This window comes from Durio zibethinus, chromosome 20, assembly GCF_047325235.1.
Source record: "Durio zibethinus cultivar Kanyao isolate XHJ-2024 chromosome 20, ASM4732523v1, whole genome shotgun sequence".
NCBI lineage: Eukaryota > Viridiplantae > Streptophyta > Magnoliopsida > Malvales > Malvaceae > Durio > Durio zibethinus.
Window position 1 is genome coordinate 1,017,529 of NC_143181.1, and position 230,595 is coordinate 1,248,123.

Consider the following 230,595-nt stretch of genomic DNA (forward strand, 5'->3'; position numbering starts at 1 on the left):
TTGAAACCAGCTGGTTGACGCAGCCTTGGGCTTTTTCACCCTCTACCCTCCTCCTATCTCTATGGCTCTGCCAATTTGTCATTATAATGGTTCAATTAATTACCAAGTGCTTCCATTATATTAGTCATAGATAGGGTTCGCCATATATACAACACTTTCAATGCTCCAAGGAAAAAATGCACAATGAGAAGAAATGTGACATTTTTAAGACTTAAAGAGCTTGTTAATGGAATCTCTCAAGTGCAACTTGCAGTCGCAGGCGCAGACGACCCCCCAAGATTGACAGCCGGCTACTCAATTGTCCAGGCATATCCTTCTATATATTGACAGGGACTTAACGAACGAACTTTATATCTTCAGCCCCCCCTCTCCCTCTCGACCGAGTCACGGAGAATAAAGGTGACATCGGTACAATTCCAAGTTCCAACCTTATAGGAAATGTGCCCGAGACAAGTAGCAACAAGAGAGTTTTCTAAGTAATGAAAAAATCAAGTTAGTGTTTAAAAAAGAAAAAGAAAATATATATAGTACAATTGATTGTGATCTATATGGTGACAATTATTTGTGGTCACCCGTATAGATACCTCAGTTTAACGTAGACCTGGAATTTTTAACAGAGATATGAAGAAAAGAAAAGAAGATCACTACAAATATACTTACCTATCTGTCAAATCAAAAAAAATTTTCTGATGTCTTTCATTTCACATTAATTTCAAGTGATTGTATAGTCTAAGATTCACCTGAAGGCTAAACCAGATGTAGTACCTTTAGTTTTGGAATGGAAGAGAGTTTCTAAGTTCCAGCTATAGGAAAACAAAATGAAAAAAATTTAAAATCTTTTCCTGCCTAAAGATATCACCAGAAATGTCGAACAAAAAAATAAAATTTATCATAAATCAATGCTTAGATATATACATTAATCCTCAAAAAAAAACTAAAAAGAAAAAAAAGGGTTCATCGATGAATAAACTGATTGTATGATAGGTGTCAAAGCATCATCATTTAAAGCTCGTGGCCCTTTCCTTGAACGTTGAGATTCGAGCGACAGCAACAAAAAGAAAGCATCACCCCAACCAAGATCTTCTATCAGTAGGACTCTCTGGAGATTCATTCCGAAAGTTCTGCGACGCCTTCTGGCAAGTGGGGAGTTGGAGCAGCCCTGATCGCTCAATGCTCATACGTCCAGATGCTATTCTTGGTTTCTTTCTCTTTTTTGGGTTATGTACGCTGTATAGAAGCATGGGTGAGCAGTACTTTCGAACAATATGATTCAAAAGGCTTTTACAAAATTTTTTTTTGGCTAGTACAAAAAGTGTTTGAATTTAAGTTCATTTTTACAGTCTAATTTTAATACTAGTTACTACTTAACGATTATAATATTATCCTAATTTAATATTTGAAAATTATATACTGTACAGTACATTTATGATTATACCGTAGGCCATTAGACGTGACATCTTTTCATTCTCATTTCCCAACTCCCGATTCTCTCTCTTCCCCTCTCTGTGAATAAGTGGGCATCATCAGTTAGAAACGACAACAATAGCAGCTAACATAGCGTCTAGTTCACCTTCAAAAACCTCCTAGTCCACATGCTCCTCACCTGCAAGCTGTTCACCACCATCTCCAATTATCCCTAAGTTCTTAAAACCTGTTATCACAAGAATCCATGGAGGAAGTCTGGGAAGATATTAGCCTAGCTTCTATAAATGATCATCCTGCAGGCACTGTCATCTCCGAGACAACCAATAATGCTACTTTTCCTAGCACGATCCTTCAAGACTTCTTGGCTAGACCCTTCCACAAAGAACCTCCAAGAAGATCAGGTGTCTCCAACGTCACACCCTTTGCTGAAGAAACCACCCTTTTTAGCTCGCTAGCACCCATCCCTGGCACAATATTGAGCTTGAATTCTGGCTCTGATTTCCAATACATGGAAAGTGGTGATCCTGTGAGGCCAAACCCAGCAGTCAACGCTCGTATTGGTGTTGCAACTCCATCTTTGGGTTCTTCCCTCAACCCTACTTTTCATGTTTTTGGTTCTTCTGCAGTTTCCCCTTCTTTTTGCAAAAAAAGGGCTGAAGAAAATAATGAAAATTCTGACGATCGGCGGCATAAGCGCATGATGAAGAACAGAGAGTCAGCTGAGCGGTCAAGAGCTAGAAAACAGGTGAATCTTTTTGACTCTTACAGTAACATGCAAGGAAAGTAATTAATATAAATTGTGTTAGCTAGTTCTATTAATTTGGCAATTTCTAATGTGCTGGGTTTTTCTTATTCCTATGATTTTTGAGTTCCTCAGGCTTACACAAATGAGTTGGAGCTTGAAGTTGCTCGTTTACTGGAAGAAAATGCTAAACTTAGAAGGCAGCAAGAGAAGGTGATTTATCAGTTTTGCTTGTTTAATTATGTAGTGGTATTTGTGGTTCTAAAAGAGGAAGATACAATTGGTTGATATATTGAATGCGTTTGCATTCTTGTTTAGCAGTTCTTGGCAGCTCCAGCTCAGCGTCCAAAAAAGAATGCTCTAAGTAGAAGTTTAACAGCTCCATTTTGAGAAGAAGGCAGCCATTTCCTCTTTTGTCCGTTTTTTTTGCCTTTTTTTCCTTCTGTCATCCAGTTGACCCGCTCATAAGTACTCCGTTAGAGGTGGATGAAAAGGTCTTTAGAACTGGCCATGAAATTTGGTTGTATAAATACATATCAATCTCTGTCAAATGGGCAATCGTTGGTGGGTTTTGTGTTATACTTTTTATATTTATTACTATTGTTCCTTGATCCTTGTCTTCTTCTTTATGTTTGGTTTATCTTCTGCCAATGAGGACGAGGTCTTTCCATGGAAAGATCAATACATAAAGGGTAAGAACCTAGGTATTTTGTTTGCCTAATAAAGATTTGGCAGTATTAATTATCAATGATGGGACGTGGTTTATTGGGTATCAATGTCACCTCTTCTTCCTAACCTTATCTCCACCCCTTCTCTACTCTTGTTTCACTCTCCCTTCCTTATGTCATTGCTCAGTCCTTCCCAATCAAAATTGGCCATACTGCATCTTGATTTGAAAACTTTTTCTAATCCTTGCATTATTGGAGGGAGCAGAGAGTGGCTGACGAGAGGAGAGGAGGGGAGTTTGATGGTCTATGCCTAATAAATTAAGTGGGAACAAAAGTTTGTTGCATCTTTCCATGGATGGGTTGTCCACATTTGAAAAAAATTAATCACTTGTCACTGTTTGATGATTATAATTAGTAATGCCTAATGAATATCTCACGATGTTTGTTTTTTTGTCAAAAAGCTAATAGCTCCTGTTGGACAATCATGCTGAAGTCGAGCCAATCACCTTTTTCTTTTATATCTTATGCTGATGTTTTTAGGTCCAATGGAGGAAGAAAATTCTAGTAAAAGCCCAAAACCTTTTAGTTTGAGCCTAGCTTTTGTTTGGTGTTATTCTTCAATTGTTTGTCGATGTGGGAACTACCCATTGCCATTGGACTAAGATCGAGCCTGATGTCATCCGCTCCAAAAGTATCTTTATTTTTTTTCTTTTTATTTTTCGATAATTTATCCCTAAAGTGGGCCCTCCATTTATTCGACCCAAATTATACCTTGGAACACAATGAAAACGAGCTTATGGGACTTTGCTTTATTGATTTGGGCCCACTAACCACGTGATTGCCGGCCCATTCGCTGGCAAAAGAAAATCATCGGAGAATCACTGTACTAGCCTTTTTTACCTTCATTTGTAACAACTTTTCTTGATGCTTATATTGGAAACTGCCTAGGATATTTTATCTGCGCTGGATTTTTGTTAGGAGCTATTGTAAAGAAAGATATGATATTTTGACTAGTATTTTGATACTAGGTGGCTAATGGGGTTTCATAATCATTTCATATAGATTGATGAGAAAGAAAGAGATGAAAGAAGACAAAAGAAATTTAGGTTTCAAAAGTGGTAATTTTCTTCATGGTGATGTCACCTTTCAATTATTATCACGTCCTTTGAAATCCTCTTTTCATGGTGAAGAACAATTCACCCAACAAAAATGTTTTGCAATCTCTGTTCTAAAATTCCACAAATGGACAAACAGCAACTTTAAGGTTCAGACACACTTTTTGTTTTTTATTTATATATGTAATTTAATTATGCTACTTTTCCAACTATACATGAATTATACTTGTAAGAATTTAAGTTACATGTTTTGTTCATTTTATTTGTATTAATCTTCACTATTGAATTTTCGTGAATATAATACTACTTGACATAAGTATATAAGATTGTATATAACAATTTTAGTGAATTTAATGCACTTCTGGCACATTTGCTATTATGAAGATCAGTTCAAGGGATGGTGCTAAGGCTTTCTCCCACGTCAACTCAACAAAGTGATACAGCAACTCATCTCAAATGGAGCTCGAGGCTCTGAATCCATTCATGTTTTTGAGATTTGTGTATATCAAGTTGGCACAATCTTGCCTACGACAGCACCAACAAAGTATAAACCAGCACCTAACATAGCATATTTCTCATCTAGAGGTCCTTCAACCATCCCTAAGAATATTCTCAAGGCAAATCCTCTTCAATTTTACAGAACTTATTTCTTCCTAAGCTGATATTGATAAAGTTATATGATTGAATGTCTTGCAGCACCTGGAGTTGACATTCTTGCAGCGTGGATAGGGTCTGACATAGTTGAGGTTCCTAAAGGCAAAGACCCGCCACTGTATAAAGTGATCTCAGAAAAATTCCATGGCATGCATGCCCACATGTTTCTGGGATTGGCACCACAGTCAAATCAAGAAACCCTATATGAAGTCCCTCTGTAATCAGGTCAGCCATTATGACAAGAAGTGAGGAACTGACAAGCAAAACGACACTTACATTTACATGTCTAAGTCTGGTTTTCGACCAATCTATGACAGCATTCAACCGATTTACAGCAACTCAAATAAATAATTTGAAAGCCCCAATTACGATTGAGAAAGGTATAGCAGCTACATCTTATGATTTCGGTGCAGGGGAGTTAACAGGACCAGGTAAAGCATTGATCTTATTAATTATCCATAAATAGTGATTTCCAATTTCAATGAAATAGCAGGCAGGAAAGTTGACAGAACCCTTACAAATGTTGCCAAGATGCTAAAACAGGAGATGTTGCAGGCCTAGATGTTCAAGCGGTCCCAGGCAAACTGCAATTCAAGAACAATGGTGAGAAGTCATCTTACCAAGCGAGCTGCTCAGTCACATATCCGCTTAAAAAGGATGGTATTTGGATCCAAGACATGGTCATACGGAAAATACGAAGTAGAAATCCATTTTCTATAAGCAGTAAAAACGGTAACTAGGTGCTACTACGATGAAACTCAAGTTTCGGGCTCATGCGGCATCAAGATTTGAGAATAGAATTATTCGATATTTTAGATTAGTTTAATTATTATGGTTCACATTAATTTGTGACGTATTATTCATTTCAATCATTTTAATCTCACGGTTTTGTCTCACAAAAAATATTTTATAAAGAGAAGGTAGTGTGAATCTTTATATCTCTGATATCACTTGTCAGAGCTAAGACTTGAGCTCCACACTCATGCAACACCAAAACCCGAATATAAACTCATCCGACATCTCAAATCAGCTTAACTATCACGGTTCATAACAACTTATGAGATATATACGCTTCGACTTCCTTGACCTCACGATTTTATCATACAAAAGATATCTCACATAAAAAAAGTGTGAACCCTTATATCTTATGATTAACTCTAATACACAGATAATATGTAATTCGTGACTTTTTTTTTAGGACTGTGACACTACAATCTTAATAATATTAGGCTTGCCTTGAATCTCGTAACTTTATATTGAAAGTTGAATAAAATTATAAAAATTGAGAGTTTAACTTGTATTTCACATCAAAAATTTAATAAAAATATAAAGAATTTCACTTTTATACATTAGATATTTAGGTTTTAATTTGATATTTTTCGATAGTTAAACAACAAAAAAATAATTGAATAAGTAGGTTATTAAAAATATATTATTAAGTTTTAGGTTAAATTTTAAGAAAAAAATTTTTGATGATTTTTTTTATTTCTAAAAATCTGTAAAGATTTATTTATCAATTGATTGAATTTAAAATAAATCATTTTAAATTAAACTAAAATATTTATATTTGTGTATTTTTATTTTCGTTTTAAACATACTCTATTATTTATATGTTGATGCTGCACATGGTGTTGATTTCCCTATAAATAAGCATCGAGTAATGTGTACAACATACATAAGAAAACTGCAGGATCTCAATCCTACTGTATATATGATTAAAAGCTCTTCCACCTTTACACTATATTTGGGTCGCAGGAAAAGGAAAGAAAAGAAAATAAAGAAAAGTAACGAAAAAAAAAAAAATTTAGATAAATTTTTAATTTAAAATAAAAAAATTAATAATCCTTAATTTTTTTGTAATTTTTATTTTTTTAATACTCTAATTTGAAAAAAAAAATAAAGAAAAAATGTTAAAAATTTTTTATTTTTATAAAAAAAAATTTATTATATCAAAAAATACTCTAAAATTATAGACAATGAAATATTATAATTAAAAAAAATTATTCTAATAAATTATTTTTTAATCAAATAATGATTATTAAAATTTTTTATTAATTTTAATTATTCAAATAAAATTTTTTTTTATTTTTTTATTAATATTTATCTAAGTATCGCGTTAATTTAACGTAATCTTCCCTATTCTCCCTATATGTTCCAAATCAATGCATGTAAAACCGCATCGAAGAAACAGATTATAATTAATCATATATTAACATTAGAACGGTAAGACAAGACATACCATTTTGGCTGTTAGTTCGTCCAATCCTGAACCAGCTGAAGCAAAGCATACGCCGGTTGCAAGATCTTCCCTTGGAAAATTTGGGTCAAGATATGCTGGCAATGGAAATTTAATTCCCAAACCTTCCGTTGTTAAAGGCAGTAAACACAAAATTGAAATTTGCCTACCTTTCATTGTTAAGGTTCAAATGTGAGTGTAATATATCTCATATAAGTTGAACGCGGGATTAAAAGTGACAAATTATTAGCTTGACTTTGAGTTCAAGTGGTGTCTTTCAATGTGTTCTCGTGGCCTCAAGGATTGGAGTCTAGTTTGACGATCACAGATAGGATCAGATAAAGAACAATGAAACTGTGAGGCACTTTAAATAACCTGTTTTATGTCGGGAATTAATAGTTTGTTTTATATATAACCAAAAGGCTTAAAGTTTTATAAATAAAGATGTCACTGGCAAAACAAAATAATTAACAACTCAAGAAAGTAATGAAAGGGTTGTTTTTACGTGTAAGCAGAAGAGTAAATTATAAACTACCTATTAAGTTAGATAAAACTAATCCATTCCCATATCTTCCTGTTGCTTTTCCTCCAGCAAAGTCTCGTCCATTGGGAGGTAAATTGGCTCTTGTCATTGTAAAAAGCCAGTTGTTGTTACCCGTATCCAGTATTGAATCTCCAAATGCTATAAGAGCTGGAAATGTTTGACTTGGAGACTCCAACATCTCATGTGCTGGCTTCTACAGCAAACAAGAATAACACATAATGCAAGCACAATATTTGATGAAGCATGTCATAACGATTAGTTTGGAAAAACTTATTCATTAGACACAAAAATCATGAAGTTGTTATCAATTTTTTTTATCTAAGTATGATTAGTTATTTATGTGAATTTATCATTTCTAAGATTATCTTAAGTGTAAACTAAATATCCTTAAAAAGAATAAGTTCTAGTATACATCATCAGAACTAAGGTTCGAGAGTCGATTATTAACACTCTTTTTACCTCCAAAATTGATACCAAGTTAATCATGTGTTATCTTACTTAAGCCTTATCAAAAATGATTTTATCATGTAAATCATCAATTCCAATCATTTTATTTATTTATAAAAATGGTAGTATAAAAATTCTTTCAAAATATCAAGCATTCATGCAATAAATATTAAATCATTTCATGCAAAAATTACATGCAAATATAATACTATAAAATCATATCAAATATCTTGTAATAATATTATGCCTAGATCATGCTAAAATATTCATGCAAGAATGTCATGCAAATATATTAATTATCATGTAATAACAACAATCATGTAAATATATTATTATGCAATAATATAAAATACCATATAAATATATAAAATACCATGCAAATATGTAATCATGAAATTAAATATAATCACAAAAATATATTAGTAATTAAATATAATCATGCAATTATGCACACAATAAATATAAAAACATGCAATTAGATATCATTCAAATAGAATATTAATCATGTAATAACATATAATATCATATCATGTAATAAATATAAAATCATGCAACAATAAATAAATAAATAACTATGCAAATAAATATATTAATAATCATACAATCACATAATAAATAAATAAATAATCATGTAATTAATAATGTAAATCATGCAATTAAACATATAATCATGCAAATAAAAATATATAAACCATGCAAATAAATATGCAATTAAATATATAATCAAGCAAATAGTAATATATAAACCATACAAATAAACATGTAATTAAATACATAATCATGCAAATAATAATATATATAAATGATGCAAATAAACATGCAATTAAATATATAATCATGCAAATAAATATATTAAGCAAATAAATTATCATACAAATATAATATTAGTCATGCAAATTCATACAAAAGTAAATACCATGCAATAAATATAAAAATAAGAGTAAGCAATTAAATATTATAAAAGTTATGTAAAAATAAAAAAAAATGAAAGTAAACATTATCTCAATGGATCACGGATTTCAATATTTTTTACCTTTAAAAAACTTATACTTCTTACGATAAATCTTAACCTTCTTTCCAAAAACTTTAACTAGATCTTCTTGCAATTTTTTTTTTTTTTGCTTGATTGCTTCTTCTTTATTGATTCAAAACTTTGCCCAAATTTTCTCTTTTTTCAATAACTTATGTTTGATCTTAAAGTAAATTACTATTAGGCTCCCCTTTTGATCCCAGATTTAATGTCCTAATATAGGGATTGAATCCTTTTCGATTTGTAAGGAATTAATTCAACCAAATTTAAAATTTTTCTCCTAAGTTTATTCTCTGTGTAATCTTTTCATTTTCAATAGATTGACTTATAAGTCTTTCCAAAATTATTCAACCATTAAAATTAAAATTTGAGGTAGAATCCAAGAGTTGAATTGAATCCAAGACTTTTAATGCAAAATCTTACTTTTTTTTATTTTTACTTTTTTTTTTTTACCAATTGTTTTTGACTCTTTTGACTAAAAAAATAAAATTTAAATCAAAAATTAAATTAAAAAATTTAAATTTAAATAAAATTTAGAACTTAATCTTTGGGTCCATAACTCACTTTTTTAATTAAGACTCAATTGCACAATCAAAATTAAAATTTAAAACCCAATAAATTTAAAAGACTCCAAATAAAATAAAATGTCTACAAAACATATGGCATTTTCCAAAAATAAAAAAGAAACTTCAAATTCCAAGTGACTTATGATGTTATGTTTGTATAGAGTCTGGTATTTTTGTTTCTGGCACCCTTATATATCTAGGGTACCAAGCAATTGTAATGAAGGTTAAAAAAAGGCACCTTCTCTTATTTTTGGTCATTGATTACTTGTGATTCCCAACAATAAATCTAAAGCTGAATTTTCGGGGATGCCAAAAGGCATGTTCTTTATTACATTTTCAAAGTATAACTTTTCCTATTAGTTATACAAGTTAAGGATTTAAAGATAACTTTTAACTTACAGAGAGATGGAAAGAAGGTTCCATGTTCATCAGTCATTTGAAGGTGAAAAATGCTTGAATGTGAAGTGAACAGAGATTAACTCCTCTCAAGTTCTTGAAATAGATTAGCCATGGGAATTGCTTAAGTTGGAATTGATGCAATGCTGGGTATTTTTTGTATCACGTCGTTTTCTCTTCTATCTTTTCGAATTGTTGCAACTTTTGTTCTCTTAATTTGTTTTCCACTCTCTATAAAATAAAAAGGAAAAAGAATGTTTAATTTTCAACCTGAAAACCTAATATTTTTGGTTTGCTACATTTCCTGCCAAGTCCTCTGGCTGCTTTACATGATGACATTTACGACAAAAGGCTGGAACAGCAATGTTAACCTTCTAGCTTGCCCATTACATGGCCCATCATCCTAAACCAATTTATCTAAAGTTAGCTCTTAAATTGGAAACAGATATACTTTTATTTTTCCTAACAAAAAGAGTTTTCCTGCTGAAAAAGTGTTGGACATTACCTAAAAATATTTCATACTAATGCAATATCCAAGTGGGCAAAAAAAAAAAAAAAGCTCTTAACTTAATGAAGATCATATATATTAACTGAAAAAAATCTTTTTAATTAAAATAACTTACTAATTACTATTGATTAATGTTCATGGGTACTATTACTTAGTATTCATGGGAATAAATAACAGATAAATTATCATTTTCTCAATATATAAAATGAAAATTACATAATTATTAATAACTTAATCAGACTTGAATAAATTATAGACAATATATGGTCACAAATCCTCAAAGACCATCTTTTTATGGGGTAAAAAAAACAAAGAGAAACAGAGAGCTTTCAATTTGTTATCTTCATAATTTGAGATTTGCCTCAGAAGAATTTGCTCGTACATTTCTGAAGGACTAGGGCTACCAGGGTTCTGTATGCCCTCTCCGTCGGATGATAACTGTGCCAAAAAATATATTTAGAGACATCCGTACATGTTGATGGACTCAATCTATTGCACAAAACTGCCACCTCTATGTTCCCCGTACCACAGCAACCTTTATTTGCAACTTCATAGCCTGAAAATACCCAAATTTGAAAGGTTTTTAACGACTGTAAACTGGAGTCCAATTCAATTTCCTGGCATAAATTCAAGAAAAGAAATATTGTAGGTCTAATTATTACCATATTTTTTAGGGTTTTCAATAAGATCAAGCAGGGGATTATAGACATCTATGTACGCAAATTTTCCATCGGGCAGGCTTGTTTGGAGGGAATCCAAAACAGCATATAGCTTCTTGTTGAATAATCTAGCTGCTACGTTGTAATCGTCTGCACATTCCCTTTCAATTCCCCCTGCTAAAGTTCTTTGTGATGGCACACAGCCGATTGGTGGCGTAGTAAAAACCGCAATTCTTCGTGCTCCCAAAGCATATAGCTCCTTCATTCCAACATCATATATAAACTCAATAAATTAAACAGTAAATTCAATTTGTTGCAAAAGAAATTAATAAGTACTGTGACATTGAAGGCTTAATTACCTTTAAAAAGTCAGTGGCCGAGTTAACCATTAAATCAGTATAAGCTGGAATATCGTACTGCAACTTCATGGCACGGAGAACAAAATATGTATTGGCAATGTCGTCGGTGCCGGCTACAACTAGAAACAGACTTTTGGCGAAGATGAAATTTGTCTCTCTTCTCCAACAAGAGCTTTCAGCTTCCCTATGTATTCTTTTAAGTGATTTAACTGGTCTGACAACGGTATAACGGACTGGTATTTTGGACAAAGGTAAAAGAGAATTGGTGAGAAGAAAAAGTGGTGTTTTACATTTGAAGCAGGTAAAAGAAAAACAGTAAGGACAAGAAATTATGTACCGCTAGTTTGGGAGTCAAAAGATCATATCCAGTGCCACCAGAAGCAAAAGTTACTCCTGTTATGAGATCTTGGGGTTTCAATGTTGGATCCAGATATGCTGACACAGTATCTTTAATTGCCAATTCTTCAGCTAAAAAGAATTGAACAAAGAAAAAAAAAATTAGGATTGATGAATTGGAAAGTGAAATGTATATTAATTGATTTGAATCTATAAAGACAATGACAAGGCTATTTTCTCTCTCTACAACTGCAAAACCATTAACATACTGTATATAAAATGAAACCCTGGTATGTATAACCCAATGATTCAAATTTCTGTACTTGTTTATTACGTAACAACGAAAATTTTTATATAATTTGAGTCAAATTAAATGATTTCTATATTCTGAAATTATGTACTTCGATTATGCAGGTGGAGTCGGGATGTCCTCTTTTTTTTTTTTTCTTTATCTTTTATAATTTCCTTTTGCATTGGAGATGAAGGCAGGCAAACTCAGAAGAACTTGAAAAATTAAAGAAAATAAAGAACTCATTACTAGATTAAGATTTATGTATGAAAACTAGCTTTGTTTTCCTTCCCATTTTGAAGTACTATCACATATTTTATATATATAGTTTGTCAAGTGTTAACCCAACACATATTTTTCAGTTTGATTTTCTCTTAGATAAAGGAAGCTTTCAAAACTTGGTTGCAATACTTAAACAAGAAGATCAAGAGAGATTTCATGATAAAGTATACTACCAACTAAATCTGAAGAGATTTTTCCATTGCAAAACCTTCCTGTTGGAACTCCCCCATCAAAATCTTGCCCATAGGGGAGGAAATTGCACCTAATCAGAGTCTGAAGATCGTTGTTTCCAGCGTCAACAATCGAATCCCCGAAGACAATGACAGCAGGAACCGTTTCATTTGGTGGTAGCTTTACTAAAGCCTTGGTACTGATAAAAAGTGCAAAAACCAAAAGATGAGACAGCAAAAAGGCTAAGGAAGAAGAAGATAATCAGTTCCATGATCAAGACAGATATAGGTATTATGAATAATGATTCAAATCCCCTAAGAGATATGTTTGAGATTTGTTAAAGATTTTTTTAGGATTGGCAAGATATTATGGACAAGAAGACTTGCAAAAGAAGAATTATAAGAGAAATAAGATTCTTAATAGACAAGTTCATATGATTATAAATAAGTGAAATCTTTATAGGGTTAGATATGAGAAAAAGATGTAAGAGAGTTGTAGGATTTTGTGAAATAGACATCCCATAGGAGTACTGAGATTTTACGTCTTATAGGTGTGTTTACGTCTTATGGGTGTATATGTTTGTTTATGAGTAGACTAGAAGAAACTAAAAGGGTCTACATAGGTATGGTGCATGGAAGTGGACTAGAGGAGAATAAAATGGTCCACATAGATATGATGTATGGGTATATATAGGTATGTATTTATTTGTGTTGAAATGATGCACATGGGTTTGTGTTTTGATTGAATTGAGAATACTTTATAGGACTATAGAAGATTGAGAGTGTCTTATGAGTATTGATTGTTGAGAGGTTGTTGATTTGGTTTGTATGTTTGTAATTCTCTACAACTAGTTAATCTTATTTCTCATCCATGAACGTAGGTTGATTGGACCAAACTATGTTAAATTGTTATCTATTGTGTATTTGATTTATTGTTTGATTATGCTTCTACTGGTGTGATTGGATTGAGGTTTTTTAGCCTAACAAATGGTATCAAACCTATGATGTTCCTAAAAAGTGGTATCAGAGCCGAAAGTTCAAGAGGTGAGAAGAGCATGGTTTGAGACATGAGAAGAGGCAAGCTTAGAGGAGTTCAATTCAAAGAAAAAGTTTAAGTTCGTGTTTTGAAGATTGATTTGCATGAAACGTAAAAGCACACAAGAAAAATTATTGTGAGACTTCTATTGCAAGTAAAGTCAGGCATGTCTAGCATAGAGACAGATGATTGATGAAATTTGAGTCAAGATAGAGATTGTTAGTAATAATGACTTAAATCTCATAGGAGATCTGTTTGGGATTTGTTAGATATTTTTTTAAGATTGGCCAGATATTACTTGATGGACAAGAAGACTTGCAAAAAAAGAATTCTAAAAGAATGAAGATTCTTAATAGACAAGTTTGACTGGTAGGAGAAGAATTTTAAGAGAAAATGGATTCTTAATAGGCAAATTTATATGATTATAAATAAGTGAAGTCTCTATAAGATTAGGTGTGAGAAAAAAATGTAAGAAAGTTGTAAGATTTTGTGAGACAGATATCTCATAGAAGTATTAGGGTTTTATGTCTTATAGGTGTGTATGTTTATTTGTGAGTGGACTAAAGAGACTGAAAGGATTCACATAGGTATGGTGCATGAAAGTGGACTAGAAGAGACTGAAAGGGTCCACATAAATATGATGTATGGGTATATATGGGTATGCATTTGTTTATGTTGAAAAGGTGCACATGGGTTTGTGTTTTGATTGAGTTGAAAATACTTTATAGGATTAAAGGATATTGAGAGTGTCTTATGAGTATTGATTGTTAAGAGGTTGTTGATTTGATTTGTATGTTTGTAATTATTTATAATTAGTGAATCTTGTTTCTCATCCATGGATGTAAGTCGATTGGATCGAATCACGTTAAATTGTTATTTATTGTGTGTTTAATTCATTGTTTGATTATGCTTTCGTTGGTATAATTGGATTGAGGCTTTTTAGCTTAACAAGTGATATCAAAGCTATAATGATCCCTAACAATAGGATCTTAAGAAAATTTTTTTTATATATTCAACTTAATAATTAGGTGAAAGAACAAAGGGAAGAATCGAAGAGGATGGTTTGTCTTCCCACTCATCTCTCTCAGCTTATTTATACATGCAAATGGGAGAATTACATTCAATGCTCAGGCATGATATAAGAAATAGGAGGGATCCTAGTGGAAATTCATTTTCGTAAAGCACAGGCAACTTTGTTAAGTAGTATGCTATCATAAATATTAAAACTCCTTTTCCTCATTTTTTTTAAAACAAAAAATAATGAATTTCGAGTCGAAAATATTTGTTACTAAAAATCTGAAACAAATAATTAACCAACACACAATGATAATTAATCAGAGTCCTATATTCATATTTAATTATTCATTACTCATGATTGATTATACTCTAAATTGTTCTTAATCAATATGATGACTTACATGGTAGCTTTATGAACCAAAACCAGGTTTTGTGTATTCAGTGAGATATATATGGGAAAAAGAATAAATAAAAAAGATAAGGCAAATTTAAGGGCCCCAAATTTAGCCATTAGCCACAGGATATAAAGGGCAAATTATCGTCCCAATCCACTACCGCTAACTGCCCTTAATCACTCCTTGCCTCTTCCAATTTTTTTTTTTTTCTCTTTTGTACATCCGTCGAGCTCAAGCACCTTAACATTTGGGTCTTACGGCACTTTTTCCTTTATGACGTCAACTTCGTCTACAATAAGGGAAAAATAAACGGTCATTGACAAATCGGTATTACAGTATAAGGATTAAAGTTTTATTTTTAAAAAGCGATAATATATAAGCATAAAAAAAATTAAAATTACAAGAGTTATAATGATTCATTCTTGAGGTGAGAGTTACATTCACTAGTAATCGTCGTAAATTTTTAATATAAAAAAATATACAATATGATAATAAACCGAATTTATTTTGCATAGAAACAATTAACGTCAAGATAATAATTAATTTTTACTCATATAAACACATTGTAATGGGGATGTAGCAAGCAAGCTAGTTGGAGACTCAAATTATTCTTCACTATAAACTCTAGACTCTCTTTAGTTGCTAATGGTTTATATGTATATATATATATATATATATACTTTTAACCTCTTAACTTCAATCTATTTAACTCATCCGATGAAATATTATACTTTTAAATCTTCTTAAATTTATAATTTTAAAAATTCTATCCAATGTATCTCAACTGAGCATAACCTTTAGCTCAGTTGACTAGTAGCTACTAGTTTATTGTTACAGTAACACTAGCATTTTTTATGATGCTTCCAAATTAAGATTTCCTTGCGGAATCAATGACAGAAAGGCAGCAAATTCTTCATTAATATAACTTATATGCAAGGAATTAGTCCTATGCGATGGCTTTCTTATTAATTATGGATTGATTCTATCTAAAGCATTCATCAGTAATACACAAATTCAATGCATTATGATCAATTACGTATATATTTTCCTAACAAAATTTTTTCCCCGACCTTCGTTTGTCTCCATTCGTTTTAATCTTATCATGGAAATCTTGGTGTGGATCATTAATTTTCACTCAAAACACCTTTTTTTCTATGTTTCCATTTTTTTTTTGTTGGCTTGAAGAGGGGGAGAGGGGGGTTGGATGGGGTTCAATTTGTAAAAGCAACAATGCATACTACAAATTATTATTACAGGTTAATTTACAGCTATAGAAATATGGGACTGGCATTAAACAATAAAGAAATCTATTCCCAGCCAAGCCAACAAAAAGAGAAACAAAAGAAGTTAGTCTGATAAAGCAGAAGGATAAGCATTTACCAACTAAACATAGTTTTAAAGCATATATATATTCAAGACAAACAATTGATCTCCTTTAAGACGACTGAAGCCACATATCTGTGACAGATGGAGAGATTGTTTTGAACCGAGTAAAAAAGTGAATGGCTGGTGACAGAAAGGTTTGATGATCTCGTGTCAACGTGGCTTTTACTTCATGCAGGTTGGTGGTCTACCCTGCATGAAAGGCAATCCCCTCTCAAAAACTTCAGTAACGGAAAAAACGAATTCTAATTTTCAAAAGATTAACTCCCAAAGAGATACTTCACTTCATCAATGGCTTGCACATATGTCTACCACTACAGGAGTTTGGATCTTTAGTGGTGTTGTTTTAACGTTTAGTGATATTTATAAATGCTAATAAAATATTTACAATGTTTACCAAAAATGTCACAAGAGTATCGGTTATACCTGCGTTGAAAAAAATAACGACATTTTATAAGAAATATCGTTAATTTAGCGACGTCTATAAGCATAATCATCACTAATTTAATGGCATTTGCATTAGATAAATACCGTTAATTTAGTGACGTTTATATCATAAAACGTCACTCTATTTAATAGTGTTTATAAGGATAATCACTAGTGGTGTTTATATCAAAAAAGCACCACTAAATTAACAACATTTTATGATACAAACGCCGTTAATTTTAACAGCATACCTTGCCTTTGTTTGGTGAACAACAATAACTGACTCTTAGATAATTACTATTCATATAAATCTTAATTTGGATCATTACAACTATTCATATATATATATATATATATGTTAGAAAATTTAAGAAAATAAAAATAATAAAAAAGAAGAAATATGGTTTTGAGGCGTAAATAACATTATTTAAAAGGTAATTATATTTATAAGATATAATAAAACCTTAAAAAAAAATTTAACTCAGAAGTAATGAAATTGGTCAAGCAGAAAAATCTATTTATAATAAATGAATAGTTACCAATCAAATCAATTCAAAAAATCATGATATTTTGTATAATTTTTTTTTAAATAAACTTTATTTAAACAATTATGTTTTCATGTTTATATATATTTATTCGGATTATCATGTTTTTCTCTGTTCAAAAATGCTTGTTTAGAATTAGTAATATTCTGAAACTAAAAAAAAAATAATAAAAATTTTAAAAAATTAAATCTATTTACTAAATAAACCCAAATAAATATATCACATTTTAAACTATCAACAATACATATATATATATTGATGATATATGTATTTGACAATAAATTAAATAACTAATTTACGCACCTAAATGAAAAATTAAAACAAAAAGAGCATCTATTTGTATGTAATTAAAAAAAATCATCATTCGTACATTTTGACACAATTATTAGTGTGTGATTTCTTTTTTCAAAGAGTAAAGTTCAAATCTTTGTTTCTTAGTTCAAAAGAAAATTATTCTCACATTACATACTAATCAAAAGTCAATCATTGGCATGAACATTCTCATCTTATTCATTTGATGATTAATGAGTTTAGTTTTAGCATTGAGGTTGCTTAATATAAATTTTTTCCTTTTTCTCATTTTCAATATTTCCACATTGTGGACATCCTTTGGCTAACATTGCTGCCAACATTCAGATATTTTGACCTTCAAATTTTTTTTACCTTTAGGAATTGGGATACCTTCAACTTCAAGAACAATAGGTTATCCACCTCAAGCTCGCTACAGCTACAGATATACTAGGACTGCAAGCCGTCAAATGGTTCAAAATGTCTCCTCCGATTTGTCATGTGGTTAAATTTAGACATGGCTTCGATTATTATATCATAAAAATATGGATAACGTTGGACGCAATGATGATGACAACAATGAGCTCAGTATAGTGTTCATTTGCAATGATGATCACTGTGGGCTAATCTTTTATATATGGGTGGCTGTTGTTGGCCATCGAACTGCTTCGGCCGGACCTTTATTTTTTAATTTTCTTTGTTAAAGCGGCAGTCTTGGGCCGCATGAAATCTATTATCCATTCCACATACGCATTTAAACCAAGATTAACATAATCATTATCATTAATTAAAGTTACCTTCTTAAACTAAAAAGGAGAAAGAAAACAAGCACAAAATGGCCAGGGAAACACTCTAGTAATTCTAATAATGATCTGTTAGTTTTTATACAGACATGACTGAGATTCACACAAAGTTCAGATACTCAAATAAATTGAAAAGATGACAAGTCAACCAGGTTTTAGTCTTTTAGAACAAAGAAATGGTAATACACAAAACTAATCCATATTATTATTAATAATGAAAACCTCAAGCATGAATGAAATCAACGAGAAATTAATTGAGAAAATTAAGAGCCTTGGTTGGTGATAAAGGCCAAAGATCAATGGGCACTGACAAGGAAAGGATGCTGGCAAACCCCACATTCAATGGTCTCTGAACCCGAGCTGGGAACTTGGACCTGCAACAATTCTCAAATCAGACAAAACTGCAACAACATTTGAAAATAAGCTTGCAATCCAGAAATGATGCCACACATGGATTACACACCTGCAAATGAACGGTGCAGGTAGGACACTCAACTTCCTTCATCCGCCTACCAGATCCATCGGACTTGGAGCCTGACAAAATAAAACCGTTTAAGACAGGTCAGAGTAATTGTACACTTCCCCTATTTACTAAATGTGCACTAGAACTGATCCAACCACGACTCTTCACCTTGCCAAATTGGTCATGGGGGTTAATCCTATGTGCTTCTATTATTCAAGCAAGGCTTTAAGCTGAACATATATGTAACCTCTTGCATTTTGTTATACTAATAGAATAATGTACATATATATGTATATGCAAGTAACTTCTTTCACAGTAATGAGACAACATTCCGGGTACAAGAAATTACCTGATGATGCTCTGCGATTTTTTTCCATCTCCTCCTGTCATAAGTCATCACAATCAGACAATTAATGGAAATAACTTAGCCAGATTCTCATAATTAATTTATGATCAACACCAAAATCATTAAGTTTATAACAAATGCATACCTGAAGCTTCCTAGCAAGATCCTCATGACTCTGTAATCCAGCAGGTTTACTTGCTGCTTCCTTAGCATTACTCAGCCTCTGAGTCACTTCAGCCTATAACAGAACAATAAGAACAAATGATAAAGAATATCGGCCAAGCCCAACAGAAATTTTACATATGACGATTCCTTTCTCAAGAAAAATGAAATGAAAGGAAAGGAACTATGAACAACATAAACATTCTTTCCTTCTTTCAGCAAACAACTAAGAACAAATGTTCATTCTTTCCAGCACTCAACCTTCCTTGAACTGCCTAATCAAATTCAGTTGCCTCAACCACTTAACAGAGTTCTATAACCACTACACACAAAAGCTTTAAAGAGTCGGGAAAATATTTCTTGGTAAACCACAGGAAAAAAGATACTAGTTAACCTTCATGGCTCTGCCATAGGTCAGACACCAGACATAAATGCCTTACTCTTGTGCTAAGTTCTGAAAAACATAAACAGGAGAAACCATCACAGAAACTATTTTGCTATGATAGTGGGTGAGAAACAGATTGATAAGCATACCATGCATCGGTCACAAACCCTAACTGGTTGAGAATTCTCATCAGCATTTAGAGCGATTCTACCATGGGTACACTTGTCACAGAAAATGTCCCCACAGTTCCTGCAGTGGTGCTGAAAAGAGAGAGGACGAAGAGCATTAAATTTAAATGATAAAGAAAGGCAAGCAGGGAACCTTTTTCATAAACTGTGGTAATGATGTACCTTGCGCACAAAAGCCCCAAAATCAGTTCCACATGCAGTGCACTTTGAAACAGCTTCATCAGGGACCTAACCAGAAAAAGAATATATAGATAAGCCAGACGGATTGAAAAAAAAAATGAGTGGATGGTTATCAGAAAGGACATTATTAAGGCAAACAACGCAATTGCTTGATACAATATGTGGTGGCCTGCGGGCATAGAAAAAAAAAAATGTGAAAACATTTGAACTAATTATAGAACCCCAAAAATGAATTTTATATATTCAAAAGCCTGTTCCCAATAGCAACTATGAAATCCACACTCTAAAAGGTTAGCGTAGACATCAGATAGATAAGATGGGTCTAGCACCTCCTCTTCCCCAATCACCAAACTTTTAAATATGCTTTTATTTGACCTGCAATTTGCAGAAGAAAGAAAAACAAAAAATATCTTCCTTAGAACTCTAATTTTTACCCAATAATCTTTCTCCTCAATGCCAGGCTTTATCAAGTTCATCCAATCAGCAAATCCTTTTTTCTTTTCTGCAGGTTGCTCAATAGTCTTTAGAGATTCAGGGGGCCGACTTCTCACACCCATCTCCTTGATCTGCAATCAGAAGGGGAAAGAATGCGGTCATCAAGAAACATCCAACTTACACATGCAAAGGCATACACATCTTATGTAATAATCAGAGGACAAGAAATGAAAAAGAATCAATTCATACAAGTTTGAGGATTGAAACGAAAGAAAACAACAAAGAATCAGAAGAAAAACATTTTGACCCTCAAACACACGAAATGCACATAAGCCTACAGACCACAGGCTACAGGCTACAGGCACCTGATAACAGCAGCATGACAATCCTCCATATATTTCACATGACTAAGAGGCTAATTATTTTACAAATATAGAGCACTGTGAATAAACTACATTTTTTCCATTGCACTTTTGGCTCTCTTCTGATAGGCACTTACGTCAAATTCCTAATGGCCATTTCAAGGGAAATGAAATTATTCCTGCAGATTATATTTTTCTAAAGCTAGAAAAAACCATGCACAATGATACTTCTTTATGTTCCTCCTCCTGACACCTGAACAGAGATGAATTGATTTTGTGCATGTGTCTTTCTGCAAATAAACAAATTAATTACCACATCTGTATTCACTCTTTTAAGTCAGTTTTAGTCCATTTGCAACTATGCAGAATCCATCCAAAGTATAACTCTAGATTCCACGCTAAGAATGAAGAAAACCAACTTCATGATATATACAACTACGAGCAACGACTTTTTTTTCTAAATGCACAATTGAAACATTATAGGTATGGATTGAGAATATACTAACCAAAACCTCTTCCACCACCCCCAACAGAAGTAGGTAGACAATGATTAAACAGTTAAATCTCATCAGAAATTAAGAAAGTTATGATTCTATGACACTAACCTGTACAGTTGCAGCTGTTACAATATCCAGAAGGGTGTTTGTCGTGTAACTGTTTGATTGCAACCTGATCCGTCTTGGTTCAATGTCAACAGAGCTCTTGGACCAGAATGCCAATGTAGATGAGTCCATCACCTACATTAGAAGAAAATATATTTTTTATTGCAATGCCAATCATTAACAGAAAGAAAAACATAAGGGGAAGGAAGAAAATTAAAAACCATACTGGGCAACTTACTTCACATCTTGTGATGCTCTCTAGAGGATATATTCTCAACGTTCGACTGGTACCAGGGTCAAGCATTCGGATACCATCTAAACCAATCTGACACCAGAAAATTAAGCTATATCACGAGTTCAAAGTACTGGATGATATATAAGGGGACTAGCGTACACAATTATCCATTAATAATATCAATAAGAACTACAATGTTGATAAACCATACAGAACTACAAAAACCTTCAAAGCATTTTAACCATTCAGTTCATATGCACGCATAATTCAACATAGTTGAACTTAGATGCCAGAAACTTCATCTCTCCAACCAAAAGAAAACCTATAAATTACCTGGCAAAGTATATCCATAGGGCCATGTCCTCCACCTTCAGACAACAACTTAACCCGAAACTTCTGGACCCCACTCTTTACATCTTGCTGGGTCTCTGCCTTTGGAACCGCCTTCACCATCTTAACAGAAGCAGAAGCAGAAGCTGAACCTGAACCTGACCCACCCGACGAGTCCTTACCAGAAGGGAAATTAATAGACCGCCCATAATCATCGAATTGAACCCAAGTCGACGATTTTGGAGCTGTGCCACGTGCCCCATATGGCTCCACCTTTCCTCCTTCATAAGCATAAACCCCGTCACCGTATCCACCATCATCACCGAACCGTGAATAGCTATCTGATCGCTTACCATAGAGATCGGATCCCAGATCGGATCTGCTCCGGTTATAGCCTGCTCCGAATTTATCGTCGAAATAACTGCCCCCACTGTGATCTAATTTCATCGAATTATCATAGGGGTTGTCGTATGCAGGAGGGACAGTGGATACTGATGATCCTATTTGGCTATATGGGGCTGAATAGTAAGGCGGATTAGGGTTGAGATTAGGGTTTGGCGGAATAGGGCCATAGCTAGAAGTTGTCTGATGCTGATCATAAGGCTGGTAATAAGTTGGCTGGGAAGTCGGTGGCTGAGAGGGAACATGTGAATCATAAGACTGGAAAGAAGGAGCAGCGGCTGCCGACGTTGGCGCGATGGGTTGCTGATTGAAAGACGATTGCGAAGTTAGCGTCGGTGCCGGTGCAGGAGCGTAAGAGGGAGCGGTGGGAGGGACGGGATCAGGATTTTGGGAATAGGGAGGGTAATTTGGGGAATAAGCGGAGTAATCGGAGGAGGCGTAACCGGAGGCAAAAGGCGGGGCCGATGCGTAGGGTAGTTGGTGAAATTCGGTGGGGGTTGGACTCGGATTCGTGTTAGGGTTAGGGTTTGAAAGGTGAGGGTATTGATAATAGGAGCTGAAATCTCCTTGTTGCATCGCTGATCTACGAAAATTCTTCTCTGTTTGCTTAGGGAGAATTGGCTGTGGGTAATTCGGCAATGGATTTTCTCTTGATTCCTTCGATTGGGGATGGGGCGAGTCTACGGCGACTCGGAGACAAACAACTTGGGAAAACTTGCTGTACAATCAATGTTTTGAAATTTGGATATTATGGACACGTGGCAAGACCTTTAAGCCCAGCGGCAGTGTAAGAAAAGCTGGCCAGCCGTTGGATGATAAGATTCGAGTTTGATTGGCTTGACGCCAACATAGATGGGCCGTTTGGGCTGATGAAGCTTCTAAGGCTCAATAATCAGGGCTACTTTACTATTCTCCAAGCAACGTTTGTCTTGTAAATTTACCATCACGTCCTTGTCTCTCTCACTAAAAATATGCTAACCAAAGTTGTATTCTCGCAATTTTATACTTTTTTTTGTTTCAACGGGGAGCAAAATCCTATTACAAGGGAAGGAGAAGTTTGGTTCAAAATCAAAATTTTATGACTTTCTCGTAATTAAAAAAAAAAAAAAAAAGACCTCTTGCCCTTGAACATGTCATAAACATGGAAGTAAAGTAATGGCTTTTTATTTTATTTTTTGCTAATTAAATAAAAAATTGATACATATAATTAAATGTTCAATCTATAACAAGCACATTTTCTCTTATTTTATGTGATTGGCTCAAGCGTAGGCAATGATTAATTTGTAAATTAAAATCAAGCCTAACTCAAACATTATTTCAATGTAACTTTCTAAAGTATAATTTTAGTATTGAACACTTTGGGTGTATGAATTGGTTTGATATGTATTACATTGTTTAAAATTCAAGTTTAGAAATTAAAACAAAAAATTCAAGTTTAGAAATTAAAACAAAAAATTCAAGTTTAGATTAAACATAATATACGAAAAATTATTGTATTTACTGTCAAAAAAAATTTCTATATTTTATAAACAAATGTGACATATATCCCTTAAATCAATAACTACGCAAATCTATGCTACATGCTATATATAGATTAGATAAGGATTGTATGTCCCATGATCCAAGCCACTCTACACGTTTGGATGATTTTGAAGGTTTTGAATTTAGAGATTGAATCGTGCTTTAATGATCTTTTGATTGGAGGATTTATAGTTTAAGATTTAAGGTACCAAGTTCATTAATTTCTTTTGGTTTGAATATAAGACAACCAACCTCAAAACGTCTACCATCAGGTACTTGGACTTAAAATAATAACAATGTTCTTGCATGATAAATAAATATATTATTGCGTCAATTACTATTTGATTAAAGATATTATTACTTGAAACTGATTTAATCTACTTTACTTGTAATTCCATGTTTTAAATATCTATAATCATAAGAACAGATATAATGTAAAAGAAGTTAAAAATATAATAATAATCATTTAAGCTATTATCATTTTATTATAATCAATTAAATTTATAAATATCTATATTTATAAATTAAACTTTTATTAAATAAAAATTGACTAATAGTCAACATTCATTTTCATCTAATCAAAGATTTAATTATAATAAAAATAGATATTTAAAAGTTCAATTTATTCAAAATAAAAAATTTTGAATTTGATTGATTGTATTTAAATATCAAAAACTAAAAAATTTTGAAATAAAAATTCAATAATTATTTATCAAAAAAAAAGTCGGATCTATTACATAGCTCCAATGATGGGATCGAACCCTACTCTGACCCAATCTTTGGATTGAAACCCAACAGCTAAACCTTGACGGGTCCATGACTTTCCAAGAAGTGAGGTGCCATGTTGGGCCCAGTCACATAGCCTATCTCCAGCCTAAGATAACCTCCTGTCGCCACCTCACCAAAGGGCTAAAGGCTTTAAACCGGTTTATTTCCTAGTGTTAACCAACAAAAGCGTGAAGTCCAATGGAACAGACCCAAAAAGGGTAGCTGTTTCCCCACAGAAGGTCCCGCGCGATCTCGCCAAAGGCCCAGTTAGAATCCACACGTCATATGAAAGGTGATCCCAGTTGCCCAAACACCTCCTAGCATGCAAAAGCTGGTCCAGTTCGTGGATTATTAATAGAGAAAAATATAGCTGAAAAGAAACATGGTTATCAAATTTCGAGGTCTCGATTTGTTTGGAGAGTGAAAGGAAATCTCCCATCCCGATTCCCCATACAAACCCAGGACATCCCAGAAAATAACCAGTTACTCATTTATCATAGTCTCCTCTCCCCCCCCCCCCCCTCGGAAACGGTTCTCTGATCTTAAACACAGTGTAGGGCCCACTCAATCAGTCTACAGGCCTTCACCCTCGTGGGTCCCGGAACACACTCAAAGCTTTGGGACCCTCCTCCTCTGTTCCACCAGGCTGGAATTCGTAACAAGGAAACAAGTGGATAGTGATTTGCAGATTTTGGTTCAACTTTCTCATACAAGGTTGCAGTAACAAATTTTTAAAAAAGAATTAGAACAAGAACACATGGGGCATGGGATGAGTTTCTTTGAATTTCCTTTCGCCATTTTCTGATATAGGGATTTTTTGCGTATCAGGTATAGTCCAAGAAGCAAAAGTTGTTATTGATGAGTATTTGATGTGGGGTAGGCTCTTGTCTAGAACTCTAGATCAAGGGCCTTATTTAGGCTTGGAGGTTATAGTCAATATCTAGATTTTTTGTTTCTACTCTTTTGACAACTTGTGTCATTTCCATGGATACACTCATTGGATAAAGACAAAACAAGAGTTAGGGGCGGTGCATAGTTCCAGTCCTTAAATATATCAAACTTGGTTGTCAAATATTTTCTGCCAGTTAAACTAAACAGTACACTGTTACCGCTGAAACGTGCCGGCATTTCCCGTGAACAAAAAGAGCCGATCCCTAATCGCTGATTAAAGAAATCTAAAAGTTTAAAACAGTATTATTTTTTTTTTGTTGTCCTGCAATCAGGGAACTGGTAATTAACCCGGAAGCGGAAAAAGTTGAAAGATACGCACCAAACCGATACTGTCATCATTTCAGGTCTCATACGGGTCGTAGAGTCGACGAAAAAAATAAAGTAAAATAAAATAAAATAAAAAAAAGGAAATGGAGATCTTCTAACATAGACCCGGAAAAGCAAATAGAAAACGCAAACACGATGATGACAGCACAGGTATCAGCAAGTGTTGCCTCCCCAAAAAAATATTTCCCTAAGCATTTCTTTTCTTTACTTGCTTGGTGCCTTTCTTGTTAGACCCAAAAAACCTTTATGCTTGCGTCCTTTACAGATTTACAGACAGGACAAGAATCAAGAAAAGCTTCACAAGACTGGCACGAGCAAAGGTGTCTGCAAGGAAGAAAGAGAACGCACGAGCTCCTAGTGTCGCAGTGTTTGCAAGCCATCTTTTTGCTCTCTTCTTGCACTTCTCCTTGTTCTCTGTCACAAGAGCCACAAATAAGGGACTCCGTATCTTCAGCTCTATTGCTGACCCAGACTAGGCTCTCTTTGACCCGTTCCAGTGTCTTGCTTAGATCCATAACCATTACTTCATTTGCTTTTGCTAGTCTTTGCCATGATCCGCTCTCCATTTCCACTTTTCTCAGGCAGGCTTCAAGCTCCATTGTTCTCTTTGTTGCTCGTGCCAAGTCTTCTTCTTTTCGCTTCATCAAATAAAGGGCCTTTGATTCCATACCATTTAGCAGGATGGCCAGTTGTCGCTTCATTTGCTCTCGTAAGGCAGATATTAGTCTCTCATTCTGTTTTTCAGCCACCCAGAAATATAACAGGGGAAAGGAAAATTTTCAAAAAAACCAAGAACCGACATAAAACCGTTGATAATATTCAAAATCCATAATGATAGATTTCTCAAAAAAAAAAAAAGAACTGAGAAAGGAGTAACTCGTTCTTACCTGTAACTGAAGAACGCAATCAAGTTCCTGCCTTTGCATCTCCATTTGAGCATCTAAAGATTGAGAAAGTGGCATGGAGAGAAAAGTATTACATGTTGAAGAAGAAGCGAAGTTCTGAGCGTTTTGTTGCAGATGAAAAGGAACCGTCTGTTGAGAAGGGTCTTGAAGACCGAAACAAAAATCAGCCTCAAATGAAGGAACTGTAAGTGCAGGGTTTACCGTCCAATCCTGAAGGCCACACACGGGCAAAAGTAGACCCATATTTTCAGGATATAACTATGCTTGAACAGCCATAATAACAATTGCCAGGTATTGAGAAAGGAGCAAAGCAACATTAAAAAAAAAAAAATCCTCTTGGCCCTTGTAAATTTACATACTTGGTAGACTACTAATAAATAAACCAGAACAGATACGAAATGGGGTAGGTTCAAAGCTAGAAGGCTGACGCTCTCCTCGTATCAGAAGAGATGCATGACCCAATTACTTTGTTAATTGGAATAACCTTTTACCTTCTATGTTGCTTTGGTTTCTGGTTTAACTGAAATAGACCATCATGAAAGAAAGCCGTGGATCGTTACAAGTAAGAGTGGGAAAACCGACAAAATCTTAAAATATTTTAAATTAAATTTTATTAATGAAGGGAGATTTTGTGGACATAATTTGTTTGTACTGACGTATTTAAGGAACTAAAAAAGGAAAATAAAGGATAGAAGAGCGGGACAAAGAGAGTTAGAGAATGCTTAGGACACTCTCTCTCTCTCTCTCTCTCTCTGCTCCTTTTTGTCAAATCCCAAAAGGCTTCAAAACCCCCCCCCCAAAAAAAAAACATTTATGAGAGAGATATAAAGGTGGCGCTAAACGACGACGAACACATGCAGATTTTGTGACAGCAAGTCACAGAACTATCGGGTCAGAGATTTCACTAGAGAGGGAGAGAGATTGTTTTGGAAGAGAAATTCACTCAATTGGGACGTGAAAGAGTCAGACGTTATAGAGGGGAGGAATCAGAGATTGGAGAAATTGTCAGTTTGGTCATTGGAAAAGGCTGAATAATAGCATTTTTACTACTTCTCAGCAGCTGTTTTCAGATTGTCAAATGTAGTAAATAAAAATCTTACTAGTAAAAAGTGTACTACTACTACTACTACTAAATTATCAATCTTTGTTATATTTATTTGGTAGGTCCGAAACGAATTTCCATGCAAGAGCTCTGCAAATTGCACAATTCTTTTGGGCTATTAAGAGTTTTGATATGCATTTTTCAACCTTGCTGAATGTGGCCTTCTTGGAGCCATGGGATTAATGGGCCAGTCTGGCGGAGGTTGGTGGTCTGGGCCAGTGTGATTACGGGCCAGAGACGTCACCTCATCTGTGGTGAAACCAGTTGCAGTCCGCTCGGGTCATCAGGATCCAGGAAGGGTTAGTTGCTTAGATATTTTTTTAATGATAACGCCTGGATTGGCACCGTCTACTTCCAACAAATATGTGCCATGTGCCACCATTTTCTGGCTAATAACATTTGCGGGCCTCCTGCCGTATTCAGTTGTTCACAGAAACCCCACATCGCCTGCCGTGAAAACCATTCTTCAAAGGACTTTTTTGATGTGATTGTGGTCATTGAACGAACAACCAAAAGAAAGATCTACTTAAAAAGTATAAAAAAACCTTTGATATGGAGTAGTCATAATTTACTGACAATCAGAGACAACGTTTTAACCGAGAGAGAAACATGTTTTACTCCTTTATGCGCTCTACTTTTTTCACCTAGCCCCAGTGGCTGGTAACTTGTAGCTGAGTGCTTTAAAGGGGGCCGCAGGGGAAGGATGGTTAGCTTTACATAGAAAAACGCAGACAGTGGTACGGGTCCAACAAGTGCAGGGGGCTTATTGGCATGGTATTACCGGAGTAGTTTTCGACGCAAATGGCAATTAAGATGCGCTCTGATCAAATGCGGCTCTTCCAGGCTCATGAGGAAGCTAGTTCAACGGCTACTGAAATAGTCTTAAATGTTGAAGCGGGTATTGTTACCATTTATCCTCGCTTATATATCTGCTTTCGATTGCTTTAACTCACTGCAAAGATAGTGACGAAAATTGCTTATGCTGAAACCATAATAAGTATTGTTTTCGGTTGATGGCTTCACCACCAGTCAAAATGTGACTAGGCAAATTGTAACCATGTAGTAAGTATAGATCCAAAGCTTTTGAAGAAGCAACGACGGTTACATACTCGCAATTAATTGATGCTTCGTCATCAAAAAGCCAATAAACTAGGGAAAATGCTTGAAGAGAGAATTCAAATGATTTAATTAATAGCCAATATACTGTAACTTGTGTTCAAAATGCCACTCAAATCAGGAATTCACCCTGGTTATGGGAGAATGGCAACAAAACTACCCACGCAAGTATGTCAGAAGAGAGAATTTAAGAATTGAGAATAGCGACGCCAGCTCAAAGATTTTGATTTGATTTGATATTTTAAAATCAATTTTATTTTAAATTAAATAAAATAATAAAATCAAAAATCAAAATTAGATCAAAATAAAATTAAATTTTATATAAACTCAATTTAATATATAATTATTTTTAATTAATTATTTAATTTTATATATTTAATTTTATATTTATATTAAAAATAATATTTTATTAATTTCGAATTAAATATAATGAATAAAAATTAAAACAATCAAATTAAATTAAATTTAAATTTTATAAATATAAAATCATATCAAAATTGAAATAAAATTTTTAATCATTCCAAATTTGACCGCTGTGAGAAGGAACTCCAAAGCATAAAACTACAGCAGAGAATGTTACAGAACGTAGGTGACAAATCGAAGTAAAGTAGCAAGTAAAGGCCAAACAGAAATGGCAATACCTGCGAGCAACTCCAATGTCAAATCACAATTCGTTCAAAGAGCAAAAACAACAGCTACTAATGTGAACCACAGTAGAAAATCTTGGTTTTCAGTATGAGCTGTTTATGAGAACTGTAAAATTATCCAATACAGCTCCAAAAGTCTCTCTTCCAAAAATGAAACTAAGAGAAGAATTAATCTGCATTTCTTTTGACATTTGAATAGTAAAAATGTTCCATTTTCATTTTCAAATTGTATGGTACACAACTCCAATAATCATAATTGCTATTTACATCAAGAAATCAAATCGTGTACATTTTCAGGCTTGCTTAAGAAGCTTCAGCTCAATGAATAAGCAACCAAAAAGCTGTGGAACTACAGAATTGATTTTGGTCAATACTGCTTTTTCTTAAGGTAGTCTTTCAGCATTAAAGGACGCCCTTTTCCAGCTCTACATCTTGATGTGGTATAATTGCTGCATGCTGATGTTGAATCGTCATCTGTAAACGGAACTGAAAGATAAGTAAATAGTTTGTGAATGTCATCATCATCCTCCTGGTTGTTTGGCACATTCAAATCAGCACCATGGAAATTATACCACTCTGTTGGTTCCTTCTCTCCTCGCAATATTTCTAGTATCTGGAAGGAAGAGAATAAGGATCAGTTACTCTTTTTTAAGCTTGTCTCAAACAATAATCAAAGCAAACTGAATCAAACAAAGTACAGTATCTACTTGGAGATTTCCCCCTACTTAGAATGGTAATATGACATGACTGAAAATATGCCAAGCTTTTGTTTGGAGGAATTTACTAATGAAGCAGGCCATAGGGGAGTGTCAACCATCATAATAAGCCCACTGAGTTTCTTTGATTCATGGAATCAAACTCCTATGAACAACTTCTTATCAGCTTGAAAAGCAACTGACTGAATTCCGATTGTCCAAGGTTTAGAAGGCTTAGATACAGACGGCGAGAATGTCTACCTGGCTCACTTTTGGACGGTGTCTATCCAATTGGTTGAGGCAGAGGGAAGCAGCGAGAACCATTCTATTCATTTGAGCAACTTCAAGGTCTCCATCTAACGCTGGATCCAGTAATTCTTGGATATTCCTTCTTTCTAATAATCCCCTAGCCTGTGTCAGAACCCAGATCATAATTTTGGTTATTTAACCAGGAATGGACACATCTCTCTGAAGTTTCTCTTATGTCTGTGAAAGCAGGAATGGTTGTTTAACTAGTGAATGTGTGTAAAAGCAGAAATTCTTACCCACTGGGTCAAGCTCTCTTGTCCTTCTAGTGCCTTTGAACTAATTGGCCTCCTTCCTGATAGCAATTCTAGAAGCACAACGCCGAAGGAGTATACATCAATCTTATCACTAACCCTTCCTTCCATGAAATACTCAGGAGCTACATACCCAAAAGTTCCTACAACATTGCTCTCAATCGTGTAAGTTGAATCCATTGGTCCCCAGATGGCAAGCCCAAAATCAGATAACTGCGAGAGTAAAGTGGGCAAAGCATTGATACTTCAATTGTTTTGAAGCCATAATTGAACAGCTCTTTGTAGATCATATTTAAGGTTAATAAGTTATAGCAAGTAGCAACTGTGCTAGCAGTAAAAACTCGAGCATGTGTAAATTCACAAATTCATTCCAGCAACTATCACTACTTTATTCAATTTATGTTTTCTTAATTTTGTGCTAGGATCCCGAAATAACTTGAAATTGTTTCATAGAAATCAATACGTTGAATTTCACTACTACTATTACCAAAAGACCAAAAGAGGAAAAAAGGGGGCACCTGTGGCTGAAAATCATCAGAGAGAAGAACGTTGGACGATTTTACATCTCTGTGGATAACGGGTGGAGAACATTCATTATGCAGGTAATTTAGAGCCTCGGCAATTGCCGTGGCCACTTCTAACCTGACACCCCATGGCAATATAGATTTCTTGCTTTGACCTGTTTTGGAAATAAAATCCTGTGAAACTAGCTATTCCTCTGTATCTTTATCTTATGTAACACAAGCAAACCTTGCAAGATATCGGAGATTACCATGGAGAATTTCCTCTAAGCTCCCTCTGGGAAAGAAGTCATAGACTGAGATGAGATGGTCTTCTTCAACACAAACTCCAATTAATGGCGTGATATGCTTGTGTTTCAGTGAAGAAATAATATCTACTTCCAAGGAGAAGTCACTCCAAGCTTCTTTGTATGATTTTAGAATTTTAACGGCCACTGGCTTGCCACCTGGAAGATACCCTTTGTATACATTGCTGCATCCTCCCTCTCCAATCAAGTTTTCTGTATGAGAATCAAATGTATCAGAGAAAAGGCTCAAAATAAGATCAAAAGCTTTGTCACTCTAAGCCTTTAAAAACATATGGAATTCTTATAGAAGCTTGACTTGAAAGATAACCTGGAGAGAATCCTAAAGTTGCTTGCTTAAGCTCCCTGAGACTGAACTGCTTGCAACGAAGTCCCAAGTTGGTGGGCATCTTTCTTATTGCTGGTAGATAATCTTCTATTTGGAAAGGGTTTTCCACTTCAATGGATACTGATGCAATTTTGGAAGGTGGAAGTTCGACTGTTGATTGAATAGGTGCGTTCATTAATCCATCACCAATTGGCATTTTTATAGCTTCATATTCTGAAGAAGAATCTGAAGTAGTGGAAACTGTAATGCGGAGAAGAGGCCAACCTGGCTTTGAATTTGATTCCAAATCTTTCGTGTTCGAAGAAACTGAAACTTCCGCATTATATTCAAGCTCATAATTTTCATCTCTTGAATTTCTATCGTCGTTAATTACTGGTCGCGCTTCGGGGCTGTGAATTGCTTCTTCAGTCTTGCAACCGTTAAAAGTAGAGTCATTAATATTTGTTTCCGAATAGACGCTGGTTTGATTTGAATGCAAATCAACCTGGTTGACAACTGTGGTAACTCGATTAGGCAGGCTCATTACCCATTCCACAACGGATATATCTCTAGCATCAGGTTTCTCAAACTCTTTATTTGTAGAAGATTTTCTTGGAAGCAAAGGCCAGCCAAGATTTGGTTCTGGCAGTTCTCTTCGAATTAGAGATATAGAATTCAAGAGAATAGCCTTGTGGTTATGATTAGGACTAGAATTTCTATCTTTCAGGCCTCGGATATAATACCTTGCTATATCTAAGGTAGCCCCACATGCAGGAGATTCTGCTTCTTCGGACTCTGGTTCCTGATCTGCATGTCTCAATCTAGCACTATTTATATTGAGATACGACTCAAGTCTCAAATTTGAACCTACAAAAATGATAGAATCATAAACCTACTCTAACAATTCAAGTGATTTTAACATATGACTTTCGCTCAAACCTTCTAAATGGTGAACGGGAAATATTTCCATGATGATATTTCCCTTGTGGACAGCCAGAAAAGCCCTAATTGGTGGCAGTTTATTTAAACTGTAGCTGGCGTATGACATCCACCTCCTGCAAAATATTTCTGTGCTTTATCACAGGAAAGAACTCAATGATTCCTTATGCTTATCATAAAAAATAAGTCAACTTACCCGAGAGCCTCCTCCGTGTCTCTTCCCATAAATACAGCCATGGCTGCCAAACGCTTGGCTATTTTCTTTAGAACCTTTCGGGTTGACCTTGTTTGTGAAATTGGACTGCTAAGATTACTCTGAAATTCAATTGTTAGAACATTTAATGAATTTGTTTCTTTAAAAACTATGTTAGAATGAGAAACTGATGGTAGTGGCATACCTTTTTGACTATAGCCAAGTCCCTGCGATTTCTCCTGCAATCCTTTGTCATCCAGGCTCTTAGCAAAGGAAGGTCTAAAAAGACATTATCAATCAGAAAAAAAGAATAGCAGTTTATTGGACAAATTAAAGAAGTGTTTTAAAAAGGCAAAAAGTTAGCAATACCTGAGTCTGAAAACACATGGATTGCGACTAAATCTTTTCTTGATTTTGCTAATTTTACAAGCTCACCATGATGAACAACCTGCTTGATTGCTGTAATTTCCTTCTTAATCATTGTTGTCACTTTAACCGGACCACTGTTCAATTCTCTCTAAACGAGAAAAGCTTCTATGTTCTTATTTATTGACTTAGACTTTTCCTCTTTCATGAAAAGACAAACCGCTAGAGATTTTCCAATTCAAAGAGTTGAGCAATAATAAAATTTATATAACCCCAAAGAAAATTCTCATATATTTCCTTGTTTCATCAAGAAGACAAAGAATAACAGTGAACAAGTGATTAGGTGAAACATGAATAACAATCCATTCATAAAAATAATTAAAAAAGTCAAGAGAATTCGGCAACGTGGGTAAATGAGCTGATCAAGGAAAGAATGTGAAACAAAGATGAGACGACACGCATATGTCTTAATTTGAATCCTTGACCGTTGATGTTCTTTGTTTTAATCAGTGGTTGCTGCCAACATTACCTAATAATCAGATTGCGAATGAAATCCAACGTGGAATTCATTTTTTATCGGCAAGTCAACAAGCCCTCCACTTTGACCTGAATTAGATATTGCTTCATGACTTAGCAGCCTATAATCACCCTACCCAGAGATGTATATTGGCTAATAAAAGTAAGAAGTTGGTGAATGTTAGTTCGTCGACTCTAAAAGGTTTCTGCTTTGTTGTGAATTAATTTTACCTTTGGAAGACAGAGATTAGATGTTGAGAAATTACCTCCTGTAGTTCTTGGTTATGAGTAGTTTGATTCCTCAATTTAACCCTTTAAGTCCTATCCATTCCTTAATCTAAAATTTTTTCGAGTTAAATTTTGCACTATCATGCACCAAAAGAATTTCATTCAATAACTAATATATGATTTTTTGATAAAATTTACATAAAATTATAAGTAAATTTTGTAAAATTTTTTTGTTATAAATAAGTAAATAAAATTTTTTTAAAAAATTTATATTAAAAAATTTTACCAGTTTCATTTATAAAATTTGATATCAGTTTTTCCTCATGATCTTTCACTCAAATTACTCTTTCCCCAAATTTATTTAAAAAAAAAGAAGATTTTTGCAGTAGCAACCTGTGGAAGTAATTACTAATTAGTGAGCTAAAGCAGTGTTTCTGTAAATCCCATCATTAATGGTTCAGGGCTCACACGATAATGTTGTTTTTCTTTTCTTTCTTTTTGTTTTTTTTAAATAATTTTCAAACTTGGGTTAACCTATATTGGTCATGGACTAGGACTTGCTTTTAGAGGTAATTTTGGGTTGGACGATGGTCCAATTGTATACTCGAATATGCCCTGTCCGTCCGCTGGTCATCTTTCTTTGTTCTCTCTCGTTAGACTTAAGGGAGTCGTTTGGAGCGAAGAAAAGTAGTTTTGTTTGGTCAAAAAAAAAAAAAAAATCAACCGGTGTTTTTTTCCAGTGAGAAGACCTAAGGTCATTCAAGCTCTGGAACAGCTCCACATCTACTAGAGAAGAAAGCGATAGGAATGTTAAACGGAGCAGAGGACGAAGAGAAGTGGCTGGCGGAAGGGATCGCCGGTATTCAACACAACGCATTTTACATGCATCGAGCTTTGGTAATTTCCCTCTCTTAACTTGAATTTGAGCGGATCGAGATCTCCAATCCTTTTTGATTTGATCTCATTTGGATCTCTCGTATTTCAGGACTCCAGTAATCTTAAAGAAGTTCTCAAGTATTCAGCTCAGATGCTATCAGAGCTCCGGACGTCCAAACTCTCTCCTCACAAATACTACGAACTCTGTAATTCGTTTTGTTCCTGTTCTTTTTAATTGATCGAGTCGAGTGTGTTTGAATTTTCAGATTTTGATTGAATTTTTATGTATCTATGATTTGAAATTAGATATGCGAGCTTTTGATGAGTTGAGGAAATTGGAGATGTTCTTCAAAGACGAAAGCAAGCACGGCGTCTCTGTGGTTGATCTGTACGAGCTTGTTCAACATGCTGGAAATATTTTGCCTAGATTGTAAGTGATTTAAATCATTTTCTTCAACAAATTTAATGGCGGAATTCTGTATTATTGTTTCTTTTTTTGTATTGTTTCTAAATTCGGAACAATTAAAGGGGCATGCATTCTTATTCTTTGTAGCTACAGTTTTTCACAATTGTACTGTCTGTCGCTAAGAACTAAATAAGCTCCTGATACTCATATCATGTATGTGTATGTGAGTGTTATCAAATATTAGACCTCTTTTGTCATTGTGTATGAAATTATATTAGGTAATCTACCAGGTATCTCCTATGTACGGTAGGATCTGTCTATATCAAATCTAAGGAGGCTCCTGCTAAGGAAGTTCTTAAAGACCTTGTGGAAATGTGTCGTGGAGTTCAACATCCCATACATGGACTTTTTTTAAGGAGTTACCTTGCTCAAATCAGTCGAGACAAATTGCCAGATATTGGTTCTGAGTATGAAGGGTGAGATCTCTTGATTATTTTTCTTTTTTTTTTTTCCTCTTGAAAATAGAGTTTTTGGTTTCAAAAGCTGACGGATTCAAATTTCTATGTCTATATTGATGGGTAGTGATATTCTGATGTTGTTGAACTGCTTCCCAAGATGAGTGGATAGTTCATGATAGCAAAGGAGTCATAGTCCTAGTTTATAATTTTTTCCTTTCAGCAGTATTTTCATATTTTGGTTACTTTTTCAGATTACATTTCTGTTTCTCTATCATCAAAATTTTGAAGAAATAAACTAGTTAGCAGTAGCTTTTGCATTGTTCCTCTGTACAAGCTCTGTTAACTCTTATCATTCTGTTCTATTTTCATCAATTGTCCTTTAGGCCGAGGAATATCGGTTGAATCTCTATAGTAGCTGCTGTTTAGAAAAGAATTTTCATTTTCATTTTGCATATCTAAATTAGGATATGCAAAGAATTTGGAAAAGATTTGTAATTAACAACTTTTTTGTTCATGATTCTGTCTTCCTGCAGAGATGCTGACACTTTGAAGGATGCTGTGGAATTTGTGCTGCAGAATTTCACCGAGATGAATAAACTTTGGGTGCGAATGCAGCATCAGGTTAGATGAATATCTGTTATCTCTATTGTTTTCAGATATGCATTGCATCATAGTACTTGCATGCCATAGAAGTGAAAACAAATCATAAGAGCATAAATTTTGGCCATGCAGGTGTCATTGTGCTTGTGAATCATTCATACTCTTTGGTCATCCTGAGTTGAAGCCTTCAATTGGGATTTCTGGTCTGCAGGGACCTGGTAGAGTTAGAGAGAAGCAGGAAAAAGAAAGGAGCGAGCTTCGTGATCTTGTAATATCATTAATCTAAAATTTTTTATTGGCTGAACTGTGAAGCAGTGTGTTTGGTGTACAATTTGAGGGAAATTTATGCTTCTGTCTTAAACTTTCTTATTAGGTAGGGAAAAATCTCCATGTTCTCAGTCAGATAGAAGGGGTGGACCTGGAGATATACAAAGAAACAGTTCTCCCCAGAGTCTTAGAGCAGGTAAGTTTACTTCTTTCTCCACTGCTCTTTTTCTTTAATATATTAATTCAGAGGTCCCTAGCATAAGTGGTGTTTGGTTCTTTTACAGATTGTCAATTGCAAAGATGATCTTGCTCAATATTATTTGATGGATTGCATAATTCAGGTGTTCCCTGATGAGTATCACTTGCAGACTCTTGAGACATTATTGGGTGCTTGCCCCCAGCTCCAGGTGGGTAATGGAAATCATTCTTATTAGCATATCTTGTGTCTTCCCCTCCCTCCCTGAGCCAGCTGACACTAATATCTCTTAATATAATTGTTAGCTTTAGGCTTTATTCTAGTTGCCCTACTATGGCATATTTGCTATGAGTTTGTCCACCTCAAGAATTTAGCTATCATGCTTGCTGTTTCTCAATATTGACAAAATGGTGAAGTCAGTATGTAAATACTTACTGGCTACTATTTTCCAGTGATCGTTGAACAGAATTACGCTGTCTCTGACAGACTTGTTTTTTATGTGCTAGTTAATCTGATGGTTTTCATCGGAGTTTCCGGTTCCTTATTTTCTTAACAAGCCCCACATTCCTAAACCTACTCTATGTTCCACAAAGTGAGCATCCACTCTGGAATAGCCTAGAAGGACAGGGTCTTCTGTGTGATCTCCTCATTTATAGGAGGATCTTGTTCATTGGAACCAACTTTTTTGGTTTAATGCTTATGATGGATGTGGAAACTGAATGTATATTGAAAAACTGCTTATCTTCAATTATACAAGAATCTTAGGTTTATATACAACTAACTAGGGGTTAAACTAGGAAACTAAATCTTCCTTAATTCTAGGGATACAAATACTTAATTCTAGAGATACAAATATAAATATACAGATTACAAGATTACAACCAGCTGTAAATAAGTGTTTTCCCACACTCCCCCTCAAGCTGGTGAATAGGTGTTTTCCATTCCCAGCTTGGAAATAATTTCTTGAAATGTTGCACTGCTGAGACCTTTAGTCAACACATCTGCAAGTTGACCCTAGGTTGATACATAAGGTGTACAAATCAACCCACTGTCTAGTTTCTCCTTTATGAAATGCCGGTCTACTTCAATGTGTTTTGTTCTGTCATGTTGCACAGGATTGTGTGCAATGCTTATTGCAGACTTGTTATCACAGTAGAGTCTCATTGGTCCATCCCACTTGATCTTCAAGTCTTCTAGGATAATCTTTAACTATAGTAGTTCACAAATTCCTTGAGCCATTGCTCTGAACTCTGCTTCAGCACTTGATCTTGCCACCACATTCTGTTTTTTACTCCTCCAAGTCACAAGATTACCACCTAAGAAAGTGCAGTAGCCTGAGGTAGATCTTCTATCAGTTACTGAACCTGCATAATCAGCATCTGTATATGCTTCTAGAACTAACCTCGAATCTCTTTTGAATAAGATACCTCTCCCAGGATTGGCCTTCAAATAGTGCAATATACGGTAGACAGCCTGTAGGTGCACTTCTTTAGGACTATGCATAAATTGACTTACCAAACTCACAGCATATGCTATATCAGGTCTAGTATGTGAGAGATAAATGAGTTTTCCAACTAATTTTTGGTACATCTCTCTATTTACAGCAGCATCTTCATTAGCTTCTCCAATTTTATGATTAGGATTTATAGGGGTATTTGCAGGTTTACATGCAAGCTTCCCAGTTTCCTTCAGAAGATCCATCACATATTTCTGTTGTGAGATAAAAATACCATGCCGTGAGTGAGCTACTTCAATTCTTAGGAAGTACTTCAATCTCCCAAGCTCTTTTATCTCAAATTCTCTAGCCAAACACTGTTTTAGAGATTCTCTCTCTTTTTCATCATCTCCAGTTACAATTATGTCATCAACATACACTAATAGAACTGTGACTCTCCTTGAATCAGAGTGCTTGATAAACAATGTGTGATCTCCTTGACTCTGTTTATATCCCATTGCTAGCATCACTTTGGCAAATCTCCCGAACCAAGCTCTAGGAGACTGTTTAAGGCCATATAAAGCCTTTTTTAGCCTGCATACTTTGTTTGCTTCTAGATGACCTCCAAATCCCGGTGGAACCTTCATATCTATTTCTTCTTCCAAATCACCATCTAAAAAAGCATTCTTTACATCAAATTGTTGAAGCTGCCAATTGTAATTTGCAGCAATGATAATAAAATCCTAACTGTATTCATCTTGGCAACTGGAGCAAAGGTTTCTTGGTAATCCACTCCATAGGTCTGAATGTAGCCCTTAGCCACTAACCTGGCTTTATACCTTTCAACAGTACCATCTGCCTTGTATTTTACAGTGAAAACTCATTTACACCCCACTGAATTTTTTTCTTTAGGCAACTCTACCAGTTTCCATGTCTGATTTTTTTCTAAGGCCTCCATTTCTATTTTCATGGCTTGCCTCTATTTCTCACTGGATAATGCCTCGGATAATGTAGTTGGAACAAAAATAGTGTTTAGGCTCACAAGAAAATTTTTGTGGGATGGTAAGAATTTTTCAAATGACACAAAATTAGATATTGGGTATAGTGGATGCTTGGGACATTCTCTGGTTCCTTTCCTAATGGCAATAGGAAATCATAATCACTAGTTATAGTTTTAGGAGATTCATGCTCATTTTGAGAAACAGAGTCAAAAACTGTAGTTACCTCATTTTCAGAGTTAGGATCAAGTTCTTGGACTAGCACTGGTTCAGGATCTGGAACTTTCCTTCTTGAGTACACCTGTAATTCCTTCATAGAATCAAGAACAATATTATCCTTTGTCACATCTTTCGTATTTGGAATGGGTTTAGACTCAAATTCAATGTTTGACTTACGCTCAGCAGAAACAGGTTTCGACTCATAAGAATTAATGGGTGTAAATGTTGAAGAAGGGGGCAAATCAAGCAAAAAGAAGTCTTTATCTTTATCTTCCATGAATGAAGTCTCCCCCTGAAGATAAGGTTGAGTAAAAAATGGTTTATTTTCTTCAAAAGTGACATCTGCAGACACAAAATTTTTTGGTAGGAGGATGATAGCACTTATATCCTTTTTGAGTTGAAGAATACCCCACAAAAATACACTTAATCGCTCTTGGATCCAACTTTCCCCTGTTATGACTGTGAACATGAACAAATTATGTACAACCAAATATCCTAGGTGTGAGATTGTTTGTGGTATTGAAGTTGGGATAAAATTGTGAGAGTAGTTCCATAGGAGTTTTAAATCCCAAAACTCTTGAAGGTAACCTATTTATAATGTGTGTGGCAATGAGAACAGCTTTCCCCCAATAAGATTTAGGTACATTTGCTTGAAAAAGAAAGGCTCGGGTTGTGGCTAATAAATGGCTGTTTTTTCTCTCTGTCACTCCATTCTGCTGTGGAGTATTAACACAAGATGACTCATGGATAATCCCCTCTTTTTGGAAATAGGTGGATAGACTCTGGTTGAAGTAGTCTCTTGCATTATCAGACCTAAATCTCTTGATTCTTACTCCAAATTGATTTTGGATCATGTTTTGGAAGCTTAAAAACACACTATTCACATCTGATTTGGATTGAAGTAAAAAAACCCAAGAGACCCTAGTACAATCATCTATGAATGAAACAAATCATCTCGCACCAGAAATATTAGTAATTGTAGAGGGACCTCAAATGTCACTATGAATCAAGTAAAAGGGAGTAGAACTTCTTTTGTTATTGATTGGAAAAGACACATGTCTATGTTTTGCAAATTCGCAAATATCACAATGAAAATCTTCACCATTTAATTCTTTGAACAAAGAAGGAAACATGTTTCTCAAGGTTCCAAAAGAAGGATGTCCAAGACGAAAATGATAAAGCCAGATTTTGTCTTTATTAGAAGATTTTTCAGAAAGAAATGACAAAGGTAAACTATTTTTGATACTACTTGTGTTATTTGATGTCTCAAGATAGTATAGTCCATCCTTCTCCTTAGCAAGTCCAATCATCTTCCCCGAACTCTGGTCCTGAAATTCACAATAAGAGGGATAAAAAGTTACTTTGCAATTCATATTTCTGGTAAGTTTTTGTATAGATATCAGATTAGTAGACAATCCAGGAACATGAAGAACATTTTTTAGAGCAAACGAGGGATTAACTTGAACATCTCCTAATCCTGCCACTGTGGTAAGTGAACCATCAGCAACAACAATTTTCTTATTACTAGGACACAAGTTATATATACTAAACTTTTGTGGGGAATGTGTCATGTGGTCCGTGGCTCCTGAGTCAATGACCCAAGAACTCGTAATAGGCTTAGCCGAGACATTTAATCCATGAGAACCGGAAGCTTTACCTGAACTAGAAACTTTACCCAAAGAACATACCATAGTAGGCTTTTCAAGGATTTTCAATAAGTTTCTCAGTTTTTCAATCTCTTCCCTGTTGAACTCTCTTTGTTTCTGAGACATCTGTAGTACTCCAGTGATTTTTTCAGTTAACATTTCCTCAAATTGGGTGATAGTGATATCTTTCTTTGAAAGGGTTCGGCAATGAAGGCCTAAACAGGATTCGGCAATGAAGGCCTAAAAAAGTCGGCAATGAAGGCTGAAAAATTTTCTTCCCAAGAAGAGCCTAAAGCTCTGATACTATGTGGAAACTGAACGTATATTGAAAAACTGCTTATCTTCAATTATACAAGAATCTTAGGTTTATATACAACTAACTAGGGGTTAAACTAGGAAACTAAATCTTCCTTAATTCTAGGGATACAAATACTTAATTCTAGAGATACAAATATAAATATACAGATTACAAGATTACAACCAGCTGTAAATAAGTGTTTTCCCACAATGGATTTTTTTTTTTTTATGGCCTTTCTATGTTTTGGTTACATGCTCAACAAATACATTTTCTTCTTTATCGCAGCCAACAGTTGACATCAAGACAGTTTTGTCTCAACTAATGGACAGACTGTCAAATTATGCTCAATCAAGTGCAGATGTAAGTTATCAGCATAACAACTTTTACTCTTCATGCTTTTGCAAGTTGTTGACTAATTATTTTATGTCAGGTATTACCTGAAATTCTACAAGTAGAAGCCTTTGCTAAATTGAGTAATGCAATTGGGAAGGTAAATCAGCTATTAATCTCAACCTGAAGTTGCAAATATAAAAGAAGGATTTGATTAAAGAATGTGAATGCTTTGAGATGGCCCCTGACTTTACCACCTCTAGTTTTGTCGATGATGATCCCTATCTTACCCCTTTTTCCATTTTCTCTACCAGTAAACACATTTTTCCGTTCTTTATGAGTTTAATTTGGAATCATGAGATGTTTTCTGCTAGCTGATTGGATATAATTCATGGCAGGTCATAGAAGCGCAGGTTGACATGCCTGCTGTTGGAGCTATAACTTTGTATGTCTCTCTTCTTACTTTTACTCTTCGTGTTCATCCTGATCGGCTTGATTATGTGGATCAAGTACTGGTATGTTGAATCTGGAGACTATCTAAAAGATCACATTTAGTGCTGTAACTTTAGCCATGCTATTATGGCATTGGGGAATGTATCACATTAATATTAATTGTTCTTTATTATTCATCTTATATAACAGGGAGCCTGTGTTAAGAAGCTCTCTAACATACCAAAGCTTGAAGATAGCCGGGCGATAAAACAAGTGGTTGCACTTTTGAGTGCTCCATTGGAGAAATACAATGATATAGTTACAGCTCTGACACTTTCTAATTATCCACTTGTAATGGACCACCTTGATAATGGAACAAAAAAGGTCATGGCAATGGTTATCATTCAAAGCATTATGAAAAATAACACTCGTATTTCAACTTCTGACAAGGTATGCCTTGTCAGTCTTCTCTATTCCTCTAATTGTATCAAGTTCTTTTGTTGAAGAAAGTAACATTGCATTTTGTAGGTTGAGGTGTTGTTCGAATTAATAAAAGGTCTCATTAAGGACATGGATGGTGCTGATGTGGATGAGGTGCATATTGAAACTAGATTTTTCCTGTTATTCTATAAAATTTGAATGATTTGAATTATATGAGTAACTTTTCACTACTTCATTTTCTGATCCGTATTAGATTATTTCTTACCCTTATTGCTTATTTTCCCTATCATGTTTTTGTGGATGTGCATAACTTATCAACACATGGTTCTTTTTTCTTGTGTTCTTAATGTGTTATGTATCTGCCAATAGCTTGATGAGGAGGATTTCAAGGATGAACAAAATTCTGTTGCTGGGCTCATACACATGCTTTATAACGATGAACCAGAGGAAATGTTGAAGGTAAGATTTTCTGATGTTTCTTTGTATGCTAATTTCCTTGACCATTAACAGGACAAGATATGCCAATACATATCAATCCTCTGCTTGTGACTAAGGTTTAATGCCTATTCACTTCCCATAAATTGTCACTCCTTCACCACATTTAGGATAATTTTTTGTTTAATTCAATGTTTCTCATTTAGTTATGTTGTTTATGACTGATCTGAATTTTTTTTCCTCTGAATGTTTTATCATAATTTACTTCCCTTCAGATTATATGTACTGTGAAGAAGCATACAATGGCCGGGGGACCAAAACGCCTCCCCTTTACAGTTCCTTCACTTGTTTTTTCTGCACTTAGGGTATGTTTCTTCCTTTTCCAGATTGTTGTGTACTGTTGTCTCATCATATTTCCATCTACAATGTCGAAGTATTAAAATTCTTATCACTCCACCTCTACAAGATTTATGCATGCAGGCAGTTGGGTTTTGAGGCATAATCATTATTATCCTCTCCTAGATCCTTCCCCCTCACCACCCCCCCCCCCCAAAATACCCCCTTTACCCCCCAAAAAAGGTGAAATTCAGAATTTATTGAGACAAATTGCAAAAAAAAAAAGAAGTAGTATGGATAAATACAGATAATATTGCTAGTAAATGTATCATTGTAGTGCTTGTGTGCAGTTGGTTAGGCAATTGCAAGGTCAGGAGGGAGATATAGTGGGAGAAGAAGTGCCAGCAACACCAAAGAAAATTTATCAGCTCTTGACTCAGGTGCTGTTATTTTATGGTTTTATCGCTGTTTCTTATGCATTGTGTTTGTCCTTGCTTATTATAGTTATCATCATTGTGCAAAAGGTCACACTAAGCTTTTCTTTCAGGTCATTGAGGCTCTTTCAACTGTTCCATCACCTGAACTTGCATTAAGGTTGTACCTGCAATGTGCGGAGGTAATCTTGAGTCTTGATTATACTAACCACTGCATAAAGTCATTCATTAAATAACTTAATAGATCCCCAAAATTTCTTTGGAGCATAACAATTTTTATTGCATTTTAAAAGTACCTTGGGGTTGACTGATATTTCGCAAAGTTTTTATTTTGGTTCTATACATTATGGATTAGTATTTCTGCTTTAGATGGTAAGAGGGTGCTATCATCGTTAATCTTCCATCATGATGACTTCATTTTAATGGCATTCCACCATTATGATAATGACAATTCATGTGTCATGAATATTATTGCGTATTTTGTCTTTGATTTGTATTCTTTTTAACAAAGAGAGACTCAAATTCCACGTTGAACCTTCTAACCTCTAGTTATTCCTTTTTTGGTGGTTATCAGGCAGCTAATGACTGTGATGTTGAGCATGTTGCTTATGAATTTTTCACTCAAGCCTTTGTATTATATGAAGAAGAAATTGCGGTAATTGTCCACTCATCAGTTAATGTTTCAATCAAAAAGCCATTAAGTCAGTCACATTCATGCCTTCTAATTTGTGTACTTTCATAAATGTTTGCTGCTCTAAGGACTCCAAAGCTCAAGTGACCACAATTCATCTGATAATTGGGACTCTCCAGAGGATGAATGTATTTGGTGTTGAGAACCGAGATACTTTGACCCACAAGGCCACAGGAGTAATAATGCTTGCCTCTTCTCAGCCTATTTTGCTATATTGATCTGTTTATACAAAACTTAAATTTGTGTTACTTGGTCAGTATTCAGCTCGGCTGCTAAAGAAGGCTGATCAGTGCAGAGCTGTTTATGCATGTTCGCATCTTTTCTGGGTTGATGGTCAGGACGGCATTAAGGATGGGGAAAGGTGTGACCTCATACTTAAAACCAGTTTTAGCTTGAAAATTTTTATGCATTCATCATGTCTAAAAGTCAGAACACTGCTATGGATTGCTTCTTTAATCCCTCCCCTTTCAGATTTATTTGTTAGATTTCAATGTAAACATATTAATAACTTTTAATAGTTAGAACTTAAAAATTATGCGGGAGGTTACAGGGTCTTTCTGTGCCTAAAGCGTGCATTGAGGATTGCGAATGCTGCCCAGCAAATGGCTAATGTTGCACGAGGTAGCAGTGGGCCAGTCACACTCTTTGTTGAGATATTGAACAAGTCAGTGCTTAGAGGCTAGAGCTGTACCAAATTGAACCTTCTAATACTTCACAGCTTAATCTTGAAATCATAAACATGTATTTTGGTCACTTTGCCTTAGGTACGTCTACTTCTTTGAAAAAGGAAGTCAGCAAGTCACTGGTGCTGCAATCCAAGGCCTGATAGAATTAATCAATACCGAGATGCAGAGTGATTCAGCAACACCAGATACTGCTTCAGATGCTTTCCTTGCCAGCACGTTGCGTTACATTGAGTTCCAGAAACAAAAAGGCGGTCTAATGGGTGAGAAATTTGAATCCATTAACTTGTAAATTATTGGGTATCTATAGGATTGTTCCTGGCAGCCTGAAACGTGATGCCAAGCAGGTTATTCAGTTTGAGGAAAAAAAAATTGATGGTTGGGGAGTGTTTTGATTTTAAGGTACTATAGCCTGACATAGAAGATGGTTTTTTTCTCGAGGTGAAATTTCTTTTTTTTTTTTTTTTAATACTATTTCGCTGTTGTTGCCTGTGGCTAGAAAGTGGCAAAATTTTTCATAAGAATTTTTTGTTCAATTATTTGCGGGATTTTTAAAAATTTTTATTTGCTCCAGTAAAAACTTAAATGGCTTCAGCTTGAATTCCAAAATTTTTATTTGCTTAACTTGGAATTTATAAAAATTCAGGACTTCAAATTAATTGATATGATATTCATTTATTTTAAAATTTGATCATTTGGATTTTGGATATGGTTCAGAGCTAATTTTCTTTCATAATATTATTTACTTATTTATTTTTTATATAAAACATTGCTTTTTTTTTCCTTTGGACGACATACCAAAAACTTTCTATTATTGTAATCAATAAGAGAGAGTACAACAACAACAAAACAGCTGCAAGAGAAACTGCTGTCAGGCAGCATACAACACTCTAGGAGTTATGAGAGAAATGATACCTCACAGATATCTCGAACAAAGTTATAAACTATGATATTGATAACCTTAAAGTGGAGCAGGAAGCCCATCCATATCAAGAATGAAAACCAAGGAGGATGGGTTCATAAAAGCCCAATCAGAAATGCACATTCCGCTCTTTGACAGGCAATGGCATCCTACACAGTCTGCAGCTTTTTTGGTTGTTCTGTGACACCAATTAAATTCCATTCTGGAATTTTTATCTCTTATGATTGGAAGAACTCGCCAAAATCCAGTACGTTTCCCCTGCCATAATCCTGGTACAATAATTTCGAACCAATTTCTATAATAATCTTCTTGAAATTCATCTCCTCAGCCAAAATCACCCCCTCCATTGCGAAAGCCTCTGCCTCAATACTTGTCTTCACCAAGACAAATCTCCATCCAACCAACTAATTTTCCATCCTCATCCCATGTTACCACAGCAATGCCTGCTTCCTTTGATTGTTGGCAGAAAGCCCCATCACAGTTTATCTTTACCCACCCTTCATCTGGTTTTTTCCAAACTGCTGTTTTCTTTTCTGCAACCCCACCTCTTATATCATCATCAAGCTCCAATACACCTTATTTTTCTACAACAGCTCCATCGATCTTTTGGATTGTCTGGATTGGATTTGGCTCCTTTTTTGTGTAATAGCAGCACATCCCTCCTTCCATATAATCCAACAAGCATATGCTACTAGGACATCCAACTTTTCCTGCTCAATTTTTGATAGATTTTCCATACAACAAACCCTCCCAAACCACTCATCAAAAGATGTAAGTTGTTCTCTTTTCACCTTGTAATTCACCCTCAATCCAAACCATACATCCACTGACCAACCAGATAATAGCCGGGCATGCTCAATAGATTCTTCATTTTTCCTACATAGAGGGCAAATAGGGCTTTGCCTTTATCTTTCTTTTCCACAAATTCAAGCCTGTTGCAACAGAATTGCTACATGCCCTCCCAAGGAAATTCCTGACTTTTGCTGCAACAGGCGACTTCAAAAATTATCTCCATTTCCATCATTCTTTATAATGTGATGATGAAGAGCCTCTGTTTTTTTTATGCCTCCTCTAAATCTTTTATTACATGATAGCCAGCCTTTACTGTGTATTCACCATTTTCTGTGCTAGGCCATACCACTCTATCCTTCCTTCCATTTGACAGATAGGAATAGCCGTAATCGCTTTGGCAGCCGCATCAGGTATATAATCTTTGATTGCATCCAGCTTCCATGATCCATCATCTCTATTGATGATCCGTGGCAGCATCTCATCTTCATTTACCATAAATACAGTCCAGGACTATTCCTGGGATCCACGTATCTTGACAAATTTTAATATCTCAAAGCTCAGCCAATTCCTCCTGCCATTTTTGTCTTTAATTTAGGATTTTCATTAAAAACAATTTGTTTTAAGGGTCAGGACAACATAACCATCTTCCATTCATAGTACATCTTTTAATGAATGCAACATTTAATATCATGTCTCAAACACAACTACCAAAAAGCTTCATCATTTACACTAGTTAGTGTACTTTTTTGTTAATTATCCCAAAATTAGGTTGAGGATCGTCAAGAAAGTAGTACTATATAATTATACATCGCGATTTCACAAGAATATTGAAATAGAAGAAAACCCAGGGATTAAATTTCAACCCCATGGCCTAATCCAATGAGCGCGAGCATTGTTTTGGACCAGGTCAGGGGGCCGCTAATGCCAAGCTGACGTGAGAGAATTTGCTAATTTTCTTTGGAATCTTAACTGCCAGGGTGGTGCAGGGCCATTTTCACCTTTTTTTTCTCCTTTTCTAAAAGGAAAATCCGATTGACTTCTTAAAATGTAGTACTAAGTACTAACAAACAGGTTGCTTCTGTAGTGGGTTAAATCAGCAAAACTACATTGCGTAAATTACCCTGAGCAGGAATAGGAACTTGGCTATCTAAGATTTTGCACTTTCTTTTCTTTTCTTTTCTTTTCAGCAATCTAGCAACCTCTTATTTTGAGTCCTGAATTGCCGAATTAATTAGTTTAGGCCTTTAGGGGCTTTAGGCTAAGGGGGTTTCTGTGGATTTTAGGAATCAACAGATGGCGGCAAACACAGCTGCTGTACTTTTTTACCACTAAATTTTGGCCTTGGCATCAAACGAAGCGAGAGCTATCAACGATTTCCCCTCCAATCCATCGTCATCCTTGGCCTCTGGAAATAAGGAATAGATGCAAAATTTGTAAGTACTGCTATTTATATCCATACAGAAGACCAAAAAAAGGAGGAAAATCAACCTGCCATGGAAAAGCATGACTTGTTATAAACAGACAAAACAATAAACACACATAGCTAAGACCATTTTAACTGTTTTGTATGAACATTAGAACCAAAACACAGTTTTTCCATAGTATCCTTATTCCTTATTTCCTGAATAACCCCAACTCTATAGCTTCTAACATCTTCCGACATACAAACTGAATAACCCTTTAGAGAATCCTTAACTTCCTCCTTGAAAAAATGCTTTGCTTCTTGTCCGTAACCTAACAACATAAGTCAACAAACTAAAAAATTAAGTTATGGAAATTTTGCCTCCTTCGTCCTCTGTTTCCATTTTGAAAAGCACTCACAAAAAACTTTGGTTGGTAAAAAAAAAACGAAGAATTATTTATTCATAAAGCATCTTCCATTTCTTTTGTTGTTTTATAACTTTATACACTGTTTTATTCCTCTTAATCAAAATTCAAGGGGAAAAAAAAAAAACCAAACAGCTCTGGCTTTTTCTTAACCAGAAACAAACCTTATATCTTACAGCTTCAAAACTCAAATTCCCTTTTTTTTCAACTTTTTTACAAAGAACCGTATGGGATTTGTCGAGGGAGTCTGAACCGGACCTGAGAAGCAGGCGAACGAACAGCCACGCCGTGCCAGCAAATACCACCCTTGCACATCTCGTGAACATGAACGGAAGCAGGTTGATCACGGGAAATCGCATACGTGGCTTTACGAGTGACGTCCCACGTCAGGGTCCCAACCAAGATGAAACCCACCACGGTGCTCGACACAATCAGCACAAACCCACTACTGAAGCTCCGCCCACATACTAAACCATACGCCTTTATCCCCGCTATCACTGCCACGTAGATCATCATCAAATTCCCAATCACCGCATCCGATATCGCCATATCCTCCCACAATTTCCCTGTTCTTCTTCTTCTTCTTCTTCTAACCCTAATGCTTATTTACAACTCAGTAAATAATTAAAGAGCTTGCTGTGAGGAGTGGGGCGCTGATGATGATAAAGATGAAGAATCTGGTGGAAAGAGCGAGGATTTTGACGAGTTAAATGACTCGATTCGGGAATGTCGGGTTCGGGTTTTACAATGAATAATAAAATACGGGGTTGAAATTACAAAAAACGGAGTCGTTTTTACGTCTCTGATATTATTTACTATTATTTGGCAAAATATATTGACTGAGCTTATCTTCACTCTCGTTTCTTGTGGGAAGGAAAATAGAGGATAGTATCTAGTTTTTGTCGTACACCCTCATATTTTTCCTTCCAGTTACACTACGACACGTGTCTTACTTGCTTTTAGATATTTGTATCTCCAATGCTTTTTTTTTTTAGTGAAATGACGTCGCTTTGTTGACGCATAGGACAAGGTGAAGGTCTCTTTCTTTACGTTTCGAAATTCCTAAGGTCTAATTTTTTTTTCTTTTTTTTTTTTCAAGTGATTTTCATGCATATTTGACAAATATCGAAAAGGGTATTTCACCAAAATTACATTGATTTTCATACATGTTTGACGACAAATTATATAAAATTTTGCAAAATTTTTTTATGCAAGTTTTAACTAATATTAAAAAAATTATCAATATGAAATAGCATGATTGAAACATATTTGATAAATAACATTAATACAAATATTTATATAATTTGATATTTAAATGATTATTTTTATTTATGAGTTTTTTGGCATGATTTTGATGTAGCAACATTTTCTTTTTTTAATAAGTAAATTTAATAGGCCGAAAATATAGTAGGGAAATGGCAAACAAGTCATTCTCAATGAGTCGGTGACTTGAGCCACGTTGGGCAAAATATGTGTGGAAGTGGACTCAAAACCATTGGCATTAAAATGTGAGAAAGTGAGAGGAACAAATCCCAAAGGAAATGAAATGTTTCTGTTGCGTAAAGTATCTTCTTAATTAGCAGGGGAGTGAGTATATATAATGATGAAGTTGATCAATCAAAGTGGCGTGAGTATGATGGGGAAGGAGACATGATGTGAAATGTTTACCTTGTTAACGAACAGGGTAACAAACATTATTACCAATTTTATTACTGATTATTACGTGATTTTCAATCGTATAATAATTAAAGCTAAGTTTAAAGTGCGGTGAAGATGACCTTTTTAGTTTTTAGTCATGGGTAACAACAAAGCAGGTTCCTATCCCAATGTTGTTGTACCAACCTCCTCGAAAGTCATTAAAGGCAACCAAGATTTCGAGAATTGAGTATGGGTGGGTTGGGGGTGTTTGGTGGTTCATGCCTCATGGCATGTTAGCCAAGTCTAGTTGATGTGTTGGGGTTCATGACGATGCATGGGTTAATGCATGTGTTCATGAACCAAATTAAAAAGGCTTAAAACTTGAAAATGCATTGACTAAACATTTTGCCCCTTGCATAGTTTATTTATGATTAATAATTGTTATCCATCCTGGTCGATGGAACTTCAGATTTTGGTACAATGGGCCCAATTCTAGGTCCTAAGGTGGACCTCGAAGCGGGACTGTGGGCCTTGGCCTATTCAGGGGTTCTTTTCCCTCCCACACCCAATGCGCCCTTTTAATTAACTTTTTTTTTTTAAACGCCTAAATTCGGAATTCTTTACCTTTATTAGTATATTAAATTTTGTATACTTTTTTTTAATTAAAAATGATTCAGAACATACAGAAAACAAAGATTCAAAGTCAAAATCAATAGATCGTAATTCAACACTTTATAGTACTTAATAAAACATTATTATCAATATGTAAAATTATGTAAATTTAAGACGTTCCAATAGTTTTGCTAGCCAAGTGAAATAACAAAATTTAAATTCTCCAAAAAATTTGTATTAAAACCCGAAAAATAATATAGACGGCTCCGAGAAAACTTAGGGGGCGTTTGGTGGTATGTGTGTTAGCAGATGCGAAGGGGTAAAACTTACAAGGTTAATTATCAATATTAGAAATCAATTGCACATCAACTTAATTAATTCTATAATTCATGGCACCAACAATACATTTAAACATCATGAAAGAAAACGGTTATTTCATGGTAGGATATTCCTCACATCTGGTTAATACATGAGTGAAGTTTAAACATGAAAATCTGAAGAGGCGTGCATGTTAACAAGGAATGCTTGTCATCAATTTTATAGATCATGACAACAAGTACAACACGAAACAAACCACCCGATGCTTTCACAGAAATCCCTAGAATGTCAGTTAAGACTTGAGGCTATACATGATGGCTTGCTGCTTCTTTGAATTGACAAAAAGGTGATAGTGATAAAGATACGTGCAACAATAAGCTGGCGGATCGATCCATCTTTGTCAGACTTGAATCTTCCACTGATCATAATATTGAGCAACCACCGGCCGCCTTTTTCTTCTTCTTATTTTTCTTAGGAGGCTGGAGCACTACCTTAATGGCTGCATCAAAGACTGCCTTCACATTCTGCAGTAACAAGATTCCATCCAAAAAAAAAGGACTTCAACACCAATTTTTGGTTAAAGAAATGAAGAATATGTAGAGAATATTTAACCTGCTGTGTTTTTGAACTACACTCGATGTAGGCAGGAGACCCTATCTGTTTCCTTAACTCCTCTCCCTTCATAAAGAAGTAATGCAAGATCAATATTTTAAATAAGTGGAACATATTCTCGTTGAAAAAAAAAAAAGAACTAATAATGTGTAAATATGTACCTGAGCCGTAGAAATGGGCACTGCACCAGGATGGTCTACAAAGAATTGCTGATCATCCCGGAGATCTGCATCAACAAAGAGTAGAAAACATGTGAACTTTTCATGAAATAGAAAGAATTTCAGAAACATCAGTATAAAAGGATACTCCATTAATTTGAGAAAAAAAAACCTTAGTCACTTAAAGAATCAAACCAACTGCAATTCACTAACACAACCATTGCAAGCATATATAAGGATACCATGATCCAGGGAGTAAGAATCATACCAAGCTTAGTTCCAACCAGAATTATCGGAACACCAGGTGCATAATGCTTTAATTCAGGAATCCACTGAAACAGAAAGCAAAGAAAATACATGATCAGCATTCACATGACATTACAGAGACATCTCATACAGCACAAAAATAGAATATATTATCTAAAAATAGAATATATTATCTAAAAATAGAATATATTCAATGCTTCAACCTTCTTGGCAATGTTTTCATAACTGGCCTTGCTGATGAGAGAAAATGCAAGAATAAAGACATCAGCCCCACGATAGCTCAGTGGTCTTAATCTATTGTAATCCTCCTGACCTGTTCCAAGGCAACAATTTCAAAACAAAATAAGCAAGAAAGGACTCAAACTTACTAATAATAGAGGAATTTCAGAAGTTATTTCCAAATTACCAGCAGTATCCCATAAACCTAAGTTGACAGTGCTGCCATCCACGACAACATTTGCGCTGAAATTGTCGAAAACAGTCGGGACATAGTCCTGTTACCGTAACAATTGTAAAAGCAAAAAGTTACCAATAACGAAAATCAGTTCACAGAGACCATTAAGCCCCAATCTTGGTTTCAATTATGATGGAATAAGGTTTCAATTAACAGCGAAAAGATCGGGCCGCACCTGATCTGCCTACGTTGTACGGCATTAACCCTAATCTTGATAGCATTTATAAAACCACAACAAAAAATTCGGAGCAATTTTAAAAATTTTATTTCATTTTATCGGAAAAAATTATATAAATATTCAGCTTATATTATGATTTTGTTTACCTATCTGAGAACCAATCGGACAATTTTTTTAAAAAATGCTATTAAGTCATACGATCGTGCAACAAAGATCCGAAAATTCAGAAAAGAGGACAGCGTAAAAAGCCTAACCGTAGGGAAAGTATTGCTGGTGTAGGAAATCAGCAGGCAGGTCTTGCCGACAGCGCCATCGCCGACGGTGACGCACTTTATGAATCTCGAGGCGCTCATTTTCCTTCGCCGCCGTACGAATTAAAAGTAAACCACAATACCTAATCGCCGATAGCCTGCTTTTCTGCTTCCTCCAAATCTTGAGAAATTCTTTTTCCAAGAATCTCGGGGGTTCTCGGCCCTTATTTCTCAGATTTGCTTCACGCTGTGGTGGTTGTTGTTAAACAAAGAATGAGATCCACAGGCTTCATCGTTTGTCTTCGCGAGGCAAACCCTAAGGAGCAGATTGATTGGCGAGTCGAAGCAAGTGAAAAGAGAGAGAAAGAAGAGGGGAAAAAATGGCAAAATGAGAGGAGATGGAAGTGGGGGGAACAGTTGAAGAGCAAAAGAAAGAGAAAAATCAGAAATGAGAAATCACGATACAAATGCCGTTGAAGCGAAAGCTGACCTAGCCAGCGTCCTGCCAGCTAAGCCTCTATAACAACTCCTTATCATCATTTTTTTTTTTGGCCAGAAAAAGAAACCCCTTATCATCATTTACGACATATTAAAAAATATCATTTTTTTTATTTTTTACTTTTTTTTCTCAAAATATAAAAATGCTTTATGTAATTAAAGGCGTTAATAATTTAATTTTAATTGAATTAATTAATTAAATCAATTTTAATTTGATAAATTAATTTATTATCAAATTAATTTTAATCGATCAATAAAATAATTTTTAAAAATTTTTAATTTTTTATTAATTAAGTTCAAAAATCAAATTAATTGAATTAATTAAAATTTTAATCGAAATATAATATAATTTTAATAAAAAATAAAAAATACATGAAATTAATTATTTTATTTCATAAATTATTAAAAATTTTAATATAATATTTTGATATTTAAATATTTTATTTGATAAATTTATTTAATTTAATTAAAATATAAAAATTTAAAATTTAATTTAATTTAAATATATTTATTATTTGATTAATCATAAAAATTAATTAAACTAATCAAATTAAATTCGAATAATTAATTTTTAAAATTTATAAATTCAATTTAATTAACAAAAATAAAATAATTTAATTTAATTAATTTAATTCAAAATTAATCAAATCAACCAAATAAACATCCTTACATATAACAAATTTTATTTGCCAAAAACAATTTTTTTTCTTGCCACAAATGATGTACAAATATATTATTTCCATTTGACCTTTTAATAAGATACTAAATTACTATTACCAAGAAGAAGAAAACAACAAAGAAAAGCCAAAGGCTCTCCTTTCATTTTCTCTTTTACCGTCATATAAGAAACAAAATTAGGACCGATCATTAGTTAATTTAGATGGATCAAATAATGCATATAAATAGTGTACCATTCCAATTTTGTACTTACGTGTCATCAATTGAAAAATTAAAAAGAAAAAGTTAGAATAAAGTAGATACTAGATAGTTATACAACAAAAAAAAAAACATAAAGAACCAATACTTTTGTTTTTAAAGAGTTGGTATACCTGCCTGTTTTCAATTTCAAATTTAGCAGTCCACTTTTGCGCACATAATTTGAATTCACTTCTTAGATACTTTTGAAAATTAGTGGATTCAAGTTCAGTAGAAAATTTTATTTTCTATGGCTAACTGAGATAGGCCTCTCTCAATAGCACATTGACTGATTACAAACTTCCTAATTTTTCAATGAAAAATTATCTTACATTTAATCATTTTAATTATTCTATAGTACGGTCATCAATTTAGTTATTTTTTTTAATTTTTTTATCATAAATTTTAATTTAAGAATTTGGGATCAATAATCATCAAAGTTTGAATTCAAGTATGGCAATTCTAAAATGTTATAGGTTCGAAAGAATTTAAATTAATAATATATTTTTTAAGTAAATTAAATAAATAAAAACTGAAGTTAAAGATAAATTAAAAATAAAAATATATATATTTGGAGCTAATAAAACACTAGGTTCTTTGGAGGAGCCTGGGTCCAAACTGGAAAGTATTGTTTGGGCCTACAGTTGAGCCTTTATGAAATCAGGAATTCAACATGGGCCTACTTGATTAGTCCCACGCAGAACCTTTTGTTGAGGTTTTTAATGGTTCCATTGTGCTTCAAAAAACTTGTTTTTTTTTTTTTATTATTAAATCATTTCAGTTTTCTCTGATCTTATAAAATGCTCATGTCGACAGTTTCTTTAGGAGATAATTCATCTTTTCGCTATCTTTGATCTGTATAAAACGCCCCATTTGACAGTTTATTGAAGGAAATATTTATGGCATATTCTCATGCACGGGAGTTCATTTGGTATGGACCAAGTATGTTGAATGCCCATTGGGCAAGTAAACCAAGTGCAAAAGGTACCCAGTTGATTTGCTATTGTTTTATCTTCTTGATCGTTTACTAAATTGTTACCAATATCTTTCAGGGATTTTGGGCAGCGAAATAGGTTACACCATTACTGCTGAGATATGCCTTGAACTTTGGTAATTTAGTTTCGAAAATAGATTACATAAATCTGCTTTCATTATTTAGGAGGGGAAGTGGCTTTGAAAATGAACAGTCTTATTCAAACGGGGAAGAGGGGAGCTGTACATGAACAGTTTTTTAATCAATAGGCTATGTCGATATGAATCTCATAGACAGCATCACAGTAGGTATTCTTTATTATATAAATAATGAATAGCTTGCTACGGGAGACTGATTCAGAGGATGAGAGGAGTTATTGCTGCATCAGATTCAAATTTTCTTGTAAAATGTATCTTACATGATTGGGGCTTATAAACATACAGTGGAATGTTTATAGTAATTAGTTTTGCTTTATTAGCTTCGTGATTTTTTTGTCGTATTTTCCTGCTTTGTTAACTTTCTCCAGCAAGAAAATTTTTTCTTGTTTTCATCCTTCTATGGACAATGAAAATAGAATCATGCAATTGCTCAAGCATTGTAGATATCATCTGTGCCACAGAAAAGGCAAGGGTATATGGATTTACACCATAAAAACAAATTTTTAGAAAGAAGAAGATCAAGAGGCAATCTTCTGTTCAAAAACAGCCTTAAATTTATCAAACAAAAGAAAGTGGCAAAGCCTTACAGACTTAATGTTCACCCCAATTCTAAAACAAGGTGGTGATCACAATACGAGGATCCGGATCTAAATTACAATATATAATTGGTACAAACGAAGAAAAAAAAAAAAAGATCAAGAATCTCTTGATCCAAAGCACCCTGTCTTCTCCTTTCTCTTTTTTCTCTTTTTTTTTTTTTCCTTTTGTGCACCTCAATTCAAAAAAATAAAAGGTGATCACAATATTTCCCATCACATAAGAAAATTAAGGAGAAAAACGGGAAAAAGGAAAAATAGAAGTTACTACTTGATTAAGGAAAACGTACCCTTAATTAGTAAGGCCTTTATTTACTTATATGGAACACCAGGAACCAAAACGAAGACAAACCTTCGTTTATTCAAGGGAGACGTAGGAGTCGTCGGAGATTGTCCGTGGCTCCAGCATCGACTCCAGCAGCTTCAGCGTTGCAACTAAGCTTTGGTCTAAGCGAAAACTTAGGCAAAGGCAAGCTGCTAGGTGGTGGAGAGAGTGTAAAGATAGAACCTGAAAACTTCTCCAAATCTTTCACAACGTTACCTGTTGCTAGGTACGATGATGTTATGACCTTGGGGAGATCATTCGGGTCGGGTCCTAACGGGTTAGCTGATGCCATGACAAAGGGCTTAGTTGTGGCTTGTGTTTTTGTTGCTTCTGTTGTCTTCAACTGATTTTTCTTTGGCTCAGCTTCTACTTTGTCAGTGAGTTGTTTTGATTTTGATCTCTTTGGGGTAAGAGATTGGCCTCTGGTTCTGTTGTTTTTCCTGTTAGAAGGAGAAGATGAAAGGCTTTGGGTTCGAGAAGGGAGAGAGCTATGGAGAGGTTTATTAGGGATTGGAAGTGGAAGGAGAGGTGGTTGCTGCCGTTGTTGCTGAAGCATCTGCTGATGATTTTGATAGAATGGATTGAGAGGAGAAGCTGAAGGAGGATAAGAGAAGGAAAGAGACGGTGGGGGAGCAAACAAGAGGCCTCGTCCTTGGGTGATGTTTGTGGGAGGAAAGTTTTCACTTGGCTTCGAAATAAAATTAGCTCCATTACTATTTCTCCTTTGAATATTATTCTTGAGTTGCTTGTATGGAGAAAATGGTTTCTCAGCTGAAGATGACATGAAAATTGCATCCATAAGACGTGAAATAGAGACAAATGATTTGTTAACAAAATCCTGGAAAACAACGAAAAACCTTTTACAATATAAAAAAACAAGAGACTACAAACAAAAGAGGCGATGATCTTTGAAATAATATGATCAAAAGCCAGAAACCAAAACCTTGAAAGCCTATTATCAGAGGAAATCTTTACAGAGTTTCTCAATGGAAACAAATTTTTTTTTGAAAAAAAGGAAATGCTATTTGTTAAACGGATCCGAAAGACCCTTTAATCTAAGAGGGTATGGATTTTTATTTCCCGCATCAAACTTTCATGAGTGCTTAACTCTGTGCGTCATTTTATAGAAGCCATAGCCTCCAAGTCTGCAACGGCTACTTTGTTTTTTACTGTAATTTTTTTCTATTTTGATATTTTTTATAATTAAAATGTCGCCAATTCTCCTAATTTACCGACAACCGTTGCAGCCGGCTATCTCCCTAAGACCAAGAACCGGGAGACACTGATGGGCGGCAGCCGCCGATTCGATTTTGACCGTCGGATCCAAGAATTTGAAATAGCCGCTGAGGAGATATTAGCCGTTGATCACTCCCTCGGGTTCTTCGAGGTTGGTCTGGTTAGAAAGCGACTGGAAAAAAAATTATCCCACTTAGTGGGACCCACAATATTACTTATTTTTAGATATTTATTTTTTTGACGCAGTAGCATGACAATTTGACAATTTAGAAATGGTCCTACAATAATACAGTGCACAACCTTCTATAATTCGTGCACGTGGCAGCATGTCAGCCATATTGTTCCTCTTGATATGTCTCTTTCCATGATTGGTCGGTGCCTTGCACGTGACCGTCTTTCACGTCAACTAATCTGATGTAGAAATGGTATAACGACGTTTTATGACCTTGGAATTCACTGTTAAATCTTTAGAAAATTATTTTCGTTCGAAAGATGGAAAATCGTGTTAAGGAATCAAAATTGTAAAGAGACGTGTGCCATTATATGAGAACACATTTTTAACTAGTAATAATCTCACATTTTTAATTAGTAATAACCTTAACAAGTATTTTTAGAAGACACGTTACATTTTTTTAATAATAAACTTATAAATTAATTACATCCGATGATATTAACTTCAGTAATTTTTTTATCAAAGAAAAGTTGAATATTTACTTTGATTGAATTAATAGATTTTTTTTCGATTTTAATTTGGATAAAAATGTAAAATTGAAGTAGAATAAAGTAAATGTCTATGGATTTTAATTGAATAGTGATGTTGTGTATTGATGATGAGGCGAGAAAAATATTCGAAAATTAATTTAAAATTATAATATTTAATTTAATTTAAATTATTTTTTTATATAATTCGAATTAAATTTATATATTAAATATATATATTATTAGAATACAATTTTTGATGTTAAAGTTAAATGTCGAAAAAAATTGAATTGAAATATAAACTTTTATTAGTTTTTACATATATTTTAAATTTTTATAAAATAAAAATAATTATTATTTTTTTAAATTATTTAAGTATACTATAAAATCATATTAAAATAATATATAAAAATAAATTAATAAATTTAATTTAATTGATAAAATTTTAATTTAAATTAAAATTTAAAATTTTATAATATTATATATTATTTAAAATAAATAAATTAAATTTGATCCGAATTGAATCATTATTACCCCTTAATTGATGGGATCATTAATGTACATTTTGATAATGTACTGTTTTTTATGATTTAAGTTTTGTGTCATTGATTTGGTTTCATGAAAATTACTATCAATCTTGATGTAATTTAATTATTATCATAAAAATTTAATTAATAATAAAATAATTTAATAAAATTTCTTAAGTAAATAAATTTTCATTAATAAATTTGATTTCAAATGATTTTTATGATATGACTAAGTCAAAATTCACTAATAATTATCACAAAATCAAGTTCAGGAATAAAGCTCTAATATTTAAGATAATAATACTTTCAACTTTTTTTTCACATGCAATATAATACATTATAATTTCAGCAAACAAATAATAATACCCCTTTAATTATTAAAAGCGTCGTTTTCGGCTATTTTTAAGGACGAAATAGATCCTTCGATAAAAATGGCATCCAACGTGGCAATACGGTATTAACAGCGTGCAGAATACGGACCAATCATATTCAATTATTCGTTGGGGCTTTATAAAATTGGTAACATATTTATTTGGGACCCCACTTAATCTGACGGCTATACGCACACCATTGTAAATCTTTATGAAAATGTCGATAATGACTCATGATATTGTTTTCCAATGGGGACAAATTAAAGTCTTCGACACCGAAAGCAAGATATTAAAAGAAAATAAAAGAAAAATTAAGCCTCCTCTCAAGAATATCGAATTCAGCCATTAACTACAATTAACCCATCTCACTTTTGAAAACTTACCTTCGGAATTTTCAGTTTTAAAGGACGAAAGGCATAAAAAGAAAAGGGAAATGGGGACAAATTCAAACGTTATTTTTAGTCAAAATGTTTGGATAATGTTCCATTTTTTTCAATGCAATTGGATAATATTAATATCCCATATGCTTAACAATTTCCAAGCATTAGCAGAATATTGTATTATTTATTTTTAATGCCTAAAAAAATACTAATTAGACAGACCTTTTGATGAATTATAAGGTTAATTAATGATTATATAATTGGTAATCACATTTCAATATTTTATAGATATTAATATAAGAATTCAATACTTTATTTATTTAATTTTTGAAACAAATTCAAGATCACAAAAATTTTGATAATTATAATCATCTTTAGCTCCGGATAGATACTACAATAATTAATGGAGACGTAATTAACCGATATTCCCAGTATCGTATAGTTTGGTTTCAAAGGCAGGTTGCCTAACAGTGGAAATAACTTAAGGCCGGCAGTACGTAGCTGTAAACAGCAATAATGGTAGTAGTTTCAAAACTTTCTGCGGCAACATTATCATTTATTGATGCCAACCAGGGATCGTAGCAGAGATTTGGCGGTGTTGATAATATTAATACCAGTTGCAATATAAATAAATGATTTTGAAAACTTCTGGTTCTCGTAGCTCAGTTTTCATGCTTCTGTTTCAAGTTTTACCTATCGTTCTTTCACATGCACCTAACAGTCATCATGCCACCTCCTTCAATCGTTCTTTATTTCTTTATGTGGTCCTAAAACTAGACATGATAATTTAAAACATGTATTATACGATAATATGATATAAAAACGATTAAAAAAATTTTAACAAAAATAAAAAATGTATTACATGAACTGAAAATATAATTTTTATATAAAATATGAATTATTAATATTTTATATAATATGAATACACGAGTTATTAAATTGACCTAAAATTGTTATTTTACATACAATTCAAAATGCAATGAGATGAAAACATTCCATAAATGCTATATTGTTTTATGGACAAGTTGCAGGTGATTTTGATAATATAACAATAATAATGGTACAATTAATTAGTAGTAAGTGGTAACTTTCATTCCAACTTTATAAATTAGTTTTATCATTAGTAATAATTGAGGAGATCACATGACAAGGTCTTGTTTAAAAATATAATTTGAGTTTCATAACATACCAAGAATTATATTCTTGTAAATTTCTCGCAATTAGGCTTTTCTAATTGGACTCATTACTAGGTCATATTATAAGCTCTTTTCTAAGTCAACTTGTTTTTATAATATAAAATTTGTCTATGACGACTCAATACGAAACAGACAAATATATTCATTTCCAGACACCCTTAGGCTTGATATATCAGAAAAAATTAAAAAATTCTACGTAATCTCTGTTCATTACCAATCTTTTTTTAATAGAATTCGTATAATCGTAGTCTCAGGGTAATTAGAAATAAAGAGGAAAAGTTGATGATGAAACCCTCTCTAAAGCATCTTTGGCAAAAGGGAAGATCTCAAAGGCAATAGCTTTAAAGAAAGCATCATAACAATTGCCCGTCCATCCCTAAAACACATCATTTGTTAATGAAAAGTTTACTTAACTTTAACTAAACAACAATATGCAATTTGGCGTGTGTTTTTAATGTTTCCCTTCAAGTAAAATAGTGCACACTAGATCATATAATATTAGGTGGTGACGTGAGATTATCAGGTTAGATGCACCGACCATTTTGATAAAAGCCATGGGTTGATCGTGTCTTGCTCCTTTTATATTATGGCCGGCCTTTAAATTATCTTGGTTTCCTCGATAAAAATCTCGTCGAGATCCTTTGTCGAGGTGAAATGTGCTTGGATACCATGGAATATAATTGGAGTAAAGAAAAAGGCAAGAGGGCATAAAAAAAATAAAGCTATGAAATTGGTGCTCATGCATGACAAAAGGGCCAGCTAACGTTTGAATAAACAAAAGCCGAATATGGGTTTGTTAAAAGAATGGTCGAATCCAATTAATCCAAAAAAAAAAGGAAAGAGCTTGAGTGTTGAGTTTGAATCCAGTAAGTTGTTGGTGGACTTTAAAAGGTAATCCCAAGAACCATTGGCAAAATGTTGGGTCTTATTGGGGTCACCAGCCACCAAGTTTGCTTTTCTCTGTTGAAATGGATTTAGACTTTAGAGCTTGACCCAATAAAACACATTTGCTGTCACGGTCCCGTATATTTTGCAGATTCCATTTGTCATTTTGGGCTTTCAAGTTGTGCCCATTTGTCTCTCTGTCCCTTCACTTTTTCAGAGAAGGGGAGTAGAAACGCTGATTGATTTTGATGTTGTTACACTTTTTAAGTTATACCAGGAATCTTTGGGTTATGTTACCGTAAGACTAATTGATGTTGTTAGTACAGAAGAATCAATGAAAAGTTCATCTCATTTACTCGAAGAATGGTCGGATTCAAATTGAGATTCAGTGGAAAGTTTGTAAAGGAGATTAGTCCAGATGTTTACTGTTACTAGCAACTATAGTATTGCACTATGTTTCATCACTTTTCTTGCAAATCTCACCTTCCTGTTCTAACACTCTTATATCTACGGGATATGTATCTCTAACTTTTTTGAAAATACAGCTCAATAGGCAACTTCAGTGTGCTTAAACAAAAAGAAGGCTCGGCTTTGTGAGCTACATGACATCCCCAGTTTGAAACCCTGCAGATGTGACCTTTGCTCAATTCTGCACTCTATCTTGATTGATTAAACGCTGCTGAGAAATGTTCTTGACATCATTGCCTGGTCAGGTCTCGTTGAACAATTGTGGAATTGTACTCTGTTGAAATGACTGCCGTGCTATATCGTCTAGTCTATCATCTATCAATTGCTGCTCAATTTCTAAACTTGTGAAGAAAAAACCCATTAGCTTTGCTAAAACAAGTAGGAATAATAATTTTACATTTCTTTATAGCTTTTACAGTAGCTTTCCCTCTCACCTCACTAGCCTGAAATCTGAATTCGTCTGGCAAATGTTCTTCATTATTAAACCCGTGGATTGGGCACATAAGTTACTGGCTGGCTATGCCTATGACATTCTGAAAAAAGCGTCCTTTACGAGGCCAATGCCAACGAAGTCTGGGAGAACCTGAACTCTTTTCCTACTTTTTTTAAGGTCAAATAGGAGATTATGCCAACATATTTTTCAATTGCATCTGGAAGACGAAGCTTGAGAGTTACAATGATTGAGAAATAGAACATTAAAAATCAAAATTAAACAAGAAAACGATGTTTAAGCCATCAGCAGTGCAACTTTTAAAATGAATATATTATTAAAAAAAAGTGTGGACTTGTGGAGGTTCATTGTCTCCATTGAAGCACTATAAGTGGTAATTATCTATTTTTGTATCTTCTAATCTTCCATACATTTAAGGGCACTTGTGGATAGGGATGGTATCGGGTCGGGTTCGGGGCGGATTTTGCTCGCCCCGAATCCGACCCGATTTTATACTTATCAAACTCGATCTTGATTCGATTTGAATTATTTTAATACTCGATCCCGATTCGATTCGAAAATATGTAAATCGTATCCGATCTGATCCGATTCGAAATTAATAAAATATTATTTTTTAAAATATAAAATATTATTTTTTAAATATAAATATTTAAAAATATTATTATATAAATATATATAAATAATTAATTAATTAAAAATAATTTTTTAATAATGTCAGGTCGGGTAGGGTGGGTTTTAGGCATACACGAACCCGACCCGACCCCGATTATTATCTAAATTTACCCGACCTGACTCCGATCCGAAACTTTAAATTAAAAAAAAAAAAAAATCCGACCCTATAAGATCGGGTCGAGCCGAAACCCGTCGGAGACGGACTTGATTGCCGTCCCTACTTGCGGATGGATTCTTCATTTCTCTCCTCCTTTCCAAGTGCACGAATGAGAGCTACTTAAAAGTTCCAAATCTAAACCCTTAATATCCAAATAGGTTTGGATATCTTTATTCGCCAAAACACTCACTTAATATTCTTGCAACATAGAATTCTCCACTAACGACCTTCTTTTTTAGCAACAGAATATGAATTTATGCTTCAATTATAGTGGATTGATATATTGGAAAAGAGAATAAATGCTTGTCTTCTTCGCCACGATTCGTGCGGATCTCATACATAGTAGTAATCTACTAGGGAAAAAGTTTTTTGATATCTTCATTTAACTGCTTTTATTCCCAACATGAAGATAGCCCAAAAAAAAGTCACCTTGGCAAGTGTTTCAATAGATGCTGTCAATTGTCAAAGTCCACGCTCTAACTCGTTGAGTTATAGCCTAAAATCGAATACTAAATACATTTGAAGTCTCCCATTGCAAAATTATTATCATTATCATCAGTGTATTTTTTATATGTAAAAAGATATGTATGCTCTTAAGCAGTCATACACGGGACAAAGAGATTTAGATTATCTACTATAGACTATAGATAGCGCTGATACCAAATCGTGTATGTGTAGGAGGAAGACAAATATTTCACTGAGATGATCGAGAGTTTCCACCATTGGTGATCTATCACGTGGATAGTTAAAAGGAGAAGGTGCAGTTACTTCAGTTGTACCATGCACCATTGGATAAGGGAGAGGAGGGGAACCAGGCAAGCTAAGCAAGAAGGTTGTGTTAGGCATTTTGACTATGGTCCCCAACTCTGGACGGTCCAGATGGGAGAAAAGAACAAAAAGAGTGGACTTTTAGCTTACAGCCAAACGGAAGTCAGAGGGGAAAAAGGTCTTTCTCCGGGAAAGGACATACATAGCCTTTAATTTGGGCCCACCGATAACCCCAAAGCCATCCTCGGTCTCCATGAGTTCTCCCAAAAGCATAGGATCCACATTGATATTTGATGATCCCAAAAGCTGAAAATGTGCACTGATTTTTTACCAAAGTAAATCCTTATAAAACGAATCTGTTTTCATGACTTTGGCCAGGGAAACGACACAGATCAAGGCTTGAGTCTCAACCTTGTGAATTTTGATTGTTTTAAACTGGCGGGGCTCAGCCCCTGACACTAATGCAGAAGACAGCTGCATTACAATGGGGCCTGTCTTTCAAACCGCCAGATCACGCCGTCAAAACACACTTATCAGAATTCACAGTTTCTATTAGCCCCACGGAAATAGTACTATCTATCGTTTTAACTCCGTCAAAATTAACGTTTCAGTCTTCCCATGGGGACCTCATTTTTGACTCACAGAAGAGCTGACATTGACAAGCTTTAAAAACTAGTAAAACATTAAAACTCTGAAAGCAAAATGAACGTTAACTAGCCGTGTTCTAACATCGTCAAATCTTGTGATGTACGGTGGGAACAAGGGGCCATACTATATTGTAGGGTGTTACGGATTTCATGCAATCCATACTCTCTCCCTTTCTCTCTCTATCTCTATGACTTTTCAGATCCTGAATTTGTTTATTATTTCATATCCGAATTTGATACCTTGGGCCTTGGGGACTACGATTCTCTTTACAAGGCACTGCACAACTCTACTTAACGTAGCTTCTGAAGGTTGAGTTGCACCGCATAGAATTAACGCTACATTCATTTCTTCTCTTCTGTTCTGAGCAAAGAAAGGAACAGTAGAACAAAACGGAGAAATGAGAAGCTTTCACACTTACCTTCTATATATTTCCCTGATTCTTCTACTACTCTCTGCCAGCAGCAATGGTTACAGTGATCTTGAAGTACTGTTGAAGCTCAAATCTTCCATGATTGGACCCAAAGGTTCAGGACTCGAGGACTGGGAATTCTCCCCTTCTCCATCTGCACATTGCCGTTTCTCTGGTGTTAAATGCGATGAGGATTTCCGTGTTGTTGCTCTGAACGTGTCGTTTACTCCTCTCTTTGGCACCATTCCTCCGGAAATAGGGCTTCTGAACAAGCTCGTGAACCTTACTATTTCCACTGTTAATCTTACAGGGAAGATTCCGGTGGAGATTGGGAAATTGACTTCTCTCAAGATATTCAACATCTCCAACAATGTTTTCAAAGGCAGTTTCCCTGGAGAAATCCTTACAGGTATGACTCAGCTTGAGATTCTTGATGCTTATAACAATAACTTCACGGATCTTCTTCCCATTGAGGTCGTGAACCTGAAAAATCTAAAGCATCTATCTTTCGGTGGCAACTATTTCACGGGAGAGATACCGGAGAAGTACTCAGACATCCAGAGCTTGGAATACTTGGGTCTAAACGGCATCGGTTTAACGGGGAAAAGCCCTGCATTTCTGGCTCGTTTAAAAAACCTGAAACACTTGTTAATTGGATACTTCAACGCCTATGATGGAGGAATTCCACCTGAGTTTGGGTCATTAAGTCAACTCGAACTTCTCGACATGGCAAGCTGTAATCTAACCGGTGAGATTCCTGGGAGTTTGAGCAATTTGAAACACTTGCACTCGTTGTTTCTTCAAGTGAACCGTCTAACGGGCCGTATTCCTTCCCAACTCTCTGGTTTGGTCAGCTTGAAGTCGCTTGATATTTCCATAAATGAACTAACTGGGGAGATACCGGAGAGTTTCCATGCATTGCAAAACATTACACTTATCAATTTGTTCAAAAATAATCTCTACGGTCCAATCCCATCATTCTTAGGTGATTTTCCTCATCTCGAAGTGCTTCAAGTGTGGGAAAACAACTTCACGCATGAATTACCGGAGAATCTTGGCCGCAACGGGAAGCTTTTTAAGCTCGATGTTGCTTCGAATCATCTCACTGGATTGATTCCACGTGATTTATGCAAGGGGGGAAGGTTGGAGACGTTGATTCTGATGGAAAATTTCTTCTTTGGTCCACTTCCTGAAGAACTCGGCAACTGCAAGTCTCTAACCAAGATTCGTATCATGAAAAACCTTCTCAACGGAACAATTCCACCTGGAATTTTCAACTTGCCATTACTGAGTATTATCGAGTTAGACGAGAATTTCTTCTCCGGTGAACTTCCATCCCAGATGTCAGGTGCTTCGCTTGGCATGTTAAAAGTTTCAAAAAATGGGATCACGGGTAAAATTCCTCCAGCAATCGGCAATTTGCGTGCTTTACAAGTTTTGTCTCTTGAAATGAACAATTTTTCAGGTGAAATTCCTGAGGAGATCTTTAATATCAAGTCACTTTCAAAGATAAACATCAGCGACAACAATATTACTGGTGAAACTCCTCCTTCGATCTCTCGCTGTACTTCTCTTACTTCAATTGATTTCAGTCAGAACAGTCTCACTGGTGAAATTCCAAAAGGCATTGACAAGCTGAAAGATTTAAGCATTCTCAATTTTTCAAGAAACCAGCTAACTGGTGAAATCCCTGCTGAAATCCGGTTCATGATAAGTCTCACAACTCTTGATCTCTCGTATAATAATTTTGTTGGCAGAATCCCCAGTGGTGGTCAATTTTTAGTCTTCAACGACAGCTCGTTTACTGGAAACCCCAACCTCTGTCCACCGCGCCACGTTACTTGTCCAGCTTTGATAAACAAAGCTAAAGGTTCAGGTCATGGCCACGCAACGTCTTTCACTGCTTCAAAGCTCATAATCACAATCATCACGTTAATCACAGCTTTGTTATTGATAATTGTAACGGTTTACAGAATGAGAAAGAAGAGGCTTCAAAAATCACGAGCCTGGAAGCTTACTGCTTTCCAAAGGTTAGATTTCAAAGCTGAGGACGTGCTAGAGTGCTTGAATGAAGAGAATATTATAGGGAAAGGTGGAGCTGGGATTGTCTACCGCGGTTCCATGCCGCATGGCCTTGATGTGGCAATTAAAAGATTGGTGGGTCGTGGAACTGGAAGAAGCGATCATGGGTTCTCGGCGGAGATTCAAACTCTTGGTCGAATTAGGCACCGGAACATTGTGAGACTGTTGGGTTACGTGTCGAATAAGGACACGAATCTGTTGTTATATGAGTATATGCCTAATGGGAGCTTAGGAGAAATGTTGCATGGGTCAAAGGGTGCACATTTGCAATGGGAGAGGAGGTATAGGATTGCCATGGAAGCTGCCAAGGGACTGTGCTATCTTCACCATGATTGCTCGCCTCTAATTATTCATAGGGATGTGAAGTCGAATAATATATTGCTTGATGAAGATTATGAAGCTCATGTAGCTGATTTTGGGCTGGCTAAGTTTTTGCAGGATGCTGGTGCATCCGAGTGCATGTCCTCCATTGCTGGTTCCTACGGCTACATCGCTCCAGGTTTGTGACCCAGACTTTATTTACTTTTCTTGTTGGGTGCCATGATGATAAATTTCGTATTCTTCATTATTACAATTTCAGTAACAGCGTGACTCTGAAGTTTGAATTGAGCTATCTTTATTTGTGTTGAAATGTGCATTATGTTGTCCGATTTCTTGTTTCAAATATGGGACTTTTGGGCCTACTTAAGGGGCAGCACTAGGGACTTGGGGCTGGTTTGATGAATTATGGGGTAACTATCATCGACATAGATTAGAAGCCAGTATGGGTTTGCCTGCCAGCAATCATGGGCTTTGATAATATATTTCTAATAACTTTGTCCAGGCCCTTCTGGAGGCCCGATCAGGCATGCATAGTGACGAAAAGATTTTTATCTCTATAATGTCCGGAAAAAGCTGCTTAATCAACATTAATCTCAATTCAATTGAAGAATTTGAAATTCAAAAGTTTTTGGCCATTAAAATATGTCTTTCTTAAATTAATTCTCTCTGGTTGTTGTGATGTACAACAGAATACGCCTACACACTGAAGGTTGATGAAAAAAGCGATGTGTACAGTTTTGGTGTTGTGATGCTGGAGCTGATAGCAGGAAGAAAACCTGTAGGGGAATTTGGAGATGGGGTGGACATTGTGAGGTGGGTCAGGAAAACCACGTCAGAACTCCCTCAGCCGTCCGATCCTGCTTCAGTGTTGGCAATTGTGGATCCCAGGCTAACTGAGTATCCGTTGACTGGTGTCATCCATCTGTTCAAGGTTGCTTTGATGTGCGTTGAGGATGAGAGCTCTGCTAGGCCCACCATGAGAGAAGTTGTTCACATGCTCACCAATCCTCCACAGTCTGCCCCACGGCCAAGCCTCCTCACCTTTTGATGCTCAATTCCTAGTCAGCCATCAGCTCAGGGCCTTTGCTGTTAAATAAACACATAGAAAACTGTAATAATTTTCTAACCAAGGTTTTGGGTATTAGAAAATATCAGGTTAACTTCCCATGGCGGGAGAATCTTGAGTGTTGTGTTAGTCCAAAATTGCTGCTTTTCCTCGTTTTGTTTGATAAACTGGTGTATTTAAAGCTACGGTGTGGAAGTAATTGACAAAGTTGTATATTTGATACTACTTTATTTTGCTTTTCCTTTGCATTTTTCTTGATTATTTATTAGTAGCATTTGTTAATCCAGTTGTAAATCTCCAAATACCATTGTTGCAGAGTTTTGAACCATGAGTGCATGGAATATAGGATGTAAAGCAAGCTGAGTTTGGTGTGGCGCTTTGTATGAGGTTTGACCTGACTGTTCTAAATTGGATTTGTGTTTGATTTCAAATTCAACTTCAATTCCAATGTTCTTGAACATCATCTGATTGTATTATATGTATAGTTTATATTTTAGTTTTAAAATATTGGTGGTTATGATTGGCTCACCTGATTAAAATCAAGAAAGAAAGTTATCTAGTTCCTTAACATTCCTTTGTGGAGATGTAAATTGTTAGATTATTTTTGTTTTCATCGTTTTAAAATTCAAATTTTGATCATTTTAATTACCGATAAAAATCGTTTGGTGCTTTTTAAGAGGACTCTCAAAAGTCCGAAGGAAAGCCAGAGGAGCTTGCTGTGGCTTTTGATAAGGGTGGGAAAAAAAAATAAAATAAAAAATTAATTTAAAATTATTGTGTTTGATTTGCTTCAAATCAATTTTTTTATTTGATTTGTATTAATATTAAATATTAAATATATATTAAATTCAGATTAAATTTTAAAAAGAAATGTAAAAAGTTATTAAAAAAAGAAATTGAATCTAATTATATATTTTTATTAGTGTTTATAGTTTTTAAAAAAAATTTATAAAATAAAAATAATTATTTTATATATAAATCTATTTATATAGATTACAAATTTTATTAAAATAATATATAAAAAATAAAAAATTTAAAAATCGATAAATCGTTCCTAACTGATGGAATTTAGTTTGAACCAATTTTAAAAAAAAATTAATTTGAATTTAGATTTGATTTAAAAAATTTATAATATTATATATTATTTTAAAAAATAAATTAATTCGAACAGTTATCGTTTTTAATTTTTGAGTCTCTAACTTTGACGGACTTTTGAACCATTTACAATGATCTCGATTCAGGATTCAGATTAGAACTCTGTCGCTCTACATTACTGGGACGAAAAGTTCAGGCCTGTTGACCCAAATAACAAAACCCACTTTTTAAAGTTTGGGACCATTGCTGTGTTTATTGGGTCCGCGACTTGGTCTGAGTTTTAAACCATTGACGATGGTCTCTATTCACAAATCGAACTAGAAGCACCTATCATCTCTCGCCTTACATTACTGCGACCCAAAAGTTGGAGTCCTTTCTTTTTTCAAAGTTCTTACCTCAGAACCCAACAGGAACTCCGAGATTGAAAATCTCAAAGCTGATGATTAACAAGTTCCTGAAAATTACGCCTTCCATGTTGGTCCATAAGCCGCAAGGCTGCTGATGTTCCCTTTGATTATATAGTTAAATTAATGCTACTTTGTCAAGCTGTCATCATTCTGCGTTCCTTTCAGAAGTTTTGATTAGAAAATTTAATAACTTTTTGTTTCTTACTTAAAACTTGTGACTGAGTGGGATGCATGACCGCACCCATTTTTTCAATCCATACTTCTTCACTGATTACCTCAACAAATCCTTTTTGCTTTATCCTTTTGCCTACTTTTAGTCGATCCTGTCAAACCATAATATTATTGTCTTTTTTCTTTACCACTTTCCGACATTTAAGATAGTTTTAGGAAGACTTTCATGCTTCATTATTGCTATAAAAATCTATTTGTTTAGTGCATTACTTACTGATTCTTATAGTACAATTTTTAGATAAAAATTGAAAAAGAAAAAGGAAAAGGAAAAAACCAACGATGAAAAGAGATTGGCTCCTGAAAGATGGACTTTTGTAATCAGTGGGCTTCATCAAAACATGGGGCTTGGGTGCAATCAATTTGTATTTTCTAGTGGAGCTTGAAAAAAAACATGAAAAGATTAAAAATTAATTTGGAATTATAATGTTTAGTGGGATTTGATTCAGATTATTATTATTTATTTAGTTTGAATAAATTTGGATATTTAAATATATATTAAATTTGAATTGAATTTTTAATAAAAATGTAAAAAATTAAAAAATGGATTAAATTGAATTATATATTTTATTTATTTTCTATATATTTTAAATTTTTTATAAAATAAAATTTTTTTTATATAAATATATTAAAATTTGTATTAAAGTAATATATACAAAAGTTAAAATATAAAAATCAATAAATTAAATTGAATTTATAAAATTTACAATATTATATATTATAAAAAATTGAATTAAATTCGATTGGATCATAACTATTAGCACTTTAGGTTTTAGTGTACATGGTATTTATCTTGGACATGAAATCATGGAATTACGTAATACAATCACACGTGTAAGCGACACATGACTGTAAAACTTAGTGGGGGACCTCAGTTTTGAGCGTGACAGCAACAAACGATAAGCTCCTCTCCTTTTCAAAAGGGGGGGGGGGGGGCTTAGAGCCGTAGACCATGTCCCACCATCGTCCTTTCTTTCACCGTAAACTCATCAACCGAATTGACTGTTTTTCGGATGCAACTGTTGTCTTTTTTTTATTAAAAAAAAATCCGGTTTGACCAACCGACCCGATATGGACAGCGTTTCTCACCCTCTCGCACGCGCTGCACGTGCCATCCCCTTAACTGCGAAACTAAAATTAAAACCGACAAGAAAATTGTCGATGTAAAATCAAACTAAGCAAAAACCAGAAAAGAAATTAAAAAAAAAAAAGGTTACCAGGGAGAAACATTGCTCTCTCTCTCTCTCTCTCTCTTCTCGTTCTCAAGCTGGTTCGGAAAAGGCTTCACAGAGGACAAAGCGAGGGTTTAAAAAAATTAAATAAAGCCTCAAAAAGGAAAAACACTATCTCCACAGAGAGGGAAAGCTCAAAGCCAAAGGGTAGAGAACAGAAGAGAGAAACACGTGTAGCGTCGTCTCTCTATTGGAGCTGAGCTTAGGAGCTAGGGTTTCGTTATTCCCTTTTTTGAAGCCTTTTATGATGGTAAACTACGTGTCACGCTTGTAATTATTTCGATTTCTTGAAAAATTTTTTTATCAATTTTATTTGCATATTGAGGATTAGTGTCATTCAAAATCAGCTGTATCTCTGCATTAATTGATATAATCATAATTCAATTCGATATCTTTTCAATTCACAGCACTTCGCAAGATATAGAGCAATAAAGCTAGGGTTTTGCCGAGCTATTTCTTCTGGTTTTTGATTTTTAGGGTTGGATCTTCTCTTTGTATGGTAATTGCTGTCTTTGCCCTGTTAACCTCTTTAAGGAAATTGGAGGAACTACATCGTTACTTTTTTCGGGTTTTTGGTTTGTTGGTCCACAAGTTATGCATAGGTTTTTGTATGTTATTTTATTTTTGGCTTAATTATATTTTAGGACGGAAATTCAATTTATTTGGAAATCAAAGAAATTTCTGGTAATTGTGATACTTTTAAAAGCTTGAGGTTCTAGTAAGTTCTTTTGTTTCAGGTTTTGAGGAGTGACATCATTTTTGTTTGTTGAATCTGTTTTTATTGACAATTTATTATTTGTTTGCATGATCAGCTTGATTGGAAAGTATAGTATGGTTGTTTTAGCTTATTTTCTTTCCTTTTTATTTTCATGTTGATAATTGATGACCAATTTTTTGAAGTCAAGGAATTTATGGTTCTCTATGTGAGAGCATTGTTCTAGGGATGCTGAGAATTTATTGAACTCTCAAATTGCTGTTATATCCTCTCTGGATCGATCAATCACCCTCTTTCCTTTAGGGGAGGGGAGTTGATACTCGATACAGAAATAAGGATGAAATTTTGTACATTAGGAGTTTACTCATTGATAATTCTTTTTTGCACATTCGGAGTTCCATTTAACTTTCAGTTACAGGATAGAAGGTAGCCATTGCCGTCCCATAAACTCCACATTACACTTAGTTGAAAGTCTCAAGTTCTAACAGTTGCCCTGGCTAATGGGGCTTTAGTGGCACTAGCCTTCACTAGAGTTTTTCTCTAGTTGTCTAACAAAATGCCTTCTCTTTGGCCTACCAGTCCACAGCCTCCTCACACACTCCCATTATGGCATGGCAAGTGGTGTCTAATTGTCTATATCATGCCTATTGGTACCGATGTGGCATGCATTAAAATTCACATTACAAAAGCTTGTCCTCATTGCAGTAGAATTGGAACCAAAACAAAAGAGTGTATTGCCTACTGTTTTATTATTTTTATTACCTCTTACATATTCGCTCATAAAAGCTTTTGGCTGTCAATATTTGGATAAATGCATGTTTTCTATATGATAATTCAATCAATAAGTTTTTCCATCTACACTATAGACTCATATTCACAATACAGAATCAAATAACTGTGGCTGCTGATTGGTGGATATCTACAGAGGAAAGCAGTTTTTTTTATGAGCTTCACTTCATACTTCCATATTGAATTAATTTTTATTGCTTGCATGGAAGAATGATTGCTGTATTCTGTAACTAAAATATTCTTTTCAAGAAATGTAGTGTTGTCAATATATTTCTTCTTGAATCCTGTCTTAAGCTAAGCTACACAGTCTGATGTGGGACCCTGTAGTGACTTTCAATACCACTAGTTTGTTGACAAGATGTAACATTTGAGCACTTATTTGGTATCATAATTGATAAAGAACCTAATATCTGAAATTTGGAGCTGCAGAATTTAACCATTTATGTCATGCCATTTTACAGGTTTCTTTTTAGATGTTGTCTTGAGGCTTCACTCGTGTTCTAGATGGAACAAAATTTGTCCGTATGTTACAAAGTCTTCTGTGTTTGGTGGTTTTGCATCTGAAGCACCATGACGCTGGAGGATTTTTTTACCCTGACTGAGATGAAAGATGGGCTGACAGCCCCTTCACGAGTTGAGGAGCTACTAACTGTAATGAAGAAGGAGAAAGATTCTATTGTTAAGAATATCAGTGATGCAACCCGGCAGTGGGCTGCTGTTGCAAGCACAATTGCAACCACTGAGAATAAAGACTGTCTCAATCTTTTTATTCAACTAGATGGACTCTGGTTTCTTGACAGATGGCTCAAGGATGCTCAAGAATTTGGTAATGACTTAAGTGACAGTTTTGTGGAAGAATCAATTACTGCACTCTTACGAGCACTTGAAAAGTTGCATAGAAATAATGAGATGTCTATTTCTTCAGAGATCTGGATTACGGTCAAGAATCTACTTGGCCACAATAGCTCTAGAGTTCAGGACAGAGCTAGGTTGCTTTTAGATAACTGGAAAGAAGGTAGAGTTATTGATGATGTTCATGGTGGTGCTGGTAGTGGTGGACATGACTATAGGATTTTGGATAGTGCACCTGTTATTGAAGAAAATAGTGGGCCAGAATGTTCTGGCAAAGATGGTCCTGTTTCAACAGAAAGCGCCCATGAAGAAAATGGAGCAGATGCTGCTAAAATTGAAAGCCTTCCTTCAAGTCTAGATGGTGTTCAACCAGAGAGTGCTAAAGATTTACACATTGAAATTACTAATGATGAGCTCGAGTCCCACATAAATTCAGACCATTCTGACATGGAAAATAGATCACCAAATCATATGGCCTCCTCTTTCGTGTCAAATCCTGTTCAAGAAAATTTGTCCATGAAGGAAGATCTTCCAGCAAAAACTGTGGAAGAAACTGCTTCCCCTGAGGCCTGCAGTTTACCAGATTTAAAGCAAGAAAATATTGAAGTTTCAGATGCTCAGAAGTTGAATGGGTTATCAAGTGATGAAAAGCAGTTGGGTATGACAGTTTCAAACTCGAGTACTGTGGAACATGTACTGGTTTCTTCCAATGCCGGTCATAATAGTTCGAAGGAGGCTACAACAGAACCCAATTCCAACAATGATTCTGAAGCTAATAAGAGTGATGTTCTAAAACCTGTTGCTCTTGCAGATGAGAGGATGCCTTTATCTGAGCCAAAAAAGGCAATGGGTGATATGGCAGCTGTGAATCATTCGGGCACTGGTTCACAGCTATTCAAGACTGCAGGTAAAAATGGTGAGTCTCATTCGAGCATGTTGCGGAGCTCCTCCGACAATGAGATTATATATAGAAAGCCTGAGGATCTGGGGACTACCTTGTCCAGGATGGAAGACAATGGAACAGCAGATGAAGATAAGGAGAATTGTGGAGTTGAGGATTTGAGGGGTGATTCCAGGTTTACCTGTAGTCCTGATGTGATTGATACAAGAATGTCTGATATTGACCTTGAGTATGGCATAGTTGATGCTCTAGAAGTTGCTCGAAAAGTTGCTCAAGAGGTGGAGCAAGAAGTCATAGATGATAGAGACCCTTCCTGCAGCTCTTCAGAGAAAATTTTGGAAGGTGGAATTAGGCAATCCAGTACCTCAGGATCCATAAATGGAAAAGAAGACATTCCCATTGAGATCATACCAAAGGAGGTGTCAACTGGACCCAATCCGTCGGCTGGAGCATATACAGAGTTGGAGGGGCGCATAATTAATTCAGATAATGCTGACTATGAACCAGAAAATCACTTGCATGATATGGAGTCCTCTCAGATTACTGTGGCTCAAGAACCTGAACTTAACACGGAGAAAAGCCTATGTGATTTTGATCTGAACCAAGAAGTCTGTTCTGATGATATGGAATGTGCTGTGAATTCCATCTCCACCCCCATTTCAGTGGTTTCTGCTTCAAGGGCGGCAGCAGCTCCCTGCTTACCTGCAGCTCCTCTACAGTTTGAGGGGTCTCTTGGATGGAAAGGATCTGCAGCCACAAGTGCTTTTCGGCCAGCCTCGCCTCGCCGAAACTCTGATGGTGATAAGAGTCTATCCATTGGAGGAACAAGCAGTAGCTCAAAACAAAGGCTGGACTGCCTTGATTTCGATCTTAATGTTTGTGAGGCTGGTGATGAAAAGGGTGCTGAACTAATGTCAAGGAAACAGATTACAGCCTCATCAGGCCTCCGTTCTGCAGAATCTTCACTGGAAATGAGTCCTAGAAGGTGTGAGAGACTTAAGTTGGATTTAAATCGTAGCAGTGATGATGGTGATGCTCTAGCATTAGATTCAAGAGTAGAGGGACGTTGCTTTTACAACAGGAATGGGCATCGTAGCCCATCACCTGCCTCTTCATCCTCATCAATGCGGCCTTCTCTAAGGAACATCGATTTGAATGACAGACCATATAGTCACAATGATGCTTCAGAACAAGGGCCTTGCCATGGTAGATCTTCACAAAATGTGGATGCATATGGAGGGCCTAAACCAAATGATCCTGTTATTTCTATAATGGGTACCAAAGTGGAAGTCAATAGGAAGGATTTTGTTTCTCAGATTTTTTCCTTACCAAATGGCAAGGCTCATGAGCCTGCGACTGGTGGAAGCATCACAAGAACTGCAGGGTTGATGGGGTTGGGTCCCAGTGTGTCATATACACAATCTCCTGCTTTTAGTTATAATGGACTGGCTATGGCGCCAACGATGTCCTTCTCTTCTGCCATTTATGCAGCTAGTGGCTCAATCCCCTATATGGTCGATTCAAGATCACCTGTTGTGCCTCAAATTATGGGCTCTACATCAGTTGTTCCCCCTTACTCTCAACCGCAGTTAATAATGAGCTTAAGCAATGCACATGTTGGTTTAAATGGTTCTGGCCCCTCACGGCCTAATTTTGATCTGAATTCTGGATTAGCAATTGAGGGAGGAAATAGAGATTCCATGGGTTTAAGGATGCCTTTCAATATGCCTGGTCAAGGCAGGTCAATGGAAGAGCATTTGAGGGCAAACTCACAACCCTCTAGTTCTGGAGTAGGTGCAAAAAGGAAAGAACCAGACGGTGGATGGGAGCTATACCCATTTAACTACAGACAGCAGCCATTTCCATGGAAATAGTAAGTTCATATTTATCTTGCTCCTTCCTCTCTTGGGATCAGTTCATTAGTCCAAGCTAATTGATGCTTGCATTGCAAAAGATACCTGGAAAATCAAGAGCCCATTGGCTTCCAAGGGAGGGGAGTTGAACTGAATAAAATAGGAAAATTACGAATGTAATGTGATTCATGAGATTGATTAAGAGGAAGAAATTAGGTTTTAATTGTTTTAGTTTTGGCTTATTTTCTTGTTTTCCTTTTCTGTGTTCCATAGAAGGCTTGGTACATAATTGTTAACTTGCTTTCCATATATCTCAAAGAAAGTTAAAAAAACTGAGATCTTCTACCTCTTTTTTTTTTTTGGCGGGCAAGAATAATTTTGATTATTAACACTTTTAATTTCAGACTGACAAATGTTGGGCTATTGCAAATCACAAAACATGCTTCTCCAGGGGATTACTTCAATAACGAATTGAACAAAATTGTCCTTCATTGAAGATGTTTTTGAAAGCATTAACAATGAATAGCTACCAATATTTGAAAACAAAACCTAAAATGGAATTATACAAAGCACAAGACATCCTTATGCTTCCTACTCTCCATTACAAAGAGCCGTCACCTTTTAAGAGGAAGTGTCTACTGACAGGACCATATGTCCCATCCGCTGCTCCCACTAACATAAATAGCTGCAAAATTGAGGTACTTTGTGCTATCTGAGCTTGTAACTGCAAAAGAAATAAAATATTAATAAGAAATAAAATTCTAGCATTTTTTTAATGTAGAATTAACACCAGCAGTTAACAAGAACAAAAAAATAAAATACAAAGGCAAAGATTTACAATAAAATTGAGAAAGGAACGATGATTATACCGAGCATACATTTTCCCTACAAGTGTTCAGAAATAGTAGGTTTAGAATCTACTTAGAAAACTTGCTAGAGCAAAGAGGGAAAGAAACTACGATGCTAATGCTGTACGTAAAATGAAACTCACCCTAATACAGTGTATTAGAAGTTGTGCTAAAGGGTTTTATAAAATGCATTTATACAAATGATGCTAAATCCCGATTCTATGACCAACCTAATGGTTTAATATGCCAATTAATGTTCTCTCACTTGATTTGAATCCAGAATACAGTTATTATGGATCTTTGAAAAAAACCAAGTCAGAAAAATGATTAGAGAAATATATCAGATTTTATACCGTGATTTGCTCTTAAATGAACTCTTGGACTTTTTCCTTCCTGCACCGCTATTACTTTTCTACCTTCTCTCATGTCATTTTGGAATAGCTCACGCATCTCTTCTGTCCTTGATGGAGTTCTTTGGTTAGCATGCTTTGACTTTTTTTTGGATTTCTTCACATTTTTGCTAGAATCCAGTGCCTTCTTAACAGCTTTTGCTGCTTTTGCTCGCCCGTAAGCCAAGTCAACCAAAGATATCCCCTACCTTTTCTTTCTTAATTTTCCCACTAACCTGCATTTCTCACGTATGAATATCACATGCTACCATAAAGTAAAGAAAGAAAACTTGCTGGCCCATAACCAAAAGAAAAAAATCAACAGTTAAAAATCCTTCAATGTTGAGCAAGAAACATTGTGACAGCATTCAAATTTGGCGGCCAAGAAGGGAAAGAGTCTTAATAAAATGTTTGTCAAAAAGAAACCCAGACGAAGTAACTTTATACAGCCTAAAAAGAATTAGATTTCCAAAAAAAGCAAGAGATGCGTACTTTTGATTCATTAATTTCACTTTGATCCTCAAACATTTCTCTAGCTGCTTCCAGTTTTTGACGTTTCTTCCGTGGTAAATTTTTCTGTTCAACAGATGTTAGCAATGTGCACAGTGCAAAAGTTATAAAAGCAAATTTTGAAATGAGAAAGATGTATGACCTCGCGCTCTCACTTCCTCTTTACCTTCATCTTAAGGTCCTCGGCTTGTTGGGCACTAATGACAGCATTTGCAGAACCTTTTTCATTTTCTATAGATGCCTGTAAAATGAGATAATGCCAAGTCATTAATAAAATTCTGTCACATAAAAGTGGCTAAATACAAAATGCTGTTAAACAAATGGCAACTTATGGACTGGTGACAGCAATACATGCAAATCAAAACTCGGGTGCAAGGATTATTTACCTTTGCTGCATTTGCTACAAGCTTTTTCTCCTTTTCTGTCATAAACCAGGTACTTTTAGGTCGCGCATAAATTTCATCCTTATGTGCCACCATATTTTCAGCCTTGCATCATTGAAGCTAATGAGTTGACATATACTAAACCATCATGTCTCAAAATGAGAAAAAAAAATCACTAGGCTTTGAAAATGATAACTATAAACCAGCCATTGAAAATATAAATAAACTGACAAATAATAACACAGAAATATGGAATCAGTAGAAATGCACAGCAATATTTTCTCAGAAATCTAAATATAAATAGCATGAATGAGAGCAGATCAAGTACCTTTGTTGCTTCCATTTCAGCTTATCTTAGGGCTCACTCCGCCGTGCAGAAATTATAATCTATAATAGTAGCAGAGAAGACAACAGAAATATAACTTTGAATATGAAACAAAACCAAACTAAACCTCTCCTCTTCAATAACTTCAGCCACTTTGTCTTCCATCTCCTCAATTTTCTGAGACCACTTAGCAATAGACTGCTCTGCAACAATCCAACTCTTCAATTTTCAACCTCCCTCTTTGCCTATCAGATTTAAACCCCACAGTAGTGTTATAAGCAAGAGAAATTTCAAATTTCTGATGGGAAATGTTCAGCTACTTAAACTGTTTTAGATTGTTGATGCAATTGGACTTTAACAAAGTATTGGAGTGAGAAGTAAATATTTTGACCTTAAAGCATATCTCAATTTGAAGTTTCATAAGTGATTTTATTCAGGTCATCATGATTCTTTACCTCCATAAGGACCAGTAGTCACATGCACAATCACTTCTCATGCCAAAAATTTCATGAAGCAGAACCTAATACAGAATGCCTAGGATGCCAAATGAAGACCATTACTCACAATTGCTTTTAATAGAGACTGGTCATTGTCAGTCACAAATGTAACTGCATATCCTTCTCTACCAGCTCTTGCTGTCTGACCCACTCAGTGAACATAGCTGCATAAAGAACAAACAATGGGGTCATCTCGTTGCAAATTGAGCATCGTGCATATCAAAGACAGGAAGTCCCAAAGAATTTGTTGATAACAGAAAGATGATGCACAATGGTCATACATGCTTCTAAGAGTGTGGATCTACCTTGCAATATCTCAAGGACAAGCATAATTAATAACTGTCTGAACACCAATTATATCAAGTCCCTACAAATTATAGCCCTTCGGAAGGAAGTGTCAGAAAACAATACAGCTAACAGTGCTGAAAATATTGGATATATTGCGAGGTATGCATGTAAATGCAGGGGACTGATACAACAATCATCAACAAAGGCACATGGAAGTTTACAAACTTTTGAGGACAGAAGGTTGACTTTTAGAGTAGCTACTTACACGAGCAGCCACATCAGTGGCAATTAAGAAATCAGCTTCCTCCTTCCTAAAACATTCCAAAGCCTACACAAACAACCATCGATGAGAAGTAGGGAATTAAAATGTGGAGAGAAAAACGGCAGAAGCAACAAAAAGCCTTTTCCAATGACTTCAAAATGCCAATACCTAATAGAGGAAAAAATTTAAAGAGGAAATGTAGTCAAGAAGCCCCCCAATCCCGAAGGGAGCAGGGACTAAAGAACACCTATAGAACCTACTCACATCAAGGCACTGTTCTTGAGTAAGATCTCCATGAAGCTCAGCTGCTTGAAGCCCGGCTAACTGAAATAAAATGTTCAACATATGTGCAGCCTGTTTTGTTCCACTGCCAAATGAGATGGAATATCATTTCTAAAGTCATGTAATTGACAAAGTTCAAAAACAAGTTTGGAAGCTTTCAGGATGGGATCATCAGCAGGAGAAAAAAAGGAGGTTTGCCCAGTGACGCAGGGGTTAAATAAAACTGGTTGGTAAAAAACCTCGTTATAAATTAAACTGAAACAACAAAGAAAGAAATTATATTTTCTATATAGATCCTAAATTTTTCCTCAGGACCAGTGTGCTCGTTCATAAGAGAGACAAAGCAAATTAATGAAATATGACACTATCCAAACATCTGAGTATCCTACTTGATATATACATCAAATCATCATGACCATCTACAAATGTGTAATAAGAACCTGAAGATAATCACTTTGGATGTGAAGGTCCTAGAACACAACGACAGAAGAACTGCTCCTTGATTTACTTCACGCATTCGACGTATCCTTACAACCCTGCATGAGAAATATTAATGATAACATGGTCAGAATATGCAACAGTGGAAATTGGCAAGCAGAGTAGACTGAGAAATTATAAAGGAGTTTACTCTTCAGTCAATGTTGATGGCCGTTTAGCTGATGGGTCAGCTGAGAGACGTAAGGGCCTGGTCAAAGAAAGCTTGACAAGCTCATCAACTTCTTCTGTCATTGTAGCTGAAAACAGCATAGTTTGTCTCCTTTTAGGACAAAGACGAATCTGTAGATAAGTTGTAGTAGATCACATACAAGTGCTAAGAACAATTTCAATTCAAAGCAGATAAACACATAAATGTAGATTAGTAAGTGAAATTATTGCCATTAAATGGAAAATGAACTAGTTTATGTTTGTCTAATGGTTAAGATCTGTCTTAGATCTAACAGTGGCAAACATTTCATCTATGGATGAAGACATATTTTCATTTAGCTATTCCTAGTGGAATAAACTGTAACTGCTTCAAAGATGGATACCAGCTTTACCTGCATCCTACTACATAATAAGAATTAGACAAAGCCCATAATATGTCATAAGAATTAGACAATGCCCATCAATTTAGGAAGTCAGGGGTAAACTACTCATCCTCATCTTCTAACTAATTCAGAGAGTCACTTATGAATACAACTCATATATAGAAATAGATATGATCAGAAGGAGTTAACAACTCCTGAATTTCAACACTGAATCCCAGTTCCAGAAGACGATCTGCCTCCTCAAGGATCAAAACTGGAAGATCATCCAAATCCACAGACATGGAATTGCATAAATGCTCAATCATGCGTCCAGGAGTAGCCACAACAATGTCCGGCATTAATCTCAAAGCTGACTCTTGCGCCTAGCATAAAGATGACATCAAAGAATATAGCACAAGATAAGCATAGAAATACATATAATTAGACAAATAGGTTATATCAACTTCATGTAAACAAGATGTTTAAAAAATTTCATCACAAAAAGAATCCTGCTATTTTCATTCCAAAAGTTTCAATGATACTAGTTTCAGAAACCATGCAAAGGTTCAAGAAAACAAAAGGGGTGATTAAGGTTTATTGCAATGAAATAAGGGGATGCAGTTTCAAATGAATTAAAGACAAAGAAGCACTTAAAAGGGAGTGCTGAAAGGATAAGAGATATATCTTTGCCTGTATCAAAAGTAATTGCAAATTAAGCCAAGTAAGGATAGAGACCAATAGGTCAAACCTTTAATGAAAGCCCACCAACAACCAGACAACATCTAATATCAGTAAACTGAGCAAGTTTCTCTATCATACTGTGAACCCTGTCGCAAATGAACATAAAATAAGATTTAAACCCTAATGAATCCCCACAAACACAAATTAAAGATATTTATAGTTTTCAATGGAAGTTGAACCATAAAAAGATATAACAGTAAAGCCTAACAATATTTCCAATAAATTATCCAACCAGAAAATGTACATAATTGGATTATCAAAAATTCTGTATTCGACTTAACAAAGCAAAACCAAAATCCTGAATAAATTTGTGATGGTAGAACCCAAAAATGTTCAAAGCATTATGAGCACTTACTGAACCGCCAACTCTCGCAGTAGTAAGGATAAGTACCCGTATCACTGAAACCCTTTTTGGACGGTATAACAGCCTTTCTAGTGCGGGTAAGGCAAACCAGCCGTCTGCATAAAGTACAAAAAATTAAAGCATTTGAACAAAAATCAAATATTCAATCACAAAATTAACGGCATAGAGAACAATGAAGATCAAAGGAAATATACCTTTCCAGAACCAGTAACTGCGCTCCCAAAATATATCGCGCCCAGTCAAGGCTAAGGGTATAAATGCAGCCTATAAGAACAATACCCCCAAAAAATTCACTCAAGAAAACTTAATTAGTGAATCGAAAACTATAAATTGAAGTGAAACGGAGACCTGAATAGGCGTAGGCTTAGTGTAACCCAATGATTCACAAGCTCGAAGCAAAGGACGCGAAAGATTGAGCTCCATGAAAGAATTCACATGAAACGACGCTCCTTCGACTGGCGCAAAGAATGATTTATTCTCAACTGCATGACTCTTTTCTTCATCTTCATCTTCTGATCTATAATCCACCTGATAAATAGCAAAAGAAAAAGATTAATAATTCAAAACAAAACGAATTTAAAAAAAAAAAAAAAAAACAGAGCAACGAGATAGAATTACTTGTTTGTCGGGTTCGGAATCCGAGGTTTCCTCCTGCTGAGCTGGAGTGGAATTTTGTTGCAGCATTTTGGAGATTTTAAAATCGACGGATGTGGTGCCACGGCGAGCGTGTTCGTCTGTGACGGATTCGGAGTAAGAAGCAAAGTCCAATGGAGATTGAGATTTGCGTTACGGTTTAGAAGGTTAGTCTTCTGCTGCTTCTTCATTGTATTCGTCCTTGGATTCTGAGACTTCAGGTTCTTCATCGCTGGGTGCTTCGAGCATAAAACTTGGAGCCATGGGGTTACGATTCGGAAGAAGCCAGTTCGTGTTTTCCCGGTTCGGAAGCGATAGATGGATCGAATGGAAAGCCGAAAAACCGCGAGAACCCATAAACCCATAAACCCTAACTTTCTGCATGACACTCCGTTCTAATAGTTTGGGTTAGGTGAGCATGAGCGGCTAGCCCAATTACGTCCAGCCTGTGGCCCATATTGAACCAGATTCTACTTGTTTTTCTCTTTCCTTTTTTTTTTTTTTTCTCATCATTAATCATTTATTTTTTATCGACAAAATTTTATTTTATTTTTTCTTCATTATCTTTAAATTTCATTCACTTTCCCTCTCTTTTATAGTTTATCAATGGCAAAACAAAACTCCGGGCCGGTCAAGCAACAAAGAATTACTATTTGTTTTCTACAAACTTTATCTCTCTCCATTAAAAAATACAAACACCCCGTTACTTTTATTGGCGGATGGCAGCTGGGAATGTGGGTATTTTAATTTTAAATCAATTGTAGCACCAATTTTTTCAATAAAACACTTGGAAATATATGAAAAACTGCCCCGCTCAATACGAGCCATTAGATGACAAGAAAAGCAACCATATAAAGACTTCCAAGACTTTGACATGCACCTGAATTACGTACAATTTTAAAATTTCTACTTATTTGTGACGAATAACAATTTGATGTTATTTTTAAATTTAAAATGATAATTTAATTATCAAAATAATCTTATTATTACAACGATTGAATCATTATATAAAAATTATTAAGATTTTTTAAATAATTACGTCATTTCAAATATCATCGTAGAATTAAAATCATGTGGTCGATGACTTCGCATCATGAACCATGACCAGATCAGGCAAGTTTACATACCATTAGACATTCTCAGAATAATATATATGCTGAAGTTGCAGTAACGATAACGTCTTGATATATAAACCCAAATGCTATATATCTATTTTACTTTGACCATTGCCGGACCAAGAGCGACCATTGATCTCCTAACTTTGGGATTATGGTCCTATTTTTAGTGGGGTATGAGACCATTAAATAAGTTCTCTTGACTTTTAAGTCTTGTTAATTTTAATATTGTGTAATGTACCATTGATGATTTTGTGTTTATATGAAATGAACGAAAAGAAAACTTAAAATTCAAACTAAGGGTATGAAATGCTCCTATAAGTTATTCTTTATAGAATTAATATCATAAATGATTTATAAATTATAATAAAATATTTAATATGATATTTAAATTTTAAAAAAATTGAATGTGATTTTGAATTGTATAAATTTATTAATTAATATAATATTTAAAAAATTATTTTGAAATTAATCATATTACTTTTAAGTATCATATTAATTAACATATATTATTATTCAAGTGCAACATTAAAGATTATAAAATTAAGATATAATATTAAATATTTTATTATAATTTAAACATATTCATCACATTAATCCTTTTTTATAAACTTGTACAACTTAAAATTATGAATATTGGCACATCTATTACATTAAGATGATTCCAAACACATGATAAAAATACTAGGTTTATGCTTTAATCATTCATGGGTATGTTGAATTTAAGAATGAATATGAAAACTTCAATATAAGTTGACCTGTCAGGTCTTATATATGTATACGTGCATTTAGTTTATCATTAACGTTGATGTTCAATAAAAATAAGTTGGCTATCTATCGTATGTCATTCATTATAACATAAATTATACTCTGGAGTATAGAATATCCGATATTTCATTACAAAAACTCACAAACTTTAGGTAGGGAAAGTATAGTCCGTCGTTGGAGTAATGATATTCCCTGTACCAAACATGTCCTTGGAACTATCTAGAAATCTTTTCATCCACGAAGGGAACAAAATCCCAATCAATATCCGCCACGTTTCGAAACGAAAACCGTTCGATCAACCCCGTTGACGATCAATCGGACTCAGAAGTTGAAGTCGTCTCGGTGGGGCCGACCATAACACTCGGCTTCTCCACGTCGAAGAAACAATGAAAAACCAATAAAATTACGCCATTTGCCAAGAATCAATCCTTTAACCGTTAGATTGTCCACGCTGGCACCAATAACCAATCGAAACAATCCTAACAGTTCACTTCCAAGTAGTCCTCAAGATCTAAAGCTTCCCATTGCTAAAAACTCCGCTATTTAAAAACTCGCTAACCCCTTAACATTTCAATTGATAACCAATCTTCAACCGATCATTCCACTGAAAGCGAAGCTACTAGAGAAAAAGCCTAAAAGCAAACAATGAGGAAGTGGGCGATCCCTTCCGCTTTGATTCTTCTTTGTCTTCTCAGTCTTATCTCAGATCAAGGTAAGATTACGCTATATTTATTTTATTTTTCTTATCTTTATTGATTTTATTGCTTCTGAAATGCTGAATCTGGATCTACGGTTGTTTCAGGGAGAAAAGTACAAGCAAATGCGGAGGAAGGAGCCGTAGATCCTCCAAAAGTCGAGGAAAAGATCGGCGCTGTTCCTAACGGCTTACAAACTGATTCCGATGTAGTTAAAAGGTTGGTATAATTTTGTTTTAGAATATGCTTTTTCATTACCTTTTAGCTTTATTTCTTTTAGTTTGAATTCGAAATTTGTTTTTTTTTTTTTTGTTTTTAGGGAATCGGAATCGATCTCCTCGAGATCGCTTCGCAGTAATGCGGAGAAGTTTGAGTTCCAAGCTGAGGTGTCTCGGCTTATGGATATTATTATCAATTCTCTTTATAGCAACAAGGATATTTTCCTCAGGGAGTTAATCTCCAATGCTTCAGATGTGAGTTTTCTTTGTTTTTGTGAATTGTTTTCAGTTATTGTTTTTGAACTAAAAGTTTGATTTAATTCTTTTTTTTTTTTTTTTTTGCTTGTGAATTTTAGGCTTTGGACAAGATTAGGTTCCTTTCACTCACTGATAAAGAAGTTTTGGGTGAAGGTGACAATTCCAAGCTGGAGATCCAGGTTAGTTATGCACATTGGAAGTTTGTTATATATAAATATAAGTGCACAAAACTCTGGTTACCGAATAATTAGAAATGTTATAAAGCGATCATGTAAATGTAGAATTTCGGTTTCAAAATTGGTGCAATATGCATGTAAAGCTTTCCTTTCTGAGCCTTAAAATGTGATGAAATTGCAGATTAAGTTGGACAAAGAGAAGAAAATTCTGTCACTTCGTGACAGAGGTATAGGAATGACCAAAGAAGATCTAATCAAGAACTTGGGAACAATTGCGAAATCTGGAACTTCTGGTAAATATATCTTTAGTTTTATGTTCTACAAGTACTATTGTTAAAGTAGAAATAAGTTTTTATTTTTTTTGGATAAATCTATTGCATTATCCAAGAAGCAGTTAAAATCCTGCTAATGAAAAAGACCTGTACAACCAATGGAAGCTAGTACTTGCATCCAAGCTCAAAATCCCAATTTGTACACAATAGCCTATTTGCAGGCGTATCAGGAAAAAGAAAAAACAGACAATCTAAACTTTACATAAAAAGTCCTGTAAGAACTTAACATGAAATTAAAGTAAGTTCAACTGAGAGAGTGTATTATTATGCGAATTGAAATTATTGTTTTATTTTTTGTATGCAGCATTTGTTGAGAAAATGCAATCCAGTGGAGACCTTAACCTGATTGGGCAGTTTGGAGTTGGGTTCTACTCTGTATATCTGGTAGCTGACTATGTTGAAGTCATTAGTAAACACAATGATGACAAACAGTGAGTCTTCTAACTTAATTTAGTTACTATAGAAGTGTTTGACTGATTGTTAAGTAGTTTTTAATGAATTGTTTTGCTTTTCAGGTATTTATGGGAATCAAAGGCTGATGGGGCTTTTGCAATTTCTGAGGATACTTGGAATGAACCACTGGGACGTGGAACTGAGATTAGATTGCATCTCAGGGATGAAGCACAGGAGTACTTGGAGGAGAGCAAATTGAAGGTTAGTGTAGCTGTTTTTATTTAAAGTCTTGTTTGTTTTTATTACCTTTACCGAAGTTATGCTTATTTTATTTGGGATTTATTTGATCTGTCATGTTGCCATCCTTTTATTGTTATCTTCATGAACTTGTGGTTTGATGTATTTATTTATGTTTGGGCTTTTGAAAATATGCTAACAAAACTTGCTGAGGTTCTCATCTGCAGGAGTTGGTGAAGAAATATTCTGAATTCATCAACTTCCCCATCTATATCTGGGCAAGCAAAGAGGTTGATGTTGAGGTACCTGCAGATGAAGATGAGTCAAGTGATGAGGAGGAAACCAGTATGTATCACTGAAAGCTAGCCTGTTACTGTTTATTTAAGACTTGCTGATGCTGTTTTTCCTTAATGACGTAAGAGTATGCATATTCTGATTATAGTTTTTATTCCTTCTTTTTATTGCTACAAACAGCTGATAAAAGCTCTTCTGAGGAAGGAGAAGATGAAGATGCTGAAAAAAGTGAGGATGAAGACACTGAAAAGAAACCAAAGACAAAGAAGGTGAAGGAAACAACTAATGAATGGGAGCTTTTGAATGATGTAAAGGCTATATGGTTGCGCAGTCCTAAGGAGGTGACAGATGAAGAATACACCAAATTCTATCACATTCTAGCAAAGGTAATTTGCCATAAATTTCCTAGCTCCAGACTGCCGAAAACTCTATGGAGAAGCTTCTAACCTTTATTGGTGTATACTTTGTTGCTCTGCAGGACTTTGGTGAGGAGAAGCCCTTGGCCTGGAGCCACTTCACTGCTGAAGGTGATGTTGAGTTCAAGGCTGTTTTGTTTGTGCCACCTAAGGCTCCTCATGATCTGTATGAGAGTTACTATAACTCCAGTAAAGCAAACTTGAAGTTGTATGTTAGACGAGTCTTTATCTCTGATGAATTTGATGAGCTTTTGCCAAAGTATCTTAGCTTTTTGAAGGTAATTGAAGATATGCTAAGTTATTTTAGTTGACATGAATCTGCACTAACGAGGTTTCTAAGTAGTTTTTTTTTTTTTTTCCTTGTGATCTGATTGGTTTTTGAATGGATAACTGCTGGGCAGGGTCTTGTTGATTCTGATACTCTACCACTCAATGTGTCAAGAGAGATGCTACAAGCCCATAGCAGTTTGAAAACAATCAAGAAGAAACTCATCAGGAAAGCCCTTGATATGATTCGTAAAATTGCTGAGGAGGATCCTGATGAGTCCAGTGGCAAAGATGAGAAAGGCATGTTATGATTGCATCTTTGAATTTAATTTACAAATGTCACCCTAGACTGTGGCCTAATGGCCTTTCAAGATGAAAATCTTTTATTTCAAGTTATATGTGGGCTAATGATTGATACTGAATATTGATGGGGATGCAGAAGTCGAAAAGTCTGACGATGATGATGAGAAAAAGGGTCAATATACCAAGTTCTGGAATGAATTTGGAAAATCCATTAAACTTGGTATAGTTGAGGATGCAACCAACAGAAATCGATTGGCAAAACTCCTCCGATTTGAGAGGTTTTTGAATTTATAAATGTTTTTTACCCCTTCATATAATAGTTTTTAAGGTAATCTATAAATTCTTTGGACATGACTTCTGCTAGTAATGACTGATAGTGTATGAATTGCCATGCAGCACCAAGTCAGATGGTAAATTGACTTCACTAGATCAGTACATCTCAAGAATGAAACCAGGACAGAAAGATATCTTCTACATTACAGGAACCAGCAAGGAACAATTGGAAAAATCTCCATTCTTGGAGAGGCTTAAGAAGAAAAATTATGAGGTACTGCAAAAGTATTAGCTGTTAACTTCAGATATTACTTGTTTGATTCAAAACCATCTTTTTCACGTCTTTCCTTATTTTTATTCCTTACCATCCGTGTTTGTCTTGTATTCTTTGTTTTGAATGGCCTTTGGTATTTCCAGGTTATTTTCTTCACAGATCCTGTCGATGAATACCTGATGCAATACTTGATGGATTATGAAGGAAAACAGTTTCAAAATGTATCCAAAGAGGGCTTGAAAATTGGGAAAGACTCTAAGAACAAAGAACTCAAGGATTCATTTAAGGAACTAACAAAATGGTGGAAGGGTGCACTTGCCAGTGAGAATGTGGATGACGTGAAGATAAGTAACCGTTTAGACAACACTCCTTGTGTGGTTGTTACATCAAAGTTTGGCTGGAGTGCTAATATGGAGAGAATCATGCAATCCCAGACTCTATCGGATGCTAGCAAGCAAGCATACATGCGTGGCAAGAGGGTCCTTGAGATCAACCCAAGGCACCCAATCATCAAGGAGCTTCGTGAGAGAGTTGTTAAGGACCCTGAGGTACGTACATATGTAAATAGAAACATGCTTGTTCAATAGGTCTGTGTGTCGTAGGCATTAATTTGTTGCATGCATGATATTCATGGAGCTGGAATGTGTAGTAAGTAGGAGCAATTCACCACGTCACACTAAGTGTTCATGGTATGTGCCAAAAAGTGATGCGCACTTTGTGAATCTGGCTCTGGGATGACGTCTGGTCCTGCATTGCATTCATTAACACGTAGGAAGCGGTGTTCATTCTGCTAGCTTCTTATTTGACGAAATCATTTGCTGGATCTTCAGGATGAGGGTGTGAAGCAAACCGCTCAGCTTATTTACCAGACAGCTTTAATGGAGAGTGGCTTCAATCTACCCGATCCCAAGGATTTTGCCTCACGCATCTACAGCTCTGTCAAATCAAGCCTAAATATCAGTCCGGATGCAACAATTGAGGATGATGATGATGTAGAAGAAACTGAGACCGAGTCTGAGACAAAAGACAGTGCAGGCACTCCGAAGAGCGAAGCTGAACCTGCCAAAGATGATGCAGATATGGAGCCTTCTGATCTCAAGGATGAGTTGTAGATTGTCTGAAGCCTTTTGTGATATTATGAGTTTTTTTTCCGTTATGTAGTTCGGTCTCTTTCAAGAGAACCCGATGAAACTGCATCATCATGCATTTTAAGTCTGAAACAACTTCGATAAAAAAAACTTTAGACGAAAGAGTTAATGTAATCATAGTCGCCAGGACTTGTCTTTAGCATCTAATTAATGTTGGGGTGCTGAAATTAAGCTCTATGCATTTTTGTTTACTCTTTTAATGCATGGCAATGGTTTTCGGATTTTCGGTTTCTTTGTTTCTCATTACCTTCATCTGATGTAAAATTTAAGAAAAAAAATCGTCTGATGTCAGCTGGGGCGAAAGCTTTGAACCTATTACAGGGCCAGCCTTTGGGCCCTAAGTATCAAGCGGACATTCTTTTGTCTGCTTAATTCTGGGCCTAAGCCTTAACAAGTTGGTCCAAACGTCCACGAACGATGTTACTAACATCGCTGTCCCTGGACCCGTCCTTTGTATTTTTCCTCGGATGGTCATGAATTTTTTATCCAAAGCAGGAAGCCCCTCCTGTCGAACAATCGAAATTATCATCATAGAGTTTTACAAGTAAATAATACCATTTTTTTAGTGCATAGAGCGCGCTGAAGCTTTTGACGAACAAGATTTCACATCTTTTATCCAACAATTTCAGACAGGCAAATCTACTCATTGGCTGGCCTTCTATCGGAGGCGTACAAAGAATAAACAAAAGAAGCACTACCAAAAGAGCGCTTAAAAGAAGCAGGTTTGATTCCTTTGGACTCTTTAAGTAGACCATTATTTGTCGTTGGTTTATGTTAATCATCTGCCATTGCTTTAGATTTTATCTGTACCTAAAAAACTAATTCGATTCGTCAAATTTTATGCCGTTCAGTGGATGAAGCGAACCATTTTTCATCTGTTTTAATTTCAATTTGAGAATGGCCAAAATTTGTGGGGCTCTTTCAACTTGAAAAGCATAGGAGCATTAATTACTATACAGCCATTACCATGCCATTTTTTACCCTGTTAAATACGAAGCTGTGAGAGTAAGACAATGCCTTCGAGGGTCGCACTAATTGAAAACTCTGAAATGTGGTTTGGATGATGCTATTCAGAGCTGCAACGGAAGAATCTTTGTCAAAAGCCGCAAATGCTCTGCTCAACATAATTGGCTTTGGACAACTTGGACCAACATATCCACTAGCCCTTTCTTTGCCGCTTAATCGTATTCTCTGTGATCCAAGGGAAAAATTTTCCTTTCCTTTTGGTAAAATGGTGGCTTTGGTTTTGGACCACTCGGCTTTTTTGAACAAAGGAAAATGGCCATGGAAATTCCTTTCAAATTAGAAAGAACGCCTAGATGAACAGTCACTTTTTTCCTTTCAAATTTTAGGGGAAATCAGAAGGGTTTGCCAATTTCTCACCGCTCAAAACCCACCGAACATGGAATCTTAACGGTAGCTTTTTCGGGCTTTACCAAGTGTTTTAACAAATTTGGGAACCTTTCCCTTTCTATCTCAAGCTTCAAAGCCGGAGAGATTTAAGTGGCATATCTACATTTACATGGAGAAATGCTTGAATTATGACCATCTCTATCACACGCTTTATTGGAACTAAAAGTTTCTACCAAGGTTGAAATTTAAAATGCTCACTCTGAGATAAATATGACAATCATATTCAGGGTTCTTTGTGTAGTTTCCGGTACTTCATATGATTTGCTTGATCTCTTCATGATAAAAGAGACCATTGGTGAGAATCCGTGGTTGATTTCAGGCACTCCTTCCCCTGTATCTGTGCCGAAATATGCACAAGATACCAAGGAGTAAGCAGTCTTTCAAAGCCTTAAGAATTTACCTCAAATCCCAAGTTATAAAAAGCAATGCTGATCTTAACCGACATCTTTAGAAGGAGTGCGGAAAAAGGCACTAGATTCCTTTTTCTTTGTTATCCTCTGACCTTTTACCATAAAAAGAGCTTCTTTTTTTTTCTAATAAAAACTTTATCAATTTTTACAAATTACAAGTATCACTAAGTTTGTTTGATCAATCAATTAGTTATGCATGCTTAGTTGCAGACAGATAATTGCAAAAAAAGAAGGAAATTTGATAAAAGGAAATGAAAGAAGAATGGCTCTTGTCAAAGACACCATAATTGCAATACTCATTGCGGCTAACATAAATCATCAAACTACCATGCTTGTAATTCCAGCAACCTTTGGCTTCCTTTATCGGCTACCCACCAAGAAACTCCAGTCGGATTGCTCAGATTCACAGCAAAGTAACACTTTCTTCAAAAGCCTTCTTGATCAATTAAAAACAATGACTAAAGCTCTTCCCTTTTATAATTTGTTGCTTTTGGTGTACAACTCTTCGAAAACTAAGTTATAAAGAAAAAAAATTAATAGTAGTTTTTGTTTTCTATACACATGGCCTGGAAAATTGGGCTTTTCAATCTGGACGTCAACACTTAACAGCATCCCCAGAAGAATCCCAAATTAATTTCAACTTTAGTTGTTAAAATAAGTTGGTTTATGTTTGGAGAGCATGGAGATTATGAATAAAATCTAGAGAGGAAGAGAAAGGAAATCGCTGAAGCCAACAATGTGGTATGGAAAACAGCAGGAGAAAGAGTCCTAGAAGACTCTCCCATAAAAAAATCTGGTAACCATGAAGTATTGTCTCCCGTTGGGACCTCTCCTGACCCTGTAATAGATCCATATGTTGTACTTGTCGTCCCTGTTGTGCCCGTCGTCGTTGCTGTTGTGCCTGGCGTTGTTGGGGTCGTATTACTTGCTGATTTTTTACTGTAGAAATAAAATTATGGCAAGAAAAATGTTAGACAATATGGAAATTAAACCTAAATGGAGCTATTTTTACCTTCTTAAAACTACAACAATGGTTAAAAAAGGATAAATGGAACAAATTAAGTTGTTTCGTAAAACACTTTTTTTTCTTATGGATTCTAATCTCAGTCAGAAAAGACTTTGGCAATTAATTTATGCGTATAAATATGTATGGCACAAGCTAACGGACTCATGACATGTTAGCTTATGCCTTACAAAAGGATAAAACAAAACAGAAGAGAACATTTTCAGACTCAACTGAGAATCTCACCACCCCAACTACAAGTCTACAACACAAATAAAGTAGCAGTAATATTTTATAAACAAAAACAATTTAACATAAAAATTGACCTCTCACCTGAAAACAAAAAATAAGATAATTAAAAAAAGCATAAAGAAAAGGACAGAAAATGATGGAACATAGCTCCTATCCTTAGTGCTTACCTTGTAGATGAAGGGCAGAATGTAATCGCATAATCAGCTCCTGTACATGTAAATGTACTCGTAGCATCATCATACGCGTAGCTATACGATCTTGGGCATGCTGCTTTGAACATCTCCGAATAAACAGATGGTTTACAGGTGTTGGGTGTGGCGTATGCGCCGCTGCAGCAATACTGTGGAGTCTCAAAAGCCTCGCATGCACTCTTACAGGCATCACCTGACCCAACCTGCAACTCAGTCGGGCACTGTCGGTTCACATCATTTATACACCCTGTTGACAAGCATGTGCCTGATCCACCGCTTGGCTCCACGATCATTGGCAAGTTGTAACCGTCAACTAAACTAACGTCGTAGAAATCCTGGGTACCTGACCCGATCGTAAACTCAGCTAACGTAGCTGGGGGGCTTGCACCTGTTTGGCAGGTGAGTTGACCTGTATTTTGGTCTGATGTGCATCCTGTTCTGCCCCAGAATCTACCTGACCAACCGAGCGGTGCCTGCAAGGATCTGGACCCACCTGACGGTAGCTCGAATCCGGTGCTATCTAACTGGGTGTTGCCAAGGATACCGGGCCAAACTGTGTGGTCACATTTATTAACAACTGTAAATGTAGTCCCTGAAATCCCTGTGTATATATATATAAATGCAGTCTCTGTTAATGTTAATGCTATATACTATAAATCAACATTGAAAACGTCGGAAGAATTCTTGACAATCTTACCTTGAAAGATGGAGAGCAGACTGAATAAACAAGCGGAGAAGATCAGATCCATATCTGGAATGAAAATTTGAGGTATAATAATTAAATAAACTATGTTTCTATATGTGAATGCTGATGGAGATTGTGCCTTTCTCTTAGGAAGAAAATGGCAGCATTAATGCCAGTGTCATGATGAATAGAAGAAGAAAAAGGTTGGTTTAATGCAGCTGCTGGTTTGGTGACTGACAATGAGAGGCAGATCATCAATTGGAAGAGTGTTTGAGTTTTTTCATCCAAAAAGATTGGTTAAGTTCGATGTTCCTATTTTTTTAATAAGAGTAGACAGGAACGGGAATGGAGCAGGCGATTTGATGATAGGAAATAAATTTTATGTCAGCTGGCGTGCTCTCTGCTTATTACAAGAGAGATTCACTTATTAAGTATTACATATAATTTTTTACTATTGAATTAAAATGATTAAATATAAATATTACAAATTTAAATATTGATCTAATAATAAAAAATATATATAACACTTGCATTACTATAAATAAATCTTTCCTATATATATATATATATATATATATATATATATGGGATGGAAGTTGGAACTAATATCTAGTGCTGGATAACGACAAAAGGAAGACCACTTAGTTTTACTACACTGGTAAAAAAGTTGCAAGAAACAGAAAACCTACTGCACCCTTCAATTTTTTTTTTCTTTCATCTTATTATACCCCATATATATATATATATATGTATGCATGCATTTGAAGTGTTTTTAGATGAATGAAATTATTCAGTAACATGATTATTGGTCAAATCAAGGCAAATGAGAATATAAAAGGGATTATTCATTTGTTTAATTTTGCTATTTATTATTAGATGAAAAAGAATAAATAAAGAAAATAAAAGTAAAGATTGACTTTGGTTAGTCGCTTAATTTTAAGGAATTTAAGCAAAACTTTAATCGTTATCGTCTTCTTTATCAACTGGTTGAGGTCATTGCAAGTATAATATATATCGGATAGTGCTTTTTTCTCATGATCTCGATGGCTTTTGAAACGTGCTGAAATGGGCTAGCAATATGAAAATCAACTTTTTCTTCACCTTTTGATCATCACTTTCTTTTTCCCAGTGTCCTTGTGGTAGGCTACAATAAGGGTAACTTGGCTAGAAGGTGACATGAGAAGCATATCAACAGCTTCTGAAACAGTACTTAAACTGATAAAATCTCTTCTGTTTCGATAGCAATAGGTGACAACTAAAAATTTCTCTCTAGTTTTTTCTTTGATTGGTGAAATTGATGAGATTCGAAGTTTAAGCTTTTACGCCTCAAATTCCATTTAAAATTACAGGAAGTCTTTGCTTATCCTTCTACTCTATATCGTGGAATATCTTGGATTGAAATTTCCTCTTGAATAGGATCTAGAATCTAGAATGGATTGGCCAAACTAAGGATCTGCTTCAACTTATCCACCTAACAAACGTGTTTGAAGAAATTATATGGCCAATAATCTCAGCTCTGAAGGTTTAATTAATTATGAACGATGTTGTTATCACTCTTGGCTAAGGTAAAAAAAAAAAAAGATGTGTTAGGTCAAACCTAAACACCTCTTACTATAAAATTTATAGAAACATTTATTACTATGTTTGTCTTCTAACATGACAAGAAACAATGGTTAACATAAATTTTGATGTCTTTCAGTCTTTAGCTTAAGAAGAAAAAAGGGTTATAAATGTTTGAAAATAATTAAGCTGGTTTTTACTTACTCTTTTAGTTCTTCCATTTAAATGATTGAAAGTTTAAAGAAGTTGCCACTATAGCTAACTGCAGCGAAGAAAATCTTGTTGCATGGACGGAGAAGCACGACGGTGGTCGGTGGTGGAATAATTTACTCGTCAGCAGGCTGTGATCTATATTTTACACTGTGACCAACTCAATTTGACACCGTTGACTGTCCCTGTTGCTAGTGCCGTCGACTACGTACAAACTCATCAGCGGATCTACTTTCTTTGGCAATTAAAGGTTAACACGCCAACGAAGACAATTCTTAATATCTATAAATTCCATGACAGTTTTTTTTTTTAATCTTTTAAGAGATTTTTTTGTGTTTTTAGTACTAGTTCTAGCTAGGTGGTTGTTAAATGAAGTACCAGGAAAAACTATTGTTTCTCTTCGCAGTTTGGATCGTGAGAAAAACATACCAGCTTGAAAATGTTTCATCAAGGAAAATAAGATATTAGATTCTTGAATGAACAATTCTTTTAATTGTGATTACTTGTGTTTCTTTCACGTACCCTGATCACTTTGCTGATTTTTTAAAAAAATGAAACGAAATTAAGAAAAAGATATAGATGATGTTAAAAGTTTAATTGGGCTCAATTCAAAGGTCGAAACTCGAATCGGGGATACATGGGGCCTGGGAATTGAAGCCATTAAAAGGAGAACTGAACAAAAGTAGGAACCGACTTTGCTTTTTGGTTAGCAATTACAGCAAAAGAGATGCTGATGCTAATGCTGATCCACGTCAATGTATAAGTGTTGCCGAGGAAGGCACTTGGCTATGGGACCTTATAATCATCTCCGCTGCCCACCTGCATCATTATTCATCATTTTGATTCATTTCCACGTCTCCGGACCAGCACCGCCGCTGCGTTGTTGGAGCCTGGAAAATGAAAGAATTTAACAAGAGTCCAAAAATGTCAGGATGGCCGAGTGGTCTAAGGCGCCAGACTCAAGTTCTGGTTCTCGATAGAGAGCGTGGGTTCAAATCCCACTTCTGACATGTGTTTTATTTTATTTTATTTTCAAGTAACTTATTGACTCCAGGCTCCACCATCCACCTGATTAATACAATTCGTAGTGTTTTAGTTATTAATATTGTTCCATCAAATTGATTGGGAAAAAAATTTTCATTTCAAAGAAAGAGAAAGCTTTGTAAAATGGCGTTTCTGAAAGCACATGCCAATGTTTTGTTAAAGTGAAAATGTCTACGTTGCATGTGGAAAAGTTGATACCTTTTCATGTGGAGAAAAATAAAAATCCAAATTTGTTCGTGCCACTGTGACTGCGGTTAATTTTGAAAACATGTAATGCTACTAAAATTTTGTTTATGTAAGTATATTATATATATATATATATATATACAAATATATACATACATATATATGATCAAAATAATGTTGTCCCAAAAAATAGCCAGACAAGAAGTATATATAGAATTATAGATATTATGCCATGTAACGATAATTGTTGTAGTTTTTTTTTCCTCCTTGGACTTGCAAATTAATTATGATGATTAATTAATCGTTAAGAAAAATATTGGTAGAGGATCCTTTTCTTTTACTCATTACGATGATCGCCACATCGTTATCGATTGGAACATGCACATTAAGAATAAGTACGTCTACACCACAAAGTGCTAAAAGGTTTCCAAGCTTCGCTGCTCGGGGAAGAACAATATACTATTCGTTTGCGGCTGATATCAATCAGGAAATTATAGCTAGCCTGCCAAAACAAGCAGTTGACCATGCATGACTAACATATCATCTTATTATAAACGTAATGACATGCAAAAGTGGGATGTCTACGTTGCATGTTCAAAAGTTTCCGCCGGAGCTAGCTTGCTAGCTGCCTCTTTTAGACAAATTTATCCACAGAGAAAACAATCCCTCAACTAAAGAATCCCAAGCATCGGTGACCAGGAGCTTGAAGCCATTTACTTTGATCCGTCGACGCCACCGATAAGTGCCCTTCACTTCCAAGGATATATATAAATCACATCAACTTTATTTGACCATCTCCTAATTAACTCACTTATCAGCAATTTAAACAGATAATGTCATGACAGATTAAAAGCAATACGGCCTGTTGAGTTGCTGTAGACAAAATTAGTTTACTTCCTTGATTTAATGCAAACGTATTAGAATTCATGGGGAGTCAACTTGTCTGCAAAGAAATTACTCTCAACTATCGTATAGCATGAGAGATCTTTCAAGTTTCAACGTCTGAGATTGTACTTTAACATGTTATCCATCGTCTAAAGTAGCCATTTGGATAATTGTTACTGTTATTCATATAATTTTTTTCCCATCACTTCCTTTTTCCTCACAGTCTCACCTTTCTATTTCTTTAGTAAAGATTGGCGTCATACCGACAGAAGCCTATATTTGATTTTGTGGATCTCTAACTAAAGCGGAGAGAGAGTTTGTTTGCTTTTTCTCTTTTGTTTCTCGAATTTACATTATCTGTTAGGAGAGTCAATATCAATCGTATCAAATCCCTGATAAGAGCTGAATAAAATACCTTGGCAAGCACAAGAAGTAGTAGATTATGTTAACGGGGCCATATTGATGATATGTGATGTTCTATACCGCGGGAACCAAGAAACACAACTTTTTCTGGGTAAAATCATCAAGGGATCCCCACAATATCCGACTTGTTGAATCATCTAAAGGGATACATTTGGAAATATCATAGATTCATGGGACCTAAACAGCTTTTGTCTGAGAGCCTTTGAGTTTGATAAAGCTTTCTTTAGGGAAATGCACGAGTTTAGTAGAAAAGATGTGGAAATTAAAGAGGTCAAAAGGGAGTCTGTAACTCTGTATCTTCCAAATCTTCGACGACACACTGGTTTAACATTTACTGAAAAGAAAAGAAGTAGAATAATGAAGCCAAGTATTTTAAATTTAAGATTTTAAAAGAAGCCAGTAAGTTATATATACACGTTTGAATTGTGATGAAAATCTCTTTTACATCAACAGATGAAAAGGAGGCCTTGGTCAAAAATCCTTAGTCGGATGGCCTGTCCTTCATTAAAAGAAGCTGACTAGATGCGTAGACAGATAGTACTTAGAAAGTGTCCAGAAAATTTTTCCGTATGCGACTTTTATTCTACTGGCACATATGGTCATTATAACTTTATTTCGACTTGATTTGTTTATAAAATTACAATAAAAAGAATTTTAATTTTAATTAAACTAACTTATATAATTATTTTTAAAAATTAATATTACAAATTATATAAAAAAAAAAAAAGTTACAGCTTCAACAAATAAGGATATTAGGTCCTTGAATTAAGGATCAGCTTTGAAACTTGCAACAGCGGTTGTTGGAAACCCGCAAAAACGAAATTCGTAGGCAAGGGTAGGCACAAACGAGTCATTAATATAGTTGAAATGATTTGTTCTTATTATTATATTCTAAATAAGTTACGGATTAGGTATGAATTCTACAAATTTAATGGAATTTCATGTTTTCTAAGCATATATGAACGGACCCTTAGTTAAAATTGATAATTAATAAATTTATGTAAAATATTAAAAATTTATATATTTATATTATATTTTATATAAAAATTACGTATTATAATTTATATTAATATAAAAATATAAAAAATATATTTTTAATTTTATTAAATTTATTTATAAATTTTATAAAAATTTTAAATTATATTATTTTTATATTTTTTATTTATATAAATTTTGTATTATATTATTATATTATATTTAAAATTATTAAATCTACTTATTGGAATTTGATTGATATCGAGACCCGTGCAGTAATTCCTAATCGATCTCTAGTACGTTTTATCAAACTCGAACCCAATTTGGTAAAGTAGACAGTACTCGTGGGTCATTAAGTTGAGGCCCAAAATCAGGTGATACCACCCCGGTCCAATTTTGAAGTCCGACGTCTGAACAAATAAACGCAAAGCAATATTTTATATCTTCTTCTCCGATCCACCCGTCTCCAAAAGAATTCCAGAGAGAGCATATATATATATATATATATATATATACTAATAATAAAGAGGTTTTTCATTTTCAGTCCAATACCCAATAGTGGGACTAATTAAGAATGTTGTTGACAAATTACTTATGATCCAAAAACATTTATTGCAAAAACTTTAGTTCATAGTCTGGTAACATCAACATTTGCACGAGTCACCAAATTACCGTCTTTGTAATTTACAATAATAAAAAGTTAACGTTAAACACCTCCGCAGTTATTGCTTTCAAAGAAAGTTGCATGCTTCGTGCGGTTGATTAAAGGTTTACTACTAATAATGGAAATTGAAAGAAATTGTGAATGGAATATGAGATTAAATGACAAGGAAATACAACAAACAGCTAGCTTGCCCAATCACCTCTAACACTAATTAAAACCCCAGTAGCTAAATTTAGCCAGAGAGGAGCGGTAGTTGAGACGGGTGAGCTTTTTCTGTCATGACTGGATTCCACGTTACCGTGGACAAGCCATGGGACCAACCCTGGTCACAGGCCCATCTTTGATACAGACACTTCCACCACTCCAATGGGCTAAAGTTAGACGGGGGCATGGGGCCTAGCTATATTCTGCCTGTCCCTAAGTTTTCTTTTTGTAAGTTTACGGCCCTTTATGGCCCCTACCCTACAGATAAAGTTAGTGAACAAGATAGAAGAGTTGCCACGACCACCAAATCGCCATTGTGATGCCGACAATTCCCGCAATCCGATGTGATCCGAACACGTGGGTGCACGTGGACGGTGATGCCGCACTTTCGTCGTAAAAGGCACCTTCGTACACCATTGTGCTGTTGATAAGAGGTGACGTTGTCGTTGTTGTTTCATTGTTCTGCCCCTGAGTTGTGTTCTGCCCTTGTGATGATTTCTGACTGCATGCCAAAAATAACCGTTAAAAACTCGAAACATAAAAAAAAAAAAAAAAAAAACGCAACTGCAACGTTATGGTAAAATATGTTGACAATAATACTAACGTGCTCCCTTGGGATTGGAAACCGATTTCCCTGAACCGCCCGTTAACTACAATAATAGAACTTTGATGAGCGTGCACTGTTCATCCTGGCAGAGTAATGGCCTTAATTTGCGGGTCTGGTATCAAAAAACGATGCCTATCCCCAGGGTTTATGGGGATTCGGCGAGGGATTGATGCAGTTACATTCAACTCCCCTCTCGTCTGTTTGGAGGCCACATTTCATGTTTCCAGTGAAGTGCATTAATTAGATAGCTAATCTCTTTCAGTCAGAAGGACTAAAATGACCGTTCCACCCCCACTCTACCTAGCATATCGATCTTAATTAGATTTTCTTTATTGGAGATATGACCATAATATACCAAATCTTTAGAATTAGGCAAGCTCCCAGGGCTTTGACTCAACGGCTAGCAGTTTCAGCACGTAAATGTCAAATGATAGCAAAATTTTGTCCAAACCAACGGGAAAAAGTTCGCGAACGTTACACTCTTTGCCGATAGAGCGTTCTTTTCATGACAAAATTACCCTTTAACGTTAAAAATGCTAAAAAAAAGTTGAAAAGGCTTGCAAAGTAAATTTACCTAGTGTTTGGCGAGGGACAGAAAGTAATCGTGTAATCAGCATTCGCACATGTGAAGGTGCTGGTCTTATCATCATAGGCATAGCTGTAGGCGCGTGGGCAAGCTATCTTAAAGACCTCCGAGTACGAAGAAGGCTTGCAAGTATAGGGTGTGTTATACGCGCCGCTGCAACAGTACTGAGGCTGGCGGAAGGCCTCGCAAGCACTCTTGCAAGCGACGCCATCTCTGCCATCTCTGCTCATCACCCTGAGCTCCGAAGGACAAGAGCCATTGAGATCCACAACGCAGCCTGTGTAGGTACAATTTGGCCCTGTGCCACCCTGAGGAACTACCAACATAGGGACGTTGTAACCATCCACCAAACTCACATCAAAAAAATCAAGACCACCAACACCATCCAAAGTAAATTCAGCCAAAGTTGCAGGAGGAGCAGCGCTATTTCCTGAACATTCTAGCTTCCCGGAGCCACAATCACCCGTCAGGCATGAAAATTTTCCAGTGGAATCTTGCAAGCAATGGGTTCTACCCCAAAAGCGACCTCCCCATGATGTCGGTGCGGTAATGGTTTTGGTTTCACCTCTTTGGAGAGTGAAGCCCGTAGTAGAAAGTGTTGGAGCACCTGCGTTTGAGAGAATTCCAGGCCATACTACATAGTCGCACTTGTTTACCATTGTAAAGGTTGTTGCTTGCACTCCTGTTTACAATGTAATGAAAATTAGTTTTAAAAAATCCAAATTTGAAACCAAATCATAGTTATTAACTATAGAACTGAGTAAACATCATTCAATGTCTCCCAATGAGTACCTGATGTGAACGAACATGACAGAATAAGAAGACAAATAGTGGCAATAAATGTATATTGGGCCATTAGAGTTTGCAAGAAGAATCTTCTATATAATAAGAAGAAAGAAGAAGAGGAGGATGTTGAGGTGGATGGCCCAAAGCGGACACTCTTCTTCTTGCTCTTCAGAAATGGGGTTTGGGAAAGTGTCAGATTCTGCAATGGCGTTACAGAATGGGTATTTAACCATTTATAAAGGAGAATTGAATTTGCCTTACGGATAAATATTAAAAAATAAATTTTTTTTTAAAAAATATATGTATAATTGTTTGAATAGTTAAAATTAATAAAAAAATTTAATAATTCTTATTTAGATAAATAATAAAAAAGAAAAAAATTAATTTATTACAATATTTTTTATTATAACTTTTTTAATAAGTAATATATAATATATAAATATATTTATATATTACTTAATTTGTACAAAAAAAATTTTTTTGAATAAAATTTAACATATTTAATATAATAAGATATATTATTTATTTATTTATTTTTAATTTTATATTTAATTTTATATTTTAATTTATTCTAATAATATTTTATTTTATTTTATTATTAAAACTAAAAAAATTATAAAATATTTATAAATTGTGATATTATATAAAATATTTATAAAAATTATTTTTATAAAATCTGTCAATTATATAATTAAATTTAATATCATAATAAATATATAGATATAATAATTTTTTTATAAAAATAAATTTTTAAAATTTTTTTTCTTAATTTTTCTTTCAAATTAAAATATTAAAAAATAAAATTTATTTAAAATAAAAAATTATTAGATTTTCACTTTTTTTAAATTACAAATTTATTCAAGAAAATATTTTTTCTGTTATTATTATTAGTTTTCATTTTCTTTTCATTTCCTTCCCCACCTTCTCAGTGGGCCCAACTAGAAGTTGCTATTGTGTCTATCCAACCGGATTTTGACATGAGTTGCACTGCTTGGTTGAGAATTTATTTCCTTCCTCTTGTTTTTTTTGCTTTTTTGCATGAAAAATTTTGTATATAAATACAAACATAGTAGATATAAATAAAAGGCTCTACCACAAATAAATAAAAATAATTTTTATTTGTTGAAATTAGGAGTGAGCAGTCGATCGATTAAATCGGTTCGATCTGAAAATAATTAATAACTGAATTAATCGATTTTTATTTTATTAATAACTTAACTGACCAGCAAAATTTTAATTAATTGATTTAATTGAATCGATCAAAAATCGGTTCGGTTTAATTAGTTCGATTAAATAATCAAATTTTTCATAATTTTTTCTCTTATTTTGAATAATTATTTAGTTACAAATTCAATCCAATAAAACTCAAATTTACATACCATTCAAATTAAATTACTAAAAAATTTAATAATTTCTACAATATTTTACAAGAAAAAAGATAAATAAATACTCATATAAACTTATTTAATCAAAATAAATTAAACAATAAGTTTTAAAAAGTATTACTCTAACATATATCAAATAACAAACAAAGTTATCAATACATAATAATTGTCATTTCAACACATAAACAAGTTTTCAATAGTCAACAGGCCAACTGAAAAAAGCAAATCAAGCAAATATGCTTCTTATAACTTTGGTGTAAAACATAAAAGATATTTTAAGTTAACAAATTAAGCTAACAGCTCATACAAAACATAAAACAAGCTAAGGACACTCCGAGTTGGCAAATAGATATAAAAGTTCATAAAAAACATAAAACAAGCTAATTAAAGAACATTCCAAGTTTTAACAGTATTCTTCATACATGAACCCCATAACTTTGGTGCACATCATTCATTGTTTTCTAAGATGTTAAAGAGATCAAAACCTTAATTAGTTGTCAAAGAATACAATAAATATTTTTTAAATACAAATATTCATAGAAATTAATAATGAAATTACTTCAAAAGGTCCATGCACCTTTTTTTTAATCAATTACTGGATCTAAGGTAATTTTTGATAAATCTAAAAATATATAAACAAAAAATAACAAAAGTAAGCTTTAAACAAATAAAAAAATAAAAAATAACAATCCTTAAAAAATAAATGATGGTCTAAATAAAATATTACCTAAATCCATTTTGTCAAGCTGTGTCAAATCATCTTTAGGTTGAAATGAATCAAGATTAGAAGATTTACGTAATCAATCTTGAGCACAAATAAGGGCTTGACAATTTTAAGAGTTAAAGAGCTTCTATATGTATCAAGCACATGACCACCAGTGCTAAAAGCATATTTGGAAGCAATTATGGATATAAGAATTGTCAATACATCATGAGCTAGATGGGAAAGGATAGAAAACCTATGGCTATTGAGTTTCCACCAAGTTAAAACATCAAAGTCATCACTATCATCATCGTCAGGCTCCTCACTCAAATATTTAGCCAATTCTGATTTATGTTCATCTTTGTCATGTTCAATCCTATACTTCTTGTACTTAGACTTAAAGCTTTCCTTCTTTTTTGTCATTCCATTTCTACTTTCATCATCGGTAGGCTGTGACATTTGGCTCACTTGACTACTTTCACCAATTTGCTCATACTGAGATTCTAACATTCTTTTGTATTCATTAAACAAGTCTTTTATTGCTTGTTGTATTTTTTTAATCATCAATGAAGCTTCATCAGAAGAATACATTTTCATGAAGCAATATTCAACAAAAGGAAACTTTTTTGAAGGATCAAGAAGAGAAGTAATATAAATCAACATATTCATATTCTCTATATTTTCCCAATACTTATCATATTTATCTTTCATTCTCTTTGTCATTGCATTCAACTTAGCATCATGATTTAATTGCCATTCTCGCAATATGGAATAAATATCACATATATTTTCAAGAAAAGTATTAGATGTGACGTAAAAAGTACCTGAAACTTTCACAGTGAGATCATAAAATTGTTGCAAGAAAGGCCAAAACTTCTTAACAATTGCCCAATCATTTTGATCGGGCACCCCAACTCCCATCAAAAGCTCACATTTATAATAAGGATTAACATTATCAAATGCATCAAATGCCCTTTCAAACTTTAAGTTGCATCCAACATCAAATAAGTAGAATTTCATTTAGTGCTAACATCCAAACACAATAAACTTTTACTTTGAGTATGTTCATTCACAACACACTCTTTAAACTTAGCTAACTTGGAAGGTGATTGTCTCACATATTTTATTGCCCCTCTAACACGAGCAATTGTTTCATTCATTTCTTTCAATCCATCACAAACAATAAGATTAACAATATGTGTAATGCATCTCAAATGAAGATATTTACCTCTCAAAATACTACTTTCAGCATTGTTTAATTTTTTTCCTCAAATATGCAATTGCAACATCATTAGAACTAGCATTATCAACTGTAATAGTAAAAATCTTATCAATCCCCTAATCACGTAAATATTTTTTAACCGCCTTACCAATAGCTTCACGTTTGTGACTAGAAATGAGATAAAAATTTAATATCTTTTTGTTTAGTTTCAAATCTTTGTCTATGAAATGAGCCATAAGACACATATAATTGACCCTTTGTAATTAGGTCTATGTGTCAGTGGTAAGAGATACTCTTATGAAAAATAATTTCATGAATTGCTTCAAATGAGTCTTTTCATCAATATAAAGTTGATAGCAATCCCTAGCAACTGTCCATCGTGATGGTACACGAAATCTAGGATATGTAACTGACATGTGATACCTAAATCCTTCTGACTCCACAAATCTAAATGGCAATTCATTTAGAATGATCATTTTAGCTACAGCTTTTCTAATAGCACCTTGATTAAATTTCTAAGTGCTTAAAGATTTCGCTCCTCTTGACGGCAACACCAATTCTGTTTGAGTACCATTATCCCCACTAACACGAGAAATCTTTTTACAAGAATTCATGTGATTCTTTAAAACAATGGTTCCATTCTTTTTAGAATCAGCAAAAAATTCTCTGTCACAATAATTACACCTAGCTTTACGATTATCTTCTTTGTTAACAAATTTAGTAAAGTGATCCCATACCTCTGACCATGGCTTAGATGCTCATCTCATCACTTTGGAATTTACAATTTCACTTTTTGTTACCTCATCATGTGTAAGAATTTGAGAAGTCAATTGCATTTGATTAGGTGTAGAATCCAAAATCATATCATTCACCTCATTTGACCTCTTCAAAAAAAAAAAAAAGTGATCAAATTATATCCAAACAATAAAAAATAAATAATTATATTATATTAAAATAATAAATAAAAATAAAATTATATTCAAATAATAAAACAATAATAAAGTAGTGGTCACACAATTATTGAACACATTGGATATTCAAATAATGAAATAGTTTGTTGATCAAACTATATATTAGTTGCTTGTTTTATCAACGAACAATTTAAGTATCTAGCATAGTTTAGGCTAATTTATTTTAGCTTTTAATTTAAGTATCTAGTACAGTTTAGATTAATTAATTGCTAGATCTAGTAAGAAATTTAAAAATGCTAGATCTAGTAAGGTGCCTTTCTACTTTCTTCTTGTTCCAATTCATATATGATAAGACTTCAAAGAAATTTTTTCATACTTCTTGAATCGAGCTACTGGAAACGTTAACAGGAAAATAGGACTAAAGCTGGAAGAAAAGTGTGAAGTACTCTGACTTTTTGGTTTAAAAGACTTGTTTTATACTCGATGGTAAGAACAAAGCGAAGAAGGAAATTCGTTAATGAAAAGGGTTAAATCCTACCCACTTACCACGACTAGCTTTTTGGAAAGCTTTCATCACACAGTCCCTACTTAATCTACCGGGCCATGGAAAGACTACTTTTTATGACTCACTAGCATCCCTTTGAATACCTTCCTTATTTATCTTTAAGCGAGCCTATTTTCACAATCACTGTGAAAATTGAACTAAAGCAAGAAACCATGTTTTGGAATCGCCCTTCCAATCAACTTTTTCTTAACTTCAGAAAGTGAGCTACAAGAATTGGCATTAGAGGTGGGCTGCCCTAAGCTTACTACTTAAAAGAGACTGGCTTTTCTAACTTATGACTAAACAGAAAAAGAATAGGAAAAAATGGTTTAAAGAGTGTAGGAATGAATAGGACAAACCATCTATTCCCTTTCAAGATAGTAACAGGGGTTGGCTTGGTGGATGGATTCTCCTTCACAAGTCCTATGCTTTCGTATCCATAAAACAGGATGAGGATAAAACTTTTCAATGGTCAACAAAACTAAAGCATGAACCTTCTTTTTTAAGGATTCATCTACGTATAGGGTAGGCAATGACTGAAAGATAAGATTCTAGGGATCTATGTATATGATCGATTCCTCAATACGAATTAGTATAGAAAGACTCATTTTCTTGTAGTCTTAAAAGACAAAACCACAAACCATTTTCCTAAAGCATCTCTGATAAAACCTCTCGCACCCTTACACAATCTTCCAAAGTCCAGGAAAGAAAATGAGGCTTTTATTTCATTCTGTCAAGGCACTAAAAAGCACCATCAAAAAAAGATGGGGCTTCTATTTCATTACCATGGGCACACTCTAGGGCTAGGGTTTGGGTTGGCACCTTTTATGCTTTAGCTTAGACTAGACAGGAAGAATACAGCTCTAAACAAAGACATAGTATCATGGTAAAAGAAAAAATAAAGGTTATCAAGATTTAGGAACTTACGATGGCATCTTAGGCAGCAAAGGAAGATCGATCTCTATAACTGTCTGATCTTGTGTAGCAAATTAGAGGGAGCAAGAGGGAAGCAGTCGAGCAAGAGAGTAAGAGGGAGGCAAAGATGCAAGAGACTGAGGGGGAGCAAATTGCAAAAAGCAAAAAAGGGGCATGGCGTGGGTGGGGTGAGTTAGAAAAAGTAAGTTAAATTTAAGGTTTTTTTAAGAAGAATTTACATATTTACTCGTAGTTATTATAAGATCGGTTAATTCGGTTAATTTGATTATCAATTTTGAAAACCGATAACCGATTGATTTAATCAATTTAACCGATCTCAAAATCGATTACAACTAAAAACCGACTAAATCGAACCAAAATGATCATATTTTATTAATTTCAGTCGGTTAAATCGGTTTGAACCGATTTCTACTCACCCCTAGCTTAAATAATATCGGCCAATTCACATTCCAAACATGATATTTAAATTCATTGAAAATTTTAATAGTAATTATCTTTATTACTTGTAATAACAAAAAATGACGTTGATTATGGTAAAATAGTTCTAATAATTCCTTAATTACGGATTTGTTCTAATCCTAAACAGCTGAATAAGACTTTAAATTATAAGCATTGGTTCGTGTGTGTACTAAATAGGGTTTAATAATTACCATTTTTTTTTAAAGAAAATTGTTTAGTGCAATTTGCAGAAACATTCGGCAGCTGGAGTTAACATTTTGGTGGCATTTGTTAATTATCTTTTGACCAATTATTAGGATAACGTACTGAAATAGTTTTCATGTTTATATATAAATATATATATATATATTTTTTAATGGACAAAGAAATCTTCAGTTTCAACATATGGTCGATCAACTAATTTTCTCTAATGTTCTTCTGCATAGCAAATTAAAACAACCAATGAAATAGTAACAAAATTAAATACTCAAGATCGATTAGCTATTAATTCAATGATAAATGATGTGCAGAAGGTGGAATTGATGTTAGATAGAAGAAGTAAAAATTAAGCTGAAAGATAGCAGATCCATTTGGTAAAGTCATAAATTTAGTAATTAATCAGGACGACACGAAAGTCCATATACTTCAGTTTTAATTTTTCGAGTTGGTTCTTATTAATGGAAGTTGAACCAACCTATAGATAGAGTAATAAGGATGGCAATGTCAGGCATCCATGGATATTGGGGAACCTTCACTTGGCATTTATCATTCGTGCCAACCTGACTTCATCTGTATCTATAAATTCCATTGTTCATGCTGAACTTCATGACCAATTAGCGCCCATTTAACAATAAGTTAAGTTCTTCTTCTTACATCGATCCTATAATATAGAGGATTTGGCAAAGAATATGACATAACATCTGCTTTCTAATCTGTTCATTAAAAAATTAACTTGCACTTGTAGAGGAAATAGTATTACACAAGTGGTGAAAAAACCAAGATTAAGACATAAAAACAAACATTAAATTAAGATGATTAATTAGGTTTATAAGGTTAAATTTGTCAAATAAATGTTTAACTAACAAATTTATGGAGAATAAACTAAACTATCTATAGTTTTAATCCCTGATTAACGTTGGTACCAATATGATTATGGTCCAAGAAACTACTATAGATCATGGTCAGAATTTCTTAAATCGTATGAGTTAAAATTATATTCGAATAATTGTCATTATTTTCAATTTTTATTAGGGTTTTGAAGTTTTGGAATGTCAAAAGCAAGATTCAATTAGAGAACATATATATATATATATGTATATATATATATATATATATATATATATATATATATAAACAAGAAAAAAGGACCTAGTAACTGGCAAGGAGGAAAGAAAGGGATACGAGTCATTTTTTATTAGCTTTTTCCTTGAAGAAGCGTTTTTTTTTTTTTTTTTTTTCCACTTTTCTCGAGGTTCTCAAACGTCAACCTTATAAACAAAATCCTCCTGGTCTACTGTTGACCAGCCAATTTTTTTGAGTGCTGTAACCATTAAGCAGAGTAGAAGTAGCTTGAGCAACTTCTATATTTACTATATTTTTCATGGTATAGCCAAAGATGGAAATAAATGACGACCATTCTTTTGATAAATTAACCTGTTTATTAGTTGAGCAGACTAAGGTTAATATAAGTATTAATCAGAGTCAATTTCTAGTAATTAGGTTTCAGAAAGCAAAATGATCTAACCTGAAAACAACAAATCAGGAGACCCTTGGTTTCAAGATATGCCCTTGAAAATATCTTAATTATATCTGACTACCATCTACCCCAATTAAAATATCTCAATTGTCAGCTTAAATGCTGAAATTGCCTTGGAGTAAACCTAAACAAGTTTTGTTTTGGATATGTCAATCGCAGCCGCCGCCTCAAAAGACATGAAAACAGGGTGGGTTTTGTGCTTAATTTTGCTGTTAGTAACCTGCGCATGCCAGCTTGGAAGGCTGAGATGCGGTGATCGTGGTGCTCCGAAATTCATAATTTTAATGCTATTGGCTGAGGTCGTTCTCGCTTACGGGGATTGGTAGGAATGCAAACTCAGCCTAAGAGCGTTGCTAATTAAAACAGACAATGCTGTCCATTATTTGGCAATTAATGCTGTCGCAATAATTTATACAGGTATTTTTCAATCCTATTATTGTACTTGTCTACTTGATGGTAAAAATGTGAGGCAGTCTGTCCTGTCTCTCCGTCGAAGAGATAAACTACACTTGAAGATCATAGCCAGAAAGTTCATACATATATATATATATATATGACATAATTTGAGCTTAAAAATTTAAGCTGTTAGATTTTTAGATTTTTTATACATATATAAGATATTTTATTCAAATTCTTTTATGATTTAAGATTCTTTAATCACATATGAATTATATTCCAATAATCTCTTCCATTTATTTGTGAGTTTTGATCAAGTGTCACCTCAGCTTCTCTGTGCGAGTAAATCTTATCAACAACTTTTTTGGGTCAGGCAACTTCACATCTCTAGTGCACTTTTGGGGTAGATCATAGCACTTAATCTTACCACCTAAGTTGTCTTAGTGCTCCTTTAAGCTTACACTCCAGGTTGACTCAACATATTGCCCACTTAGGTGTTCCATTTTTGCATATTATCATATATTAGACATAATTTGAGCTTAAAAATTTAAGCTGTTAGATTTTTAGATTTTTTATACATATATAAGATATTTTATTCAAATTTTTTAATGATTTAAGATTCTTTAATCACATATGAATTATATTCCAATAATCTCTTCCGTTTACTTGTGAGTTTTGATCAAGTGTCACCTCAGCTTCTCTGTGCGAGTAAATCTTATCAACAACTTTTTTGGGCCAGGCAACTTCACATCTCTAGTGCACTTTTGGGGTAGATCATAGCACTTAATCTTACCACCTAAGTTGTCTTAGTGCTCCTTTAAGCTTACACTCCAGGTTGACTCAACATATTGCCCACTTAGGTGTTCCATTTTTGCATATTATCATATACTCGATGTATCTAAATCAAACCTTTTAATATCAGTGTTCGAACACATAGAGTTGATGGACACGGCCAACCTCTAATCTGCCAATAATCTCCCCTCCAGCAAGACTACTAGGATTCGAACTCGTGACTTTTCAGATCCGTCGTAACCATGGCTCTGATACCACTTGTTGAGCCTGAAGCAATAAACACTACAACGTAGAAACAATATATTGTAATAAACCCACAGTAATAGACAACAATCAATAATTAACAAAGCAGAAAAAATAAAGCACACCAAGATTTACGTGAAAAACCCTCAAGTGTAGAGAAAAAAATCATAGACCACTAGAAAAATTTTCACTATCAAATATAGGATATACAAAGTTCTTCTCTATCTAAAACTGGAGTTAATCAACAACTAAAGAGAGACAATTTGAGAAATCTCTTCAAATAGGTGACTCAAAAAATACACATTAGATTTGTTCCTACAGAGCTTCAAATTCGATCTTCACCGTTCAAAATGTAGAACTGTGAATCATAAACCTACTGATAAAATTTCAGCTCAATCGGATCATGAATCAACTTTAGTTTAACTAACTCTTTTTTTTTTAAAAATAATTTCTCTAGCTTTTTCTCTTTCTTTTTTTGGTTTTTTACGCCACCTTAAAACAACATCACCTCTTTTTATTAAATAGTTAGCGCTTTGTGTAAAAAAAAAGATCAAAGCCCATGACCTTTGATTTGGTCCAAAATCAATTACATGGGGTTAGACCCCATTTTCCTAACAATCTCCCCCTCCAACCCTATTAGGAGGAGATTCATCACCACAGCAGTTTCATTTGAAACTTACCTTAGCCAAGGAACTCATTTCAGCCAAGTTATTATAGAGCTCAAGCTTCTCTCTTAGAAGTATCTTAGTCAACAAATCTATCACATTCTTATCAGTATGGACTTTTTTCAACGGTATTTACTATTCTTTAGTCACTGAATGTAACCAGTGACATCTAACATCAATGTGTTTTATCCTAACATAGTGCATGACATTCTTACTCAAATCTAAAACACTATAACAATCACAAAACATCACATACTCTTTTTTATTTAACCCCAATTCAAGAAGAAAACGTTTCATCCAAAGTATTTCTTTACTTGTTTTAGTTGCTGCAATATATTCAGCTTCTGTAGTTGATAAATACTTCTGTAACTTAGACCCCAAAGACATAGCTCCTATTGTAAAAGTAAATAAATACCTTGAAGTAAATTTTTTATCATCAAGATCATCGACTATATCAGTATCAGTAAACTCTTTTAGAACTGATTATGAAACTCCATAACTTAAGCATATTTTTTAGGTACCCTTCAAATATCTGAAAATCTATTTTACTGTTTTTTAGTGAATCTTTCTCAGATTAAAAAAAAAATCTCCTCACTACATCAACTGTATGAGCAATATCAGACCATGTACAAATCATAAGATACATTAAAGAATAAACTACAGAAGAATAAGAAATACTAGACATAGCTAGTTACTTTTTTTTAGATACCGGATAAGATTTCTTACTCGTATGAAAATGGTTGGCAAGTGGACTACTAACTGATTTAGCATGTTGCATGTTGAATCTACTAAGTACCCATTCAACATATTTTTTTTTATGACAACCACAGCTTTTCAACTCTCCTATCTCAGATAATGTCCATATTGAGAATCTATTTTATTGAACCTAAATCTTTCATGTCAAAGGACTTAGACAATTGTTTTTTTAACTTGCAAATCATACCAGCATCTTATCCTATAATTAACATATCATCATTATATAATAAGAGAATAATGAAGTTATCATCAGAAAATTTTTTGACATATACACAAGGATCTGCTACTATTTTTTTATAGTTATGGTTCACCATAAAAGAATCAAACTTTTTGTACTACTGTCACAAAGCTTGTTTTCAGTCATGCAAGTTTTTCTTCAGTTTGTAAACTAAATGCTCTTTCCCTGTCACTTCAAAACCTTTAGATTGATTTATATAAATGTCCTCCTGCAAGTCACCATATAAGAATACAGTTTTAACATTAAGTTGCTCAAGCTCAATATTCAAACTAGCTGTTAATCCTAGTATCACTCAAATGAAACTCATCTTCACAATTGAAGAGAAGATCTCATCAAAATCAATGCCTGATTTATGAGAAAAACTTTTTACCACTAATCGAGCTTTGTAACTCACTAGTTTGTCATCATCATTTTTTAACTTGAACACCCATTTATTTTTCAACAGCCTCTTTCCTTTTGAAAGTTTAACAAGATCATAAGTACCATTGTTTCACAATGACTTCATCTCTTCTTTCATTGCTTTTAACCAATGCTCTCTATCCGAAGTAGTCTACACATCTTGAAAGCTTTCTGACTTTCCCTCACTAATAAGTAAAATAAAATCTAAACTTGGATACTTGGTAGATGGCTTATGCTCTCTAGTAAATTTTTTAGGCTGAGACTCTACATCACCTGATGCCAAAAGTAGCTCTCCTGCTCAACATTTTTTGATGGATATGATTGCTTTATCTACTAAAAAATGATTGCATCTAACTTATCACTAACTGTGACTGGCTTATTGATATCTTCAAGTTTTGTTTCTTGCTCATTTTCACTATCTGTGGCACTTTCCTGTGGAACCTCTATCGATGTTGAAACATCACACTCAACAGTAATTCGTGTAATCTTCTCATTTTTCTTAAGGTCTGCTATGATTTTTTTTTCATGAAAGACCATATCTTTACTTCTGATTGTCTTTTTTTTCACTAAATCCCATACCTTATAGTCAAATTTCTCATCATTATATCTTACAAATACACACTATGTGACTTTACTGTCAAGCTTTCACCTCTATTTTTTCAGCATATGCATGAATATTTTACATCCAGAAACTTTTAAGTGAGAGTATGAAGCATTTTTCTCTGTCCACACTTTTTCTGAAATATTAAAGCCTAAAGGAACTAATGGTAGCCTGTTAAGCAAATAACAAGTTATGTTGACTACTTCACTTTAGGATGGCTTTGGTAATTTTTTTATCCTCAACATACATCTAACTTTTTTCACAATGGTGTGGTTCATCCTTTTAGCTACATCATTATGCTGTGATATTTTAGATTTTGTCATTTCATGATACTTTAAACAGTACTCTTCAAACTCTTTGGATATGTATTCCCTATCATTATCAGTCCGAATACACTTCAAGGATAACCCTATTATCTTTTTCACCACAACATGAAATTTTTGAAGATACTATAATATTTGACTTTTATTTTTTAACATATACATCCAAGTCTTACGTGAAGCATCATTAATAAAAGTAAAAAAATATCTACTACCACCTAATAACTCAACTTCAATGCGATCACATACGTCAGAATAAATCAATTTCAATATATTTTATTTTATCTGAGAACTCTTACAAAAAAAACTCTACGATGCTTACCAAATAAACAATGATCACATGAACTGAGAGACATACCTTTAGTCAAAAAAACAAGAAACTATCTTGTCAAAACTTGTAACCCCTTCTTACTCATATGTGTCAGCCTCTTATGTCACAAGTTTGGTGAAGCATCATCCTCAATGGCATTTATCTGGTTGCCATTCAATTGCATCCATGTCTTATACATTGTACAGCATGATTTTTTTCTTGCAGCTACCGTAGATCTTTTGAGAAGTTTTCACTGCCCATTTTTTTATTGACTCTTATATCCTTTTTTATCAAGGATATTAATAGCAAGCAAGTTCATTCTCATATCTAAAATGTGTCTGACATCCCTCAAAGTCAACATGTAGCTTGTACTAGTTTATACAACAATATTATCAATCTCAATAATTTACGACACATTTTTATTTCTCATCTTAATGCACTCAAAGTTTCTTGCTTTGTAAGTTATAAACAACTTTTTTTTAGGAACATAATAATATGTTGTTCCTGTGTCAACTATCCACTCAATGTCGAGATCACCAACATGATTACAATCACCATGTGTACAAATCAAAGTAACTAAATTACTATCTGAATTCACTTCTGTAATATTATCATCATCTAAATTTTTATCTTTCTCATCTTTCTATTCTTACTTCAAGATTTTACAGTATCATTTTATATGACTTGCTTTACTATAATGAAAACACTTCACTTTATCTCTAGACTTAGATTTATGTTTAGACTTACTACGACCTTTTGAGTTATGACCTTTGTCAATATTTTTACTCCTATTCTCTGTAACCAGAGCTTGATTCCTAATGTCTACATCTTTTCATCTTACTTTTTTATTAAACATACTATCATTTATCATATCCAATGTCACCTTATAATCATGAGCTGAATTAAAAATAATCACAATTAGAGTATTTTAGCTATTTAGGAATGACCCCAAAAGAAATAATACATTCATTTCATTATTCATCTTAAGCTCTATAGTAGTCATTTGATTAAATATATCTTAAAAATCACTTAAGTGTTCTTTAATAGATCATTCATCCTTATACTATAATGTTACAAGCTTTTTAACAAGCATAACTTTATTCATATATGTTTTTCTCTAATACAATGCTGTCAATTTTTCATAAAATATGCTGATATTAACTCATTTCTTATTGTTACTAGCGTCTTTCTGCTTAATTTCTTTTAATTTTTATCTTTCATATCTGTTAGTTTAGCTAAATCATCTAATATCGGCTTATACAAATCTTTATAGTATAAATGATCTTCCATCATAAGCTTTTAAATTGAATAATTCAATGTTGTCAATTATATCATGAAACCTATATTGTTAGGGATCACCACAGCTCTGATACCATTTGTTAGGCCAAAAACCTCAAATCCAATCACACCAGTAAAAACAAAATCAAACAATAAATCAAACACATAAGAGATAATAATTTAACAAGGTTTGATCCAATCAACTTACGTCCAAGGATGAGAAACAAGATCCACTAATTGTAGAGAATTACAAACATACATCAAATTATCAACTTTACACAACAATCAATACTCACAAGACACTCTCAATCTCTTCTAGTCTTATGAAGTATTCTCAACTTAAACAAACATAAATCTAAACCCTTGTGCACCCTTTTAACATAACCAAACACATACCCATATGCTCCCATACATCATACCTATATGGACCCTCTCAATCTCTTCTAGTCTATTCACAAACAAACATACTCACCCATAAGACATGAAGTCTAATACTCCTATGAGATGTCTATCCCATAAAATTCTATAACTCTCTTACATCTTTTTCTTATACCTAACTTTGTAGAAACTTTATCTATTTATAATCATACAAACTTACCCATTAAGAATTTCTCTTATCTTAGAATTTTTTTTCTGTAAGTCAAACTTGCCTATTAAGAATCCATTTCCTTTTAAAATTCTTCTCTTACAAGTCAAACTTACCTATTAAGAATCATCTTTCTCTTAGAATTTTTTTCTTACAAGTCTTCTTATCCATCTAGTAATATCTAACAAATCTCTAATAAATTTCAAACAAATCTCTTATGAGATTTGAGTCAATATTCTCAACAATCTCTACTTTGACTCAAATTTTATCAAATCATCTATCTTTATGCTAGACATGTTTGGCTTCACCTGTAATGGAAGTCTCACAATCATCTTCTCTTCTCTTGTGTCTTCACGCTTCATACAAATCAATCCTCAATCTTCAAAACTTAAACTCAAACTCTTCTCTTGAATCAAACTCTTCTGGATTTGCTTCTTCCCATGTCTCAAACCATGCACTTCTCACATCTTAAACCTTTAGCTCTTCCCACATCTTGAACTTTTAGCTCTTCTACGTCTCGAACCTTCGACTCTTTTCACATCTTGAATCTTTAATTTTTCTCACGTTTCGAACTTTCAGCTTTGATACCACTTGTTGGGGATCACCACAGCTCTGATATCATTTGTTGGGCTAAAAGTCACAAATCCAATCACACCAACGAAAGTAAAATCAAACAATAAATCAAATACACAAGAAACAACAATTTAACATGGTTCGATCCAATCAACCTACATCCACGGATGAGAAACAAGATTCACTAATTGTAGAGAATTACAAATATACATCAAATCATTAACCTCACTCAACAATCAATACTCATAAGACACTTTCAATCTCCTCTAATCCTATGGAGTATTCTCAACCCAAACAAACATAAATCCAAACCCCTGTGCACCTCTTTCAACATAACCAAACACATACCCATATGCTCCCATACATTATACCTATGTGGACCCTCTCAATCTCCTCTAGTCTACTCACAAACAAATATACACACCCATAACACATAAAGTCCCAATATTCCTATGGAGTGTCTATCCCACAAAATCCTACAACTCTCTTACATCTTTTTCTCATACCTAACATTTTAGAGACTTCACCTATTTATAACCATACAAACTTGCCCATTAAGAATCTCTCTCTTCTTAGAATTCTTCTCTTGTAAGTCAAACTTGCCTATTAAGAATCCCTTTTCTTTTAGAATTCTTCTCTTGTAAGTCAAACTTACCTATTAAGAATCATTTTTCTCTTAGAATTCTTCTTTTGCAAGTCTTCTTATCCATCTAGCAATATCTAACAAATCTCTAACAAATCCCAAACAAATCTCTTATGAGATTTGAATCAATATTCCCAACATATATTACCTTCCATGATCTCTAAAAGAATTTACATCTTTCTTGGGTTATTTTTATATCGATGTCTCAAAATAACCTTCACTCTGATACAATTTGTTGGGGAGATAAATCACATTTAGAGTCCATGGAGCACACTAGAGAGTCCATACATACATGTTGGATACTAATTAAGCCTAAAAACTTAAGCTATTAAGTTTTTGGATCCTTTATACATATATAAGATATTTTATTTAAATTTTCTAATAATATGAAATTTTTTACTCATACGTGAATCATATTTTAACAATCCTTTGGGTACTAAATAAAGCACATATCAGAACACGAGGTTGTAAGCATCAGTCAACAGGTCCGCATTCTTCCTGCGCTAGAAGCCTAGAATTCAAAACCCAATCTGATAACTGAAGTTCTGGGCAGGCAACGTCAGAGTCTCTCCTAATTACCTACAATCAATACTAATAACCTTGCGAAATGGCAATATAAAAAATTTTACCTTAGCCCTATCATTAATCGTATCCTGTTTCATATATAGAAATGTTATTCGATCGCCACTCAACAGATTGCAATCGAAATCTAGGGCCATCACCTCAGAATCAAGGGATGTTTTCAAGTTTAGGAAGGTTCTACTGATCATCTGCATGATGGCGCAGATGATGATGTAAATTAAAGGTGGAAGTTAAACATGTGATGATCTTTGTCATGACATGACATTCCTTGGTTTCAAACATGTTTGTGTCAAAAGGTTTGTCATCACGGCTGACATGGGAAACATCATATCAGGTTCAGTTCTTCAATCTACCAAAGATACCAATTAAAGAATATTAACATTAACAAAACAAAGAGTCTACATAAAATTAAGTAACCTCTTATAATCTTATAAGATTGGAAACAAGATGGCTATAAAGTTTGAGGTTAATATCATCCTTAAGTACATCAAGCATAAACATAGAAGGAGATTGTATCGTTTTATTGCAATTTACTAAAGCAAAGTGAACTAAGAATCCAAACTCGCGCTTACCAAAATTTAGGCCTAAAGTGCATATATTACTATAACTTATAATTTCAAGGGGTGATTAACCTCACATGTTATCCAAGCCTCAGGTCAAATGGTAAAATTTTCAAGTTTTTCTTAACCACTGAGCAACTATGATCACTTTTCTCTAAAACAAATCCAAGAATACTACTGATGTTGTTAAGAGTTTTAAGAGTTTTGTTCATTGAAAACTTTACTCATCTCAAACCAAGCAGGCTGATCCCTTTATCTTCCCTCACCTAAGATCTTTGTTTCATGGTAGGGTCGTCAACACCTTATTTACAAAGTCATCAATGGACCGATGAAAGAAAAAAATTATTTTGCTGAATTTATGTTATGAGACAAGCTGAGGACAGGTTTAAATGAAATGACAGTGACAGAGGTAGAATCTAATTCTTCTCCTCTTATCCGAAATGGTTAGGCCATTGACATTTAAACAACCATAATATTGAGTTCTACAATATTAATTGTAGAAATAACTGCTCGCAGATAATTTCGCACTAAATATAGGGATTTGGGACCACAAATTATGTGTTAAATATGATTTTTTCTAATATAAAGCACCCACCCTTTTTTTTTTAATGTCAAAAAAAGTTCAACAGCTGGCCTTTAGATCACCTCATCATGTATCACGCACAAAGAAAACAGCATTTTAATTAGTACAAGAAGATCAGTGAATTAATTTTTTATTCGATCTGATTCACGCCTGTGGTAAAATGAGAGAAGTGGGTTATCAAGAGATTAGCCGACAATGTTGAAACCAAGGTATGAAAATCCAAAGAAGAGTTTCAAGAGTGGAAGCATGAGAAACGTTAAATGTGAATCACCTGTATTCCACAAATGAATTCACATTCTGCAAAACCAAACATTATGGAATGTTTTGTCATCTGCAGAAATGCTGAAATCATATTATGATTAGATGATTAGAAGCACTCAAAAGAGATAAATGTCATTATGTTATCCGTAACGTTCCAACAATGGGAGGTGATAAGATTAATATTTAAGCAGTGTTGATGCGTTTGCCTACAATTTTTAAATCACATCGACTAATGCAAATGGCAGACCCGGTGAGAAATTAAAACAAAAATTATTGATGACATCTCTTGTTGGTTTCTATCATGACAGATCTGTTACTGTCTCATGACAGATGCCTAGAACAGGCAATATTTAAGTTATCAAGATGACTTAATTTAACAAGAAATCTTTTGTTGGTTTCTATCATGACAGATCTGTTATTGTCTCATTACCATCTACTGGCAGATGCTCAATACTTTCCATTAGCCCACTGATAGACTACATTAGGATCAATTTTATTGTAAATATTTTAATAGGATAAATTTAATTTTTTTATTAATAAATTTCATCAAAGAATCTTAAATCCTCAAAGCCCATTCATCTTTGTAGCAAAACAAGTCAATCCAAACCCATAAAGGCTAAATTTTAGCTTATTGAACTTTCGTTTGTTTAGTACCTTTATTTAAATATTGGGCTTGTTAGCCCATTTTCGTATGTTACCCTTTCTATTACAGATTTACCATTAGGACCGTACATTAAGCTTTAACTCATCCAAACCAAACCAACCCCCACACAAGGGTCTCAGGATCAACCCTTGCATTGCCTTTCCATCAAGTAATTTGATACAATGTTGAGTTTCTCGTCACTTCAGACGATGACCAAAATCAAAATAACATAAGTTACCGTGACAAGGAGTTTTCTCCTTCAAATTTGCACCATACAACCTGTCTTGAGGTAAGAATTTACGAGTTCAGCTGATAATTCAACTTTTACATCAAAGAAGTTAATAAGAAATGGGGCAAAGAGAAAGGAGGAAATGACTGAATGGCAAAATAAATGCCGCCAAGATCAGTAGACTTCAACGTTCCATTGTTCTGATTTCTTCAATTGTCTCTTTGATTCAATCCAATCAATACCTGGATGAAGCAAAAGTTAGGAGATCAAATCATTCTTTTGAAAATGCTGTAAGTCAAATCGCCCATAATATAAGTTATCATCTTTGGCAGCCAAAGAGATCATGATGTCATCACTTCCCTTTTCCATTCCCTTTAGTCCGCACATACAGACATAGGTGTTATCTTTCTTGAGCAATTCCCATAGCTCTTCAGCAAACTGAGCCATTCGGGTTTGAATATACATCTTCTCACCCTTGTCATTTGTTTGTTCTCTACTCACGGCATAATCCACCTTGAAATTATTTGGTGCCTTCTCCTTCATCTTCTCAAATTCCTGATATGAAAGCATAAATAGAACAGATCAAATTTCTAATCCGATATAAATTCCAGTACCTAGAGAAAGAATAAATGAATAATGTAAAGGTTAAGAAAGCTTGCCTCCTTGTAGAGCAGTGAGCTACTGGTCGGAACACCCAAGAAGAGCCAAGCCAACCCATTAAACTGCATCTCATACCAACAACAGGTCAAGTACTTACAACAACTTGCCAATTTGTTTTTGTAAGCTCTAGATATCACACCCACCTTGTAGTCGTCATGTTTATCGAAGAACATCTTCCATAAGAATGAACGGAAAGGAGCAATTCCAATTCCATTTCCAGTTGCAAGCTGCAACAAGGAAACCAAACATAAACATGTTAAGAAATGCCCAAATAACAGGATGGTAATTATGTTAACCCAACAAGTCCTTAGCTATATGATACTCTTGAAAGAGCTAATAATAAAAAGCCACCATTATGATGGTGGCATTTGGATCTTTTGGCATAAGCATCTCTTTCCCAACAGGTCCTGTGATCTTCACTTCAGCACCAGGCTTCAAGTCACCTGAATGGGGCAATTACAATTGATAAATGATAATAAAACTATCAAAGGTGATTATTTTAACATAAAGCTGACAACTTTCCCTAGGCTCCATCAGCTTCAATAACAAAACTATCAACACGATATTTGGAAAATGTTACATTTATTTGTCATGTCTTCAACTGAATCAGTAAATGATTTCTTATAGTTACAAGGGACAAAACGTTTCAATTGTTCTTGGATCTGGGTCAGCTTTTGGCACCTAAGGAAGAAGGCATCAACCTTGCCAGCTGTTTTTATTCAATCCAACATATAAAGGTCATGTTTAGTGCATAAGATGATGGATAAGACAGGATAATAATTATCTTATATTATGTTTGGTTTGTATCTAAAGAAAGAGATAGGATTACAAGGAGGATTAATCATCCTCTTGGTATATGGTGATTCGATCCTCTCAAAGTGGAAAGAATTATTTTTAATCCGTGGGATTGAACTTACATGTCCTATTATACCTTTAAAAATGACATCAATAATTTAAATTGTATAAACTTTGAGTAAGGATAATTTTGACAAATAAATAAATTATCCTATCCTAATTCTTGCATACATTAAACACAAAATAGAATGACATTATTTAATCTAATCCTATTCACAATGTCATCTTATCTTACCCTATCATAATCTTGTGTACCAAACACATCCAAAGTTTAATTATATGATAATTTTTCAAAAGAGGAAAACAAATAACATATAGAACCCAGAAGATGTTACTATGGATAGACCTGAAAGCATGATGTTTATTTATGTTTCAGCAATAACTTGGTTCCCATTCTTACTACTAGATAAAGGATATGTGCAACGTATTGTCAATCTACATTTTGGAAGACCACCCCATTCATATCAGAAAGAATTATATGTAGAGATAATAGAACTTTTTTATAATGTTAAGAAAAAAAGTTCTCGTGGCTAGATATTAAGGTAAAAAGATGGTAGCTATTAGCTAACAAACCAACATGCTGAAGATTAAACATATCGGCAACCTCAAGAAATAAGAACTACGTCATGAAGATCATTACTCAGATTTCTATCCTAGGTGGTCTCTTGTATATTTTGTTCAAGATATCAATCTTAAATGTGCTATAAGCGTGGCCAAAGTGAGGGTTTTCTTAGATTTATAACCTGGTTTACTTTTCAGTATTGCAAGTCATAGATACAGAGGATTTAAAAGAAAAAAGAAATTTTAAAATCCTTACACAATAAATTTGAGCAAACTCCTTTTACTATCTCTCCTTGTTCATTGGTGTAAACAAGCCTTTTGACACACAAGGAAACCTGCAATTACAAGTACATCGCGATCAGGTTAGATATCAATCTGAATTAAAGAGACAAAAACCATAGAAAACCAATGCATCCCCCCAAAAAACAATCCTTTAAAAATATATGAAGGAATTACAGTTTGAGAATTGCCAAAGTCTCGCAAAGCACTGCTAGCGATAGAGTACAGTCTAAGTTTGTGGGGTTTTCCATTCTTGTCAAGACCGTCAGCAATGACACCAATGGATTGTCCTTCTCTATATGGTACTTCCCCTCTGCCATCCAACCGCAAATAATCAAATGCACAAAGCTGACACAAGGCCACCAAACATGTTAAAAAAATGTTTTCAAATATTAAAACAAGCTCCAAAGTTGCTAAAAATTCACCTTCGGTGCTAAAAACCATGTGCCAAGTCTCTCCTGGAGCATCATCCCCTGTAATTTTGGTGTTGAGACTGTAATTTTGGTGTTGAGAAGGCACTTTCCAATGTAGGGATTCTATGACTTGAACTTGTTAACAGTAACACCCTCGTCATCTTTCTTGGAAACTTTTTCTACTTTTGCAGGAGCCTCTGCAATGACCTGAGCTCTAATGGAAACCACATTTCCACTAGCGATGACATTTCTGGAGTACAAAACACTCTGCAGAAGAAACCGGCGGACATAAACACCAGAATAAACGAGTCAATACAAATACGCTTTCTTCCCAAAGAAATCATACCTTGTTGAAGATGATTCTTTCAGGGATAGTGATTGAATTTTTAAATGATAGAGAAGATGACTTGGAAGATGGGAGAGATACTGCTGCATTGACTGTCATTGCCATTGTTTTCTGGCACAAAAGAAAAAAGGACCACAGAGGCCTCTAAGCAGAATTGAGGCCTTGAAGTGGAGGAAGAACTTAAGCCAAGTAGAACCATGACGAAAGACAAGACAAAAAAGAGGTGAAAAACAGAGATGAAAAGACAGAAACCTGGGAGAGGATAACAGATTGGCTGGACAAGAGAGGCGGACAAATTCAGTGGCAGTTGGTGTTTATGGTTGGAAAGCATTTCCTTTAGATTCTTGGGTGATAGATTTGTGGTGAAGTTGGCTTGATTGCTAATGGAAACCCAAAAATAATGATTCCAATAGCGAACTACTCAATTTTATGAAGGCCATTAACTATTGCTCTAGCTTTTAGGCCACCTATTTATGTCCAGAAGTTGGTGGGTTTGAGGTCGAAGAGCCCGTGAAGGGAATCCCTCAAAGGCCTGCCTAAAAAACACTTCCCTAAAGCCTTCCTTGCATAGGTTTTAGCCGGATTACAGTGGGGGCAACGTTGCCTTTGAAATTAAAACCTTTTTAGAATTATGTAATTAATTTTTAGACTATTTTTTACTTAATTAATAAATCATAAATTTATTAATTTTACTTAATAACTAAATTATATGTAATTGAAATGTCACATCAAGGAGTGATTATTGTTTAAGGTTTCCGTAAGATCAAGAAATTCAACGACCGCATTCATGATAAAATACGCAGTCTTCCTCAGAAAGTGTAGAAAAATTATAGCTGTTAACATTGGATGGTGAAAGATGTTGAAGTTGGGTCATGAATTAGATAAGCATAGACTTGTAGTATTCGACCTTTTTTCCAGATATTTTTGAAGATCTTTTCGGCTTTTTGCTGAGCTGTTGAGTTTATCCTGGACAAGGATTAGTAGTAACAAACACATTATAGTCTCTACGATTCTACCAAGTTAATGGAATAAAATGACTAAACATTTCCTTTATGTTGCAACTTGATTCATATTGTAGTTTCCTATTAGATTACTTTTTCGGCTTCTTATTTGCAAATCTCCCTTCGCGAAACAGAGGGAATTGGTGTTTTCTTCTTGGTTCCATAATGAAACCACAAGGAAAGTAAAAATTCCCCATCCCTTTTAATTACATTTGATTTGATGAGTCTGCTATCCGACCATGAAACTGGTATTCAAACAACTTATCATTATCCGTTAGAATTTGCTTGATTTCTAGTTTCAGAGTCGTTGAAACTTTGAATTTGCCTAATTTATGTCACCAATCTAGTCCGAGTGGGATCCATGCAACTCAGGCTTAGAATATTACTACAATCAACAGATTGAGATTGGGATTTTCTAGTACCATTCAATCCAAATTTTCAGGCATTGTATATTCAAAATGAAACTGAAAGAAACAGAACACTAAAAACACAACACAAAATTCCAACCTTAATAAACTCAGGCTATAAAAAAGCAGCCTGTTTTAGTTCAAATAGTGTCTTTATATTTACAGACATAATTAGCAGCAATCAGTTATTTCCCAAAAGCCGAAAGGCCCAACACGTACAATGAAAATTAGGGACAAAACTTTCACTCATAATCAGTCCGAAGTTTCACCAACATTGATCCGTTTCCCAGGATCGTCTCGTATAACCAGAAAATCCAGAAGACGTTGACACGGCAGACGACGGCCTTGGCCTGAACAACAACGTTCGATCATAATCGGCGCGTTTCTCAGGATCAGACAGGGTAGAGTAAGCTTCGTGAACTTTGATGAACTCGTGTGCCGTGGCGTTATTTTGACCGTTAGCAGATACGTCGGGGTGTAGAACTCGCGCCAGTCTCCGGTAAGCAGCCTTGATCTCCTGACACGTGGCGTCCATCTGGATCCCCAATACCTCGTACAATGATGATGGCGAAGCAATGTGGGAAATTGTTCTCTCAGCCGTTGATGTACAAGTGGCGGAGATACGGAGTGGCCGGAACTGGACACGTGTCGGAATGGAACTGAGTTCCTTGATGGAAACTTTGGGGCCCATGAAAAGAGCAGAGGGGGAGCTGAAAGAAGCGAATATAGAAGATGTTGAAGCCATATTGTGATTGTTGATCGTTCGCTGTTTGCTTTGAGGTGGGGCACTAGTTAGATGGATAAGGTTATTTATAGAGCTGGTTAACCAGGGTTAGCTCGGTTGGGTTAACGGATTACTAAGTACTTAACCACTTGGAAATTATGGATCTCCCACACATGCTGACTCAGAGAAACCGTCGGCGCTTCAGAATTTTTGGAACTTCGTGGATTAAATTATTAGTGCTTACTCCCTACTCCCTAGCTAGTTCTTGGTTCTTATTTCATTTATTAATGTTTAACTCAAGATTAAAACAAAATTTCCACTTTAGCTTGCTTGCCAATGAGGAAAATTTTCAGAATTCTGATGAAGCTGAAGTTTGAGAAGGATTCGGATTCAGTTTTTTTTTTTTTAATTATTTTATACGGCATGATCTGTTTTCACTTTTCAAGCCAATGTTGCATCCTTGAATTTGGATGGATAAGGGGGGAAGAGCTGTTCCTTGTCCTTTGAAGCCTTATCTATATGATCTATCTAGTTGGCATCTACTTGTGGGTTGTCGGGCAAGATGTCCGTGCAAGATACGAGGTTCTTTTCGAGTTATTGTCATTGTTCGATTTTGACACACTAGATAGACAATGGTTTTCCCAATTCGAGGTCTTGTCTTCGTCGCCGCAGTTTTGGCCCCTAAGCTTGCCCCACATATTTATGTAACTGGGTAAATTGAAGGCAATACACAAATATTTGATCATTGCCAAGTGAGGAGCATGTGAAGGTTGAGTATCCCATGTTCAACGTACAGACAGGGCTGTTACCGCCCAAAGAGACAAATTACCGTTAAATTCAAAATATTAAACAATGTTCAATGTTTTTTAATTTGTATCGAGTTCAGAGAAGCCACCAGACAATGAACAGAGGAGGCAAGCAGACAATCAAGTGTTAAAACACAATAAGCGTCGACGTGAGATGCCAGGATTTTACTATCTCCATCTAAGATTATAGGCTCTGCGTTATTCTTTTTGTTTTTTTTTTTTCTTTTGTTCTGTTGTTTGATGGAATTCTTTCCTGCCGAGAAAACACTTGAAAACCAAACCATAACCTTCCCCCTTTACCCAATATAGCCAGGTTTGTGTTTTTCAGGTCTGTGCAATAAACCATATCAGGTCCTTTTCATTTCTCATTAGTACCTTCTTTTCCATTGTCTTAAAAAATTTTAGTTGAGTTTTCATATATTTTTTATTCTTTTTACCAAATATTTATCATGACATGAGGTTATAGTGACCAATGATATGTTCCCAGGGCCAGTCCCGAATGCAACAACAAATGACTCTGAGTATTAATATTCGGAACAACTTGATAGATCCCTTTCTCATGACATGTCAGTTTACAATATGGAAAATCAAGACCAAGTCTTTCCATAATTATAACAAGTACACTTTTTTTTTTTTTTGCTTAGAAACATTGATGTTTACTGAATGCTGTTTCCCTCTAAGTGAAAGAAAATATGTTTTTTTTTTTTAATATAGGAACGGAATTCAAATGAGGAAGAATTCATGGCATGATGGAGTGCAAGAGATGAATTGCCATATCCTGCCTGGCCAAAACTGGACTTACAGCATTCAGCTTAGGGATCAGATAGGAAGTTTCTTTTATTTTCCTTCACTTCTGTACAAAGCTGGTGGTGGTTAGGGGGCCATCTTTTGGCACCTTCGTCATCGATGTCCTATACCATGATTTTCTACCATATTTACTTTAGAATCCTCTGCCAGAAGTGCAAACATGGCACATTGATGGCTTAAACTTTTTTGTGGTTGGGTAAAGCAAATTTGCTCAATCTTTTGCAAATTCATAGTGTTACATATCATCCGCCTAATGAAACTGGTACAATCCTATCTGCAGAATGGATTGGGGCGTGTGGGATGAAAGCGAGACAGCAGGATATAACATGATTGAAGCTGTTTCTAGATCAACAATTCAGGTTTTGATGATTGGAAAAAATTGAGTTGAACTACGTTTCACAATTTTGTACATGTGATTAATTGTTGTATGTTAATTACAAACAAGTAGTATATCCATCGTCATGGACAGCAATATTGATCGAATTGGACAACCAGGGGATGTGGAATCTGAGGTCACAGGATGCGGAGAAATGGTATCTTGGGGTATCTAATCATCATATCTTAAGGATGCAGAGAAGGGATGAAATGTCTAATATTCGATTTTACATCAAATAAACGTGGAATAAAATTAGGATACATTAACACCTAGATCATTGTATATTTATTGTTCATCACTTTGCAATGGAGTTCTAAACAAGAAACCCGAAGGAAATCATCAAATTAAGTAAAGAAACCAAGACAACACCCTGAATGCAAGTATTCTCCTTTGAAACCCCATTACCAAAAGCAGCGTTTTGCAGTGGGCCCTGTTGGATACTAGCCCCAAAAGGCTGAGTAAATCCGGAGTAAGGCTGGTTTACAGTAGAATATGGCTGATTAAAGCCTGAAAGAGGCCGGTTAATGCTCTGTTCTGGATAGATGGGCTTTTGTTGCTGTTGGTAACCCAGTTGTTGCAGCCCTTGGTTGCCAACAGGTTTAGCAAATGGAATCTTGTTAATCGGAGTAACGTTGGGAGGGGAAGTGAGCAATTGAGCATTGTTCCCTTCACTTTGGGGGACGCCAGCAGGAATTTCCTCCTGGTTTGTAGTTGTTTTAGTCGTTCCTGCTGAAGGTAGAGAATGTACTGGACATATTGAGAAAGAGAGTAGCACAAGAAAGAAAAAGAGACATGGTTTTTGGGTTTTGAAGGTCTTCATTCTTGTGAAAAACATAGGTTTTTACGAAATTTGATGCTCCAGGATGGCGTTATATATAGAATGCAATTGGAGCAGTTGGAATTATGAACGTAAACAGTGGGAAAATAAGGAGCTGGAAAGATCATCACATTCAAAAATACAAGCTGAATGGGATTTCCTAGTTATTTGTTTACATCTTGATATAACAGATTCAACCGTACAGACAATTTTGTGAACAGGTAAAGATATGCCACATCAGATTGAAGTTTGGTTTCAGGTATGCGTCTGGGAATATTGCGGTGAAAGAAACATTTGAATAGGGACGTACGAGAAAAGAGACAAAGAACAAGAACAAGAACAAGGTGCTTTCCGTATAACCTAGTTGTGCTGCTGGTGACGGATTAGAATATGGACAAAGTTACCAAGTGTAGTAGGCCTAACCAATTCAAAAGTGGTTAACTAGTTCACTATTTGACATAATAATAATTGCTTAGAACTTTGCTCATATGCTAAATGGGATTATAGTATTCTTTGAGCCCTTCTGTATGTTTAAGAATATGACATAAAATTTTAATAATTATTATATATAATTTTAATAAAATAAAAAATATTTTATATTTTTATATTAATACAAATTATTATGATATATAATTTTTATATAAAATATAATATAAATACATAAATTTTAATATTTCATATTAAATAAAGGTTTATTATTCAAACTCCGCAACCGTCGTTATGTAAAAAGAACGGTGGCAGTTTTAAGGGGTATTTAAAGGGCGATTTAGGGCTTTCAATGTTTTTAAGTGACGATTCTACCCCTATCAGATTTTGGTTGCTTCCAAACGATGTCGTTGCAACAGTGACGAAAAGTTGAATCAGGCCGACGTCGTTTGCACTTATCAATGGCCTCTTGAATTCTTGCTTTTTGAACTGATTACTTAGCATTAACGCATTCACTGCTCACTCGCTCTTTTTCCATCTCGGTCAACCAGTTGATCGCCGGCGAGTAATTCGATAGCCCGTCGCCGCAGAATCGTCGGTTTTAAGCAGTTCCAATTAAAAAGCTTCAGATTTAATCTCTTGGAGAGTTAGGGAGCTAGGCATGTCTTTCGATGGCTTCCCTCCTTTCATTTCAGCTCAGCTCCATTACCTCCTCAATCATTTTCCTGATAAAATCAAGGTAATTCCATCTAACCCTACACCCTCTTCTTTTCAGTTTAAATTATTAGATATTTCCATCTAATTTCTCATTTCAATCAATAACATTCCTTTTATCGGAATTAGGGTTCCATTGTTTATCCTTTATACTTCTACCAATAAATAAGAGTAACAAAATTTTCATTTTTTCTCATAAATTTCATTTTGCAGGTTGAGCAAGTGGTGTCTGGTGGCAACAAATCCTACGGCGTGGGCCTCGATCGGTTTACATTGCTTATCCCATATTGCTTAGACTATATCAAATGTCAGTGAGATTTTTGATTGCGAAATGCAAGATTTGTTAGTAAATTTTAGTTGATCTTTTATAAATAAATTTATTTACGTTGATCCAGGGGATGTTATATACAATGCGGAGTTTCCACTGGCTCCGCCAGATATTATTTTTGGACCCGAAGATGAGGACTTTCACCCTTTACACATGACTGGCGCTGAAGGAGAGGGAGACTTGAAGTCACTGACTCGGAACATTTTGTCTGATTGGAACAATAAAGACCCAACAAGGCTGCTAGCTTTAATTCAGGAGATGAGGTTAGGCTTGGTGTTTACTTGCAGTTGCTATTGTAATGGAAATCAAAATCTTTTATGGTTGTGGAAAAAGAGCAAAGAAATTTAAAGAAATTTATGTTTTTGTTTTTTAAATAGGGATCAATATATGTCCTACCAGAGGAAACGTGTTGGAGAAGTGGATGATGATAGGTTGAAATTTGAGATTAGCACTATTTGTTCACGAGAGGTAATGTTTTGGCATTTAAGTTAGGTTTCTGATGGAAAAAGATTTGAAAATCCTGCTCTGTGTTATTTTCTTAATTTGAATTGCGATTCTTTTATTAATATGCTTTGAGGTTAAGAGTAATGAATGAGGCAATCATGGGCAAGTAATTTACAGACATTTCTTTTTTACTACCTTTTTCTCAATGCTTGTAGGTCTCATCTCAGAAAGCCTGTTATTGAATATTGACCATTGTCATTGCATATTTTAACCACAATATACATGTCTTTATCCTGTACTTCCTTTCTATTTTTTGTGCATTTCTATTCTAGCATGGACGAACTGAAAGGTAAAAGTATGGCCATCATATAATTGCATTTTGAACTTTTTAGTATCTTTAGTCACTATCAATTCATTGATGTCAATGTGCAAAATATTCAGGCTGAATGATCTGAATCTATTCCTTGTTTTTCCATGTAGTATTAACTTAGTTTACTGTTTTAACTGTTGAAGTTCATTTTTGTAAAACATTTGCATTTGTAAACTGAACTAGTTGATTAATGCCTTAACTCCTCTCTCTTCTCCAATTTAACTGTGCTGCAGGGAATTGAAATGCATATTAGTTCAGGTGCTGAAAAGGTATTCCTTTAATGGATTATGGTCTTTATGCATAGATAGTGTACTTGGAAACATAATTGGTTTTTAATTAAATCCATGGTCCATATGCCTTTGAATTTTAGCGTAGCCAGAAGAGGTCAAATTTGCTGTGCCTCTAATGGATATGAACATAAACAAAATGGTGCATGGTTGCCCCTGGAGACATCCACAAAAGATATACTTACAGGTTCCATTTTCCTTCTTTTCTCTTTGTTTATGTGTAATTTAATTCTTAAAAAGTAACTTTTACATAATTGAATTGTTGTTCAAATTCTTTCATCCCTTCTGCCCTCCATTCTTCTCATACCTCTAACGAAGTTTGTAATGTTGCAGGTAATTTATCCTGTTGGAAGAAAGTATGCATCTACTCCTTCGGCACCTCGTTTGAAATTAATGTCGACTATCGAGCTGAGAGCTCTGTTTTCTATCGATGATGTCAAGCTTCCTTCATGGTTGGATGGAATGTGAGTTGTACTCATAATTCTGCCTTTATGTGTTGCATATCCGAAAAGATTCACACAATTTGTGCTGACAAATCTCTGTTGGTTTTTACCTTCTCATTTGAAGGTGCATGGCTGAATATCTTCCTCACCTAGAAGAATCTCTTCAGAAACAGGTCAGCTTCTTTCCTATAATCTAGGGTTTACTCTGTATATTGAGTGTTCTTTAATGTCCTTTGTACTCCAGGTCCTGGAAGCTGTTTCATTAATTGACATAAGAAGATGCTTTATAGAAGCATTAACCCCATTGTTTGGAAGACCTCTGGAAGCTGATCCGGTGTGCATTAATCATGCCATTTATCTATATCTATGAAGCATTAGAACCATTGACATTGATTTTTAGTTTGTCATTGCTTTCCTTGGCAGGTCTTTTGCAGAAAGGCCACATTTCTTGCTTCTTCTGGATCCTTTGTTTTCCTGGTACCTTTAGATACTTTCTGATTGAACCATCATCTTTTTTGGTGTTTTTAATAGTTAGACCTAATAGGGGACTATTCCAGTTTAGCATGAATGAAATTCCAGATCATTTAAGAAATTTTAGTTATGTGATGATTGCATTTGATTTTAGTGCATGTATCTACCTTGTGATACCTATATTCTTTTTTACTGGTTTTCTGCTCAAATTGCCCTTTGTCATAAGTTACTGTACTGTTACTGTAGGTGCACTTTCTTTTTTCAACTCAGTTTCCTAAGCAGCAGCCAGCTCTGATGCTCCAAAGTTCTCAGGTATTGTTATTTTCTTTTCCTAATATCTGAAGTACGTGGGCTCTTGAGTACAATAGTGAGAACCCATTTTAAGACAGATTGATAATAAGGTCTTGAATATCTCTCAAAAGTGAACATGTTAATTATACGTATATTGATGACATTCTGACTGAGTTTGATGATCAACTAGCTTTTATGGTTCTGTGCACTATCAGTTCCCCAACTGGCTTTGAAAAGCCCAAGTAGGCTTCATCTACTAGTTAGAGAATCATCTTTTTTCGACTATTGTCTGATTGAATGGTTCTTTTGCAAATTTGCTAATCAAATGGGTTATCATTGTGACTTATTGCAGCATATATCACCGCAAGGAGTACCAAAAAAGTCACCTCTTCTAACAGAATATCCATGGAGTCCAAGATGGGAAGTATCACAAATGGCTGAGCGGATATTGTGAGTACTGTTAGTGTCTTTGTAGTTCTTAATCTGTTTCCTATGTCTTCGCTGATGTGAATTGGTTTCTTCAGTGATTTCTTGGCGGATGAATCTCTCAACTTCAAACGGTTCTGTAACGAGTCTCAACCTCAACACTAGTACGATTGAGGATGCTAAAGTTCCATATAGGTTATGCTTTACTCGTCAAAGTCGTGTACAAATGCTTAATGGAACGTTTGGTACTTTTATTTTTTATGATTCTGAAAATGATGCCATTATAGTACCCCCCCCCCCCCCCCAAAAAAAAAAAAAAAAAATGATGCCATTATGGGTTGTGGTGTTTAATAGTGATTTGATTTGTGGAAAGGAAATGCAAAGTTTTTGTTTTACTTGTCAATGCATGCTTCGCCCTTTCATACCCAAAGAAAAGTCTTTTGTCTTTCAGGATGCTTATTATGCCTGAAGAGCTTTGTGTTAGCAAAATGATATAAACAGCAAAACCATCGATGGTGAACGGATTCCTGATCTGGTTTCAACATTTGTCTATTCTATGGATATAAAGAAGTTGGGTTTCGAATGGGCTTGGGCTGAACTTACGGGATATTTTCCAATTGGGCCAAGACCAGAAAACTGTCTAGCCCTAGTTTCAGCAGGATAAGCAGGACTACCATATTTGGGTCTATTGGGGATGATATAAAGCCGTTAGTAGAAATATTTATGGTCCGTTTCTACCAAAATTGGGCTAACCAAGGCTCCCTAACGGGCCATCAAAGCCCAAACTAATTTCACTTCCAAACCCTTCAGCTAATTAAAGCCATAAACGCACCCGCTCACCGTAATCATCCAATTTACCGAAAAGAGGGGGGAGGGGGGGGGGGGGTAAAGTCATAACTGAAATCCCGAAACCTACGGTCCAATAAAACCCGAAGTCCCGAATTCGCAAAATGGCGCGTCACGGTTCACCTCACTCTCTTAACGGGCGCACCACACCCTTCACTTCCTTTGGATGTGCGGTTAGTTGTTCCTCTTCATGACAGACAATCCTTCAAAAATATCATCCCGCTTGATATTATTAGCATTTCCTTCTTAAATCTCAACCTCTTCACCATAAGAAATCCATTCATCTCCTTCCCTTTCCTCTCCCAAACAGAGAAAAAAAACCCCAAATCTCTCTGCTTTGTCCACTTCGTTTTCAATCAACACAACCATGAGAGAAATCCTTCACGTTCAAGGAGGCCAATGCGGGAACCAAATCGGCTCCAAGTTTTGGGAAGTGATCTGCGACGAGCACGGCGTGGATCCTACGGGGAGGTACAACGGAGATGAATCGTCCGATCTCCAGCTGGAGCGGATCAATGTGTATTACAACGAGGCTTCTGGTGGAAGGTACGTACCTCGTGCGGTTCTCATGGATCTTGAACCTGGTACTATGGATAGTATCCGATCTGGTCCCTACGGCCAGATCTTTAGGCCTGATAATTTCGTGTTTGGACAATCCGGTGCGGGGAACAACTGGGCCAAAGGTCATTACACTGAAGGAGCCGAGTTGATTGATGCTGTTCTTGATGTTGTTCGTAAAGAGGCTGAGAATTGTGATTGCTTGCAAGGTATGTATCATTCCTCTGCTTTACATTTCCTTAGTAATCGAAATTTAGATTTAGCCAAATCTGCATGTGAAATTGATTCTAATCATATTATTTTTAAAGGCACTTTACTGAGTTTTCTTTTCACCTCAAAGTCTCTAAACTCTATCCATTTGAATTGCCATATCACCTTCATGATAACGATTTATAATTTGCTTTTGCCGTTGATCCTTTAATTTCCCAACTTTCGGCGATGACCATATCAAGGAGAACTAATCTCATTTTACCTATCTAATAAATTGTAAAGAATAATAAGATCTTGAATTATGTGATTGATGATAATTCACTGTGAAAATGATATGGAGAGATTGGGTTTTTTTTTTTTTTTTCAAATAGTAGTAATATTTTGTCAATGACACTGAGCTGTTGTTGTGGAGGAAAAGGAGGGCATGGCTCTTTATCTATCTTCTGTGATATTATATAATTATCTATATAAACAGATCAATTTTTCAATGTGAAATTTTTTTTCTTTTCATGTTATGATTGTGATATCCCAACTGCTTGTCACTTTGTCCTTTATTGAACCGACTTTTTTTTTACTTCTGTAATTTTCTTTGCAAAAATTAACATAAAGTTAGATCTTTGGGGGCACTCAGGTGAACTTTTTAATGCCTTTGCTGGAGCCTTGGGGCCCTGACCAGCTCATCCATCATATGAATGCTGTCTTTACATTATTATTATGGCTTGGCCACCTTTTGACATCTGAATCTTGAAGAAAAATAAAAGATCTCTAAATAAGCAAGGAGAATCATAGCTAACATGCGTCAATGCAAAACCATGTTGAGTGTTGTATCTATCGAAAAAAATACAATCACATCCTAAATTGTAAGATCGGCATGAGTATTAGATCTTGTTTTATCCAAAATTTGAAGAATAGTGAGTATAAACCTATTAAATTAAGGAAGAAAGAGAAAACCTTGTTTCTGGATTCAGATCTATCTGAAAAGGACAACTACCATCGTTATCTTATAATGGTATAATTGCTGTAGTTTATTTGGTTTGTTGGTAATGTAATTATTTTGGCACTATATATGTTATAGACGATTATAATGATGTTGGATTATTGAACTAAATCACATTAAGGGAACCCCAAATATGTGGCCTGATACCTTTGGTGTTGTTATGAGGAGTGCAATGAAGAACAATGATGTACTTCCATGTTTTTAATATCCTTTTCAATAGATTGTTGGTGGCTCACCATAAAGTAAGTCAGTGGTCAATGCATCAGAAAATATAAATCGTTAGGGTTGGATCTGGCACAGGTTGATCTAAGTTCCTTTTTTAATATATTTATTTACACCTTGTTTGATTCTTGGTGTTAAGTATATTGTAAAACATGATAATCTTATCTATCCAATTAATTCTTTTGCTTCTAGGGAAGGGTTAGTTCGAAAAAGTCCTGCTGAATTGTTAGCATTTAATAGTAAAATCTTATTGGCTAATAAATAATGGTAATTTTGCTTTTGAACCGGCTGACGAAGCTCACTTGTTTATGTTACTTCTGGACCAGGCTTCCAAGTATGTCATTCACTTGGAGGAGGCACAGGCTCTGGCATGGGAACTCTCCTGATATCAAAAATCAGAGAGGAATATCCAGACAGGATGATGATGACATTCTCTGTTTTCCCTTCACCTAAAGTCTCTGACACAGTTGTGGAGCCTTATAATGCCACCCTCTCTGTGCACCAGTTGGTAGAGAATGCTGACGAATGCATGGTTCTTGACAATGAGGCACTTTATGATATTTGCTTCCGGACTCTAAAGCTCACTACTCCGAGCTGTGAGTGATTAAATATTCATATTGTTTGCTATAAAATGAAACAACTTAAAATGTTGAAGCTAACTCTACACTTTTAATTTGCAGTTGGAGATCTGAACCACTTAATTTCTTCAACCATGAGTGGTGTAACATGCTGCCTGAGGTTCCCTGGACAGCTGAACTCTGATCTACGGAAGTTGGCTGTGAACCTGATCCCATTCCCACGTCTTCACTTCTTTATGGTGGGGTTTGCACCACTCACATCCCGTGGTTCCCAGCAGTACATTTCGCTCACAGTCCCGGAGCTGACTCAGCAGATGTGGGATGCCAAGAACATGATGTGTGCTGCTGACCCTCGTCATGGTCGCTACCTGACAGCCTCAGCTATGTTCCGAGGCAAGATGAGCACCAAAGAAGTTGATGAACAGATGATTAATGTTCAGAACAAGAATTCATCATACTTCGTGGAGTGGATTCCCAATAATGTGAAGTCCAGTGTTTGTGATATTCCACCTAAGGGTCTGAGGCTGTCGTCTACTTTTGTTGGGAACTCGACATCAATCCAGGAGATGTTTAGGAGGGTAAGTGAGCAATTCACAGCAATGTTCCGTCGCAAGGCCTTTTTGCATTGGTATACTGGAGAGGGTATGGATGAGATGGAGTTCACCGAAGCAGAGAGCAACATGAATGACTTGGTGGCAGAGTATCAGCAATACCAGGATGCGACTGTGGAGGATGAGGGTGAGTACGAGGAGGAGGGCGAGGAGAACTATGAGCCCTAAAATGTATAGGCAATTACCTGTGAAACAGAATGAAGTTTGAGAACCTTTTGCTGCCTATGTACTACAGCGTGGCTATCGTTGTTTGTTTAATTTTTCTGCTTTGTTCTTGTATTTTCCAAGGTGATGATGATGTTGGTTTTTTTTCGTACATTCAAATAAAGAAATTATCAGTTTTACTTGCTACACCTGCTAATAATCAGGGACACTTGGATGCAATTTGGAAATAGGCAAAACTTATACATAATTCTTTTCATTCGTGCTCAAACTGAAAAATTATTGATTGTTTTAAAATATTTAGATAAAAAAATATGAAAATTTAATTATGTATTTAAACTAACTTGAGCATGAAAATTTTAATTATGTATTCCGGACTCTAAGCTAGCTTAAGAATTTAATTATGGAATTTATAGCTACTACTATCTTTGCCTCAAAAGGGCAAATGACAAAATTAGAAACGTACATTCTTCAATAAAAAAAAATCAAGAACATCAAAATTTTCTGATAAAGTTGTAAGATTTTCGTTCTGAACAAATAATCAAATCATGATTCATGATTATGGGTCGACGAAAAACGCTTTTTATTAATAACAAGTGATTAGATTCTGATTTTGGTGAGCTTTAGCCTAAACCCTTCCCTTCAGCAAATCTAATTAGGAAGAACAACAAAAAACAGTTCATAGTCGTAAGCGGCTGTCGGTTGAAAGAAAGACATACGACATAATTCCAGAAACAGTTAGGAAATAAATATTGTGTAATTTATCATAATCTGTGCACAACAAAAGCAATGTAACCCCCCCCCCCCCCCCAAAAAAAAAATAAATAAAAATAAAAAGGAAGCAAATGGGTTTAATAGTACATTCAAATATCAACTTAACCAGTGTTTCAAAGCACCACACCAGTTAACATTTTTCATCAATATAATAATAGCAATAAAGAAAACTATAGACGTACGCATCAGAGTCATGGAAGTATGAGGCGCAAACATCGCCCGCATTAAAATATTGGCGAGCTTCTCATACCCAAAATGATCCTCATCATTTGCATCCCTTTCATTTTAAGACTTACAACTATAATAAAAAAACCAAAAATTTATGATAGAGAAGAGAGCATCAAAAATTAGTCTTTGACTGTGGTCTGGGAAAGCCAACTTGCAGCCAGGAGAGGATGTAAGCAGTGTGCTTCTCAAACTTTATATACCAAGGGTTCCCTAGGGTTGATGGAAACCTGGACAGGGCTTAACTTGACCAGGGTTAAACCCTGGAACAGAACTAGGGTTAAATAAATGGACGGTCAAGCTTTCCTCTCTGCGGATTGGGCTTCTTAAGTGGATTGGTATTTGCCATTTGGATAAGACTTTATCCTTTCCTCAACCCACTCGCTTATGGGTTGTATTTGAAGTCTACTCTCCCAAATGAATGGGGGCCCGTGACGATATAACTATGAGAGTATAGAAATGGATCAACTTTTAGCTTTCCTCTCCTTTTCAATGAGAGAAGTGCAGTTCTAAGTTGGTGGCTCCTGAGGATTCCTTCGCCAGTTCTACTCGGTAAAAGTATATTGTGCTTTTTGCTTCTATATATTTTTCGTGTAGTTTAAGGTTACGTTGTAAAATTACTTGGGGACTACCCTATCGTGCATGGGGTAAAGGGTTAGAGTTGATAAATTGTGTGAACTGTTTTGCATGTTCAGACTCATTTAAACCAACTAAAAAGAATAACTAATGAGGCAAAAGTTATCTTCTGAAGTGAATTTTGAGAGTACCCATAGCCATACCATTCTTCAAAAGGTAAAATAAAAGTTCAATTAAGAAAACAGAATTCTGTATTTATTTAGTAGTGGTAACATTTATGGACACGGTAGATTTACCTTTTAAGTAGTTACAGGTAGCAGATAGCAGTGAAAGCATATGTAGATAGTGGGCCAAAGTTCAATTCTGGTAGAGTTGACAGAAAATTTGGAAAAAGAAGTTGGAGCACTGCTAAACCACAGATATGGCTGAATGAGAACGGTGTCTGACCTGTCCAAGACTCGGTGCCAGACAAGGGTTAATTGGAAAAAAAAAAAAGAACAGGAAAAATGAATAGCACAACTGAACAAGTAAACAAGCAGCAGGATCTTGTTTCTGGAAATTGTTATGTCCAATTGTTAGCTGTCCACTTGGTGCTAAAGACCGGAGGTTTGGGCTCTAGGTCCAAAATCTCTTCTTTTTTTTTTTTTATTTCCATTTTTAATATTGGATAGAGAGAATGGGTATTGGAATGCTAGATTCCTGCTGTTTCTTTTCCCTGTTCTTTTGGAAAGCTAAATTATCTAACCAATTAACATTTGTCATCATTGCTAAAAAATGCTAAATACTGCATAGGCTTGGCATTTTCAGACCATGCCAATCTTTTTTGCATTCATTAAAATTATTACTTTTTGAAAAGACAGACTGTATTTCATCTTGTTTTTAAGTAGGAAAGTGTAAAAGACAAAAGGATCATTTTAATTCCTTAAATTCCACGTAAAATACTATAATCCCAGAAATCAAGTCATCTAGTGCCAACCATCTGTTTTGCTAAACAAAAACCCAAAACACGAGTTGGGGATCAAAAAAGGCCCATGAAACTGTCTCACCTCACCTAGATACTAGTAATTAAGAACTCGGAACCCCTCTCAATCTTTCTGCATGTTAAAAATCATTATCGCCTTATCTTTTTGCACCAATTTAGGATTTTTAGATTCTTTCATGTTCATTTGGCCTTATACCCAAAGCTAAAAGATTAGTCCATAAGTAAAAATTCTTCCATTGATATTATACTATAATCCGACAAAACCTATGGTAAAACTATTCTAATTTACAATTTTGATACCACAAAGTCAATTGCCTACGTTAATTCCGCGGTAAAAAGGAAAAAAAATGAAAGAAAAGAGAAAAGCCAAAATCATCTAAAAAGGTAACGAGCTTTACACGCAGCATTGTCATTCTTGGACCGGCAAATCTGCATCCTTTTTAACCTTCCTTGTGCAGCTCTAGCCTTGGTTGCTGTATCCAGATCAATGGATTTTACAGAGCTAAAGCAGAGAGCTTCCTCTGCAGAAACGTTGAGATCAAGTGGGCATACATTATCATGCAGCTTGCTTAATCCTCCATTGTTTGATGGTAACCAGGAAATCGTTCGACCAAATGGGTATTGAGAATCCTTGTTCATTTCTGATTTGTAAACCGTCTGATCCATGATGAAGGGTTGTTGATACACCCTAGTAGAAATTCTCTGTTGATGATGGTAATCTTGAACAGCACCATTTTCGGTCTCCACGGAAATGTGGGTTAATGGTATCTCAACATTCAAGCTTTTACTTGTTTCCAAACGTGGCTCCTCTGCTATGCGAAGACTCTTAGTTAACTGTTTAAAATTACAAAAATAGGAAATAAATAACAAATATTATAAATTAGAAAAACAATTTATTATTACCCAAAAAATAAAAAGAGAAAACAAAATAAAGTACCTTTTGTTTCTTTGCTTTCAACTCCATGTTCTCAGCTTTCTGCTGATCAAGAAACCGCTTCTTGTTCTCTATATCCTGTTTGAATTCCGCATAATCAAAGATTAATATCACATGCTTCTGCTTAAAAAAATCATATAGTAAATAATTGAATAAAAGACTGAGTAAAAGATGAAGATATTGTGGTAATATCCAAGAAAAGGAAAAAGTAACTAATCTAAAAAAAAAAGAAAAAAAAATCACCTTTTTCATTAATTCATTGTGCCGAGTAAAGTCCTTCATCATCTCTAACAATTGTTCTTTCTTCTGTTTAATTGTTATGGAAACCCCAGAACGACATGAATCAGTAAACGGAGCACACATGTAATGAGAGTCAACAACGCAAAAGCAAGAAACTTATTGACAAATGATGACCAAAAAAACAACATTTTTTAGACTATTAACAGAGGCTTTTTTCTTGGAAGGCAGAGGCTTCTCATCAGATTCACTTGGAGCAAAGGAAAGAGGGGAAGCGGGACTTGAAGTCAGGACCTTCTCCATGGGTGCCTCGGTCTCACTGCTAGAGCCAATGATGTTAGAGGGAAGTGACGGCGCTGGTGATGGTGATAGTTTCAGAGCAGGCGAAGATGTGGCAGTAGATCTCTTCCTCTTGGCGCCCCAAGTGAAAGAAAATCGAGGGCGTGACTCAGATTCGAAGATTAGATGGGGCAGCTCCATCAAGATATTGGCAACCTCAATCTCATCGCCAGTGACACGGCTGTCACAGCTCTGTTCCATTGTTACCCAGAATCTATCTTTCTCTGATAATTAAAGAAGAGAGAAGAAATAAAAAAAAAAAAAGAAAGAAAGCTCTATTATTCAAATCTCTAAATTTCCTCCATTGAAGAAAAGGAGTTGAAGAATTGAAACAGAGAGAGATGCAAAGATTGAGTCGCTTGCAGACGGAGTTTCAGCTTATAAAGGAAAAAAAAAACTAAAAAATTAATCCATGGCGAGGGTGTGTGTGGTGACACGTGTCATGCAAGGCAGGCTTGAGGTTGGTGTAGGGTTTATCGTCTTTTTCGCTTGAGTTGTCATACAAGAGACTCGAAAGTTTAGAGCGACCATAATGTTCTTGAGTTTGTGTTTTCTGTGTTATAGTTACCCAAGGTGTGCCTGACTTTGGAAACTAGTCCACGCTCTGTTAAGGAGCGTGTTTCTTAAACGCTCACCGTGTTGGGGTCTCTTGCGGGCCAATTATTTACATTCTAACAATTTGCATTGAATTAGGATGACAAGGAGGAGGAGAAGCACTATAAGCTGTTGGCGACGACGAGAAGGAGGAGAAGGGATTTCGTTAATGGCCGGTGGGCCTCATTCTCCGACTTCTTTCTCTTAAAATTGGCATCGTCGTCAAAAACCTGCTATTTTTTAATGCTTTTTTTGGTTTTTTTAATGCTTGTTTTTCTTTGAAAAAAGAGTTTGTAGTCAGTTATTGAGGATGAAGAAAAAGGGTAGGCGACAATGGTTTTGCCGTCAGTGCCACAATGCGGTTTTTCTAGTTCTTAACGAATACTGGTTGCTCGGCCCTCAGACAACATCGATTGCAGCCGAGTGTCATTCGTGGGTAGTTTTGCTGCTTCTTTTTTTGGCAAGGGTAGGTAATTTTGCATATGCCAGAAATAATTTAACTCATAATAACAAACAAAAAGGGAGATTTTGAACACTTCCAGTCTTCCATGGAATGTTTACTAAACAATGTAATGATCATTAAGATCAGTTCAATCAGTATCGAATTAGTATTGGCACAACTAATCAATAAAGATCATATGAGTTTAAGTACCTAAACAGGGCAAACTAGAAATAATCAGTTGTGGCAAAAAACATAAACTAATTTGCTCTGTTTCTTCATTCTGCTAGCCAAAACATTCTCAGAGTTGTCGTCCGAGCTTTCTTCAGCCTTGCATTTCTTGGTCTGCTTTTGGGGCAACCTTGGAATCTGTCCTCCTTTTATTTGAGGAAATAGGGAGATTGTAGGAGTCTTCTTAACAGTAACAGATTTTGCGCTACTCTTTACAGCTGAAACAGCAGCTTTCATTGGGGAACTCAACTTTTGCTGCTGGATCTCCTTTTGTTTCTTCTCAAAGACTTTCTTTGCTTCCTTTATGGGGGAGCAAACCAGATTCCGTTATCCTGCAATTAGGAATGCAAGTTTCTTCATAAACACATTCCACAAGATGATAATAGACAAAATATTTATTCCAAGATGAATCAAATCGATTAAACAGAAGGATTTTTTTTGGGTAAAATGAGTTAAATCAAGTCAAATTGGTACCATACAAATGCGTTGATTTAATGGAATGGGCATAAAGAGACAGAACACTGTTTAAAATTACCAAATAAGAGAAGCAAAATTATTCATCATCATCATCAATATAGCAGCTTACCGCAGTATTACACTTCCAATATGAGTTGGAGAGGACTCGTATCACTCTAATCACCTCTCTAATCATCTGAGGATTCAGATAAGACATTGAATTGGAAAGCAAAAATATGAGGTCTGATTACTTCCTAAATCACTTTTCAATTGCAAGGCTCTTGCAATCGCAAATTCTGCACTTTCCTTTGATGCACTGACCTGTTTCCTCATTATTAGATGAGGAAATTCAACACTTTGTTCTTACTTAAAGATGTAGAGTCTGCGTCATTTATCAGCCCATGAATTTGGCCTTTAGAATTTATGCACTCTATCTTCTTTACCAGCATTATAGCATCCACCACTCTTTTTAAAAAGATATACAGACAGATACGACAACCACAAACACTAATTCATTCATAATTAGCCTTTTACAAATCATAATTGGTAAAAAATACAGAAGTACTTGCTTCAGGGTATGGAATTAATATACATGGAAGCAAAATAAAATGAGAACTAATTGCCAAGATCGTAGCTGAATAAACAAAAAATACAGGGAAGAGTAAAATCAGAAGCCAAGAAGATGGTATAGGTCATCTTGTCATGGGAGAGGAGGCTTTCAATCTGGGAACTTTAAAAGTAGACGTGAACAATTTTGGAGTTTCAGAAATGGGTTCTTGATCATCCTTTTTTCTCTTCGAGCTTCTACTTTCCTAAACAACAATAAGAAGTTAAAAATTTGGTTAGAGAATGGATCTTTTACAAAAGAACAAACGGAAGAATTCACATATGCTATGACAAATCATAACAGAGTAAGTTCAGACAATAAGCTAACATATTAGCAAAGCTATAGCTTTCTTGTTTTTATTGGGGAGGGAAGGGGCGGGGGGGAGAGGTGCTGATTACATTAGCAAATGAAATCAAGAACAGTAACTTTCTCAGTGGTCATTACTTATGGCCTTATTATAACAATTTCCTATGACCCCAATTATTTAGGGGAATTCTAAGGTCCTTGAGGCCACAAATGAAGAATGTTGAATAGCGATACTTTGCAATCATAACATTAGCTGTCTATATTACATGAAAAAGGGACAAAATGCTTTTCTTTGCTCAAAGGATGGCTACTCAAAACAAATGAATAACTCTTCACACCAGAAAGGCAGAAACAACAAAGTGCAAAAAAAAGCTCTTAAACCATGCTAATTATTATCATGAACTGAAAGAATTCATGTCAAAATCATATAAATCCATGTTTAAGGGAGATTGATTAAAAAGTACCTTTCCATTGTCCTTCAGAAGATCAGGAACATGAGGAGCAGAGTTTTCTTTCTGCACAATAACGTTGCATCCTTCGCTACCACGATTCTTACCTCCCAGAATAGAAGTTCTTCTGCCTGCTGCACAACGTTTTATTACATGTGTACAAGAAGAACTTCCGTACTTCCTTAATAATTCTACCTCCCTAGAAATTTTAGAAACTTCTTCATGGAATCTACTCGCATCAGCCTCCTTCTGAGACACTTCAGATTTTAATCTCTCAATTATTTCATCCTTTTCAGTATTAGATGACCTCAGCTCTTCCATATTGGAAATAAGTGCCTCAATTTTCCTGTTAGCTTTTTCGAGTTCAGAATTCTTGCTCTTTAATTTTTCCGTATACTGACTTTCCAAAATGTTGAACTGATTCCATGCAAACTTATTCTCTGCCACAAGTGTAGCAACTTGAGAATTCTTTTCCAAAGCAAGATTTTCATATTCAAGCTTTAGCCTTCTTAAATCAGCTTCCGATGTCCTCAAAATAACAGACTTTGAACCACTATCCTTCCGTCCTGACATTCCATTTTTAGTTTCTTTGGGGTCCTTTTGAGAAATATCCAGCAAATAATGAAATGATTAAAAGCTTAGAAATTATACAATGAATAAAACTATGAAAAGGAGAAGAGTCATTCGAACATACTTTTGAATTTTTACTGAGGATGTCAAACCAGACTCTGAAATCAGTCAATTCATCCTCCGTTGCCTCTGTAATAAGCCAATTAAGCAAATACACACATCAGACCATTATTAAATTATATAAAAAAAAAGTATCAGTTTCTGATCAGTGTACTCCTAAAACAAGAATTTAACTAATCATAAAACAATTCATAGTAATCACTTGATCCCAAATCAGTTTTCCTGTAGTGAATTAAACCAAACTAACAACTGGCCAAAGAAAAAAAAATTAAGAACACATACCTAATTTCAATTTGCAAAGATAAGCCTCTCTGTGCTTCAATCCAACCATCATATCGGCTTTTGCAGCCTCAAGCACACGCGCCATCTCTTTCAATTCCAAATCACGCGTCATCTAAACATCAAAAGACAACCAAAAAATATTACCACTCCAATTAATTAAGGGGAACGAAAACAACAAAAACCCTAAATTCGAAACTTGTTACCTGAGAGATGTGATCTTCATAGAGGCGAACGTCAGAGACCCACCGTTCATATTGCATATTGATCCGATCTTCGAGAATCTTTCTCTCTTTAACCAAAGTTTCAAGCTGTTGTTGCAGGGTTTTAAGCATCTTAACTAAACCCTCAAATATTTTATCCCACTTTTGACGCTCTGATGAGACTTGCGATCGCGTTTTCGCGCCCATTATGGAATCTTTAATAGAACAATTAAAGGAGAAGAAGAAGGAGAGGAATTTTTTAGGTTTCTCTGTTCTTTTTCAGTGTAAGAGCGAATATTGAAACTAGAATCGTTGTAAACTCGCAATTCGAAATGGGGGCTTCAACGGTCGAGTTTTAGCGTATATATAGCAAAATAGATAGATGGGATAATACTAACTTGTACCATTGGCGTACGTACACCTATTCGCATTTTGGGCTCATTTGGGTTTTTAATGTTCAGAATTGGGCTTCTTTTTACCGCCACGTGTATGTACCTTATTTCTTTTTTTCTTTTTATGATCAGCAGGGTTGTGAAATTCTCCATAAAACTATATATGGCACCCCTCCTTGCTTTTAAACTCGATGTCGTGATTTGAAATTTTGATTTTTATTATTAAAGAAAACTAAAAGACGGCGAAAACAAAAGAGAAATTGGAAGAAGATAAACTCAATTGTGGGGACGATAATAGTCTATATTAGATAGGATTTAATTTGATTTTTTTGGATAATATATAATATTTTAAAATTTTAAATTTTGATATGAATTTTAATGAATTTTTTTTTAAATTGATTCGCTTTGAATTAAATTTTACAGGTTTAATATAATTTATGGGTTTTAAAATTTATTTTTTATATTTATATTATTTTATTATAATTTTTAATATACTTAAATAAATTTATATAAAAAATAATTATTTTATTTTATAAAAATTTAAAATATATAAATTAATAAAAATATATAATTTAATTCGATTTAATTTTTTTCGATTTTTTATATTTTAATCTAAATTTAATATATATATATTTAATATTAAATTTTAATTTAAATTAAGTAAAAAAAATCTAAACTAAATCAAATATTATAATTTTAAAATTTTTTTCTCACCCTTGCTCGATTGATTTACATTTGTTAGTGTTAAGCATGGATTGGTTGCTAGCTCGGCAATGGTATGATGGCCCAAATTCAACCATGATTGGGTCTGTTTCGTAAGAGCTCTTGGGCTAGATAGACACGGCCATTAAGTGAGTTTATTAGTAAACAATATTGAAATTAAAAATATAATCGATTGAGTTTTAGATTATATAATATTAAGTTTTTGTTCAAATTTAGCTTAAAATTTGAGATTCGAAATTTAATTTATATTTGGTGAAGTTGTTTTAAATTTGAGTTTGACTCAAAATAAAAATTAAGTTACTTGAATTTGTTCGATTAAACTTAATTAACATATAAAAATAAATTTAATTTTTATATTCGATAAAAAATTGATTATTTGTGTTTAAACTCGAGTTTAAATTTAATATATTTTATTAATTAAAATAATTAAAATATAAAAATTTAATTATGTTCACAAATTATTTGAATTAAATATAATAATTTTTAAATTTAATTTGATTAATAAATTGAATTATTCAAACTTAAATTTGATTCAATAATAATTAATATAAATTTTAATTTTATTCTAATTAAATCTAAATAATTTATGAATATTAATGTATCAAGTTAAGATATTGACGAGATAAATCCTAGGATGTCACATTTAATGTCACATTTATCACTATAAGGTGATATACGCGTATGCATTTTCGGGGAGCAGAAGCAAAAGTATGATTACGACTTATCAGCGAAAAATATTTCAAAGGTGTCATATTTCAAAGGTGCCATGTTACATCCGCGAAAGCAAAGCAAAATTAAATCGGGAAAGCCCTGTGCCAACATTCATCTCGTTTTCTTCTGCTCGTATTTATCCAATCTTATTAGTAGAAAGGAATTTTCGCCGGCATATCAGAGGGCTTCAACGATTATAATTTGACTTCAATTCGTAGACATTTTATTTGGATAAAAAGATTAGAAAAATTTTAAAAAGAATTACTTTTAGAGCCATATTTTAATTTAATTAATTTATGTATTCTTCTTTTAAAATGTGATATTTAAGAAATTTATAATTTAAATATCAAATTTTTTTATTTTAAAAATAATGAGATTCTTGAGCTAAAAGAAAATAACATCCATCATTGCAATAACCAAAGTTCATTTATAATTCCCATATGCTACTTGGAAAAGGATGTCTTTCAACGTTATTTTGAAATGTATGGAATGAAGTTAATGTTCAAATTATCTTTTCCGTTGTTACCTTATTTATTCTATATTGTACCCGCATCTAATTTAAATTTGCCATTTTCTTGAAATAATTAGGGATAATGATTTCTTTGTCTATTCTTATTTTCACTTTTTTTTTTTTTTACATTTTTTCCTTTGTACATAGATAATTCAAGAAAAAAAAAAAAAACTTGAAGAATATTGCATAGAAATAAGTATATAGCAAGATAAAAATAAAAATTAGTTATGTAATTTCAAATTCTGCAAATGAAAATAAATACTAATATAATTACTGTTATTTTAAGTTCTTACGTTAATATTCCCTCGGATTTATTAAAAAAAACAGATGTTTCTTATTTTCTTTGATTTTGCCTTAAAAGAAATTTTCTTTTAACTCTACTGAATCATTAAAAAAAAAAAAAAAAATTGACCTATAATGTACGGACAATGTGAGAGTTGAGGATAAAAGTGTAATTGATCAAATTTAAATTGATATAATATTAAATTTGAATTTGAGTTTAATTTAAAATTTAAAGTTTAAAATTCAATTCGAATTTGATCGAATGTTATTTTTTTAGTTCGAGTTCGACTCGAAATAAAAATTTAATTATTTGAATTCATTCGATTAGATTCGATTAATATATAAAAATAAACTTAATTTTTATATTCGATAAAAACTCAATTATTTGTGTTCGAGTTCAAAATCAAGTTCAAAATATTTTATTAATCAAAATAATAAAAATATATTTAAATATAAAAATTTGATTAAATTAGTAAATTATTTAAATTAAATATAAAAATATTCAAATTTAATTTGATTAATGAATTAAATTATTTAAATTTAATTTAATAATAATAAAATCAAATTTAAATTTTATTTAAATTAATTTTAAATAATTTACGAATACTAATATTTTATTTATATCTTTAATTGAAACTCTTCCAAGCCTCCACCTGGTCTCTCGCTCCTTTGCATTGGAGCCCACCGCTTTCCTTGGCGAGGTTTATCTTTCTTTTTGTGTAATAATATACTTCAGACTATCGTGGAGGATTACTGTCCGAACAATAACAAAGCTTTGATTAGCAGTACTAAATGGACGAAATTCTAACCCTTGGGAGAGGGCAGAGTCACAATCTCCAGAGAAAAACTTGTAAAATGTCTTTAATGGTTTCAAAGCCGTAAAGGGACACTAGGCATTTACTGTGTGATTTCAAAACATAGCTGTTGGTAGAGTTGGTGAGCAACCAAGCAGAACTTTTGTAGATGGTTGAAAATAACAGGACATGATATGATGGTTTCTTTTTTTTATTGGGATATCCTATTTTGACATTTTGAGTTTCAGATTGTGAATTTGTGCAATTATATTTACAATTACCACCGCCTAAAAACCTAAGGAAGAAAATACTAAGCCTTGTGGAACAAATTTAAGACAAGCTTGTTTAATCGACAGCGCAATTAGTAGAGAGCTTTGAATTGTTTAGGCTCAAACTCAACATCATCTCAAACTTTATTTTGAAATTAGTAGTATTCTTATTTTGATATCTAGTTTCAAAATATTAAACCTTAATGATTTAAACACAAATCTTCACTCTAAACTTGATGATTAGTATAATTATTTCATGTAAAATATTAAATTTTATATATTCATATTATATTTTACATAAAAATTACGTATTATAATTCGTATTGATATAAAAATATAAAATATATATTTTTTTATTTTTATTAAATTTATATATAATATTACTAAAATTTTAAATTACGTTATTTTGATATCTTATTTTCATATTATATTAATATCCTCTTATAACATCATGATTTTAATTATCATATCTATTTAGCTTAATTAGCTCAAATATAGTATTTAGTTTCTCATTAAAATTTACCAAAGTGAGCATGATCAAAATGTTGATAATTTTGTGGTTGGGACCACAAATTTTTAGCCCACTTCAATTTGGACTATGGATGGTCCTATCACCTTCAACAATGGTCCAGCCCAATTAAGAGTAGACCTTAAATGTTGTAATTAAGAACAAAAATCTTTACTTTTAGCATTAAGACAAACATAGTTTTTTTTTTGCTATATATTCACACAATCTCAAATACCACGTGGAGGCATCAAACGAGCCCTGCAATTACGGCCGTCGGATAAAGCGCATCTCGAGTTTTAGTTACTTCATTTATAAAAAAGCACTGAACACTTTAATCTGCCTGCGGGCCGTAAATAAGGATATAAATTATATATTAATAATAAATTATTTAGATTTAATTTGATAATTAAATTAAATTTAAATTTAAATAATTTAATTTATCAATCAAATCAAATTAAAATATTTTTATATTTGATTCGAATAATTTATTAATTTAATCAATTTTTATATTTAAATATATTTTTATTATTTTAATTAATAAAATATATCGAATTTAAATTTAAGTATAAATAATTAAATTTTTTTAATTTAAAATTTAAATTTATTTTTATATATTAATTAAATTTAATGGAATAAACTTAAATAATTTAATTTTTATTTAAAATTAAATTTAAATTAATCAAATCAAATTTAATCAGAATAAAATATAAAATCTTAAATTTTAAATTAAATTAAAGCTTAAATTTAATATTATATTAGTTTGACCTTAATTAAGTGAGAGAACAATAAAAGCCATCGAAGGGCGAAAAGTGGCCGAGGTTGACACCGATAACAAACAACCGTGGATTTTACCATCAGGTGGGAATGCAACGTGTACGAGGCAGAGACGTCCAACGTGGCTTACGGTCGGACAAGATTGCCTGTTGGCAAAGGCGAAGATCGGACGGCTATGGAGAGGCAGAAATTAACAGACGACGTGAGATGGGACTTGGAGTTGGAGTATAAATATAAATAAATGAAAAGCCGTTTTTCATAGATGACGCATTTAACAGAGCGAGAGAGCTTCGGATTTTCCGTCTTTTGGGAGTTCGTGAGAAAAAAGAATGGGAGAGAAATAGCTGCAAACTGGCTGGCCATATTCATTTCCTTCTTGTTTTATCAAGTTTTCTGCTGAGATTTCCTTTCCTTCATTTTTTGAATGCTCGGTTTACCATTCAATGGTGTGGTTGTGGTTTTGATCTAAAAATCAAAGGAAGTGAAAGACGATAAAGGGACAGTCAAAAGTGTGACGAAGATTTGTTTTTATCTATTGTTTGGTTGAGAAAGGAGATTCGTTGCGTTAATGAGTTTTAATCTGTAATTCAAGTTCGTTTTAAAGCGTATTTCTAAGGATTTTTTTTGAGGTGAAACAGAGCTTTGCTTTTCTCGTGATATTTTACTTCTCTTATGTGTGCAATTTTTCTCTCTTTTTCTCTCTCAGTGCTTTATTTCACGAAGAACCTGATTCTCTGACACGAGAAGCGAATTACTTTTACCTTTTTTTCTTCCATTTTTATTTGAAAAAAAAACTCTCAAGGCTTAACTTTATTTTCCTTTTGTTTCTGCTCTCTTCTCTGTCAAACAAAATGTCTCTTCTTTTTTATTTTTCCTCTGCTTTCTCAGCTGAGAAGAGATCCTTTTAAGCTCTTTGCTAAACTCACAAAAACAGAGAAAGAGAGAGAGAGAGAAGCGGAGAGATGCATTAAAAGGAAGCTTTCTCTGACCTTTTTGTTTCTTGTTTTCGTTCATGTAATTGAAGAAGCTTTGAAATTGAACAAGAAGAAAGATCTGGTTTGAAGCATTTTTATGAGGTGTTTGTTGAAAGTGAATATGGATTTTGCGTTTTTTTTTTTTTTTCTTAGGACCGTGAAAGCCGTATTCCACAAATGAGCTGCCAAGCTGTAGCTAAATGTTAGTTATGTTATCATGAATTTGATATCAACAGAAATGGACAAGAGTCGAGACGTGAGGCGTGGAACGAGTAGGCTCTCGCGACAACAATCTCGAACCAACCTTTTGTTCGGTAAATTTACTTCTAACCCCCCTCCATCTCCTTCCCTTATCGTTTTCTTTGGCATCCCATGTTCTTTGTTTTTTTGTTGGTAAGAAGAGTTTAGTAACAGATAAAATGGCTTTGTTTGTCCATTGATTTTGAAGGTTTTGATGGTGGTGATGGTGGGGGCTTTGTTTGTTTAGAGAAAGCGAAGAAAGAGAAAATAAGAAGACTACATAGCGTTAATGGTAATAGAGGAAGCCCCAGTCCCTGTCCCAACAGCATTAGCAACCAACACTGTGAAACTGAAATGGGGAGTTGTTGCTGTGATTTGTCTTCTGATAATAGAGAAAATCAGTGTCCTTCACGTTCAAAACACTCTTCTTCTCTCATCACTAATTCTACCACCAAGAGATTTAAGATTCTCAAAAAGGTAACCCTTCTGCTTTTTTTTTTTTAACACCCTTTACTAAAATGAGAATGTTTCTTAAATTTTAAAGCTTTAAATTTTATTTATTTTTCTCTGCAGTTTTTTCATGACTGCAATGTCGTTGATCATGCCTCTGTTCCACGGAAGCTACGGTCAGGTGTGTAACTTTTGAATGAGATGTAGGAAGGGGTTTTTTTTTTTTTTAATGTCTATAATTATTCTGAAAAAGAAAAAGTTATATATATATATATTATATTTTGTATGTTATATCTGTTTCTGGTTTTTTGTTTGTTTTTGTTTTTTCAGGGTTAATCAACTTGCCTTGGCATTTTAAAATTAAGGTTGCGTTTGATGGGGGAGTTGCTGGGAAGTTTCTCAAATTTTGTTTTTGCTTTTGGATTAGAAGTTTAGAACTGAAGCGAAACCAAGGCTTTTTTGCTTTTTCTTTTCTTTTCAAGGACGAAAGATTCTTTGTGCTGTCTCTTTTCTTAATTCCATTTGATATTATTGGTGCTGTGACTTTTGTGGTGTATTGGTTCTTTTCAAGTAATTCTACTATGTTGAGTTTTTCCCTCTTTCTACATACTGAAGCTTACTTTTTCAAGGAGATACTGGAGCTTTTTTGGTGAATTTTAAACTTGAAGCCTTTTTTTGACGTAAAGAAAAAAAAATGTTTTATGGGATTAATTTTTGGATATTTGGAATTATATTCACAGCCATGAAGAAGCGTGGTCGCGAATCTATCTGCCTGCCTTTACCAGATTCAAAGAAATTGAACCATACACTTGGTGGAGTCCAATCGCATAAAAAGGATGGTGTAAAGAAACCCAAACTGAATTCGGTTGGTCTATGGTGATTAATTTCCAGAGTGTTAAGTTCAATAATCGTTCTTTCTGAGTTTAGCATTTGTTGTTTATGTTGTTGAAATTGCTTTATTGTAGAAACAAGGAGAGTTAGACTGGTCCGGGAAGGCAACTGTTTCTGGGCCAATCACAAAAGATGAGGAAGAGGTTGTGGAGACCCTGTATGCTTTGGCAGGAATGTTCCTTGACAGTAACTCGATGGATAAGAATAAATTGAGTGGTGAGCCAATAGAAGTAAAATCTTCAGATCCTCCAGAGACAGTGGAGAGTGCTGTCACAGCAATTGAAGGTTTTCATCTACTTATAACAAGTTGGAGGAGTTTTAGTTTGTTGTTTTCTGTTGTGTAAGTTATTCTATTCTGCAGTTAAAAATGAAGATGCAAACTCAGTTTTTTGTCCACAAGCTGCTGAGACTGTTCCTTCATCCACTATGCATGAGACATCCAATGAAGCTGCTAAACTCAATTCTTTGAATGAACCTACTACTCAAGATCAGCTTGAGTTGCCAGAATGCAAAAAGCCCCATATGGAACTAGATAGTTCAATTTCTCAAATGAGGCTGAATACTACCATCCCTTCCTTGACTAAGAGTGAACCTGATGCTGATAAATCATCTTGCATTCCTGGCAACTTTCATGTCCTCTCTGAACAAAGCTTAGAAACTGGGTGAATACTTTTCTTTAACTTACGCTCCCTCTTCCTTTCTAGTGTGGTCTTTTTTCCCCCTTTAATTTTTATGCTTCTGCAGATTGGAGCAGACCAAGCAAAAGATAACCAATCTTTATGAGAGAAAGCCAGAGATGGCTTTTGGGGTATAAGCTTGACATCTAAGTGAAAATCAAATATTGCTTTCATTGTTCAATGCTCAAACTCATATGGTTGCTTGGGTTATTTGTAGGTTTCTCCTATTGAAAGCCAAAACGCACAGCAACGAATATTCAAGGAGCCCAGAAAAAATGGTAAATACCAGCTTACTTCGGAGCCTTCATTGCTATATTTAGCTTGATTTTTTTTTGCTATTTGCGTACTAATATCCTTCGCACGACATAATTTTGGTTTGGTAGGCCTTGCATTGTGGCCAGGCTTGTCTTCTACTGTGCCCCTAGGTGTTCGGAGCCCTAGTTCTTCACGGTAATTCTCTTTTGTCGTTGCATCTATCTTTTTTTATGACCATCTTTATGGCATCCCTCTTACCTTTTACTATATATCAGATCGTCAGCTACTAAAATTCCAGCTTGGTTGGATGCCTTAATGTATGGCCCCAGGACATGTTCATTAGAAAGTGGTTCTTCAACTGAAAGGGTATACATGTTCAGATGCCCGTTATCTCTACATTCATGAATGTTTGTTGCCATTTCAAGCATCTAATCATGTGTATGGTGAATGATGAGATGTATAGGTTTGGAAAGTCACCATGGATAGGAAGTCAATGAAGAGGTGCGCCGCTCATGTTTACATCAGTTCTCTCATTCGTAATTTACAAATGCAAGACAGCAAAGACAACATTCTTCAACAGTCCCTTCAGTTGAAACCCCATGTAGGATTAAAGCAAACAGCTGTTTTGTATCCTAAAAATTGCAGTAATTTGAGAAATGGTATCAATGGCACTATACCTAGTAGCAGTTCTGGAAATTCTGCTCCTGATATAAATTCTTATGAAGCCAGAAGTGATATTCTACAGCACACAATACTCCATCAGGAACAGCCACAGGTTGCTTCAGCATCTGGGATGCAAACTTCAGAGAGGCAGGTAAGGTCAACTTTTGGGATTGCTAGTGGATGTTTCTTTCTCATTATCCTGATCACTCACTGTTTCCTGGCAGAGTTTTGATTTCTTGTCTTTGTCAGTCGGAGGAATTGGTACGGAAGCTAGTAATAGCTCTAATAAAATTGGAAATACAATTAAATCATTGCCACAACTCCAAGTTCCTTACCTTCATTCACTTCCACAACATCAGTCACTCGTGCCTTTCTCAATACCTCCAACTCATTATACTTCCTCTTCTTACACAGAGCAGGTTTCAACAGCAAGGGCTGCACAGCAGGTTTTATTCTTTATTCTTTTCTGTTTATTTCCTTGTCTTGCAAATATAGGTTTATATTTGGAGATTGATTTATACTGAATAGCATTGCAGCCCCCTTATTGGATGAAATCATAGTTTGTTGCATCACTATACCAATAATTGCATCCAATAAGTGAGCACATCAATTGAAATTGTTGCATTTTAAGGTGCCAGTACCGGCCAATGGGACCACTGATATGGATTATTCAACGAGCACCCAGTTAAATCCTCTCGTTGCTGTTTAGGCTACTTTAATATATTTTTCTGCTTGTCTGGTCATTTCTTGTCGTGACAGTTTTTACTTCATGTTCTGATACTTCACTGTAGGTACAACTGCAGCTACCTCAATATCCTATTAACCCTTTCTGTGGTCCTCCTTGCACAAGTTATTCTGGTGTTGAAAAACTACAGCAGCAACAGCAACAGAAACGACTTTGGGCAGCTTACTTAACAGCTCAGTACAGGCCTGGTGGAACTTCAGCGGTCTTGACCCAATTTCCAAGTTGGCAAAATGGAAAGTCGGACACTTGTACGTTGCTGCCTCAAACTGCCTTCCCTCCCCATTCAACACCAGATGCTGTTGGGCCCAAGTACAACACGGTCCCACAACATCAGCAGCCGAAAATTGCCATTTCTTCATCATTTCCCCCTGCCAGAGTGAAAAGGCCGGACCACCATCTTCCATCTATTTATGAAGAAAGCAGCGGCGGATTTTGCGCTGGTGGGCCATTGCCATTGCAGTTACTCTGCAATGAGCGCCTCTGAATTTTGAAGTAAAAGGTTCCGTCCACTTATGATGCACACAGTAACATTATTTGATTCTTTCAACTGCACGTGAGACCTGGTACTCATCAAACAGGGCGTGAAGTAATGAGAGAGCTTGCTGCTAATCAGATGTTTGAAGGAAATCTTGAGACTCTCAGCCTCACAAGATAATAAGCAAAAGACTCTTGTAGAGTCCCGCTTTTTAAGATGGTATTTTAATGCCCATTGTTCCATTGTCACCCGGTTACAGTGAAAGATAGAAAAAGGGTTTACCCTTTGTTTTTCGACTTAGTCCCGTTTCTGAAATCTTTATCATAAAACTGGAGGATGATAATTGGGGTATAAAGGGTATTGAATGAAAGAGTTGCATCCGAAAATTATGTTCTAACTTTGAGGTATAATATTCCATCACTATTCAAATGCAGAACCCTATCCATCATGCACGACTCTCTGCTGATTGTTTTGTACACGTAGAATGCTGAAATAGCATGCAAATCAATTTCGTCAAACAAAATTTGACACAAACTTGCAAGGTAACGTATCTTACTCGGATACGTATATCAATCATGTACCAAAAATAGAAAACAATAGAAGCTCCTCCATTTTTAACTTCGGTATCTTCTCCACGCTTCCATTAAACATTGCACAAACGGCTACAAGAGAAAATGAGTAACGAGATACAACGTGTTTCAGTTTTCGAATAATACAAGGAAGAATTGGCTGCGCAAAAGAGGTTGCAAATTATAAAAACACCAAAAAAAAAAAAGCAACAATTGAGAAAATTTGACACAAATAGCACAGTCCCTCTTTCATGAAGAATCATCTTTACTCTAGCTTCTCCAGCTCCCCCATTCTCTCTATGATAGCCTGCCAGATGCAATAAGACTTAACCTCAGTGCTAGTTTCAAAGCCATCAAACATTGTCATTGCCTCTTTATAACAGGAAAAAGGAACATTTTGCTTAAAAGAGATCTTATTGCAATAATTTTCAAAGAGTACATGCCTAAGAGCATTTTGGTAAAGACATGCAAAACAACTATGAAAAATAGAAGACCACAAATCTGAGCTTAGATTACTCCAAAAGAAGAAATATAATGTCAGTACCACTGCTACAACTAACAATTCGAAGGGTAATGATGATGATGACAGAGAAGCAGATGAAAAACAAAAGGAGGTGAGGTAAAAAGATGAAAGAGGAAGGAGGAGAAAAGCTGCAATGGTGATAAAATTAACCATACAACCATCAACATGAAATAGCAGTTAAACGTCTCCAGAAAAATGCATACCTTTTTGCTTGTTTCTTGAAGCTCTCCAGCAAGAATGAATTCATCAAGTATCAGATAAACCTTCAAGAATTTCCAAGGAAAATGGTAAAGTGTATTGCAGAGTAATACAACAATCAGCAATAATGCATGTGTTAACACTGACAGGTAGAACATATACTCAAATTCATATCAACAATCAGTAAGGCTACTGGTTACTTCTCAATGATCAAGTCAAAGTATGATTATCCTAACAAATGAACATATCAAAGCAGGCAAGACAGCAAAACTAGCTTTCACATGCAGAAGATAAAGATTGCAAAATGTAAGTTGAAAAGGCAATTCAAGAAGTGTTGAGACCTGATCAAAGACCCCTTTCACAAAGTCAATTGGAAATGAAGCAAAATGAAAGAAACGATGTCTTTTAGGTTATTGAAACTGGCAGCTTAAAATGAATCAGGTAGAAAATTACAATCCAGCAAGTAATGTTCATGCAAAAGTTAAAGACAACTATTAGAGTAGTTACATACCTTGTGAAAATTAAAAACCAAGTCTAGCTCACAAACATTGCTGAAAAAATGGTCCAATATCTCCACAAATAAATGGATGCACTCCAAATATGCCAACTCATTATCCGTTATGTCAACGCACAATGAGAAAAATAATCCGGCATACCGCCTGTAGATTACCTTGTGCGTACGAAACTACAAAAAAATATGCATACAATCAATCAAACATTCAGTAATTGCATACCTAAAGTCTAGATCTTTGCCCCTGCTTTTATATTTCTTCAATTTTCTTGTTAATTTCTTTTGCGGTTCTTCTCTAAAGCCATAATCAATAAAAAAAAATTAAAGCAAAAACTTTTCTTACTCTTTCTACAATTTTTCCTAAGCAACCAAATAAAAAAAGTTAACAGATTTAAAACGAGAATCGGAAATTTCACTAACCTCAACGAAGTTAGTAAATTTTGGATCTCTGTTAACCACCAATCGATGAACCTGTAAACGTACAATCAAAATATTCAAGAACCCTAGCTAAGAAATTCCCCCAAATTCCAAAATTATAGAAAAGAAAAAGTCAACATTTTCGAATAATCAATAAAAAGGGAAAATGTAATACCTCGTATTCAACCTTGTGCTTCTCGGAATCCTCGAGAGGAACATAGTATTTGGCTAGACGAGTCTTGCCTTGCCTGTTTTGCAACAAAATGAATCGGATCTGCCATGATTAAAAAACAACACAACAAAGAGATCAACATTTTGTACACTTCGGGGAAGGGAGAAAAAGAGTTAAAATTTAACCAGATGAAGTTGGTACCATTGTCGGAACCAAGGAATTGCAGGAGTTAATAGGCAAAGGGTGGAAATCTAGGGCACGAACATGGTACGAAAATGTTTTATATGTCGTTTCGCAGTTGGTCGAACTCGACAGGTTTGAAATTTTTACAAGATGGAAAGGAACCTTATGGTGTAATGACGCAGACGGATAGACCCGTATTCTTCATTGTTTAACGGCGTTCGTAACCGTTGATATGTTTTACTTTCAAGTTACAATTTTGAGGGTACCTTTTACTACAAAATTATAAGTTTTATTTTCATTATTTAGTTAATAAAATAATTTATATATATATATATATATATGAACGTCAAACATGAAATTTAATTAATTCATATACTCATGTTGACATTCAACATGTCAACAGTTCAAGTCAGCATCTGTAATTTTTTTTATTGGTTTTTCTCAAGTTAATTTTTTTTTTTTGTAAAAAAAAATTCATACACATAAAGTCACTAGTAGTATGATTTATCATTTATATATCACAAATTTGTGCCAAAAAAAAGTTATATGTATAATAGCACATACAAAAAAACAAGAATTATTTTTTTAATACTAAAGTTTGACAAAAAATTGAACCATAACTATGATGGTGATACAATTACAAGAAAGATGTCATTGATTTCATAGTTATTGGCTCTACAAATCTGGATTGAATTTCTGAACTTTACCATGTTCTTCAAGGTTCTGTTATTCTTAAACAGATGCTTACTACAATTACATTACACATGGCAATAGTTTTCCCTTGTGGATGCGATAAGGTTGACCTGCCTAATAGTTGTTGTCATACTTGGAGTTTGTAGCAGCCAAGAGAGCTGCCCCAATCCCAGAGCCATCCTTTGAATGCTCTATGACAATGTTGTGGGATGTTTCAGGTCCAAGAAGCTCTGCGACGGCCTCTTTTAAGTATCTTCTGTACTGGGGGTAGCGCTCATACATGCCCCCATCCATTGCCACTACCGTTCGTTTTCCGAAGATGGCACCTTTGGAATCCTACTCTATCTTTTGGAGAATCCCCACTATTCCAGCACCAGCTAAACGTCCAGTTCGCTTCACAATGGTGTCGCAAACGTCTAGGACTATCTTCCTCGAATTTAGGTTGGACTCAACCTGATTGCAAGATTGGAAGTTTAAGCATGGAGAAAAGGCTTCATGCCTTCATCTATAATTTCCATATATGAAATTTATATGCAGAAACATTGAAACTGAAGTTCAAAAGGTTAGAACAATCACGAGAAATTTACCCCGACTACATCATATAGGATTGATCCAACAGTCTGCAGATCGCATGTGTTGTCCTGCCGCATTGCAGACAAATCTTGGGTTCTACAGATCACAATTCAAGATATAATTCAGCGATAGGATCTTTTAAGTGAAAAGTGAGGATTTCTGCAGAGAGTCAATTTGAAGAAATATCAGTTGACTATGTGTGTTAATAAGGCGAAAACCATTGTCTATTAGGTCTTTTGGTAACTTTGGCTTTCAGAAAATGCTCCCACTTCAAGGTTTTAGCTGGAAACTAGTTTACTTACCGCTACAATTTTTAATAGGAACAAAAACTGAATCCACTTTTAAATTAGTGAAGAAAGCACATGGACGCATAACTCGGTGACTTCAAAAGATAATAGCCTTATGAAGCAAATTTTATTTACTACTCTGCCAATTTACAACTTGATTGATAGATATTCCACAGCATGTAATCAATATGTAGTACCAAATCCTTGGCTCTAATATTATTGAAGAAGAATTACCTGAGTACAAAAGGCATGGATAATTTTTTGGGCACAGATTCGCCAAAAAGAGCACCTTCTTCAGCCATATTCAGCAGGGCTCTTCGTGCAATTTCACCAAGGTACATTCCAGAGATTGTCTTCTCAAATATCTTCAACAACATATGAACAACAGTTGATACGCATACAGCCAGTACTTGACCGCCAGGAGTTAACATAGAATAATATGATTATAAAACCATGAGCTTGCCTGCTCCCCAGGATTGATACTAGCTGCATCCATGTCTTTATCAAACACCATTAGAGGAAGGCCTTTTGAAAATGCTCCCCACTCAAGGTTGACAATCTGTACAAGGGAAATGTCCAGATATAAGGTTTGCAAGTTGAATGAGAATTATGGTTGTCGAACATAGAGAAAATATGAGACTCTTACTCACAGTATTTCCAGAAGGAGAAAACTCGCCTTGCAATTTAGGAATAGCATCCATCCGTTCTACATAGCAAGCATTTGTTCCTGTACCCAAAATGACAGCAACCATGACATCATCCTCCCAGTATCTAGCTCCAGCCAAAGTTCCAACCGTATCAGTCACCTACTAAGCCTAAATCAATTAGAAACTGATTCTATATTGATCTAGAACAATTTTCATTGACAAAAAACATAACAAGAACATTTATATATACCAGCGCAGACACTCTCATATCTACTCCTTTCCTATTTATAGCTTCATTCAAGCAAGCAACCACATCTTTTCCAGCCTGCATACAGATTTTAAACATGAAAGTATGCCAATGAATAACTAACGTTAATAGTTCCCAAAGATTCAGTCAGTTGAGTTGATATCTTCTGTAGTATTTATTAATGAAAGTACAATATAGCTCATGGCTCTGAACTTTAAGAGCCAAACCAAAAAAAAAGAAGAATACAAACCGTTCCTGAGACTGCAAAACCCTTGGTCCACTTAATCAGAATTCCAGAATCAATAGATGTCTGCTTCACAGGGAAAGAGAAAGTGAGTCCAATATCCCTTTTCCTTCCAGGAGGTAAGTGAAATTTTCCACCTTCTTTTTGCGCAAAATTTGCCAGCACGGAAGCTATAAAATCGAATAGCTACTACAGCATCAAGACATACCACATTTAACAAGATGAATACAAACAAATTTGCCCGTAAGAGATTCAACGTCCTCAAAAAAAAGGGAGCAGACCTCAGAGGTAGCAACCATGATTTCTTGTGGGATGGAAACTTGCTCGAATTCAGTGGCGATCACGCGCTCATCTTTCCCACCTAACTGAACTCCCAGCACCCAAAAATTGGTTCCCCCGACATCCAACGCATAAAACAATCCTTTTTCGTTCCTTTCAACAATATTACTCTGTTTTCTTAGATTTAATAAGAAAACCAAGTTAAAGTTAAAACGTAAGTTAAAACCTTGAACCCTTTGAACGTACCCGGTAGGCAAGCTATCAACGTAGGTAAGGATCATCTTGAGATCGATACCGCCATCAACAGCAAGTCCAGCACGCATTTCAGCGGACATGGAGTCAGCCACGTGGCGAAGGACTGGCAAAGGAGAGGCACAGTCTTTCTGTAGCTTGGTCAAGATGGGAGCCACTGACATGGTGCTATATCGACGGCCATCCTTAACGCAGGCACCCCCTCGTGGATCGTCTGATGTAGAACGGTCCAACGGCTGGCGACGTTGCAGTTGCGGTTGCAGCGACCAACATTGCACTTAACAGTTAAGCTCAAAAAACAGAAGAAAGAAAAACAAACTTTATTTTGTACGAGGATGGCAAAGTCTGAACACTTTGGGTAATTTTTTTCACTATATTTAAAAACGTTATTCCTGTTAATAACAACCAAACGGTTTCTTTACCCTCCAGATGGTTTTTGGGATAGAAAAAGCAAAGAAGCAGTTTGGAAAGACAAGACGATGTTGACACAACATCTCTGCTTTGTTGTTGTTCGGTCAATCGTATTTTGATGATGTTTTTTTATTTGTCCTCTTTGGGATACTCTCATATGCGATTGAGTGCACGATAAGAGACTAACATGTTGGGGACCCATAAAGGACAAGGCTAACAGATCAGAGAAAGTTTGAAAACTTTCACACTCTATTGAAAGGGTAATTGGAACTAACTTGTTTTATAATTGTGCCAACATCATTCGGATTGTAAAGGCTTTTGTTTGAGAGAAACCAACATGAAATTCTCACTCCTCACTCACGGGAAAGATAACTATCTTGCAAAATTTGGCAATTTGCTGCTTATTAAAACAATTAGAGAAGGGGCCTCAAACTCAAAGGAATAGTTAAAAGTTCCCTGTCTTGCGCCTAATAAATAGGCGGCAGTCAAATTTTACAAGACCAAAAGCCCATTCACCCCTCCTGCTTCACCTTCAAATGTGAACAGAATTCCAGTGAAGTGGACGCCAAGTAACGAAGCTCCCTTCCCACGATATTTCTTTTGCTCCACCCCATATCACATTTAGCTACTTGTAACCCACCTCTCCATCTCCTCTTCCTCTCTCAAATATCCTATTAACAGGGTTCACTCGTTGCCAGCTTTCAATATTCAACCTTCATTTCTCTGCCAAAGTTCATGAGCATGGACGGTGAAGGGGGGATGATCAAGAGGGCAGAAATCGATACCAGGGCACCATTCAGATCGGTTAGAGAGGCCGTCGCTTTGTTTGGAGAGAATGTTCTAGCTGGTGAACTTTACGCCACCGAGCTCAAGGAGGTAAATTGGAACTGTTTTTTTCTCTTCCGATAAATACTCTTTCTGTATTGTTTGGTAGCCATGCTTGAGTACTTTGCTTTTCAACACTGAAAAATGTTTAATCTCATGTGACAACGATATAATCGTAGGAAGAACAAAGTACATAATATCGCTATTGTCAACGAGCTGAATATTGTATTTTGCCGGTCAAATTTATTATATTTTCGTAGTTAATATGATGCTTGCGGTGACTTGTGTGTGCTATCTTTCGCATGCTAAATCCAAGTACTAATTGTATATGTATTGTCCTGAGATATGCTTGTTTGTGGCTGAGTGCAATTGTTACGGTTAAGCTGTGGTACTCCCTGTAGTTTTTGCCTTTATCATGTGATGGAATAAATGTTAGAAAATTTTAAAAAAATAGAAATAATATGAAAGAAGAAAATATAGTATTGAGGCGTAAAGAATATTATCTTAAAGATAATTATATCTATAAGATATAATAAAATTTTAAAATTTTTTAAATCAGAAGTAGTTAAATTGATCAGACAAAAAGATTTATTTATAACAAATGAACAATCACCAATTAAGTCAATTCAAAAAGTTATGATATTTTATATAATCATATTTTTTTATTTAAATAAAATTTATTTAAATAGTCATATTTTCTCTGTTCAAAACATGTATATTTAGAATTGATAATATTTCGAAACAAATAAATAATCAAAAAAATTTAAAAGATTTAAAAATTAAATTTATTTGTCAAACAAGTCTAAATACTCCTATTGCCCGAGTGCCTATCTTTTGACCTTTAAAATTATTTGACCCACTAAAAAAACTTCTAATAAGCTTAAATGACTTAGCTCACTTTAATACTTAGCTTAATTACTTAATTAACATAAGTAATTTCTTTTAAATCACATATAAATAATATTTCTACTCAATGTGAGATACACTACATTTTAAACTACCAATAATACATAAGCAATTTCTTTTAAACCATATCTAAATGATCCTTCTACTCAATGTGGGATACACTACATTCTAAACTACCAACAATCCCTCACTAGTTTGGAATGTTGGTGCTTCATATTTAACCTTTCACACAAATAAATATTATGAATACAATAAGGTATATTTCGATTTAAACCTTCAATTAGCATATATACCTTAAAATTCTAACAAAGTTGATAATATCAACAGATTAAATCTTAACTCCTAGTGTTAAAATTAAAGATATAATACACATAATACTTATTTAATATTCTGTTAGAAGTTTATAACCGCTTTAGCACTATTATGGTCATGTGTTTATCCTTATTCATAAACATTTACAAAAAAGTTTTTAATTTTCTTATTGAAGCGGCACCACTTCTATGTTTATATAGGCGGAGTTTCTTATTTATGTCTCCATTGCTATAGATTTTAAATTATAAACTTCATTAAGAGTTTAATCTCATCCTTTATTTAAGCAATGGTTTACACTAGTATTCCAAATATTTAGAATGGGTTGACTAGTGTTTATAGACACATAACAATAATTTGTTGTTACCTATTAAACTTTGCAATTAAAGGTTATTAATTCAAAGTTAGGTTTCCATTATTGGTGAAATTTTAAACCCATTCCACTTATGGTACTTCTTACCAAATTTCTAGGTAATGGCTTGGTAAGAGGATTTGCTAAGTTGTTAGCAGATTTAACATATATTATGGTAATCACCTTATTTTTTATCAATTCTCTAATATAATCATGTCTTAAACTAATATGTCTAGATTTTTCATTATAAATTTCATTGTAAGCTCTAGACATAGTAGTTTTACTATCACAGTACAAGAAAATGGTTGTCATTGGTTGTGGCTACAACTTTATATCCATTAATAAATTTCTTAGCCATTCAACTTCCTTACCTACTGCAGCTAAAGCTATAAATTCAAATTTCATAGTTGAATGTGAAATGTAAGTTTATTTTTTGGATGCCCAACTAATTACACCACCTCCAAAGGTAAACATCCATCCTAAAGTGGATTTATTATCACTTATACTAGTGATCCAACTTGCATCTGAATATCTTTCCAAAACAGTTGGATATCCAGAATAAAATAAGCTAAATTCTTTAGTTCTTTTAAGGTAACCTAGAACTTTTCCTATAACTTTCCAATAACTTATACTAGGCTTACTTGTATATCTTGATAACTTGCAAACAACAAAAGCTATATTTGGCCTAGTACAATGAATAGCATACATAATACTTCCAATAACACTTGCATATTCAAGTTGTACAATTGCATAACCTTGATTTTTTGTTAGTTTTATACTTGTATTATATGGATTATTGGCTTCTTTTATATTAAAATACTTAAACTTATTAAGCAATTTTCAATATAATGACTTTGATTAAGTATGAAATCCTTGTTATATCTTTTAATTTTAATTCACAAAATGGTATCAACTTTATTCAAATCTTTCATTTTGAAATTAGAAATCAGATACCTTTTGGTTTCATTTATGCCAATCATATTAGTATTAAAAATTAGCATATCATTACATAGAGACATATTATAACTACATATTCTTTAGTAAATTTTTAGTAAATGCGCTTATCCATTCCATTATGTTTAAAACCATTGGCTACTATGGTTGAATCAAACTTTTCATGCCATTGTTTAGAAGCTTGCTTTAGCCCATAAAATGAATTAATTAATTTACAAATTTTATTCTCGTTACCTGAAAGAATAAAACTTTTTGGTTATTCCATGTATACCTTTTCTTTTAAGTGACCATTTAAAAAGGTTGTCTTAACATCCATTTGATGCACATGTAATTTATAAATGGAAGCCAAAGTCATAAGAACTTTAATGGATATTATTCTAGCTACTAGAGCATATGTATCAAAATAATCAATGCCTTCTTTTTGTTTAAAATCTTTTGTAACTTTTGTACAGAACCATCTATATTATATTTCTTTTTAAACACTCATTTACATCATATAGGTTTACAACCTGGAGATAAATCTACCAAGACCCATGTATTATTGGACATAATTGAGTCTATTTCATCATTAATAACCTCTTTTCAAAAAGCAACATCTCTTAAAATCATAGCTTCATTAAATGTTTTAGGGTCTTCATCTATATTTAGTAGAATTGGTGTTTTATTAAGCACTTTGGTTCTATTTTCTTATACTAGGAATACTATAAAATCTGGAGAAACAAAATCAGAAGGTAAAAGATTCTCTTTTCTAGTTCTTTTGCTCATTCTAAGTTCAACATAATTATTACTTTCATTTCTTTTATTTTCAGTCATAGAAATCATTTTAATTTATTTTTTCATTTCAGTATCACATATAAACTTATTTTCAAAAAATTCTACATGAATAGATTTAAAAATAACATTAGTATTTAAATCAAGAAGTCTATATGCTTTTCATAACCAACAAAAATACTTTTTCTAGGTCTTAATTTTGATTTATAAAAATTAGGTATTTTATAAAAGACAATGCACCCCACACTTTAAAATAATCTAAATTTGATTTTTCATAATTCTAAAGTTCATATGGTGTTTTCAAGAATTTTTTTGAAAGAATTCTGTTATGTATATGGCATGTTGTTAAAAATGCTTATCCTCAAAGATTTAGAGGTAATTTAGCATTTAACAACATACTATTTACCATACCAACTAAGGTTCTATTTTTTCTTTCAGCTAAATCATTTTGTTGAGGTGCATAAGGGGTAGTCTTTTGATAAATAATTACATTATCTTCACACAAAAAAAAGAAAATGAATGTGAAAAATATTCACCACCCCTATCAGTTTGAAAATTTTTGATTTTCTTCTCTTTTTGATTTTCAACAATTGATTTATATTTTTTGAATTTATCAAAAACTTCATTTTTTGTTCTAATTAGATACACAAAAGTATAATGAGAACTATCATCTATAAATGTTATTTAATACTTTTTTTCCCTTTGTTAATAAACCCTTTAACTCACAAATATTAGAATATATGAGTTCTAACAATTCTGTATTTCTTTAAGCTTTAGAAAAAGGTTTCTTAATCATTTTTGTTTTAACACAGATTTCACATTTAATGTCATGATTTTTTGATATGTTATATAACCATGCTTAGTCATATGATTTATATATTGATAATTTAAATGTCATAATCTAGCATGCCATAAAAAAGAAGAATGTTCAACAATATAAGTAGAAACATTATTTATTTCTTCAATACTTACTTTAAACATACCATCATTAAAATATTCTTTTCTAATGAATACACCATTTTTGGACACTATAACTTTATTAGACTCTAATACAATCTTAAAGTCTTTCTTACATAATAAATTTGTAAATACAAGGTTATTTTTAATCTCAGGAATATGAAAAATATTAAATAAAGTTAGTTTCTATCCTAAGATGAATTTCAATTCAATCGTTCCTTTTCTTATAACTTTGGCAGGAACATGATTTCCTATAAGAATATTCTTTGGTCTCTTGTATTCTTCATAATTCTTGAACTGCTCTTTGTTATTGCAAACATGAATTGTTGCACCAAAATCTAGCCACAAATCAAATGACTTATTTGCAATAGTCATATAAACTTCAATGATCATTCCAATTTGCATGTCAGTCCCCATTGTAATAAGTTCATTAATTTCTTGCTTAACTAGATTTGTCTTGTTTTCAGAACTAGAACCAATTTTAATTCCAACATTTTTAAATTTGTAATCTTTAATCAAATGTCCTTTCTTTCCACAATGAAATCACATTTTGTTCTTGTTAAATTTGGATTTCTTAAATCCATTCTTCTTAACTTTAAAATTATTTTGAAATTTATTAGAAGATTTGTGAGTTTTTTCAAAATTTTGTCCACTCACATAGTTCACATTTGAACTTTCAAAAAAGAATGCATCTCTTGCACGATTTTTTGTTTTAATTTGTATGTGAGTATGAAATTCTTCAATATTGAAAGCATCTATTGAATACAGAACTTTCTTCCTATATCCATTCCAAGAAAGAGAAAGTTTTGACAAAATAACTTCAATTTGAAGTGAATCAGGAACCTTAATTTCCAACTCAATTAACTTAGAAACCAAAATTTATAACTCGTGCACTTGGTCCATGATTGGTTTGTCATCAGTTATTGAAAATTTAAAGTATTTCAAATCCAAAAACTTATCAATACCTTTATTTTCATTCATGTACTTATGTTCAAGAGTAGTTCACATCTTTTTTGGTGTTTTTATATTTCTGTATAAATCATATAGACGATCAGATAATGAATTCAAAATATAACCTTGACAGACTAGTTCATCTTCTTCATATTTACTTCTTATTGCCTTAAGAGCATCAAAATCTTTAGGAGTTGGTTCCAAATTTGAATCAAGTACATAAAACATCTTCAATGCAGTCAACAGAAAAACCATTTTGTCTTTCCACCTAATGTAGTTTGATCCATTAAAACGATCAAGTCTGATTATATCTTGATTTTGAAAATGAGCCTTCATGCTTGATTTCAAATCCGTAGTAGCAGTAAGGACAACAGTAAATGTAGTATCCATAATTGCCTTTAAATTGTTAAAAAATAAAAAAAAAACAAAAATAATATGAAAGAAAAAAATATGGCTTCGAGGTGTGAAGAACACTATCTTAAAGGCAATTATGCTTATAAGATACAACAAAACTTTAAAACTTTCTAAATCAAAAGTAGTAAAATTGTTCAGGCAAAAATATTTATTTATAACAAATGAACAATCACCAATCAAGTCAATTCAAAAAGTCATGACATTCTGTATTATCATGTTTTCTTGTTTAAATAAACTTTATTTAAACGGTCATATTTTCTCTATTCAAAATATGTTTATTTAGAATTGGTAATATTCTAAAATAAATAAATAATAAAAAAATTAAAAGATTTAAAAATAAAATCTATTTGCCAAACAAGGTTAAGTGCTTCTAGTGCCCAAATGCCTATCTTTTGACTTTTAAAATTATCTGACCCACCAAAAAAACTCTTAGCAAACCTAAATGATTTGGTTCACTCCAATACTTAACTTAATTACTTAATTAACATAAGTAATTTCTTTTAAATCATATATAAATTATCTTTCTTCTCAATGTGAGATACATTACATTCTAAACTACCAATAATACATAAGTAATTTCTTTTAAACCACATATAAATGATCTTTCTACTCAATGTGGGATACACCACAGTCTAAACTACCAACAATAAAGGTGTAGAAGGGGAGGATTATCCATCAAGCAAGCATGCATCTACTCTGTCATTGTCTATAGTTTCCTTGGAAAATGTTCAAAGGCTTCTAAGTTCATCAATTGATCTCTAGACTTGTTTATATTTCATTTTATATTTCATAATTTTAATCACTTCTGACAGATGCATGGTGAAGGAAGTGGAAATGGTCCTTCCAGGCTGGGAACTGTTACGGCTGAGCTTGAGGAGACAAAACATGACCTTCAAATGGCCAGAGAAGAGAGTATGCTAATGGCAAATTTCCTTTCTTCTCTTCAAGAAGAGCTTGAACGAACAAAGAGAGAACTGCAGCAAATGAAGGAACGAGAAACCGAGAAACTAATGATGGAGTTTGAGATCGAAGACGTTAAGATTGTCCCAGACTCGACAAAATTTGAAGTAAAAAAAACACAAACATCTAATGATGAAGGAACAGAGTTTCAAAAGAAGAGATACGTGACATTTGCTAATCCACTTTTAGCTCAAGTTATTGTTCCCCAAGGTGTCAAACAGCTCGAGAGACACCCTTCACTAAGAAAGAAAAAGAAGAAGCCATTGATCCCTCTGATTGGAGGGATATTTTCCAAGAAAAAAGGAAGCCCAGAAATTGCATCACCACGAAGTCCCTGAATTACTTAACAGTTCGAACATAATACTTTCAGTTCAAACAATAATTATCAACTGAATTTACTTGTTCTTTTTGTGAAGTTCCATATTTCTTTCAATTTCTTTTGTATAAACTTCTAACAGCAGTACGCATAAACAGGCTATGGATGTTATACGAGAGAGTTATGTAATAAAGTTCTCTTTTGTCAATGTGTGCGACTTGACCTTTTGCAGTTTCTATTGGTCTAGACATGATTCTATTTCTATTGGTCTCTTTTAGTCTCGCCCAGTTTTACTCATAATCTGACATACTTATTTGTACAAGTTCAAACACAAAGATGGAAGAGCTACTAACTGCTAAGCGGCTAGCTTTTGTAATTCTTAATTAGTGGATCAACACTATAATCAGCTTTCAATTAGTATGGCTTGTGTCCCTGTCCGGGGACAGGGAGGGCATAGGGCTACACATATATGGATTTTGCAGCTACCATGGTTCCAAATAGTAGATCGTCCAGTCCAGAGGCCACATCAATTTGGTTTAGGGACCATTTTAATTAGTTACGAGAGACCGAAAGCCCCAAATAGACATCATTTACCAGCCCCTTCCCCAGCCTCAGAGTCTGAGAATTGGTCCATCCTCTTTGATGCTTTACCTAGCACATAACATTTTACTTTTCCTGTACATAAACTCTTTTCATTTACTAGCTAAAAATCCCAATGATAAATAAAAAAAAATGGCTAATAATCTTATCAGTTTGAAGAAAAAGGATCGATTTGAGAACTGAAAGCAAAGTACTTGATTTATTCATTTTCATTGACTTTTCTTAGTAGGAGGCGGTGGACTAAAGTGGGGGAATTTGCTGGACCTTCAAGTAGCCCTGTTGGCCCATTAAGGGAATCAAACAAACAAAACCATTTTCATATGAAGATTATCCTCAATGCACAAAAAGAGAACAAACATTCCAAATTTCCAACGTTTCATTCAATGGTAGATTCGTTAACCCAAGGAGGAAAAGACTATCACTTTAAAAAACTGCTATGTATTAATATAAAAAATTAAAAAAAAAGCTTCAACCCAATATTATAATTTGAAGTTTTGATTAACAAAGCATATGATCAAACCAAAGCATCAGATTTTCGACCATCCAAAATCCCTTCTTGTGATGACTCGTTGAAGAACTCAATGCAGTCAGCAATGGCCTCGGTGTAATGCGACTGGGACGAGTAAGATGAGCTGCATGAAGTCTTTCGTGGATCAAACCTGTCACAGTTCTTTTGCTTGGTAGCCATACTTAACGTGCCAGAAGATCCACCAGAAGGAATAGAAAATAAGAGCCGCATAAGAATCTTGCGGAAACGGTTAAACAGCTTCATTGCGGAGAAGTTTAACTTGAGAGAGAGAGACCTGGATTGAGGTGTTTTTTCTTGGTGTATTTCACAGCCTCTTACTTGTATAACAAAGCTCTCTCTTTGAGGCCTGTACATTGTAAATTTGTAGTAATGGTATTTCCTCTTTCTCTTTGTTTTTGCTTGCCAGATGCCCTCCGGGAAGTGTGATGCTATCATGTGTCATTTTGATTGTGAAGATATAAAAAGGGCAAGGTTTTCAAAAGGATGTGTTTATTCTATACATTTTGGACCCTCAAAGTGCATATTGAGAAGTAAAAAGAAGTTGGCAAAGACCATGTGCCCAAATCATTTGTATTGGGCTTCACTTGTCCTCGCTATATTTTGTTTATTCCAGTTTCCTGGATTGATTTGATTATCTTCAATTACAAACAGTAGTCCAGGAAAAATAACACCAGGCACTGATTAATCAACTTTTGATTTATAATGCTCTAATTGATAAGATGGCCACGTGTGTATTGCGATTGTCTACTATGAATGATATGAAGTAATTTAAGCCAATCCATGCTTGATGCACTTGGAAAGTTTAAAAGGCAAAGGATTACAAGTGCTGATGAATGATTATCAGTGACCCTCATTGTCCCATAAAAAAAAAAACAGCTTAAAAAGGATATTTAACCTATGAACAAATGAAAATTTGTGGGGCCTATATAGAAGGAATCAAACTCATACTTGAATAATACTGTCCCTGCCAAAGTATCGATGAAGTACTTGAAATCCATCATTAAAAGTTTAACCTTATTTCCATCTGATCTTTTCTCAATTCTGATCTCTACCCAAAGAGGTGGCCCCAGACATGCAAAAATTCTAGTATGTTTTCATGTTCTTTGGCGGCCTTATTTACAAGCTATGATCATTCATTGATTAGGCAAGTGTGTAAAGCTAAACAACTAAATCTGCTGATGAGATTTTCAGCCAATTTAAGGCAAAGAATTTGTGGTCATAACAAGCTAAATTCATAGTTTACTTCTCCATACATGGACCGATAACAACAATAAGTCCAAGAAAGAGGAGGGAAAGAAAACCCAATTTCGAAAGAGTGAACCATGATGGGATTGAGAATAGTTCAGATGACATCATTAAGAGTGGTGGAGGCTTAGGATAATGATTTGGTTAAGACAAACATGATTGTGTCTCGTACTTACATTCTTAAACCAAGAAGGGGAACAATCATGAGGTTTACCACATTGCTGTGTTAAAAGTTTTATTAACAATTGACAAGATGAAGACTAGTTTTTTCCCTTGTATGTTGGGCTTAATAATTATCTCGTTAATTGATCACATTGAACAAATTCTGCTATACCTTCCTATCCCTCCAACAAAGCAGAAAAAAAAAAGGACGAAGATTGAATACCACAAAAGAAAAAAAGGCTATTGGACCTCTAAGGAGCCTATCTACTTGGGTCCTGTTGCCTTTGAAGGACCTGAACTCAGGTTTTGGGGACTCAATTCTGGTCAAGATTGGTAGGCCCAGCCTGATAGAATGGATCTACTGTAATATTGATGAAATGGCGTCATTAACTAACGTGTTTCTAGTTTCAACTCTTTGGATTCCTCCTCAAACATCAGGATTTTTTTTTTTTTTGGCTAGTAACATCAGGATTCAGGATGTTGGGAAAAAGGCAAAAAAGCTTTTATCTTGTGTAAAGGAACAGCTTTATGTTAATGTTGCACAAATATGACAAGTGAAACAGGAATGAAATTTTAAAAGTTAAAATCATACCCCTTGATGATGGCTCATATATTATATACTGCCAGTACTCTAGCCTTTGCCCTATGTGTATCAGAAAAAAGTTACTTTCACTCAGCTCGCTCTGTAATATTAGAAGGCAGAAAAAGTAATCCAAGTAAACAAACTATGTTGTAGGGTAGGGAATGCATCAAATTCTCAGGAATGGGATTGGGAAGCTCGTGCAGCAAGATGCAGAAATTTAGTTAAAAGATGCCTAATCATTCGTCTAAATCAGAGCTGAAACTTCAACAACAATAAACTTCTAAAGCATACCAGATAAAGGAAGCACTCTGGTTAAATTTACAGCTTTAAATGAGCCTGACAATAAAAAGAAAGACTCGTATCCAGCAGCTTAATTTCCTCTTGTCTATGATAAAGGGATAATTTGAAGTACTTAAAAACAACAAACTTCTTCAGCCTGCTTTCCTTCTTTAGAATGTTGAATAATGATGATTTTTCCATAGCAGTATCTGAATTCAAAATATATAACTTTAAAACATACGTGTTACACCTGTTTATCAACATATAATGGAAAATTCAATCTAATAATTCCAAATCATAAGGTCGGTTATCTGTTTGAGTTTTATATCAGCTGCAAGCAATAACAAAACTAGAATAGATGCTGCAGGCGAGCAAAATCTACAGTTGAGCAAATGACCTGATCAATGATTGCTTTCACCAACAACTTTGATTAGGAGCCATGGCCAATCATCTACCTGTCAATGCTTACTAATCACTACTTAAAATTACCTCAAAGTGAAATCTTGCAAATCAGGTTGAAGTTAAATTTGATTTGACTGTAGGAAAGTTAATGACATGAGCATGGGGTCACCCAAATTAAAATATAGTTTTAATGAGCAAGATTTTCATTAATCTCACCAGAGACTAGATTAATTAATAGGTATGATGATTTTGGGAAGCCGACTCCTTGTTATAATTAAAGTCAAATTACAATATAAAATCCAAACACTTCAAACAAGAACAAGCAATGAATGTGCATATGCTCGAGCATGTGTCCGCAATTATAATCTGTACACTGTACTTTTGTTGTAAAATCCATCTTCCTGCAGGCTTCAACCAGGCCGTGTCCTTTTTCCAAATCATTGTTTAGTTGCAAGGTCAAAGTCTATCAAGATCCCACATTTTTTTTCTTTCACTTTGCAATTATTCCAAGATAATCTCACGTGTGTCTTAATAATGCTGCTCCAAGTCCCTTCAAAATCATCCATCCCCATTCAACGTAATTTCCACTTTCAAGTACAAAAACATTTCTCACCCAAAAAATGACCATACTTTGGACAATTTACACCGGAGTTTGATAGTTTTAATAACTTCAATTGATTAAATATGCTAAGGGAGTGGCCTAGAACTGTCTGACTTGGAATTTATTTCTGATACCAGTAATCAACCAAGAAAAGCACAGTTTTGTAGGTGAGTGAATTAAGACAGTGAAAGGTGCCCATTGAAGATGAAACCGTTGTTTTGTCTATTTATTACAGACGGTGTCTGTCTGCGTCATAAACGAGCAATCAATGATTTCAGTGTCTTTAAAACTGAGCTAAAGTTTGTTTTGATCAAAGTAACATAGGTTTTAGTACAATTCTATTAAAAATTTACACACAATCGGTGTGGGATACGAAGAGATTAACCGTCCGAATTGAGCCAAAGCTTACCAAGAAAATTAAATTTTTATGTAACTATCAAATTTTTAACTTCAAAGGAGTCAAGATTCAACCGCTTTGTAGATGACTACGAAACAAGGAAGGATAGCACTTGGATTAAAGACAAGCAACTCCTCGAGATTGGAGTAGACCCCGTCGTACGTGGCTAGAGAATCGTACGAGCCAGCCGATACGCTGCTATTATCCTCCTCCAACGGCGCATTATCCGTCACTCGCTTCACCCTTCCCGCGATCACGCGACAAACCAGCATGGCTCTACGCCCGTCCGTACATTTAATTGAATCATGGGCCCTACCGCTACTAGCCGTAGTGAGGACCCCTTTGAATTGTGCGGTCCCGGCTCCACCTTTGTTTTGGAACCCGTGTCTGACTACGGAGCAGACGCCGCAATCCGGGATCGAGCCGCACAAGCTGGACGAGCCACGCGCGCCGAGGTTGCACGATAAGGTTGTGCAGTGGAAACGGAGGAGCTCGTTGCCGTCAGCTGCGCACCTAGGGTTCTTTCTGGTGCTATTAAGAGCACGTGTCTTCACTGCGTCGCGGCAATCCTCGAAGCGTTGGATGGTGCGTTGGGTGTTGTGGACTTTCAATATCCGTTCGATCTTACAGATAGGATTGTCCTTCTTTAACCAGCTTGATTTGAAGATAATTTCCACAATGTTTCGGCCCGAATCTTCTGGGCCCAACTCCGAAACTACACCAGCAAAGAATAATCAAATCAAATTTTCAAAAAACTTTATTTTCTATTAATGGCAAATATTAATTTGACTTGTCGGTGGGCTGTGCAAATTTAGCGTCATAGGTGGGTACAACATTCGCCAATCTAAAGGTGCCACGTCATTTGTCAGAGTCAGCCTTTGCTTCCTATATTTATCAAAGGGACAGCTGTGATTTTTAACAACATCATTTATATGGATTGGGGGGTGTTTGCCAATGCAAGATTTACCGCGTTTTAATCACTGATTAGTCAAATTTGCAAAGTGAAAAAAGTGGTAAGAAATAATTGGTAAAACCATTTGACTGTAATAGTACTTTTTGTTTTCTTTTGCATAATAGAATTTGTAACTTTAGATTAATTTGAGTTTAGATATTAAGACAAAAGGAGCCCACAAGCGACAATTACCTTTCATATACATATAATCCAATCAATGGACATTAAAAGCTAAAAAACCATCCATGCAATAAAGTAAAATGAAACATTTTTCATGACTAAACTATATAATATATAGTAGTAATTTCCTTATTAAAAAAATTACTGTCCAATAATTCAAGAAAAATATAGTGTCTTAAGGACTAAAATTAGAAGATAATTAGTTTAAGAGTTAGTACTTACCTGCATGGCGAACAGCTTGATGAAGCTCCAAGCTTTCAATCTTTGGGAAGATCTCGCCGCACTGTGAGCAGGCACAGATAGTTGTTCTTGAGGATGGATACCTGATAATTTTCCTTTTATCAGCTTATTCATTATTTTATATTCTGTTAAAGAACGAAGCAAAATTTAATGGAAAAATAAGAAAATAAAATTAGGTTTCGAGTATATATATATATATGAATGTATATACCTGCTGGGGTCAACGATCATATGACACTCATAACACCCAGAAAGTTTCCTGAATTGCATAGCTCTTGATGAAGATGACGTCGTGTACGTTGTGCTAGTGTTGGATCTTGTTGACCCTGACGACGACCGAGTTGACGAGCCATTTGAGGCTTTGTGTCTCAGTAACCAAGTTTCTTGACCCAATGTGCTACCCTCAGGTGACTTATCAGCCCTGTGAACAACCCTTGTGTTGCCATGAACAACGTCCCTGAAGCTGCAGATAGAGTTGCAAGAGGAACCAAGCTTTGAGTGAGGGTTGCTATTCTTTGAAGGGTCCTGTACTTTCGACACTTCCATCTGTTTGCAAGTGAGCAAGTTCTTGATTTGGTCCCAAGAAGACGGTTGCGCCTTTTGCTTTTTCTGCTTTCTCCTGCTCTTGGTCAACGGTTGTTGTTTCATGGGCCCTGCCGCCGGCTCCGGTAAGAAAGTGTGTAAAGCCATAAAAAACAAAGCAAGCAGATAATATCAAAATATAACAGTAACAGATTTAGCTCTCTCTTTCATTAAAGAAAGGAGCTTTTGAAAAACTTGAAGACAGAGTTATTTTTTGTGAGCAAATGGAGAGGGATCCGAAATGGGTAATAAGGAGGTAAAGTGAGGATGGTGGGAGTGGGGTCGCATTTATGTTTCTTCACTTCTTGATTTAACTCTCTTCTCAGCTAATATAAATCCCTATGTGACAGTTGAACCGTTGATTGTGGACTGGGTCAATGGAAAAGTAGTTTCATCAAACGGCTCACCACTGTTTGAGTGTATTGGGCCTTGGCCGGAGTAATTGTCTTGGTACTTTCTGTTATTCATTGGGCATGCACTAATTTTTGCACCACCTAGTTTTATTCTTTATTCTTGTTTTCTCTTTTAAAGGATTGTATATGAAATTCACAGATTATGTAATTTTGAGTAGGGTATTTAATTTTATTTATTTCTCTAATGTCCAAGACGTGGAGTACCTTGACAATATTAAAACAAAAAGGAGAAAAGGAAGGAGGACAATTAGGTTAGTTAAGGCAACATAATCATGGAGAAACGGGGCCAGATTCCAAAAGTTTACAAAAGAAAAAAGAGCATGAGCCAAAGAGAACATCATATAAGACACGCAGAAAGAATAGGAACTCCCTGTGCCAACCGCAATTTCCGTCTTCCTAGCCATTGCGACGCACTAAAATCCAACAATCGCAGATGGGGTACGTAACTTAACGTCTTGAGTCATGACCCCCTAGTGACTTAGCTAGCCTCAAGTCCAGACATGCCTCACAACCTGGCTGTAGGGCTCACAATTTGACTGGCTCAAGTGAAGATTAGCCTGCAATACAGGTAATGCGGGGCTCAGCCGGATATTAGAATGTAAGGGCTTTTACACGATGAAGTTTAAGCTTTGACTAGTTGACCATCTATTTCACCTTCTAATTAAAAAGATGAAGCCTTGTGGTTGTATGAAATGAAACCACCCATTTCAGCCACAAAGAAAATGGTTTGAGCATCCAAACAAAGCTACACATATCAGCGGGAATCAAGATACTGTTCCAGTAGAGGAGACTAGCAGCGCATCTGTTTAACTGTAATGGGGAAAACAATGAAGCATCTTTTCCGAGAGTTGTTGGAACTCAGATACAGATTTGGCCAACCATTCGCTCCAAAAAGAAAAAAAAGCAGCAATAGAGACGAAAAGCTGTGTCCCCGTGTCTTGAGCCACTGTGGGAACCATATCACTTCTTATCTAATCCATTATAGAACCACTAATAAAGAAAACAGACACTAAACAAACTAACAAATCCCACATAAAAGTAATTAAGAAAAGAATGATTCCTTGCCACTACAACTGAAAAACTATTACATTATTTTACATTGCCAAAAAAAAAAAAAATTAACCAATCCAAATATTTCCTCCCAAGCTTCACTTAAAAAAAAAAAAAATTTGTGACCACAAAATAATTTACAATTATGGGAAGGGAACCAAATCTCAATTATTATATTGGGTAGCAATGAGAAGTTTCCATGTATGTTCTACACATGTTATTATATGTCTCGTACAAGTAATGGCGAAGGGGGTTTTTTCTGGCCGAGCAAAGGCTATAATGGTAGGGATTCTAGCACAAAAACCCATGTGCAACTCGGGGTTTACTTGGCTCATATTAGTTGGCCGACCATGTTCCCGTATAACCGCAATTGGACATGGATAAAACTAAAACAAAATCTAAAACTCTAAGTTACAAGGTTGGCTGTTGCCGTGATGTTTCATGGAGAAATAACTCAATACCGTTTACATAGACTAAAGCTGACCTAACAGATGATCACATATCATGTGCTTTTTCGAGTCCTTCCGAGCTTGATACCCCTTTGAAATAGTTCAACAGCTACGAAAGTTGGGCTGCAAAGAAACTGGGTAGGCTTCAATTGGTATTAGCCCAATCTAAAAAAACTGATAAAATGGGTCTGTTCTAAGCCCATTTGAACTTGTTTGGGTTATAATTTGGGCTCCTCCAAAGATGCAGATCCAACATCAACAAGCATCATGTTCTACAAAACCAAAATTTTTAGTAAACTGAAGTTCTTTCACAATTTGTTTTGTAAATTTTAATTCTTTATCCTATAATTCTTAAGACCGATATAATAAGAGCAAATAAAGGATCCAACGAACCGCAGAATTAAATTTAAAATTTAATTTAAATTTGACTGACTTGCTTCAATTTTATCCATCTTTAGCAGATTGATGATGATTTATAAAAAACAGTGCATTCAAGAATTTAATTCAAGTGGTTAATTCAGGATAAGTATCAAATTTAAGATGAAAATTTGATTAAATGCCCAATAGTGAAAAACAAAAGGCCCAAAATATGTCAAATAGAAATGGATTTAAAAGCCCAAGGAAAACCCAAAATACCTCACTTTCGTCCAATAGGGAATCAGAGAAAAAAAAATGCTGTATCGTCTCTCTTGCAATCTTTTCAGTGTCCTTCTCTCCTCTGTTTTAGGGTTTACGATGAACTGGTAACAATCTCTTTCATTCACATTTTCTTTAACAATCTGAATATCCACTGGGTTCCCTGAAGATCGTGGAGTCAGGTAAGAAATTGCAGTTTCATGGGCATTATTATTTTCTGTTTAATTTCAGCTCATATCTGTATGGATACTGATAAATCAAATTGAGGGGCTTCGGTTTGATGTAACTGAGCTTTATGCTGAAAACTGCGAGGCAGAACACATTTTTTTTGGGTGAATTGGTGTTTGATGAATGATTTTATCTGGGTTTACATGTAATTTGATTTTACAAATGATTATTCTAATCCAAGTTAATTACTATTTCTTAACGGCTAAGGCACCACCATTTTATTTGTCAATGTGAAGCAGTATGTTTTGAGATTGTTTCTGGCAAGCACCTTAAGCAATGAATTGAAATTTCATGGCTTTATCAATAAGGTAGTTTGTAATATTCATGCTGATTGAAGTTCTATTCAATTTCAGTGTGTATTGTAGTTGTAGATGGATACTGAGGCAGGTCAACCAAAACAGGAGCGCTCAAGAACGAGGTGGACGGCCTCCCTTGATAGGATATTTGCGGACTTAGTAGTGAAGCAAATTCAATTGGGAAACAGGCCCAACAATGTTTTTGACAAGAAAACATGGAATAACATCCGGGATGAATTCAACAAGCAAACAGATCTCAACTTCAATAACAATCAGTTGAGAAAGCACCTGGATGTTCTGCGAACACGCTTCTATAACATCAAATCAGCTTATGATCAAAATGACTTTGCTGGCATGGAGGACTCCTGTTGCATCGGGTTTGACCTCTGGGAAGACATTGGGGTAAATTTGCTTTTTCAATTTGCTGAATGTTTGTTTCTGCCACTTTTATTTTCTGTTCCTGAGAGATTGTGTTTACAGGCACAGCCTAGGCCTGAGCCAGTCAAAATCAAGGACTGTGCCATCTATGAGCAACTATGCACAATATTCACTGATTCATCTGCTGATGGAAAATATGCCCAATCAAGCCACTTTGAGGGATTGGACAAAGCTGTTGGAAATGATAACGGTTGCTTAACTTCATGTCCAGTGGGAGGATCCACCAATCCTGATAATCCATCAACCTCAATATTAGCCCAAAACAATTCATTGTCAGAAAAGTTGACTAAGAGTATTTCAGAGAAAAAAAGAAAACGACCATCCGAGACACAATCTTCTTTGGATCAAAGCAGAAAGATTGAAGAAATGTCGGAGGCTATGGCAGGAGCCATGTTAGATATGCTTGCTGCTTGGAGGTCGAGGAGGACAACTGCCTCAAAACGAAGCGATGACAAATTTAGCATAACTAATAGCATTAAAGCATTGGATGAGATAGAAGACATGGAAGAGTGGCTCTATTTTGCAGCTCTTGACCTATTTGAAGACCCCAACTTAAGAGAAACCTTTATCTCTCTAAAATATGGCAAGATTAGGTTGACATGGTTGCAAGGGAAGTGTGGGAAACCTGCAACGACCTCTGTCTAAGTTAGAGGCCAAATCATTGGCTTTTTTGGAAGTGTAAAGATCTTTACTGCGATCATTTTATTTTAGGGGTCTATTTTTTCTTCATACGTTGGCTACATAGTATTTGATAGATGAGATGTTCTAGTTATGGGGTTACCAATGTGCAAAGGCTCTTGTATTTATGTAATTTTGCAAATAGTGGAATCGTGCTTTTACATTGGCTGGGGCTAACTGAATGCGTTTAGTTCTTGGATTTTCAAAGGAGACTGCTCTCTCTCTAGCTTGCTGACTCTAGACACAAACTAGCCGTTAGTACATTCATGTTGTTACTGGTGTCGTTTGAATATTCTGGTGGCCCCCTGTTCCAAGAAAGGGAGAGAAGCGGCCGTCAACTCTAATTGGTTGTGAGTTCACCAAAAGGCATGCATTTATCAATAAGCTTATCAGAGTCAAGAAGCAGCTGAACGATGGATTCTCTTCTTTCCATGAAATCTACTAAATAGAAAGGAAACGTCATTTGGATAAAATAGAAGAAAAAGCTTCCGCGAGTTTAGATGTCTTAAGTGATAAAAAAGTAGTAAAACAATTACTACAAACATAGCCTAAGCCAGGGCTGCTGCTGCTTCCGCCTGTATCTCAATTGCTTCGACCTTATTAAGATCACTAACCAAACATAATTCTAAGATTGTTAACACCCCCACCTAACAAGGGAGAAACTTCATTGTTGTTGTCCAGCAGCCCCAAGTGGCATGAACTGTACATTTTTATGCTGTAGCATAAACAGAATAGGCAAGGTCAATTGAATATTGATTAGCAACAACTAAGGGGCCAAGGAGAGGGGAAAACAAGTGTGAAACTGAAAACCCACAGTGAGATGATGTCCAATCAACACGTCATACTAGCACGAATGATGCTTGTTTCCAATAGTCATCAAGCACCACGAACAACATTGGTTGAGACACTGATCGTAATTCTTTGATTGACAATCTCCTCACTGAGAAAACAATTATACCTGCTCCAAAACTAGCTAGTTGTTCTACTAATAAAGTACATCAGAAAGTATAAAATGTGATAGCAAATAGAAGGAGAAAAAATTTACGGTAAATAGAAAAATGATTTTACAGATCTTTTTGTAAATTTTTTTGGCAAATCTATCCAGTTTATGTTAATCACCATGCGAGTATAGTCCAAAATCGTTGCCCTTGCTTCTTGTAGGATTTCAGTCGTCATCTTTGAATTCCCTGTTGAAAACGGAACACAGAATCCTTCAAACAATTGTACTCTGGCTTTTAATTTCCTTGATATGGGCATTTTAACAATGTCATAAAAACACTTCTGAAGCAAAACTAGAAGCTGTTTTGGCTATGCCTGAGCACCCATTTTCGTTCATATTGACAGATAATGAATATGATCCCCATTACCCAATTACTAATAAGGCTGAGTATATATACCTGCGATCAAGATAACGAGGTTGAATCCCACTACCTTGGCAAGTAGTGCATGTTAAAGAACCAACTCCTTCGCAGTTAATGCATTTTGAGACTTCTTTCTCTTCCCCGCCAAGCTCTACACTTATGGTGCCACTTCCCATGCAAAATCTACACCTCTCTGCACCATCATAAAAATTTTTAATTACCCAATTAACACAACATTCCCTTTTAACCATAACTGGAAATTTGAATTAGAATATGTAACAAATCATTGACAAGTTTGCATTAATCAAGAAATCTTTAAATTATCAAACGAGATGAGACACCAAAAACTATAATTATTGGCAATACTCCAAACTTTGAAATTTCTCTTGATTTTTATTACTTAAATTGTTACAGTAGAGAATGAATTACGTACGGGCACCGGTGCCATTGCAAGGGAAGCATGGTTGGGTATTTTCTCGCTTTGCCTGCAAAACAAATTGACCCCATTTTCTGTTTTCAAACTTCAATCCGAGAAAAGCTACTACATTATCAAAATATGGATTCATATTAAAGAAAAAAAGAATTTACAGCGTTATCGATTTGAGTCTCGTAGAAAACTGGAATGCCAATCCCGATGGCAACACTGGCAATCCCAACCGACACTGCTACTATCTGAAAAAAGCTTTCTCCATGTTACTTTATTGATAGAAAGTTATTAAAAAATTAAGCACATATATCATTGGGAACTAGTTAAGTATAGAGGAAGAACTGTGTTCTGATCAAGATCAACTGCTCTGATGCATGGATAAGACGCTGGCGACTGTTGATTTCTCCCACATTTGAAGGACAAAGATTGAGTGGAAGTGGAGAGCTTGAGTGGACAGCAAAGAAATGGAGAGTGAAGACGAGGGAGTGATGGAGCTATTGACATTATGCACTTTGGGAATGAGGATTCAAAGGAAATTAAAGCAAGAGTCAAATTCGAGCGCCAAGAATCGAACCTGGCAATGGCAATGGCAATGGTAGTGTTAATTGTGGGGTTGGCATTAAGCCATCAATATCAACCATCAGACAGGGACAGTTGTAGGATTTGCATATCCACGTGCCGTTTTCTGCTTCCTTTCGAGTTTCGACTTCAAATTTTTGAGGCCATGGTTCGAGCCCGGTTAGATTATTTTGGGTTTTGACAACCCAGAGTTAGTCCAACCCTCACCCACTTCCGGAGTCTAAATTTCTGAGCCGATGAGAGATTCATTGGCCCAATATATTAGACCCATCTGGCTTTGGAATGAAATGTGATTCATTGTATGTCAAGTATAATCCTCCTCTCATCTGAGACTCCTCGAATGTGCTTCGGTTATGGAATCCTATATATATATATAAAATAAAAAAATTATTAAATAATATTAATTATCATTTCAAATTAATTAAAATTAATAAAATTTTAAAAAATAAAGATAAAAAATATTTTATTCTTTTCATACTTTATTCGTTGACGTCCCGACTTTAAAACAACAATGGCCATGGTGTTCAGTTGCACCAATGCCAATATCTAATGGAGAGTAAAGGAAAGAGAGAGAAGTGCGTGGGTTTGAGTTTGAGAGCGACATCCCACCAAAAAGACATAATTAGGCCAAGCTGTTGAATGAAGTCTATTCTGGCCCATTGTTCCATGATGCCATGGACCGGTTCTTGCTACCAGTATGCCACAAACTCATCGCAGCCTCTTTTTTTTTTTTTTTTTTTTTCATTTCGTCTTGTTTTGGTTTTGGCCACGCACTGTTTCACTGCAGCAATTGGAAAATCCTTCCCCACCACATGCCTCCCCTTTTCCCATCATCTCTCTTTGGCCACCTTCTTTTTTCGTTGCTTCTAATTTACACAAAACACACCAGGGAGGAATGGATATATTCATGTCCTTTACGTGAGACAGGTCCAAAGCATTAATTCATATCATCATTTTTGTTTTGAGACTAGTCTAAAATATTCCATACTTCATTCAGTTATAACGATCGCCAATATATATTCTCATGTAACAAGAAATAAATACATAAAGGTACGAAAAATACTTATTTGATATTTTTTAAGAAAAATTTGTGAAAATTTCAACAAAAAATAATAAAATAAAATCAAAAATTAAAATTAAAAAATTAAAAAATCTCGTTACATGAATTAAATATACAAATTTTGAAAAAATTTTAATAAATTTGATATATATTTTTAGATAGATATTTTTAATAAAAATATTGACAGAATTTTTACTGTTAAATAAGTATCGATCAAATTTGAATTTTAAATAATATTTTTAATATATTTTTTAAAATATTATTGATTTTCATATTAAACTCTATCAATTTATCAGTTTAATTTTTTTATTAAAATTTTTATTAAATTATTTTTTAAAAAATAATTTCATAAATTTTACCTAAAAATTTTCATATATATTTTCTCCTAAAACAATCATGCATCTAATCATGTCATTTTTGTATATTGCAATCTGATCTCTTCCTCAAATAATTTTAAAAACACATATTCACATTAATTTGATATATTCAAAATTTTATTCTCTGAGTATTTGTCATAAAAATCAAATCTTACCAATCTAACAAAATAATAATAATCTCTCTTGATAGTGTTTCTAACCAAATCATACTATAACGTAAAAAAATAACATATTTAACTACAACAATTATGACAAATAATTAAGACCCAAAACGTGTATATAATATAAATACTACTACATTTTACATTTCACGCTAATGGGTTTTGACTATAACAAAGAAGGTGGGCATTAACGTTGTAGATATGGTTAACGCAATGCCTTGAAAATATATAGGTCATTATTAATAGTCTTAAAACACATAATTATTTGTGCCGTATTACTTTCTAATACCGGCCATAACTAGAATGGACCCCGACGGGAAGCTTCAAAAATTTTTTGGACTCAAAAAGCAATTGAGGTTGCTTGGCAGCCCTTCGTAATCTTGTTAGAGGTATTTTAATATCCAAAAAATAAAATGAATCCTTCACCCTAAAATACAAATAACTTATTATATAAGACTAATTTGATCAATTTAATCGAATTGATGTTAGGTAAATATAAATGTTTTAGTTTCATATCAATTTATGTGTCTCAATTAATTATATGTTGACATATAAAAATATTGATTTGTCATCTTTCCATTGATTTATTGATTATCAGCTCAATTTAAATTTATGATTTTAATCTTAACTTCGTTACTTGGGAGCTTAGTCTATCTAGACATAATTTTTTCATGTACAAATATAAATATCTCATTCAAGTACTTTTAAACCAATTAAAATTATAATTTCCAAATATACTTTCTTTTTTTCCTTTTTTTTTCACTTTCTAGTGGAGTATTGACTTGAACATTCAAATACAAATATCAAAAAAACTTTTAACCCTTATCATTGATCGATCTCCCTCCCTTGATAGTTCGATGTCAACACAGTTGTTAGTCAAAGGTCATTCTCACATTGGATTAACAGTTATCCCTTCAAATTCACAAGATGGTGTAGTGAAACGTAAATTGTTAATTGACATTAACATAAAATATTGGTAAGATCTAAAATTAACCAGTGTCATAAACATAGTATAATTGTACGATAAAACACATAATTATTGATCATTCGTAGTGTTTTAACAAGTTGCATGGACCTAGGAAAAAAATATTATAGTAAATGAATGATTAAGTAGGCGCAATCTTTTAGAATCGGATATAAAAATAGCAAGATTCTTTCTAGGAGGCCATGCATTGTCCATGTGAAGTAACGACATACCACTCTCAAAGCGATAATGAAGAAAAAAAAAAAAAGGTTACGACAGTGGGACAACAATAAAAAAGAGAATAAAATTTTTTAAAAATTGTAAATAAATTAAATATGAATGAATTTTGATATATTTATAATTTATTTATTTAATTAATAAATTTTAAAAAACTAATTATGATTATTTGTTAAATTTAATAAATAAATATAAATAAATAAAAATAAATTTTGTTAATTAATTGTTTGTCGAGTATTCAGTTTGTCTTATACACTCTGATTATGAACAAATTTTATTACATTCATAATTTATATATTTAATTAATAAATTTTTAAATATTATTTGTGATTATTTTTTAAAATTAATAAATAAATAAAATTCGAATACATACGTTCTTACCTTATAAGCAACAAGATTTGGCAAACCTTGCCTACAAATAATAATTTTAATTATAAAACATACTCTAAAATATTATTTCTATTTATTAAATTTAATAAATAAATATAAATAAACAAAATTTGAATATTCTTAAAAATTATTCGTTGAATTTTTTGTTCTTATATATTTTTAGTTAATTAACTATGACATATTTTGCTTACTAATCATAATTTCAATTACTTATCAACAAGCATTTAACATAATGATATTGGATTCGATTTGAAACTAAAATTTTTTGTTTAAATTTAATTAAAAAATAAAATGTAAAATAATTTTAATTAATATTGATTAAAAATTTTCATAAAAATTAGTAGTAATAAATCTTTGCTCGTTATCCATAACGATCACCTACTTTACCCATTAATTTAGCTACCGATTCTTCCTCTTTTCACTTTTTCCTAATTCATCCTTACCCTCTTCACAATATTAGCCTTCCTTCGAAGGGTATAATAGAACATTTACTTGGAATAGTTGACTACGTTTAAAACGTTAGAGAGAGAAGCGATACTCTATAAACCAGCAAATCCTACATCTCGGACCCTTTTTAAACCCAGCAGGAGGTGAGCCGTCCATGTTGAATCAAAGGGTCATTATCAACAAAAACTGAAACATCCCAGTGTGCTTAACTACAGAAAGATATTTTCTTGTTAAATTTACCCAAATTAAAAAACCGGGTTAAAACCTAAAATAAATCCGGACGTAAGGGAATTTGAATAAGGAACGACGCAAAAGACTGTAATGCGATCACTCTCTCTCTCTCTTTTAATTTTTTTTTTTTTAATTTTTCTCTCAAAAGTCTTCTGCTCTCTCTGGCGCACTCACCGCTACCGCCGACTTTGTAACGGTTAGCCGTCGTGTTTTGGCGGCGCCGATTTTACCCGCTCGCCGGCGATCTTCTCCAAAACTCGTCTGTTATTTTGAAATCCTCTACTCTCTCTCGCTTCCGTGCTTTGGATTAACTCTCATTTCCGGTTTTAATAGTGCTTTGCTTTTGTTTGCTTCGTCTTATTGAAAATACTCTTTGTAAGGTACCTATGGCTCTTCCAATCTCTACTATTTTTGGCGATTGATTCCGCAACCACTGGAGTCAAAACTTCATCTGGCATTACATTGTTGATAACGATATTTTTTTGGAATTTTTAAATCGTTTTTATTCTCATTTTCTAGGTTTCCTGTATATGATTTTCGTCATTTTGTTATTTATTTATTTATTGAACTCGATAATGTGTGTGTTTCTCTCGGATGATAACTTCGTTTTCACTGCTTCTCGGTGCGATTTATTGGATAATTTTTCAAAATGTACGGTTCCATACAGTACCGTAGATTTTTGGTAGCTAATTAGTGTTTAATACTTAGTATGTTGTTTGATATAACTTGCGTAGTAAGGTAAGTTTGGGAGTTGATTAGATGAATCATTGTGGTTTTTGAACTTATAAGATTACGTTACTCTTACTCCCCTGTTTGGTTGCTCAGAAAACTGAGGATAAATGGATATTCCTAGCAGGTTTTATGTTGTTTTCATTTTCATATCTGAAAATTCTTGCTCAACTAAAGAGTATTTCCATAAGCGGTTAAAAGGATCTCGATCCTTAAGTCCCCAAAGGGAGGGTTAGAATTTTAGACCCTTTTAGTATCTTTTTTCCGCTTTGAATTATGGGGCCAAGAAATTTTTTAAGTTTTAATTCGATTAGGCCTTGTATCACTAGGATTTATGAATATTTGGGTTGAGAGAACTGAAATAATTTCTCTTCTTTTGTAGTTTATTAAGGAAAGAGTTAAAGAGAGAAGAGGAGAAACTTGGGTAACAATTTCTCTCTAGGTTTTCTTTTGAAAAGATTTGGAGATGGGATTAAATAATCTCTTCAGGAATATTGTTAAGGATAAAGAGGCTGATATTCTGCTTTAATTAATTTATGTGTTATTTTATGTTATGTAGGCATATGGTTAGAGAGTGTTGTATGCTGCTTGGTTAAATGAGTATAGACTGTTCTTATTTTCTGGGATTTATAATATTGATTTTGTTACTGAATTTTAACTTCAGGAAGTAGTTTCTTTCATCAAGAAGTAAACAAAATGATTGGATCCTTTCTTACCCGAGGACTGGTGTATGTTTTACATTATGACTGATTCTATTTTTCTCATTTGAGTTTTATGTATTCTTTTACATTAAATTAATCTTTTTGCTTTTAAATATTTTGGCAGGATGGCTTTTGGCTATGCTTATCCAGCATATGAATGTTATAAAACTGTTGAAATGAATAAGCCTGAGATTGAGCAACTGCGGTTTTGGTGCCAGTATTGGTAGGTCTTGAACTGCTAGTTTTTTCCGTTTAAGATTGTGGAAATATTATTAATTTTGTAACTTTTCTTTTTTCCTCCCTTTTCCTGTATGGTTGCAGGATATTGGTGGCTGTTTTGACGGTTTGTGAGAGAATTGTTGATGCTTTTATATCGTGGTAGGGAATCATAAAACAGAAAGGTCGTTTTCATGTCTGTTTTTTGTTTTCTCACTGTGCCCTCCTTTGGCTTTTTGAAGGGTTCCAATGTACAGTGAAGCTAAGTTGGCATTCTTTATATATTTGTGGTACCCTAAAACAAGGGTAGGTGTATTCCTTTTAAAGACTTAACATCATTTACTTGTCCATCTACATGTTGATGTTTGTTTTAATTGCCCCTCTGTTTTCACTTATTTCAGGGAACTTCTTATGTGTATGACTCTTTCTTTAGACCATATGTTGCCAAGCATGAAAATGAAATTGACCGTAACTTGTTGGAACTAAGGACTAGAGCTGGAGATATGGCAGTTCTTTACTGGCAAAAAGCTGCAAGCTATGGTCAGACAAGAATTTTTGAGATCCTGCAGTATGTTGCTTCACAGTCAACCCCAAGACCTCACCATGCTCAGGTAGTTATCAAATTAAAGACAATTATAGTTTGTGCTGCCATTACCAACTCAATGTACATTGTAGACAACTGACTTAGTTCGGTGAAACTGCGTTGACTGGAATTTTCTGATCAATATGTGAAACATGAAACAGGTTGTTTTAGATAGTGGCGTCTTACTATCATGCATTAAACTGTCTGTCAAGATGTAATGTTTGAATATTGATCGAAATGTCTATAATAATTGAAAAGTAATTAATCTTTGCTAAATTTCATTTTTTGTACTGGTTTATCTTTGGCTATACATGATTCAATCATCTTGAAGTTTATTTCTCTTTTCTCCATAACTTCTGAATTCACAGGCACAAGGTGCTACGGCTCGCCAACCATCTGATGTGCAAAACCTGCAATCATCTAGTAAAGCACAAGCAGCACAACCAGAGGCTGAAGAACCGCCATCACCGACATCTAGCACATCTTCCAGTCAACACCAAAAGGAAGTAGCTGAAGAGGTGGGACCTTCGAAGGCGCCTTCACAAGCGGCTAAACCAGCCAACCCTTCAGCACCCTCAAATAGCCAAAAAGCAGATACTGCATCTGAAAGTACCTGTCAGCCTGCAGAAACTGAAGCGGAAGCAATGGAAACTGAACAGGTGCCACCTTCTCCTGGGAATGAAAGCACAAACCCTCCCCCAAAAGACACTCTTATGGAAGAAAGCATTCGACTCACACGTGGCAGATTGAGGAAAGCCCGTTCCGCAGCCTATTAAAAATAATGGTATTAGTTCTTTTTCTTTTTAGTTTACAGACCTAGCACCTAAATCAGCAGGTGTATAATGGTATTGAATCATTGTTGTCGACGTTGATGTATATTTCGTGTCTTCTGCTTTCTATTTCATTTGTTGCTTATTTTTTACAAATAAACTGAATCTTTGGGGCCAATTGATTCAACCCTCAAGTTGCTTGGATGATAACGTCTCTCCATCTCCATGTTGGGGAGATTTTACATGCACCGTTAACATGATGCTTTTTGGTACCCACTTGTCGAATTGTTTGGGAGTTAGTGAAAGAGTGAACTAACAAAAAGGATTAGGGATGGAAGAATCCTTGGCAAGAAACTTTGCTGTGCAGCAGATGCATTGTTCTCCTTTGGGTCAGAAGCTTTAATTAAAAAGAATTTAAGTTACCCAAATCTGATCAAAATGGACTTTATGGGAAATTGTCGCAGATTAATTCCAACAAAATTAAAGTTAGGTTACAAAAAACTGTAACTAATCTTCACCGTAAGACAGTCAGGTGAAAGCACGTGACTTTGTACATGCATAAAAAAAATTGCTCAACTTCCAACTGTTCAGTTACAATTTTCTTTCTCTATGCTTTTGTTCCCTTTCTGTTATTCGTTTCCTCATTTCCGTCCTTTTTGGGCTTGAAGGAAACTGTATAAACGGAGGGGTTATGTCCAAAGTTGATGCAGCCTTCTTAGCCCAAAGATGACCCATGAAATGAAAAGCGGCCATTCTCAGCCCAAAGTTTTGCCTGTTTGTCCCCGATACTTTCCAATGTGAAAGCAGTTTCGGCCTTAGATTAGATGTCGAAGAAGCGAGACTGTCAGAATAAGAAAATCCCTTCCATTTATGCTTAGTTAACAGAAAATGTCCTAGAGAGAACTTTTCCATGATTTCTATCCCATTTATCAGCACATCACAAACGTAAGCAAAAAGTGACATTTTATCAGTCTTTTTTTTTATTGGCCAGAATTACAGTCTAATATTAACAAATATATATATATTTTTTCAAATAGAGCAGCGCCATACAATAAAAGAGATGAGAATTGAACTCCAATGTCTTTTTAAAGATTTTTTTATCATTAAATCAAAAAATTGAAGATAATATTAATAAATAATTAGCATTCAAATAACTGGTTTAATGATTATTGTTTATCATTATCATTATACAAGAATCAATTAATTCCTTATCTTTCTTACATATCAGCGTATGTGTGTGAATTATAAGCCTCTGACTTGCCTAATGTCAACTGATTTTAATAAATTTTTCAGTATTCATGAAAAAAATACGTAAAGACATGGACAATAGAGACAGAGAGGATCTTCAGCTCAAGAAATCCTTGTCCCGTCGGCCCAAAAGTTGACATGGACACTTCATCTAGATCATGACGGAGCACTGACTCGTGAAAGGGCCAATTTAGCCACCGACTGAAACCTATGAACCCACTTACCTGATCACGGTTAAAACAAGATCAACAGTCATTCTCGTACACCGGTTCTCGAGTTAGCCAGTTCATCAAACATTGGTCCCCATGAAAATCATCCTTTCAACTTGGGACAGTTGGACAGTTGGACGCGATTAGTCGCCGCCCGACCAAAACTAAGGGGCATATCCGTCATTGCAACATCAATAAAACAATGCGTTACGGGCAAAAACAAAATTATGTTATGATATGCCGCTTAAAATTCTAGTGTCGGTGCGTCCTCTGTCCTGTAAGAAGTCACCACTTAAATTTATGAATCTGACGAGGACCGGTCTTTTGCTGATTGGGCACCAGATCGAGCGACCCTTTTCCTTAATTTGCTTATTTTAAACTAATCAGCCCTGTTTCTAACCGCATTTCCCTCACAGTAATTTCAGAGACATTCAGCTCTACAGATCTTCTTTTTCTCCCGGGGAAATCCCATATTCTTTTTTCCTTTTCTTTTTCCTAGCACATTGAACCTGTTTTAAACCCTGCATTTCTCTTTAACATATCCATTGTCCAATGCGCTTGTTTTGATCTAGATCTTAGGTTCAAGATCTGTGATTTGGGTGATTTTGAAGTGATAAAAGAATGGGGAAAGAATCGAAGTCGAGAGGATGTTTGGGTTGGTTCCTGGCTATAGCAATATTGGCTCTGGTTGTGGGAGCCGTTGTTTATACAATCAAGAAGAAAATGGATCACTCAAATGATGATAAGCCTGCTCCCGTTCCAGGTCCTCCAGGCGCCATTGACAAGAAGTATGCTGATGCTCTCAAAATCGCAATGCAATTCTTTGACGTTCAAAAATGTACCTTTTTTTTCCTTACCCTCATTCACTCTATATATTTTTTTTTCTCTGTTTGCGCTTAAACACTTGTTCTCTTTGTTCGAAATTTGCTTTCTCTGAGGATAGCCTTTAACATATGGACCCAGATTTGAAGCAGCTTGATGTTTAGTTTTAGTTTAGTTACTTAAAAACAAATGGTTTCTTCATTAAATCTTTCAATTGGGTAACTTTTTACTAGGCTTTATGAAATTGCAATGATTATTATTAGCAATTTTAATACTACTTAAGTTTGTTTTTTTTTTTTTTTTTTTGGTAAATATTTGAGGTGGGATAGTTGCTTCTTTCTTTTGCAGCTGGTAAGTTAGTGGATAATAAGATATCATGGAGAGGAGATTCGGCGCTTAAGGATGGAAGTGAAGCACAGTTGGATCTTTCCAAGGGGATGTATGATGCTGGGGATCACATGAAATTTGGTTTTCCATTGGCATTTACAGCTACAGTGTTATCATGGGCTATCCTTGAGTATGGAGATCAGATGGAGGCAGTGAATCAACTGGAACCTGCTCAAGAATCTCTCAAGTGGATAACGGATTACCTTATAAATGCTCATCCTTCGGAAAACGTGCTCTTTATTCAGGTTATCATTGTCCTTAACTACCATATACTTTTTTGGATTGTGTGTGTATGTACATTAGTGATTGTGCAAGTTCATTTAAATTGTTTTTGTTTTTTTCGTCTTGCCTTAGAAATTTACATTCTGACTTATTACAATGCCTAGGGGCTTTGACCAAAGGTAGCAATTGTTAAGGATCTGGAATATCTTGAAGTTTAGCAAATGGTTCTAAGTCTCTAACTTATAGCTTGGTATTTCTGATGTTGTCTTGATTGGTTGTTTGGAAATATGACATCAATTACTTTGTCATAATGAGCAAGCTAGTGTTCATAGTCTCATTTTACTAAGTGAGAAACCTTGTGCCACTTCTGTAGTTATTTTGCGAAAGATAATTGATTTGGAATCTAAGATGGTGTGACCTAATAGATAATTGCACAATCCTTTAAAAAAAGCCTCTGAAATGTATATTAACTTTTACCTTTTCACCTCCAATACCGAGGCAGGTGGGTGATCCTGTAGCAGACCATAAATGTTGGGAAAGACCTGAGGTCATGAAAGAGAAGAGGCCTCTCACACAGGTGAACACATCTGTTCCAGGGACAGATGTTGCAGCTGAAACTGCTGCTGCTATGGCTTCAGCATCTCTGGTGTTTAAGACTGCTGACTCCACATATTCAAGAACACTTCTTAAGCATGCCAAGCAACTCTTTAATTTTGCAGACAAATATAGAGGTTCTTACAGTGAGAACATCCCAGAAGTTGCAACTTATTACAATTCAACAGGATATGGAGATGAGCTCTTATGGGCAGCAAGTTGGCTCTATCATGCAACAGGCGACCAATCATATCTTCAATATGTGACTGGGGAAAACGGGAAAGAGTTTGCTGACTGGGGAAGTCCAACCTGGTTTAGCTGGGATAATAAACTTGCAGGAACTCAGGTAAGGTTCTCTTTTAGAGTAATTTGAAGCGAGATGCTGTTCTCTCTTGTTTTATTGTTACCTTCACATAGACATGTCTCAAGCAATGTGATGACTGATATAAGAAAGCCCAAGTTCTCAATGTTTATGCAAATTTAATGAATTTTTGGGAAAATAGGCAACATTAACTTGAGTTCATTTAGTGCACAGCTTGTTTGAACTCCATGTGTTATTTGTTCATTTGTAAAGATGCAAAATTAAAGAGCTTTGTTGGAAGGTTTATTTGTCAGCATTTCCTTAACCTTAAAGCATTTAGGTTGAAGAATTTTTTAAGGAAATTCTCTGTCTATATTTAGTCCACATTTTTCATGGATGTTTAACATAATAGCAGACCACACTGGCGACATGGCCAACTGAAATTCAAGAAACATTGTTATATTCGTGACTTTACTTTTTCCACCTATTAATGCATTGATTTGTTGTGTAATGAAATGAGCATGATGACTAGACTGTTTCAGTTTTAATTCTTTTTTGCTAACCAGCCTAACCTGAATGCAACTATTGTAGGATATCTGGACTCTTTTGTCAGATTGCCCATGTTGACCTGCCTCTGCATCATTTTAATTTTCTCTTAATTGATATCATCAGAACCAGGAATTTTGCATAGTATTATTCTGTTTTTTGTTAATTTAGTGGCTGATTATGCTACATCTATGCAGGTTTTGCTTTCCAGGTTAAGTTTCTTTGGCACCAAAGTTGCCTCGGGGAATTCTGGCCTTGAAAACTATAGGAAGTCTGCTGAGGATGTTATGTGCAGCCTTCTACCAAAGTCTCCCTCTGCCACATCCAGCAGAACAGATGGTAATGTCTTTTTTAAAGCTAAGGGACTTGGATGCATATTTGTCCTATGTAGATATTGAATAACAAAAAGAAAAGATTCAAAGAAAGTTCCTTATCAAATCAAAAGATTTTAGACTAATAAATCAACCTAGTAATTGATGCACCATGTGCCTCAAAAGGCATTGTAATGGATCGAGTCACAAATTGTGTTCCTTGAGCTGCCTGTTGAGACAGCTAGAAAGTTGGAAAGAGAAACAGGAGAAATTTAAGCAGTAAAAGTTGTCTTGAATTAGATATCCGGTATATCTAGTTTACCAATTTTCTATCCTGATTTTAGACTGTAAATACTACTGCCAGAGCGCTTTTTCTTTTAGGGGGATTGCATATGCTCTCAGGTGAATAAAACCATTTGCAAACTGAATTAGCTGTTCTGATTCATTGGATCTCTTTTGTTTACCAATATAGTCTTTCTGGTGCAGGTGGTATTATATGGGTCAGTGAATGGAATGCTCTGCAGCATCCTGTTGCTTCTGCATTTTTAGCTGTTCTCTACAGTGATTACATGCTTACGTCACAAACTCCAAAGCTAACTTGTGGTGGCAATTCATTCAAACCATCAGCTCTTAGAAAGTTTGCCAAATCACAGGTATGCTGTTTACATTTATGAGAAACATTTTGCATAAATGACACAGCTAAAGATTAGAAATATTCCTTGTAAAAGTGTCATTTCCGCGTAATAATAGGACTATAATAATCTTTGCTTCCAGGCTGATTATGTCTTAGGCAGTAACCCCTTGAAAATGAGCTTTCTTGTGGGGTATGGGGATAAATACCCACAATATGTGCATCATAGAGGAGCTTCAATTCCAACTGATGCAACTACTGGTTGCACTGATGGCTTCAAGTGGCTTGATTCAACTGAACCCAATCCTAATGTAGCTATTGGAGGTCTTGTGGGTGGGCCTTTCCTAAATGAAACATACATCGATTCCCGGAACAACTCAATGCAAGCAGAGCCAACCACATATAACAGTGCCGTCATTGTTGGCCTTCTCTCAAGTTTGGTGACTACCTCTTCTGCAGTTAAATCCTTCACCTAAAAGTAGCCATCGTCTTGTAACCAATTACACATGTTTTGTACCATATGAGCTGTATCAATACCATGATTTCCTGCAAAATTTAGTGTTTAAGTAGTTTGTTCTACACGGGTGAACTCAGATGTGGTTCCTCTCCACTGAGTTTTTTGGTGTATTTTGGAGGTATAGCCTTGTATATGTATCTTTTTTTTTTCAACTGGTTATTATGTGAGTTAAATTCCCTCAATGTTTCAATTATATTTCTTAGTCTGTTTGGTACATAATCCTCAGGCCTGAGTTAGTACATTCACTTTTTCCAAAAGTACGATTGACTTCCACATGACAAAATCAACTTCAATCTTATACAAAGCAACGCGAAAACAGGCGAGACAGTGTTATAACAGAGGAAATGCGAATGGGGTTCCCTCCTTTTGGATCAAAATGACAGTTCAAGTCGTAAGCAGAATGGCCAAATGCCCTACTCACGTGAAAGCCATTTACCTGTCAACAGCGCAGGTCCGAAAGGTTCTTATCTACCGACAGGCATCAAAAGCTAACCATCGCCCAAAATTCTTAGGGGATGGTCCACTTAGTCTCCAGTATCCAGTCTCCACCATTGCTTTCTCTCACCCTTTTGTACATGGAGCTCGGTCAAGAACAGGTGTCCGATACCTTTTTCTCCAGTGCCCATTCAAAATCACGAACATGGCCTTTGTTTTGACTCCCAACCCCCACTGTCCTTCCCACCCCTATTTACACTTTTGAAAACAACCAATCATGAACCAATGTCAGCCTAACATCTTTGCTCTTGCACGCCCCATCATTAACATTTCAGTCATGCAATGTTTGCTACTAACTTCCACACTGAAAAAAAATAGAAAAGATCACCTTTTAACTTGATTGCAAGCACCTGCATGCCTTTAATAGGTATCCAAGTACTGCTCAAGGCATACATTGCTAAATTAAGATAAAGGAATATCGATATAGAATGAAACAGCAAAACTTGCATGTTCTCAATTTCAATTCCATTGTAGGTTAATTTCAAACTGAATAGAAAGGTACTGGAAGTTGAGGAAAAATTCTTTGATGGATATTTCTGTTTTTTCTTCTTCTGCTGGCTCTTCCCTGTCGATCCCTATCAACCTCTTTTGTGTAACAACCCATCATTTCAAGGAAGGGAAAACAATAATAAAATATATAGAATTAGCAATCACTGACTTTGGAAGTTCAAAAAGTCACTGACATTGTTTGTCCTGGTCAGATTCTAATTAAACCAAAGGAAAACGAAGAATAATACTAATAACAACAAACAAAATCGAATTCACAGCTGAATAAAAGAAACTGTAGCTATGGTGGCACTTGTCTTCGGAGCTTGCATCTACAAGGTTGTTGTTGTGTATTGAGTAAGAATCTATAGTCATAAATTGTCCATCGAGTGTGAATGAAATGTTATAAGAGGTCAACGAGCAATGTCTGATTTTGCTGTGAAACCCAATTGTTGCTCCATTTCCCAGCTTAACTTGGGGCCCACCCCCGAATGTATAGGTTCATACTCCTAGTCAAAAGTTCATATAAAAAAAAAAATGAATGGACGGCTCAGATTATTTGACTTCATTTGACTATTAATCTGAAGTAATGCTTGTGTGCCAGGTGGAGTGATGGTATTGGCTAGGGAAGATTTGAAAAATGTACCTCGAGCTTGCACATGAGTTCTTGGGCAGTTTGGGCAGAGACAATTATGTCACGAGCAGCTGGTGCTATGAAACCTTCATCAACAGCCTTGTCAATGAACGATAAGAGTGAGTTGTAGTACCCATCAACGTTCAACAATCCCACCTAGTTTTTCCCAAACAAGAAAGAAAAAAGAAACCCCTTTATTTCTACAATTTTGGGGTGTCAATTAAGATATATATATATATATACACACACATACATACATGCAAGTTTCTTGCATGTGAATCTCGGAATAAATGTGTTTGATATATATATACTTCAATCAAATTAAACATGAATATAATGCTAGTTTGAACAGCTAGAAAAAAAAGAAAGTATATTACTGGTTTGTCATGGATTCCTAACTGAGCCCAAGCGATCACTTCCAGGAGTTCTTCCAAGGTTCCATAACCACCTGTGAGTTGAAATTTGATCAGATCAATTATTAGTAAAAGAAAAAGAAAAAAAAAAGTTGGTTGACAGTTATTCCTACAGTTATCTAGGAAATTGTAAAGTAGAAAAAGTACTGTATGATTGAATCCAGATAGAAGAGTTTGGATTTTAGAACAAACAAAAAAGCAGGTAATTGCTGTAAAAGAAACAAACCTGGCAAGGCAATAAAGGCATCAGCTTGGCGAGCCATTTCAGCTTTACGTTGGTGCATTCCAGACACAGCTCTTACTTCTCCCACTGTCTCGCCTGTAATCTGAAAATTTTGCACTGGAGATTTAGTTTTCCAGCTATTATATCAATTCTCAAATGGCAGTGCTCAGATGAATATGAGCCTATCCTTATTTCCAACTGTACAAAAAAAAAAGATAAATGCTGTTGATTTTAATGATTTGTACCTCTCTTGGCATGAGAGTCTTGGGAATTACCCTACAAGAAAAAAGATGCCATTAATGGGTTAAAATTAGAGACTAAGTCAGAGCAGACCAGATATAAAGAGAGAGAGAGAGGGAGAGGATGAGTTACCCCAACACGTGGCGACCACCATCAAAGACAGTTTGCGAGACCAGCCCCATCAATCCAATGCTTCCTCCTCCATAAACCAAGTCAATGTTCCTTTCAACCTGTAACTCTTATTTTATTATTAAACTTACGTGTTAAATTTAAACATATTCCTACAATCACTCCATTATCACATAAAGTATAATGACACTATTTTATTCGTTTCAGCCTTTCTAGTTTTACACATTAATTTTCTTCTGTTCAACTTCATCAACTGGATGATTCAAGTTTTAACCCAACCAAAAAGATCGACCAGAGGATGACTTTGAACTTAGGTATCTGATCTCTTCTTTTCTCAAACCGGTAAAACTCTAGAGTTGTTATTAGAAAAGTAAAGAATAAAAACAGCTTTGCTTTCAGTCAATCCAAAGATGAAGAAGTCTCAATTCCTGTAAGCATTTTCCAGAAGTCTCACTACAATCAAAGTTCTTATATATAAATATCTCAAAAAGTTTGGATCACATATTCTTTTGAACTAGTTCAGTTTTGGTCAATGTAAAGGCCAAGAAGCATAAATACTTGGGCTAGATAAATCACATGAATGCCAATTAGACCTACTGAAGTACTGATAATTAATTCTAGGAAGAGATGAGGAATAAAAATAGGCAAGTGAAAAAAGAAGTCTTTGTCTTCCTTTTTATGAAAAGGGTAAGAGGTTTTTGTACCAGTTGTTCGCCAAGCTGAATAGCAGCAAGCTGGTAGCTAGGATTCTTGCCAGGGCTGCTGCCACAAAAGACACAGACACTTCTGAATCTTGACTTCATGGAATTAGCTTGACGTTGCAGCTGCTGTTGGAGGTGGTGGTGAAGGTGGGGTTGTTGATTTTCCATGAGAGGAAAGGTTTGAAACCACTATGTTGTTGCTTCAAATAGTGACTTTTCTTTTTCTTTAAGGTGTGAGAAAAGAACCCAAAAGGAATGTGTTTGTTGTGTTTGAGCAGTCAGCAATTTCTTGTAAAAAACCAAAGCCCAACAGTTACGGGGTAATGAAAATTGGTGTCATTGATCCCTTTTTTATATGAAATGAATGCCTCCATTGCCCCTACAATCCAACACATGACGTCTCTCTACTTCTCAGTTCATGATATATTCCCAAATGAATTTCACAACCGTAGCAAAGGTTGAGGTTGAGCTATCATTTTAATCCCTTGTTTTGTGGATTCAAGTACGCCTCAATTTGCGACTTCAAACTTGACCTCTATTCACGAGACACTCTCACATATTAATGGCTTCCTCAACCTCCGCATACTTATCTAAGATGATTAACCTCAACTACCACAAAATAGAATGTTAGATTCCAATTCTATTTTATTCTTTGAACTCTAATCAAAATGACTTGAATTATATCATACGTGTGAATAAATCTGAACACATATATATTCAAAGTTATTAAATTATAAATCAAGTTACATCAATCATAAAAATAATATTTTTTTATCATTTTTGTCACATTATAATGATCAATTTTTCATAAAAATATAAATTATCAAGTCAATATATTATTTATGTTCATTCGACGTTTCAAGATTTTATTAATTTAATATAAAAGCACATGTTAAAAAAACTTATTTAATAAACTTTTAATTAATATTGATTGGATAATGCTAGTTGAACAAATTAGTCTTAATTGAAATTATTCTTTTACAAAAAAAAAATAAAATGATGTGACAACACTTTATAGCAAGATGAAAGACAAAACGAGATAAACAAAATTAGAGCTCGACCACTTGCTTTTAAAAATCAAAATCTTTGGTGGATAAACAAGTTGGTAATCAACATTAGCATTTGATCTCACTTGGTGGTGTGGGGTTGGAGCCATTTGGAACTTAATCCTTGGAAGAATTGTGCAATGGGACATTAATGGATCAATAATTTTTGAGAGAGATATCACCTTTAGTGTAGCTTTGTACTCTTATTATAGTAACTGTCCCAAAAGATTGAGATTATATAATAGAGTTTATATTCGATATGTTATTAGTGTATAAATTTTATGTATTGTTAATAAATAAGATGATAATAATTTATTAATAAAATAAATCAAATAATAACACATCATTAATAAATAAATTTTTAAAAAAATTTTAATTTATATATATTTATTTTAAAAATTAATATTTATTTATTAATAAAATATTATTATCTAATTCATTGAGAATATGTTAAATATAAACTCTATATAATATATACCATACATCTTCATCGTTTTGCCCACTCTCAAAGCTCTCTCTCCTCTCCCATGTCAATGATTTTTTCAGACAAAAATTATGTGTTTGACAATAAAAACAGGCTGCATGCAATTAAGAGAGATGGGGTAACGATCAGAAAGTACAAAATGAGGCAATGAAAGAAACTGCAAATTGCAAATAGATTTGATCTTAGGGAAATAATATTTAAGAACGAGCGGAGGGGTGGAACACGTGATCCCATGAATTCTAGTCTGTCCCACTTGGGGAATTATATGATCAGAGAAGAAAGAAACTAAGGAAGGTTTTGAAAGTATATGCACATGTACTAAGGAAGCCTTTGAGAAATCATCAGATGAGAGAGAGAGAGAGAGAGAGAGAGAGAGAGAGAGAGATATCATCATTCATCACAAGTTTAGAGATCTCTCATAGCTTCCTCAGTCTCTCTCTCTCTCTCGTACGATCTCCATTCATGGAGTTGGTACATTGGGAAGTTCAGATATGTGTGAAACAGCTGTATTGGTGGTTGTAACCTATGCTGTTGTCTCAGATTGGACATAGACTGGGCCTTCCCTTTCACTTCAACTGGATTTTCATCTACTTATCATTTATTTTCTAATTAATTAATTAATATAGTGCTTTTATGATAATAGCACAGCAACGTGATTTAAAGAAACGAAACAGGCAAATGGTGATTTGGAGAAAAATAATAATAAATAAAATAAAAATATTGTAGATAAACAATACCATAAAACCTTTGATATAAATTAGATAAACAAGTCAGCAGATGTCTGGAAGATTCTCATACAAAATGGGAGGTCATTAGGTTATTTCACTACAGCAAATTATAATGTTTAATTAATTGAATATTTTAACATGGATCCCCATATTCCCCTTCCAAGGTTGCTTCTCCATCTTGTACTTTGTCCAATGGGGTGAGCAGAGGTATATGCCTTTTAAACATAGAATTCCACAAGATTCCCTTATCGCATATAACTAACTGTTCCTTGGTTTCCAAAATTTGCCAGCAAACTAAAACCAAAATGAATAGGCCAAGCTATATCGAATCTTCAACCAAAACATTATTGCTGCTGACGTTATACAAAAAATGGTCCAGATGAACTCCATTAAACCACTGGGTCACAATCCCTAAGTGTAGCAAATTTTCAGACTCACCATCACACCTAGCTAGGACACTCACGAGCAAATGGATCAAAATTCCTTTTGTAACAAACTTCATTTCTTAACTTCGCGAACCACTAACCATAGAAAGTGTTTAAGTGCCCATCCATCTTCCAAGCTCTATTCCAGCTTAAATCAGTTTTTAACTCATATTCAAACATTGAAGTTCACTAGTGACTTCGTTAATGTAAAAGGGTTTGATAGAACTGCGCGTATGAAAACGATTACAACGATCAAATCCGACCATGCACCGAAATTCCTTTACCTTTTCTGTTAAGATTCAAACACTTATCCCTCAACCCTGGAACATGTCTTAATACATTAAGTAAACTTGTCTATGATAAAATTGTCAAAGAAAATCCATAGATAGAATCACAGGAATAAAATAATTATTGTTACTATCAAGTATCATGTCAATTTCTTGCTAATATACTTTGTATCTTTGACATAAGAACCAAAAGATCAAGTGTCGGTTTACTACAATCTCAATTTATTGGTATTTTTCCTATTCGTCAAATTATCAATTGTTAATAACTCTCGTAGAGCATTTATTACTGTGGATTTAATAGATGACAATATGTATGAAACATTGACTTTAACTTGTTCCTTCTTTATAAAACAATTATCTCTTTTGTCCTAATCAAATAAAAAAAGAGAAAATGAAAAAAAAGTGATTTTTTTTTTAGATAGGAGATCGTTATGCAAAAGACAAAAGCAAATCAAATCGATTTTCATCACTTTATTTTAGTTTTTTTTAATAAATTTATATTTGATGTATTGTTAATATATAAATTTTATATATTGTTAGTGAATAATATGTAACATTTCGTTAGAGTAAGTTTTTTTTTAAATTAAATTTTTAAATATTTATTTTAAAAATTATTATTTATTCATTAATGAAATGACATTATCTGATTCACTAATAGTACATAAAATTTATTTATTAATAATACATTAAATTTAAACTCTTTAAATAGTCATTTTAACAAGAGATAATCTACCAAGTAGAACAAGAATTATAGCTACTCGCTTATAAAGAATGGAGTCTATATTTCTAAATTCAAGTTTTCAAAATAAAAAAAGTGGGGGTGAGTGATGAGACTTGATAACAATTTTGTTGCTAATTGAATGTTGATTCCCCATTTCCAATTTTTTCTTTTCTTTTCTTTTCTTTTCCTCCAAACATTTAAAAACCTTGTTGAATTCAATAGTTCTTATCCAATCAACATCCTTACGGCAATGCTTACCTAATTTGGCTGGTACTTTGCCTCGTGTTTACTCATTGGTCATTGGTCATTGGTCTTACCAAAAAATATTGTATTCCAAAGGGAAGGGGGTCATCGGATTAATTATCTCTTTGTTTTAATATTAATTTCCTTCATTTACCTCTCAATCTACCACTGTCCACCCACATTAGAAAAAGATTGTTTTCAGGTCATTTCCATAAAATGGGTTTTTGGATCTTTCTGACTTAGGATATTTTATTAATCAAAGTATTAATTAAGAACTATATTAGTGATTAAGACATGATTATTGGTTTTGTAGTGTGGTTTAGAAAAGAACGTATCTCCTGGCCTAACGGCTTTAATTTGATGCCTTGATCTTTTGGAAGGTGCAAGAAGAAATAACCTGACACGCCCTAAAGGATTGGCTTATTCTTTTAAATTAATAAGTTGGGTAAATGAGTGTTGCTGGTGAGACCAGGGCAAGCCACTGATAAAGTTTTTTTGGAATTTGTACGACCTCTTTACCTGTAATAAGATTCATGGCATTTTTCGGTTGACAAGGCAGTTATCTTCAAACAGCTATAATATCACTATAAAATACGGCATTGTCCATAAGACATGTCTGATTTCAATGACTGACTAAAACCTTCACCATGTATCACGGGTAATTAACAAAGTAAAGTTCTTTCATTCCTTTTCATTCATTTCTGCTAAAAATTTCCTGAAATTTTTAAAATGCTTAAGTTTTCAATATCATTATCAATCAAGTATTTATCCAAGCTTTCACGAGGTGATAATGATATACATTGATCCATGATCCATCATTCAGTATGACAAAAATATTAAACCTGAATGTTTGTCTTAAAAACAATATGTATTGTATCCATTTTTCTGAAATTATATCGTGATGAAATCAACATTGTGGATATTATTTGAAATTGACAAAGAAAGTTAACTATAATGGCTAATGATCTGAAATTTTGTCATTCTACATTCTCGATAATAGAAGGATTAGTGTACTAGTATAATTAATTTTTGTCTCGTCTTAAACTCTTATCCTAGCTATTGTTATCTTATAATGATGGAAATTTGCAGCAACTTGGTTAACTAATCCTTTGTCGATAATTTGGCAGCAAATACAGCCACAATTGTGAGGGTTCTATTATATTCTACATTAACTCATGATTGAAACTTGAAACATATTGCAATTTGCAACATGAACTACGTATATGAAGTATGAATATATGTGTCTTTGGTTGCAACTTATCAGACTCTTCTGCACTAAATGAAATGCTGTTAGGGAGAAGACATATATACTTGGTTGGCTTCATATCAACCAAGTCACCTCTAGATTTTAATTACAATTTGCTCTCTCATTAACACTTGGTTTATTAAACTGCCAAAAAAAATGGTGTAGTTAAAAATGCTATTTTTTGGTAGTGATATGAGATTAATTGAAAATTTGTAAGGGTTTTGAGGGTTTTCCGTGTTCATGATTTGTGTAATTAATCGATTAATTAATTAATTAATTGATACTATTGATAAATTTCTATCATGCACTAATACCATTTTACTAATAACTTGATCAGCTTTAGCTAAACACAATCGTAACTAATGACTTCATTTGTCGGTAGTAATAATCTTTGAGGTTTTAATTTGCTTTTTAATTAATTAATTTCATTCGAAATCCAGGTAATTAATAGTAAAGATATCTTGTAAGCTTTAAACTTGGTTTGCTTAAATTAATACTCCTAGCTAGCACTGTCGTCGATGGAGACTTCGCTTCATATTTTGAATGCATTTCTCTCCACTTAAACCAATAGATTATTTGATAATAGTTGGTTTAGACTTGAAAGGATAGATAATTGCATGTGCTTTAAGCTGATAATTAACGTTATGATTAATATATTTTTAAAAAAGTAATAATATAAAAGTTAAGAAAAAATTATAAATATTAAAATTTAAATCCTATATTTACTGTATGAATCGATTGAAATTTCACTAAAATCTTATAAATATGCATTTTACAGGACTGAATTATAATACTTAAGATTTAATAATTAGACTGAGATACTCAAAATATTAATTCTCAATATAACAATCGAAGTCTAGAGCAATTTCTGCCCAAACAAGCAAAGAACTTTGAAAGCTTCAATCAACATTAGTTGTGTTTTGGACAAGAGAATCTTAGGGGATTTTGGATGAATTTTCTTTGGATTTTTTTTTTTAATTTTTAGATTTCCTGAGATACCTTTGATACCTCTAGCAATAGAGAATGGAGAATGAGAGATATTTTAAGAATAGAGTTAGCAGAAATGAATTTGAATGATATAGTTATATTTGTAAGCCATATTATTGGCCTAATTCAAGCTCCTCAATATTAGAACATAAGATATCATATATTTGATTGAGATGTTAATCAAAATCTCACACCAAGCAAGAAACATTTGTTAGGAATAACATTTTCGAACATTCCAAACAACTTGGGTGAATGAAGTTAAAGCCAAACAGTACAATCTTATCTTCTTTTTTTTTTTAATTATCTTGTCTTATTTTTATTAAAAAAAAGAAAATAAAAAGTGTTACAAATATTTTTTTTTCACGAAAAGTTTAAGAAAAGAGAAGATTATCTCATTTTCACGACCAAGGTATATCTTCAACCTAAAAAAAGATTTATGGATTTTTTGAAATTTTTCACACTTACAAATTGACTACTAACAAAGAATAGTAGGGATTCAAACCTTGATACCTTACGTCTAAATCCTAAACCTTAGCGCTTATGCCTACTCCCTGTTGACATAGTATTACAAATATCAAGACTGCAGACTCGTTCATTCAGATAATATTGTTATAATATATTATTATAGTTTGCAAGCAGAGAAGGCAACACAGCAACCAGGTGTTCTATCTTCTTAGATGGCATAATTTAATAGTAAAATTTGCAGCAACGTAATTATAGCAAATGAGGAAAGAATTTCCTGTGGTCTCAAGTTGAGCACCAGTCAGCCTAAATGAATTCAACATCTCCAAGTCTACTTTCATGCCTTTGTTCAAGCACTCGTGGTGATTGGCTGTCAGTTTTCAAGCGGATTTTAATATAGTGGGATGAAATATATATTGAATCATTTATGATTCATTCTTTTAGGGGAATTGGTACTCAACAGAGGTTACAACCTCTGAGGTCTTCTGCTGGTTTGAAATCTGAATGTGTCAAAGCACTAATTCTTTTCCCATCTTGTCAGTGACCTTCAGACTTCAATTCAAATCATCCACATCAATGAGGTTTGATGATGGGGCCTTGTCATCTTGGGCTAGCCCATCTTAACAATAACTCCAATCCGAACTAATATTAGGCCTACAACAAAGGGATCGGAATGCGGGCTTAATCGCCTGCTCTAACCTTTACCTTTCAGGGCTTCAAGTGTTCAAGCATTTTTCCAATGTGGAAAGCAAGAGGTAGGATTAATCTTCAAACGCCACGTAACGACGCTACACTTACGGAAAACCTGGATTCATGTCTAGCTTTTTTTTTCCCTATTGTAGCCAACGTCCGGAATGCACAGCATTTCATCAAACCGACGGTTGAAATGTTAAATCTTTGCAAGAATTTTCATATGGCAAGTTGCTATTTATATGGTTATAAATTTTGGTCATAGTCATAATTTTCAGCTGGCAAAATGTCTGAATTTACAGGTCTTTTTCCCATAGCGAAAAGAGTACCCAAAATTCCTCGAAATTAACTTTTGTGGGTGCATGGTTAGGACGTTCGCTCCCCTGACCCCATCATCCAACTGGCTTGGACCCCTTCCAATAGAAACCTTGCTCCCTGGAATGGGATGCAAAACCAACATATCATAATAATGCAGTTGTATAGTAGACCACCGTCCGAAACATAATATTTATTGTTTCCTTCATCTTACACGCATGTGCTTCCATCTCTGTTTAAGGTACATCCGTTAGTCCTTGGCGTTCCATAAGGGTTAGCTGTAAAATGAGGCGATCCCGTTTCTTCATTTCATTTTTAAGATTAGGTTTTCAAAAAGTTGATGCTTTCAATTTTCTTGGTTACGTGTAGCTAGACTTATAGGAAGAGTTGTCACAAATATTTTTTAATTAGGTAAAATTGATCATTTAATAAATTTATCTTTTTAAAGAGCTTTTAAATTTGATTAAATGTCTCTAAAATAATAAATTATAGTTTACTAATCAAAATAAAGTTCGAGACATATGGAGAAGGTTATAATACCCCTACATATCTGTCCAAAGGATAGTATCGTTTTATTTTAAATTATCTTAAGGTCTTAATTCTAATGGTTTTTATTTTAATGTTGAATATTGAAAATAACTTTTAAGATTTTTCTATTAATCTGATAGAATTCTTAAAAATATTTTTTCACCTCAAGAGTATTCAAGAATCCTATTTATTTTCTTAAAAAGACTCCGTCATTGAAAAAAAATTTAATTATTTTTTATTGAAAATATATCTAATCATTTCACCATTTGGACCAAATTAGAAATATCTTCTTACCTAAAAATTTTTTAAATAATCAACCATTTGCGATTATTAAAAATTTCATCATCGAAATTTATTTTTATTTCTAAATTTTTCACTATTTACGTCAATTTAAAATTTTTTTTTTCTAAATTTTTTACCATTTGGATCTATTTAGAAATTTTCTTTTTTTTTTTTGTTTTATCTTTGGAAAGAAAATAATATGACAACTATTTTTGAAGTTTTATTTAAATTTTTTCACCATTTGAGACAAATTTTAAAAAATTCTTCACCTAAAAATTTTTTAGAAAATTTACCATTTGAAATTTTTAAAAATCTCATCATTGGATAATTGTTAAATATTTTTAACCAAAATTTTTAATTTTTTTTAAATTAAAAATAAATATTAATTATTTTTATTGAAACTTTCGCTAAATTATTCCATAATTTGGATCAAATTAAAAACCATTTCTCCCTTAGGAATTTTATAGAAATTTACCATTTGAAATTTTTAAAAATTTCATCATTAAATAATTATTATTTATTATAAAAAAATATTTTATTTTATTTTTTATATTTTATATTTTTTCTAAAATTTAATCATGCAAAAAATATAATCACTTAATAAATAAATAAATAAATAAATAAGATATAAAAATAAAAAATAATACCAAAAAAATCAACTTGGCTCGACTGAAATGGCTCAACTAGAGACACAGATAGCGGCTCAGAGACTCATCTCAGGAGACTCGACTCAATTGAAGGCCTTGGTTGAAATGCGAGTCAGTAGAACGGGTTGCGTTCGGGTCACTCACTGGGAAAACACACGGATCCTGGAGGTTGCTTAAGGCCAAAACGACGTCATTTTGGTGAGGGTATAAAAGCACGAATTCTTCTTTTTTTCCTCAGATTTTCCTTCCCTCTCTCTTTCATATTCTCTTTTCTCTCATTCTCTTTCTAAAACCTAAAAAACTTTAGTTGAATCTTCACTAGATTCTAGAAAATATCATCAAAATCTAGGTTGGTTCGTCAGACGTTCGCTAGAAGTTCATCGATTTTTGATAAACTGACACTAGAAACTGAAAAACTCATCGAAATTTGAAAATATTTTTGAAAAGTCATCAAAAATTCAAAAATCTTTGAAGAATTCTACTGGAAGCTAGAAATTTTTTAGAAAATTTCCAAAAAATTTTTTTTTTTAACTTAAGAAAATTTTTAAACTTTTTGATAGCTTTTATAACGTATTTTTCCTCTCCGTTTTTTTGTGTATATCTCTGATCTCTGTATGTTTTTCTTTCTGTGTGGGCATATATTTATAGGGTTCTAATCCAAAGAACCTTAATCCGGATAGAAATCTCAATTTTTTTTAAACTTTAATTTCAAACCTCAAATTTAACTCAAAGTCAGACAAGCAATTTCAATAAAACTCAACTACCTATTTTTTTATTTTTTTCATTTTTATTAACAAAAACAAAAATTAAGTAGATCCCTAAACAGATTGGGGTGTCTACAGCTGTCCCTCTTTATACATTTTCTGTGAAATAAGAATGGTACAAAGACGTAAACAACTCAATCAAAAATCAAATCGACACCTTCTTTCCCTTTTTTTTTAAGCATACTTAGACTTTCTTAATAATATAAAAACTCCTCTAAACAAAGGCTCCACAACTTTCAAGAAATAAATAAGGCTCCTCTAAGTAAAGGCTTAACAACTTTAAAAAATAAATAAGGCTCTTCTAAGCAGAGGCTCAACAACTTTGAAAAATAAAAAAAAACTCCTTTAAACAAAGGCTCAATGACTTTGAAAAATAAATAAGGCTCTTTTAAACAGAAGCTCAACGACTTTAAAAAATAAATAAAGCTCTTCTAAATAGAGGCTCAATAACTTTAAAAAATAAAGCTTATTGACAATCATGTCCAGAGAAGTCATAGATTATATTAAAAGAAATTTTAAAAGATTATGCCCGAAAGTTTTACAAATTGTTCATAATATTAAGAAATATCTTTTTTCAAGGATCAGAATCTTACCTCAGAGGTCTTCTTTTTTCAAATAAGAATTTAAAATTTTTTCATTAGAAAGTTTTCATATTTATTTTCTCAATGGGAAATCTTAAAATATCCTTGCTTCATGCACTGAACATTCTCACATACAATGCATGTTATGCACTAAACACTCAGAAATGCAATGTATGCTATGCAAATGTCAAGCTTTCTTCTAAAAGTTTAAAATCTCTTGTCATGAAAATTTTTTATCTTTTATCAAAGTCAAAACTTTGTAAAAAATATCATGATAATGATGCAAATGTTTTCTTAATAATGCAAATACATTAGTCTAGATTTTTACAATACTATAGATGTCATATTCTAAATCATGATTCATATGTTCAGTGTATGATGTAAGCTCATAGCCAAACCAAAGTTTTAAATATTCTCCAAACAACAATGCAAACGTAATACATGTAATGCGGGTGTAAATGTTATGAAATTCTAGTTAAATGTGGTAACATGATTCTCAAGACCCCACCATCTCACATCTTCCTTTTTTAGCTTCTCAGCACTAACTATTTTAGAACAAGTTTCATTAGTTAATCCTTATTATTTTTATCACTTGATCACAATTTATAGGCTTTTTAACACTAGCAATTTTAAGACAAGTTTCATTCATTGATCCATATTATTTTCATCACAACTCATAGGTTTTCTAGAACTAGCTATTTTAGAATAAATTCTGTCAATTGATCTACATTATTTCCATCATTTGATCACAACTAACAAGTTATATCGACCAATCCATCACTACATTCATCACTTGGTCATAACATATGTTCTTCTAAATCATCTTTTTAGATTTTTATCATTTTTTTTTTTTTTACTCTTATCATCTTGAATTTTTTTTCAAAAGAATATAAGAATCTTTTATAAATATTATCATTCATTCATTACCATTTCAAATCATGATAAATATAATGCAATCATACATTTTCTTGATTTATTTTGGGGATGCAAAAATAAGAGAGCACAAGGTGAATTAAAAAAAAGGTAATCAATTTGAAATAAGTCTGGTACAAAAATAAATGGACAAATGAACAAATTCAAAGCATGTCATCATGATGAATGGTATTTAATGGTTCTATAATATCCAAACAATGAATACTTAGATAATTCTTAACATTAATCTAGAATTCTTTTTCAAAAACTCATTCCATTGACTTTCGAAATTATTTTGAGCTCATTGAACTTTATCCCAACTTTGAGAAATCTTCAGATGCCTTGATCTTTCATATATTCGAACTGTCTATCCAACTCTCGGTTCAGATACTTTTCTACCTAAATCATCCTTTCAGATTTTTAATTTAAGTCTTCATTTTCTCTCTTTTTACATTTTTACATTTTTTCATTTTTTTCAATTTTATTTTTTTGTCTTTTTTTTTTTTTCATTTTCCTTTTGTTTTCCATTTTCTCTTTTTTTTTTCATTTTTTATCCATTATTAATTTCTTTCACACATAAATATCTAAAACATAAGAACATAGTACAATTTCATTGCTTCATCACAAGCATGCCTTAGCTCAACATATGATCATTCAATTCGAGCATTCACATTTGATCAAAATAGACTTTTAAAGGCTATAATGTAGGTTATGGTGAAAGGTCAAGAAAGAAATGGATAAAATAAGCTCAAAACATATATTTAAAGGGTTTAAAATCAAAAGATCATTTTTGATCATTTGATGCAACTTGACATTTTGCTCAATTCTATATCATTTCACTATTTTTTTTTTCATTCATCTTATTCCTTACAAAAGAATTCTCATTATTTTTCCCCAACTCATTTGTGACATTTATTTTTTTTCTCTTTTTTTTTTCTCTTTATTTACTCTATCTTTGAGATCTTTTATGATCTTTTACCTTTTTTCTTTATCAAAATTTTCCCTGGTATGGAGAGTGATCTTTTGTTGGGGCTTTTTAGAAAAAAAAAATCATAATAGGCTCAAAAGGGGTAACAATAAATGATTTTATGAATGATAAAAGAAAAACAATCAATTTTCATCTCAAATGTGAATGCTTTCTTTGAAAATAATCTATTAAACAAAAATAAGCTCATGGATCTTTATAAAAGATTACATATCTTTAAAACATATCTATTTACATCTGCTAGCAGCTTTTTTTTTTGCTCAAATAGTCTCCACAGATCAATGTGAATAAGTTTCCAAAATTAAATTATAAAATTATTGTTATCATTGTCTAAACATTCATCATTTGAAATTTGAGAATGGGAATGAAAAGATATGACAAATAACAAAGTATGAAATAATGGCTGTCGTAACGTCTAGATCCGGGGATCTATCGCTAGACATTGACTTTTAGGGAGTCGCCACCAATCTTTTTTTACCTAGGTGCGATTGGCCACCTAAGAAATCTGTCCTTTCAGGGAACACCTAAGTTTAAGGGTCCCTAAAAAAATAGGTTCAGGTCTGCTAACCAGAACAGGGTTCGGGAGTTCGGTTACGTGTGAGGAAGGTTATAGCACCCTCACAACGCCCATCAAAAGATGGTACCAGCTTAAATTTGTGTTATCCAAAAGCCTTAAAATTTTACCAAGTAATTAATTATTGAAAATTATTCTCAATTGACTCTAATACTTTTAGCAGAAAATTGAGAACATTTCCTCACCTCAGGAGTATGCAAGAAAAACTACTGTTTCACTTACAGAGGCTCCGTCGTCGGATTATTTAAAAGAAAAAAACAAAATCAAAATTAAGATAGAAAGGAAGGAAAGAATGATTTTTTTTGTTGGGAAAATTGATACTTTCAACTTTTCCCCAAAAATATTTTTTTGGAAATTTCGATTTTCAAGGAAAATTGATACTTTCAACTTTTCCCTAGAAATATTTTTTTTTGAAATTTTGTTTTTTTATTTAAAGAAAATAAAATAATAAAAAAAAGAATATTACATAAACCTAATCTAATAAATAAAAAATAAAATAAATAAATAAACAAAGAAATAAAAAAATTAAAAAAAAAAAAAAAATCTGGAGCGGCTCGGTTCGCGGCTCGGCTCGGCTTGGCTCAAGGAAGAGAAAACGGCTCGGGGGGAGCGGCTCGGCGGCTTGGCTCAGCTCGGCTCGGCTCGGAGGGGGCTGGCACGCGCGGGTCAGAAAGCGAGTCGACGCCCGGGTCGGGTCGGGTTCGGCAAAACGCGCGGATCCTCTGGGTTACTTAAGGCCAAAACGACGTCGTTTTGGGAGGGTATAAAAGGTACCTTCCTCCATTTTTTCGGCAGAACGCTCCTCCCTCTCTCTCTCTTCTTCCCTTTTTCTCTCCCTTCTCTCTAAAAACCGAAGAACACCGGTGCTGGATTCTGGAAATTTTCGCCGAAATCTGGAAATTTCGTCGGAAGTTGGCCGGAAGATCGCCGATTTCTGGGATTCTTCGTCGGAAACTGGGTAGGTTGCCGGAAACTTCAATGTTCGCCGGAATTGTTGCCGAAAAATTCAAATTTCGCCGAAATTTTCGCCAAAAATTTCTAAAAATTTTTTCTCACTCCCAGACCACTCCTAAACTTTTCCTAGCTTCCTATACGCATCCTTTTCTCTCAAATCAGTAGCTTTGCTTACTGTTTTCTGTGTGTTCAGCATTGTTCCAGAGGGTCCCTTTTATAGGGATTGATCAGGAGTTCCTGATCAATCCCAATTCCTCCTTGGACGGGAATTCAATCTTTGAATCCCACTATACTCTTCTGATTGAATTCTCATTTCCAATGGGATTCTTCAGCCTTCAATCTCAGCCCTCTAAAATCAAAATCAAATAAAATAAAAAAACTAGATAATTAGAGAAGATAAATCAGCAGATATTATAGGATAAATAATAATAAAAAAATATATCAGATATATAATTAGATAAGTAAAAATACAAAAATGAATAAAATAAAAAAGATAAAAATATATATATATATAAATAAAATACACATAAATACTAACAAAAAATAAATAAATAAATATATACATATATTAATACATAATAATAATAAATAATACAATACATAAAATACAAAAGAAGAAGAAAAGAAGAAAAAAAATACAAGATAAAATTGAATTGGGCTTACCCATTTGGGCCAGGCCCAATTGATCTGGGCCGGACCCAATTGGGTGTCTACAATGGCTTAGATGAAAGAGAAAATAAAATGCATCAACTTACCTTTATTAAAATGATAACAAATGAAATCTTATTGCATAAAAGAAATTCTAATATTACTCTGAAAAAAATCTTAAAATGACAAGTAACTTTCAACCAACCTTAACATCTTTCTTAAAATTATGTCATTGTGTGATCAGGAGAAGAGCTTTTATTAACATTTAACCTTCTGATTCATTGAAGCACACCAAGCTTTTTCGAATCAAACTTATTCTTGATCTTCACTCAAAGCATTGACATTGTGATTAGGTAATAGATTACCACTAATATTAGGTATTGCTATCTTTCTTGTATCAAAGTTTATCATTCTATCATTGATCAATCGTTGCACTTTATGCTTTAGAGCAATATAATTTTTAGTGGAATGATCAATAATTCTGTAATGATAGTCATAATAAGGTGTAAGATCATACTACTTAGGATAGGGTGGCTTAAGTGACTCCAAACGGTTGAAGGTAATCAAGTGGTTATTGTAAAGTTTTCGATATAATTTCGTAAAGATCATAAAAATTGGATCAAATATGAGTTTTTCTTAAATAGTTCATAACTTTTATGAACTACCTATTGGGTTAGCAGAACAGGTCTGGCCCATTACAGAAAATTGGGTGTTAGCACTATATGTGACAATTTTGGGTCTAAAAATGGGCTAATATGTTAAAGGGTAAGATGACTGTGGGATTGGTTGGTATTTGTAAGGTGAGATATTATTCACTACAATATAATATAAGATTGATAACCCCTAAACTGTTATCTATCAAAACTCACAGCTTGGATTTCAGTCTTGTTTTTCCTTAGGGCTTTTTTAGTGGGAGCTTTTTCTCTTTCCAACTTGATTCTTAATGGCATTCTCAATGATTTTTCCTGAAATCATCATGTCAGCGAAAATTTTTGTTGCTTCCCTACCATTATTCATAATAAAAAGATTTTAAAGTGCTAACAAACAACACTGTGATCTCTTTTTTAATTAAAAAAAGTTACACTTGAGTAGCTATGTCCCTCCACCTCTAGGCATACTCCTTGAATGATTCAATTATCTTTTTCTTCATATTCTATAAAAACAAATGATCAGGAGCTAATCAATCACATTAAAATGATAAAGAGAGATTTTTGAAATTTAATTCCAGAATCAACTGACATTTGATGTGGTGAGATTGTCGGGATTTAATTCCATAATCAATTCACATTAAAATGATAGGGATAGATTTTAGAGATTTGATTTTAAAATCAATTCTCATTAAGACAAAAATCAAACAAAATCACGGATTTAAGAAAAGTTGATTAAGCATGAACCTCTATATAAACCTATGATCAAAGCAAAGGAGAAAAAAAGATTATGGAAAAAAAATTTTCAAAAAAAAAAAAGATTATTCAGAAACTCTGGAGAGAAAAAAATAGTTTGTTTAGCAACCAAGAGGTTTTAGGTCCTGGATTTGATTTGTTTAGATTTTCTAGAATTAGGATTTGGTGTTTTTAAGTTTGAATTTTTGTAGGGTTTTGCATTGCAAGGATTTATGGGTTTTGCTTTCTAGACAATTTGTTGGGTTTTCAAAAATTTCCTGTCAGCATTTGGGATTTATTCATCAATTTTTGAAAATCAGTTAGAGAGAAAGATAAAAGAATAACCATTTTAAAAAGAGAAGCATACTCAATTAATTCTGAAGAAAAGCTGAGTTGTGTGGTTTTTATACTTTCCTAAGACAACATCATTTTGGATAAGCCAGGATCCACGCATTGACCCGAAGAATCATGGGCCACCGTGTCCTAACCCAACCCGATTATAGGTTTTTTCTTTTTGATTTGATTTGATTTTTTTTATTTTATTTCTAACCCATTTTTTATTATTTTATTATTTTTTGGTTTTTATTTTAAAAAACAAAAAAAAGAATTATTTTACCACTGATTTTTTGAAAAAAAAATATATTTCAAAAAAAATCTTTTTGAAAAAGAGAAAAAATCTTTGTAAATAATGTTTTCAAAATAATAAATAAAAAAAAATTAAAAGGTTTTACTGCTCTAATAAAATTAATAAATTATTTGGTAAAGCAAAAAAAAAAAATAATGATGATCAAGGCTTGGATAATTTGAAATCAAACTGGTACAATCCATTGGAAGGATGTTTTGGGGGTGTTACAACCTTTCTCATACGCAACCGACTTCCAAACGTAACCTCTATTTTGCATATCAACTTCAATCAAGAGGTCAATCATACCTAATCAAAAAAGATTGGTGACGACTCCCTTTCATCTATGTCTAGCGGTAGGTCTACGAATTTATACGTTATGACACACCCTATTAGGTCCAAGCCCGAAACTAATTAGGCCTGGCTCAATGAAGTCCAAACTTTGAGCTCAATTATTCATTCTTTATTTATTTATTTATTTATTTATTTTGGTTGATTATTCATTTATTTGTTTTCTTGTTTATCTTTGATTTTTCATTTTTTTTCATTTGATTTATCTCTAGCTTTTCTATTAAGATAATAACAAGATAATAGTAATAAAAAAAAGAGTTAAAAAATTAAAATAATAAATATTTTATCCTGAATTGGTGTTTGTAGAATTACAGATGGATTTAATTTGTTAACAATAAATTTTATGTACTGTGACAATAAAAAATCCTGTCAACGGTGGATTCATGGTTAATCAAAATCTCTTCTGTTTATTTCCTATAAATACATACTGAATCAAGATCTTATGGCCCGACCTGAGCGCCAACTCGTTCTGCTGACTCGTGTTCCAGCCATGTCTATAGCCAAGCCAAGTCGCATTTCTAAGCGACCATCTATGTCTCCAGCCAAGCCATTCCAGCCTCCAAACTGAGTCAATTTTTTTGGTATTTTTTATTTTTTTATTTATTATATTTATTTTATAAGTATTTTTGCATAATTAAATTTTAAGAAAATTAAAAATATAAAATAGAATAAAATATTTTTTAGAATAAATAATAATTATCCAATGATGAAATTTTTAAAAATTTCAAATGGTAAATTTTTATAAAATTCCTAGGTGAGAAATTTTTTTTAAAATTTGTCTCAAATGGTAGAATAATTTAGAGAAAAATTCAATAATAATTTTTTTTATTTCTATTTTTTAAAAAAATAAAAATAAAAAAATAAATTTAATAAAATTTTGGAATTAAAATGCTAATTACCCAATGATGAGATTTTTAAAAATTTCAATTGATAAATTTTTAAGAAATTCCTAGTTAAGAAATTTTTTCTAAATTTGTCTCAAATGGTGGAATAATTTAAATAAAATTTCAATAAAAGTAATTGCATTCTTTTCCAAATAAAAAAAATTTTAGTTGAAAACATTTAATAATTATCCAATGATGAGAATCTTAAAAATTTCAAATGGTAAATTTTTTAAAAAATCTCTAGGTAAGAAATTTCTTTAAATTTGTCCTAAATGATGGAAGAATGTAAATGAAACTTTAAGAAAAAAGTTATCATATTATTTTCTTTCCAAAGATTAAAAAAAAAAAAATTCTAAATAGATCCAAATGGTAAAAAATTTAAAAATTAAAAAGAAAATTTCTAATTGGCCCAAATGGTACAAAATTTAGAAATAAAAATAAAAAATAAAAATAAATTTTGATGATGAAATTCTTAATAATTGCAAATTGTTGATTATCTAAAAAAATTTTAGGTGAAAAGATATTTTTAATTTTGGCCCAAATTATGGATGAATTAAATATGTTTTCAATAAAAAAACAAATATGATTAAATTTTTTCGATAACAGAGTCTTTTTAAGAAAATAAATAAAATTCTTGAATGCTCTTAATGTGAGGAAACATTTTTAAGAATTTCACCAGATTGATGGAGAAATCTTAAGAATTATTTCTAATATAAAATTTAAGATTATTAGAATCAAGACTTTAGGATAATTTAAAATAAAATGGTATCATCATTTGGATAGGCATATGTGCTATATCTTCTTCATATGTAACTGAACTCTCGAACTCTATTCTGATTAGTAGATCAAAACATATTCTTTTAAGGACCTTTAGTCAAGCTTAGGAGCTTCTTAAAATGATAGATTCATTAGGTGGCCCATCACACCTAGTTAAAAAAAATTTGTTGCGATTTCTCTTATTAAATTTAGCTATAGATTTACGGATCTATATGTTATAACATATGGTTTTGAAAAATTGTCGCTTTTGAAATTCCATTGAATATATCTGGTCGGGTTGGTTACTTCTAAGGGGCACATTCTCCTCCCTAGTTATTTGCCTCTGGTTTGTTAAGTATTCCTTTATATTTATAGATTGTGAAGTCGGTGTCTAGCTTTTTCTTGGTGGTTTGAAACATGTTTATTGCTGTCTATATATATTTCTCTTAAAGGAATGATTTCTTTCCAAGCAATTTGCATGACCCCCCATCTTCAGTTACGAGAACCACATTCTAAATATGGCTATCTATGGATATTTTGAGGGTAGATGGTCACCTGAAACCAATTACTTTTGTACGTTATTAACATTACTTCCATCTCCTTATCGTTCATGATTAACAAAACAAGGTAAACTTTCGAATTCCCCTACTCATCTTTTTGTTAAAATTAAAATGCAGAGAATTGGAGATCCTGGAGGAATATCAGGAACAGATAGATATGTATTCGGAGGGTTAAGCTAACAATTAAGCGGTTGGGTTAATCAGATGAGGCAAGGGACCTTAAATTTTTGTCTTAACAAGAAGGTTTGGGGGCAAAGGATACATGGCCTCCATGTGCAACCCTTTTAAAATGAGATCATTTTCTTCCCACCCTATAATACTTGCCTCGGTTCTCAAAGCCTATGATGACCACATCCAGGCTTTTGCCAATCAGGATATGACCAACCATATATAGTAACATTTAGTGGACAAATTTTCGATTGGAATTCAACATGTTTGATTCTAATTCCAACCAAAAGTTTTTGGAACTAAAATAAAGAAAATTTTACATGAATAAATCAAAGGAGTCTGTCCTCAAATTTGATAATCTTAGATATAATATGATATAAAAACGATATGAATTAAAGATATGAAGATAATACGATATAAAATTTTAATAAAAATTATAAATAAATTTAACAAAATTAAAAATATATATTTTATATTTTATATTTTTGTATCAACACGAATTATAATACATATTTTTTATATAAAATATAATATAAATACATAAATTATCATTATTTTATATGATATAAATATACGAGTTATCAAATTATTCATATAACATTAATTACGTAAAGAATTCATATGCCATCAATGTACTAATATATAGTTAATGCTATCGGTAACAAGCAGCGATAATGATAATATAAGATTATAAAGGGGCAGGGAGATTTGCAAGAGGGTACATGGACCAGACGTACCTAGTGGTACCAAAGCATTAACTAGAGCAAGATTTTGGTTAGAAATCAAGACCGGCTCTGGCTCTTTATGGACCATAGAACATGAGAGGGGAAAGAGATCAGAGATCCTGGCTGGATCATAAGGATGGGTCGATAGGGAAGAGACAAGTGGTTCGCATTTAATTTCTAATTTATTTCTGATTATGACGCTCATATTTGGTAGTTCGATCCGCTAGCCTAGCTTAAGGACCACACCATGCCAATTACCAAAGTCCTTAAATATTTACATACCAAGACTTTTCGAGGAAACGTACTCTTTCGTCCTTTTTGTTTTTTTTGGGAAGGGGGGTTTCGAATTAATGTCATTTAACTCTAATATGTTTTAACATAATTAAAAGTTAATTGATTAATTTACCAAGCTTGTCCTAATCTGTTTTAATAAATGATATAGTAATTAGAGAGAAATTGTCTATGGAAGAGTCACTTTCTAGATGAGAGGTATGTAGATTCTGGAAAATATGTAAATGCATAGCATGCACTTTCCGTAACACAAACGATTGCTTCAAAATGAGTAATTAATTTATAAATTATAATATAATATAATGCCAATTAATTTATTTTCATTATTCTAATTAGAGAATAGGATCCCTTTAAATTCTTAAAATTTTAATTGTAAATGTTAGTTCAAGTGATAAAAAAGTTTATTCATTTTTTTATTTTTTTGACTTCGAATTCATTAAGAAATCATTAAAAAAAAAGTTTTTCATATTTTGTTAGCTCAAACGTAAATAAATTTACGTAGAAAAATGTATATTTTAAATAAATAAAATCCAAACAAAAACTTAAAAATACCCATAATCATATTATCCAAGAAAAACAAAAAAGAATGTGATAACTTAATTTGCTTACTATTATATCTAAAGCAGACAATAAGAAAGAAAGAAAGAAAGAATTTGCCAAGCAACAAAAAAAAAGAAAAATAAAAAAATATATATTTTGGAGATCAATTAAATCAATAATAACATCTGCTATTGAGATTGTAGTTGAATTAAAGAGAAAGGGATGATGTTTGGAATAGCCAAAGTCTTCTTGCTTGATCTGCCATTAATTTGCAACACTGTGGTCCAGTGGGACATTTTATGTTCTCCCAATCTCACGAAAGATTCTTCAAATTTGTTGTACTGTTATTGCACGGCTGCTAAGGGTTGAATATGTCACCTAATGCCTTTGGAATTAGCTCCACACATTTATTGCCCAACTTATACGTAAGAAACCTTGGTTTCAATTTAATTTGGAATTATTTACTTGATAGAACCCTAACTATATCCTTGAACCTTGATCAAACTGATTGATTTCTCGATCCCAACTCTAATTAGTTCGTTCACGTAATTACTAGTATATATTCCTTATCTACATTATATCCAAAATCAAATCTCTAAGATTTTGCCTTCAATGCAAGGAATTGTCTAGAAAAATATAAATCATGATCTTATGATAAATCCCCACATTCCAAAGTTCTTAAGCAATGTGACATTTATTATAAGATCATGAGTTATTTTGATGGAATTATGTATTAGCTCACGACATGATAAAGGAAATGTTAAGATAAAATTGTTAGATGAAATTTTTACAATGTCGAAACCTGGAAAGAGAAATAAAGTTTACCAATGAATAATGAAATTACAAAAATATTTAATTATGTAACAACTCAAAATCCATTATGTATGCTAAGCAAATTGTTATTAGTTATGTCAACAGTGCCAGTTAAATTGATTAGAATCGGATATTTCCTGTAAACTAGACCTTAGCGAGGTTATTAATGAACCCCGAAAGTTCTTTTCACGATCAAAATAGAGGTGGAAATTGGAGATAAGCGAGCGACGTTGCAGATGAGACAAAACCAAGCAATTAAGCACCTAAACATCAACAGGCAATAAGTACTAACCAAAGTAAGACTAGTCGATTAAATGATGAAATGATTTTCAATCGATAGGGACATCAAAAACCAGCCAAAAGAAGCATGAAAGTTAGCTCGTACATGCATGTGAATCCTTGCTATTTCATCTGCCAATCGACTTCAGAATCACAAGCTTAAAAATTAAGGCCAAAATCCCACAGCAGCAAGTGGTGGTACTCCTTAGTACAGTTACCATTGACCTCTGAATTATAAACGAAGAAAAGGGAGTTTCACCTAATCAATGTCCATAATTCATTCACTTGATAACATTTTCTCTGATTAAATTTAAAGGTCGAGAAAATAGTGTACCAGTACAGAGATTTTTATTTTTCTCCAAGGCAAAAGAATATGAATCCAGGAAAGAGTTTAAAAGTAGACATAGAAAATTGAAGGGCCGGGCTACTTCTCGAGTAATAAAGTACACAGTACTTGAAGGCAAGAAAGAGAGAGGGACCACGATGTCCTTCGGGAGGGCTACATAGGGTGTGTAATCCCAATGGGGTTGCCTTCAGGCATGTCCAGTGAGCTCTCATGGAACCCAAAGACACCCACCGTTTGCCCTTCGTCCCTACATCCCCACATGACTTTGTTTCTCTTTCAAATTCTATTAGCTCACCATATATACCCCTTCCAACCCCCTTCTTTCTTTCAAACCACCTCTCATCTAAACTCTTCTCTCTTACTCTTTCCTCTAAAATCTAAAAAACATATAATCTTATTTCTCTTCTTTATTACCCCACAAGTTTTACAGTACTTTCAGAAGAAAATGGCGATCAGGAAATCAAACAAATTGCCTCAAACAGCAGTTATCAAGCAAATCCTGAAAAGGTGCTCCAGCTTGGGAAAAAAACAAAGCTATGATGAACAAGGACTCCCTTTGGATGTCCCAAAAGGCCATTTTGTTGTATATGTTGGCGAAAACAGAAGCAGATACATTGTTCCCATCTCTTTCTTGACCCGACCGGAGTTTCAAAGCTTGCTTCATCAAGCTGAAGAAGAATTTGGTTTTGATCACAACATGGGGCTAACCATTCCTTGTGAAGAAGTCGTTTTCCAGTCTCTAACATCCATGCTCAGTTGAAAAAAGCTAGCAAAATCAAGATAAAGACTGTTTAATGGTTAGGCTTTGATATGAAAACTATTTTTGGAGAAAATGATTAAGATGAAGCTACTTCATTGCTTCCTGATTAGATTTTCTCCTTTTTTTACGGAGTTGTTTAAACTCTGACCCCAAAACCCATGAATATTATTTAATTATCTGGGTTTTAGATTTGTAAATCCGAGGAAGTTCGAAAATTTTCCTTTCCTAGTTCAGGTGTGGTTTGTAAATGAACTACCAATGTACCCTGTTAACTAATATCCAGGATTTGGGGCTGCACGGTGGACCCCTTTATTTTATTTTCTCTCTGCATCTTTTTGCTCTCTTATCAGACAGATATGAAACGTTTAGATGGAATTTGTAAAGTCTTTTAAATGATTTAATAAAAATTTTAATTGATAAATTAATAGAATTTAATGTAAAAATTAATAATAAGTAATTAAATTAATAAAAAAATTATTTATAATTTATATTTTAAAATATTTATTTAACAATAAAATTTTATCAAAATTTTTATTAAAATATTTATATCAAAAATATATCAAAAAAATTTTTTTTTCAAAATTTGCACACTTAATTAATATAAAAGTTTTTTTTATTGATTTGATATTTTATTTAATTTTTATTTAATCATTTTAAATAAAAAATTTTACAAACTTTACCTAAAATCCTTTTTAAATCTTTTCCCTCCCATCCCAATCTGTCTCCTGCACGAACGAGCACAAGGCCCTGGATAGGCACACGCTCACCAGTTTTCATGGATTTGTCTCTTAGCTTTCAGTATTTTTTATTGCCTACGCCTCTTTCAGGTTAATTTAACAGTTAAAGCCGTTTAACGACTTTTAAAAACGATATCCAACAGACGGCTCATTAGAAATTTGGAATGTTTTGCCAGAGAGAGATGAAGGCAAAACTCTTGAAACAAAACAAAAAAGAAATGGTAGTCTGAGTTCTCTGTTCATTTTCAACCATAAAAACCAAAAAAAAAAAAAGGAAAAAAAAGTTAAAAACAAAGTGTTGATTGGAGTTTGGACTAATAATAAGAAAAAAGTTGAAGAAATTTAGACAATACATAGGAAGTTTTTTTATTCTATTACGGGTATTTTATAACGAAAATTTCATTGGTTAGCCAACTTTGTTTGATTTTGTTTCGGGTTATAATCTGAAAAGCCTGATAGTTTTTCCTTGTGTTTATACAAATGTAAGCAAAAAAGCGAAAAGCACTTCTTTCGATTGATCGTTTCGGACTTCCAATCCTGTGCAAGTTTCAGTTATTTTCCCACACGTGCAGATCAGTCTTTCTCAGCAGCATCTTCGCGTTGGAGTTATGTAAAATAGGTTTTTATCTTTTCCACCAATTTTTTCACTTGATTCCATAAAAAATCCACTTTTGTTACATGCATTTTTTACTGATCACCAACCTTCATCACTTAATCTCTTCCTTCAAATTACTCAAAAAAATGTTTAAACTACATTTATCAATCAACATCCATCTAGGACTGCCGTGTGAAGGGGACCCCCATAAAGAGGAAATCTCGTATATATAATATAGAGAGGGTGAACAATGGCCTCACTCAAGTCAAGTGGTGACCCACAAATTGGATGTTCAGATTGCTGATGAAAGTTTGATAGCTATAACACACTAATATATAGTTTTCACACGATGGGCAGCAGCCATAAGCCTTTAAATGAAGAGACTAGGACCTTTATCATGACCATACTATCATGCTTTTAGGACATAAAATTCCAAGCTGTTTCAATATTTTATTTGTGGGACCACCTTCAAAAAAAAAAAAAATGCTATACAGTACTGACTGGACTGTACACCAATGCCCTGTTTAGGCTGCTTTTGGCTTTTGCTTAAGTTTAGATAAATTGCTAAAAAGTTTCTGGCCATGGTGTGAAAAAAAAAAAAAAACAGGAGAAAAAGAAAAAAAATTTGAGAGTTTGGTGTTGATTTAAATGCTTAAAAACCTCTTACCCCTAAAAAAAGTAACAATAGAAGTAGAAATCATTTAATTGTTTCTTAGCAGAAGTTCAGTTGAAGAACATGGCTCTAACCGGGCAAGACGATAACATAACAAAACATTTTCCTGTTATGGTTCACTGGATCAGGTTTTGATTTCTTTTCGAAATTTTTATCCAATCATGAACTGACATGCAAATTATGGTTCTCAAATCTTACTATATATAATAGTATATATAATACTATACGTTAAACCTAGCTCTCTCAGCCCTCAGGTCTTAGCTGAATGGCTGATTTGTACATATTTTACTTTCCTATTTGTTTTACTCAAGCCATATATAAGACTTTGTTTTGTCTATACCTTAAACCTAGCTCTTTCTTCTTCATCTTTTACTTAGTACATGAATTAAACAATGTTCCTAATCTTGAGTAGTGATGGGTTAAAATGGCTTTGAAACATTCCAGATAAAACATCCAAATACACTCCTAAGAATGAGGGACCACCATCAATCAAATTCATAAAATGAAGACAGAGGTTCACATGTATAATAGTATGGTAGCTGATCTGTTTTAGCTAGAAAAGATTAGATTAAAATCTTATGAGTAATAAATTACAGTTGGCGAATCTTTTTTTTTTTTTCTACTTTTTTCTTCCATGTCTTTTCAATTTGTTAATTCATGCATAATCTTGTCTCCTCTAGTCCTTTAGTTCTTCCTATCAGTAAGCTTATCTTCGAATAAAATATCTGTAATGCACGTGCCTACTCATCTCTTTCTATCCAGAAACCTTCAAATTCAGTGTAATCTTCTGACATAATATGCCTATATACAGTCCATTTTATGGAAAATGATATTGCTTCAATAGATATAAAGCACAGCATAATACTAATATTAATGTTGATCTTAATTAATTGTTAAGTGTGCAGTTGTCATTTGTTTCAGATGACAAAACGTACGTGATTAATGGACAAAAAGCTTTAAAACCAATTGCTTAACGGCAAAGAGCAACTGATCAATACTGTGATTAAAACAATACTAAATATAAATATCAAAAGCACTGTGATAAACCATGATGATAAAGCTAATAATAGAAAGGTTTTGGATTATAATCAGCAGAACTCCATGTGCTTCCATCAAATCAAGTGGTTACAGTGTCACATTATGTGTTAATATTCTAACTAATACTGCATGATTGAAGGCATGCTTTTCACCTAAATCTTGATTAACCATAAAAATTATGGGAAGTGAATCAAACTGATCATGCGCAACTTAATTTGGGAGAAAAATTATTAAAAAAAAAAAAGAATCCAAATTATTATAGGAGCTCCTAGAACAAAGAAATCCAACGGGGAACCGATCACAAGTTGTGATAAAGAATTAAATGAAGTTTGAATGGATGATATTATTCATCTCCGCCACATTGTTTGATGTTGGCTGTTCGCAGCAGCTCCACTCGATGTTGTTATTTCACTGTTTTTAATTGTCTTTCTAAAAATATTTTTCAAAGTGTCGTATCAGAATTTTAGGTATTGCACAAGGAAAGCCACCTATGTTGGGAGGTGGGCTCTGCTGTAGGGTAGACAATGTTGTGGTTTCGAAAATATGTGGGTGTTTCTTAGTTATTTGAGATTTAGCCATGGCCTGCCTCTTAAACCTTTTTCTTTATAGTAAAGATTTTCCAACCATACAACTTGGAAAAGCAACTAAAATCTTTGATTACAACCAATAAGGATGGTTGAAAAATATCCTCTCAGTATTACTCATACACATCTCTGGAGATCTTGGAATGATTCTTACACATCTTTCTTTTTTCCAAAATTAAATTAAATGATGAAATTGGGTGAAAGAATATTTATATGAATATCTCATATTCTTATCAATTACTAGCATTTTATAAGAAAAAAGTAAGTTTGACTAGAAAGTAGTTCGTTCGTCAAAAAGCTCAAGTCTTGGTCAATTGGACTCCTATTCCTGTACATTGTACATGCACAATGGAGAAATTAAACGTGGGTGATTTATGATTTTTTGAGAAAATAAAAATGTTGCTCTTAATTTTCTTTGGTCAACCTCCACAATAAACTTTTTTTTTTTAATTTAAGATGAGAATTGAAGCTATTTGGACTCGAATCTAAGTCTTACAATATATCATAATTTCTCTTTTAATTTTTCAATCAAAAAGTTATTGGCACGTACCTTGTCATTAGAAAGTCTTTTTTTTTTAAATAAAATCATTATGAATTGAAGTTTGTCTGGCTGTACTGCATATTACTATGCATGTGGACTGTAGAGTACAGAGATCAGTCTGAAAACAATATTTATGGAATTCAAACCAAAATATTCCTCAACAAATTAATTTAAGTTCACATTTTTATCCATGATATTCTGTTTGGATGAGCTACATTCCTTGCTGGTTTGCTATTTGATTCCCCAATTCTACTGTGTTTTTCTACTTGTTTCCATATTAATAAAAGAATAATAAAATAGTACCTTAACCATATACCTTAAAGGGGAAAAAAAAAGTAAAGAATCAAGTATATGTTTATCCATACTTCCCATAGCATTATTCTACCGGCATTTCTCCATTCGAAAAATAAAAGCCAGCCACGTAATATAGATTCATGCGAGGATTGGATTGTTCTTACTTTTCTAACGGCTGAAAGATTGATGATAAGCTGACAAACATCCATGATTTCAGTACGCACAACTCGGGTCTGAAACAGCGTGTCATTTCTTCCAGCTTGAGCGACTTGACTTTGAAGTTAACGCAAGCCCAGAAACATATGGATAATAAACAACTAGTTCTCTGATGTGTTTAAGCAGCTAAGTTCAAGGTTCTTTGACCGTGACATAAAATATATGAACTGGTGGATCAAGTGTTGTATGCATGTGCTTTTGCTTTTCTGAGAGTCAAGGCAAGCTGCTAACGGCCCTGTTTTTGCCGTCAATAATAGAGCAGAGAAAAGCAGCCTTTAACCTGTGAAATGAGTTTGCATTCTTAACTATAAGCTGAGAAATTCTGGAAAATTTTTCTTCTGTTTTTGGGTTTTTCTATCTGATATTAAATGCTTATAAAAAAAACCCGAAGAGGGGTTGATATCATGACATTTTACTCAAGTAGATAAATCTCCTGGAATGAAAATATCTGTATAGATAGAATGGGAATGGCAACCCAAATTTGGGATATCAATCAAATTAAGGTTCAAAGCTGGAGTCTTGAAGTGCGAGCCCAAGAGGGCAGAGGGGACCAAAATCTGTAATGCAAATTGCAACTATCAATAATTCAATGTGCAAACTGTTTCTCCCATTCTTCATCCCTTCTAAAGAGTAAATTTTAGGTGGGCCCGGAAAAAATGGAAGATAAAAAGGTTAACATGCTGAAAATAGCTCTCTCTCATCCCTGCATGGCCCCAGCCCATTTAGATTTACAATTAAGGCATTAAACCTGCAAATAATCTGTCAAAAGTCGAAACCTTTTCCAGAAACACTAATTAAATTTGTTGTAGGATACGATTATGGAAAATGTATTACCTTTAAATTCTTCTCCGCTCTTTGGTTGCTTCAAAAGAAACTGCCAAATACAGTAATATTCAGAATATATTGAACAGTACAGAACTACGTCGCATTCACTTGGGCAAATAACAAAGGGGATTGAAGGGAGGAAAAAATATTTAATACAGATGGATGCCACATACAGTCGTTAGTTACAAAATTACTTTGACGTCCAAGCATCACTTCACAATGTGAAACCCATGAAAACACTTCGGCTACCAAAGTAAAGACCCCTCCTCGAAGCTGTTTCTAGCATCGAATAAGGAATATGGAGGTTTCTAAACTTTGGTTCTTCTTATTTTTATTAAGTTGCCTCCTCAATCATCAACTTTGATGCCCACGAGCTGCAGCTTAATGACCATTCTTCCCTTTGGAGGAAAAGAATCTGCTAAAGCCTCGTGAATGTTTCTCTGGCGTTGGGGTAGACGAGGTAGATGAAGTGCTTGGCATGGTAGACTTGTGTTTTAGATTATTTGAATTGATCGGTGATCTCAAAATGTTTGATTCAACATCAGATGGGCTGCATGGCATGTTAAATGACTCCATGGGGGACTCCGCACCTGTTCTGCTTGCATTGCCAGAAGCAGCAGTGTCTATCTCTGCCTGATCTAAGTCTTGCAAGTTCAATCCGCTGGTAGTGGGTTCGGCCTCATGGAAACCTTCATCCTTTTGGCTCCTATCATTGTATGGTGATCCCATCATATCTGTCTGAGGGCGCAAAGATTTCAATTGCTTGCCAAGAAGGAATATGGTTTCTTGACACTCTGCTAATTTCTCTGCTGCAGCTGCTAATTCTTTCTCCTGTGATCGACATAAAACAATCTTCATTCAGATGCCTTATATTTGATTAAGCCTACCAACAAACTATAGCCAGCAAGAATCATGACGAGCAATTGTGGAAGTAAAATTAGAACCTTAAAAGGTGGAAGAATAATTGTACAAAAACTGAATTGTGCCCTGGTTGCAAATAACAAATTAACCATTCATTGACAACCTAATATATTATGTGCAATGGTTGACCTTCAAGTAGAGACTATATGGGGGGGATGAAAGACTGGGTTGCCACTAATGTTCACTGGGAGATTAGTTATATTGTCAACAAGCTTGGCTTTTATGTTACGATAATTAGTTGAAGACTTATTGCCCCATAAGAGCACTTAAAATTTTTATTATTTGCCTTTCTTTTATGGTTATATGTTATTTCCATGTTACACTTAAAAGGAATTATGCTATGCTACACATTTTAACAAATTGAAGCAGCAAAAACAATGTATAAATGAGCAAAAGTTTCAACAACAAATATGAAACACAAGACTACATAACTTATAAAAGTGAAAGTTAAAATTAAAATTCATGTGAATTGACTTAAAGTTCTAGAAAACCACTCTATATTATCACTTTTAAAAACAAATAAACATTGGATGCATGGAATTTTTAAAGGCAATACTTTAAATATCTGTCAATGCTTTAAGAAACTACTATGTCAACTTTGTTTATAGTATTTTCTTATTTCAGGAAAATGGGACAATTTAGAAGGATTCTGCAGCTCGTGGATGCATGGATATTAGGTATTTATTAACACTAATATTAGATCTCAAAGTGGGTCCAAAAGGACCAGTTTTAAGAAACACAAGATGAAATATAGCCTCACCTGCTTACTCTTGAGGTCATTATCAGCTGCTGAAGAGCAAACAAAACAGCTCTCGTTCCTAAAAGTGATGGAAAACAATTATGTTAGAGATAATTATATGTAAATTCACTGGCATATAAGATCACACAACAATTAGTTGATACTTGATAGCAACTCTACATCAAATACAAAGAGTTTGATACTTACCTTTGCAACTGCTCTTCTAGTTCCTTACATCTGGCTAAAGCATCATGATGACTTCCTTTTTCATCTTGAAGCTTATTTTGCAGAGTTTCTATTTTTACCTGTAGAAGGTTCACCTCAGTCTCTAACTCCTCTGCACGTGTTTCAAGTGATCTA

At 34.1% G+C, this 230,595-nt stretch overlaps 31 protein-coding genes, 1 long non-coding RNA gene, 1 other non-coding gene and 6 pseudogenes across 58 annotated transcripts in view; 14 read left to right on the forward strand and 25 right to left on the reverse strand.

Annotated features, from left to right (window-relative positions):
- The first annotated feature begins 1,509 nt into the window (after window positions 1–1,509).
- Window positions 1,510–2,977, forward strand: LOC149513002 (protein FD-like). 2 transcript variants are annotated; one of them, XM_089749565.1, is made up of 3 exons: window positions 1,510–2,170; window positions 2,303–2,380; window positions 2,489–2,977. In XM_089749565.1, exons 1-3 carry the CDS (start codon window positions 1,670–1,672, stop codon window positions 2,555–2,557), a joined length of 648 nt encoding a protein of 215 aa, XP_089605691.1. In that variant the 5' UTR covers window positions 1,510–1,669; the 3' UTR covers window positions 2,558–2,977. The 2 variants fall into 2 exon arrangements, with proteins under 2 accessions (XP_089605691.1, XP_089605690.1); XM_089749564.1 differs by having other exon boundaries at window positions 2,303–2,977.
- A 3,763-nt stretch (window positions 2,978–6,740) lies between these two features.
- LOC111315832 (GDSL esterase/lipase At1g23500-like) lies at window positions 6,741–9,850 on the reverse strand. Its single transcript, XM_089749031.1, has 4 exons — window positions 9,827–9,850; window positions 7,376–7,577; window positions 6,844–6,965; window positions 6,741–6,749 (listed from the first exon to the last, which is right to left on the reverse strand). The coding sequence occupies exons 1-4, from the start codon at window positions 9,848–9,850 to the stop codon at window positions 6,741–6,743; spliced, it is 357 nt and encodes a 118-aa protein (XP_089605157.1).
- Window positions 9,851–11,240: 1,390 nt separating this feature from the next.
- Window positions 11,241–12,688, reverse strand: LOC111315833 (GDSL esterase/lipase EXL3 pseudogene; annotated as a pseudogene).
- Window positions 12,689–18,352: 5,664 nt separating this feature from the next.
- On the reverse strand, window positions 18,353–23,080 carry LOC111315283 (protein FREE1-like). The gene is made up of 10 exons (XM_022916892.2): window positions 22,011–23,080; window positions 21,681–21,767; window positions 21,446–21,577; window positions 20,478–20,609; window positions 20,026–20,091; window positions 19,825–19,935; window positions 19,274–19,366; window positions 19,132–19,165; window positions 18,783–18,853; window positions 18,353–18,693 (listed from the first exon to the last, which is right to left on the reverse strand). Exons 1-10 carry the CDS (start codon window positions 22,983–22,985, stop codon window positions 18,616–18,618), a joined length of 1,779 nt encoding a protein of 592 aa, XP_022772627.2. The 5' UTR covers window positions 22,986–23,080; the 3' UTR covers window positions 18,353–18,615.
- Window positions 23,081–25,746: 2,666 nt separating this feature from the next.
- LOC111314779 (putative BOI-related E3 ubiquitin-protein ligase 2) lies at window positions 25,747–27,546 on the reverse strand. Its single transcript, XM_089749554.1, has 2 exons — window positions 26,864–27,546; window positions 25,747–26,710 (listed from the first exon to the last, which is right to left on the reverse strand). Exons 1-2 carry the CDS (start codon window positions 27,122–27,124, stop codon window positions 26,204–26,206), a joined length of 768 nt encoding a protein of 255 aa, XP_089605680.1. The 5' UTR covers window positions 27,125–27,546; the 3' UTR covers window positions 25,747–26,203.
- Window positions 27,547–29,897: 2,351 nt separating this feature from the next.
- Window positions 29,898–34,003, reverse strand: LOC111315288 (protein kinase STUNTED-like). Of its 3 annotated transcripts, XM_022916901.2 has the most exons (11): window positions 33,636–34,003; window positions 33,472–33,545; window positions 33,270–33,388; window positions 33,074–33,189; window positions 32,420–33,001; window positions 32,138–32,305; window positions 31,774–32,022; window positions 31,520–31,680; window positions 30,987–31,214; window positions 30,703–30,852; window positions 29,898–30,359 (listed from the first exon to the last, which is right to left on the reverse strand). In XM_022916901.2, exons 1-11 carry the CDS (start codon window positions 33,745–33,747, stop codon window positions 30,114–30,116), a joined length of 2,205 nt encoding a protein of 734 aa, XP_022772636.1. In that variant the 5' UTR covers window positions 33,748–34,003; the 3' UTR covers window positions 29,898–30,113. The 3 variants fall into 3 exon arrangements, with proteins under 3 accessions (XP_022772636.1, XP_022772635.1, XP_022772638.1); XM_022916900.2 differs by having other exon boundaries at window positions 32,138–33,001; XM_022916903.2 differs by lacking the exons at window positions 30,703–30,852; window positions 30,987–31,214 and having other exon boundaries at window positions 32,138–33,001.
- Window positions 34,004–35,065: 1,062 nt separating this feature from the next.
- On the forward strand, window positions 35,066–46,093 carry LOC111315287 (vacuolar protein sorting-associated protein 35B-like). Of its 6 annotated transcripts, none has more exons than XM_089749086.1 (22): window positions 35,066–35,273; window positions 35,362–35,458; window positions 35,559–35,682; window positions 35,949–36,134; window positions 36,650–36,737; window positions 36,849–36,984; window positions 37,090–37,179; window positions 37,268–37,390; window positions 42,061–42,135; window positions 42,206–42,265; window positions 42,504–42,620; window positions 42,748–42,987; window positions 43,066–43,131; window positions 43,348–43,437; window positions 43,689–43,778; window positions 44,100–44,189; window positions 44,297–44,365; window positions 44,758–44,838; window positions 44,943–45,050; window positions 45,132–45,235; window positions 45,425–45,538; window positions 45,639–46,093. In XM_089749086.1, exons 8-22 carry the CDS (start codon window positions 37,307–37,309, stop codon window positions 45,847–45,849), a joined length of 1,599 nt encoding a protein of 532 aa, XP_089605212.1. In that variant the 5' UTR covers window positions 35,066–35,273; window positions 35,362–35,458; window positions 35,559–35,682; window positions 35,949–36,134; window positions 36,650–36,737; window positions 36,849–36,984; window positions 37,090–37,179; window positions 37,268–37,306; the 3' UTR covers window positions 45,850–46,093. The 6 variants fall into 6 exon arrangements, with proteins under 6 accessions (XP_089605212.1, XP_022772632.2, XP_022772633.2 ...); XM_022916897.2 differs by having other exon boundaries at window positions 36,928–36,984; XM_022916898.2 differs by having other exon boundaries at window positions 36,928–36,984; window positions 37,325–37,390.
- Window positions 46,094–47,961: 1,868 nt separating this feature from the next.
- On the reverse strand, window positions 47,962–49,984 carry LOC111315293 (uncharacterized). Of its 4 annotated transcripts, none has more exons than XM_022916909.2 (2): window positions 49,357–49,984; window positions 47,962–48,759 (listed from the first exon to the last, which is right to left on the reverse strand). In XM_022916909.2, exons 1-2 carry the CDS (start codon window positions 49,645–49,647, stop codon window positions 48,715–48,717), a joined length of 336 nt encoding a protein of 111 aa, XP_022772644.1. In that variant the 5' UTR covers window positions 49,648–49,984; the 3' UTR covers window positions 47,962–48,714. The 4 variants fall into 4 exon arrangements, with proteins under 4 accessions (XP_022772644.1, XP_022772646.1, XP_022772642.1 ...); XM_022916911.2 differs by having other exon boundaries at window positions 47,962–48,676; window positions 49,357–49,961; XM_022916907.2 differs by having other exon boundaries at window positions 47,962–48,676; window positions 49,263–49,884.
- Window positions 49,985–51,706: 1,722 nt separating this feature from the next.
- LOC111315292 (rac-like GTP-binding protein 5) lies at window positions 51,707–54,090 on the reverse strand. The gene is made up of 7 exons (XM_022916906.2): window positions 53,590–54,090; window positions 53,110–53,197; window positions 52,907–53,016; window positions 52,705–52,768; window positions 52,440–52,504; window positions 52,279–52,344; window positions 51,707–52,190 (listed from the first exon to the last, which is right to left on the reverse strand). Exons 1-7 carry the CDS (start codon window positions 53,686–53,688, stop codon window positions 52,089–52,091), a joined length of 594 nt encoding a protein of 197 aa, XP_022772641.2. The 5' UTR covers window positions 53,689–54,090; the 3' UTR covers window positions 51,707–52,088.
- Window positions 54,091–56,661: 2,571 nt separating this feature from the next.
- LOC149513003 (uncharacterized) lies at window positions 56,662–58,134 on the reverse strand. Its single transcript, XM_089749481.1, has 2 exons — window positions 57,995–58,134; window positions 56,662–57,889 (listed from the first exon to the last, which is right to left on the reverse strand). Exon 2 carries the CDS (start codon window positions 57,848–57,850, stop codon window positions 57,089–57,091), a length of 762 nt encoding a protein of 253 aa, XP_089605607.1. The 5' UTR covers window positions 57,851–57,889; window positions 57,995–58,134; the 3' UTR covers window positions 56,662–57,088.
- A 7,693-nt stretch (window positions 58,135–65,827) lies between these two features.
- Window positions 65,828–69,669, forward strand: LOC111315285 (receptor protein kinase CLAVATA1-like). Its single transcript, XM_022916895.2, has 2 exons — window positions 65,828–68,499; window positions 69,011–69,669. The coding sequence occupies exons 1-2, from the start codon at window positions 65,907–65,909 to the stop codon at window positions 69,367–69,369; spliced, it is 2,952 nt and encodes a 983-aa protein (XP_022772630.1). The 5' UTR covers window positions 65,828–65,906; the 3' UTR covers window positions 69,370–69,669.
- Window positions 69,670–72,280: 2,611 nt separating this feature from the next.
- LOC111315284 (uncharacterized) lies at window positions 72,281–77,690 on the forward strand. Its single transcript, XM_022916893.2, has 2 exons — window positions 72,281–72,599; window positions 74,315–77,690. Exon 2 carries the CDS (start codon window positions 74,424–74,426, stop codon window positions 77,478–77,480), a length of 3,057 nt encoding a protein of 1,018 aa, XP_022772628.2. The 5' UTR covers window positions 72,281–72,599; window positions 74,315–74,423; the 3' UTR covers window positions 77,481–77,690.
- A 240-nt stretch (window positions 77,691–77,930) lies between these two features.
- LOC149513004 (uncharacterized) lies at window positions 77,931–78,652 on the reverse strand. The gene is made up of 2 exons (XR_016330598.1): window positions 78,298–78,652; window positions 77,931–78,183 (listed from the first exon to the last, which is right to left on the reverse strand). It is a non-coding gene; the product is annotated as an uncharacterized LOC149513004 (long non-coding RNA).
- A 4-nt stretch (window positions 78,653–78,656) lies between these two features.
- On the reverse strand, window positions 78,657–84,353 carry LOC111315294 (DEAD-box ATP-dependent RNA helicase 28-like; annotated as a pseudogene). Its single transcript, XR_016330567.1, has 18 exons — window positions 83,974–84,353; window positions 83,704–83,883; window positions 83,550–83,619; window positions 83,347–83,450; window positions 82,999–83,077; window positions 82,461–82,633; window positions 81,872–82,021; window positions 81,684–81,779; window positions 81,226–81,328; window positions 80,965–81,027; window positions 80,717–80,778; window positions 80,475–80,575; window positions 80,037–80,159; window positions 79,918–79,976; window positions 79,593–79,694; window positions 79,349–79,447; window positions 79,185–79,272; window positions 78,657–78,927 (listed from the first exon to the last, which is right to left on the reverse strand). The product of XR_016330567.1 is annotated as a DEAD-box ATP-dependent RNA helicase 28-like (transcript).
- Window positions 84,354–86,447: 2,094 nt separating this feature from the next.
- Window positions 86,448–91,376, forward strand: LOC111315286 (endoplasmin homolog). Its single transcript, XM_022916896.2, has 15 exons — window positions 86,448–86,583; window positions 86,674–86,785; window positions 86,886–87,039; window positions 87,141–87,221; window positions 87,400–87,511; window positions 87,855–87,981; window positions 88,066–88,204; window positions 88,408–88,525; window positions 88,655–88,860; window positions 88,953–89,168; window positions 89,292–89,457; window positions 89,597–89,738; window positions 89,857–90,007; window positions 90,151–90,555; window positions 90,838–91,376. The coding sequence occupies exons 1-15, from the start codon at window positions 86,517–86,519 to the stop codon at window positions 91,117–91,119; spliced, it is 2,478 nt and encodes an 825-aa protein (XP_022772631.1). The 5' UTR covers window positions 86,448–86,516; the 3' UTR covers window positions 91,120–91,376.
- Window positions 91,377–93,425: 2,049 nt separating this feature from the next.
- LOC111315290 (thaumatin-like protein 1) lies at window positions 93,426–95,318 on the reverse strand. Its single transcript, XM_022916905.2, has 3 exons — window positions 95,122–95,318; window positions 94,401–95,025; window positions 93,426–93,917 (listed from the first exon to the last, which is right to left on the reverse strand). Exons 1-3 carry the CDS (start codon window positions 95,171–95,173, stop codon window positions 93,665–93,667), a joined length of 930 nt encoding a protein of 309 aa, XP_022772640.2. The 5' UTR covers window positions 95,174–95,318; the 3' UTR covers window positions 93,426–93,664.
- Window positions 95,319–97,805: 2,487 nt separating this feature from the next.
- Window positions 97,806–97,889, forward strand: TRNAL-CAA (transfer RNA leucine (anticodon CAA)). The gene has a single exon. It is a non-coding gene; the product is annotated as a tRNA-Leu (tRNA).
- Window positions 97,890–101,181: 3,292 nt separating this feature from the next.
- LOC111315289 (pathogenesis-related thaumatin-like protein 3.5) lies at window positions 101,182–103,445 on the reverse strand. Of its 2 annotated transcripts, XM_022916904.2 has the most exons (3): window positions 103,246–103,445; window positions 102,442–103,135; window positions 101,182–101,762 (listed from the first exon to the last, which is right to left on the reverse strand). In XM_022916904.2, the coding sequence occupies exons 1-3, from the start codon at window positions 103,307–103,309 to the stop codon at window positions 101,531–101,533; spliced, it is 990 nt and encodes a 329-aa protein (XP_022772639.2). In that variant the 5' UTR covers window positions 103,310–103,445; the 3' UTR covers window positions 101,182–101,530. The 2 variants fall into 2 exon arrangements, with proteins under 2 accessions (XP_022772639.2, XP_089605215.1); XM_089749089.1 differs by lacking the exon at window positions 101,182–101,762 and having other exon boundaries at window positions 102,438–103,135.
- Window positions 103,446–106,343: 2,898 nt separating this feature from the next.
- Window positions 106,344–106,794, reverse strand: LOC149513005 (zinc finger BED domain-containing protein RICESLEEPER 2-like). The gene is made up of 2 exons (XM_089749032.1): window positions 106,698–106,794; window positions 106,344–106,594 (listed from the first exon to the last, which is right to left on the reverse strand). Exons 1-2 carry the CDS (start codon window positions 106,792–106,794, stop codon window positions 106,344–106,346), a joined length of 348 nt encoding a protein of 115 aa, XP_089605158.1.
- A 14,874-nt stretch (window positions 106,795–121,668) lies between these two features.
- LOC111315834 (ferredoxin--NADP reductase, leaf isozyme, chloroplastic-like) lies at window positions 121,669–124,606 on the reverse strand. The gene is made up of 8 exons (XM_089749556.1): window positions 124,573–124,606; window positions 124,325–124,458; window positions 124,125–124,203; window positions 122,804–122,895; window positions 122,596–122,679; window positions 122,452–122,514; window positions 122,114–122,347; window positions 121,669–122,035 (listed from the first exon to the last, which is right to left on the reverse strand). Exons 1-8 carry the CDS (start codon window positions 124,589–124,591, stop codon window positions 121,967–121,969), a joined length of 774 nt encoding a protein of 257 aa, XP_089605682.1. The 5' UTR covers window positions 124,592–124,606; the 3' UTR covers window positions 121,669–121,966.
- On the reverse strand, window positions 124,595–125,382 carry LOC149513006 (ferredoxin--NADP reductase, leaf-type isozyme, chloroplastic pseudogene; annotated as a pseudogene). The gene is made up of 2 exons (XR_016330800.1): window positions 124,907–125,382; window positions 124,595–124,827 (listed from the first exon to the last, which is right to left on the reverse strand). The product of XR_016330800.1 is annotated as a ferredoxin--NADP reductase, leaf-type isozyme, chloroplastic pseudogene (transcript).
- An 854-nt stretch (window positions 125,383–126,236) lies between these two features.
- LOC111314780 (chaperone protein dnaJ 11, chloroplastic pseudogene) lies at window positions 126,237–127,381 on the reverse strand (annotated as a pseudogene).
- A 3,373-nt stretch (window positions 127,382–130,754) lies between these two features.
- Window positions 130,755–134,447, forward strand: LOC111315296 (uncharacterized). The gene is made up of 13 exons (XM_022916913.2): window positions 130,755–131,009; window positions 131,198–131,291; window positions 131,380–131,575; window positions 131,690–131,780; window positions 132,360–132,395; window positions 132,502–132,600; window positions 132,747–132,877; window positions 132,981–133,029; window positions 133,101–133,190; window positions 133,280–133,333; window positions 133,574–133,639; window positions 133,971–134,068; window positions 134,143–134,447. Exons 1-13 carry the CDS (start codon window positions 130,932–130,934, stop codon window positions 134,207–134,209), a joined length of 1,149 nt encoding a protein of 382 aa, XP_022772648.2. The 5' UTR covers window positions 130,755–130,931; the 3' UTR covers window positions 134,210–134,447.
- A 445-nt stretch (window positions 134,448–134,892) lies between these two features.
- LOC111315295 (tubulin beta-6 chain) lies at window positions 134,893–138,417 on the forward strand. Its single transcript, XM_022916912.2, has 3 exons — window positions 134,893–135,657; window positions 137,204–137,473; window positions 137,558–138,417. Exons 1-3 carry the CDS (start codon window positions 135,258–135,260, stop codon window positions 138,232–138,234), a joined length of 1,347 nt encoding a protein of 448 aa, XP_022772647.1. The 5' UTR covers window positions 134,893–135,257; the 3' UTR covers window positions 138,235–138,417.
- A 2,585-nt stretch (window positions 138,418–141,002) lies between these two features.
- LOC111315297 (uncharacterized) lies at window positions 141,003–143,659 on the reverse strand. Its single transcript, XM_022916915.2, has 5 exons — window positions 143,542–143,659; window positions 142,146–142,519; window positions 141,963–142,025; window positions 141,723–141,797; window positions 141,003–141,619 (listed from the first exon to the last, which is right to left on the reverse strand). Exons 2-5 carry the CDS (start codon window positions 142,494–142,496, stop codon window positions 141,158–141,160), a joined length of 951 nt encoding a protein of 316 aa, XP_022772650.2. The 5' UTR covers window positions 142,497–142,519; window positions 143,542–143,659; the 3' UTR covers window positions 141,003–141,157.
- LOC111315298 (uncharacterized) lies at window positions 143,414–146,935 on the reverse strand. 2 transcript variants are annotated; one of them, XM_022916917.2, is made up of 5 exons: window positions 146,553–146,935; window positions 146,350–146,461; window positions 146,072–146,136; window positions 145,393–145,974; window positions 143,414–143,891 (listed from the first exon to the last, which is right to left on the reverse strand). In XM_022916917.2, the coding sequence occupies exons 1-5, from the start codon at window positions 146,754–146,756 to the stop codon at window positions 143,862–143,864; spliced, it is 993 nt and encodes a 330-aa protein (XP_022772652.2). In that variant the 5' UTR covers window positions 146,757–146,935; the 3' UTR covers window positions 143,414–143,861. The 2 variants fall into 2 exon arrangements, with proteins under 2 accessions (XP_022772652.2, XP_022772651.2); XM_022916916.2 differs by lacking the exon at window positions 143,414–143,891 and adding an exon at window positions 144,506–144,827 and having other exon boundaries at window positions 146,553–146,923.
- A 4,836-nt stretch (window positions 146,936–151,771) lies between these two features.
- On the forward strand, window positions 151,772–157,183 carry LOC111315300 (uncharacterized). 5 transcript variants are annotated; one of them, XR_016330600.1, is made up of 15 exons: window positions 151,772–152,142; window positions 152,641–152,801; window positions 152,936–153,204; window positions 153,301–153,358; window positions 153,918–154,042; window positions 154,143–154,353; window positions 154,430–154,730; window positions 154,813–154,876; window positions 154,963–155,023; window positions 155,129–155,195; window positions 155,276–155,366; window positions 155,464–155,814; window positions 155,888–156,109; window positions 156,200–156,347; window positions 156,455–156,594. XR_016330600.1 is itself a non-coding variant. In XM_089749092.1 (15 exons), the coding sequence occupies exons 6-15, from the start codon at window positions 153,920–153,922 to the stop codon at window positions 156,890–156,892; spliced, it is 1,929 nt and encodes a 642-aa protein (XP_089605218.1). In that variant the 5' UTR covers window positions 151,772–152,142; window positions 152,641–152,801; window positions 152,936–153,204; window positions 153,301–153,358; window positions 153,508–153,826; window positions 153,918–153,919; the 3' UTR covers window positions 156,893–157,183. The 5 variants fall into 5 exon arrangements, 3 of the variants coding, with proteins under 3 accessions (XP_089605218.1, XP_022772653.2, XP_089605217.1); XM_089749092.1 differs by lacking the exon at window positions 156,200–156,347 and adding an exon at window positions 153,508–153,826 and having other exon boundaries at window positions 156,455–157,183; XR_016330599.1 differs by having other exon boundaries at window positions 151,772–152,801.
- A 287-nt stretch (window positions 157,184–157,470) lies between these two features.
- LOC111315301 (AP-2 complex subunit sigma) lies at window positions 157,471–159,653 on the reverse strand. Its single transcript, XM_022916926.2, has 6 exons — window positions 159,475–159,653; window positions 159,277–159,375; window positions 159,105–159,155; window positions 158,685–158,858; window positions 158,179–158,238; window positions 157,471–157,759 (listed from the first exon to the last, which is right to left on the reverse strand). The coding sequence occupies exons 1-6, from the start codon at window positions 159,475–159,477 to the stop codon at window positions 157,718–157,720; spliced, it is 429 nt and encodes a 142-aa protein (XP_022772661.1). The 5' UTR covers window positions 159,478–159,653; the 3' UTR covers window positions 157,471–157,717.
- A 464-nt stretch (window positions 159,654–160,117) lies between these two features.
- Window positions 160,118–163,077, reverse strand: LOC111314781 (hexokinase-2, chloroplastic-like; annotated as a pseudogene). Its single transcript, XR_016330705.1, has 9 exons — window positions 162,673–163,077; window positions 162,429–162,579; window positions 162,154–162,336; window positions 161,907–161,981; window positions 161,660–161,815; window positions 161,473–161,568; window positions 161,244–161,374; window positions 160,737–160,818; window positions 160,118–160,602 (listed from the first exon to the last, which is right to left on the reverse strand). The product of XR_016330705.1 is annotated as a hexokinase-2, chloroplastic-like (transcript).
- Window positions 163,078–163,516: 439 nt separating this feature from the next.
- LOC111314782 (WEB family protein At1g75720-like) lies at window positions 163,517–171,069 on the forward strand. The gene is made up of 2 exons (XM_089749527.1): window positions 163,517–163,965; window positions 170,341–171,069. The coding sequence occupies exons 1-2, from the start codon at window positions 163,825–163,827 to the stop codon at window positions 170,824–170,826; spliced, it is 627 nt and encodes a 208-aa protein (XP_089605653.1). The 5' UTR covers window positions 163,517–163,824; the 3' UTR covers window positions 170,827–171,069.
- Window positions 171,070–171,918: 849 nt separating this feature from the next.
- LOC149513007 (uncharacterized) lies at window positions 171,919–172,202 on the reverse strand. The gene has a single exon (XM_089749670.1). It carries the CDS (start codon window positions 172,174–172,176, stop codon window positions 171,919–171,921), a length of 258 nt encoding a protein of 85 aa, XP_089605796.1. The 5' UTR covers window positions 172,177–172,202.
- A 3,408-nt stretch (window positions 172,203–175,610) lies between these two features.
- Window positions 175,611–178,526, reverse strand: LOC111314784 (uncharacterized). Its single transcript, XM_022916397.2, has 3 exons — window positions 177,186–178,526; window positions 176,957–177,057; window positions 175,611–176,317 (listed from the first exon to the last, which is right to left on the reverse strand). The coding sequence occupies exons 1-3, from the start codon at window positions 177,662–177,664 to the stop codon at window positions 175,665–175,667; spliced, it is 1,233 nt and encodes a 410-aa protein (XP_022772132.2). The 5' UTR covers window positions 177,665–178,526; the 3' UTR covers window positions 175,611–175,664.
- A 1,583-nt stretch (window positions 178,527–180,109) lies between these two features.
- Window positions 180,110–181,905, forward strand: LOC111314785 (L10-interacting MYB domain-containing protein-like). Its single transcript, XM_022916398.2, has 3 exons — window positions 180,110–180,286; window positions 180,686–181,030; window positions 181,109–181,905. The coding sequence occupies exons 2-3, from the start codon at window positions 180,704–180,706 to the stop codon at window positions 181,709–181,711; spliced, it is 930 nt and encodes a 309-aa protein (XP_022772133.2). The 5' UTR covers window positions 180,110–180,286; window positions 180,686–180,703; the 3' UTR covers window positions 181,712–181,905.
- Window positions 181,906–181,927: 22 nt separating this feature from the next.
- Window positions 181,928–184,176, reverse strand: LOC111314786 (protein disulfide-isomerase LQY1, chloroplastic-like). Of its 2 annotated transcripts, XR_016330832.1 has the most exons (6): window positions 183,875–184,176; window positions 183,694–183,777; window positions 183,539–183,590; window positions 183,142–183,298; window positions 182,559–182,931; window positions 181,928–182,459 (listed from the first exon to the last, which is right to left on the reverse strand). XR_016330832.1 is itself a non-coding variant. In XM_022916399.2 (5 exons), the coding sequence occupies exons 1-5, from the start codon at window positions 184,034–184,036 to the stop codon at window positions 182,910–182,912; spliced, it is 477 nt and encodes a 158-aa protein (XP_022772134.1). In that variant the 5' UTR covers window positions 184,037–184,176; the 3' UTR covers window positions 181,928–182,909. The 2 variants fall into 2 exon arrangements, 1 of the variants encoding a protein (XP_022772134.1); XM_022916399.2 differs by having other exon boundaries at window positions 181,928–182,931.
- A 3,862-nt stretch (window positions 184,177–188,038) lies between these two features.
- Window positions 188,039–191,155, forward strand: LOC111315303 (putative HVA22-like protein g). The gene is made up of 7 exons (XM_022916928.2): window positions 188,039–188,358; window positions 189,372–189,435; window positions 189,533–189,631; window positions 189,730–189,786; window positions 189,867–189,930; window positions 190,026–190,235; window positions 190,576–191,155. Exons 2-7 carry the CDS (start codon window positions 189,404–189,406, stop codon window positions 190,981–190,983), a joined length of 870 nt encoding a protein of 289 aa, XP_022772663.2. The 5' UTR covers window positions 188,039–188,358; window positions 189,372–189,403; the 3' UTR covers window positions 190,984–191,155.
- Window positions 191,156–192,640: 1,485 nt separating this feature from the next.
- Window positions 192,641–196,980, forward strand: LOC111315302 (endoglucanase 10-like). The gene is made up of 6 exons (XM_022916927.2): window positions 192,641–193,272; window positions 193,605–193,888; window positions 194,368–194,805; window positions 195,504–195,645; window positions 196,104–196,270; window positions 196,392–196,980. Exons 1-6 carry the CDS (start codon window positions 193,056–193,058, stop codon window positions 196,722–196,724), a joined length of 1,581 nt encoding a protein of 526 aa, XP_022772662.1. The 5' UTR covers window positions 192,641–193,055; the 3' UTR covers window positions 196,725–196,980.
- Window positions 196,981–197,795: 815 nt separating this feature from the next.
- On the reverse strand, window positions 197,796–200,663 carry LOC111315304 (cytokinin riboside 5'-monophosphate phosphoribohydrolase LOG3-like). Its single transcript, XM_022916930.2, has 7 exons — window positions 200,090–200,663; window positions 199,389–199,486; window positions 199,262–199,292; window positions 199,020–199,119; window positions 198,758–198,828; window positions 198,393–198,536; window positions 197,796–198,255 (listed from the first exon to the last, which is right to left on the reverse strand). Exons 1-7 carry the CDS (start codon window positions 200,252–200,254, stop codon window positions 198,160–198,162), a joined length of 705 nt encoding a protein of 234 aa, XP_022772665.2. The 5' UTR covers window positions 200,255–200,663; the 3' UTR covers window positions 197,796–198,159.
- Window positions 200,664–222,333: 21,670 nt separating this feature from the next.
- On the forward strand, window positions 222,334–223,389 carry LOC111314787 (protein SMALL AUXIN UP-REGULATED RNA 12 pseudogene; annotated as a pseudogene). Its single transcript, XR_016330640.1, has one exon. The product of XR_016330640.1 is annotated as a protein SMALL AUXIN UP-REGULATED RNA 12 pseudogene (transcript).
- A 5,224-nt stretch (window positions 223,390–228,613) lies between these two features.
- The window catches only part of LOC111315306 (filament-like plant protein 4), a 6,540-nt gene continuing 4,558 nt past the window's right edge, over window positions 228,614–230,595 (reverse strand). For all 4 annotated transcript variants that reach the window (XM_022916931.2, XM_089749094.1, XM_022916932.2 and 1 more), the window contains 3 exons: window positions 230,443–230,595; window positions 230,257–230,314; window positions 228,614–229,406 (listed from right to left, as the gene is read on the reverse strand). The exon at window positions 230,443–230,595 is cut by the window's right edge and continues 2,302 nt beyond it. In XM_022916931.2, the coding sequence (XP_022772666.1) occupies window positions 228,957–229,406; window positions 230,257–230,314; window positions 230,443–230,595 (661 nt within the window). In that variant the 3' untranslated portion in view covers window positions 228,614–228,956. The remainder of the gene's footprint in view (window positions 229,407–230,256; window positions 230,315–230,442) is intronic.

What these genes read in the sequence shown, in the direction of transcription:
- LOC149513002 (XM_089749564.1), top strand. Translation starts at nt 1,670, where the DNA reads ATGGAGGAAGTCTGGGAAGATATTAGCCTAGCTTCTATAAATGATCAT. An exon ending in GGTCAAGAGCTAGAAAACAG is followed by an intron (nt 2,171 to 2,302) that starts GTGAATCTTTTT and finishes TGAGTTCCTCAG; the next exon opens with GCTTACACAAATGAGTTGGA.
- LOC111315832 (XM_089749031.1), bottom strand. Translation starts at nt 9,850, where the DNA reads ATGGAACCTTCTTTCCATCTCTCT. An exon ending in AACCTTCTTTCCATCTCTCT is followed by an intron (nt 7,578 to 9,826) that starts GTAAGTTAAAAG and finishes TGTTTGCTGTAG; the next exon opens with AAGCCAGCACATGAGATGTT. An exon ending in AGTTTTATCTAACTTAATAG is followed by an intron (nt 6,966 to 7,375) that starts GTAGTTTATAAT and finishes TAACAACGGAAG; the next exon opens with GTTTGGGAATTAAATTTCCA.
- LOC111315283 (XM_022916892.2), bottom strand. Translation starts at nt 22,985, where the DNA reads ATGCAACAAGGAGATTTCAGCTCCTATTATCAATACCCTCACCTTTCA. An exon ending in ATCTTGCTAGGAAGCTTCAG is followed by an intron (nt 19,166 to 19,273) that starts GTATGCATTTGT and finishes GACTTATGACAG; the next exon opens with GAGGAGATGGAAAAAAATCG. An exon ending in CCTGCACCGTTCATTTGCAG is followed by an intron (nt 18,694 to 18,782) that starts GTGTGTAATCCA and finishes GAATTGTTGCAG; the next exon opens with GTCCAAGTTCCCAGCTCGGG.
- LOC111314779 (XM_089749554.1), bottom strand. Translation starts at nt 27,124, where the DNA reads ATGGGTCTACTTTTGCCCGTGTGTGGCCTTCAGGATTGGACGGTAAAC. An exon ending in ATTGCGTTCTTCAGTTACAG is followed by an intron (nt 26,711 to 26,863) that starts GTAAGAACGAGT and finishes GCTGAAAAACAG; the next exon opens with AATGAGAGACTAATATCTGC.
- LOC111315288 (XM_022916900.2), bottom strand. Translation starts at nt 33,747, where the DNA reads ATGATTAAGAAGGAAATTACAGCAATCAAGCAGGTTGTTCATCATGGT. An exon ending in AACTTTAGGATTCTCTCCAG is followed by an intron (nt 32,023 to 32,137) that starts GTTATCTTTCAA and finishes ATTCTCATACAG; the next exon opens with AAAACTTGATTGGAGAGGGA. An exon ending in CTTAGAGGAAATTCTCCATG is followed by an intron (nt 31,681 to 31,773) that starts GTAATCTCCGAT and finishes TTTCCAAAACAG; the next exon opens with GTCAAAGCAAGAAATCTATA.
- LOC111315287 (XM_022916897.2), top strand. Translation starts at nt 35,184, where the DNA reads ATGTTAAACGGAGCAGAGGACGAAGAGAAGTGGCTGGCGGAAGGGATC. An exon ending in GTGCTTGCCCCCAGCTCCAG is followed by an intron (nt 37,391 to 42,060) that starts GTGGGTAATGGA and finishes TCTTTATCGCAG; the next exon opens with CCAACAGTTGACATCAAGAC. An exon ending in TATATGAAGAAGAAATTGCG is followed by an intron (nt 44,839 to 44,942) that starts GTAATTGTCCAC and finishes TGCTGCTCTAAG; the next exon opens with GACTCCAAAGCTCAAGTGAC.
- LOC111315293 (XM_022916909.2), bottom strand. Translation starts at nt 49,647, where the DNA reads ATGGCGATATCGGATGCGGTGATTGGGAATTTGATGATGATCTACGTG. An exon ending in TTCGTTCGCCTGCTTCTCAG is followed by an intron (nt 48,760 to 49,356) that starts GTCCGGTTCAGA and finishes TTTCCATGGCAG; the next exon opens with GTTGATTTTCCTCCTTTTTT.
- LOC111315292 (XM_022916906.2), bottom strand. Translation starts at nt 53,688, where the DNA reads ATGAGCGCCTCGAGATTCATAAAGTGCGTCACCGTCGGCGATGGCGCT. An exon ending in ATGAAAACATTGCCAAGAAG is followed by an intron (nt 52,769 to 52,906) that starts GTTGAAGCATTG and finishes TTTCTGTTTCAG; the next exon opens with TGGATTCCTGAATTAAAGCA. An exon ending in GTAGTTCAAAAACACAGCAG is followed by an intron (nt 52,191 to 52,278) that starts GTTAAATATTCT and finishes TTGTTACTGCAG; the next exon opens with AATGTGAAGGCAGTCTTTGA.
- LOC149513003 (XM_089749481.1), bottom strand. Translation starts at nt 57,850, where the DNA reads ATGGATGCAATTTTCATGTCATCTTCAGCTGAGAAACCATTTTCTCCA.
- LOC111315285 (XM_022916895.2), top strand. Translation starts at nt 65,907, where the DNA reads ATGAGAAGCTTTCACACTTACCTTCTATATATTTCCCTGATTCTTCTA. An exon ending in CTACGGCTACATCGCTCCAG is followed by an intron (nt 68,500 to 69,010) that starts GTTTGTGACCCA and finishes GATGTACAACAG; the next exon opens with AATACGCCTACACACTGAAG.
- LOC111315284 (XM_022916893.2), top strand. Translation starts at nt 74,424, where the DNA reads ATGACGCTGGAGGATTTTTTTACCCTGACTGAGATGAAAGATGGGCTG.
- LOC111315286 (XM_022916896.2), top strand. Translation starts at nt 86,517, where the DNA reads ATGAGGAAGTGGGCGATCCCTTCCGCTTTGATTCTTCTTTGTCTTCTC. An exon ending in AAGTGATGAGGAGGAAACCA is followed by an intron (nt 88,526 to 88,654) that starts GTATGTATCACT and finishes TGCTACAAACAG; the next exon opens with CTGATAAAAGCTCTTCTGAG. An exon ending in CAGTGGCAAAGATGAGAAAG is followed by an intron (nt 89,458 to 89,596) that starts GCATGTTATGAT and finishes ATGGGGATGCAG; the next exon opens with AAGTCGAAAAGTCTGACGAT.
- LOC111315290 (XM_022916905.2), bottom strand. Translation starts at nt 95,173, where the DNA reads ATGGATCTGATCTTCTCCGCTTGTTTATTCAGTCTGCTCTCCATCTTT. An exon ending in TCTGCTCTCCATCTTTCAAG is followed by an intron (nt 95,026 to 95,121) that starts GTAAGATTGTCA and finishes ATATATACACAG; the next exon opens with GGATTTCAGGGACTACATTT. An exon ending in TTCTGCCCTTCATCTACAAG is followed by an intron (nt 93,918 to 94,400) that starts GTAAGCACTAAG and finishes TTATTTCTACAG; the next exon opens with TAAAAAATCAGCAAGTAATA.
- LOC111315289 (XM_022916904.2), bottom strand. Translation starts at nt 103,309, where the DNA reads ATGGCCCAATATACATTTATTGCCACTATTTGTCTTCTTATTCTGTCA. An exon ending in GTCATGTTCGTTCACATCAG is followed by an intron (nt 103,136 to 103,245) that starts GTACTCATTGGG and finishes CATTGTAAACAG; the next exon opens with GAGTGCAAGCAACAACCTTT. An exon ending in TGTCCCTCGCCAAACACTAG is followed by an intron (nt 101,763 to 102,441) that starts GTAAATTTACTT and finishes TTTGGCATGCAG; the next exon opens with TCAGAAATCATCACAAGGGC.
- LOC149513005 (XM_089749032.1), bottom strand. Translation starts at nt 106,794, where the DNA reads ATGTGTCTTATGGCTCATTTCATAGACAAAGATTTGAAACTAAACAAA. An exon ending in TCACAAACGTGAAGCTATTG is followed by an intron (nt 106,595 to 106,697) that starts GTAAGGCGGTTA and finishes TGCATATTTGAG; the next exon opens with GAAAAAAATTAAACAATGCT.
- LOC111315834 (XM_089749556.1), bottom strand. An exon ending in CAAATGCCACCATCATAATG is followed by an intron (nt 122,680 to 122,803) that starts GTGGCTTTTTAT and finishes TCCTTGTTGCAG; the next exon opens with CTTGCAACTGGAAATGGAAT. An exon ending in ATAAACATGACGACTACAAG is followed by an intron (nt 122,515 to 122,595) that starts GTGGGTGTGATA and finishes TATGAGATGCAG; the next exon opens with TTTAATGGGTTGGCTTGGCT.
- LOC111315296 (XM_022916913.2), top strand. Translation starts at nt 130,932, where the DNA reads ATGTCTTTCGATGGCTTCCCTCCTTTCATTTCAGCTCAGCTCCATTAC. An exon ending in GCTTTAATTCAGGAGATGAG is followed by an intron (nt 131,576 to 131,689) that starts GTTAGGCTTGGT and finishes TTTTTTAAATAG; the next exon opens with GGATCAATATATGTCCTACC. An exon ending in AAGAATCTCTTCAGAAACAG is followed by an intron (nt 133,030 to 133,100) that starts GTCAGCTTCTTT and finishes TTTGTACTCCAG; the next exon opens with GTCCTGGAAGCTGTTTCATT.
- LOC111315295 (XM_022916912.2), top strand. Translation starts at nt 135,258, where the DNA reads ATGAGAGAAATCCTTCACGTTCAAGGAGGCCAATGCGGGAACCAAATC. An exon ending in GAATTGTGATTGCTTGCAAG is followed by an intron (nt 135,658 to 137,203) that starts GTATGTATCATT and finishes CTTCTGGACCAG; the next exon opens with GCTTCCAAGTATGTCATTCA. An exon ending in AAAGCTCACTACTCCGAGCT is followed by an intron (nt 137,474 to 137,557) that starts GTGAGTGATTAA and finishes TTTAATTTGCAG; the next exon opens with TTGGAGATCTGAACCACTTA.
- LOC111315297 (XM_022916915.2), bottom strand. Translation starts at nt 142,496, where the DNA reads ATGGAACAGAGCTGTGACAGCCGTGTCACTGGCGATGAGATTGAGGTT. An exon ending in CTGTTAATAGTCTAAAAAAT is followed by an intron (nt 142,026 to 142,145) that starts GTTGTTTTTTTG and finishes ACAATTAAACAG; the next exon opens with AAGAAAGAACAATTGTTAGA. An exon ending in ACAATGAATTAATGAAAAAG is followed by an intron (nt 141,798 to 141,962) that starts GTGATTTTTTTT and finishes GAATTCAAACAG; the next exon opens with GATATAGAGAACAAGAAGCG.
- LOC111315298 (XM_022916916.2), bottom strand. Translation starts at nt 146,756, where the DNA reads ATGGGCGCGAAAACGCGATCGCAAGTCTCATCAGAGCGTCAAAAGTGG. An exon ending in ATGAAGATCACATCTCTCAG is followed by an intron (nt 146,462 to 146,552) that starts GTAACAAGTTTC and finishes TTTGATGTTTAG; the next exon opens with ATGACGCGTGATTTGGAATT. An exon ending in TTCTGAAGGACAATGGAAAG is followed by an intron (nt 144,828 to 145,392) that starts GTACTTTTTAAT and finishes ATTGTTGTTTAG; the next exon opens with GAAAGTAGAAGCTCGAAGAG.
- LOC111315300 (XM_089749091.1), top strand. Translation starts at nt 152,705, where the DNA reads ATGAATTTGATATCAACAGAAATGGACAAGAGTCGAGACGTGAGGCGT. An exon ending in TCGAACCAACCTTTTGTTCG is followed by an intron (nt 152,802 to 152,935) that starts GTAAATTTACTT and finishes TTGATTTTGAAG; the next exon opens with GTTTTGATGGTGGTGATGGT. An exon ending in AGCCAGAGATGGCTTTTGGG is followed by an intron (nt 154,877 to 154,962) that starts GTATAAGCTTGA and finishes GGTTATTTGTAG; the next exon opens with GTTTCTCCTATTGAAAGCCA.
- LOC111315301 (XM_022916926.2), bottom strand. An exon ending in AATTTACTAACTTCGTTGAG is followed by an intron (nt 158,859 to 159,104) that starts GTTAGTGAAATT and finishes ATTTTTTTGTAG; the next exon opens with TTTCGTACGCACAAGGTAAT. An exon ending in TGGTTTTTAATTTTCACAAG is followed by an intron (nt 158,239 to 158,684) that starts GTATGTAACTAC and finishes AAATTCTTGAAG; the next exon opens with GTTTATCTGATACTTGATGA.
- LOC111314782 (XM_089749527.1), top strand. Translation starts at nt 163,825, where the DNA reads ATGAGCATGGACGGTGAAGGGGGGATGATCAAGAGGGCAGAAATCGAT. An exon ending in ACGCCACCGAGCTCAAGGAG is followed by an intron (nt 163,966 to 170,340) that starts GTAAATTGGAAC and finishes CACTTCTGACAG; the next exon opens with ATGCATGGTGAAGGAAGTGG.
- LOC149513007 (XM_089749670.1), bottom strand. Translation starts at nt 172,176, where the DNA reads ATGAAGCTGTTTAACCGTTTCCGCAAGATTCTTATGCGGCTCTTATTT.
- LOC111314784 (XM_022916397.2), bottom strand. Translation starts at nt 177,664, where the DNA reads ATGGCTTTACACACTTTCTTACCGGAGCCGGCGGCAGGGCCCATGAAA. An exon ending in ATGATCGTTGACCCCAGCAG is followed by an intron (nt 177,058 to 177,185) that starts GTATATACATTC and finishes GAAAATTATCAG; the next exon opens with GTATCCATCCTCAAGAACAA. An exon ending in TCAAGCTGTTCGCCATGCAG is followed by an intron (nt 176,318 to 176,956) that starts GTAAGTACTAAC and finishes TTGCTGGTGTAG; the next exon opens with TTTCGGAGTTGGGCCCAGAA.
- LOC111314785 (XM_022916398.2), top strand. Translation starts at nt 180,704, where the DNA reads ATGGATACTGAGGCAGGTCAACCAAAACAGGAGCGCTCAAGAACGAGG. An exon ending in ACCTCTGGGAAGACATTGGG is followed by an intron (nt 181,031 to 181,108) that starts GTAAATTTGCTT and finishes TTGTGTTTACAG; the next exon opens with GCACAGCCTAGGCCTGAGCC.
- LOC111314786 (XM_022916399.2), bottom strand. Translation starts at nt 184,036, where the DNA reads ATGTCAATAGCTCCATCACTCCCTCGTCTTCACTCTCCATTTCTTTGC. An exon ending in TTGATCTTGATCAGAACACA is followed by an intron (nt 183,778 to 183,874) that starts GTTCTTCCTCTA and finishes AGCTTTTTTCAG; the next exon opens with ATAGTAGCAGTGTCGGTTGG. An exon ending in TTGCAATGGCACCGGTGCCC is followed by an intron (nt 183,299 to 183,538) that starts GTACGTAATTCA and finishes ATGATGGTGCAG; the next exon opens with AGAGGTGTAGATTTTGCATG.
- LOC111315303 (XM_022916928.2), top strand. Translation starts at nt 189,404, where the DNA reads ATGATTGGATCCTTTCTTACCCGAGGACTGGT. An exon ending in GTTGATGCTTTTATATCGTG is followed by an intron (nt 189,787 to 189,866) that starts GTAGGGAATCAT and finishes GGCTTTTTGAAG; the next exon opens with GGTTCCAATGTACAGTGAAG. An exon ending in TGTGGTACCCTAAAACAAGG is followed by an intron (nt 189,931 to 190,025) that starts GTAGGTGTATTC and finishes CACTTATTTCAG; the next exon opens with GGAACTTCTTATGTGTATGA.
- LOC111315302 (XM_022916927.2), top strand. Translation starts at nt 193,056, where the DNA reads ATGGGGAAAGAATCGAAGTCGAGAGGATGTTTGGGTTGGTTCCTGGCT. An exon ending in ATTCTTTGACGTTCAAAAAT is followed by an intron (nt 193,273 to 193,604) that starts GTACCTTTTTTT and finishes TTTCTTTTGCAG; the next exon opens with CTGGTAAGTTAGTGGATAAT. An exon ending in GAAAGTTTGCCAAATCACAG is followed by an intron (nt 196,271 to 196,391) that starts GTATGCTGTTTA and finishes CTTTGCTTCCAG; the next exon opens with GCTGATTATGTCTTAGGCAG.
- LOC111315304 (XM_022916930.2), bottom strand. Translation starts at nt 200,254, where the DNA reads ATGGAAAATCAACAACCCCACCTTCACCACCACCTCCAACAGCAGCTG. An exon ending in AGACTCTCATGCCAAGAGAG is followed by an intron (nt 199,120 to 199,261) that starts GTACAAATCATT and finishes CAAAATTTTCAG; the next exon opens with ATTACAGGCGAGACAGTGGG. An exon ending in TGCCTTTATTGCCTTGCCAG is followed by an intron (nt 198,829 to 199,019) that starts GTTTGTTTCTTT and finishes TTCAACTCACAG; the next exon opens with GTGGTTATGGAACCTTGGAA.